The sequence below is a fragment of the Aquila chrysaetos genome, chromosome Z, assembly GCF_900496995.4.
Source record: "Aquila chrysaetos chrysaetos chromosome Z, bAquChr1.4, whole genome shotgun sequence".
Taxonomy (NCBI): Eukaryota; Metazoa; Chordata; class Aves; order Accipitriformes; family Accipitridae; genus Aquila; species Aquila chrysaetos.
In genome coordinates, this window is record NC_044030.1 from 23,621,031 (window position 1) to 23,909,388 (window position 288,358).

The following is a 288,358-nucleotide window of genomic DNA, read 5'->3' on the forward strand; positions in this document are numbered from 1 at the left end:
ATGGTATTTTAGGTATGCTGTTCTGGCAATGAAGTAAGATGCTAGGAATCCAGACCCTATCAAAACAGCACAAACATGATATAAAATGCATGCACAAGCAAATTAAGAAATCATTGTGATCATTCAGTGCTAGCAGCAATGGAAACATTATCAGTGAACTTGGTATTATGAATATGGAAGACTATCAGGTAGTAAAGAATAAGCTTTTCTGTGGAAGTATTAGTACGGAAGGAATGGCTTAATCTCATTAATCTTCTCTTCACAGATGCCACGTACAGAGCTCTTACATCCTTGGAGCACTGCTATATCAATCCCTGGCAATCTGTGCTATTCTGTAATGTGGTGGGTTTGAAAACATGCATATATTAGAATAGTAATACTTTTTACATGTTGTGTTAGCTGAGGAACATTTCTACTTTTGCATCCAAGAAAGTATATGAATGTCCATGCTGTAGTCAATTTGTATATAATACATATAGTGTGCTATGCATAGAGGTGTACACTTTAATACTGAGATATTCAGGATCATCTACCAACATCTAATGTAGGACACATTGCTGTCCCAGACTGTGGCAAAACCCATTTTTATTTTCAAGGTACAGAAACATTTTCTGCTTCATCAGCAATTGCTTCATTTTGTACATTCAGCTGTGAAAAAAAAGCCTTGCAAATGCCAAAAAGACTTTATGGGAGCAACTTGTACATGCCTTGCTGTTTAACCCACGTGGTTAGGAGGAGTTAGTGAGACACAACACTAGCTCCCTGCCTGAAACACCAGAAGCAGATGTTTAAAAACTGTGTTACACCGTGTAGCAAAGTAAGAAGCCGGGGGAGGAGGGCAGCTTGGGGCTGTGAGGAGCACAGGAGGGCTGTGGAAGCAGATAATGTGGAGGAACACCCATGGCGCTTAGACCACACTCCAGTTGCCTTCAAGGCAAAATGTTACCTTGGAGGATAAGACCTGTGCAAGCAGCATTTGCACTTCAATTCCACCAAAGCTGTTTACACTTTCATGACCCAGTCTGATCCGTCTTTCTGTCCCTGTTTGGCAGGCCAGGCTCCTACAGAAGCATCTCCTGCTTAGAGCATTTTTACTATACTTTCATGCTGTTTCTGTTTTTTTCAGTTTGTATGCTTTTTTCCTCCACTTTTCTTCCTTTTGTTTCTCTCTTCTTTGATGTGCCTCTCACTGCTTCTTTTGCTTTTCTAGCTTTCACCTCTGTATTCTGTACTTACTTTGCAGTTCTTGTGATCCCGACAACAAACAGCTCAGTTTGTTTCTCCTCCTCCCCTTTCTCTTGCCCTTTCCTTCTATTTTCCTCTCTCCTCCCCTATGCTGGAAACCAAGCTTCTTTTCAGCCAGCTGAGTGTTAGCATGACCAGGTAACTTGAACTCAAAAGTGGGGTGGCAAAAAGTTAGACTGTTAGCTATACAGAATGATGAGGAACAGTAAGTATTGCTGTACTCTTAAAGGCCATGTCAGACTTACACTATGACAACACGAAATGCAGCAGTACCAGGACTTTAAAAATGCTGTGAGTCTCTCATCTACCTCATCCAGTTTCTTAAATAACTTTAGGGGCTGAGAAATTTTTTCTCTGAAGGCAAGCCGAGTTATTTAATTTCTTTGATTTATTAAGGGACTTCCTGTCTCATGCAGTTCTCGTTTACATTTTTTGTATGTTGTAAGGAAAGAATCAAAGGCTATCAAACGATGCACACACAAACATGTCAGTCAGGTGTAACCACACTTACAAACAAACTCCCAGAAAAGGGGCAAACTTTCCAGATCTTCCTGTTGTTCAACCTGACTTGATAATTCCAGAAAATAAGCTTTATCAGTGTGAGTTCCTGGGCTCTGCAGCAAGAAGCGTTCCCCATGTTCAAGGGGATGTGATAAACAGGAAATCAATTAGGCGGTTTAGTGGTCTGGTCTGACTGTGAACTGGCTCAGCAACACTCAGATTCAGTGACTGGTGTAGAAGCTTGAGGGAATCCTTCCCATCCTCTGACTACAGAAAGGAAACTTGAAAGGAAGTCACAGCAGGGTACATGTGACATGCTTCAGTCTGTATTTTCACTTACCAAGTATCTGAGTCTACAAGATATATGACAAGCTGGTTATGTGCTTGATCAGTTGCAAGGAGCTTCCGAAATCCTTTTGCTTATGAAATCAACATAGATAAGTGTAGTCACGGAAGAAAAGACTTACTTCTTCCGATTACCTACAGCATCCCATCACTATCCCATCTCATCATAGCTCAGGTGATGTTCTCCAGAAAATCACTGCATTTTCTGCGTTCAAGCTACAGCTAAAGAGGACTGCTTTTTCAGGAAGGGCAATCCTTCGTACAAACTGTATTAGAAAACCTCTAGATCTTCAGGTTACCCAAAACTTGATATCTTGCTGCATACTACAGCTGGTATTATTTTAGTACGGATCTCACAATATTAGAAATTGAGTTAGCTATATGAGAACAACAGCTTTAATTTAGAAACTGTATATAGGGTTAGCATTGAAGATCTCATTCGTGAATGTGGCTGTAATATCCAGACATCAGAAGACAAAGATCTAATACCTGTAAAAAAAAAATTTGGACCTGACTTTTTAAAAATTAAGGTTCAGAGCAATGAGTTTAATAAACTTCATAATAGCAGTCAGTAGTTTTCTCTATCAGAGCTTCCTACTGATGGTTTGTCTACATAAACTCTGTCTGTCTTTTATGGGTGGGAAACACTCCCTGTTAAAATGTTCATCTTAATGGGCATCTGTGTCACTTTAACTATGTCTTGACTGCTTGCCTCCCTGAACTGGCTTGGAGTTCTGGCTGGGGGAATCCTCTCAGCTAATGTTTGGCTTGCCTAAGTCATTGTTTAGGTTTAGTGTGTCCCTGGGTTTATTTCCATGGGTGTAGAGGTCTAATGACCCTCTGGGAAACAGAACTGAGGATCTCTTGGCAATGATGCCCCATCAAAATTTGCATTCAGAAAGTGGGGGAGACGAAAAGAAGAGATGATAGTTACAGACAAACATGGCTTCTATTGTCTTTGAACAGCACGGGGCTCAAACAACAGCAAACTGATTACCTGAGCCCCTTGTAAGTTGCTAGTCAGCATGGCCAGTCTATCTTTTGGATAAAAGATACTTCACTAAGTGTATTCAGAACAACTGCCTTTTACAAGAATATCAGTGTATCTTTACTGCCTTGGAACAGGCATAGCACCAGCTCCCTGCACATGAAGCTTTTGGCACATCATTGCTCATTGTCTTACCCCAAAGACATACTTCTGGAGCTCCTCTAATGTGGTAGGAAAAAGTGCAGTAGTTTGGAGACAATAATCTTTTTTCTGTGCTTGAGCATGGCTCTACTCAGTCCTGTTTTACTAAGAAAGGTGACAGTTTATCCATTAGGTAGTATTCTTTGAAAAAGATGTGCTTTTCTCCACAGGAAGCTCACCTCCTAAATGTCCACAGATCTTCACAGCCTCTGTTTTTCTGCTGATTGGGGCCACAAGGTACCAATCTAAATTATCAGTGCATGACATAAAGTCCTGGAGAGAATGCTTTTTTTTTTTGTCTTGGTAAGTTAGATTGTTACATGTTGCCACCCAATTATCTTTACTATTAAAACATACTTAAGTTCTGCCGGGGAAGCTGAGCATAAGCAGAATAAAACAGGATCATCTGGTTCTTCTTTGCATAGGGGTAACTTGTCAAAATCTTGACAGAGACTTTGTAAAACCACATCACACACAAAATTAGGTTCAATAAACAGTAGCTAAAGACAGAATTTTTTCTTTCTTTGATAGAAGTATACAAATTTTGCAGTTTCTAATTTTAGCTCTACAGTTTAAAATAAATATCCTGAAAGTTTTGCTTTATATTTGTGGGTGGAGGAAGTATATCTAATGTAATGTTTTCTTTATTAAAAAATCAGAAAGTTAGAGAAGCTTACTATTTCCATAATTAAGTGTGTCTTTGCAGTGCTGCGATCTTCTAGAGTCTTGTAAACAAGCAAACAAAAAGAAAATGGATTTTTACTCAGTGCCATGTCAGTTCAGAGGTCGTGAAGGTGTTTATTGCATAGAAGCACCAATAAATTTAATCAGCTGTTCCAAGTGTTCTTTGGGGCCTTTTAAGTTGCTTTTTTTTCTGTTATCACTGCATTATAGATCTGAATATTGGCCTTAATTTAACATTTCTCATACTTAAGTGGTCTTGACTGGCATGTCTCACTTTAAGGGTTCTCTAAGTTTATTGTGTACAGTATAATGTCAAGTCACTACATTTTTGGAGGAAATACAAAACTGATCAATGTATGAATAAATTTATTTTTACAACGTTTTTGACCATGGACTGTTACTGTGCAGTGGATGCATATATGTATGATGCGTAGTAGTAACTAAGAGTCCGGAGAAATCATTAGGCAATAGCATCCATGAGTGCATTTTAAGTAAAACCATCATTAGTGAAGGGAGAAATGTGAATTCATGCACATTTGTAACACATTCAAACTTCAGCATCTGAATGCTGTAAAATGTTATGTGGAAATGATTTTTGTTCCTTTGCCTGCTTTGGCCCTCTTTTTGGGTGGAAGAGACACAAATAAGTATAGCTGTCAAGAGCATGTCAGACATCTGGAGAACCTCTCTGGAAGGACTGCAGACATCTGAGGGCAGTGATGTATGGGCAGGTGGGCATGTGTCGAGCCAGAGCAGTGCAGTGCTGCTGCACGAGTTGTTCCTTATTTTTCCCATAAACAGACCCTACTGAACAATAACCATTGAACACTACTCTTGGTAGGAATTTTTTCTTTAATGGAAGATGCATTTAGGTTGTACATTTAGCCCAGAGAGTATGTGCTGTTGCTTTCTGTTTTCATTTTAAAGTTCTTGCTCTCTGTGTGAGCAGGGAGCTGAGTCTGGGAGACTTGTCTTTACATGAGGAGGAAGATGAAGACGTTGCTCTGTGGCTTGCTTTAACTTTTCACTCATCCCCTGGAAGCCCACATGGATAAGATATAGGAATTGCATCTCTACAGATCAGTAAATAACAGTGATAGGTAAGTGATAGTAATAACAGCTTAAAAAGGTCATCACACCTCTTACTACATGTTCAGCTACTGGCAGCAAACGTTCATGAGCAAAACTGTAAAAATTAATGAGCAGGCAGGTATGCTAACCTGTTTCCTTTGGGTAGTTGGTCTCATTGCCGTTATGTTAGAATATGGATGTAGGTCACTTCACATATAGAAGTCCTTGTGGTGCTCAGTGTCTTGTTTATACAACCTCATTGAAAATACTAGATTACAGCTAAAATTGATCATTTTAATGAAAGTGTACTGGATCATGGTGGCTGCCGTGAATTGCACTGGGTACCTCATCAAACAGGCAACAGACAAAAATGCCTTTATGCCCTGGTCCTGTACTTACATGCCTGAGTTAAACATGTCCATAAGTGTTTGTGTGATGAGAGCTTATGTCAGCAAGTTTTCCTTTGCGGTGCTTGACCTGTGTTTTTTCTTGTAGAGAGAAATAAAAAGGAGCTCAGTTTCCTAATGGATTTGGAAAACAGATGACTGTCTTATGTTTCTCACAAGTTGTGAGCTGGCCTGATACTTGAAATGCTGAGGCAGGGCTGGTCTTATGTAGTATGGGGCTCAAAGGAAAGCTTGGGACCTACATTTTTGCCCCTATAAATAACCCTTGTTTTGCTTTCTTGAGCTCTTCAGGGCTCATAACTGGTTCCTAGTATAGATCCCATCCCCTCTTCCTCTGCTCTCCCGGCTAACTTTCTCACTTCTTCAGTCCAGGACCTCCTCCCAGGTTTTTACCTCATATAGTAGGTTCTGGTACTGCTGCTGAATCAGTAGCTAGCTATTGGCAGTAGCTGGTTAGGAGAGAAGTTCATATGTTAATGGCTCTGTGCTCCAAACACTGGCATCAGCTGAATGTGAGTCCATATTTTATATATTCCCCGTGGACCAATCAGCTGATGTGCAGTACCGTGAAACGGATCTTCAAAAACAGAAGACATGAAAAAGTTCACTTGGGCTGCTTATAACCAAGACTAGTCTTGATTTAAACTGCTCAGCTGTGGCATTGTAATGTAGCTATATGAGCCATTCTAAAATTATAATTAAAGGTTTTAAAAGAGGTTTTGAGTTCACTAAGCCCTCCTTCTCACTCGATTAATCAGTGATTTATACATATATAATGACTTTAACTGACTTAGGGGGTAATTTATGTCATGATGTGCATGATATATGGATCTAAATAGACTAAAGAGAGGGAAAAAGGAACCATCTGTTTTCCAGAAAACCGTCCACTCTCAGAAGGATTCAAGAACTGTGTTTGAAAAACATGTTTAGAAAATCAGGAATGAATTTCTCCAAATTTCTTGTGCTGTCTGGATGACATTCTCATCAGGTACATATTGCCCAACAAACAAGGTTAGGAACTGGAATTTTTAAGCTTTTGCAAGACTTCATATTCAATAAGTTGTTCAAAAGGCTGTATTTTTATGAACGTATATAATTTTTTTTGACCTGATCTTCACTCTGCTCATGGAACACTGTTTTCACAGCTACAGGATGGATACAGAGATCCCAACACCCCACTGCCCATGTTTAAACACTACCTGCACCAAACAAGAAAATGGAAGTGATATTTCCTGGGAGTAGCAGTGTTTTATTTAGGGCGGGGGTTTAAAAGCAGAGGTATCATTCTTTGTGCCACTTAACCTACATACCTAGTAGGGTTTGTCAAGTGAGAAATCCCCTTGTGCCCTTGTCTTATGCAATACGAGCAAGTTAACTACCGTAAAGAAAAACATGTATGTGTGTTCTTAAATTTGCACATGCAAACTTTGTATGATCTTCAATAGGACGACTCATGCATGCAAACTTAAGCAAATGCACAGGCGCTTGTGGGATCAGGGCTTAACTTTCTGCCTGAGGGGGAAAAATCGTATAGATGTGTGCAGCAATTAAAATACAAAGGTGGACTGGTGTGTGTTCCAGAAACTATAGACAGCAACTGCAAAGGCAGTTGCAAGTTCTTTTATGTTCTGCCTTTTCTTTGGTTGGTTGTTTTTCTTTTTTTTTTTTTTTTATACTACAGGGCTGTTGTTTTTTAAATTAACTATATCTGTAGCAAGCTCAGTATTCAACAGGATGCTGGAGAAAACATGTCCCGCCAAGGCTACTGTTAAAGTCAGCCTCTCCTGGCCCTCTCACCGGCGTCTCCCGAAGCCCTTTCCCGCGAAGTACGGAGACAAAAGTCCCGCCCCGACCTGACGCCCTCCGGGGAGCACCGCCGGTCCACGGGGCAGCGCAGCCGCGGCCCCCGCCGCCGCCGGCGCCCCAGCAGGGGTCAGTGCTGCCGCGGCGTGCGGGGCCGCGGCCAGCGGGAGGGGCAGCGGCGGGAGCCGGCGGGGAGGGTCGGCGCCGGCGCCGGCACCGGCACCGGCATCGGCATCGCCCCCGCCCCACCGCCGGCAATCGGCACAGCTGAGCCCCGGGAAAGCGCAGCGAGGGTCCGGCTCCGGACCTGGGATGCCGGTGGGGTACCGTGAGATGCGGCGCGGCGCCGCGGGCCTGTCCGCGGGCTGCGCCGGTGCCGGTGCCGGGCGGGCGGTGCGGGCGGGCGCGGAGCAGCCAGCCCACGGGCGGCGGCGCCTCCTCCTCGGCCTGGCAGGTGCCGTCTGCCGGCCTCCGTCTCAAAGCCGCCCCGGTCCGCCGCCGCCCGCCCGGGGGGAGCCCTGCGCTGCGGTCGGCAGGCGGCGGCCGGGTCGCTGCCGGCACCCGGCGGCGCTGCCCCCCGTCCCTCCGCCCCCGCCGGGGGAGGAGGCGAGCGGCTGCCGGCGCCCTCTCTACGTGCCCGCGGGCAGCCGGGGGACGCCAGCCCCGCGCCCGCCGGGCACTGCCGCCGCCCCGCTCCGCTGGCAGGGTCCGCGGCCGGAGGGAACGCGCTCGCCGGGCGGGGACACCCCCCCCCCACCCCCGGCCGCGGCGGCGGAGAGAGCTCCCCCGGCGCCCGCTCCTCCATACAAACAAAGAGGAGGCGCGGAAACGTGCGCGGACGGGGCGGGGGACGGGGCGGGTGGGCGTTTCAGTACCTCCCCGGGGCGGCAGCGGCCGGGGAGCCGCCGTGACAGCCAGCCGCGGGCGAGGGTTGCGCCCTGGGCTCCTTCGTAAGAAGCCGCCGGTCTTTTTCCTCGCCCTTTCCCACAGGGAGCGCCCGGCAGCCGCCGTCCAGGCTGTTCCGCGGGATGGCGGCGGCGGCGGAGGGCCGCCCCGTGGGGCTGGGCGCTGCGCCCTAGCAGCCGCCGGTCTCCAGCCGCTGCGGCGGGGCGCGGAGCCGGGCGCGGAGCCGGGCGCGGCCCAGCCGCGGCTGCGCCGCCTCAGCCCCTCTCAGCAGCCGCTCGGGGCTCTTCCCGCCTCCCCGCCCCGTCCCCGTCCCCTCGCAGCAGGCATGGGCTGTTTCTGCGGGGTCCCGGAGGAATTCTACTGCGAAGTTTTGCTCCTGGACGAGTCCAAGCTGACCCTGACCACCCAGCAGCAGGGCATCAAGGTAAGGGCGGCCGGCGGGGCTGCGGGATGCGCAGCGGGAATGTCCCCGGGGCCGGGCTCCGCGCCCTGCGGTGCGGCTGCTCGGCGGCGTCTGCCTCCCCGCCGCGGTTCGGGAGCCGGCAGGGGAGCGGCGGTAGGAAAAAGGGTGTTCGGGATCCCGCGGGAGGCGAAAACAGAATTTCCTAACTTTCCTTGTGGTCGCGCAAGGGATCGACGAATCGGGAAGACGCGTGCCGGTGGGATAGACGTAGCTCCGGAGACTTTCCTTTGAGATACTCATTTAAATGAGCAGGTGCCGACCCCTCCGGAGCACTCGGGACACGAGTATTTTTCTCTACGTGCTACCAAAAAAGAAGGGAAAAAAAAAGAGAAAAAGGCGGCTGTGTACACGGGCTGCTGCGCACCCGTGTTGAGTCACTCCCCGCTCCCTCTGCGTCTGGCCGCTGCTCCCTGCCGTGCCCTCCCCGCAGCCGCTCGCCTCGGCGGGGGAAAGGCCGCCGGCAGCGGGGCAGAGCCGGGCGCCTCCCCCGGGCCGGCCGGGCAGCAGCTCCCGAGCGGAGGGGGTGAAGGTCCAGCCACCCCTCCCAGCCCTGTGGCCGGTGGCCCGGTCGGTGGGAAAAGCTGTTGGCGCTGCTGCTGCGGCACGCTCGGCCAGGATGAGCTCTTCAAAGTCGTCATCTGCCGAACGCTAATGAGGGCTGACAGAGGATGTGGAAACTGAGATTTTTCTAAGGGCCCTTAACTTGGTCCTGTTTGGTTAAGCCTGATGACAGCAAATGGCACGTCTCAGGCACTTGAAGCCCTTGTTTGAACAGCCAGGGACTTGAATTTATTAGCAACGTAGGAACGTGGTTTCGGTGTTGGATCAGAAAAAAACAAAAAGGAATTGGTTCTTCTAAAATTTATTCTTGGAAAGGGCTGATCTATTTTACCTAAGACATTTGAAGAATAAAAATCTGTATGCCTGTATGTCACAGCTTGAATGAGTAAAGTTTGGTGAAGCAACTGGGGAAAGGAAAACCCAAAGGGGGGGTGGAGGGAGTCTAAATTTAACAATATAGTTTTAGCTGTAATTTGTGGCACTGCCAGCTCTACATGTAATTGTCAAGCTTTGCTGAATCAACTGCCTGCAAATAGGCTCATAAATCCATGCTTAGCACAGAGGAGTAGGCAAATCACTGTGATGCTGGAATTCAGTACCTACATAGGGTCTTTGAAGCCTAAATTTAGACACTTCTGGAAAACTTAGCTTTATGTGTGCAGATGTGGGTATGTATGTTATGCATTCATATATGCTTTTGTTGCCTGTAAATGTGCAGTCGGAGAAGAAGTATATTAAAAGAATAATCTGCAAAGATAGCCCTATGGTTTGCGTCATGAATACAAACCCTGAAAGGTGATGGGTTTGTGCAGTGTCTAATAAAATTCATGTCCCATGGGAAAGAAAGGGTCTGGAGATGTAACTTCTTTTTAAGAACGTGTGACTTGCAGTGTTGGGAACCGTCTAGTTTAAGATGAGGGTGTGGTTTCCTGCCATACTTAGTGTGATCTGAATGTGGTATGATGCTAAAGATTTCACCCCTTCCACCTGCTCCTGCTCTGTCTTGAATCTAACCATGGAGCAGTCATAGAGTCAGTTGGAACAGAGTGTGGATCTGGCAGAAAACTAGTAGTTTGTTAACATTTTGGGGTAGGCACTGACACTGCACAAGCAGTGGGGAAGGGAGGGAAAGGAGAATCTCCCTTTTTGTAGCAGCCTGGGTTTGTTTTAAGATCAAATTTGTATAATGTGAAACCACACCCCAGCGCTGTAGCTTCACGAGCCTGTGAAAACTACAGAGAGGAACTGCATAGTTCTCCCCTAGCCAGTGGTTTCCACCATTGTGTTCTCCTGTGCCTTTGTACTTGCACAAGTGTTTGCGCAGCTGCGTGTGAAAAGCAGTGCATGTCCAGCTGAAGGGTAGCCACTGGTTTTCCTTTTGCTGGGTTAGTCTTCAGCTGGATTGGTGCCCTGACCCGGTTCACAGCTGGAGGAGGGCAGAATGGGCTCTTTCAACTGAGTTCTGGCTTATGCCATTTTAAAACTGCTCAGGGAGCATTTGTGTTGTTTTTATTCTACAGGCTTCCACTGAAGTTACATGATTATTTCTTAGTAAAACAGAACTTAAAATTTGCCATGTTCTGTCATTTGGCACTTTAACCTTGAAATATGAATGTTTTGTTTTAAACCTTTAGTTAACATGTAGACATCTAAAAATGCAGAGTCTCATATTTGTTTTTGTAGAATTTCAGCTTTGGCACCAAGATACAGATTATAAATGTTCTTATGTATTTTATTTTAAAACAAAGATTTTCTTAGAACGTAAGATTCTGGATGTGATCTTTCATTTGTCTTCACACTTTTAATTGGGTTCCCAGCTATGGACGAAACATGTTTTTGGTACTGTTTCACAAATCTTGAGCTATTACAAGAGCAGAGATTTTAAGTGGTTATACAAGCAACTTTGTGCCCTTCTTTTTCCCCACGCAGATGCATGTCTGCTAGAAATAAAAACCACAACTTAATAGCTATTTACTCTCTATGTACTTACTTGATATTAGTGGATTTAGTCCTACGTGCTTTGAAGGGTGGAATACTGAGCTCTGTGACTGTAGGAGTCCTAAGCAACTCAGTTTCTTCAGTGAATCTGAAATAAAGGCATGAAGCAGATATTTGTTTCTGAACTGATGTAGCGTTTTGCAGATCCATTGTTTAGTTATTTCTGACTTGCTGTGCTTGACAGCAACGATACACTGCAAAATATGACATTTTTGAATTACCTTTTTATTAACACATTCTTGGTACTACAGTGGGCTTTAAGTTGTACTTCAGATTAAAACAATGAGCAGAGGTGGCACAAGGCTAAGACTTTGAGTGCAGTTTAGAGATCCTTGTCTGTGAATTTCAAAGAGCTTGTTAGGGAAAGGAAAGCATGGTTTTTTTCTGGTTCCAAGTGGGGAAGCTGAGGTCCAAAGAGGTCGAGTGACTTTTCCAAGGTCATGCAACAGGTCAACATCAGTCAGGAATAAAGTTCCCAGCCCTCTAGGCTGGTGGCAGCTGAGCAGTCTGCTGTGGGCCACGCTGTCTGGAAGGGTTTGTGGTGATCTCTTCCTTGTAGTTGCTCAGACTGACTTTTGCTTCTCATAGTTTGTTTTCTCACCATTACCACTGCTGTCTTGCTGTTCTCCCTTTACATCTTTGTGGTTTAAAGTCAGAGCACTGTTGTGTGAAAATGTGAAAGCTGGCTCTCCAGCCTTGAGGGTTACAGCAGGCTGATAATAGCTAGATAATCAGGAAAGGGCATCAAATATCTCATAATCTCAATTTTTATGTTTCCCTACAGCACATTAACAGTGAGAGATATTTTGGAGAGTACATGTTTTGAGATAGTGAAGCAATGGCAGTTGATAGTCCAAACAGTTTTGGATTAAGAGGCTATTCAGCAGGTCCTGGTACAGTTTGTCTAATCAAGGTATATGGTTTCAGATTGGGGCAGCTGTTCCTCTAAAAAGGATGTTCAAGATGACAATTAAGAAGTGGGTTTTTAACAGACTGTTGCTACAAATATGGTAAGAATCAGCTGTTAACTGAAAAATAATAACTTTTACAGGCCTGTTACTTTGATTCATATTCACATAGATTAGTCAATAACTTAGGCATTTTTATGGTACAGTACTACCTTCTGAGCAGGTACAGCTTATTTGTTGATGTCACAAGACATGTCAATAGTGTTTTGACATGATACCTGACTGATGGGTTGAGGGCATTACATATTTTGGCTCTGTTAGGAATTGGAGTAATTGTCCTCGCAGAAGGAGATTGGTGTGCCTTGTTGCTCAAACTTGTTACTGGAGGTCAAGCAAATCTCTGTGGGCCCTTAGAAAATACTATGAAGCCTATCTGTGATTAGCTGTTTCAGAAAGAACGGTCATCCTGTAATGCGTATGTAACAGGAATTTAACAACTCTTTTACTTATTTGTCTTGAAAGCATTATTTAAAGCAAATATTTGTTTTATTTTTCCTGAAGAAGTTAAAAATGTTATGAAACATCTCTATTTTATGTTTGTATCTCTTTGGTTGCAATCAAATTCTTCAAAAAATACTAGCTACTTTTCCAGTGAGCAAACTCTCTAGTCTTAAGCCATCTGGTCATTGCACTTTTGAAGTAATCCTTGAAATTCCTCTGAGCACTATTTCTGTGCTGTCTGAGTCCTACTTAATTTGACATGTGTGACGGGCCAACAGCAAAGTTTGATTGTGAGAGAAGTGATGAAGAGGATAGATACACTAATTCTTCCTGGAAGACTCCGTTTACAGTGTAAGTTCTGTACATTATTTTATTAGGTAGTACCATCTAATAGTGATATTCTGGCCAGCATAACACTTACTTGGTATGTTAAGGTATTAATTGATACTTCTGTGATATACAAGGCTGGCTGTTCCTTCATATGTAGCCCTCCATACAGAGATGCATTTCATGGTTTGTAAAATACACTTAGAGGTCGAATCTGTATAAGGCACTTGGTCTCCAAAGAAAGTGTGTGGTTTTTATCTGGGAAATAAGCAGACAGATTTTTCTGCATGATGATTTACTGAGAATTTAACAAAATGAGATCCAACAATCTAAAAGCAGGCTTCAACATCTCAACATGGTTTAAAAAAATACTCCCCCCCCCCCCCCAAAATACCTGAAGTAGTGAGTGACTGAGGTTAGGAACTGTATTAAATGACTTGATATGTAAAAAACATGAGCGGGTTCATCAGAATATGATACATGTTGTTAAGAAACTTACGGAATAATTGAAAATATGATTTAGTATGATATATAGAAATAGGTAAACATAACGATTTCATAGAACGTTTTCTGGGGATTATCCGTGCATTCTTCTTCTTCACTCCCCAGTGAAGTTTGTTGGGTTTTTTTTTTGAGTCTGAGCAGTTCAAAATGTCCCAGGCTTCATGCCTTCAAAATTTAGCATATACGGAAAGTGTGGGGTGCACTTTTGGCTGAAGCTAATTTAGCTCTAGGGACTCCAAGGAATCAATATGGGAATGCTAGGCTCCTATTTTTTTCCCTGGTGAAAACGCTTAATGAATACACAGTCAGGAGGAAATAGAGCCCTGTGAATAGAAAGAGTTTACATTGTGTTAATTACTCTAATTGAGAGTTGGCATTAAAAGTCAAATTGGTAGTCATTTGCTGTGTGAATATGGAATGTATTATTTATGATAGTGATTTCTGCTCTTTTATATTTATACATTTTTTAAAAAGGAAAGCATCTTTCTGTGAGAAATTTTCTTAATTATGCAGGTACACTATTTCAGAAATCCTAAAAACCTTTTTAATGGTAGATTGCAGTTGCTTTCTGCCTGAGGTAATTTGCTTGCTACCTACAATAATTACTAAACTGTAATATCAAAGCTCAAGCATATTCTTTCCTTTGCCCTGTTTGGTATTGATTAATAGATACTTTCAAGGTAGATTCTTCTAGATACTCAGAATATTGTTTGAAAAGCATAGTTAATAAAAAGTGAATTGGTTAGAAGGACACAGTCTTGAAACCCAGTTGTTTGGTTTTTTTTTTTTAACATGGAAAACAGTATTTAGAAAAACTGATACCATTCTAAGTCCTGTTAGCAGCCTTATAATTTCTTTTCTTTATAAAGCTACAGTTTTCTGTTTTGTGTGCGTATTTTGCACAGCAGCAGGGAAACTAAACAGATAATGTTGTCAAGCTCCAAGTGTAAATAAGTACATGTTTTCTTCTTTAATGTCATAGATACAGTATGTCTAAGGATTGTTCCTAACAAAGCAACAACAAAAAATTAACAAAAACGTAGATTAATGATACTCTATAGCACTTCCATATTAGAAAGATGCTGTTCTTTCTTAAATTTCTACTATAAAATAGTCATCTGATTGCACACTGAGTACAAGATGGTGCATGTGGAATTCTGCACTATTTCAGTCTTCTAAAAATGGACTGAAACAGTGCACAATTCCAAATTAAAAAAGAATGAAAGGGACAAAAAGGGCTCACAAACCTTGCTGTTAGCTACTTCTCAAAATTACTGTCACATATTTGAAATACATTACTAATTTCACCAGTATCTTTACAGATGAGACCAGCAATTTTAAATACCCCAGGGAATAAACATAAAATAAATGAACACTGAGACACTTTATTTTCCCTAGGTGCACTTAACTAAATTAATGAAACCAGCATGACAGCAAGAAGTAAATCCATTAACTTTTAAATGAGGTTACCTCTTAGTCAACCTGAGGTTTAAGCAATAACATCGTCAGAGGGGTCTGTTTTGCTCGTTTCAATAAGCCATAATTTCTTAATATAACCAGGGCAAATGTAAGCTGTGTGAGGCGGCCTTTTAGTTAAATGCTTTTGGATTTCTGTATTGAAATGCTCGAATTGAGCATTTCTTACATTAGCGTATTTAATACAGTTAAATACCATCTGTTGATATTTTATTCATTTTAGTTTATTAAAGTTCTAAACTAAAATTCAACTGCAGAATTGCAACCCTTCCGCTCAAGAAAGAAAACTGCTAAAAATTACCATGTGATATGAGGGGAACTGTTGAAGAGACTGAATAATTTGACAAGTGCTTCAGAAACAGAATTTCATTAAGAAGCTATAGTTTTATGTCACTTCACACTGTAAAATGTGTGTTGCCACGATGGTATTGAACATGTATGAGAAAAAGAGAAGTTATGTATTGGTCCTGTTGCATTATTGCTAATATACATAGTTTTGGTAGAAAGATGAGAGGTTAATGATGCATTCTCCTTCATTCTTGTCAGTGTTTTTTTAATTTAAATGCTTGTTTCCCTCAAGAGGATTTCATTTTGGTAGTGATAGAGCAGCTATATTAGCTGCATTTATTCAAACGTGAGATCTTTGCAAGTGAATAATCATATTTCAATATCTGTGTAGAATTTTGCAGACTGCATTTTTAGTGCACATTTTAGATACTGCTTTTTTGATCAGAACTTGTGCTTGCTGCATACCAATTTAATTTCATAGTTTAAAATGAAGATTGTAGTTTCAGTATTGATTGTGCTTTTGTTCCCACTTCTTCCTTTGCATCCTGTGCTGGGGTTGGTTGAACACTGTAGGCAGTAAGGTCAAAGGGACACGCTTGGGGTCAACCCATGCTATTATTTAGGAGTGGAAAACCAATAGAAACATTGCAAAATGGAGCTCTGCTCCTTTGGTTTTCCTGCAGCATTAAGAGGGGAACCTTCCTGTTTTGCCAAGTGGGAAATGTGCATTTTTATTTCTGGTAGAAGGCTGTATTGCTTGGTTTGTGACCATAAATACTGACTTTTTTAAAGCTAAAATTTCAGTATCACCATAAACATACCATACCTTGTTTTGCCTGTTGTCCCACTGGTCAGAAGTAGACTGTGCTTAGTGACGCTTTGGGAGACAGGTGCTTACCTATAAGAAAATGGGTCACGATGGTCCAGTCTGAGCTGTGTAAGGGAACACAGGCAGCAGTAATCACACAGCCAGTGGATCTGCATTCTTTATTTGAGGGAAGGAAAAGGGAAACAGTAGTATTGGGGAGGTTAGAAATCGAGAGAAAGAGAAACAGTTGGGAATATGAGTGAAAGAGGAAAATGCATGCTATGATGACAAGGGAAGAGACCTTTTGTGAAATGTAATTCTAGTAGTACCTTTCCAGAGCTGGAAAAAACACACCTCAGTAGTTTCTTTAAGTTGATAGTACAAATCATCATTATTGAAAATAACAACTAAAATTTAAAATACCCGTGTAGGGATTTTTTGATCATTCTTCATGGAAATCTTTAGTGAGTTGTATGCATCATTAACCTATAGTACCAGGAGTGTTATGTTAAAGCTTGGTTGTTAGAAGTCTCAGAGGTTTGTAAGGATTCCTTTTAAACAAACCCTTCTTTGTCATTGCCCCTGGTGAATTTTTTTATGCTGTCTTGGTGTGACACCAGGGAAGTGCATACAAGTGGCACACCCTCCCTCCTATCAGGTGTTTGTATTAGTTATGTTTAATAAGGGGAATCCTTTACGTTCTGTGAAATCTGACTGCTTCTTCAGCTTATGTTTAAAATATATAATAAAGTCATTATAGTCATGGATAGTTACTAATGTGGAGGAAAAAGTGGGCTATATTTTGTATGGTTCATGTACTTATTTATAAGTCAGTATTTACCTTTTAAACTTTTCTCTCTGTAAGCCAGGCAAGACAGTCTGTCTTCCTGTAGTTCTTGAACTTTTGGGTATGTGGGTAAAATCTGTATGTGGTTGAGTGGGCCAGTTTGATAATAAGTGGCTCAGCACTTCACTATCTTTCCTTTCTCTCAGGAAAATGAGAACTGAATGCACTGAGGGATAAATTCTTTGGCTGTGTGAGACTAGAATGCCTTTTAGTAATGGAAAAGGAGGATCTTTTATATCTCAATTGCATGAAAAGTATTTGGAAGGCAGAAAATGGCAGTTTCCCTATGTAATTAGTGGTAAAATTTGGCATTACTAATATATGTAAGCACATGCTTTAACACTTTGCAAAACTAAAGGCAGTTGAGCATCTTGCAGGACTGAGCCAAAAGAATGGCTGTCCAGATAAAAAATACCGGACCTGGTTCTTTTTTTCCACATACTGTATATTTCACTGTAAGTTCTCCTTTATGTCCAAGAATAGGTTATTTGTAGTGTCACAAAAAATATTTTCTGTCTATAGTAATAAGCACTTTTTATTTATTAAATACCGAGGATCTAGTTTATTATTAATATTTTAAATAAATTAGATATGGAAAAATCACAGTTCCGGTTTTAGTTCATCAGTTTTATTCAGATTCTTAGTGTCACAGTGTAAAAAAATTGTGACAAACTTCTTTCCTATTTGGTGGATGAATGGTGGCCAGAAGGAATGTAATGGGGTTTAGTTCTTTTTTCTCTCAGAATGCCAGAACAAGAGTTGTCTATATAAGGGACTACATTCAGAACCGTAAGGGAAAATACACCTTTTTTTATGCCATGTCTGAGTACCACAGCAAACTGGTGAAGCTAGCTACTCAGACTTAAAAACAATGGGGAAGAACACGTAGGTGAGTAATGAGGAGTGAGTTCGGCACTGACTTACAACTTGAAGCACATGGTTACATATCCCTTCTGAAAAGAGGCAATCTCTGAATATTAGTATGACACGTAATACAAAAGCAGACGCTCCACATCTTCCTACTGGGGGCATCTTAAACTGTCCTCAAAACTAGCTGGTGTTGGCCAACACCAGAGACAGAATACTACTGTGTTAGGCCTTGCCTCTGCTCTAATTCTGTTTCAGTGGTGTTAATCTGTTTGCCTATGGTATAGAAGATGGCTGTTGTCTAACAAGTAGTGTAACCTTCTCATCAAGGCTGTTGAAGGGAAAGGAAGTCATGTGTCAGAACCAAATGGGAGTGGAGAGCTGTGACTGCTACTACTTTCTCAGTTTTTGTTCATGCTGAGGAGCCGTCAGATTCTCGTTTCCTGTGGTTTTCTGTGGCTGTGTCTGTACTACCTGGAAAGACAGTATGAGGGAGTGCAAGGAGCCCGTTGCGTCCTGGGCTCAGCGGTGCAGCTGGCCACATCTGCACTGCCTTGCATGCAGCCCAGACCTCCCCCTTTGGGGGTCCTTGGAAGTCTGCTTGATGCTGACAGACAGTCTTTTGTCTGTATAGGTGGTTTGTTTATTCAATATGCCAGAATAAAAGAAAGCTGAGTCTCAGACTATCATAATGCCAGTTGTCATAGCATGACTGTAAGGGGTGAGTGATATGTATTGGGGTGCTTTGAAGGTGCATGCATTGCTGGGTAATGTTGAAGACTGGCTTGAATGACTGAAACTAAGCTGTTTATATAGGGGAGCATGCAGCAAATGATCCTGATGCTGCACCTGGGTCTCCCTTCAGAGGAAATTAGGACACTTTAGAAGGGGTCATGGGAGAAAGGTAGCCTCAGTTCAGTACTGGTGATCAGGAGAAAAAGGCCCTGGGCAAATGAAGGAGAGATGCAAATTGGCAGTGTGGTTACACTTGCAAAAAACTTTTCCCGTATCGCTGTTTCCTCTGTGAAAGAAGGGAACACAAGACCTTGTAGTGAAACCTTTTGAAGAGGTGTATGAATGTCCTGACTTGCCCTCAGCTTTTTAGGTTTAATTTGCATTGGCTGCTTTGGGTAGGGGAGGAGGGAGTGGGCTTAAAGGTGTTTTTTAATAATATTTTCAGGATGAAATAAAGCCCTTAAGTTCAAAAGATAAATATTTTGCCTCTGTTTTGAAGTGATGTCAGGTTCTTCAGCCATATTCTTCCCCCTATTCTTTTTTTTCTCTCTAAAAGTCCCTAAGAGCAGGACCTGAACGTTCCAAAACATGTGCCTATATGCGTTTTCTTTTAATGTGTAACATTTAAGTTGGCTGAACGATTCAGTTCTCTTTTCAACGTGTATGTTCTTCACCTGGAACATAGCAAGCTCTGAAGTTGTGGGATCGTATTTGGAAACAAAAGCTTTTGGTGTCCTTCAAACGTAGCACAGTTATTCTGGATTATTTTAAGTAGTGTTTTGTTCTTCTGTGTTAAAGGTTGACAAACTATAGTGCCTTTAAAATCACGTCTACAAACTGTCTTTCCCCAAAAATGGGACGTATTCACTGCTTTCCCAACACTCCACATAGGTATGGATGAGATATACTACTAAGAAAATGCTTCTGGCCTTGTGATTCCTTCAGCTGTTCCTCCAATGTCCCGGGGCTTTTCCTGCAAAAGCCAATTCTCTTCCTTAGGCGGTGATTTGGTAATAGCATTCCTTCTTCTTATGAAAGCAATAGTGAGTTACCAAAGACTTTCCTTGATTTGGGAATACTTGAAATTGTGGACCTGGTTTCAATTCCAGTGAAGACAATCGGTGTTTTGGTGTGCTTTGGCACCAACTTCAAGAGGAGCCATATTGGACCCAGTTTTTCTGCGAGCAGGCTCAATTAGTAAATGATGACACTGAAAATAAATGTGTTAGATCTTGTATGAAGATGTTAGATGTTGTTCACATAAAAGAAACTTATAAACTTTCTACGTTTTAAATAAAAGTTAAACTTTTTCTTAGTCATCCTTGGCCTTTCATCAGTGTTCAGATCTTTAGTTTGACTGTTTAGAGCATGAAAGCTCTGTTTGTGCCTTTCACTTTATTCAGTGATCTTAGATCTGTTTTTCTCTTTTCCCACTTTCTTGAAAAAATTCTGCTATAGAAGCAGGTCTCATGAACTGTCTCCTGAAGTCTTTGTTGAAAGACAAACTGCAATGCAGACCATGTTTGTTTATGATGTCTGCTGCTTTGTGAATAGGTGAGCGAAAGTCATCATGGATAGTCAGAAAAAGAATAGGTTTGTTTTTGATATTGTGTGTGTGTCTGTACAGAAATCAGAGGGATCTTGGTGAAATTAAGATGTTTGGGGAGAGGAAACTATAAAATGTCAAAAGGAAGTAAGTTCCTCAGTACTTCCTTTCTTTTGTTGTAAATCTTTCTTTGCAGTGATTTGTCATGTTTTTGTTTTTCTAAGAGCTCAAAATTTTTACTGTAGCATGCAGAAACTCCAGAAGAAGGCAGAAGTCCTGCAGGAAGGCACGCTTCTGACATGGCATACTTTGTTGAGGGGAAGGTTTGATTGGAAGGGAATTAAACCACCTGCATTGAGTTCACCAAAAATGAATCAAACCCAGCTTTTTGTTACAGATGTGTTTTTTTTCCCCGTTGCATAGTCTGTATCTGAGCCCATGACAATTTCTATTTTCTTGATTTTTAAATAGTTTTTTTTAATTTTATTTTTTTGTCCATGAGTATTACCTAGGTCAGGGTAGAAGCTTTGCAGTAGGGCAGCATACAGAAATACTTTTGTTGCTGTGTGTGACATACATGTAGTGTGCTTATAGAACCCTCTCTCCAAGAATATTAATCCAGAACTTTTCATAAGCAAATAATGCACCCAAAGAAACTCCAAAATCAAATGGGTAACTGAAAGTTTCTTCAGTATTATTTAATCCTACCATGTGTCTTCACTTGATGATTCAAAACAGCTATATTTTTAGATGCCTGCCTTACTGGAGTATAAGCACGTGTTTGAAAAGTCACAAAAGTACAAGCCCGTGTTCATTACTGCATTCACCTGTCTTTCAAAGTGATATAAATGTATGCTATGCCCATCTCCATGCTCAACTTGAGGTGATTGTGCTGTGTGTGTGTTAGTATCTAATCCACCGGTGGATTGCTATAAGTCTACTGAAACTGCCTTTGCCTGCAGTGGATTAAGGTTCTTCATCTTAATATGCATTTTTTCCTACATAAATCTCACCACATAGAGCAGATGGACTTAGTATTATCATCTGTAAGAAGAAGGACATCTAACAGGCTGCTGCTTATTATCTAGTTTCTCAAACTTCTTCTGATTCATATTCCTTTTCTTGCATTCAGAAATAATATGGGATAAGAAAAATCACTTGAACTGCAGAAAAGTAGTGTAATTGAATTTTGAACATTGATTTCTGAGTGTACAAAAAATGAAGCGAAAGAATGTACTCAAGCAGTAAATTACAGGAGCTAGCAGAGTGTACAGTGCCTTTAAGAAGCAGGTGTTTGCTATGAAGTTCACCGCGCATACAAATGTGCTTGCATTTTGAAGGCAGTTAGGAACATTTACGGGGGAACAGGAAACCTGACCAGCCTGATACAGGCTTTTTCTATTCAGTACAGGCTTGCAAAAAGGAAAAAAAAAAATCATAATGCAGGGAAAAGCATGGTTCTTCCTAGCTCTTTTAAGTCTGAAGCAGGAGGGGGGAACCAGAAGAATGATTTAAAGGAAATCGCAGTAGTTGATTGTTTTAAGTACACACAAAGGAAGCCTTGCTCTCTGTCAGGAGCACTAGCCATTTTCGATCTGGAAGGAGGTACTGACCGTTGAATTAAACAATGCTTTTGACTCTATTAGTTCATGCTTCAGCATTCATGACACATGTAGATTTAGGTTATTTTTCAAGTGTACAGTTGTTTCCTCCTGCTTGAAGCTGGGGCTGGAGTTTTTGTAGTGATACGTTCTTTTAGTGGTGGTAGCACTTGAGCACGCTGATGAAACATCAAAGTACTCCGCAAACAGCCGTGCGAAAGCAGGCCCTGCCGCAGAGAGATATCAGTCTAAGGGCTGCAGCAATACAGGAGTGAGCAAATTGGCAAGTGTGGGAGGGGAGCTGGTTAGGATGGAGGAGGAAAGAGGCCAAGTTGTCAGTTCAGGTGGTATTGTCTCTAGGCAGTAGAATAGCTGATTAGTCTGGGGTTGTTGCTCTGGTAGTATAAATTTGCAGAATTCTGCTGTGAGTAAATTGCACCAGGCGTTTGCCCCAAATTATAGACGCATATTATGGGTACCTCTGGACTGATTCATATCCAGTTCTTGCACGGCTGTCACGATTTTGGTTAAGTGTGTTCTGTTTTCATTGCAAAAAAATTATAAAGGTAAACCGGCATGGAAACAGTTTATACAGGTACAAATAATTTTGTACTTAGCTAGCTTAACCTTTCCTTAAGTGAGAAAGACAATAGGTTAGCATTAGAAGCTCGACCGCCCATGCCTGGGGCAGGCTGGGAGGAAGGTACACTCTGGTTCCAGGAGCAGGGCGAATTGAAGAAGGTTTCTAGGCAAGCCTGAAGATTTTAAGCGTCTCTAACACAAACCTGCAAAGGTAGCTTGTCTGCCAAAGGCCTGGCAGGTAATTCCACAGTAAGTACTGACCTTATCAAAACACAGAACCCACAATCTATCAAACACGTTTGATCAACCCATCAGCCCTGCCAGCCCATCAAACCCCCAAACCTCAAGATTTTCTCTGCATGCAAAAACTGTCTTTCTGACTAACTGGATGTGCTTTCATGGGGAGGTGAAATACAATCCCCCTGGAGTCTGTTTGGCTACACATTACGGTAGTGCTCATGTTATATAGGCTACTCACTTTTGGGAAAAGGAGTATGTTGGAGAAGGTTAAAGCACCTTTAAACATATATCTATCTATCTATGCTAAGGATTAGAGCAGAAAAAATATTCTAGTGAAATAACACACTTGTTTGAATCCTGGTGGAACTGCTGATTTTTGTGATTTTTTTCTTAGTCTCCTTCATTTAGATAAAAGGCTGGATCTGCTTAAAAGAGTTTTTTATTTTGAACAAAGGTTTGTTCTGGTTTGGGGCTCTTGCTTCAACTGGGAATTATATCCTCCAGTGACACTTGATTAAGCCAAAATAAGTCAAGTCAGTGGTTAGGCTTTAGTCAGCTCACACATGTTCTGCTACAGGAGTAGAAAATGATACTGTCCTTTGCTGGATTATCTCACATGTCATTTATGCAATAATGTATCTAAGCAAACAAAATTCTAATCAAAACAGAAAAGAATTATGCATATGAAAAAGAAGAAATTGGAAGGATCCAATCTTGGTGAGGAAGATCCTGTCAATGTCAATGGGGATTATTTTGTATCATGTAATCATAGGGAGGATTGGAATTGTACACAAAGGACACAGGAATGATACTTATTTTCAGAAGTATTCAGGTGCTTGCATAAGACTCTTTCAAAAGTCTTTTCTAAAGGTTGTGCTTGGCACTCAGGTAATTCTGAAAAACTGTCTCAAGGCCTGAATTACCAGTTACAGAGTAAATATCAGTACAACAGTATCACTTACATCGAGGTGCATTTATGATGCCTGGTGTATGAGAGCTAGACTCATGAGCTGAAACTGGGAAGCAGCATCTTAACATTATGAGTCGGCATTTTCTTACTCAATGCTAGAAACAGAAGTTAGAGGATTTTATGCTGTCGAGTCTGTATTTTTAATAAATGAACAATCCCACATAATTAAATGTGGATTTAACAGTTTTAAGGAACAGCTGCTGCTGACACAAAGAAGTGTTTGCCTCTAAGCAATACTGTAATTCTTCACATATGAACATATTAAAACTGTATTTCAGAAGGAAGGTTTCACTGTCATGGAGTCATTTATGTAGTGACATGGAGCTAAAAGTTCTGTGATTCAGGTAGGTGTGTTACCCTATCTAAAATTAAGTTCTCCAGTGCGACTACAGTATCTAAGTCTTTTACTTGCATGCAGTATTTGTGGGCTTTGCTGATTCTTAGAAGATTCTGTCAAAAGGTTTGGGCACATGATCAAGCTGGTAAGTGTTCAGCTGTGGGTAGCTATCTACATGCATGAATAGCAAATATTTAGTAATTCAGTTTAGCTTGCAATAAGAGGATTTAGTTGCATTACCTTTCATTTGCTGTTGGCGAGGAGCCTGCACAGGTTGTGGTAGTGGTGGTTCAGCTTACATAGGTATCTTCAAGGGTCTCTAATTTCTCTGGAAGGCTTCAAATCTGCAATGCTACAGTCTGATTCTTATAGTGGATTTCACTTTGGTGTTTTTGTCAATGCAAAGTCTTGGAATTTCTTTCTTGCTCTCATTTAAAATAATTTAAACTTTCTGTTGTCATGGTTGCAGAGAGGAACTCAAAAACATGAACCCTGCTGACTCCTAAAACCAGTAAGCCTGCATATTTCTGTGAGGAAGCTCAGAATTAAAGCAAGTGCTGTGATTTTTTTTTTTTCTCCCCTTGAACGTAAGGTCATCATTTCTAAGTGGCTAGGATTGCTTCTGTAGAGCAATAGGGGTAGAAGGGAATTAGAAGAATAGGATATATAGTCAATTTATAGTGAATTGCATTACATGAGGGCATGGTCACAAATATGTGGTTCATTCTTTACGGGTTCCTTTGGTCTCATCTGTTCTTGAAAACCTCAACTAAAGGAGCCTCCCAGGAGCTCAGCTGCAGTCCATTGTTACTCTTCCACTTAGAAAACTTTCCCTGACATCTAGCCAGGGTCACTTTTGTTTTCAGTTAAGCTACTTTTCATTTTTTCCTAACTTGAGTGGGTCTGTGCATAGAGTACATTTGATCCTTAACCTTTTTTAACATGCTTTTTTATAGTATGTTAGGAGACTTGATGCCAAGGAAATGCTGGAAGCTTTGACTTTGGCCAGGGACAAGCACTCAGGCAATTGTCTGGCACCCAAGGAGAGGGAGGTTAGGCATATATGGGGCATTAGGTTGTATACGGATGTCTTCCACTACCATCTCCTATTTGTGTACCTAGGAAGAATATCAGGACTGGTTTGCTTTACCTTAGCTGTTTCTCTCCTGCCCAATGTTTTTGTGTACCCTTACGAAACTTCATCTTTGTTTCTGCAGTGTGTCCTCACTGAAATCCTGCTTTGCAGTTCCCTTTTGTCTTTCTTGAATAGTTCTTCCATTATTTCCTTCCTGGATGATAAGGAGAGAGGACTAAATTAATCTGAACAACCTTTTTAGTCTCCCCTCACCTTCTTTTGTTTGTTTTTTCCTAGTCTGGTGAGAGGGAGACAAAGGCCTCCCAGCAAGCATATGACAGCATATACCTTGCACTGTCAGAGATACAAAAGCAAAAAACTTTGAGCAGCAATTTCATCCATGGGTAGAAGGTTGTGCATAGGTTCCCTTTCTCACTGTGTGCAGCAAATCAACTAATGTTGTTAATACATTTTAAACAGCATATACTTTTATACTCCTGTATGGATACTCTTTAGAGGTTGAGCAGCAGTGGTCCTCGGCTGCTGCCTCTAAGGATTATTGTTCTGTGTTTTTCTGAGCGTCTCCATGCAGAGAGGACTTAACCTTGTGACTCTGCAAAAGCTTTGGCAGCTTCTCCCTCCCCTGCTCCAAACCACAACACACTTTCTGAATGTGTATCATTATCTCCGTGCTTCATGTTGGCTGTCCCTGGAGCTATTTGCTTGGCAGAATGTTGCCCATTCCAAGGCAGCTTTAAACTGCGCCAGGCTGGGATCCAGCAGAAATCCAGAAGATATGACATGAAAACAGTCTTCTGAAGATGATGAGGAGACTGAAAACTGGTAAGATTGGTCTGCTGGCCAAAGTCTTGAGATGTTATGTAAATAAGCAGAGTGCAGTTCTTGCTTCTACCAGTTTAACCCCTTTGGGAGGGTCTGGACTTCAAGTCTTTGCACTTACGAAAGAGGTAAATTATATTTCCTTTTTTATTTTTCCTGTTTTGTTTCATTATTTTGACTTTAAGTTTTGGGAGTTAGGGACTAGTAGATGTATTTTTACAATCCCTTCCACAGCAAACTACAGTCTCTGTGTCTCATCTCTGTAAATGATGATGATGGTAATAGAGCAGAAGGGGCAAGTGATGTGAGAGGAAATAAGCAGTGTGGTGTGAAGCAGCTACTTCAATTAAAATCGATTTTATCAGATATAAGTCCTTCTACCAGATACAAGTTCTCATAGAGTTCTTTGTTAGAAGATCTGAGAGGACCTTGAAGACTGGAAATGTGTTCAGGCAAAAATCTGGGGTTTTATTTAACCTCAAAGAACAGGGGTTGACTTAAAACAAACCCACAAAACAGAAGCAGGGAAAAAAAATATGCAAACAAACCTCACCACCAGCTCTGCCAACTTCCTGACCCCTCTCCCCTTAAAAAAAGATGCCTGCAGCCATAGACAGATTTATTTCTCTCTGCAGACTTAATTTTTAAGTTTGTTGGCTTGGTTTTATGCATTTGATTTTTGACATCTCCATGACACTGTTGCATCCAGTGTCTCTTCCCATTTTTAAAAGTTTGTATGAATTCACTTCCCAAAGGTAAAACTCAAGATTTTAGAAAGATTTTAGAAAACTCATGATGACTAGAAGAGCCTGCTTTCCAGAAGTTCCTCAAAGTGAACTCATGTCTTCCACAGGCAAAGCTACTTGCAATTTGGTCTCAGGCTTTGAAGGACCTGAATGTGTAATGGCTTCTTATTAGGCAGTTCTCATCTTTCATATTTGAAAAGTTCTCCAGTGTCTTTGTGATCATGTTGTTCTTCCAACACTGTAAGATTAGGCTGAATCTGTAAATAGTGTTAACCAGCTTTCTTGCCAGCTGCTATCCAGGCAGCAAAATCACAGAAGCAGAAAAAGGGCGTTGAACCAGTATGTTCCAATGTTGCTCCAGTTTGGGTTAAGTTTTACCGGCGTTCTGTAGAACTTAAGAGTAACAGTTTGTGTTTGTGTCCGATTTGGCTCTTGGCTTGCTGAGATGCTGTCTTCAGCGACAGCCTGTTTTGAGTTACCTACCTGATGCATCTCCTGGGGAGGAGGAGTACCGTCATTCTCAGCGCTGGCATTGCAGTTGAATTTTTGTCATCTGGCCTCTTCTTTTAGGTTCCAAAAATCCTGAGTGCAGTAGAAATAGAATGACATGGCAGAGGTAATATTCCCTTCCATTCATGCTTCTTCCTGCCTAGATGTGCTAATGTTTGTATCTGTGGCTGCAGACATGGGAAGGACAGGTGGTATGCTACAAAGACCTTTGTAAAACTATGAATGCTCGACCAAATTAAGAGGAAAAATGTTTTTGATTAAGACAGTATGTGTTCCTTGAACTCTATCCTAGTTACAGCTGCGTGTTTCTCCTCTCCTGACTTGGCCCAGCCCCCTCTGAGGTAGCCTGAGGTCTACTTTAATTTACTCCAGTTGGCTGTGGTCCCCGAGGAGTCGTATGCCACCTGGCTATGGCTGGAACAGGGCTTACCCCAGCCGCTCCCTTTCCCCACCCTGAGGAGGCACGGTGGGCAGGAGTGGGTGGGAGCTGGATCTCCTGGATCGCAGCCCGCTGGGTTGCCCCGAAGCGGGGAGCTCCCAGCTTGCCGAGAGTTTCCACGTCGAGCTGTTTGAGGCGCAGAGAAGGACTGAATGCCAGCTGACCTCCTTCAAATACTCCCATATCCCCATGATGAAAGGCTTGAATGCTATTGTCCAAGGCCCTGTCGTTTTAAAGACAGGCATTATGACCTCCGCACTGAACTCAGTGTGTTTGTCAGGGACCTTCTCTACTTAAAACCCTTCTTTAAACAACACTGTAGCTGTAAGTCAAAGGTGCTAATATTTTGTCTCTGAAGCCGTTGCAAAAATGTTACCTGCACAAGCAAAATAGGAATATTCCAAAGAGAAGTTACTTGCCTTAGCTAATTTACAAAAGATGAGTTTATTGTTCATCTTCCTGAAGAGAGTTTTATCATGCCGTTTCACTTAACTGAGTGCATATGAACAGTAAATGCAATAAATAATTACAGAATACAGAATTGTCACACAATAAAGGCAGGTCATACTTCATTCAACCTGTAAACTGTTTTTTCCCCCCACTCCTTTGGATTAGAAATACTTTAATAAATGCTGTTAAATCTACCCTTCTTCCTTCACCCCCTTATGTAAGGCCATGTTTTGGGCGTCATGATTAAAAATGTTTGTGCCAAAGTGTAGGAATCGATTTCTTGTCTATGGTTTTTCTAGAGCTATTGTTTCTTTAAAGAAAAAAAAAAAGGCACCTCCACTGATGGTATGCTATCATCAATACTCTTTCCAGTGTTACCTTCCTGCTTTATGTATTTATTAAACTTCATCATTTATATCTAGGCCCAGTATTGACTTCCGCCTTTGTTGATGGTAGAATTAATGCAACCACACTTGTAATTTATTAGGAATTGGGATGTCATTACAAGAGTTTACAAAAATAAAGTGTTGCTCCAATGCATTGTACCAGTTCTCAAAAAATGTTTTTTTAATAATGGGGAATTGTTCTCTGCAGCCTTCTCAATAGGGTCGTCGTTCTAGAAGATATATCTTAAAATGCACAATATCGTTTTGCCATAGTGTTATCACAAAAGCAGAACAAAGTATGGTTTCTTCATTTTCCCATCTTAACCTTTTCCTTTTACTTCAACTTCGTGTTGCAGTAGCCTGTTGTCAGCAAGGGAAAGTTTCACTTTACAGTTCAGCAGATTAATTAGTGGTGAAAAAAAATTCATTATCTCTCTAGCTTACAGAACCTGGGCTGGCTTGAAATTATAGTGAACTACAGTATTTTAAGCTCTGTAACTGAAAAATCTGAAACTTTGAGTAAATATTGATTGTGAAAATGATTTTTTTTGATTTTCGAGCATCTGGATGTGTTCTGTGCAAATTACCTGCAGACTGAAGAGAATACCCTGAAATTGAATAAAAGATGTAAAAATGCCTTTCAAAACCTTTTTCCTTCCTTTTGTGTGACAGGGGATGTGGTGAAAACATGGGGGAAAAAAACCCATAATGTCAAAAAGTTTACTCATTATAGTCATCAAACTAATGCATTATGTAGCAGTTTTGACTGTATCTTTATTTTGTACTGTAGTGTTAGCTTGTTCACAAAGTTATTATTCATTCTCTCCCCAGAACTTTAGTTTTCATCAGTAAATTGGCTATGGATTAATAGTATAGTGTCAAAATGGAGAAATTACGCTGATGCATTTTTGGTAAAGTGAAATAATTGTTTTAATTGGTGTTATAGTGAAGGTCCATGCTTGACTGTGCAGTATTTGGTGAAAAAAGTATAAAATACACATTTTCTAAGTTTATGAAAGGACTGAGCTTCCATACAAAACAGGCTCAAAACATTTTACTGTCATGTGTAAAATTACTGCATTGTGTGTCCCTGTTTCTTTAGTATTGCTTCCTTTGATCTGGCAAGTTCAGTAGTTTGCTTGCTGAGCAGTTGAGAGTGGAGTTACAATAAAGTGTTGGCAGTTTGTAATTAAGCTTAGGCTTAATGGTGCCAGTACAGTTATGTTAGATCTTTTTTTTTTTACCCATTTTACATTTTGAGGAATTAATATCCATATCCTGCAAGTCCAGCACTAGTTGTTGACAGTGTTATTCCCAAGTCAGATGTGTTAGTACCATCTCTTGGTAGATAAACAAGTGGAGCACTAATGTGTGTGTGTGTAGATTATACATACGCGTGTGTTGTGTGTGTGAATATATATATCACTTATTGTATTATATATGAAAGAGAATATAATATATATATAGAAGTATAAACATCTACTTATCTATCTATCTATCTATCTAAAAAAGTAATTGAAAGGCCAGAGCTCTTTTCCAGGAGACTAGTGGCTGAAGAGTGCAGTGTGCTGAAGAACTGCTGAACTGCTGTAGCTAATGCGCCACTCCTAAAAGTCTGGAAAAGGTTTTTGAACCACTTGTAAAGAAACAGAGGGTGCTCAGTATTTTCGTGTGAGCTAGTTGACAATGGGATGAAAGTTAAAGATGTGTTGTCCGTGTCATGTGTGATATTAGTCATCTTCACTGACTAGGATGTTGTAAATTTGAAGAATTGGAATTGTATCTTTATATATGTAGCTTAGTTAAGTGTGGCACTCAGCGCTGTGACAACCAAGTAAGTTGACAAAAAAAGCCTCACCCTCCACAACTTCTGGCTTTATTCCCCACTTCTCTGTTGTGTGCATGACGGCATGTTTGTGAATAGCTCTTTGCATTTTTTTTCCTTGTGTATTTAGTGATCTAGGTTAGATGCACAATTGTTACGTCAATGGAAATTTTTCCACTGATTTCAAAAGGCTGAGGGTCAGACTGTTGTCACTTTCTCCTTTCTTGAAAAAGACCTTTGATAGCCTTGACAGTGGCCTGGAAAAAATGGGGGTGCGTGTGTGTAATTTTCTCAAAAGAAATTTTAAAAATTCTGTATTACATAAATGTTGGTCTAGCAGAACTAGAATTGGTGGAAAAAGCTTCAAAACATTAGTATTCACTGGGATCTTTTAATTTTAGTTGCAATTGTGCACACATGCATACCATAAAGATTGCTTCATGTGTTAATCATCTTTATCAAGAGACTAATTTAACATCTATAAAAAGTATTTACATAAAAAAAGCATGATTTAATATAATGTTATGTGACTGCATGAACTCAGATTTTTAGCCATTTAAATGTAGTGTATTGGTTCAAATTTTCCAGTATCTTTTTCAGAAAACATAAAGCCAGAATTATCAGGTATTGTTTTCAAGTGTTAGTGGCATATTTGGTATCTTACATAGCTTTGTAGCTTTCCATTGACTATGCATTAAACTTGTGAGTTATGTAAATGTTCCAGAATAGATCTTTTGTAATGGTTATGTTGTTTGTATATGTTTTATCTAGGATTTTTTTATCAGTTTCTTCTCCAGTGTTTTTTCTTTGCAACCTTTCTTTTCCAGTTCAGCTACTGACTGTTTTAAAATGGCATTAATCAGTCTCTTCTCATTGCTTGCATTGAATACTAGAGATGATTCTAGCTGTATAGTGTTAACATTGAGAGATATTTCCAGGTATTTCTGCCTATGACATGGAAAAAACAAGCTATCAGGGAAATGAGGTCAGTGGAGACAGAATTGCTTGCCCCAGTGGCAAAACCTTCACAATAGCAAAGAGTATGAAATCACCCTGGAAGCAAAGAGCTCATTTGGTTTTGGTTTTCTGAACGACGTTTACAATGCGTTGCCTGAGTAGGCCAGGTGTGTTTTTGTGCTTTGTTTGTGTGTGGCAGTGTGTTCTGAGTAGAAGTGGGGCCAGACTGGGAAGCCTTTGGGTATGATCTGAATATTCCCTAAGTTTCTGTTAGTATAATGTTTAGAAGTGGGTTTATAGCTATTGTCTAGATTTTAAATATTTCGGGGGCTTGTGAAGAAAATAGCAGTATTACAGGTCCTGGTTCATGACAGGTTTTGTAGAGCATGACTGTGGAAGTAATCTGTCTTGACATGACTGCAGGGTGCCAGTCTTTGCTTGATGAAGTCAGGTATGCTTCTGACAGTGTCACAAATGAACACGGTCTTGGACAGTTTTAAAAGTGAATAAACAACAAATCTCAACAGCACATCTGGGTCTGTTTCAGAGAATTTTGTAGGTTATGTGTGTGGTTACCAACACATTAGTAACTTTCTGGGAGAGCAGTTAAAATTTTTTCTTCATCCCTACTTGGGCAAACAGGGACTTCCAAAAAGCCTCTGTTTCTAGATCACTTTATCTGTCCTGTGTTTTGTTTGTGAAATACTAAACCAGCTTATCCTTTCACCTGTGTAATAGCAGCAAGCCGTGGAGAAGTTGGGGACTGGAGAAGGCATAGGATTTTTGCCTTGTAGATGGTGAATAGTGTGATGGGAATATAAAGCCAATCCAGGCTGTGTGCTGTATACTTCACCTTAATGGGAGTGTTCTGTAATTAGACTTACACACTGTACCCAAGAGGAAGTAAAAAATATGTTTTTGAAACCAGTTATGGATAAACTGCACAATAAATTGACGCCTGACAGGCTCTTTTCTGTGCTTTTCCTTGTGCAGTGCACTGTGGTTGCTGCTTGGTTCCTATTTCATCGCCACTCTCTTCTTACCTTTTTCTTTTATTCTGTTTTTATTAGGTGTTGTGAGTGTATGTGTTTTTTCTTTCTGTCTCCTTGGTTGCTTGCTTGCGCTTGTTATGTATGGTCTTTCTCACTGTGTTGTGTATGATCAGATGATGGTTCTGCAGAGCCAACAATTTTACAACTGGAATCTCACAGCAGTGCGAGAGGAGAAGGACAGGGCAGAGGGGATGTGCGAAGCTCGTGTGCTGCTTCCTGAAGGCAGACATTTGTGCAGCCCCCTTTGTTAGGCAGGAGAAGGCAGAGCTGAACAAGGTGCTTGTTTCACATGTGGCGTGGTGTTTGCAGTGGGAAGAAAGAAGGAGCCGTGCTATCTCTCCCTCTGCCCCTTTCTGCTCTTTTGCTCTGCCTCCATTTAATACATCTGTGGCTTTCTCCTTCCTGATTGCAGTTCAGGGACACCCATCCTTCCAGTTGCTGCCTATGTTCTTTCAGGTTTGTATTAGGAATAAAAAAGATTTACTTTAGGAAAACAGACTGCAGGGCTGAAATCTTTATTTTGTTGCCCAGCTGTGTTGAAAGTAGACCTCAGCTGCTATGTGTTATGTTACTTATCAGTACATGAAGCCTAATGCATGACTGCTTTCAGTACAGCACAAGATCTTTTGGTCTCAGGCACATGGTTTTCAAGCAAGAGGCAAATTTTGTAAGGTCATTTTCTCATTCACTCAGCCAGAGAGATCCCACAAAAGGGAGCCCTTCATTTTAGTCTTTTCAAAATGCATCCGTGTCTGTTATTAAACTTCACTTAAAAAGAGTCATCAGTATAACAGGGTTGGTTGAAAACAGCTAATACTGGGTGCATTGCTGCCATTCCTAGGGCTTCCCAGCTGAGTGTGGCTTACCTGCCAGGTGTGTGTGTGAGTTGTGTAGCCATGCCTGTATCTGCAGGGTGAAAGAGCGAGGGTTGGTTTGTTGCATAGCAGTGGTCAGAATTGTTTGGAAGGAGCTTAGAGCTGATGGCAATTAACAAAGCCACCCTTTTAATAAATCCAATTACCATTTGTACAATTAGTTTCCATCATTTTTTAAAACAAAATCCATTCTCCTCCTGGTTGTTCACTTCTTTTTGAGAAGGGGAACTGAAGGGTGGTTTTTAAGTTATCCATTGTCTATTTTTGGTGTAGATCAAATCAGTCATGAGAAGTTGAGTTGCATATGTGTCATGCATATGTAAGTCAAAGTGTGACACTTCAAAAGCTCAGAGTACTTCAAGATAACTGTGAACATGGAGTTTGTGGGGTCTGGTATCACATAGATAGATAAATGTGAGTGAAATACAGATACAGAAACCTGACAGAGAGGGTGAAGTCTGAAAGGATCTGCTCAGAATTTGCTTCTGTTTATTTCATCTAAAGAATTTAGTAATTCTTTACGTTCTTAAAAAACCAGCATCTATAAGAAGAAAATACAGGGTTTTTTATGGCAGATTGTGTCAAATTGAAGAGAAAAACCCGCATCAGTGTGAAGGAAAAGGATTTTGTTTCTGCTTTAAGTGCTAATTTCAATGCAGCTTCAAATTTGGAGCAATCATTATATAAAACTACCCATCCTTTAGCTCATTTTTGCTAGCTTTTATAGTTCCATAAACCTGCAGAGCCTGATCTGACAGAACAGCCTGTCTGATAAAAGAACCCCAAGAAGGCTAAGTGCTTAAAAATTGGCATTCATCTTCTTTCAGACAAAATGCATTAGAATATTCCTTTGTACCTGAAATGAAATTATTGTTTTCTTGAGCTGCTGTCATGTTTGTTCGATTATTTTACTTTTCATAGAATGAAACCCAGAGTCTCAGGATATCTACTGACATAGCAATTGCAATGGAATATAGAAGTCATTTTTCCAGCCCTTTCACATTGTTCCTGCTCATTTGAGAGCACCTTTTATCCATCAGCATTTGAATGCAGTACTGCTTTCTTGCTATAAACAAAATTACTTTTCTGTGAATAAATTCTAAAGACTAGCGAAGGGATGTAGTCTGTTGGAAATAGAGAATGATACCTGGTACTGAAGTGGGAGAGGGGGATGAAGTGATCTAGTGTATTTACTGAGTAATCATCCATATTCTTTGTATGATACTATATAATGTAGCTATGACATAAAGCACAGTGGGTGATATATGTTTCATGTAAAATTCAGCTTAACCTTTCTCAGGAGGAGACCCACAGAAGTTTCTGTAGGTTCTGCTGCTGCCTGATGCAGTGAGAAAATCTGAGCACCACCAAAGCTTTGATCTAGAAGTAGAGTTTTCCCTGCCAGTTTTCACCCCTTCTGGACAGAAAAAAGAAATTAACTCCTCCACCACAGAAACCTAGCTCCAGGATTCCACCCCTCCCCCCTTCATGGTACATAATTTGTTCATTCACTTTCATGGTGATGTGCCTCTGGATCCTTAGTGTTGCTATTCAGGAGGATTATGGAGCGTTTGACTGGCAATGAGCCCGTCTGCTCCCCGCAGGAGCCCGACTGCTCCCCACAGGAAGGGGGCATTAGGAATGAGTACTGATGTAGGATGTCCATGGTCATGTGAGTGAAATGGGCTTAATCTAGAAGAAACAGAACGGTTGAGGTCTGCTTTGGCTAATGATGTGTTTGACAGAGCACGTGTATATCCATTATTTCTCCCCTTTCCTCTATCCTTTTCCAGTTCTGTGCCAGTTCTTCAACGTACCCACACCCACATAAACTCATTCGATACCCGTATCTTCCCGTACTATGAGCAAATAAGGCTTCACGTAAACATTTACAAGCTGAGTGAAGCAGGGGAGAAGCGGGCGCGAGTTGCAGGACGGCACTGGGTAGGAGCGGAGGGTTCAGGAGGGTCTGCTGGGTTCTGCTGTCAGTGGAGAAGAGGTGGGAAGGGATGCAGGGGTATGGGCAAGGGTGAAGGGGGAGCACCTTGTGTGCAGGGGGAGTGGTAGGAAATCGGTGAAGGGGAATGATACCTAGTGCATGGTGAAAGCCATTTATCTTGGTATGTGTGGAGCATAATACCTGCTGATAGAAAACGCACCCTGGGAAATGCCCTCAAACAAAGAATGTTTTGCAGCTTGGTGTAGTTGGTGTCCTTTAGCAGAACAAGGAGTCAGGAGGTTTATTGTTACTGGTGCTGGCAGCTGGTTAGGTGGATGAATGCAGCTGGCAGTGCTCTGAGGAAACTGGAAAGATGAACATGTGAACCAAGTGTCCAGGCTTTGAAATATACATGCTTCTGATATATTTGTAGACAGCCACACATCTGTGACTGGAGCTGCGATCCATCACTATGGTAAGTACATCCTTCATTTTAGGGTGACATCCTGTTAGCAGTCCTGACCCAGAAACCATTCTTTCTTCATTAGTTGGTGATAATTTAAATATATGCAGTACTGCCTCTCCAGGAATGTGTGCTGAATTTTTAAAAAGGCAGTGATGAGAATGCAAGGTTTCAAATTAAGAATTACTGTATCACCTGTTAGGTTGTTCAACATGTTTATTATAATCACTGTTAATTATTTTTTTAATGTTAAATGTAAATTTGTGTAGATACCTTTCACCTATTTGACCTTACTCTGTCTTTTGTTGTTAAAAAGCCATCCGTCAGCTGTCTTCCTTGGGTTGATACCGGGAGGCACTGACCAAGTCACCCCTTTAATCTCTTTCTGATAGACCGAATATTTCAAGTTTCTTTCGCCCCGTCCCAAATGACAAGCTTTCCAGAGTTTCTCTGTTTTTTTTAAACCCCAGACTGAACCATGTTTAATTTCTTGAAGTATAGATGCAAAGAACTAGCTATGTTTCTTGAATTGTATGAAAGTGTTGCCACCTTCCTACCTGGATACTTTTCTGTTCACAGGGCTGTTGTATTCTCCTCCTGTCCCCACTTAATAACGGCATCACTGTGATCTCACATTCACTCGCTTATTTGTGGTGATGCCCGAGTGCCATTCAGAGCTGCAGCTTTTCAGGACACAAACCTTACATCATAAAATTGGCATCATTTTCTTCTTATAGATGATCTTGCGCTTTGCAGTTGTTAGAATGCATGCTTTCAGAAAAGCCTGTCTTACCAAGTGACTGAGGTTATTTTTGCAAATAGCTGGCTTGCCTCATTATTTGTCACTTCAGTAGTTTTTGGGATGTCTACAAATCTTACTAGGGTGGTTTTTGTATTATCTTACAGGTTGTAGATGAACTGTTGTGAACCCCTGCCTGGAACTGGAAGACAGTTCTCTACTAAAAACTGTATTTGGGGATTTATAATTCGCCCCATTTTTATTTAAATTAATTACCAGTATTTTCTTTTTTTATAGTGTTACTGTTTAACATTGGCTAGGTCAGATGTACTTCCTATAACTAGAGCTTTCCATAACTGCGGAGGCACTGGACAGCACACACAGACCAATGTGATCAGGTGAAGTCCACTTTACTAGAGCATCAGACATCATTTTATACATTAGTTACATCTGTACATGTGTTTAGCTATTTTACTATTGGTTGCACACATTATTCACGCACTGTCCACGCGTCTAGTTACACTTAATGATTGGTTATATCAACACTGTACACGCGCATAAACATAAAACATAATTGGTTATACTAACTAAAACATACAAGACTTGTCTCAGTCTAATTGGTCAAGATAAACTGCCGAAGTGAGGTTGTTTGTGCCAAGTTCTCTTTATCGTGGAATATGCACCTGTGTTTTTCTAATTGGTATCTTTCTTATTTTTGTCTTCTTGTTTATTCTGTTCAAGGCCTTCTAAAGGTGTCTGGAATGCTCTTGTGACCATTAGCTAAAAATGTTCCACAACACATAACAGTGTTGCAGTTATAACAGGCTCCTCATTTTGAGTGCTTTTGGGGCAAAACCAGATGCCTATCATAATGCCCATTTATTTTATACAAAGGAAATTGCTGATTTTTATTTTTTTTTCCCCTGACTGTGGTTAATTATGTTTGGGAAGGAAATGTTACATCTGAAATTTCTGGTGCTAGAGCTGAAATGATATGAAACGTCTAAACAAAGCTTTCCCCCCTCCCATCCTCCAGAATCACATCATTATTGAACCATATCATCAGACTCCCAAAGGCTTATTCTGTTATCTGTTTACACACTTGCATTAGGTTTACATGGCAAGGTTTTCGTAGCAGGGGTCTGCAGGGGTGGCCTCTGTGAGGGGAGGAAAAGTGGAAAGGAAGGAGTGGCAGAGAGGAGCTGTTGTGGACTGATCGCAACCCCTGTTCCCCATCCCTCTAATACTGCTTGGGGAGGGGAAGAGGAAGAGGAGTCGGAAATGAAGTGAAGATGAGCCTGGGAAGAAGAGGGGGAAAGTGTTTTAAGTTTTGTCTTTGTTTCTCACCATCCTACTCTTATTTTTAATGGGCTGTAAATTAAATCAGTTTTCCTCAAGTTGAGTCTGTTTTGCCCATGACAGTAACTGATGAGTGATCTCTGTGTCCTCATCTTGACCCATGAGCTTTTAATCTTATTTTCTGCCTCTGTCCAGTTGAGGGGGCATGAGGGAGCAGCTGGGTGGGCATCTGGCAGCCAGCCAAGTCAACCCACCATAACAATAAAGATTTTTGACAAAAAATGTTAGCAGTCCTGTTTCCTTGAATTAGAACAATAATACATTATTGTAAAGGGTTATGATAATGCTGCTCATATTAATGAATAACAGTATTGGATAAATGGAAATATAAAAAAAAAATTAAGTTGTACATGTGCTTGGCAATAGTCATGGTAGACAACTGCTCTCCCTCCCCAGCTGTAGCAGTGAGTTGATGCATTTTGTTTTATTCTACCGCTGTAGGTAGTTCAAAAATACTTTGCTGTCTTTTAAAAATGAACTAATTATGAGAGCTATTTATGCTTGTTTTAATAATCTTTAACTTTATTTTGTTACTTCTAATGCATTTTCAAATACAAATCACCTTAGTCTAGCTGCAGAAGGAATAGCTTTTTGACGCTTTTGATAATATCATTTTTTAGGGCTTTATATTGCATTATAGACTTGGTGTAAAATAATTACTTTTTTATCTGTTTTAGTATTGGTGCATTATAATTCTATTCATCCCTTAGTGAAAATCATAAAAATTGAAGAAAGGAGGAAAAAATGTCAACATTTATTGTTCATGGAAGATCTTTGTAATTGTTTCTTAACTTCAAACTCCAGTCAGTGGGTTTTGGAACCGCAATTAATGCTGATAATGAATTACTGATATTTTATTTTGGAATGTGACCAACATAAAAGTTTTAAAGCTCTGAAGAGCTGAGGGTGGTGAATTAAAGTATGGAGAAAATTCAGTACTTTGCAAGGTATATTTGTATTTATCTGCTAACATCTTGAACATTGACATATCTGCTCTACTAAGGGGGGACTTGCTTTTTGAGTTTTTGCTTTCTTCTTCTCTAAGTCCATGCCCCACATAGGCTTACTTCCTCATTATGACTGTATTTACTGTATCTGAATTAACAGGCACAGGTGTATCATGGTGGGCTGTAAAGAGTGTGTCCTCTGTCTGCTTCATTAGCCTGTCCATAGAAGCATGTGGGTTTTTTTCCATTTATTTAATGTCATAGTAGTTGTAGGAACACAGAAGTCACCCATTCAGCTGTGTACTCTATATTGTCTTCTGTTGAAGCTTCTTCCTAGTACAATCAGACTTTTCAGTGGGCTTAAAAGTAAAGTGCATATGTTGAGATCTGTTCTGCTACCAAAGTGTTACTAATAATTTATAGTGAAAAAGACTACTTTTATTACTACTGTATGGATAGAGAGTAGCAGGCATGAAGGCATCTCCAGGTCTTTCCATGAGGTTTGTGATACATGCACTTGAAAAACTCACTTGTGTCATGCCCCACAGTGCAATATGTTTTCTTTTCGTATCTTTAACTAATACCGTGAATATCATATCTCAGAGTGGAGACTGTATTTTCAAATGCACTCCTAAAGACTGAGTTAGCAGAACGAGACCTAGTATTGTGGCTTTGGTTTCAGAGACAGTCAAGATTTTGTTTCTGTTTAAAGTATTGGCGTTCTGGTTGAAGGCCAGCAAATTAGGAATTAAATTGGATTGGCGTTTACATAACGTTTATCTTTTTCTCAAAGCTGGAAGTTTCTAATTGAAATACATGTTAACTGGGTCCTGGAACCTCCTGTGGTGGTGCCTTTTTATTTCAAAGAGATAAAATGGCCTGGTATTGATTCACCTGTCCTTCTGCATGAATGATGCAAGCACTGGCTGAAGTCAAACTTGCCAAATTTTTCACGGTCATCATGAGAACCGCTCTTTCCCTGCTTGTAACAATCTCCTCTGCTGGGATGCTGGCATCCCACATGTTAACAGCTCCACAACTTCCCATGCCAGAGGCAAGTGGCAGGTGCTGGTGCCTGGCCATGGCCTTCTCAAGCTTGCAGCGGGTTTGCTGCGTATTCCTCAGCCTCAGGGTAGCTCTGTGGCCTGCCAGTATTGCATGGTCTGGATGGAGGACATGGAGGACTCGTGTGCATCCCGAGATGTGTCTGCCTCGTAGACCTCGTGGGCTGGATTTCAAGGAATTCGGGAGGTCTGAAAGAGACAATAGCATCTGAATAGTTAGGTGTGTTATCATACGCATGAACGAGCCAACAATGTTAATAGTCCTTGTTAATGCCAGTTTTCTGTATTCTTAAACTGGGCCGTTTGAAACATTTGGAAGTAAGTTCTCCTGTTTAAAACATGTTCCTTTTGTGGAACCTGCCCATGGAAAATGGTGTGATTTCAACTAACAGACGACCTTCTCATCCACAGTGTAATTTGTGGATTGAGACCTGGTTCAATTCTTCTGTTTTATAGAGGAATTGGACCAAAGCCTAATGCAACAGCTTTAAATCAAGATTTGCTGGCATATCTGTGTGGGGTCCAATTATCTCAATATTCCTTTCCAAAACAGTGCCTGGGGCTGCAGTACCACAGATTTGGGCTGAAATTTTGACTTAATTTATTTTCCTTCTAACAGTTTTATAAAGATAAGAAAATGAAGGACCAGTAAGATAAATATCTTGTGCATTATTAACATAAATGTCTTACATGCTAATTGATTGCACCTATTTAAACGAGTGTACATGTATAACCAGATGAAGGCATCGGTTAGTTAGCTGCCTATATAGCCAAGGTTATGAAAGAGGTTATAAAATAGCATTTCACCCTGGGATATTAGCTTGATGTTTTGGGTCATGAAATTACACGAGATCAGAATGTTTTCTTAAATCTTTCCATACAAAATAGTAAATGAGGGAGTATTAGAAATGTTCCCTGAAAGGCATATAAGTATAAAGTTTTAAGGAGTACGCTGGCTTGAAAGAAACTTTCCTTTTAAATATTAAGCTTACACAGTTGTGATGGTACCTAGCACATTATTAGCTGAGCCAGGACTTTAAAATTACCTTGCTTGTTACAACTAAGAAACATGTCCTGCCTTTAGAACAATCAGTTTTAAACAAATTTGTGCTTAAAAATTTTAAAAATAAATTACTTGCAAGTGTTGTTTTGGAGATGACTTTTGAGCTGTGAGGATGCTATATGGTCTGTCTGAGTTTTGCAGGCAGGTAGCACTTGTTTCTCCCTTAGGGAAAAAAAAAAAAGAAAAAATTCAGATGGAGATACTTAGAATTTGGTATTCAACTTAGTATTTTTCAGATACTGTCTTTCTCATTTCCATATATAAATGAGGGATGAAGAATAATCTTAGCTTTAAGAAGAAAAATTGATGTATCCACAGATTTGGCTGTGAAATGCTTGAGCTATAAAGCTACAGTAAGGAAACTGTCTATGTCTTTTAACAAAACTTACATGTAAGAGAGATGTTTTTCTTTATCAACAGAGTGTTTCCAAAACATAGCAAATTTGGCTTTGTGACATAGATGGCAGGAATTACACCATTAACAGCTACAGTTCAGTGCTAAGTTCTGACATAGCTGCTGTATATAATGGCACAGCTCTTTTTTAATTTTTGCCAGTTCATGAGCAGTAATTACTGAAAAGTAAAAGATTGATTGCCAGTTTCTGTTGGGACTGGTTTGCTTTCCTCATCAAGTTAGTGAGTGTAAGTAAATTCAGTGTTGCATTGCCTTTCCCAGAGGAAAGTCAAAGCATTTTTCTGTTACAATAGAGGTGATCATAGCTAGTCCTGTTTAAGCTGTCCAAACAGTTTTCTCTTTTCAACAATAATAGTTCATAGTAGTATGTATAGCTAAATCGGTTGAATAAAAATCGGTTGTTTGAAAGACAAAAGTACATGTGAGAATTGCAAAGTCAGTCATCTATGTTATAATTAATGCTAAGCTCTCAGATCATACTGTGCTTGAAATGGCTTCTGTGTGGGTCACTGAGATGCTTGTGCCATTGTTTCAAAGTGGACCTGTTAGCAGCACGGTAATTTATTGAAAGTAGGCTGCTTGAACTAAGAGACTTCTGTTAATAATTATTTAAAGGAACTCATGACAAGTATTGCTGGCCAAGAGTTTTCTAACTATTCTCTTTAGAAACTTCTCAGAGGTGACGTTTCTGGAAATTGTGCTAAAGGTAAACAGAGATTAATGGTATGATTGACTTTATGTATAACCTATCTTTTGGTGTGTTTGCTTTTAAAGTTAAGCAGACTTGCTGGTTAACACTAGAATATATCACTGTAGTTAAGAGTTGTAGTTAATATCTAAGAGCTTTGGATAACTTTTTTAACTCCTGTCTTCCTTTTATATAAACATAAGCAATGTAAAAATGAACATAAAATATTTTTGAGGGGTTAGTGTTTATGAGTGTGTGCACTGTGAGTTAATCATATGCCATCAAACTTTAATAAAAATGTTTTTCAGTTTGTGTATTTATACCTTTAAAATATGCTTTCATAGTTAAAGTGAATGTCAGTCACTTTAAAGTTATGTTTCCAAAGTTAAAATGAATAGCATTAAACAATATTTTATTGTCTTGGAACAGTAAGTGTACTGTTTTTTAACTTTTCAATAAAAAAGTACTGATAATGCCTGTTGACTACATGCCTATACAAGCTCTGTTAGGAGTTGGGAGTTCTGCAGACCACTTGCCAATGCTGGGGTTTTTTTTCCAGTGTTTATAGTGATACCAGTTATACACATTTCTTTTAATATTTTCTGTATGAGGAAGAGGTTTCTTTCGACATCCCTTAAAGTCAGGGGTAGGGGCATCCTTACCCCAAACTACTAGTTTCATGAATTCATGTTCAAGTCTAATTTCAGCCAAATGCAAGTAAAGTGATGCAGCATTACGCTCTTCTGTAGACTGTGTAAATGTATGGCTGTTATTTATGTGATAGGATCATTTAAGTTGGAAGGAACCTTTGGAGGTCATGTAGTCTACCTGCCTTCCAAGTTAGAGCAAATTGCTCGGGACCCTTCTCAGATGAGCTTTGACTATCTCTAATGACAGAGGCTCCGTAATGTGTGGGCAACCTATTCCTGCACTTACGCACTCTCTTGTAAGGAATTTCCCTTACTGCATCTTGTGATCATTTCCTCTTCTTATTGTGCATCTTTGATGAGAGTCTGGCTCTGTCATTTCTTACTGCAACTACATCCTCCCTTGACTTCTTCTCTGCAATGTAGACAAGCAAGTTCTCCTATACACTTGGTGTATCTTCATGTGCTGCAGCCCAATAGCCACCTTTACGGCCCTCTGCAGAGCATCATCCCAGTTTATCTTTGTACAGGACTTGGGTGAACTTACTGTTGTTTCCTTTTGTCTCTAACCTACCAGGCGTATTTGTTTAGTTTATGGCTGTTAAGACTGCAAACATTCCTTGCTTTTACATTAACACTAGTGTAGTGTAAAAGAAACTTCCAAGTGGAGTGGAAAGCTCAAAAGGCATGCTGGATTCCCATTGGTGTGGTAATCTGTGTGGCTGCGGTACCAGAACACTTTACAGCACGCTGCCCTTCAGCTGAATATCAAAAAGGTGGTGAATTGCACCTTCACTGAAGCTGCGTCAGACCATCTTGTAAACCACTAACTTGAGGTGTTCATGACAAGTGCTAGTGGTGCTGTGTGTGATTAATACACCTTTGTCCTCTGTACCCCATTTATTTCTACTTAGTGACGTTCCAGCTGTAACAGAAATGTACAGTTTTGGTCTGTAAGAGCATATCCTTGCAATTTTGTCTGGTTGAATTTCACCTCATTTCTATTGATCCTGTCCTCCAGGTAGTTTTCTTTCTGTAAGGTAGTCTATCCTCTTCCTTTGTACTTCTTAAATTTAGACAGGCATTTGTATTAGCTGCAGAAATGCAAAAAAAGCTAAATGATGTATGTTCCGCCTTAGAGGAACCTTAGAGGAGCTTGTTTTGGTAATGTTCTTTTAAAAAATGAAAAATCTGCTGTCATTTTTCTTTAGCCAGCCTGTCTGTTTTACAGTTCCTCTACTAAACTATACTTTATCCAATTTAATTAATAATGTCTCATGTGATACCAAACCAGGTATTTTACTGAAGCTCAGACAGGTGAGATGTACTGTGTTTTCTATTCTTGAAAGTCACTTCTCAGCAATGAAGGGTAGTTCCTTAGTATATCAGAACAGCCTACAACCAGCAAAAATGTGTCTTGTTGCATCCTGTTTACCTGTGTGGCTCTAATCATTGTTTTCTTCAAAATTATTCTAAGTTTTGTATTGTAGAGAGGTCGGACTCACAACCCTTTTTTACAGAAGAGGAGGCTTAATCAATGTGGTATAACTCAGGCAGCCAGTACAGAGTGAGGCATAGATGTGAGTTTTCTCATGCCTGCCCATACATAATATGCAAACCCCCTTCTATCTCTGTCTAGACTATGATGTTAATAAATTATCAAGACTTTTGATGTGTAACTTCTGATCCTAATGAGCCTAGAACTCCACCAGAATGATAGAGGTGTGGATATGCCAGATTAACTGCTACCAGTCTTAGCTATTTCAGGTCTGGCTTATGAAGGCAGGCAAAAATAGATATTGTAAAATCTGTAAAATGACTTGGAGGGAAATATTGGTCCTCGTCATATTTCTAGTGGCAATCTACTCTGCTTTTTATTTTTAATGAGGCATTTGTTTCTAAAGTAAATCACCGGAAGAATTTGGCAGCAAAATAGCCTTTTCCATAAACCAGAAATCTTAGACTTCTCAGTCTAAGTTTGTTAGGTCTTAAATTAGTGCTTAATGTAGTAAATGTTGTCTGTTTAAATGCTTCTGTGAAATACAGCTTTTTTTGAGTAGTATCTTGTTTGTGCAGTGAATGCAGCAATAGGAGACAATGAGTTGAATGTCTGCTGTCAAAACAGCTATGTCACCAGTTGGCTTGTCAAACAGTGAAATATTTTGAAGCCTAGTTATGCCACTTGGTTTCAACAATGCAGTTACATACCTTTTCTCCTTCATGACATATCTGAGAGCAAACATTGTATAGAAGAACACAGTAAGGCTTACAGTATTCTGCTGTTTGGTATACCAACAATGTTTTTGACTTTTCAACAGCTGTGCGTTTAAACTATTCAAACATTTCCTTTAGATTTGCCACCTGGAACAGTACAGCCAACTGCTTTGTAACAGTTGTTTGAACTTTGGGTGTTTTCAGGTGTTGTGAATTGCCCTGTGGACCTAACTGAAGCTGTTCTAATCTGTATCCGCTGAAGACACTGGAAAGTCTTGACTCTCTAAGGACTTGTTGCACTAATAAAATTAAACAGATGGGGATTTTTCTTTTGCCATTGTTCAGTTAATCTGTGATAATGCATTTACGATCCTTAAGGAATGAACTTGAAATTGGGTTTCATGACCAGGAGTATAATTTTTTTTTTCTTTCTCACCTGAAAAAAGCAGTTTCATAATGAATGTAAGGTTCACTGGTGTATATTTGAAGGGTAGACTTCCTTAGTATAATTTGGGTCAGTAAGCTATTTTAGCTCTTGGATCTTGGTGTTGTGTGATGAAATCATGTCTAGGAAGAAAAGGCTGAATTCTCCTCTGACATAGCTCATCTCTACTGACTTAAGTAGATTTATGCCCCCAAATAATAAGGGACCAGTGAATACACAAATAAGCATTTTGGTGAGTAGCATTTTGTTTCTTATTACAGAAAGGATGAATGATCATGCTTGTAAATATGGAGGTGAAAAATGGAAAAATTTTGATTCTTACTGAGGTACCGAGGGAAGAAGTCCAGAGAAGGCTTTTCTATCAGATCAGGAGAAGCTTTAATAATTATACTGAACATAAATGTGGACAAAAGGAAGTCAATACAAACGTGCAAGCATCTCAGTCTTTGAATATTAGCATACTCTTGCCTTCTTTAGTGGTAGATGTACTGCAGTTTCAGTAAGAACATGCAATGTTTTTGTTTTTGCTAATTCTATTTTTTTAAATCAGGATTTAATCCTGTAATGACAGACTAAAGCAGAGTCATATAGAGGGCATATGTTAAAGCGTTACCTCAGGTATATAGTGATGAGAAACTGCCCCTTTCACCTGCAAACAGTGTTGTTAATCAAATCATTTGGCCTAAGTGATAATTGTTGCCCTACCTAAGCTGAAAGCTGTAGTGTTGTTTGGGTTATTGCAACTCTGAACAGGACAACAGATGAGTTCCCTGTGTTTAGCAAGACAGTAGAGTCAAATGGTATTTCTGCTTCAAAAATGTGAAGTTATCAAAACCAGCAACTCTGAATTGAGCAAAATGCGTATCTTGGTTTCTGAGTACAGCAGCCTGCACAGACTATTCTCAATGTAGCTATGCAAGTGGAGGTGATGTTTCCTCTTATTGTACTTGCTTGCCATTGTCTGCACTTGATTATCATACTATGCTGCTTCTGTGCCAAAATGTGACATCCCCAAATCCGTCAATTCCCTTTCTTGAGGAACTGTCAGCAGCTTATTCAGGCTTTGAAAATGTCTTCAAAGCATGGTGTCAGTGCTGCCTTTCTTCATAGTGTTCCCAAGAGAAGGTTTTGCTCTCATGGCAAGCAGTGACAGCCAGGTAATAGCTGAGTTTATAAAAGCCTTCAGACAACTCTAAAGCGCATAGATGTGAACAGTTTGAATGTAAAAGAGTGAAAACTTCTTCATTCTGGGAGAATGTCTGAGTGTGCCTAGGACAAGGCAAACCTTCAGTGTCCAGCTTGGTGTTTTCCATATTTTGTTAGTTAACCTGGATGATCTTTGATCATCCGTCTATCAATGAGGGTTAGTTTTTGGTTTTGTTTCTGTTTCTTTTAATTTAAGTTAGAATGTGGTGAAGATACTGAGATAGTGTTGTCCACTCATCCATGAAAGAGAGCAATCACTGCCTTTTGTGGGGTATTGCATGGCAGCAGGTCCAGGCTTGGCCTTAGAAGTGTCAAAGCCACTGACATTAGGTCATGAACTCCTTCTTAATAACTGGATGAATGACATGTACATCACTGGTGTAGTGTGGTATTCCTTCCAGACCCAAGCTAGATACAAGTCTTGTTTTTTAACAGCATACCTGTGTCTAGGAGTTTGCCAACTTGATGTTAAAATCTCAGACGTTTTGCATAACTGGATATACCAAGTGCCTTGGACGCCTGTTCTGTGGCTGGGGTAACTGATCACTACCTCAATGTAACTAGTATGGTGTGGGGCACTTGTTTATGTTAGTACTGATTAGATACCTATAGCCTAAAAAGCCCAGCAGGTTTCTGACAGAGGCATCAGCAGCCTGTGGTTGCTCAAAATCTGTTAGAATTGTACAGTTTGACTGAGAGATCTGTGCTAGCCTGGTTTCTTTTCAGTGAAACCAGGTGAGTTATGCTCCCAAGAGCAGGTCAGTGGAGTAGGAGCAGCTGTGCAGGCTGGCGTCCACCATCTCTTCAGGAGAGGGAAGGGGATGTGTGGCACCTTTGGTGTCTGGGTGAGCAGCGGCTAGATTTGTTACAACTGGCAAGTTGAGTGAGACTGTCCTTGAGGACATTTGTTTTGCTGGCATTTGTATTGCATGAAATTATCAGATAGAGTTTGCAGGGCAGATAAATGAATGCCTTGGTCCTTTTTTGTGCCTGAGGCATTGTGGTACATCATGGTGACTTCGGAGCAGAGCCTGGGAGAAATAGTGCTGGGATGAATCTTTACTGTGGTGTAGGTGGATACTGGGCTAACACCTGTTCGGAAATAAAATGTTTGGTTTAGCCTTTTATGGTGGAAAAATTTTACTGAAACCTACCTGGGAGGTTTTGACTCATGTAGAACTGCACCTTTCAGTGGGAAGACAGTCTGCTTGCAGTCTTACTACCTGTCCTCCTTTTATTAGCTACATGGGATGAAGTTTCAGATCTCACCCTGGCTGGAAAGCATCAGTATTTTGGGGCTGCTTTAAATAATAAAAAAGCCTCTTCAACTTTTAAACAAATACAATTATTTAAAAATAATTTTAGGTGTACATTGTAACTCTGTACGTTGAGAGATATATATATTCTAAAGCTCTGATTTTGGGTGTTGTCTCATGTAACAGTCCTGGTGTGGTTATTGTCAGCAGAGAAGTTTTGTAAGTAAGAGTTTATATCACCAGAAAAAAATGATGCAAAAATTGAAAATCTATATTTTACAAGGAAAGGTTCTTAGTAATATTTCGCTCTGGAATATGAGTGTCACTGACTTTGTAATAGCACTTCAAGAAGCACTATCTGGGCATATCTCATTACTAGTCTCTTGCAAAGTGATGAGTATAGGCATGGTTGAGGTCCACATGAAGTGGCATGCCTTGAAGACTTAGAGAAATGGTGCCTCTTAACTAAAGTGGAAAGGGGGAACCTAGGGGCTCTTACTTTATTCAATCCTGCTGAATATGCTGCTATTTTTACTCTAAGTAAACTGTATTATTTTATCCTCAACCAATCAAATCAAAACTGAAGGATGTGAGCCTCTTGTCTTCAAACAAAAGGATTTTTTTGCCTTTGGATTTCAGTGTGAATAGGATCATGTCCAAATCACACAGTAAGCTATATTTAATGTAAACAAAAGTAATGCTGCCAAAAGTCTTGTATTGAACACAGATCAGAGATGAATCACTTTGGCTTCAAAAAATGGGTATAACCAAGTACATTTCAAGCAAGCTAAAAATGAAAGTAGTGATTTTCTATTTGAAATTTAATGGTCTGGTCTGCAGAACGTGTTATGATTTGCCTGCAGTGAAAGAAGTGCACTGGGCATATCCAGTACTTTAATTCACTTTAAAGCATGATCGTTTGAGGTTTATCTAGTGCTCTGTGGCAGGGTACAACTGCAACAGAACTGGAGATACTCTGATAGAGACTCCTGACAATACACTACTGACTTAGCTGAAAGCTTGTGATTTAAACAGAAAAGTTTTTACAATCAGTCTTCAGTTTCATAGTTTATTTGGCTTTGATTACAATCATCAGTTTTTACTCTGTTCGATTATTGGGAGGGAGCTGGGAGCTGTTTACTGCTTGGGTCCAAAGAAAGGTGACTAAGCTCATGACTAAGCTCCACTTTGAGCAACTGTTGGCCTTACACAGAGTTTAGGCTGAAGGCTTGCAGTCTTATTTCTAACATTAATCTAAAATCCTCTATCTCAAAAAGCCAGTAATAAAATTCATATTGATTTAAACAGGATCAGGTTTTCATTCTATCAAAATTCCTTCTGAGTGAAAAAGCTGAATGGGTTCACATCACCAGTGGATTCTAAACAGACTTTTTTTTGTCTTCTGCTATTAATCGACATTAGAAAAAAAATGTGAAATATGTTTGTGATTTCATGTCTGTATTCCGAAAGCTGTTTTAGAAACTGTTTTCCTTCTTGCATGAGATGTGTGAGCAGACTCATGGAAGACAGCAGATAGACACCCTCATTAGCAAAGGATAGCATGCCTGAGGCGTTTTATTAATTAACCTCTTGAGTCTGATACTGAAGATGCTGCAAGGATGCATTTTTCATTAGAGCCACAGTGTTTAGACTATGAGCATTGAGGGGTTAACTGCTCACATCTCTGTGAACACTTTTGTAAATGAACAGACATATTCATTAGTTTTGTACTAAAGGTAGAGAAAGAAGGGTTTAGTTCAGCAAAATTCTGTGTGCTGTATTTGTGTATAGGTCTTGATCCTATGCTTATCACTAATCTGCCTATCAGCTGGGAGTGAAGAAATTCATCCAATGTTGCACATATATATATAATCTCTTTATATTCTCCTTCATGGAGATGTGTTACAGAAGTGCTGACTAGGAAGATTTTTGTTTTATTTTTTTTTCTTCAGTATGTGGAGTGCTTTCATTAGCACAGGTAGGCAGCCACCATATATATCAATATATAACATATATATAAAATCTCATATATATCATTTTATACCATGTATAAGATGTTCACTTTCTCGTAGGTTCCATATCAAAGAACAAGAACCTTCTGTAGGAATAGATTTCAAAGCCAAGGTATAGCGGTTCTTTGGTTTGTATCCTTAAGTTAAAGACACCTTTCCCCAACAACCTCAATATGTTAAACATTTATTAAAAATAGAGATTGTGGTAATTTTATTTTTATTGTTAAGTTTACATGTTAATCAGGTTGTGTATACAGTTTTAGAAAAATCATTCTGGATGATCTTTACAGATATATAGTGCATATGAAACCTTATTTTCTATGAGTAATCAAAATGTGGTATATCTGAAATTTTTACACGTCAATAAAAAGATTTTTCAGAAGGTTGTGTCTAATGTTATATGCTGTAAACTTTCAACACAGATTTAGTATTGTTGGTCAAGTAGCTACTGAAAGTTGACTGAACAGTGACCTACTGTTCCTTGTACGTGAACACGCAAAATTGTGTTCTTACGTATGCGCAGTTTTCCCATAGCATATAAAGGCACTTCAAAATATACTAATCATTTTAGGGAACAAATGAAGACTAAGCAGTGAGAAAGTAGTGTCCTTGTCTGAATCACTGGGATTAACATCAAGTTACCACTTGAAACCTTTAAATACTAGAAGGGGAAAGGAATGGAGGTCACAGAGAAAAAAAGAACTGGCTAAAAGTTTCCCTTAAAACCACACAGAATATTTTTGTGCATTACTTTTTCAGAGGCAGAAGGCTGGGTTTTCACTACAGCTCCATGCCCAAGAACTAGTTCAGAATAATACTAAAATATCTGAGGAAATAGCTATAGAATCAGTCTGAAAAGCTTCTGGGATCTTCCTGAATGGAAGGTGCTAGGGAGAGGGTTGTTACCACTACTGAAGTTCCTTGGGCTGTTTGTAGGTTTGCCAGTCACGAAGTTTTGAACTCTGTGATGAGTTATGTTATTTCACAAAGTTTCATTCAAAACAGCTTAGTTATTTCCCAGAGTGAAACAAGGAAAAAAATTGGCTGTCAAAGAAGAAGAAAGCCAGACAACTTTTGTCTGAGAAACTATTGAAGCAAAGCCTTGATGAATGTTATCAATGTGGTCACCATGCCAGAGATGTGTTGTTCTCTGCTCTTCTAAAGATATGCCCACAATAAGCCCATTTGTGATGCTGAAATATCACTCTAGGGAGAGATTTCCTCAAACTTTGTATCAGTTAAATCCTGTAAGGATGCTGTCTCTTACCGTCCCTATCAGGTCCCGGTGGCCACTGCATCATCTCTGTAATTGGTGTTTCTGGTGCTTGAGTTTGGACACCAGAGCTGAAAACATTTTTCTTGCATCTGGATTTGTCAGATGTGTTTCTGCGTTACCTGTCCCACAACACAACACCGTGGAGAAATTTCCTGGCTTGAGTAATGTGAGGACAAGGGCCAAACTGGTGGGAGGGGGTGAAGAAGTAGATTGGAGAAGGGTCAAAGTAGAGGGGGGAGGAAGGTCCTGTGATTCAGTGCGCAGGGAGTTCGGGGAATATACAGGAACCAGTGGGGATGACAGGCTGAGGGCAGTGGCAGTGTATGTGACAAGGGAGTGTGAACATGGAGGGTGCGATCTGGAAGGAGACTGGTGATAGGAAAGGACAAGGAACTGGGAAGTGGTTAGGGAAAACGGGGAAAAAAAAAACCCCTGACATGGTAGGTAGATCTAATTATGGAGCTCAGGACTGGCAGCCAGGGATGAGGAACGATGCCAAGGAGAAGACGATAGTCCTGTGTGTATTGGGGTGGGGGAAACAATTGATGGTAACACTGACACAGTACATATATGCAAGAGGCTAAATTAGTAGTTTGCAGGTTGCTTTAATGCTTTGAATTTTTATTTTGTATTTCGGTATTTGAGGTTAGCCCCTGCCTTGTGTGTTTGTTCATGCGCAGGGGTATCATTCCTTAAAAAAATCCTGGCTTGGATTCTGGTTTATCTGAATATGCAGGGCTGAAATCTGCCATGATTCAGGAATTGATTGACAGCTGAAAGAGGGACCCTTGCTGTGAGGGTGGGGGTGAGGGGCCAGGCAGCACTAGTCAGAGGGTGAGGGTGGAGAGGAGCTAGGAGCTGTGACAGATACGTCCTTTTCATCCTACTCTGCTGCCGCGGGTCTGTGGAGTCCTTCCTTTCCCATGGAGGGACTCTTTTGTTTTTTTCAGTCAAGGCTGTTAAAGTTGAATGCAGCCCAGTACCAGTAAAATGGTAATACGATCCCGTGCAGTGTGTGGCACTGGATAGCAGCTCTTCAGGACAGCCAGAAACTCTAGAAGGGGCAGGAGAGAATGGAGGTGTATAGAGTTCCCCATTAGCAGCCATTACAGCCTGCTAATGGATAACTTATTCCTGTCCTGGTGCAAACATGTTGACGGTTTTTTTGTGTGTGGGGTTTGCTAATGAGCGTATATAGAAAACTACTTTTAGAACAAAAATACTTGCAGCATATCATCCATTGCTCTCGTAAGGAATGTCGACTTAAGAAAAAAAAAAAAGGCAGTTAAAAAATTTTCAATCTTGATTCCAGGTGGTTATTATGAGACATTTTATTAAGAATTAAGTTTCCAGTAGAATCTAATCAGCTTTATGGGACGTGTCAATTAAGTTATCAAAGCCGTACAGAAAAAGTATGCACATTTTTTAGGATAACAAATGTATCCTTTTACCTTCTGTCAACATTGCAGGAGTAAATAATTATCTAGTGTCAGTCAAAATGAGAAGTTAAATTCCATCAAACTGGAAATAAAACTTTTAAATAATTAAAATGATACAACATTTTGGAAAAACTTCTCAGGGATGTGGCAAATCATCATTACACAGACTGTAAAAGGACAGTACGTGTTTCAATGAAAATATGTTCAAACACAGGTGAATTTTAAACTGAAAATAAGCACCTTCATACATGAACGACAAGTTCATATATAAAAAGTTGTTGTTGACTGGTTGCAGTGTAGACTCCATTGAATTCAGTACCCAAATATCCAGTCTGCAATTGACAGGTGGAAAGAAATAGCTTGACTAGTCTGTAGGAGAGCAGCAAATGAAACTACCATGATGTTTTCTTGGCAGGCAGGGGCTCTGCGCGTCCCGATTAGGGATGCTCCGGAAACAGACCGCAAGCACCTGGAGAGGCAGAAGACAAGAACGTGCGCGTTGATAATGCACGCGCTTCCCGGGCACGCTCGCAGATTTATTTTAAGTAATTCGCCCCGACTATGGAAGATGCGTCCCTCTGGACCCACCCAAGGCTGCGGAGCGGCGAGGCGGGAGGAGGCCCTTTTCCCTCAGAAGCTGGGGGCGGCTCCGCGGTCGAGCGGGGCTCTCACGGGTGGGTGCACGGCGGAAGGCGAGAGCCCGCGTCCCAGCCCCGGGCTGCCTGGCGGCAGCAGGCGGCGGGCGCCCGGCAGGCTGCCGAGGGGGGGCCCAATGCACCAGCTGCTCTGCGGGACGCCCCGCTGCGGGCAGGCTGCCCGCCGAAGCCAGCTGCCCCGGGACCGGGGCGGGGGGAGCAGGGGCCGCGCTGCCCAGCCGGGAACAGCGCCCGTACGGGCAGCCCGCGGAGGCTGCTTCAGCCCAGCCTCACCTTCCTGCACCGCGCCACAGCCCCCCGCCGGCGAGTCCCACCAGCGGCAAAAGCAGCGGGGCTCTGCGGTTCTCCCCCGAGGACAGCGCGCAAAGCCGCTCTTGCCCCAGCCGCGGGGGACTCGGCAAAGCCTGCAAGCGCGGAGGCGGTGGGCTTCGGTCGTTTCTGCAGCGCGAAGCTCGGCGCATCCCGAGCCTCTTCCTTCCGACCTGCACCACCTCCAGCGGACACCTCTGGCTCACGCCCTGCCCGAGCTGCCTTCGGAAGAGCCTCAGCAGGGCTCACTCTACTGAAAGGTCAGCTCTGCATCGTCGGGGTGTGCCTCTTGCGGCCGGAAAGATGCAAAGGAGCCAAACGTGTGTGCTCTGAAAGTCTTGTTCAATGGAGAGGGCTGCTCTTTTTTCCTTCTATTTCCCCCTCTCTTCTTTCCCTATGTCACCCATGTCAGAGACAGAAAGAAAGGGAGCCTCTGTCCTTTCAAGAAATGAATTCTCTCTTTGGCTCTTCCATTAATCTTGCATCTGGGAAGGATTCCACTGTTTTTCTGGTAACTTTTTCTCTTGAACTTCTTGTAATGCCTCTTGACTGAATGATAATGAGACAGTTCAGTTAACTGAATTAAATGAAAAACAAAATGAAGTCTGATACGAACACCTTTGCTTTTGAAGAAGGAAAATATGAGAAATTTTTTAAAAATGCTTTTTGAACTGAGCTTGATAGACGGCTCTAAGATGTGAATTGACTTGAAGACACAGATTTAAACCTCTGTGTTATTCCATCGTAGCCCTTACTCTTGAACACGGGGAGTGCAAAAAAGGTTAAGGAACAAACTGAGAATTTATTTGAGAATTACTGTCGTAACTTACTGACTCCGTGACCAGAGCTTTGAAAAGACTTAGAGAAAGAAAGTGGAGGCTAGAGGGAAAACAAAAAAATATGTGGGGTAACACAGGTAAAAGTCAGGAAATAGCAGAAATTAAGTATCCTAAGAAACAAAAGAAGAGGCTATTTACACTTACAAGTCATATTGAAGGAAAATATGGTCAAGAGGTTAACAGTGTCACCAGGGCCAAGAGCAAGTGCTAAGCAGGACACCAAATCTGGGCTTTGCCTGGGGAGAGGGAGCATGAGAAGTTGGTTTGCTCTTTGGTCAGAGAGACTTGTGGTGCTCTGTACAAACAAGCTTTTGCAGGTAGGCTCAGCTCTGACAGTAGAGCTATTCATTCATTCTGAATGAAAGAAATGGTGAAATAAAGGGTTAACAACGTGTATACTGATGTTTTCTCTTTCCCATTCTTCTTGCTCCTAAAAGATCCCCAAACAATCCAACATAACCCCCCACCACCATTCTACTAATAGTTTGAGCCAACTTCTTACAACAACAGCGTAACCATATTACTGTATTACTGCTCTGCTTAACAGCTGAAGTAGTAGTAAAATCCTGAAACACTGTGACAGAATGAGTGTCTCCTCTTTAATTTTTAACATTTTCTCTTTCTGAAAGCCTTTAAGTATTTAGCTTATTACTGACATTCCCCCTTGATGGTCTTGCACTTAGAGCAGTTCATCAAAACATATGACATACTTAAATTGTAAGTTCTTGTGCTCTAAAACCGCTGTGCATAATGAGCTTAATGTGCTCCATAAAAACGCGTAGGACACCTGATTTAAAAGAAGTGTTTAGACCAACGACTGTAGGAAAAGTTAGGAAGGTTAGAAGTGAGGCTTTGGTACTTAAAGTACCTTCCTTTTGCACACAGGTAGAAATCACAAAGTCTATCAAAGAGGTGGAATATCACTAAACATACCAGAACTAGATGATTAAAACGAAAATATTGTACCTTTGTATTTATTCTGCAATTTGTATTTTGGACATATGCTGACAGAACCAGTCTAAGAAATATTGCTCCAGTGAAACATAAGAAATGAAGGAAACAGGGCAAAAGAAATAAGAAATAAGGCAAAACAACTGAAAAGGTGACAAAATGGAAATTGAAAATGCTTCAGAACACATTTATTTCAATACAAGAAAAAGTAGACAACATAAAAAGTAGATTTTTAAAATTGCAACAAATTTATATCAGAAAGGTTTCAAGGAAGGCTTCAATGAATTGAAGTTTTGCAGAAACCACGTCAAGAAAATTAATTAGAAAACATGGGATGCTTCCTTTCTCTGGAATGAATGTGCCAAAAGTAAATACATCATCTTTTCTCTGCCAGGTGAAAACTCTGCTGAGGCTCTTCCGAAGGCAGCTCGGGCAGGGCGTGAGCCAGAGGTGTCCGCTGGAGGTGGTGCAGGTCGGAAGGAAGAGGCTCGGGATGCGCCGAGCTTCGCGCTGCAGAAACGACCGAAGCCCACCGCCTCCGCGCTTGCAGGCTTTGCCGAGTCCCCCGCGGCTGGGGCAAGAGCGGCTTTGCGCGCTGTCCTCGGGGGAGAACCGCAGAGCCCCGCTGCTTTTGCCGCTGGTGGGACTCGCCGGCGGGGGGCTGTGGCGCGGTGCAGGAAGGTGAGGCTGGGCTGAAGCAGCCTCCGCGGGCTGCCCGTACGGGCGCTGTTCCCGGCTGGGCAGCGCGGCCCCTGCTCCCCCCGCCCCGGTCCCGGGGCAGCTGGCTTCGGCGGGCAGCCTGCCCGCAGCGGGGCGTCCCGCAGAGCAGCTGGTGCATTGGGCCCCCCCCTCGGCAGCCTGCCGGGCGCCCGCCGCCTGCTGCCGCCAGGCAGCCCGGGGCTGGGACGCGGGCTCTCGCCTTCCGCCGTGCACCCACCCGTGAGAGCCCCGCTCGACCGCGGAGCCGCCCCCAGCTTCTGAGGGAAAAGGGCCTCCTCCCGCCTCGCCGCTCCGCAGCCTTGGGTGGGTCCAGAGGGACGCATCTTCCATAGTCGGGGCGAATTACTTAAAATAAATCTGCGAGCGTGCCCGGGAAGCGCGTGCATTATCAACGCGCACGTTCTTGTCTTCTGCCTCGCCAGGTGCTTGCGGTCTGTTTCCGGAGCATCCCTAATCGGGACGCGCAGAGCCCCTGCCTGCCAAGAAGATAGACTAGGTGACACAGCTATGTGTGAAAAGTATTTTCCGTAAAGCAGAAAAATAATAGTAACCATTATCTTAACCATTCCAAATGAGTGGTTGTATGCTGTATTTTTAAATTTCACTATTATTGTAATGGTGTCTTTCTTTGATGTAGGAATTATTCACAGTGCATGGGAACAATGAAATGATCATTGGTATTCAGTTCTTCAGAAGGGCTCTTTTCTGTGAAAAGTTGAAATGCATTATTGTTGATACCTTAACTCATCTGTCATACAGTAAATGTAGACTTCAATGAACTGAATATTGTTAATATTAGGGGATAGATTAGTGAACAGATTTTAAATTAAAATCAATATGGCCAGAATCCCTCTATGCAGAACTAGCTGCTGTCATTTTACGAAACATCATTCATGGCTTATGCAAGATCAATTTTAAAGCATTAGTACGTATTTAATTACATTTCCCCAATTTAGTTGTCTTTCCATTACTTATTTGCTTGCTCTAATTGCCCTTTGTCGTCTTCACTGGACTTTGATTCCTGCTTGGAGCATTTCTTGTAGTATGTGTGCACGTGCAAATCATACTACTGTACCAAGTAAATATAGTTGCTTATATCTACCCCCCAAAAACGGAGCCAATTGAGTTGAAGTAGTTTCCCACAAGCCAAACATTTTGTTCTATATTTATTTTTCACTTTTTTCTTCTATGTATCTTTTCTCAGAGTCAAGTAGATCAGTTTACACCTATCTGTGACAGAGCGTCAAAGTGCACTCTAGCCAGTAGTTACAAGGGGAGAGGTTTAACTAGCTGGAAACCCAGCTCCCCAGGAATCTTCCCTCTCTTAAGGAGTTGGCCCCTAAGTGGATTTTTAAAGGTATTTATAAATTCGGGGCAGATACACTAATTGAAAAAACAGACAAATAAGTTGTACCTTAGGCCGTTTTTCTACAATAGCATTTTCTAACTGGAATGCATTATATTGATCATTGGTAAAAACAAAATGAGTCTATAGGCATCTTCACATACAGCACTTAAAAGTCAGTGCTGTAGGTTACATCCAGCAGACAGATCAGGTGCTGTGTTGAGTCTTGGGAACAGGGATGGGGAGGTTTGTGCATGTGTCCGTAAATTTGTGAGGAGTTCTCAGAAAAAAACTTCTGCAAACAGGTTGGGATGTCTGTTGTCAGTGAAAGACAAGGAGAGAGGGTGGGATGGATTAGCAGAGTTTGGGTAGTATGTTTGTATGATGCATACTTAAGGCAGACTGTGGTATTACTTTTGCATGTGTTAAATCCTTAGTTTCTGAGAAGTATTTACTTCTGTTATGTGATTTTGTTGGGGAGTGTCTGCACATATAATGCTAACGTAAATTCTTCTCTGGACATGCATTCTAGAAATTAAGGTCAAGATGTTTTATCTAGGTGAATATTTGTAAATAATTAGCATTGTTAATTTAAAGATTTTTCTCTGCTTGAATATGCAGTGTGCAAATTGAGGCCTGGCTGGTTGACTGCCTTGGGGAAAAGGGGTGCTTACTCTGTGTTGTCAGAGACCACCAAGAACTTTGATTTTAGAGCCTTGTGCCTTGCCACTTTTATAGACGGAAGGTGATGGAAAACTGCAGTGGTGTCTAGCCTTTTCTGAGCTTGAGGTAAGGGGGAAAAATGAACAAAGAACAGTGAGAAAGTGCTGTTTGGAGACACCCATTTCTGTTACATATCTACCAGGAACGGGATTAACTGGTGGCTCTGCTCACCCTCAGTTGCATGACTGTGTGCTGCTTTGTGCGTAAGTTTCATCTCTTCTTAGTAACCTTTACTTAGGGCAAAATACTGCCATTTGGTCTCTGAAAATGCTGCGTAGAGCTTGCTGTCTGGAGTACGTCTGCCTCAGTATACCGATGCTGTCTGGCTGGTTGATGCATCTGAGGCGGTGCTGACACACACGTCAAGAGCTGGGCTTCCTCTCTGCCTTTCCCTGCGCATCGGCGGGGAACGTGCTGGTGCCCACGCTCCACCGCCAGCACGTACAGAGCGCCTTGTCTACCGCATGGGCAGTAGCTGCTCTCTAGCACATAGGTAGCAGATCAAATCCGCTTCCCACTTGGAGGGCTTGTTAGCAGCGTAACCCGCGCAGCCCAGTGCTTGTCAGGGAAGTGTGGGGACATTACACAGGTGTTTCTGAATGTCTCAGCGTGATTGTGTGTTGTGCCCCATAGCGTCCTCCTTGTTCTTCCATACTCTAATATATTAACTCCCTTGTTCAGCATTAGAAACCTTCTGCTCTTGTTCTGTATTGTTATCTCCTGCCAGTATATAAGCAGAATAACTAATTCAGCATCAGGTGTGTCTTTCCAATAGACTCTTAACAGCGGTTGTGGTGGCGGGAGGCATCTCAGAAGGCAACAGTTATGTTCAACCAAAATTTTAAGCCTTTTTTTTCAGCAAAGGTTCATTAATTCATCTGCATCTTCCTTAGCATTTATGAAGTTTTAAGAGGTAGAGTCTGTGGACTGAATTACTTTCAGGAGAAAGGTTTCATGATGGGTGCTTGAACTAAAAGAGGCGATGTGTTTTTCATTTTGTTTTTATTAAAAAGAGGCTTCACTACCTACACCACTTTTCTTTCAAGAGAGGGACTAGCACCCTACTGAGGCAGACATGGCTGCACGTCTTGCTTTGTCTTTAAATTCAGTTAACATCGATCACGGATCTGATTTGGCCTGCACTGCTGTGTACAATACAAAAGAGAAAATAAAAAAAAAAAAATCCAACTAGAAAAACCTCACTGGAGCTACAAAGCAATGAGCAGTGTGGAAGATAAGAATTCCTGGTGACTAAATATACAGTAGTGTGAATATGTTAAAATATAGTACAATTTTTAAAAGGACGATTTCTTTTTGATTAAAAAAATACAATTAAATCAGATCTCTCCTGAATGTTCTGGCTGTCATTTTCTTTAGCCAGTAGAAACCTGCCTTTCTGGTTTATGAAGCCACAGTGCTAACATGTAAAGGAAGATGTTATGACTCATTCGAACAATTCTTTGTTCTCTCTTGAAAGCACTGCTGATGATATTTTCAAATATATTTGGGTTTACCCCTAAGAATGCAAGCCTCTAGCAAGTCTGAGCTTTAGTGCAAGACAGATTATGTAATTTTTGCAGTGCCATATCATGGGAATGTAATCCTGTTACTGTCTTTGATAGTTTTAGTTTGCAGTTTTGCTGAGTTTTGCTGTAATTTTATCAGGGGAAATAAGATGGCTTTTCTTAGTTTGCACAACTTTCTTCAAATGCGGTAAACATGTATTTCAGGACTGAGAAGAAGTCACTTAGCGATTCATCAACAAAAGTGCTTGCTTAACTCCACATGAAGAGGCAATTTACTTGCATGAAACCCTGAAATCACGTGGCTTAAAATGAGAACTTTAATTGAAAATGAGGTTGCAGTGGTTTCAGCAAGGGTCAGTGTTTTACCTGGAGAGTGCTCCTCGGTGCTGGGAAAATACGAGATTAAGGAAGGTGAGGTTAGAGTGGTGTGGGGATACCTGCTGGCTGTCATCCTGGCAGTTCCCTTGTGAAGCACTGCCTTGTGTACATGCAGGCATTGCTGAGGGATGTGACAGGGACTGGTGAGGAGGGCTGCGGAGACCACCGCACACAGTCTGTTTTGGCTGAGAATAACCAAAGTGTTGAGCACCTTGCTGCTGTAGAGGTGGAGAACCCCCAGCCATTTTAATTTGGATGGTTTTGCTCAGCATTTCCCCACAGCTGGAGCACCTGTTTCGGCAGGACCTGCAACGATGGAAACGTTAACTGAGCTGTGTCGAGAGAATAAGTTAACAAGCATTTATGTTTTCTCTCAGCCTAGCAGTGTAAGTAAAAAGCAGTTAAAAAGCTTTTTACACATTGTTACCATTTATCTCTGAAAGGAGGGAAGGGAGTCTTTAATGTCAGCCAAACCAGGTGGGAGACGTGCGTGTTTCTTGGGGATAACATGCTAGCTTTAGCCTGCACAGGAGGAAGGATGTCCCAAAGCCTCTTTATGTAGACCCCATTGCAGTCCTCACCTGACTGAAGAAAAAGGCTTCCAGCCAAGAAGGCTAGCTGAATCCTAAACTGGTGCAGGGTTATGTAAGTAAAACTCCTGCGAGACGTAAGCTTCTTTGGTATGTTAGTATGTTTGATTACTCCCCGGAGCGTGTATTATTATTGTAGATGCCTGAATGGAAAATTCACAGCTTTGTCTCTGCTGCTGGCTTACTATTTCTTAGTTCTGCTAATAAAACTGATGCTACAAAGAGCGTTACTGGTCAGACAAAGAGTCAAAAGCTCGTTAACAGCAGATTCGAGCTTCACACTCACAGAAGCTCAGCATGCCTTCAGTGGGCACCACTCCGTGTCCCCTATGAGCCATGGTGCTGGCAGCCCTCTTTATGCCTTCTGCAAGCGTTTACTAACCACACTTTGGTTAACTGTGTCAAAACTCTGGGGCTCTGAGCAGCTGATGGTGGAGCTCCTTCTTGTCTGTAATATTCTTTTAAGGTTTAGTACCCAGTTGGAAGCGTCACCATCATTTAACCATGCAGGTTGCTTGGAGTCAGGGCTGCTTGTTTATTTTGAGCTTTTCCTGGGTCTGTTTCTATAGATGCCTGTCCAGTCCTTAGTTTCCAAGACATTGTTGTACTGTTTAAATGATAATGGAAACAGCTGTAATGGTGAAGGTAGTTTGCCTTATATGACGTATGAATGATGAGAATGATGTATGAATGATGAGATAACTACGTGCTTTTTAGTGGGTCATCTCTCCTGCTTCTTTGAATAACAACTGATTTAAAGGTAAAATGAGGCAGGACAATTGCTGCTTCAGTCTTGAATGCCTGCTGTCTAATAATTTAACCTGTATTTTTAAAATTTTTTCTTAAGTTTTTTTTTGTTTCTGTCTCTTTGCTGTAGTGCTCCTGACAGTCACTCTGTAGCTAAGAGGGGCTGATTCTTGTCTCGCATCGTTCTTACAACCCAAGTTCAGTTTCTCGTTGAGGAATCTGGTGGTAAAATCACTGTGTTGCTCTGCTTTATCCAAAATGCTAAAATGAGATTTAGTGAATTTCTGCTTACCTTAATCATGTTTTCCCCCCAAATTGGTTTCTGTTGTGGCCGATCATTAGTCTCACTGTACATGCTGAGGTGATATGTAATTACAGTTGCTTAGTGTAAACAACCTGTCTGATGGCTTTAGACTGGTACACACAGAGAACCTTTCAAGAACATCTCCTGGTTTAAGTAAATATACAGTAAATCTAGGGAATAGCAGGGGTACACAATTCCCAGCCTACCAGAGATGTTCACCTTGTCATGGCTTGCTTAGAGCATGAGCGGCTGTCTGAAATTGTTGTATTGGCCCTGCCTGTGTGACTAGGTACAAATCCTGACCAAATACACCTGCTGAAAAAGAAATGGAGGCGTCTTCACTGTCATTGTGTGATTGATACTTCACCAGCAAAGCTAAATTAAATGATTTTCTAATCAATATTATTTGCCATTTTAATTTTGAAATTATTTGTTCATAGGCTAAAAAGTGAAGTAGCACGAACAATATCCCACAGCTTCCTCTTCCTATTTCTTTTCTTTCCGGTGATTTACTACAATCCAGCAGTTTATACAATATAAAGCAGTTAACTAAAACCTAGTTATGATTTATGTCCATATTTTCTTGTGGAATTTAGGACTGTAATAGTCAAAGGCTCTAATCGATTCTGAGGGGGGATTGTTCTGTGTAATTATTCTCAGTCTTCCTAGTCTGTTGCTGGCTGCCAGGCGAACTGACGAATACGAGGCATTCAGGTGGAAGTGAGCTTTTTATAATGCATTCTCAACAGTACAACGTTGTTTGCAGTATTGTCCCCAGCACTGTTTGCAAATACTGGCATAGACCCTTAATGAAATACTATTCAAGAAAACAACAGGATTATTTCAGTTCAGGGTGTTGGATTGCTCCCACTTCTACTATCAAAAATATTTTAAAAGAAAACAAATAAAACCTAACCTTCTTTACAAAGAGTAGTAACAGAGCAGCTAATGATGTATAATTTAAATCTTAAGGGCTAAGCTTTGCCTCCTGATCTTTGTTGCCAGAGTTTGGGTGACAGGCCCGTACTGGAAGGAAGAGTATGATTTTAGAATTAAAATATGTCATGGGAATTAGAATTTTGATCAGAGGACAGAAATTTTCTAGAAGAACGCTAGGTTCCCCGTATCGTGGTTATGCAAGTACACTTGAGTGTTGGGTTTTTTGTTTTGTGTTTTGTAACCATTGACCTGCCTACTACCTAATAGTATTTACAGAATGATTGATTAAACATGTATGAGGACAAAATATGTTCTTCTGTACAGTGGAAATTTTTGTTAAAGGCACCGGGAACTGCCTCTTTTTTTTTTTTTTTTTAGACAAAGCTAACTGAATGCATGAATGCCACTGCACATAGCTGACAAAGGCAGAGCATCTTTGTGAAAAGGCTCTGTAAATTCTTTCCCACAGAAGTCAACGAAAGGGTCGGTTGTCCTGGGCTACGTATTTCGTCACTTAAACCTAGTGGAGATAGATTACTTTGGACTGCGCTACTGTGACCGAAGTCATCAAACGGTGAGTAAAAGACATGGCAGATGGGATTCTCCACATGTAAAATTTACCCTGTTTGTGCTGTTTGCCTGTAGAGCATTAGGTTGTCATACTTTCACTATTTCCTGGCTTAGGTTTCCAGTAGTAATTTCTTTGTGTTTGTTTGCATTAAAGTCTTGGAACAGCCATTAACATCTTAGCTAGGAACAGAATCAAATGCTAAATGTTAAAAACCAAATGAAGAAAGTATAAATAGTACAAAATTATGATATGGAAGTAGGGTTAATATTTTTTCCCTTTTAATACTGTGCCCCGAAGCCCGTGCTTGGTGTACTATGCTGTCCAGCTTTGCGTGGCCCTGCGGTGTTTGGCAAGCAGTGCCCCTGACTGTGTCGTAGGCTGCTTCACTTGAACCATGTGCTGAACGCCTGTTTCAGAGTGTATGGTATGGTTGGTGTGGTGGCTGCCTGTTCACTGGTAGAGCCCCAGGAGTCAGGGTGCTGGCAATGACATTTTCACTCTGCCTGAACCACCTCTGTGTCCTGGAGCCCATGCTCTCTTGAGCCTTCTTGACAGGGACTCACCAGATGTCTGAGACATTTTTCTACCAGGAGGTTACAGTCCTAAATAGGCAAGAAAGTCGAAACCAGGATGAGATGTTTCAGCCAAAGCAGGCGGTGGCTTGGGGCAGCATTGTCTGGAGTGCCCCCCCCCAAAATGGCCTGTGCAGTCAGAGGTAAGGACCAGGGGATGCTCAGCAGGTGGGACCAGTGCTGTATTCATAAGGTGATCTTTGTATTACCGTAATTTTATAAAGGGAATAATGCTTGGCCTGTGGTTAAATTAAGTCAGGCAGTTATGCTTTTAAAGTCACTGTTCTGTGCTGAGAGTACTGCACAAGACCCTGACCTTAAGAGATGTCATGTTTCATCTAAAAAAAATAATAAGTTATTGAATGGGCTAAATATTTGCCAATTTCTTCTGTTTAGCAGAAGTTGAATGTGTAGAGGCTGAAGTCAGAACAGTATTAGAAGATTACTAATTGCTGCTAAGAGCTACAGACTGCCCTATTCAGTGTAGTCTTTATTTCTGTGCCATAGACTAGACATTTATGAATTCAGTTCCTTGGTAAGCTTCTAACCAAGCTTCATTCCATGGAGATGAAAGTCAGATTCAGCTGTGAACTAAAGGTAGACTGTTAAAAACAGTATTTTTGATTTCTTGAGGAAATTGAGGTGTGAATGAAGAGCAGGTAGGTATTTTTTGCTCTCAGAAGTGTTTCCCTTTTTCCTGTAGCAGCAAATAAAGCAGAAATGCCTATTACTGGGAACATTTCCAGAGGCGTACACACTACGTATTTAATGGTGTATATGGCATTATGAAAATAAGAGAAGATTACATCTCTTCTGTGAAAGGCTTAACACATAAGGGCACATTTTAGGACGGATCCTGCTAACAGACTGGATGATTTGATTGTACGATACCGGTGCATTTTGTATTATGGTAGTGTGCATGAGCTGTAGACTATAACTCCATTAACTTGGCCTCTCCAAATACAAATTCAGCCTTTTTGCCTTTTTCTCTCACATGACACTCTGGTGGTGTATATTTAATGTTAGCCTTCATCTTTGTCCTCTGGCCAGCCCGAGGTCAGGAAGGCACTGTGCTACTTGATTTTCCCATGGATTAGGAAGGTGTTCACACCGCTTCCCTCCTTCGCCTGCTCTTGCACCGGCACCGGCCATGTCGTGGGGATACAGTTTGCTCCAGCGCAGACACGGAGCCTCAGCCTCCCTCTGCCCGGAGGTCGACCGGCCGGTGTGTTGCCCGGCTTCTGCGCTGGTGGGCAGGCGTCTCTGCTGCCTGCTTGTGTTCTGGTCCCCTGAGGGGAGAGCTGTGTGTCCGTCCATCCCCCCCCCCGCCTGCGGGTTTTCTTTGCAGGGAGATCCCAGGTGTGTGGGAGAGCGGTGCACACATGGGCTCTGTCCTGACACGCAGCTGGGAAGCAGCCAGGAGGTACAACCGGAGATCGCGGCGCTGGGCCGCGTTACGGCGTGCACCTGCCCTGCCATGCGGGTGCTGCCACAGTGACCGACCGAGTTTGTGCTGCAGGCTTTGCACCTGGGCTGGGCTGTGGCAAAATACCGTGAAAACGCCCGTTCCTGTTGTTTGTCTGTGTATGGGCAATTAAAAGTTGATGCTGTTTCATCTGGAAAGTTCATGAACGAGTAAACCTGTGCTACTGTGTTTGGTTTTACGTGTTTTATGACAGTTGTTGCTAGCTTGCTATTTTTAGTGAAATCTTCTAAGCTCTTAAGAATGGCCAGCATAAAGGGAAAGCGTCCATACAACAAACAACACCTTGTGCTTTAGCTGTAAACGTATATTGCACACTGAATGTGGCTAAAACTCTCTGGGCTGTTGTGGGAATTAGTCCTGTAATGGCTGGCAAGAAGCCTAGATTTTACTTTTGGATTGGAGTGTTTTGGATGGGCCACAGTAGATTTCCTAAGGGAAGGGGAAAAAGGTTACCTTGCTAATTAGTTTTAAAACCATGCTCCCGAGTTAGTCTGAGACGGAGAAACGTGTTTGGAGGTTTGGATACCTATTAATACATTGCTCATGGTGGGGAATATTTTATTCTTTGCTCGGTCGGTTTTTTTGTCACACTATATATTTAACTGAATGATGAATAAAGCACGGTAGACAAAACTATGTATTTTAAAGAACACAACGCAGTCAGAAAAGAACCATTTTTTTATTAAGCGTTTGAAAGAACTTGTTTAGTTATTTTTCCCATTACTTTTGCATGCCTCAGCACTTCCAGGTGGTCTTTTAAGTGCTGCGTTGGTGTGCTACCTCTTAAGTGGGTGGTATCATAATTATTTTAGTAGTACCAGTAGGGTTTTAATCAGTGAACAAGGTTTCACTGTGCTATGTAGTATATGAATGCTTAACATTAAAATGGTCACTTCCTGAACAGCTAACAAACTTGTAGCACATGAGAGAGAATAGCTGGATGCAGCAAACAGGTTGACAGAACTGGATGGCACTGGGAAGACCATGAACGGTAGGATAAAGCACAAATCGGATGATGCTGTCTCTAGAGTAGTAATTTGGTGATACTACACAAATTTTGCTTTATTGGCATTCCAGGTTCCCCCAAACTGTCCATGGTAAATGGACAGTATTTAATTTGCAAAATCAGGCTCTGGAAGATTACGAGTTGCCAGAACAGAGTAAGCTGTATCTATCTTGTGCTCTGAGCAAGACAGGACTCCTAAGAAAAAAACAAAAAGTATCTCGTAATAATTAATTAAAATATAACATTTAATAATGAATTAAAAATCTTGTAATATAAAACTACAGCCGAATGAACAGAAGGGTTGAACTAATGTTGCAGGTTGTCAGTAGTGTTTCCTAACCTCTGAGTGCTTTGGTTGACAAACCACATGGTGCTTTTTGATGTAGTACGCGAGTACCTTTTTTGGTGCAAATACTTTAAAAGGAAGACTGGTTTTCTTTGAGTGCCACTGAATCTCTCGGTGTGCTTCATCATCAGCCTTCACCGGAGCCTTTTGCATTGCTGCAGAGACTGCTGACACTCAAGTTAGGCTAAGCCGAGACCAGATGCAGTCTTTATGCTTCTTAATGTGGATGGTCAGCAGGGTTCTGATTGACAGGGCTTTTTTGTCTTCTGCCTCATCTGCCGGAAACGCAGGACATTGTGCCCCATCTGGTATTTTCAGGCAAGACACGATCACTGGAAGCTGAAGGTGGCTTAGGAAACTGTCCTGCCTTTTAGTCTGTTACCGTTTTAGTATTCGGGGAGAGCAGCTGCCCAGTGATGTACCTCTCCTTTAGTGGAGGAGGGGCCAAATGCTGGGTAAGCCGGTCTTTGGAGGGCTGTGCGGGCCCCTCTCACTTCTGCTTCACACCGTGCTGCAGCTCCCATGTGCTCCCCACATAGTCCTTTTGCTACTGCCTTTGTGGCATCTCCAGTGCGCCTCAGGATAGTCGTGCTAATTACTGTTCTGGCAGGAGGCCAGTATTTTCTTGGGGCACACAAAAGAGAGAATGGAAATGGCAATTTTAGCGCATAATATCTCAGGAAAAGCTGAGCAGAATTTGATGAGGGAAAGGGTACTTTTGAAGCCCAAAGGCATTCCCTTGTCAAATCACAAAAGCATGCTGAAAGGAGTCATGCTATTAGAGCTGCTCTTACAAAAAAGATTTTGAAACTCCCTTATTGCAGAAAACTAGACAACCAAAAGCATTTTAAAGGTCTGTTGATAATAAAAACTTTTTTTTTTTTTACTTCCAGAAACCTGGCTGCACTTTACAATCTGACATTGGTCAGATTGCCCCCTCACCATCCCTAACCAAACTCTCAGGCTAAACCTGCTTAACCTAAAGCTGCAGGAGGCATGTCTGCATTGTACAGCAGGCGGTGATGCAAATATCCTTCTTTTCTTATCTGATATAATGCTAATCTGAGCTATTATATTCACAGCGTACAGCATACTGATACTCTCTTAGCGCTTTAAGGGGAGAAATACAAATACAGAAAGCCATATCACCATGTTAATTTAGTATCGCAGCCAAGCTCATTTCGCCAGGTCCCAGTTAGTTCAGGTGTACTGCTGTGTGAATATGTGTGTGGTGCTTCAAGATCTGGAGCTAGCAGGGGACGGGCAGAGCTCTGTCTCTGTACCATGCATCCACTCTGTAGCGTAGATGTGTTTTTTCTCCCCTGCTATGAGGAAGTTCTGTTTTGAGCATACAGACCTGAGAGCACAGCATGTAGGAGGTAGCCCATGGCAATATGCTTCGCAGCTGCCTAGCCCGGAGGGCACGTAGAGACAGAGGGGAGATGCAGGTCTCCATTTCTTGTGAAGCTGAACCTTCTCCTGTGAGTTGCTGTGCTGCAGGGATAGATCAGGTCAGCTGTGGCAAAGCTGAGCACAGAAGGCTGTGCCATGAATTGTATATCCCTGCTGTGCAAACTCATATATTGGAAAGTTGTTTCTTGATCCATCCAGTGTGATTAATAAAGTAACTGCAGCGTGCTCAGATTGCCAGGTTACCCTACCAAATTGGATAGGGCAACAGATTGAACAGGCTCTATGTAACTTAACTATAGAAAGAAGGGCATGATTTTAACAAAAGATTTGTTTACAATAAAAAAATGTCTGTTCTGTAGGGAATTACTGTCATATACTGTACTGTGTACTTTGATCTCAAGATCTTAGAAAAACAGATGAACTGTACTTAGTTTGTATTTTGTTTTTGTATGGATTTTTGTTTTTGTATGTATTTGACATTTGCCCACAAGCATGGTATACTAAATTATCTGGTAAGAAAAAGGCATGTTCTGCTTGTTAAAATAGATGGCATAGCCAGTGGAAAGAAAACAGAGACTGATAATATTGATTAGAAGCTAGAAATTTTAGAAGACTGTTAATGGATTAAAACAACCTAGACAAAGCTGATGGTCAGGTGAGTTAAAGGTGGTAAGAGTAAGCTGTTAGAGTGTAGCAGGATCAACAGGATACTCACATTGCTGATCTAATATTAAATATAATCAATATAACTTCAGAATCTCATAAAGACAGAAGTATTAAATACATATTTGTATGTAAGAATTGTCTGATGATTTATACATTTCTTATATAATAAGGATGTCTTGAACTTAGCAGATTTAGATTCTTTGCACTGAACATTTGCAGAAAAATCTGACAAAATAATTCTAATTGTTAGTGTTGTCTTAGCTTGTGGAAGAATCTTGGTGATTTCACATTATAATTATTTAACTACTGGGTTTTCTCTTGAAAGTTTTGTTTTTTCCTGTTGTAAACGTGAACAAAAACTGTCGTGTGTGACATGATGTATACAGCTTTGTAAGAATGTAATGAAGACAGTCCAGGATTTAGTTTGAAGTTGATAGATTTTTCTCCACCAGACACTTCATTGATTGATACCACAGCAAACATTTCAACCTAGTTAATATTTTGTTTCAAGCAGCTTCATGGAATTTGACCCAGGTTTAACCCTATGCAGATACAAGGAATGAAGATTCCAGATTTGGGGAAAAATGTTTGCAGTCATTTGAAAGGCCTAAATATGAAATACTGCATGGTGCCTGGATGCATACTGCTTACACATCTGGCTCGTATGGGGGCCAAGTTTGTAAAAATACGAAGGACAATAGAGCCCATCTATTCTTAGATATGCTGTACTTTAAAACATATTTTTATAATTTCTATCTAAAAGTTAAAAGGGCATCATTTTCTTTAATAACATTGTACATTTATAATCAGTTGTAGTAAATAAAAAAATTATTAAATTAAATGAATACTATATGGTCTTTGTAAATAACAGTTAGTAAACTAGTAGCCATCACTTTAGTATTTGGGTAGTTGCATTGATTAGGACTATTTAGAAATGATTATATTTTTCCCATTTCTTCTGTAAATGTTAAATTCCCCTTTCAGATTCACAAAACTGATCCCCTGCGGTTGGATGGGTATATATGCTGGGCCCTCTACCTCTTTGCAGTAGTGGTGAGCTGTTTATAAGTCAGATAACCCTTGCTGTCTGTGCAGGAGAGATACAGGTGGGAAATCACTGAGAAGTGGCATGCTGGGTCCCAAACAGATAAAAAGAGTGAGGCTGTTTGTTGGAGCTACTTTGGCATTCACGAATGCGGGGTTTGTTGTCAGCACCTGCTGTGCAAGTGCATTGGATTAGTAAGCCAGTCTGCTTTTTTGTTCCATTTCTCTTGGCACTTTAACACGCGAGCTCAAAACTGTAACTATACCCAACACTATTTATATGTATATGCAAGCATTGAACAGGTATCTAATACACATTATTGTGTATACATGTGTGTATGCTTAGAGGGCTCTGTTGTTGGGGTTCTTGGTTTTCTAAATGTTCTCATCTTTGTTGTCTAACGTTGGCTTGAAAAATGCCTTTTCATTATCCATGAAATTCCATTCATCTTTGGCTTACACATAAAATGTTAGAAATCTCCCTCTTCTCCCCCCATTCCTTGCATTCTTCAGGAAAATTTTGGCAGCCTTTGAAATGATAAATAGCTACACAGTGATTTTAAGCGTGGGTTTGTGGCATTGTCACAATGCTAAATTCTTACTGGAGAAATGAGAACACAGGTGAGATTCTTGCCTCTTCCCCACCACTCTGTCCCCAGCAGTAAACCAGTCTGAGCTGAAGTGTTTAACTTCACCTGTGCAGCACACGGATCTTGAGGCCTGTGGTAGAGAGCATATTTCCTCGTGCCAGCTGACGCTTATTTTCACTAGTACAAATAGCAGCAGTCTGTCTTACAGGGATGAGGGCTGAGAGTGCAGTTCCTCTTGCCAGCTCAGTTTGGGGGAAGGAAAGGAAATGTTTAGTGATACAAATAACCAGACTTGTTCCCTCTCCTCTCTTCAGATTCCCTCTGAATCTGAACTTGCAGTTTCCCTTCTGAATTTTGCTCCCTACCCCCCAAGCTTGGAAATTGCCTTCAGAAGACCATACAAAAAATATAATTTGACTTGCCAGTCAAGTACAGCCTAGCGAGAATTAAGCGTTCCAATGCAACTCTGTTTTGATTGTATTGTCTACATATGTCCATGCGGTCTTTAATTACTTGGCCGAAACCTGGTTTGTCTCATGGCAGCTAGTGTATCACATGGACACAAGAGGTGGTGGAGTTCAGGTTGCAGAAACAATCAGAAATCTGTAACCATTCTGTGCTCAACTTACAAACTTGAATGATGATCCATCAATATCCCTTTTTTTTTTTTTTTTTTACAAATAATCAGTCTGCCTATACATGTAAAGCTAAGCTGCAAGGAGGATTACAAGGCAATATATCTTGAAGACAATTTCAGTTCAGTTCAGGAGAACTTGATGACTGAGTTATTCCATGATAGATTTTGAACTGATTTTGAAACAGGATAGTTTTGATCTCTTGCAGCGTAACACAAAGGTGTCAATGATAAGCAAGTTAGCTTGACAGTGTGTTGTTCATACTGCAATGCCAGTTTTGAGAAGAGGTCAGACCACATTCTGATCACAAATGCATAGCCAGAATGTGCACTGCAGAGTCTTTTTGCTGTCTGATGCCTGTTAAATCTCTGTATCAGCCTATTGTGCTAGCTCAGATTATTGCTGATTTGAAGTTCTAAGAGGATGTTTGAACAAGTGTGGCAAGTTTGTCTTTCTTTCCCACCTTCTGTTGAGGTTAAGAGGGTTTATATTTGAATCGCTATGGGATATATTCAATACAAGCATGTACTGAATATTTTTTTTCTTTCAAAATTTAGGAAATTTTCGTAACAAACATTCCAGGACTTGAAATAGCAATGGCCAAGAACAAGGCATACTGCTGTTTCTATTGCAGGTGGATCGGCAGCTAATGGGAGTAGTTTGTTTTCATGTTTTGTCAAAATAATGGTAGTTGTTTACAACCACTTATGGAATTAGTTGCTTGAGATTTTCCACTCAAATGCTTTTTAATGTTTTTCCCTCTCTTCTTTATGCTACTCCTTCTAATAGGGGATTTTTTTTAGTCCAGATAAGTTCTCTGGATAGAAGGGGGAGATTTTTTGATTAATCATTTTATTCTTATTCTCTATAGGGTTAGTTCAGGGATGCAGATAAGGAGTTTCTTTGTTCATTAGTCTGTGTAGTTCCTCAGGGTACAGGTGGAGTACATTCAATATGCCTTAATTTGCTCTTTCTAGCAGCTGTGTTCTGCAGCTTTTTTGTTTCCTGTCTTTTAAGAGGGAGTGCCAATCTCAACTGGTCCAAAAAGTCTGTGTGTGAGGGAAGAGGAGTGAAAAAAAGGAAGACAAGAATGATCTTGGCCGCTGCCCCTGCAGTTTCTTCCAAAACTGAATCATAGAAATGTCAAGCTAAGGAAGAAAGTAGCTGGAGGGATTACAAGAGCAGGATGCTGGTGACCTGTGTAGCCATAATGCCGAGTACACAGCTGGTCTGTGGTCAGCAGTAACACCAGGATAACTTTTATTAGAAGTTTGATAAAGGCAGGGCAGAGTAATCAGTGAGAAATTAGACTGCAGGTTATCTGTTGATCAAATGGTATGGGAGCCCATGAAACAGTTCATCCTTCTGTGGTGTACTGAGTGTACCTCGATCATTTCTGACACATTTGTACAACTAGTCCCGTAAACCATCCGGTGGAAGAGTCTGTGCCCTCCCTCCCTTGGTGCTGATTTCCAGTCATCCTCTCCCCCTGCTTCTAGAAACCGTTTCTGAAAGTAAAAAATAATTTTTCGTTGCTTCTAGTTAAGCCAATTTCTTCATACTTGGTGGACATGAAGAAAAATAGATTGCTATGTTCTTACAGCAATTTCTCAGGTGTTGGAAGAATGCTGTTATGCCTATTTCCCCCTACAGTCTTTTGTTTTTCAGAAAATAAGTCAAGCCCCTTCATTCTTTCCTTGTAGGTCCTGTCTTTCATGCTTTGTTGCTGCTGTTGTTTAGAGTTACCCTGCTTAGATTAATCTCCCATGAAGAAAATAGCAAGGTTACACATCCATATACTTGCTATAGCAGATCAGGGGGACACCACTGGGTACTTAGTATGATAATTCTGTAGAGCCATCTTGTCACGAGCTTGAGGTGTGGTGGCTCTTACCAAATAGATTTCGTTTTAGGAAGACCCCTACTCCCAGAGAAGATATGCAACATTAGACTTGTACAGACAGTGTTTCTCTGATCAGAAGCTGGCACAAGTTTATCATTAGCAGACTGAAGTGTGTCAGTCTGCTAATAAATATCAATATATGAATAAATACAGAATTGCAATTGTTCTGTATTAATTTTCCTGTTAAGTGACTAATTTCCATAATTATCTCTTTCACAGTACTGGCTGGATCCTGCAAAGACCCTTGCTGAACATAAAGAATTGATAAACAGTATGTATTTAATTTGAACTTAAAAGAATGTATCTGAAGATGAAGTAACAGGCAATGTTCCATATATACAGCCTGTACTACATTTATATTCTAGTCACAACAGATTGAGAGTTCTTGAACAAGTTTATTACTGCAGTTCATAGCTGTATCAAAATTTCATACGTAGCTTGAACATACCATTGTTTTCCAAACATTTGTGTGATTATTGTCCAAGATTTCTCTGTGCTTACGTTTTATTTTAGAATAATAAATGATACTATTCTTAACATATAATTCATTTTATAGTAATGGTGATACGTCTATCATACTGTACCATACCACGACCAACTTAGATTCCTTTTTGCTTCTGAAAGTAAAAGTAGTGCCTCCTACTGATAATAGAGTGTCTGCTGTTACTATCACTCTTCAGATATCACAGATGCAAGATCTGTTATTTTTATTATAATTAAAGAACAGGATAGGATTATTTTACTTAAGAATTTGGAGATCTATAAAAAGATGTAGAAGTGGAGCATGCATTGAATAAATGCAGCTGTAAGAACTTCAGTACTGAGTTAACTGAATTTTTCAGGAGAGTAACATTTAAAAACAGTGAATGAGAAAACCTTTTCCAAATATTTCTTAATTAAAGTGGCACATAATTAAAGTTGCTCCATAAGATATTTGGAAGTGTGGAAGGGATTAGTATTCAGTACTACTAGTTACGACAGGGAATCACATTTCATGCACAATTACATTTTTCAAAAAATTTCAGTGGAAAAGGTATCTAAAAGTCAAAATCAAGCAGTAAAAAAAAAAAAATCTTGGAGAACTAGTAAGTTAGCAATGAAATCTAAAGTTAAATCTTCAAAGTAAGCAAAAACTCCAAGTAGACAGACAAGCTCTGAATAAATAAACACATGACTAGAAAAATAATAAAAATCCTTTTTTCTTCCCTTGCGTAATGAGTGTAGATGTATGGATTTGCTGTATGGATGTAAGATTTTTTATAAAACTTTGCAGTTTCATAAAATACTAAGGTAGGCTTCTTAGTAGCTGTTTTGTAGTCAACTAGTAACATTTCCTAACAATTAACAGTTCATAAGAACTAACTTTTGCACCAAATATTTTTTCCCATCAGCTGGACCACCATACACTCTGTATTTTGGCATTAAGTTCTATGCAGAGGATCCATGTAAACTTAAAGAAGAAATAACAAGGTACAGTATTCAATAAGAGTGTAGTTTGTTGATTTAAGGGTAGTAATCTATTCCTGCCAGGTACATATTGTTGTGGTGTGGCTGGGTGTTTTTTTTTTTTCTTGAACAACTGAACTTTTTTGCTTGAACATGTATTCGTAGGAAGAGAATAGTGACTACCTTTACAATGGTTGGTATAGACAACTGTTTGGAAGCCCAAGATGAAAAGGTGCTCTCTGGTGCATCAAAAACAGAAGGGACTTGATGTACATTTCTGTGGTTTTTTTTAAGGAATGCATTGTCACATCTTGTGTGATTGTGCTATAATCAAGTTTAGAGTTTACTTGGATATCAAATATAAATACAGGGAATTTTCTTCTTTATTGGCCATAGCTTAAATTCCAGAACTGTTTTTCAAGAGGATTTCTTTTGGTCTTTCTAAAAATATGTGAAGGAAGTTGAAGAATTCCATGGTTTTGGTTCTTTGAACTAAGCTTGGCTTCTACAAAATATGAGGATGCACACACTAACACATGCACATGCATGCACATGGTGACATACGCACACATGCTTGCTTGAACTCTCATGCACAGGGTTTTCTGTTTGCTTTATTTATGAAAGGTCTCAGACAATTAGTTTTAGGTTCAAAAGGAAATTTGAGAATTTGGATGGGTAGGTGGACAAAATTAGTGCGCTGGCTTGCATTAATAAATGCCAAAATATTTCTTTTGATGTCCTAGGAATATGACGCATGAGAATTCATTAGAATGCACGCAGGGTTTTTAATTTTCGTTAATCAAAGGTGGCAGTTGTTGCAGCACAGGCAGAATATTTTTCTTGTACCAGAGTGAGAAAATTCTTTTGTTTCCATACTGGCACAGCAGGAGTGGAACTCTCCAATATAACAAGATTGAGGCTGGCCTGGTAAAAATAATAAACACTGTGACTTTGCAGGTAAAAGAGCATAAGCTGGCTGCAGTGTGATGCCCGTATACTGTGAAGGTTTGATGCAGTTTTCCTGAACTTCTCCAGAAGCTCTTTCAACCCTGCTCACAGGGGAAGACAGATGGCCCTGGGAAGGGAGCTTCGGCCACTGAACCTGTTGAGATTGCTACCCGGGAGGCAGGGTGGATTTCTGTCTGGGAAATGACAGGGACTAAATTTTTAAAAACTATTTCTCTTTGCGTTGTGATAAGGTCAGTCAGTGATTTGCACTGCTGATCACGTGTGTGAATCTAGTCAAAATGCATTTTAGTATAATTAGTAAGCCTCTGTTCATGTCTGCAGTCTTTGGTCACGCAGAATTTGCACCTTAGATGGTACAGAGGGAGGGCATAAGAAAGCGATATGCTTGTATCAGCAGTCTTCAAGAAAACACATTGAATAGTCAAATGTCCTCAAAATTTCTGAGCAAACCTTGGAAGGAAGGTATACCTTTTCAGAAAAAAATGTAATAATAATAAAACCTCCTTCTGCTTAGGAGGGGTTAAAGGCCCTATTTTTCTTTATAGTAGTAATTTTCTGCCTAAGCATGTAATTCCACTGATGTGTTAATTGTTTTGTGTTAACCAACGTGTTTCTTCGGAGCATGTGTTTGTTATTTTAATGGATATGAGACCAGAGTCTGTTGTTATGAGATGTTGATGATCTGTGCGTTACATGATTACTATTTGCAAATAATGAAAACCTGTCAAATTTGTAATTGCTTCACAGAAAAATCTGTCTGGCTTGTAGGCAAAAGCTAACACTGCGGTGATTCATATTAACATTTGCTGGATGAGTTTGCTAGAGCAAACTAGCACTTAAGCACTATTATATATGCATGACAAACTTGACAGTGTAAAAGATGAGAGGGCTTTAGCTACAAGTTTGGACAAAAGGCTGGTTTTGTGAGGAGCTTAGTGGCTTCAGTGGGAATTGAGATTGTTCACTTTATACGAGTCACTTAAGCACTTTACAGTTGGCTCTGACTTTTTTGCAGGGAGGGGGTGTTTTTTGCAGTTTCCTATCCTGCTTTATTTTGAGACTACACTATGAGAATGCGGAAATATAGATACCTGCTACGTGGAAGAGACATTTGTAGCATCATCTGGTATGAAACTGCACTGTAGAGATGGAGAAGTGCTAACAGTAAGACAGGTGCATATCAGAAATGCTTTTCAGGTTAAAAAGAACCTGTGTATACTGTGTACTCCACAGTGGATGTAAAATAATTTTTGTCATTATCATCATTCATACAGAGAAGATTTGTCTAGGTAGGACTGGCAAGCATAAGCTAGAAGCGGTACTGAGGCATTACTTAGAGTGAAGAAACACTGAGTGTATGTGCTTTGTGTTGCCTATGACATTCCCAGAAAATTCTTATGCGGTGTTCTGGTCCTTTAAGGTGGAGAATATTAGCCATTTTTTTAAGGATGGACATTTCCTACTATAATATCTGTCACAGCACAAATTCTGGGGGATCGTTAACTGGAAAGACACTGGTATCCTTATTCAGAGGCTCATCTGGGTTCATAAAGTCTAGTAAATTTGATTGGATCTTAAACAATTTGTGGATCAGCTGTCATGTAACCTGCAGTTCGTGAACTTCCCTGAAATCAGTGTAAATGCACTTTGAACTTACAGATCATTCCAAGGTGCTTTCATAAGTAACTTGTACTAACACAGAATAAATTATTTGCAGTGTAGCTGAATGGCTGTATGTAGAAAAAGTTGAATTCGTGAATAATGAAAAAGCTATGTGTTTGTATGGATGACCATTTTTTTCTTTGAAAAGTTACCTTCTCTGTATTGTAACCTTTTGTATGAACTTGGTGCAAGAAATTGACTTAGGATGATGTGAAACTGCATAAATCTGTTGTAATAAAACCAGACAAAATCCAAACAGCATTTAAAAGATTTCCTATAAATGAGTATGGGGAGTTGCAAAACCAAGCAGATCCTTTGTATGATGGCTTGTTTTCTTGTCTTTTCCATCTGTTTAGTGCACATTGTTTCACTGTGAGTGGTCTCAGTACATGCTTCATCAAGTGTAGAAGCAGGTCATGACTTTAAAAATTACATTTTTACCCCTGCTATCTCTATTCCAAGAAGGAGAGTACCCTATGCTATGACAAACACAGTTAGCTGCTGATGGTATGCCCATCCATCTTTTTCATGGGTGTATGGACTCCGTCAAATCTACTTTCTGCTCTAGAGTTGGTACTCTGGTGTGTGGAGAAGAAACCTTTGAGTAAAGAAGTATCCAATACACAGTTCTGCCTTACGTTGACCCACTGATCAGGTTAAACTTCAGCCTTCGATAGGTTTCTTTTTCAATTTTTCTGATTCCTAGCTCTGTTCTCCACTTCCTGACTGCTCTATGAAAATCGAAAGAGGGAAATCACTTTTTTAGGGGGAAAATTAACTTTATCTGCATGATATAAGGAGATGGGAAAACTACAGAGTGCTCCCCTACCTAGATTCTTTCACTAAATTAATCTTAGTTGTTACTTCAATTCAAGGGTCAATAAGGGAAAAGTCATTCAGCGAGGAATACAGTTTTTGACTGTGACATAGTAATGGTATGTGGTATGTCTTCAGTAAACTGGAAGATGAAGAAACATTACTTGGTGCATCAGACTCGATACTGAAATAACAACTTTGTTTTCTCTCTGTGTTTTAGGTATCAGTTTTTCTTGCAGGTCAAGCAAGATGTTTTACAGGGCCGTTTGCCTTGTCCAGTCAACACTGCAGCACAGCTGGGAGCATATGTGATTCAATGTAAGTTCTTCTGGCCAACTGAGAGCTTATTTCTTTTAGTCCTGCATTATTAAGTGGTGACTGAAGACTTCACTAACACTTTACGCATCCATTTCAAAACAGAACAAAACTAATATGACTGATTTCAGCTCAAGAACTGTAAATAGATGACCATTCTGAACAGATAATATAGAAGCAATACAGAAGCTAATGTAAAGAAGAAACTGAGAAGTCAGTCTGAAGACTCTGCCAAACACCCTTTCCCTTTCTGAGTCTTATCATGTTCTTAAGACTTTATGATTTACTCTGGATTGCATATAGAGTATGAGAAAACCTCATTGGGAGGTTTAGAGATTTGATGGGCTATTGGCAGGTTTCAGCCAACAAAGTCTGTCAAATACAAGATTCTTTCAAAAATTACATTATGTCAATATGAATGCACCTATGCTTGAAGGGAGGATGTGTTTTGACCTGAAGTGAAGAATTTTAATTCTATCTGTCATTTATCTGCATTCACCCATCAGTAGTTAGTTTTTCAGAAGTGGATGTTACATCCTGCATACTTCATAGAACTAGCAATCAATTAGAAAGGAGCTGTCTGTCTACCAGTTAGTTATTCCTTTCACAGTACAGCTCAAGCTCTGTATTCAAACACAATTGGTGACCAAACATCTTGTGATGAGCCATGCTGGGACCTGTATCTGTAATTTGTTCTATGTTAAATTTAGATTTCTCATGAGTAATACGTATTAAGCAAAGATTATTTGTGTTATTGGTGTTCCAAGTGTGACTCAACAACACTTAATACAACATAAAAAAATAAAAACACTACAAGATAAAAAATAGTCCTGCTTTCATTGCCATTTTAGAATAACAAGGCAGAATGATTTGTGTATGAAATGGGAGTGGGCATTCTACAGAATTTCATGGTGTGTTATATGTGTTTCTGAAAAGCTAAAATTTCAGGCATTTTTTATTTTTGTACAATTATTTTCAACTTCATTTTGCCATCTAAGAAATGTGACGTGTTATACTGTGAAAAACTGTTTGCAATGCACGTTTCACTTTATTGGCATACATGCCTTCCCTGAAAAAATACTGCAGGTATGAAGCAGAAAAATATGTGATGATGGTAACATCTTAATTGTATTATGAGAAATGAATAGAAAGAATAAATTCTTGTCCTTTAGTCATTTTGTAAAGTGGTTGGAATATGGGCAGCTGTTGTTTTGGTATAAAATCCTATTCCTGTGATTCTAATCTCAGATATTCTATTGGAAAACTATGAGCAAGCTCACATGAGAGAGGAGAGTTAAAGCGTGGCAAAGGTTACATACAGTGGGTTAAAGTTGTCCTAGCACCAGCAAGCATACATTCCCATGGACTCTGTAAAAAGATTTGTCCTTTTATTTAGGGCCTGCAGTTGTTCAAAGTGTATTAAGACACCTGAGAAGTGTCTGTGTCAGACACTGAAAATATGAACCCAAAGCATCAGCACTCAGGTCAACCGCCGTTCCAAGGGTCATGTGCCAGACCGTGCTTTTTGCTTTTCTAATCTCAGATGAAGTGCATTTGTGGGAATTCAGTAATGGCTGAGAAGCTCTGCTTCTGTAATGGTATCGGTGGTGTCTTTCCCGGTGGAGCTAGCAGCTGCTGAGATCCAGAGAGGTAGCTGGGGCTGTGTGTTCTCACAGAGTCCTCTACCCATGTCCTGCTCCAGCCATGGGCCCTGCTTTCACTGGTCAGGTTGTGCCTGGGTGTCATCTTTGGTCTGCAGGCAGATCCTGTCCTTAGCACGAGTCGTTTTCCTCCTTTTGTGGTTGAAGACTGCAGACTATTATAGTGGTGATGGTGGAAAAATCAGTACCTATGGCACAGTTTGCAGAATATAGTGATTTTCCTATGGGAATGCTGAAGTTGTTGCTGTTGTAGTAATTCCTGTTCTTACTCCTGCTGTGGGCAAGAATCATGTTGTTTTTATGGAGATTTTCTAGCGAAATTGCTCAGCATCTCTACTGAGCAGATCACTGTCTTATTCTAGAAACATCATTAAATTCTGGAAAGAAACATGAGTTATTAGATGAGTCTTATTCTTGGCTCTTGAAGACTCCTTCTGGCTATGTTTTTGGCTTAGTGGTCATTGGATAGAAACCTTCTGTGAAGCTTTGCTCAGAGAAGCCCAGTCTATGCAGATTTTACCTAGGGTTATTAAAAAATTGAAATACTAACTTTTGCAGAGTTTCTGAGATAGATACAATTATAGTTAAGATCACTATAAGTGAGTTCTGGTCAAGGTGCATATTATTGTATAATTGCATTGCAATGTGTAAACTGATATGACTAATATATGCAAATTCAAGGTTGTTTCAAAGAAAATTATATTGGCTATTCATTATGTTATTTTCTTTAAGAAAATTATTTAAAAAAATATTTTGATTTTGAAAGTGAATTTAATGTTCAGGAACTATATAAATTCTTTATTGAAAATGAAGTCCTGTGTTTCCTTACAAGAAATGATGCTTACCCTTAGAAGGGCATACCTCTAAGTGTCTCAGGATATTTGTCTCCATTCGCATTCCCACACTGACATTTATGTTCAGAGTCCCAGAAAGAATATGGATCAGTTCTGTCTGTAATATCACAGCTTATTGTAAGGCCATCGATACTGAAAAACTAGACTTTTCTTCTACATTTGTTTTACATATGCTACCAAATAATACGTCATCAAATTTCAACTTTGCTGGCTTGGACAAAATTATATCTAGTCCTGTAGAAGTGGTAGATTTCCTGTCAAAGCCTCTAGCTCTTTGAACCTTCCATTTCTCTTTTAAAATGACTGAAGACATTTTTTCTTGGTTTTATGTGTGCTAACAGGAACAGTTCTGTACTGTCTTTGGGTTTTTTAACTGGCTGCATGGTAAATTGACAGTTGGAAAGAGGTGGCTTGGCACCAATAGGTGGATTATATAACGTATTTTTTGGTTAATGGAAAGTGTTGAAAATTGGTGACCTTTCTTTTCCTCTTGTGTCCTCTAGCTGAGCTGGGGGACTATGACCCATATAAGCACACTGCAGGTTACGTCTCGGAGTACCGCTTTGTTCCAGACCAGAAGGAAGAGCTGGAGGATGCCATAGAACGGATACACAAAACTCTGATGTAAGAACTCAGTACTGTTGGGAACTTGGCAGGTAACATCAGATTTGGAAATACTTGGTAGGTGGGTAAAGGAGCAGCTTGTGGTGCAGGGTGGAGGTCTCTACACCCGAGAAAAGAACACAGGGCACCCAGTTATGTCCCTCAGAAACAGAAAACATTTCATGTAATTGGAGTTGTTCTTTTAGGAATGGATTAGGACAATAACTAGAAATACAATGTCTGTCAGACCTAGGTATGGTTGTTTCAGAACCAGCAGTCTTAATAGTGCTCCTATTTCCTCTTAGTTTTGTAGTTAAAAAGAATGAAATAAAAATCTGTGAGTTCAATTCCCTGTTCCAGGACAGATTTCCCATAATTTTGGACAAATTGCTTATTATGCCCATGCCTCAGTCAACTGTCTGTAAAATGGGGATAATAAATTTCTTTTTTTCGTACTGCCCTGTGTATTCAAATGAACTGTTAGGACAAAACCACTTTTAATCTAATAATGTACAGCTCTTGGTACAATGAAGCCTCTATTTTCTTGCCAGATCCTTAGCTAGGGTAATGAAGGAGTGCTTGTAGCAACCTGCATGAACCTTTGTGGAAGCAGCTCACATTGCAGGAGGTACCAGGAAAGCAGTTTGCATGCCCATGGTTTAAGTGATAATCTCAGTTGCAACAGCTGCATGAATTAAAGAGACAGTTTGGTTTTACAAGCATAAAGTCCTTCAATTTTGTTAACCAACATGTCTTACATAAAACATATTGGCAGTGGCCAATATAAAGGATTCCACTGTAAGGAAGAACATACAATTTGTAAGAAAAAAAGCACAACCTAGATAGATAGAAACAGAGTCTTCAGGCAGCACCAGGCATTCAAAGTGCTGGTTTCTGGACAAAAACCAAATTCCAAAACTGTGTGTGTGACCTTAAAGCAGTGGGAACACAGCGTGTCTGGTGGGCCTCAAAATAATTTTGCTTTAAACTGAACAAGGCACTACAGAAGTTCACAGGCCTTGAAACTGTACACGATAACATTTCTTATGTACGAGAAGGAGCTGAGAAGGTGGGAATAAGCTAGAGTTATAACATGGGGCAGGGGGAACTGTTGGAGAGATTGCAGAAGGAGAATATTAGGCGCACGGCAGACAGGACAAAGGAGAACTGCAGAGATCTGAAACACATATGTCAACAGACCTGGGAGGTACATGCAATCCCAACTTAACCTTTGTAAAAGTTGGAAAAGACAGATTCATTTTTATAATAGAGACTGCAAAACTTCAATTCTCTGTCTTCCAGTTATTGGAATAATAATCACCTTGGACACAAAACATGTGAGTTGTACTATCATTGACATTCTGGATAATCTCTGCCTGACGGTGGATCCCAAGATGCTGCTTTGGGAGTCAGCTGACTTTCTGTCATACTGCAGTTTGTGCATACAATGCTTTCCTTTGATTATTTGTCAATGGAGTGGTAAGCAAAACTGCAGTAGGGACAACCAGGAGATGGACTGGGGTCCCCAACAGATAAGCAGAACAAAATAAGAACTAGTAACCTCTGGCCCCATCAGTTCTGTCAGTGCTTGAGAGGGGAGCAACAGCAGCAACATAGAGAGGAGAAACATAGCAATCTCTTAGGGAAGTTGGAGCAAGAAACATGATCTCCAGTAAAGAAGGCAGAGCTAGAAAGTGATGTTGTGTGAATATAGCTTAAATACTAGATGCATTTGCGGGAGCTGTGTAAGTAGTCTTCTTAAAGAGGAGGTTTAACTCTACACTGTCTCTAAGCGTACAAAAAATATAAAAAGATCCCCAGCAATTCAGAGCCACTTTTTGTCCCACTTACTCATTTTTAGAAATGGCCTTCTACGTATGAAATACTTTCAGTGAGATTAGTTTTAGACTGAAGTACTCTTGGTGTATGAGTAACAGAGGCCAAACTGCCAGTCACTGTGTGAAAGCCCTGCAAGTCAGAGATTGGCTTCCTGACTTGCTGTTCCAAATATTAGACCACAGTGCCTTCAAAAATGCAAAAAGTGAAATTGGTTTTGAAAATAAAACATATGCCAGAAGTTCAACCGTACATAAAGCCAAAATAAACATTTACTTGCTTATCTCCAAGTTCAGTTCCTGGTAAGTATAAAGAAGCTTGTTCTAACAAATCCAAGTTAGGTGCAATTGTGATATAACCATTTATTAAGATGAGAGCAGTAAGAAACATTTTATGAGTATGTTCATCATACCCTTTGTCAAAGTAATGTAGAGATAATCAGAGCTAGCCATCTTGTATGTAGATCTAGATTTCTTGATTCTCTTGCTATAATTAAGCCACAGTCTGGATGAAGGTTAAGTAATTTCTTGCCTGTAGTTTTGCACATTAGTGTTATTTGTGCCTTGTTTAATGAAAATAGGTATTAACTCAGAGACACTGCTGTTCTTCTTGAAGAGTTCTCCTGTAATTGGAGTCTGTGCCAGTTGACCTGAGCTGACCACATTGACCTGAGCTTTCTCTTGCAGGGAAGAGAGTCTGTTGTTCAATAATTATTTCTGTGTGGTTACCTGACTGTGTTACAGTAATTGATGCATTATGGAGAACTACAGGTCCTTTTATGAAGTATCTTCTGTTCCAGAGATTGGAAACTGAGTCACAGAGAGTTAGTTTGGTTCAGCATCACAGATGTTGTGTTTGAGAAACGAAACTTGAGATGAATTGTTATGTACCAGGCCACCGATACTAAACAACCTTCATTCCTCTCAAGTTTCTGTAGTCATTAGTGTAGTAAATCAGATTAAGACCCATTTGCCTCCAAAAGTTTATAATCTTGAAGATGAAATTCAGAAGCTGGGAGAACAGTGGTTGCGAAGAGGAATGATAACTGTCTTAACACTGACTCTATTGTTTTTATATGCTTATTGATCTAGACCTCTGATACTCTTGCTGCTTGGCTGCAGTTAGGTATCAGGGATTTAGCAGCATCAGAAAAGAGAGTGAAACTAAGGTGTGCCCCTTGCTAGTTCAGCCTGTCATCATCAGCTCTGCCAGCATTGACTTCTGCACAGGTGGCAGCGGTCTCTTTAGTTAAGAAGTTTGAAGCTAGAATGGCCAAGGGTATATCCCAAATTATCTCACCTGCCGGAGACATTTTAGGGACAGGTTTCTGATGTGGTTTGGAAGAACTTCTTTATCCTTCCTGGAGCCCAGCATGGAAGCACGGGGTTTTTTTGCATGACAGCTGTGGCACTGCATGTGCCTGCTAGTTATGTCCAGATGAACTGGTTTTGGTTGCGGGTTATCTCTCCGTTTTTTACACGGCACAATAGCTATTCAGGTAGTCATTCAGGATGCAGTTTTTGGAGCAAGTTTCTAAATCAAGTACGGTGAGGGAAGTCACAGGTGGGAGCGGTTTCTGACTGCATTATGTCTCTGCAGTCTGCCTACTGTGATTGTTGTCCAATCTGTAAACCAGACTGGCAATCCCAAGGCCACATAGCAGGGTGGGGTGACCTTATGTTGTCATCCACATCTGGACGACGAAGCAGTGGCTTCAGTGCTTGCACGTGAAGAAGCAGACACTCGTAGTGCTGGAGGAGGGATACGATCCCTCAGTGCAAATGGGAGAGCTTGTATTGGCCCTCTGACGTTGCCTGTTCCACACTGCAGCAGATCTGGGACTAACTGATACTTGGGAAGTCAGCTGTTTGTGTATTTTGAATCGGTATTACATGCTGTCATTGGGGCCAGGGGAAAGCTAAAATGCCCCTGATAGCTTTGAGAGTAGCTTTCAATGTTGTTTAGGGCCATCAGTGGCACTCAGGTGCTCTTTGTCAATCTGAATGAGCGGAGCATGGCTGTTACATTGCCTTCACTGTCATTACCAATTGCAAAGACTGTTTCAGTTTTAGGGTGTATTCTCAGGTTATATGATGCTGAGGAGAGTTTGTGTTTTCATACACGGTAAAGATGAAACACTTACCCTTTGTAGTGGTGGGAATTGTTTCGTTCCCTGACATTCCCCTCTCCCCTTCACATTCTGTCTTCTCCATCTGCGTTTGGGACGACTTCTTCCTCTGGCTTCCATCTGCTTCTTTCAGAAGATCCAGCTCACATTTTTGCTTCCTTTAATATTTTTGCAAATACACTTTCTTATAAATCATTTATTATTGTGCAAATACTTATACACGTGCACGCTCTTATTTGACATATGAGCCTTTGGTACTGTCAGAGACAGGTGAGAATAGGGGGATAAGCATGCTGGCATTTTTCTAAGTATGGTCAGTAAGCGGTATTTAAATTGGTGTTGGATTCTAGCACTAATTTGGTAATGGTGTAATCCACTTTGCTCAGGACTGATATTTAGCCTGCCTGGAAACTCAGTAAGACAATACTGCTCCAGTGAACGTTTTGCTTACATTTCTGAGACCTACCAACAAGATGTAAAAAAAATCAAGCTGTGGAGTAAATTTTTATAGCACAAGTGGATAAAAGATGTCAGACGTGACAATGCTGATGTGCTGAATACCCAGTGTTCTCCATATAGTGATGAATCACAGATCTTCTGGGAAATCCAGCTCTTGAAGAAAGGGGTTTGTCTTACAAGCTTCAGGTCTGCTGCTTTTCCAGGAGTCCTTGGAAAGAAGGACTGACACCTGAAGCAGTATCAGTGCTGCTACATGGATAAGATGGGCTGAAGCAACCCATCTCCCAGATACAAAGAAGGTATTTTAAATACCTATAGTATTGCATTCATGCTAGCACTGCTCTTTCATGTCTTTCACATTAGATGTGTTTTTTACCTCGTTGGGCATAAACAAAGTTGGGAAAACCTGGAAAGTAGCTGCTAGGCTGTAGAGAATGGGGAGACAAGAAGGGAGAATGTGCATATTGCAGGACTTTTCCAGGTCTTGAGTCAAAATATTGAGCCCTGCTTCACACCTTGAATTCGAAAGGTAGCAAATGCAGTGAAGTATTTCCCCAAGAGACCAATCACAGGGTGAAGCAGGAGGTGCAGCTTTTTGAGTTGTTATTTTCACAAGATGTGCTGTACTTTCCCAGTAACAGTCCAGTAGCTTTCACAGAAGTGTTAAAAAGGAGCGAAGATGAAAATGCAGCTTCAATTATTCAGGCTTGCAACAGAGTGTCTTGCTGTTGTATCAATGGCAGTTATTAAGGGAAGAACAAATTAAACTCTGAGCATAAGTCTGTTGAAGGCTTTGAATTTATTTAGTAATTTTGTTCTTTTTGAAAATAAATTCTTCATCAGTGATGTCAAATATGTTCCTAGTAGCCAGTTTTTTTCCCCACCAGTTTTCCCCTATTGTTTCCTACCAGCATGCAGCTGATGGTAGTTTTTAACTGATGGATTGATACTTGCAGAGAGGAAGGCAAGCTAGATCTTTGAAACTGGTAATCTCATGAGACAGACTCCAAACTTTGTTCTTACAGTAGCAGACTTGGGTATTACCAGCTGGTGGGACTTCCTGTAGGCAAGATTTTATGAATAAAGGAATATTTTATGTGAAATCATGAACCCTGCTTTCAGAAATCCTTTGTAGCTTCAGCACTGCTATGGGGAAATAGTACCCCAGTCAATCATTTCATTCCTGCTTTATTAATAATCATGTTGTTATTGGAAAAAAATATTTTGCATATTCAAGCCTAGAAATTGAATGTCTCAAGTATGTTTGTGACAACGGGAAAAAGATTAGCCACTGTACTAGGTGTACATTGTATATACCGTAGCATATATATGTGGTGGGATCTTGCAGCAGAGAGTTTAGTAAAAGTTTATGCCTACTGTCCAGTCTTACTTGGAGCGAGCAGACGTACAATGCTGAAAGGATAATGACAGTCTAAACAAATGTTAGGAAGGGTTGCATACCTGTCCAGCAGACTGTATTTATTAATATGATCTATTTCAATATGTTGACTGAAAGTGCAAAGTTCTTAGACAGAATTTTGTTTACAGGGGTCAAGTTCCTGCTGAGGCAGAAGTTAACTACTTAGGGGTGGCCAAATCCCTGGAAATGTATGGAGTGGATCTCCATCCTGTTTATGTAAGTATTCTTTAAATATTTTAAACTTGGTAACAATGAAAAAAAAATTCTTGTAGTAATATCAGGGAGAATATTTATATAGTTTAGTTGCCACAGAATAACTTGAAAGGAAACACTGTACTTAAGAAATGCAAAGGAAAGACATATTTACAGACTGAGGCGATTCAATCGTTCGTACATACAGAAGCCTAATGATTTTCAGATGAAAGGCTGTGATTGTATTACACCTATAAAAGACAATCAGTTATACTCTGGAAAAAAACAGTTCAGATAAATAAGAAGTAATTAGTGCAAGTGTCAGGAGAGATGGGAGAGGGTTATGACCTTTATCTTTGACACAAGAATTTGCACATTATTCTTGTGTAAATAACATCAAGTGTGTCCTGAAACCTTTTCAATACCATTGCAAAAACTAGGGTAAGGTAGCAGCAGCATGTCTGGCTTTTTTCAGGATTCATTGTGAAGGTTTTGCTAAAGATCCAGAGTACATTTCCAGCTTTTACTCTGCTGTATCATGTAGCATTGCAAGTTGTCTATATTGCCCCAGCAAAACCCTCCACTTCTTTTGTAAAACAGCATGTATGTTGGGATTGGATCCAAGTCATCACCTGGAGGCTATGTGCTCCTGGTGGAAACATCATTCTATCTTGTTTGAATAATTGCGCTTGTGGCAGGTTTTTTGAATAAAAGAAAATCAGAAGTTCAAATGGGGAGTTGTAATGTAGATAGTTCACTGAGTTAGATGTCAGTACTTTGTAAAATTACTTGAAAGAAAATAAAGAAATCAAGATACTACCAGAAGATTAAGTATGTATTTCCTGCTGAAAATTGTGTAGCCCACAATATGAAGTATTTTTTAATGTACTCTGTGGCTTAATTGTATTCATATCCCATGCTGTGTGCCCCTCCCACACATAGAAAGCTCGGGGGAGTTACTGGAACAAGATTTAACATGATCCAACAAAATCGTGTTAAATTAGCAGAGCCTGGAAATTTTTTTTTTCTCGTCGCTTGCTTTTGCTGTGCAATGAGATCTCTGCCTGGGTAATGAGGGGTGAGTTGTACTATGTCCAAGTCTAACTCATGAATATCATTGTTTCTATTTATATTGCAACAGCATCACAAGCCCTCATTGAGACTGAAGCTGCACACATGAAGAGATGTAGTTCTTTTCCTAGCTTGGTCATACTAAAAGTAAACTTGCCTTTAGCAGTTAGCTCACTGAGGAGCACAAGCAGAGCTCACCGGGCATGCTTGAGCTTTCTCACATCAGTAGTTGTGCAGAAGGACACTTTCTAGTCAGTCTGTCGCACAGTTGGTATTTTTTGTGGTTCATGCTCTGCTGGTTTAGAGCTTGCAGGGCTCTTCCTCATTGCCTCAAGTAGGCAGATAAACAAGTGGTTGCAGCTGACTTTCTTTTAACCTCATGCACTAAGGTTTGCACTATTTCAAGCTTAGGGTGCATCTGATTTTGGTTACTGACCATAAAATGGGCAGGCGGGGGCCTTCTGCCACTCAGCACCAGGGTTTTCACCCTGTTCTCTCTGGACACGGTTTGCAATTTGGATACTGACCTCAGGAATAGTTTCCTTTGGAGGAGATGATGCATGAGGCTGTTCCTTGTGTGTTGCTACCCATTCTGAACAAAAGCATGGTCCGAATCCCTCAGAGGAGCTACTTCACTTGGTAGCAGTATGCAGGTGATACTATTTTAGCAGGGAGAAGGCAGCTGTGAGGTTATATTATAGTAGAATAGGTCAGAAAATCAGCCGAAAGTTAGGATGTCTGTTTCATTCATGTCTGAATAAAGAGTTTAGTTTCTCAGTTTTGGCCATTTGCCAAATAGCCGAAAGTAATTCCTTAAAAAAAAAAAGTTATTTTTGTTTTTCACCATGGCTTGTGGAATCTCCTGTTCTTTCCCTTACTGCCATTCTTTCTTGCCTGTTTGCCTCTATGCCTACAAGTTCCCATATAGGAGTTTTCATCAGTAGATCAAGTACTATTTTCCCATTTGCATAGGGAGTGAAACTGTATGTTCAAGTCAGTCATCAGGCAGACTTCCTCACTAGACCTCACTGCTAAAGTGATACAACTTGCAACTGTATGGATGACATACATTTTTATTTTCCAGGGTGAAAACAAATCTGAGTATTTTTTAGGATTAACACCCATAGGAGTTGTTGTCTACAAGAATAAAAAACAAGTAGGAAAATATTTCTGGTATGTATAATTTAAATACGCAGTCTCTGCTAAAACAGTAACAATGTTGTATGGAAATGTATGATTTGTGATATCTATTTGAAAGGTTAATTGTATCAATAAAAGAAAGTATACTTGGAATTCTTAATCTTTGTCTAGATTATATAGATTTTTAATTCTTTGATAAACCAAGTATTGAAAAAAAAATAGTTCACCCTTACCATATTCATGCTGAAATGTTTAAATACTGATAATTTTCTGTTGATATCTGGTACATACCTGAAAAAAAAAATTACCTATGAATTTCTTTTTGTCTTTGTATGTGAATATATACAACTTTGTATTTTATTATGCATGAAATTAAAGGCTCATGAAGTTCTGTCTGGTTTTTTTTCCAATATTACAGGCCTAGAATTACAAAAGTTCATTTCAAGGAAACACAGTTTGAACTCAGAGTCCTGGGAAAAGATGTAAGTTTTTATTTAAGCCTGAAAGAAAAAAAAAAGTAATCTCAGGTCTAATGCAGTGGGAAATTTTGTGGGTCCATCAAAGTCTAATTTATTTTATTGAAACTTACTGCAAGAAACCATCAAAGTGAAATTAATTTTATTGATAGTTACTGCAAGAAAACCACCTTATCCTCAAGTGTAGTATGTTCCTCATGGTGCTTGCAGTTTTGTTAGAGAAAGAGGAGGAAGAAAGGTTTTGTGTCTGCATTTTGCAGGCGAGGGGAGAGAACTTCAGCAGAACAGTTTGGAGGTGGGAGTTTTATAACAAACTTTTATAATTTTATATCATGCTTTGTAAATTAGAGTAGACTGCTTCTGCAGTGCCTTGTTTATGGTGTTACATAGTGCTTTTAAACTAGGCTAAATGTACAGAGAGGGCTAATATTAACCAAAATGTGGATGGTGGAAAACTCACAAAGCTATTAGGTACAAGTAATTTTGTAGCTTGGAAACAGAAGCAGCCACATAATATAGCTTGAAACCCATTTGTCAGAGTTTAACTTCATCATTGTGCTGTTATACCATTTGAGAGAAAACAACGTTGGTTCCAGTGGAGCAAGGATAACATGTTGATAGCAAGAGAAGAAGTTTTAAGATAGAGTGAGTGGAAAAAAGAGAAAGATATTTATCACCTATGAAGCATGTGAGGCAGGGCAGGGAGGAGGAGAGTGTTGAGGATGTAGAGAAAATTATGAAGTGTAATAAAACAAATAGTTGCAGTCAGTCTGTGTTTTTTGATATCTGGTTGAGTTATAAGTTTAGTTTGCTGAGTTATTTTTTGAAAATACTTTGTAGGTCTCTTTGGAATATCAGGACTGAAAGTTTATAGTTTTGAAGAAGTATTAACCTGCTGGAAGTATTCCCCTTTACTGATTATTTATGTATCTTAATTCATCTATGTAGTGGTTGTTAGTCTCGTCCATGATTTTTCCATGAGGCCATTTGGTATGTTTGGTACGTTCTGGGAAATGTAAGTGTACACCTGACTGGTTGTCTTGCTTCTGTCATGGACAGCATTTCTTGTGCCTCTGCAGACCTATTGGCAAGTTTTGCTTTTGCTACTCCCAAGTGGTTTGTTTCTGTTTGGTGTGGTGATCTATGGGAAGTTTATTTCTGATGGTGTGTTTGTTGAAACTGGAGAGTTGTTTGAAGGCTGGAGGGGAGGTTGGGAAAACTTTTCTCAATGTTTCATGTGAAGGGTGAATGCCTGTTCATGTATAAACAAGTCCGAGTTTGACTTAGAGTGAATTGCATTGAAGTGATGCTGTAGTTTCTGTTTGATGCCACTTATGTATAGTTTTTATCCGAACCATGTGGAATTGCAAAGGTTTAACACGCTAAGCAAAAAACCTGGAAGCTTTGGAAAACATGTTTAAGTTGAGACTGTGAATGTTGATAGCTGGTGAACACTTACTATTCTGATTATAAGGCAAACAATTTGACAGCACTTGGTAATTTCAAGTCTCGACAGGTACTTTTAGGAAATTGTTCAAGAGAACAGTAAGTACAAGGGTGTGTACCATCATTAAAATATCCTTTTGCAACTAATACTCATTTGAAGCGTTTCTACAGTGCTTCATATCCTAACAAGATCAGGAAAGGCCAAAATGGCCCAGAAAAATCTTCCTCTCCCTTTTTTTTTAAACATTCTGGTGGTGTTACTTTGTACAAAATTACGTATTGGAATAAGTAAACAGTAGCCTTAGTCTCTGGATTAAAGCTGTCATGACAATTTATGCTGTTCTGCACCCAGAGGAGGAAAAGCTCATCAGTGTATTTGTACAACTGTATGTTCCAATACTCCTTGAAAACTTAATTCACTAATTTCTTTTATTCCTCTGTTTTTTGGAATAAATGCTATCACTTTGTCCTTCCATGTGGGGCATGAGTTTGCGGTATATGATAGGAGAGTAAACGTGCCATTTTTACTTTATCCTGCCTCCTGGGATATCACTTTACAGCCCAGGGAATTAATAGTTTCCATGTTTCAGATGTGGAGAGAACGCCGGAAAAGATTCAGGAAGAGAAGAAATAATGGAGACTTTCCTATGTCTTAGATGGAGCTTTATGGCATATAACTCAGGAGTTAACATCATGTAGTAAGAAGAGCAAATTACTTCTGAGTATATTGAGTGCTTTGTGTGAATCACGTTTTCCATATTGTAGTGAAAACTCTGTGCAGGCTGGATTTTAGTTTGTGTTTCCACACACTAGCTACCTTTACTCACGCTGATGGGCACCTCTCATGGATATGTATACCTGCTCCTCAAGAGGAAGCTGGTGGTGCTTTGAGTACTAATGAAGTGTTGCTCTTCCCTTGCACAGGGTTACTTGTGGTAGCTTCTTTGTTCTCCCTTTCAATAAATTAGTCTGAGATTTTTTCAAACCTACCAAAAGAACTTGAATGTGTACTTCCCACTAAAGGGGTGGTGGTGGACATCCTGATCCCCTTGACAGATGGCAGACATGGCAGTCTAAATGGACAGGTCCATGTCCTTAGGCTACCTAAAAAATACACTGTGGGTGCCTGTGTCACCCATATTTATGGCTGCTGAGTTGTTTACATTGTTTCATTTTTCATAAACTTGATTATTTACTGAGCAGAAGATATTTGTGCTTACTGTCTTACAATAATGTGCTTCACCTTTCCTGCTTTGTACTGTAATCTCTTGTACTTCTTCATATCTCTTCCATGAGAGCATTTACTGTATATTTAACTTCTTTATATTTTCCTGCATGCCTGTTGCTATTGTGTGCAAGCACGACCATCGGTATTTTGGTTTTATCTTTCACTACTTTGCTTGTATTATATGTTTTCTCCCTAAGGTTACTGTAGTCGCCCCTTCATAAACAAAATACTGCCCTTAATATTTGGCCATCCGTGACTTATCTGACATATGAGACTGATGACCTGGACCAGCTGACAGAAACTCATTTTCAGTGGTGTTAATCATTGAATCAGGATTTCATTGTCCCTCAAGTGGACCCATGCTGTGAATTCTGAGCTACAACATGTTAGGCTTTCTGTGATGAAACCTCTAGGTATCAGCATGAAATTAGCAACCCTTCCCTTGTGCGGACTGCACAGAAGGATTCTCTGAACATGACAAACATCACAAAGAATTTTTGAAGATGAGAAAAGTGTATTTTCATGCAGTTTCCTTTAAGAAATCCGAGAGATCCATCTGATGCCTGTGCACAGTTCCTGGTAGCATAGATGTCTGTTGAGCAACCTTGCTGGAAACAATCCAGCAATACAGGTAGCTGCCAAAGGCCTCCCCCCCCCCCCCGCCCCGATAACAGCAAAACGGAGTCTAATCACAATGGATGCACTGTGTGCAAATGGGTAATCAAAGGGGTGCACAGCACACCTCCTGTGCTTTCCCCATGTGAGGAACATGGCTTGCTTCCTAGATTTCTCTCTCAGCTAAGGACATGAAATAAAATAGAGAAAAACTTGCTTTGATAGATTGTGTAGGCTGGGAACGTAAATGTAATAATATGCAGGAGTGAGAGATGTGGAGCATTTTTGCCTGTAGGTACCAGGTACTTCTTTGCTGTTCCCCGCAACCCCATGCTGTTTTCAGTAAGAGTGCCTTTCACTTCAGTTGCACTGTGTCTGAACATGCAAGTGAATGATTTCACTCCTTCGCAGAGTTTATGCAAAGCTTCTGTACTTGTTCCTTTTCGTGTTTCTTCCACCAACCCAGAATGTGTTGGGTGTGCAAAACACTCACTTTCATTATTTTTTGTTGTAAGAGAAGGGTCTTTGGAAGTCTGAAATTTTTGTTTTGATGGATTTTGAAATTTGGGTTCTTTCAAGTCAGAACAAACCTCCAAACTGTGCAGTTCAAAATGATTTACACATTTTCAAGACATGCCTTCTTCTGCAGTCTTGCTTAGTCATATGAAGAGGCCCAGCTCAGCTGAATTCATAAGGTTAAGTTGGTAAAGACTGTTTTCAAGAGCAATACCAAGCACTGATTCATGCTAGAGGAACTTCAGGCCAATGCCAGAGCACATAATGCTCCCCATTCTGGTGGCTGAAGCTTGTCTAAATACAAGATTTTTGTGTTCTTTTGAACAGGCTCAGAAAACCCTGGAAATATGCTTATTTCTTAAAAATCTACTTTTTGTAAGTCTCAGAAGTCTGAAAAGTGATTACATTAATAAGGGGGTTCACTTGCTTTCTTGCCCTGTCACTTGCTGTATTCCATGTCGAGTTACAAGTTCTAGGCAGGAACTTCTAACTTGATTTATTCCTCTCACAGCTTCTTGGGAAGACTGAACAGGGTTTGAAGAGATGTTCCTCCCATTCTAAAGTTCAATTTAGCTTAGATTTAAGTTCTAGACAAAAATAGCATTCTGATCTTTATTATGGTTTAAGAATTACAAATTACTTTTGTATCAGTTGCATTTGCACCCACTTAAGCCAAAGTGGTAGCAGAGGGTGGAGGTGAGCAAGCGCAGCGATGTTACTACACCATAGAGAACCATTTTGGCTTGTTTTCGTGGTTGGGGGTTTTTTTGGCTCTTCTTAACCACTTTCTAAGCCATCTTAGAAGGATTGTAAGATTGGTTCAAGGCTTGATAGCAAAATCTTCAGTAATGAACATTCTTGAAGGAGAACTAGGATTAAAATTCCTGCATAAACTTGAATTCATTGCCACTAAGGTGTTACTGTCAGCTTTTTTTGTAAGTTCTTCTTTAGTCTTTTTTTTTGATTGGTATAATAGGAGGCTGAAATATGTTTGTTTCAATCTTGACATGCTTTATGCAAACTGGCACAGCATTATTAATTCCCGACTTGTATAATGTTCTTAAAGATTGACCTTGTGTAACCAGTAATAATACATTGTCTGTTACATAAGCTATGATTGGTATGCATTGTGTAAATATATAAAGACAAAATATTTCCTATTGGAGTTAACAATTGATAGTGTCCAGATATGTGCCTAACCTGGCAAAGAATCATAGAATAATTTAGGTTGGAAAAGACCTTCAAGATCATCGAGTCCAACCACCAACCATGCCCACTAAACCATGTTCTGAAGTACCCTGTCCACTCGCTTTTTGAATACCTAAGAATAATGTTGGGAAGCAGTAGCTTCAGAGCTAGTGTTAGTATTTCTGTTACATGTACATGCATGTGTATTGCATGTACATACAATGTGCTCTGTAATGCGGCAAGATCCCTCCTTATGCTATATTAATAGTCAGTGCAACTAGGAAGAGTGGGGTGTGTGTGTGATGGCAGGGTTCCTGGTGTGGGTTTGGGTTTGGGTTTTTCTTCTTCATTTTCTGAGCCTGGATTGGTGGGAACCAATATATGTCTTATCATAAAGTATAGCAGCTAAAGCCTGCTCTGAATCATAGGTTTTCAAAACGTTTTTGATCTGTGGATGGGTGCAGTGCTCCACGGAAGGGGTGTAAGTCAGCTGTCATCAGCCCTCTTATCTCTGGAGTAATCCATGAACTTCACAAACAAGGGATCTGCAGGTCCCCAGAGGGAAGAACTGTCATTTTGAGTGTGTGTCTTCTCTTCCAGGCGGACTTGAGCTTGCCCTACTTAGGCACCGAGCTAGCTGGGCGCAGAGCAGCTCAGAGCTCGAAAGCTGTGTAGTCATGCTGGCGTGGCAGAGCAAGCTGGGGGCTGTTCGCAAAGGGCAGCGTGGGCACTCCTGAACCGGTGTGTCAGCTCTGGCAGCTCCGGAGGCGTTTTGTGGTGAGGTAGAGCAATGACCCCTCTGACTGGTCTCCTTTGAAGGCATTAGTAACGTGCTTTCAGTCTTTCAGTTAAGTGGTGGTGGGGGCTATGGTGGGGGGCTGTACCAATCACCAGCGGTTTAGTGGAGATCCCAAAGGCCCTGCCACATCAGTCTTCAGGCTGATTTGAGAGGCACCATAAAACGGATAAGGGCTGTGGCTACATGTTTGAGTGCCTGTCTATTTATAAGCTCATAGTATAGTCAAGCTATCTGCACCCCCTGTGCTAGTCTCTCTCTCCTCCCATGGGTAAAAATGGTGGTGAGGCTATGGCAGTATGAGTGTTTTGGAGGCTGCAGGACAAGCTTTCAAAGCATTTGAAAGGGGAGGAGTATTTTATGTTTGCCCTCATGGTTTTTTAGTGCCTTGCCTTCTTCAGGATTAGGACAAGGTAGTCAAACAGCTCAAGGACTAGATACTGCTGCCAGGGGTTATGCCCGTCCTTTTGCAGCCCCTGGCCGTGTCGTCCTGCCCCCTCCCTTGCTGGTGCAAGTCACAGATGTGATCCAAAATCACCATACAAAAATAAGTGGTTTTCTGCTTGTTTGGTGAGCACAGCTGGCTTCCTGAAAGAACAGACAAACACCAGAGCTGGTTCAAAGGAGAGGAGAGGTCTTCAGACTGTGCAGATGACCAGGACTCCTCTGGAAGCAGTGAGCCTTCAGGGTTTACGATGCCTCACCTTTAGTACACTGGGTGCTTTGAAAGCGATAGGATGAGTAGCAGGGAGTAGCTTGTGAGGCACCAAAAAACACTGAATGAGATTGGAATTGTCATTTCCTATAAATCATTAGTAAATGTACAATAGGTCTTGGTTTCTTTTGGTTCAGATATATGAGAGTAATAAGAAAAAAACCCAGCTAACTCTCACTGCCTGTAAGAAATGACAATTGTTCAAGATGCTAAAAATGATGCCTTTTATTGGAAGCGAAAGTTCATGGTGTTAATAAGTAAGGTCATCCTTGCTCTACCTGTACAAATCAATTTATTCCCTTAGGGGAGAAAGATTAAACCTGGAAGATACTACTGCCTCCAGTACTGCTTAATTTTTATATATCCATTTATAAATTGTGAGGTTAATCACAATCTTGCAAGCCTTAAATAGTGTTAAAAAGTAAATAGAGGAAGTCCTAAACCTAGATGTGCTGAATGCAGTGTCACATTGGACTTAGTTGCAGTGAGTTACTGAATCCTTTGCAGAAAAGGTGAAAAATGGTAAAAGAATTATGAATTGTCTCCTCTGTGTTGGTGAAAGACCTTGGAGGTGAATGTTTTAGGCTTTCTTTCTCTCTTTTCAGTAAAATTTAACTTGCTATTTGACTTACTACAAGCATCCATTCTGAGGCAATAGTTTTCAGATGCGCTTTTCCTTCAGATTCAAATAAATCTCAGTGTGTTATCAGAAAGCTTGTTGGTCCATCCCCAGATTTTTACGCAGTTGTTTAACTTTCCAGATCTGATTTCAGTAACTTGTTAATAGATTGGATCTATAGGGCTATGCTGTTTTTTCCTGAGTGCCTTCGATTGTTGCATACTAAGTATAGATGTTTCAGTATGTAGTTGATCATTACATTTTTTTTCTTACCAGCTGAGATGAGCTTTCTTCACCTTAGAAAATAATGCCTTCAAATGATGGAATCAGTAATGTTTGCTGGTCAGATGTTTCAATCATACAGCAATGTAGCTATACTGTCCCTCTTTTAGTCACTGATTTTCATGAGTTATGTGACCTTTGTTCTGTATGTGGGAAAATCTAAAACTTTACCTTAAAAAAAGAAGAAAAACTGGACAAGTAGAACCTTTTCCCTGATGGGAGTCTTTCCCTGAATTCCAGTGGCATTTGAACTGTGCTAATAATAAGATATGGCAGAAATACCTTATTTTAAAAAGTCTCTTTAAAAAAACCCCAAACACCCTGGCTTCTCTCCTCCCCTCCCTTCCCCCAACCCACAAACTCTGTTCTCCGAGATTATGTAATTAAATAAATTTAAGTGCAGTAGAGGATTTTTTGCCTAAAAGTAAAGTTTAGGAGTGGATGAAGAAGGAGCAAGATCCTGCATATTAAAAGTGAGTCATTGAGTTCTTTCCTAACAAGTTAAATTGACTCATCATATTGCATAAAGTTTGCAATACCACAGGCCTGATCTGATATTATTCTTTAAAAGTGCACTGGTGACTATAGTTGTGTGGGTTTATATGAAATCACATCAGATGACAGTCTGATCTAGAAATTGTAATGTAAATTAAATCATAAAATCTGAAGCTACTTTTCTGTTATGTGTAAAATAAGGAAATGAAAAGTACCCCTTGACATGTCTTCTTTAAAAATGTAAAAATGCAGTATGATCTTTCAGTGAGCAGACTCTTGTTTCTGGTTGCCAGAGAAGAAAGAGCAATATGGTTACTTCTGAAAATTTTAGTATAAACAGATTTTTCTCCTTGACAATCCTCAGGATTCTCCAGGAAGCTTGTTTTTTCAGGTTTTTAAGTTTCTGGTTGTACTTTTTATAAATTAAACTTATTTTTGCTCCAAGTTAAACCCCTTGTGAATCCTGCAGAGAGATGAAGATCCCTATCAAGCCTGAAATTGTATTTTAAGGAACTGTAGGAATATATTTATAGGACTAATCTATTATATAATCATCTTATGCTCTGCATAGCAATCTCAGATAAATCCTAATTTTCAGCATTCTCAGTGGCTGTATGTCTTACTGTACTCCCCTTTCTTGCTGTGATGTCCTGGAGAGGAAAATGTGCTTTTGAGAGAAGACTAGACCAGCCATTAAACTAACTAAAATAGTCCATGGGAGAAAGTAAGCTCATGTGTATGTCTCAAGTTTGTGGGGTTTTTTTGGTTGGTGGTTTTTTTTTTTTTTTTTTTTTTGGTCAGGGAATGAAATCTCAATTATTCTAACCACAGGTGCAAAGTTCGATCATTTTTACTGTTACTTGTTTCAAGGTGGAGAAAAGGCTGCTTGAGCAGGTAACTTGTGATTTTGTGAGGTTGCCTGACAGCTGTTAATAGAGATATAATTGGCTTTTGTTAAAGGTGAAATTTTGAATTCTAGGGAACATACTGAGTTAGTTCACAGTTTGCAAGGTGCTTGCAGGTCACCATACCTCGTTAAATGAAGAGTGGGAGAAACTTGGGAGAACTCTTTACCTACATATACATGGCACTGCAGAAGTATAACTAACGCAAGGGCATCCATTTCCTAAAATCAGCTGCCAAAAGTGGTATGAATCGTAGCCCCTTTGTAATTCACATATCAGGGAAATGGTTTTTAGGGTTCAGTTTTGTTACAGATGGTATCATACCGTGCTGAGGATTCACACTGAAGTCAGTGGGACTACTCATTCTTTGTGTAAGTCAGGTACAAAACTGAGCACTTAAGTTTACTGAGTGACAGATATAGGGAAGTGTATTTTATGTGAACATATTTGAATGTTTAGCTTGTTGGAAACAAGCAGTGTGATGTGTCTGTTGCTTCTTCTTGTCTGTTGGAAGTGTATTATAGTTTGTATATGTCTGACTTCTCTTTCATCTCTCCCTGCCTTTTTCTCATGTCTACTGTGCTGACTGCCAATTTCCAGTGATTAGGTTTTAAGCTTTGAGTGTTCTTTTTTGTTGTCTACCTTAAGAGATTTTAAGGTGGATTTTATGGCATTTACCTTCGAACTTTTTTCTACTATTTTGAATTATTCTGAAGTTGGCTAATTTTTTTTTTCTTTTAAATCTTTCCTTCCTCTCATCTTTTTTATTTCCAGTCTTACCTTGGTTCTTCTCTATATGTATATTTTGTGCATTTTCACTCTGTGTTGTTATTTCATGTTAGTTATCACAAATCTTGAGTTTCTTTCTTTCACATCTGAGGTGCAGTTTCAGAAAACATCAGAAACATACTATTTGAGAAAACTTTGTGCTTTTTAATTAGGAAAAAAGCTGATAATCTACAGAATGAAGGAACAGAAGTGTTTCAATAATATCCTTTCGCTTCTGTTTTTCAGTATCTAAGGAATTGATTCTTTAAATAATTATTTACAGGCAATGAGAAACCAAAAAGAAAACCTCTTTTAAATGAAGAATTCTACAGTATTATAGAACCTGCTTTTCTTCATACTGATACCTTTTCTTATGTGCATTGATATGAGATGGTTGGTTCTTGTCTTCAGTAAATGAAGATTCACTTCACTGGCAGAATCCCTCATAACAAGATTGATTTGTCTTGTTTTGTTTTCAGTGTAATGAAACTTCCTTCTTTTTTGAAGCACGTAACAAGATCACATGCAAACATCTCTGGAAATGCTGTGTAGAACATCATACATTTTTCAGGTGAGTGATGCAGAAGTTGTGGTTTTGTTACCAAAAGGAGGGAGACTATATTGACTAAGAACCGTGTTATACCTACAGAGTGGTGTAACACAGGCTTGCTGCGTGGAAACACATTTGCACTGTTGGTTATAGAATGGTCTTAAAAGCTGATGGCTTCCCTTTTCTTACAAAATGTGAAACCATAAATTTGAAATTGGGTAGTTTGGTGGTTTCTTTTGTCTTAGAATTCTTTTTGAAACAGTATCTCAGGTTGCATAAAGTAGGCTTTAACAGAAGTATCCACAAATGTATATGGCAGGATTTAAGCTACACATTTTTACATATTTAACCAACAAATATTCTGTAGCAGCATTGACTTGAGTGAGGCCTTTGGGTTTCAGACATCACTATTTCCTACAATGCACAGAAATTTTGTGGTTTTTTATAGAAAGACTCATTGAATTTCCATAATGTTTTGCTTAGTTATTGAAGTGTATAAAATGTTTTCAATATTACAAATCTCAAAACACTTGCTTTTACTGTTGCAAAAACACTAACAGAAATGTGCAAGGGTGTCTAGCTAGGTACTTGTCGATGGGATGCTTGGGGCTGGCTTTAGCAGTGCTGTAAATGAGTAACCTCAGAATCCCTCCTGAAGTCTCATTACTGTGATGTTTTTGTCTGGTCCTGTGAAATATTAAGCAAAAGGCTGCTGTTACCAGCAGTTCACAGTAGACCCCGAAATAAAGAGGTGTGTAGTCAAAAGAGGAGGGCATAAACATGTGGCTTTGTGGAGCTCTCAACCCCTTAAGAGTCTGCCTGGAGGCAGGGATGAAGAGGAGCTAGCAGAAAATTATTTTTTTGGAACCTAAAGTTTGCATTTCTCTTTTCTTTTCTTGGGAAGGGGACTGTAATTGAGACCTATCTATGTAACTTACTCTGTTGTTTTATTTTTCAAACTACATAGAGTGCCAGAGAATGAATCAAACTCTCTGTCAAGAAAATTCAGCAAGTTTGGATCCATAGGTTATAAACATCGGTACAGGTGAATTTATTTCATTGTTTAAACTTCAGTTAATTCCTTCTTCATGCCTTCTTTTTTCCTCTTTTCTTCCAATGAAAGAAAAACCCCACCCAGACTGTGACTCAGAGCAGTTCTGCTGACAAAGCATGAATCAGGGCCATTTTAACAGACTCCCCTTGGGACTCTGGCAGTTTCGGGACAAATGTGAGTTACTTCTCATTCTCCAGATCCCCAGAGTTGGCTAGGGCCTGCTTGTAGCCTGTAGTGAAAGTGACAGCAGCCTTGGCAATCCTTTTAAGTCAAAATCTCCTTGTAAGTCCTGAAATTATGTTCATGTCCTAAGGGGTTTTTCCCAACAACTGGGGAATACCAAAATGAGGAGGCATGTTGGCTGCTGCCTTTCTTCTGGGTCTTAGCAAAGGGTTGGTGCAAAGGAGTGTATGAAGTCTGTAACTGTGATGCCCTTCTTTGCACCTGCAACTGAGCTATGGCAAGGGCTCTAGATCCAAATGGTTATGTCTAATCCTGTGGCAGTACTGCTGTGCAGTGCTATTGACTTAAGAATAAAAATGAGGGCAGATCTGAAGGGAGTTGGGGGTATCTTTTCTGACTGGAATAGCTGGCAAAATTTGATCAGCTTTCAAGGCTGCAAGCCTTGAAAGATACAGTAAACTTCAGACTAAGCGTATATAGGGAGCACTTAGTCTCAATTCTAGCCTGTGTTAACTAAGCAGACAGTGTGACATAAAGGGCAGTTAATACTGTGATATAGAGGAAAATGTGGCAGGGAGGGTGGGTTTAAGATCCTCTAGCTGCTGTGCCACAAAGGACTAGCAGAATATAGGATGTAGTTAAAATTGTAAGATGTCAGAAACCCAATAGTTTTTACTGAGTTTGAGACTTTATGCTTTTAAGTCTGCTGAAGTTACAGGGTCTTTGTCTAGTGAGTAAGGCACTTAATTTGGCAGTTGGCGACCACTATTTTAAATCTAATTCTGTCACACCAGCTGAGCAATTTTGAGCCAAATAATTTATGGTCTGATTTTTAGAATTGCTTTAAAGTTATGTATGCAGTGAACCTGAAAGGGAGGGTGGAAAGCAGCAAATCAAAACCACATCTGAAAGCCAGGCTCATTTCTTTTTCCATTTTCATTTTCTGTGTTGGTCAAGTGGGGATAAAAATAGTTTTTCATCTTCTGTAGTTATTGTGAAGCTGCAGGGTGAAAAGGCCCTATTTACTATAATGGCAAATTCTAGAGGTTTTTTTCATGGCCTGCAAATATACCAGGTTTGTTTATGTTTATTTTTGACTTGTCTGTCTGTCTCTCCTTCCTGTCTGTATTTCCACCATCATTCGAGAAATACATGGATCACAATGAGTAAGGCGGATAATCATTAGTTAGACTGTTCTTTGTCACTGCCTCTTAGGAAGACTTTTCTAAACCCAAGAAAACCATAACCCCCAATTTCTCTAGCAGCTCCTGGATTGGAGCTAGTGTCAGTGGTAGGTACTAATAGCAGTGTGTAATAGTAGCTCTATTACACTTGTCCTCAGTCAGTCAGTCCTCAGTCAACTGTCTGTTACCCTTGGATGTAAGATCTTGCTTGTAAGTAGGGTGTTACTGATGGAGAGATGACTATGTCTGTTCTGAGCCTGAGCTCATGTGACTGAATCTGGACTGTCTCCAGGCAGGATCAGTGGGGTGTTTCTTGCCCATCTTCACCAACATATTTCATAATAGTCCATATTATTTGGGTTATCACATTACCTGGAATGATCCAGCTTCTCCTTACTGTCAATAATAGGGGAACGATTGTACTCCCTTTTGGGTTTCGAGTTGGATCCTGACCCACATTATCGCATCTGTGAAAATGGATAGGAGTTCAGTGGAATCCTGCCAGACTACTGCAGCTGAGAGTTTCCTCTGTGGCACTGTTTCAGCAGATTGGAGCAGGGCACTGGTGCTGGGGAGGAGACAGCTTTCCACCTACTAGGACCTTCCAGTAAATTAAAAAAAAATACCGTGAAGCAGTTAACTATGTTTGAGTTGTTCCTGCTAGTGGTGCATTTAAGTTCGTCTTCCTTTTTTATTAAGTTTCAAGGGTGATCTGTGATATGGCTTGCCATGTTGGGATGACGGTCATTACTGACAGCTATGTTTATGTTAGTTTTGCTTAGAAAATATTAAAGTATATATTTTTCTTCTAGTATGAAGTGTTCCCTGTTTTGCTGCAGTGATTCTTGAGGACTCCCCCTGAGCTGAGTGGATGTTCTAGTAAATGTGGGTTGTGACATCTAGTTGCACCATATTGATTATACAGCGTTAATGATAGTGATGATCAATTGGTGATTGACATGTTAACTCTTTTCTTGGAATTCAGAACAGCAGTTGCAGCATTTTCATGTGCTTTGGGAATCTTCTCTTTGCTTATCCATCAGCTTTGATTGTCTTCCCTCTTTGCCTTTGGTCTCTGTTGTAGCACCAAAAGCAGTGACTGTGTTGTGCATTGGTATACATCATTAGATCAAAGCAGAAACCATAATCTCACTGTTTGACTGTGTATGTGTGGGGACCATAATATTATCCTTTGGCTTTTTTTTCTTTGTTTTTTTTTTTAAATCTTCTAGGTGCTTCTTGTTAGGTGGCAGACAGTTTTCAGGAAAGCAGTTTCCTTGTCTTATGATCAGATACTTTGGTTAACACCTGGAGGTGTTAGTGTAAGTGGAAGGTCTTATCCCCAGATGTTTTGTTAAAACTGCTTCTGGAATTTGCAAGACTAACATGGCTGCCAAACTTAAAAGTTGAGCAGTGTTTTCTGGCTAACTTGGGAGCAAAAAACCCGTTAAACTGAATACCAAAAACCAGCATTACTGTGATGTAATGTTAGAATATGGGTTTTTTTTTCGTCCTTTAATTCTTTTACAGATTTTGAGAAGATGCAGTGCTGACTACCCCTGTGGGGCTGTTGTTGAAAATAAAAGCAGTATTTAGTGGAGTCTATTTGCGTAACTCGGAAAATCTACGTATGCAATGCCTGTATAGTTGCTTGGCCCTGGCTCGTATGATATCTGTTTACTTCTAAGTCATTGAACTGCAGGTGTTTAAGCAGCTGGGAGTTAATATTAACAATTACTTCTTTTGTGTAGTAAGTTTCCAGAAGCAGACATGGAGTTTTGGGGAGGAATATGAGACCTGTTTTACATTTTTGTTATGAACACTACGTTCTGCTTAGTCACATGGAGAGGAGCCTTAAAATGAGCATCAAAGAATTTATTTAAACTTAATAAATTGAGCAATGAGGAAAAGCCTTACTGTAAACCGGAATTAGGATGACTTCTCAATTTATTGTCATTTGGGCCTGTGCTAGTGAGAGTACTTTATTACAATTTGCTTTACAGGGGGTTTTCCATGCCCTTCAGGTTGTCAATCCAGATGGCAGAGAAGTAGCCCCTTACTGACTGGAACTGAAGAATGTTAAATATGTGTTTTCCTGAGGTGAAAACTTACAGAAAGAATTCAGGAAGTAATCAAATTAGTTAAGAAAGTAATATGTTATAATATTAGAGGTTACAAAAGGTCACACCGTCTTAGCCTATTCCTAATAAACCAGCATTTTTAGTTGCTTAGCTCCTCTTGAAAATGCCAAATATAGAAGAGGTTGGCACAACCTGTTGATGATTCTGCCAATGACTGATTCAAAACAAAAGTCAGGGTAGTGCTACTCAGCAGGACAACCAGAGCTGGGACGAGAAGTGAATAGCTAACAAAACATGCTGCCCAAAGCCCACGTGTTGTTTTCAGTCTAAAGATCCTCTGTTTCTTCGGTCATTTTTCCAAGTGTTTTCTCATGATTTTGTTGCATTTTCAAATGGCAGGACATCTTTGCAAATGACCAGAGACCCTTCTGTGCAGCTCCCGCGGCCTGACCAGCGCATTGAAAGAAGTCGCAGCAAGACTTACCCTAAAAGGACACAACAGACAGGTAAGTGCTTCTTTACTGGGCCTGTAGAGAGATGCCTTTGGTTAATTTTGTTTTCAAGAGGCAACTCAAAACTGCTGTAGTGTCCTCAAGGATCTCTCAGAATGGATTCTCTCTTTGCCTTAGGTCAGTATCTATACCTAACCTTAACTGGATCTAAAAACTCCACCTTTGTGGATAAAAGAGATGGTGTGGATCAAACATCATAAAACCACATGTTTGTAGGTCTAATGTAAAGTATGAAAGGGAAGTTTGAAAACGGGCAGTGAGAATATGTTTTTTTTCAGGAGTCCTGTCTTTCGTTAAAGAATTTTATACTTGTGTGTCTTGGTTAGCATCCCATTGTTCCAGCTGCTTGACCCAGGGTGTCTCTCTTGTACATCCTCTTCCCAGTTCAAGGGCAGTATCCCTTTATTTTGGTATTAAGTGGAATAGAAGTTAGTGCCATGCCCTCTGCAATTTTAACATGCTTCAGATGTGTGAGCTGGAAATCTATTCTGCATGCTGAAGATGTCAGGGGAAGCTGGAAGTTTTTACAGGTGTTAGAGGAAACTTGTAAGATTAAGCATGGATCACAGGAGTCATGCCCTGAATAATGGATGTTTCCTGAAATTTAGTAATAGAGGCAAAAAGCTTTTCTAATGTCAAGTTCCGGTTCTACATGTGATTATGCGTGTGTGCTTAGCTTCATCTATAACAGCAGTTATGCAGATTTCAGTCAAACTCACGCATGGAGTTAAGCATATATATGTATGTGTGTTAGCAGTTTGAGAAAAAACTTGTCTGGGCTTTAAAATGTAAGCAAGATCTCTCTTTATCATAGGTTAGTATGGCATTATAAACTTTTGAGAGTCATCAGTTTTAAAAAGAGAGCAGTTATATACATCTGGAAACCTCTCATGTTTATTCTGGATGCTGTCTTTTGGCTCAGAAACAAAGCTGGTGTGTTCTGCCTTTTAGCTGCAGTGGGTCTTGAAGTGTAGTGTAATTAAAAGTGTTGCCCTTGGAAAATACAAGCAGTTTACAACAGATTTTTTTTTTTTTAAATTTTATTTTATTTTGTTAAGTGTAAGAAGAGGAGGATTGCTTTGCTTTCTGATTATGGTATTTTTTGTTGTGTCTGCAGCTGTCAATGGGTGCCTAAGAGGACAAGAAGCTGTTCACCCTTAAACCTAGTGACTTAAACTTTTGTTCGGCTGGACTGTCCCATTCTTAGGGTGGTAGTTCAAGATGAACAGCATTTCCCACCTCCTTAGTTCCCAGTTCAGTTGTGCAGAAAAATTGTGTGGCTATTCAGAGGTAAACTTGTCAGCTGAAACTCAGCCCTTAGTTGAAAATACTGTTTGCCTTAGTGCAGACAGTGAAAGTCAGTCTCTATTGCTGCAAGGGTGTGTGTGTGGTGTTCTTGTTGATTTTTTTTCGGTCTCTGACTGGAATTGTGAGGGAAACTGAAACCTTCCTGTGGCCTGTTCTGCTAATGTAATGTGATGCAGAATTCTCTGGGCAATGTGTGTTTGTCGTTTTGGTGCATTTAAATTCTTTGTTTTACTTTAAAATAAAAAGGCTGCTCTTTCACCATTTTACTCATATGTATTTGTGTAATCTGTATCACCCATCTGAGTTGCTTTTCTTTTAACTTAATTGATTACCTGTGTGTTCCAAGTGTACAGTCATTTTCCACTGAGGCAGGTGTATTACCTCCAATGGTTCTTAAGTTAAAATGTATTTGTTTCATTTCCCACTTAAAATACGTGCTAAAGGAAGAGAGCTGCGTCATTCAAATACCATCTTTCCCTATAAATGAACATTTTTTTTACTCTATTTTTTAATTTTGTATTTGGGTATTCACAATGATAAACATCTTATACTCTTTATCCATTTAAATAGGCTTTCAGATGCTGAAAGCAGACTAACGCTGCTTGCCCTCCTTGTGTCAGACACCATGTGACAGTCTATTGGATGTCACTAGGCTAAATCCACCCATTTTCACCTAAACTGCTTCTTGGATATAGCAAAGTCCATTTCACACAATAAATCAAGTCTGATATATTTTAAGCATCACTTGTTTAAAAATACTAGTGCAATGTAGATTTTGCTTTTACAGAATAATTTTTATCTCGGAAATGAGTGGTGTAAACAGTTTTATGAGTTACTTAGAACTTTCCCTGACTGAAGTGTTTGAGAGAATAGTGGCATTTCTTCTTAAAATAAATGTTCATTTTGCATAATGAGATTGTGCCGATGGTTATCATTGATGGCTAGTTCTTTGTTCTTGATTTTGTGTTTCTAGCATGGTGTAATAAGATTAAATAGGCCTTGTTCAACATTTTAAACAGGGTGATTTTACTTTGCATGTATTACATATTTCTTAAGGTGTTTTCTGCCAAATGCCACTTCAGTTAGGATCCAGCCATACATGGCTTATAATTTAGCTTTTTGGAATGAAATCAGAGCTCCATTTATTCTCCCAAAACCCAATAACAACTTACAAATAGTTCTCATGCAGTAACTTCCTTGCACTTTCTCTGCATTCAGCATCTTTCCTCACCTGCTTCTTTACTTTTTTTCCTTAAGACTGCAAAGCTAAGTGCATGAAAGGCGTCCTTTCTGCAGCCAGTTCAATTAGCCATTCTGGTTTTATTTTTTATCTGTTGGTGCCAGTAATGGGACTAGCCACAGCAGTGATTTTGGGGGCAATTAGATGACCCAATAGCTACAAATACATGGCTGTAGCATGTGCAGTCTGCGTTGCCTCCACTGTAGAAGTGTGTGAAGTGCTAAAGCCTCTAACCTCAGGCATCTCATTAAAATGTTTTCCCATGTTCCTTCTTTTTGTATACATGTTCTGGTGTTATAAGCAGTTACATGGTATGTGGTTTTTATATTTTTTTCTGTCACCTGAAGGTAGAGGTAGCTATCTTTTGCAGAGCTGAGCGACTAATAATATTCCTTTTTCTCACTGGTCCATTAAAGTATGCTAAAGTCGTTAAGACTGCAGCCACTTAGTGAACTCTGGGTTTAGAGTTGGAGTAGATGTCAAGACAATGATAGAAAATATTTACTTTTATGTTTTCAGTAAAAATATTTGTGCTTTAAGAGGGATTGAAGAAGATACTGTGAACAGAGAGAAACTAGCTTTCTTGTATAAAAGCCACTGCAGTTGACTGATTCCCCTGATAGGGTAGACAAGTTTAGACAGTTTGGCTTTAGCATGGCAGATTATTTTCCCAGAATCCAGATCATGGTGGTTTAAAATGCAGTAACCTCCCTTTTGTCACTTGCTTAATATGTTTCATATCTCAGTTGTTCTAGGGTAAGTGGAAAAATCAGACCAGAAAACTTCAGTGGCTATGCAATCAATGTTTTTATATTAGTGCATTATTATTTTTTTTGGTGTATGTTTAGGTTGGTGTTCAAGTCGGTGTTTCGTTGGAAAAGGGTTTTTTGTTTTGTTTTGTAAAGTCTTGCATATGAGATATGCATAGCTTGTTTCATTTGCTTATTCTCCCCGTTTCATTTCAACTGAGAGAGAATTACAGTTGCATTTTGTTCTGGTTGCAAGTCAGAAACTCAAACATGGAACAGGACCTCTCATTATTCTGTCTTACCCTCTTAGGGCAAGACTGATAATGTTCACCTTTCGCAACAGTGCGTAGGGTGAAAGCGTTCGTTATTCTTTTGGCTGAATGCTGCACAAGAAAAGCTCCTTGGGAACATCCTATCTGGCCAAACATGGATGTGACCAGACCTGTTGCCGTGGGTCTGAGTTTATTCAGCAGGGGAAAACACATTGCTTAGGCTTTGTTGTTGTTTGGTAGCTGAGGACTTGATTTGTTCCTGCCTTGCAGACTGGGCAGTTGTATAAACTAGTGTAAAGTAAGTGCTGCCGTTCTGATTTAAAAGCCAGGTGGAGAATCGGGAGTGGGTATTAAAATTACAGTACTGTCTGTATTATAATAGTCCCTAAGCAATCACAGGCAGTCACAGTCCCTGCCCTTACTAACTTAACATAGTACCACAGACGCCTATCAGGACCCTGCTTTGCCAACCTCTGTCATGGTAGATAGAACTGTTGGTCTGGTGCATTCAAAGTCACGAATCTTTTCCCAGAAAATTGTGAGATTGGGTTTAAAAGTTAAATTTTAGAAAATGAATCTTAGGGTAATTTTATTTATTTACTTATTTATTTACTTTGAGCTTTACATTTTAAAGTTTATTTTAAATCCCAGGTGTTGTAAAAGGATGGATGTGACTGCTTCTGCATTTTGTGCATGTGGTGTTGGTACCGAAAAAGCTCGTCGAAGAAACTCTCTAAGACTCGATCTTGGAGTTTTAGAAAGCAGGCGTTCTTCATTAAAGCGCTGGGTGCATGGGGGATTGCTCCACCTATCGTGCACACCGTCAGGCCTAATTGTGCAGGTTAAGTACATGTTCTACGTACATATTCACTAGATTTCCGAGAAATGTTATACATATTCATTAGTTTTCTGGGAAACTATTAGCATACGCAAATGTCTTTTACGCAGACACATTGAAGGTCTCTGGTGGTCTTCAGGAGTCCTCTGGTGGTCTTCCATAGTCTTCCTCACTTGTCTGCTACTTGACCCTTCTCGGATGATTCTGCGCAGTGTGATCTTCTGCATGTTTGATACATCTTATCCTAAAGAACGCTCATTAGTGCTTCTATTATCTATGCTTACATTTTAACGTAACTCACATGGATACTTCTAAACTCGGTTAACCTGAAAGGGCTAAAGTCCTTATCTTCTTCAGTGGGGGCTCGTCCGGCATGGCCCAGAAACTGCAAGGCCGTCCAAAAGCAATTTCTCACACATTTTGCAACATACAGAACCCCCCATCCACCACTGATCGGCAAACAATTGGGCAAAGAAACAGGAACGCCATTGTACTCAGAAAAACATCCTGCATCAGTGTGAGATGCATAAACCCTTGAGGCTACAGGTTTGGAAACTAGTTTGGAAAATAAACATTATCAGAGAGTAGGCTATGCTAGTGTGGACGTATGGAAGTCCATTCATTTTTACAGGCTCTTAGTAACACACAGTGCAAAGCATGAGCTCATACTGCATGTTTTCCTTTTGATCACACTATCTTCTGCTCTCATTAATAGATTTAAATACAAACAATACTGCCCAATAACATCAGTAAAATGGCCTTAGTTGATAAGAAACAGGCATGACAAGCTAATTAGCTTGCCAGGCTCCTGAGGTTTTGGACATTTGAGTTTTTAAAAATGTAATAGCCTATTTAAATTGAATGCACAAATCAGCATCAAGATGGCTCTAAAAGAATCTAAGTGTGTGCATTCACCTTACTGGAAAAGTTCAGTGCAGTGAATGCTGATAGTAACTTATCTGAAAAAGGTAAACAACCAGGAAAACCTGCTACAAGTGAGATGTTCAAGATTTCCAGCTATCTAAGGTATTTTTGAGAGGCCTATTACCTTGGCATGCAAGAAACAGTGGTATAGATAAGTTATGCAATGTGTTTAGTGTTTGGACGGTTTTTCTGGAGTCTATTCTTTTATATTAGGGATACTGTATTGTACAGAGGTGTATGTTGGTAGAACAGTACTGTAGTTAGTAAAAGATAACATGAGGTGGAATGTACTTAAAGACAATTATTACAGTTTCTGTAAACGTGGATAGAAAAATCCCAATTAATTATTTGTAGAAAAGAATGGTACAGCAAGAGCTTTTTTCTTTCAAAAAGCAAAGCAAAGGTCCTCATTGTGGGCAGCAGTGGAGTCAAACATGGCTAATATGAGGTCTTGTCTCAGTAGAAACGTATTTTGTATTTCTGGATAGATTCTGCCTGCGTGTGACGGTCATTGGTATGTTGTCTTTTCTTTGGTGTTTCCTCAACTAAGTACTTGTTAAAATATTAGAGTGGTAACCAGGGAACTCAACAATGAGAAGAAGCCGCTTCTTTTTTAAGGATTTACTTGTACTGGCTGCTCCAAAAGCTGAGGTGCAGCCTTCGTGCAGGATGCTGAAGGAGTTGCAAAGGCATCACAGACTTTCTGCACTCGGGTGGACTGACTCTGCATCTCATAACCCCCCATTGCCTGACGCCCAGAGAGGACTGTGTGTCAGCAGAACGGTAAGGCTATTGCCAAACATAGCAAAGGATCAGTTCTGGAGGTAGCTATTACTTCTGTAGCACTTGACCCTTGGCTCTTTTTCTGGCAGTTGTTTCATTGCTGTGACATGTTTTGGAGCATGAGTTCTTACTGCTTCATCAAGTTATGAGCACTCTGAGGGGCTTAATTGGAAGCTACCTCACTCACACAGTAATATGTGAAGTACTGCAATTATTTCCTTTGTCATAAAAAGTCGTATCTTTGCCGATTTCAGTACTTCTGTGGGCCAAGTTACTATAGTGGGTTATTTTATCTTAAGTATTTGATGGCCTAGGAAAGTCAAGCTAAATGTATGTGCGTGCAAAAAAATATGGTCCGAAACCCTGAGATATCCTTGTAGTTCAACACTTTGACCTACTCCATTTTCATTTCACTACCAGTACCTTCCTTAAAGGTGGGAAATTTCCACTTCCTGTTCTTAGTGCTGTCATCTCTGTTTATTTGTGATTTTTGACTGTAGGCATCCTTCTCTCTTTAGAGGTCAGAGGAAGAATTTTTGTAGCAGTCTTTTATGGCCTTAATGAAGATTGGTGATTCTTTTTCTGATCATTTTCTCATCCACATTAATTCAATAAACTTTTTTGTTCAGTAATTCTGTCTTTTTACAAAGCAGGTCATAGTGGCAGTGTAGCTATTGCTTCATTCTTGAAAACAGAAAATAACTTTATGGGCAGATGTGCAGTGCTTCAGAGAGTCTGGAGGGTTGGTTGTCTCGATTGTATAAAATAGAGGACTCGTTCAGAATGCTAAAACTTTCCTTTCTGTCTGTGAATCTGTGCTCATTCTGCATTTCCTTCTTCAGAATATTCCAAATTCTTCCTAGTGCTTATGCTTGCATAAACAACAAAAAGTGCCTTGAAGGAGCAAATACGGTACAAGACAGGACCCAGGCTGCTACCCTCCCTTGCCAGACATTAGTCTGAAATGGGCTAGGGAAAGGAGTAAACTACATCATTAGAAGTGGCAAGGTCAAACATGTAAAGGGCTTGGCTGAATTCCTTAAACAAAGGGACTAATGCTGCTTGAGTCCCTCTGCAGTGTATGAGGCATCTGCAGAAAACAAGCAGATTTAACCTGTATAAGAAGAAATTGATGGCCAGACAAAATGCCTTAGGATATCTCAAGTATTTGTGTTGAAGTAGAGGAGAGTCCAGAGACTTTGTATGTCAAAGGGGTGGTATAGAAAGTTGACGGAGATTGTGGAGAATTCTTCCTCTGTGATTGTGGAGAAGGCTTATAATGCAAAATCTTGCCATGGCTTAATATAAGACATTATATTTTAGTTTTAGCCAAACAAAAAGGCTTTGAGTTTGTACCACTATATTAATAACGCTGTGATGCTGTTGCTTGTGCCCAGAGGGCATAGTATTTCCTTGTTAGCAGTCTTACAGGGTTCAGTCAGTCTGTTTCATTATCTTCAATGAACATGCTCAGAATTCTGTCCAGAGCTGATGTACATCATCAGTGACGTTGCTTTGTTGTTTTACTTAACATCTGTTTCTGGAAGTGGTAACAGTTTTGTAAGAAATGTCTGAAATTGCCAGTTAGATGGAAAAAGAATGTGTGAACTGAAGAAGAATTACAGATTAATACTAATAGTACAGCATGGAAACTAAAATCATAGCACCAGTAGGAACAAACCTGTCTTGATGATTAATATATTACTACATACCAAGCTGAACAGAACAGTTCTTTTTTTGTTCATGATACTGAGCTGTATACATCTGCAGAGCATAATCTTATCACTCCATTTTGACATTAACCCAGTATGAAATATCCAGATTTCCTTGGCCCTCAGTGCTCCTAAATCATAAACACACAAATCTGTTTCTTTGAAGCCTGTTACATGGGGACTCAAAAAGAGGGGAAAGTGCATGTTCCTCCTGATTCATCAGGTTCCCTTTCATGGCTCAGCTGGGGACTTAAGTGCCAACAGTTTGAAAAGTGCAAGATCAAAATGGAAAGAGTATTTGGCACAAAATTGGAAACTAGGCAGATAACTTTCAAATATTGGCCAAAAGTTGCTGACTCATTGAAGCTGATGCTTAGCTGTCTCTGTCAGAATATCTTTATTGTCTCTATTTACACTATTAGTTTTCTAATCCATTGATTTACAGTTATTATTTTCCTCGCCATAACTTAGGATTTATTAGTGTTGTGTTGCAGTGTGTTGCCACATCAATTTGAAATGGTTTCTTAGAACAAACATATTCATCTTGCTTTACTATCTAACCTAGTGACTGTTTTAGAGGCCATACTTACTGCATTGGAGATTCCCAAGCTTTTTCGTAGCCTGTATTCTCCTCACACCTTTCTTCTCATTGGTGACTGAGCAGGGAATTCCCTTCTGCTGCCAATTGCATAGTATCCCTTTGAGAACAAAAGCTTCAAACACCTCTGTCTCATGTGGAAGAGTAATGAAAGCCCCTCATGTTAAACTTTCTTGCGATGTGGTATAGCTAGAAATAAGGATAAGATACAAAAGTGTGATCCTTATACACCCTTAACAAGTAGAACATGCACCAGATGTCTTGTATATCATTTTATGTCTCATGCTGCACTGTGTTCAGTGGGTGGTTATGCTGAATAGGTGTGCAAGCATATGTGCTACAGGACTGTTATATTTGTGGTTTGGTTTTTTTTTCAGGATCTAAGAACATGAGCCAGATTACAACAAATGGGGAGAATGAAGGAACTACCAAAATTATTGCACCTTCCCCTGTGAAAAGGTACGTGGACCAGTAGTTCCCTTCCAGATTTTAAGAGACTGTGTATTGCATTGGATAGAGGAACGCATTTAGTAATCATAGTAACAGTTTATCCTGCCCTTAAGTTCAGGACCGTCTGCTCTTCTGCTGACAAAGGTCAGAGAGTGTTGCCCAGTAATTCATTTTAACAAACCCTCATCTTCTGATGAACCTGGAACAGGGCTTTGGAAACCCATGAATCAGGACAAGTTAATGGGAAAGCAAACAGTCTCAGTTTTAAACACAAAAAAAGCAGATAATGACCCAAGAGGCACTGGTCAGGGTAGTCCGGTGAAGTCCTATGTGTCTGTCCCCTGGGAGCTGTGGGCTGGCTGGCAGGGCCCTCCGGGCACGGGTCTTTGCCTCTGCACAGGGCAAGCTCTGGTTGGGATGTGTGGGCAGGGAAGACCTGGGCATGGCCACTCTTCTAGTAGGGCTGTTCGTCTTGCAGTCCATTACCTGTTACACTGTTAAATCTGGAACAAAACCTATGAGTGTTTGTGCCTGATCCTTAGGAACAGTGAACTGCCAGGGCTCCTCTGGACTTGTGTGGTCTGCTGTGTTTGACTATCAGTGCTGAAGTACACATTTCTGGTTATTAGGCATATTTGAGAGAAGGAGGTGAGGCTCAGATTCAGAAGGGGGTTTGTATCCCCAGCCTTACTTTTAGGTGGAATTTGGGTGCCTGAATCAAAAAAGAGTGATCTGACAAAACAATGAGTCAAAAACTCAGCACCTAACTTTTTTGCTTAGTTGCGTGAATGTCTGTCTCTGCATGGCCAGTGACCCTGACAGGTTTTTTGAGCTGAGTAACTGCCTTATCCCTCCAGTGAAGCTGTGGGCTTCACATACTAGGTATCAGGGCTGACCTCGGAAGAAGGGTCTAAAACATTACTGCAAATACTTGGTGGACAGTGTTTCCTATTGCTTAATATTTAGAACAGTTGCCCCAAAAAAGAAGAGCTGAGTTTAACTGCTTCCTCAATTTGAGGGAAGTTGAATCCAATGTTCTAGCCCATGGGCTAAAAGAAAGTTTATGATTTTGCCACTCAGTCATGCTGAAGCTAGGTTATTGAACAGAAAACAATACAAAGGCATATAAATACCTGCAGGGAGGGTGCCAAGAGGACGGAGCCAGGCTCTTGTCAGTGGTGCCCAGTGACAGGACCAGAGGCAATGGGCACAGGCTGAAACGCAGGAGGTTCCCTCTGAACATCAGGAAACACGCTTTCACTGTGAGGGTGACCAAGCACTGGCACAGGTTGCCCAGGGAGGTGGTGGAGTCTCCATCCTCAAAAGCCGTATGGGAATGGTCCTGGGCACCCAGCTGTAGGTGGCCCTGCTTGAGCAGGGGGGTTGGACCAGATGACATCCAGAGGTCCCTCCTCGCCCCAACTATTCTGTCATTCTGTGACTTGTTAGGAGAGAGGAGAGTACAAAGCAAGAGGTACCCTTACTCCATAGTGCAGAGATGGTCATATGGGGAAGGGATAGGAGCCCTTCACTACAGCTTGTGCTCCACATGCTCTGTATAAATTTCTAGCAATGAACTGTTAAAAAGAAATACATAGGCAGGCTGTAGAGCAAGAACCAAAACAAGGGGCTCTCAACATGCCAGCTTCGAGGTTTCTGAGTTTAGTTTCTTATCTTCACAGGTTAAAAGCAATTCACAGGCAGATTCTCACTGAGTCATGGTTTTAAATAGTGTTAGTCACTTCCAGCAAAAAAGTGTTGGAAGTTGGTTTTCTTGCATGCTTTCTATTTAGAAATTGATTTGTTTTTCTCTGTCTCTCTCTCTGCACATGTAAAACACCTTTCAGGTCTGCCAGGCAGCACACATACTTTGTGAAGTGTTTACAGTTTGGTAGTTTACTTGATCCTATGTAATTCTTGCATTAATTGTCAGTCATGCTTGCAAAGCATCTTTCAGCAGCTCTTAGGAGCTGAGTTTTCGTAGTTCTAACATCTCATGTACTGTTGAGATACGTAGTTGGTCACTTCTGTGTAAGTGGTATAAATTCAAGGTAAACTATAAAACCCCCCAACAACAGTTAATCTCACATGAATTTCAGATACTTTGAACGATCTCAGTCCCTTTTGCAACTGCATTCCTGGAGATAATACTAGTATCTGAAGAGCTGCCGTGCTCTAGCTCTCTAGCTGTGAAGTGTGTGTTTGCTCTGAGTGAATAATGGCCTAGGAATCTAATGCAGTGAATTCACCTCCCAGGATAATTTTTCTCTCTCTTATTTAAGATTTGAGAACACTATTCACATTTCTTTTAAGACCAACTTCAGTCTGAGTATTGGTAGTTTATGCTGGGCGAAAACAATTGCTTTTTGCAATACAGGACTGAAACATATTTACCTGAGTTACTTGCTTAGTCTGTAGTAAGCACATATTTTTAAGCCTGGGAATAGATTGTATACACATGAGTCAGTAATGAATGGGTGCAGTATTAAGAAAATGATTCACCTGATAAAGTGTAATTTAATTTCTTTTCCTGCTGACTTACTGTAGCTTTGCATTTTGTTCACTATGTGAGACTTAAATGATTAACTCAGTGACCTGTAGTAACCAAAGGCTGAGGTTAAAAGTGGATTAGTGAGTTAAGTAGCCACAATTCCTTCATAAAGCCAAGTCTGTCACCTCCTGCTCTCGGCAAGGAACTCTGGCTTATGTCCTCCTCTCTGTAAGCATCTGTAAAGCTTTTCTTTTCTGCTTAAGTTACACTTTGGAAAGATATGTTGTGGGTTGCTGTCAGTAATACTTCTTGAAGAGCTTAGTGGAAATCAATATGGCTATGTAGTTCTGTATCAGGTGACCTGCTTGTTCATGTAGAAGGCGAGCTCTAGAGATGATGATGCAGGAAAAGCATGACTAGCCATTGGTGAGAAGATGGGTGCAAAAGCACGCATCAGCTGGAAGCCACCTTCCAGCACTTGGAGTTGCAGTGTGCAGGCTATCTAGGAGCATTAATAGGTTGGAAGTTGTAAAACCTGACACTGTGAGAATGGTAGGAATAAAGGAAGAATTGGAGCATCCTGCCGTTTTTCCCCTCATCTCCCGTGGGTACGATAGGAGACTGGTTACAAACACTTGACACATCTTTTAAGCCAGATGACTATCTTGACTGTCTTGGTACTTTACCTTGCAGCAGTCAGTGAAGACAGTTCTTTCACATTGTCAGATCTATGCTCAGTGTCTAGCAAAAAGAAAACATAAGGAGTTACTGGGGAAGGAATGAGAAGAATATGCTACTCTGTGAACCTGTAGTCTGTCGTGTTTTGAATAGTTATCACCACTGCCTTTGTTGCTCCCATCTTAAAGAAGATACTGTAGACCTGGAAAAATTGTAGAGAAATATGATAAGGATATTCAGAGGTATGTGATGACTCCTATACTGGGAGAGATTAAATAGTCTGTGATTCTTTCACTTGGAAAAGACATGAGACAGTTGTTAAAAATGTATTAAAAAAAAAACCTATGGGCTGGAGTTTGTGATTAGGGAACCATCATTCATAGGGCTTTTTTTCTTTCTCTAAGCACAGAACTAGTCAGGAACACAGGATGGAAGTTTTGAACCACGTGGAAGTTTTGAAATAAAATGAAATAATTGTTTGTGCCATAGTTAAATACTGGAGCACACTGCTAGTATTTATGCCAAAAATTCAAAAATGTTAAGGAGGTGTTTAAGTAAATCCATGGAAGAAAGTTCCATCAAGAGCTATGTAGAATAAAAAGCAGATAAAGCCTCTGGTTCAATAATCTGTTAACTGCAGGTTGTGGAAGACTGTGAGAGCATATTGTATATTTTCCCTATTGTTAGACTTATTGCCTAAGCATCTGTTCTTGTTTATTCTGAGACAAGATTGACCTTTTTTCTGACTCAGTGCTGCTGTAATTACGAGCTTGTAGAGCTGATTTTCAGGTCTTCCCCCCCACCCCCCTCAACCTCTCTTTCTAGGAGAGGTTCTTCAATGAAGCAGCTGCTTGCCCTCTTTCACATAGCAGGCAAATAGTTATATGCCCGTGTGGGTCTCTGTGATGACTGTATGCCTTTAAGATTAATTTTTAAGAGATCAGGGGGAGAAAACATGTGATCTGTACGCTATGGGTTTAAAAAATATATATATCTGTACTTTTATTTAGCTTTAAAAAGATGAAAAATGAAAACAATCCAGAAACCCAAAGAAGTAAAACAAGCGCACCATGGGAGGAAAATGGCCCACAGAGGTAAGGCGAGGCATGATGTCTTAGGTATTGTGCAATGGTAAATATCATGCCATGGCAATAGGTTGAATGATATTGATAGAACATATTAATGTATTAACAGGGCCACAATAAATCTGTATTGCATATAAGAGGATATGTCCTGTGATGGATAACTAATCAGTTAAAAATTAGGCAAGTAAGTGTAGGAGGAAGTGGTCAGTGGATGACAGTCACCAGTGGCTTTCTACAGAGATCTGTTGCTAGACCTCTGCTATTGAGTGTATTTGTCAAAGACCTGGAAAAGGGGTGATAAAGATTGATGGTGGGACAGAATTGTTTAGGATAGTGAAAGTTGTCTGTGAAGGGTGGCAGAAAGATCCCTAAAGTATGAGTGATGAGTCACTAGATGGTGGATGATGGCGAGTAAGTGTAAAGAGGGGCACACGGGGGGCAAAAAAATAACCCTAGATTTCTGAGTAAAATGAGGTGCTGTGGAGTTATGATGGATAACTTTGTGAAAACATCAACTATGTAGCAGTCAGAGAAACAATTAGCAATTATTAGGAAAGCAAGAGAATAGCATTATGCCATTACATAGATTTGTGGATCACATATTTGCTCCATGAATTGTGAGTGCAGTTCTGATGTCCTTATCCTAGCAAAAGAAAAAGGCTTCGAGAGGGGTAGCAAGGGTAATCAAAGGTGTGAATGGCTGTGCAGGAAATCTATACAAGGAGGAATGGCAAAGGCCAGGCAGGACTCTTCCTTCAGTCTGGAAAAGGGATAATTTCAGGGGGTGTGGTTTAGAAAATCATTAGTAGTTACAGAGAAAGGAGAAAGAGATCAGGATTGTATTTTTCCAGCATAAGAACTTGGAATCTTCAGATGAAGCTATTGGAGGTGGTTTAAAAGCTTTGAGAAAGGCAGTGAGTAAGTAGTAGCTTGCCGTGAGTAGGAGACCTGTGGTCCTCCTTTACAAGGGGTGCTGGAAGTTAGTGGATTCCTGGGAGAAGCTGGGTAAATCATGGAAGAGAAATCCCCAAGGGCTTATGAAGACAGAGGTATAGCAGCTGGCTCAGTAAGTCCCCTGGACTGGGAATAGCGGGGGACTGAGAGAGTACTGGGGAGCTGTCATGCGTATTCAACTTTTTGCTTCCTGTAGATGGTTGCTCACGGCCACTGTTGGAAACAGGCCACTGAACTAGACAGCACATTAAGTGTAATCCAGTACGGTCCTGCCTTTATGTGATGATTCAGACCTATACATGGTGTGTCTTTTGGGGAGCCATGATGATTTACCCTGTGTGCTCCTGTAAACAGCAAGAGTTTTCAGAGTAAGGACAAGGCAGTGTGCGAATATTCTTTTGCTAGGATAGATGTTTATTTGTGATTTTTAAAGAAGTGGTGTCAGCTTGTCACATTATGGCTCCAGTGTTAAAATTGCTGTAGGACAGCAGGAAGTTTAATCCCCCAGGAGACAAAAAATGGTAGAATTGAGTTTTTGCAAGTCCATCTGTTCTAAAGGACTGCACAGTTTTAGACACATAAGCAGGCTGTATGCTGCACAGAGGCTTTCACAGCTTATAATAATAATTCTCATTGAGATGAACTGTGGCAACTTTTCAGCTGTGCAGAGCAGTGCTGTAATCACCAGTCTGCATGAGCAGGTGGAGAAGAATGTGTCCAATTTGAAGGCCAGAGGGTTTTAGGAAAGCAGAAAGAAATACCTCAACTGGAATTAGGTGAGAATATCGTATTTTCCACATAGCTGTTGTGAAAAGGGCTAAGTAATGTTAGACAAAAATGTGTGCTTGAGTTTAGCATCCTTCCTCTAAAATGTTGTGGAACATCAGTAGACTGCCTTAAGAGTGATATGTACTCCATCGCAGGCTCTGTTACACTGTTGGAAGAGGTCCTTGCACTTCTGTAGGAAGGTATCACAAGATAATCCATACAGGCGTTTGATAATCTACATCTAACTCAGTAACAGCCTAACCCACTGGGTTGTGTCCAGGCTTAAGTACATAACCTGAAGCTTTAAATACCTCAGCACCATTGACAGGGGGTTGTGTGGGTGAACAGCGGAGAGCTGGAGCTAAAATTGTTCCAGTGTCCTAAGCCCTAGCTCTGTGATGAAGATGTGTGTCATGACAGGAGCACTGTTTTCATACTCACATCTGTGGAAAACATAAAGAATAGAGGTGCATTTGAATGCCTAGCTCTGGGTTGGATAACTCAGGGGTTATTCTGTGCTGGATAAAGCACAGAAATTTTATTATGTTAAAAGAATAGGTATATACTTGGTTCTACGTTTTGCAAGTTTAGAGCTCTTAGACTAAGAGGTCTCTCTCCTACATTTTCAAGGTTCAGTGTAAAATATTTATTGCTGGAAAGCAGTACTATCTGTATTTACATAGCACGCACACACACACGTACGTACATTTATAGCTGAATATGTATATAAGTGTGTGCATGTGAGCATTCTGATTTTTCTAAGCTGAATCTCAGTTAGCTGGCCTAACTCTCTTGGAAGTTTTAAAGCTGACTGTTTGCCATTCTTTTTTAACCCTAGTGGGCTGTATAATTCTGCCAGTGACCGCAATAAATCACCAAAGTTTCCTTACTCTCGGCGACGGAACCCATCAGGTGGCAGCGAGAATGAGTCTGGGCAGCCAGTCCGGAGGAGGTAAGAGCCCTGGGGTTTACTGTTAGCTTCTCACAGTAGAAAGCTTGAGGTCCTGCATGCTCTGTGTTCAGTAAAGGCTCTTGGAGACACAGCTGGGTCCTGGGAAAAGGGGTACTCTAGGGGTCAGTTGTTAGTCCAAAAAAATCCTGAGGAAGAATATCAGATCTGCTTTTGGAAAGGAAGCTTTGGTCAGGCTTTTTGCTTTTGTGCAGTTCCGAGTACTGGGAAAATGATGTTAAAAATAGGAGAAATTGCATTATTGGCACGTGCAAGATCCTTTCAGTTGCTGCAGCTATTTTTCCCTGGTAAAGGAAAGGATTGATGGATGTTGCTTGCTTGACAATAAGCTTCTAATACAGAGCAGTATTTTGTTTTAAATACATTGCTTTCCTTTAAGTGCAACAAAGATTAAATGAATGAGCCATAAAGCTGTCTTCAACAGTCCCATGTGTGAATTACTTTACATTGGAGGAGATGCCAGCAAAAATACAGCTATGAGATACTTAATGTTTTTTTTTAATGGGTATGTGCTGAATTGAGTAACTTAAGAGAAGTAAAATTAAATGGATGGAGATTCTGTGCTGTGTGTCCTGGAGTATGTCCAAAATGCAAATTACAGGGACAGTTCAGAAGTGATACAGTTTTGAGAGACAATGTGTTACCTGGAATGATTTGTTCTGCTGAGAAGCTGCTTTCATCATCTGTTCTGAAGTATAGACAAGCATAGCTACTGTGCCATATTCATTGCAGTCTTCTAGGACTGCCTTATGAGCCAGTACCTGGGAGTTACATCTTCTGACATCTCTGAAGTGACTACCTGTTTGGCTTTCAAAGCCAGGGTTTGCAAAGGGGTCTCTGACAACATAGGTAGATCTATGAGGAAACCTAGTTCGATGTGGAGCTTTTATACTTGTCAGGTTTTGGAGCTGCTCCAGACCTTTTATCTGCCATTAGCTGTCTAGAACAGGAGTGAAGAAACTCACCCATGGTGAATGCTTAGTGACCTCATGCCTGAGTTAAAGTAAATCAGTGTAGCTCTCTCTTAAGTCAATAGAGTTATGTTGATTTGCCCTGTTGGATAGAGCCCTTGTAAGTGTTAATAGCAGTGTTTTTCGTGAATGGGTTTTCTGATTCGTTGCTAGCTTAGTTGTCAGAAGGACTTGCTGGGCTTTGTAAAAACAAAGGAGTAGAGATGTGCAGTGCCAAACTGTCTTGTACCAAGAAAAGAACAGTGTTTGTGCACTATGCAGCAGGAAGTTTTTTAAGATGCTAAGTGTTTATCATCTGGGATTTGCATTTGGCTGATCTACTCAGTCGACAGGTGGTCATGCCAATAGCAAGTTTTCTCTTGGGCCACCACACCAACAGAATGTTCTTAAAGGTCTTAACTCTTATGTGAGACTGTGAAGACTGACAATAGTAGGTAGATTCTAACCTAATTATGTCTTCCTGAATCTTGGTAATAGCTGTGTTGTTTATGTACTCTTTACTGGAATTAAGAGGAAGACATCAGGCTTTGCTATGCTGGAAACAGCAGGAAACTCTGAAGGCCAGCACACTATGCTTAACCGTGCAAGTCAGGGGTTTGCAATGAGAACTTGAATGGGATCATGCCTTTACAACTTATTGTAGAAGTGTCCTAAAAAGTTTAAAATAAGCACATGCCCTTTTTTCTCTCCCTTAAATCATGCTGAAAAAAAAACCCTTTGTAAAGTTGTGGTTGTTTTTTTTTTTAAAGATGGGAGTTTTTGTGTATTTGTGTTAAGTGACCTGATAGTATTTCAGTAAAACTTCCTTAATGTCACAGGAAAAATCAAAACAGTGGCGAAGATTCAGATTTAAAGCAAAGGAGAAGGTAAATACATAATCTATAGCAGCCATGAAATGATAGTGAAGGTACTGATCATATTTTAGTTTACTGCATTTCCTCCCTTCCTTCCTTCTCCCCCATCTTTTTATATGTTTACAAGGCTTGTTGTGTCCGCCCATTTAATTTTTTCTTTCCTATCTTAATTTTGCTAAAATGCTCTGTAGCGTAACCTTGTCACAGCACAGATTCCTACAAGCTGCCTTGCACATTGTTACTACACCATGCTAGAAACAGTTCGTGGAACTTTACTAAAGGCTTGTCTGCAACTTGAAAGTCAGTTACAGAAGTTGTAGCTTTTCGATTTTGCATCTGCAGATTTTGTTTTGAGTTCTTCAGCCTCCCAGTCCATTTTTAATTAATCTTTTTGAAAGCAAGTGTACTATCGTTTGAGATTAATTGTCCTGCAGAAGGTAGGTGGAGAGGCATATGCAACTTCTTACGGTCTTCTCACTGTCTTGCACATTTTTTGCTGAATTTTTTCTTAAGCTTCTTATTTTTTTCCTGTGCAGTCTTGACATTTTGTTGTCACATTTCCAAATAAAATGCTGGTGTGAATTCCAGTGTGCCCTTCAACAACTTCAGTTTTTGACAGATTTTTGCATCTGGGGTTCTCTAGTGCCACATCTGCCTGCCATGACTCTGTGTTGTGCTTCTCCTTGCTCTTGTGCTCCTGCCCTGGCTGCTGGAAAAAGGAGATGGTGAGTGCAGTGCATTTTGGTGTCAGAGTCTCTTGAAGCTTGGGAAGGAGAGGAGGCACTCCCAGGATCTGACTCACTGCTGCAGCACGGGAAAGGAGCTCTGGCAGAGATACAAACATCTCAGGGACAATCACAGGAAGTCAGGGAAAGTGCTCGCATACTTTGCACCTATTATGAGATAACATTATTTTTTTGAAGGATATTACCATTACAAGCCGCCAGTGATAATCCTGTGGTAGAAGTCCAGCACATAAAACTGAAAGGATTTAGTTAGGCATCTCACGTGGAAAACGCCAGTGCTCAGAAGGGACCTCTTCCCAAAGGCTGTGCCTGCTGTATTACATTGCAAATGTACAGGTTTGGTATTGTATATTGGAATAGACCTTCTCTACTTCCTCACAATTTGGCTACTCTCCCCTCAGTTTAATCAGAAAAGAGCTGCACCAGAATATGAGCCTTCTCTGTCAACTGTTTCTCTGAAATACCAAATCCTGTAACCCACCCCATGCCCCAAGCCCCCTCCTGGACTGTATTTGTTCTGTGTCTCCTGCCAAACTGACTATGCCTTCTTTCTTGCTCCTTGTGTCAGACCATATAGATGTACCACCTGCAAAATAACAAATATATTGCATGACCAAGAAAACATGAGAAAAAAGGATGAAGGGTGCTTTGTAATTGTCAGAGATCAGGATGATCTCATGCGTTCTTGTACCTGACTTAGGAAACTACCTTTGTTTCCATTTTTGGTATTTTATTCAGTTCAGTAAAAGCTGATGTTTAATATTCAGTGAAAGACAATATTCTGACAGCCAGCATGAGCAGCTGCCACTCAGCTGACAGCTCAGCAGCCCTTCTGTCTCACCACAAGTGCTTTCCTGACAGGGAACACAAGGTAATTTGATGTGCAGTATCCAAAAGGTGGATCAGATTTCCATTCCTGAAAAGCTAGAGAAATACTTATCTTGAATTTGAGCAAATAGGATGTTTTATTTTGCACTTCTTCTGCCATGGTGTGATTTTTGCTGCCTTGATACCTTATGGGATAAATTGCTTAAATCAGAGTAAGAAAATACTTGGAAGTGCTGAGAAATGTAGAACAGAGTTGCTCCGATGACCTGCAAGTGTGAAAGAATGGTGTTGCTCAGATGACCTAGTAATGTTGAGATTCAAGTTTTGTGGAATATTTATTAAATGTCTGATAAGATTTGGGGGGAAAAAAGGTACACTTTTGGGCATGTAAGGTCTGCTGCAGTTTTAGGCCATTTATTGCTCTGAACTTTCCGAATGTGCTTGAGCCAATCTTTTGGACACTGTCTTTTAACCTTCCTTCAGGGTTACATTTTTCTGTAGTAACATACATCTTTCTTATCCCCACTTTCAGCTTCACTCAGAACTGAGTATTTTTACCTGGGAAACTGGCTATCCTGAGTCTCTCAGTGGCTTTAAATTATGAGCCATAAAATTTGGGGATGGGGAGACGTTTCTGCTTCTCCTCTGGGGAAATCTAACTTTTTCAAGCCTATTTGCTTTAGACAAGCTGGGTTGAACTGATTTTCCTAGGCTTTAGTTGTCCTATTATTCTAAAACATTTCTGTTTGAATGGGAGCTATTTGAATTAATGATTTCTGAGTTTAGGAGAGGGGGGAGACCAGACTCCATAGACTGAGGCATTTAATGACACAGCAATTTAATAAAATTGAACCATAATTCACTGGTATTATGGGCAAACTCATGAGACTCTCAGCTGTGTCAGAAGGACATCTATAACAGTGTCCTAGTTTCAGAGACAGAGGGTAGAGTGATGTGTCCCTGACCAGATGGGACACTCAGGAAAGGTCCATGCCACAGGTAGTTCACTAGGAAGTCTCTCTCATCTTCTCATCCTGTTTGGGCTCTTCTTCCTAAACTGTTAGGACATGCAGTGAGCAGGTACTTGTCAATAGCCTCCAACCTTGTCATGAATTGCTTCCCCTTACCTGTTATCTACACCTAATAAACTGCCTTCACTCCTCAGCTTGGCTGAGGTTTAGTTTAACAAGTCTGTTCTCTTATGAAAATGGCTTATCAAAGAGCAAAAGAAAAGCCAGGAGGCACAAGAAAGTATGTGTCTCTGTCAGCAGCATCAGGAGTTATCCCCTTGCATCTCCTGTTTCATGCCCAGAGACCTCAGAAGAAAATGTCTGTTTTCCATTGCAGCAAAACCATCACTGATTCTAACTCCTGATATCCTGAATCCTTCTAGGCCAGCTCAGGTTAATATTGCTCCACTTTCCCCATTAATCAGCTGGGCCATCAGTGTCACAGAGAAACATGTCTTTCTTTGGAGGCATTCAGAGACCATCATCACACTAAAGAATGGTCCAAACCAGGTTTTGGTGAGAGTGCCATTTTTTAGGACCTAGCCCAGCAGTACTGTAACAGAGTCCTGGTTTCTAGGAGCAGAGCCCTGACAGCTGGTCTGTCTGCTTCAAAATGTTGATCAGTGGCAATCAAGGATTTAAGGGTCTCAGATAGTAGTGGCCAAGTACTTCTCTCTACTGAGAGGACTTTGCCTGTAGGTAGGCAGATGCCCATTTTATTTCTGAAGTTCAGCATCAGCCTGTTCCACCAGTCTTTTTCAGTAATAAATAATCAGAGCCATAAATGTCACCTTACCATTTGAACCTTTGCAGTCAGAGGTGATACAGAAGTAACAGCTTTATTTCTTTTTCCTCATGTGATGCACCATCTTTGTAGCTGTGCATCGGATCGTCCCAAAGCTGTGCTGATACACACACCTGCCAATGTGTGCGCTTCAGCCTTTCTGTATTTATAAAGATCAGCAGAATCATAATGTTCAGTGGTGTTTCTTCCATACTGCCTGACACTTGAAAAATGATACGAACTTACTAGAAGCCAGATGGAAGTTAAGGTGAATAGAAGAAGACAGATCTGATGAGCATTTTGTTTTGCCTGCAAAACCAGAATTACTGTATGGTTTCTGTTGGGTGTCCCACAATATGCAAGAAGAAGAGAGCCAGAACGCATGCAGTTTTAAGATAAAACATTTCACACCTGAAATAAACATTTCACTGTGGCATATACACAAAGAATGCTGAGAGATAAAATAAAATAAAACAAACAAACAAAAATGCAGTGCAATGATTCAAAAGGAAAATAGCACTCACCTGACATTGCACCCTGGGTGCACTACTTTCGACGCAGTTACTCCTAATCAATCAATGAGAAAAAGATAATACGACTTTCAGATGTAGACAACCTCTCTAGAGTCTTTTAATTCTGATTTTCCTAGGAATGTCTTTCTAGTGTTGTTCATTCCTTGTTTAGTACATCAGTACCTTTGATGTCAGTACATAAATTCATCTTGAGATGTTGCTTTTCTCCTCTCCAGATCACGTTCTCGCTGTAACACCAGCAGTGGCAGTGAATCAGAAAATTCCAACAGAGAGCATCGGAAGAAGAGAAACAGGTGACCATTATATATTTCAGACATAGAGACATGAACACAAACAAATGGAGATGGACAGAGATAGGCTTAGTAAGAAGGAGTCTAACATGTTTTAAATTTATGCAGTCCTCCTGAGGCAGCTTAAGGTCCTTTTTTTAATATAAAGAGAGATAATTGCCAAAACACATATACATTGTAGGTGTATGCAATGAATGCATACCCTCCTGTTGCTTGTGAAGAATTCATTAATGAACTGCAAAAACAAATATGGGGCACATTTACAGAAGACTTGCAATATTAATGCAAATAAAGTGAATAATGGTGATGACAAGATATTCACAGCATATACTTCAATATCTCAAAAATTTCAAGTGTAGAATTTTAGCAGAAAATAAGGTTTTGAGGAGAATAGAAAAAATATTTTAATGGATCTGAAACTCCATGTTGTTTTTAAATGCATGCATTTAATTGTATAAATATTTTTATTTTCCAAAATGTAAACTGTGGTCCTAAACCCAAAATGTGTACAGCATCAGCTTTTAATAGGACAACAGTAGTTAATATCAAGTGATGCTAATAAGTTTTGGTTTTCATATTCTATTTTTCTTGTTGCTGATATGAAAAAGTTAGTATAACAACTGATTTATTGAAGCAAAAACTGTCCTTTAAAGCTGCAACTTTTATGTTGCACTTGAGATACAGCATTTGAGACTTATTTATGAAAATGTATTTTTAAAAAGCGCATAGAATTTCTTTATATTGAATGAACAGAGCCTAAGAGAAATGTCACTGGACAAAAGAGGAATTGTTTAAGGCAAATTTTCTAAGAAGCTGTCTGCACAACCTGCCATAGTTTCTTGTTGTATCGCATGCAGTACTATGAGTGATAAATGATTTTCAGATATTTGGAAGCTGTTAGAAATAATTATATGCTAGATAGTGCTGCAGAAGTATGCAGTATAATAATATTTTAAGCATGACTTGCAGTAGTTAGAGATGCTAAAAAATCATTGTGCCATTCACATGGGCTGGTACGAAGCATATCTGAGCCATGAGATTTCTTTGGAGTTTACTTAAATTAGAGCACAGTCTTGTGAGATACTCAGCTAACAATAACCTAGTGTGCATGGAAGATTTGTTTTCCAGGTGAGCTCTGAAGTTTGAATGAAATGCTGAGTATAGTTTCAGTGATCAGTAGGTAAATGGTATTTTGTGTCGCTTTCTCTTAGAACACTCTTGCCAGGTTTTTTCTCCTGTGAAGCGTCTTGTTCAGGGAGCTCCACAAGCAAGTGAAGGAAATTAGAGACTGACCACAAGAATGTTTTTAAGAGCTTCTTGCAATATAAAGATTGAATTGTAAGAAGGATTAAGTACAGCTTATCATTTTCTGAAGAATAAAAGGGCCTTTACCAACCCTTCCTCACCTCATGGAAAAGTGCTTAAAATTAAAAAGAAAAAAAAAATCAATTTGTGTGGATTGTTTTTATATTTTTCACATTTTCAGAAATGTAAGTTACATGAAAAATGTTAATGTTGCAGCATCTTTTACTCTTAGGTGGTCACCTGAAATCAGACCAGATAAAAATTCATTATCAGTGTTAAAGTAAACAAGTACTAAATAAGCTGGAGATCTGAGACTTGTTCCTTGTCATCAGGTGCAGGAAAACCACCACTTATAATGAATTTCTACATTTTGTTAGCAGCCACAGCAGGAATATAATAAGCTGAAAAGTCACAGGCACTGAATAGCTTTCCTGTTAGCAGAGGTGAGCCAGCCCTAACAGGGTTAAATAGGACAATATATAATGAGGCTTGCAACTGCCGTTACTCAAGTTTTACCTGTTGCATAGATTAATACTAACTTATTTCTCAGTACAATAATCAGGTCCCTGGCACAAGCAGACACAAAGTTGTATTGTTTTATTGGAAGAAAATGACAGAGTACTCAACATAACCCAAAAGAATCTGCTTCTGATCATAGAAGAGTAGAATATATTGTTCACGTGAGATCACTCTGAACTATTTATCAGATGAAGACAAATTATCAAAGAAAAACGGAAATGCAGGTAGAGAACTTCTGAAGGTACAACACTGGAAAAAGATTAGGGAGAAACTTTACTGGATCTCCATGAGTTTTTGAGGTTTCGCTCCATCATATGTGTGTTTTATCCTGGGCCGATGTTCATACAAAATTGCGGAAGAAACTATGTTGAGCACATTTCAATCATAGAAGAAACGTATTTGCTTTTTTTAATGCTGTGGCCAAAATTTATTTTGTGGATAAAAATACATTAAACTAGTAGACAGTGTGTAGTGGAGCATAGTTTTCTACTTGACTACACTTAGAAGATCCATCTAATTAGAATCACAGAATGACTGAATGGTTGAGGTTGTCAGGGACCTCTGGATGTCATCTGGTCCAGCCCCCCTGCTCAAGCAGGGCCACCTACAGCTGGGTGCCCAGGACCATTCCCATATGGCTTTTGAGGATGGAGACTCCACCACCTCCCTGGGCAACCTGTGCCAGTGCTTGGTCACCCTCACAGTGAAAGCGTGTTTCCTGATGTTCAGAGGGAACCTCCTGTGTTTCAGCCTGTGCCCATTGCCTCCGGTCCTGTCACTGGGCACCACTGACAAGAGCCTGGTTCTGTCCTCTTGGCACCCTCCCTGCAGGTATTTATATACATTGATGAGATCCATCCCGATCCTTGTCTTCTCCAGGCTGAACAGTCCCAGCTCTCTCAGCCTGTCCTCATAGTAGAGGTGCTCCAGTTGTTTCATCATCTTGCTGGCCCTTCATGGGATTCTCTCCAGTGTGTCCATGTCTCTCTTGTACTGGGGAGCCCAGCACTGGACACAGTACTCCAGGTGTGGCCTCACCAGCGCTGAGCAGAGGGGACAGATCATCACCCTTGACCTGCTGGCAGCACTTCTTTTAATAGCTCAGGATACAATTAGCCTTCTTTGCTGCAAGGACACATTGCTGGTGCACATTCAACTTGGTGTCCACCAGGACCCCCAGGTCCTGTTCTGCCAAGCTGCTTTCCAGCTGGGTGGCCCCCAGCATGTACTGGTGCCTGGGGTTGTTCCTCCCCAGGTGCAGGACTTTGCGCTTCCCCTTGTTGAACTGCTTGAGGTTCCTGTTGGCCCGTTTCTCCATCCTGTCCAGGTCCCTCTGGACAGCAGCAGGACCCTCTGGTGTATCAGCCCCTCCTCCCAGTTTGGTGTCATCTGCAGACTAGCTGAGGGTGCACTCTGCCCCATCATCCAGCTCACTAATGAAGCTGTTAAACAGGATTGGATCCAGTATTGACCCTTGGGGTACACCACTAGTTACCGGCCTCCCGCCAGACTTTGTGCCACTGATCACCATCCTCTGAGTCTGGCTGTTCAGCCAGTTTTCAATGCACCTGACTGTTCATCCAGCCCATACTTCAAGAGCTTCTCTATGAGGATCTTGTGGGGAGACATCATTGAAAGGCTTCCTGAAGTCCAGGTAGACAATATTCACTGATCTCCCCTCATCTACCAATCCAGTCATTTTGTTGTAGAAGTTTCTCAGGTTGGTAAAGCATGACTTCCCCTTGGTGAATTCATGCTGACTACTCCTGGTAACTTTCTTGCCCTTCATGTGCCTGGAAATGGTTTCCAGGATTAGCAGCTCCATCACTTTTCTGGAGATCGAGGTGAGACTGACCAACCTGTAGTTCCCCGGGTGCTCCTTCTTGCCCTTCTTGAAGACATGAGTGACATTTGCTTTCCTCTAGTCTTTGGGCACTTCTGCCAATCACCATGATCATTCAGAGATCATTGAGAGAGGCTTTGGAATTACATCAACCACCTCTCTCTGCACCTGTGGGCCCATGGACTTCTGTATGCCCAGTTTGCTTAAGTCTTCCCTGGCCTGATCGTTTTCCATGAAGGTTATGTCTTCCCTGCTCCAGCCTTCCCTCCTGGTCTGTAGAGCCTGGGATTCCTGAAGGCTGGTCTTGCTAGTAAAGACTGAGGTGAAGAAGACATTCAGTACCTCAGCCTTTTCCATGTCCTGTGTCACCAGGTCCCCTGCCTTGTTCAGCAGTGGGGCTATCCTTCCTTTTGTCACCTGTCTACTTACAGAAGCCCTTCTTGTTGCCTTTGACATTCCTGGTCAGATTCAATTCCGTTTGAGCTTTGGCTTTTTTAACCTCATTCCTGCATGCTTGGGCAATGTCTCTGTATTCCTCCCACATTACCTGCCCTTGCTTCCCCCTTCTGCATGCTTCCTTTATGAACAGGAGCTCCTTGTTCGTCCATACACTCCTGGCATTTTTGCCTGACTTCCTACTCACTGGGATGGACTTCTCTTGACCTTGGATGAGGTGATCCTTGAATATTAACTGGCTTTCTTGGTCACCTTTTCCCTCCAGGGCCTTATCCCATGGGACTTTCCTAAGGAGATCTTTGAAGAGGCCAGAGTCTGCTCTCCTGAAGTCCGGGGTTGTGATCTTGTTTTTTGACCTCCTCTCTCCTCTCAGGGTCCTGAATTCCACCATCTCATGGTCACTGCAGCCAAGGCTGCCTTTGACCTTCACATCCCCAACAAGCCCCTCATTGTTGTTCATTGTACCTAAGTGATAACTTTACACTCAGATATTTTGAATGAGGTTTCAAGAATCAAGTGTTCAGCGTTGCTTGTCTTAAGAGCATTTATCATGGCATAAACGTAGCTTGCTATCATATCACGTGAAATGGGGGAAAAAGATCTCTAAGTCAGCAGATGAGTGATGATGTCTTATGACTTTCCATTTTACCATCAAGCCTTCCAGCAAACAATGCCTACTTTGTCAGTATGATAGCTATTAATCTCAACTGGATTTATTTTACATGCCAGGAACAAGGATTTTTTTTCTAAAAGGCATAAATCAACTTGTTCCCTTGTGGGAGCAAAAAGTGAAAAGAATGAAAGGAAAGTTGTAACGGACTTGGAGTACAAGGGCAAGGGCAACACTTTTTTGTCAGAAATATCTTTAAATAGACATTTAGGTTTTGAGTTAAATTTCTTTCCACTTTTTATTGTTGTTGTTGTCATCTCGGTTGCCAAAGAGCTAAAGATTTTGCCCCCACATTGTTATGATTTGATCATTGCATCTAAATAACATATTTTATGTAGAGATTGTGTTACCTTGGTCATCCTTTACATCGTTAAGTGTGAGCATAGTACCTTTCTTTGCAGCTGCAAAATGAATGTTTTATTTCTTCATATCTACATCTAGTAGAGTTCTGCTGTGGTATAACAGTACTTTGAGTGTGCTGACACTACTTGTTTTAATAGCTGCCATGCTACTTTATGTATTTAGATTTTTGGTATTTTGCTCAAATTAAAGAGATAAATAAGAGTGATGAACACTGTTGTATGTTACAACAAGTAGAAGAAAGGAGGCAGAGTAGAAATATGAAGTACTTGGGGATAAATGAATGCATTTCTAAGGACTGTGCTTGCCATGCAGCAGTAGATGCTAATCTACTAGATTGGTAGAATGGACCGCAGCAGAAATGATGTGTTTACTACCTTAATGAGAGGTCATTTGTGGTCAGTGTGCAAGTGTGGCTTGAAACACAGAGGTGTAGGATCTCATGTGCTCTGTGCTGCAGTAGAGACCTCATGCTCTGCTGCGTTGTGTGAGTTTCCTGAGAAGAGTGAGTAGCTCTTGGATATTTTATGGCAAGCATCTGAATGCCTCCTTCAGAGCACTGGTGTCTGCTTGACCTGTTAGGAGTTGTTATTTGGGAGAGAGATGGGGTGAGGTGCTGGCAAGCGGACAGACCCACCAACCACGGCAGCAGTCCTGGCCTGGCAGCCACGTCTTCGTTTTGTGCAAGTGACTGCTGTATATGGGAGGTGGTTGATTGTGTTTATACCATGTGGGATGATTGCTGTCCCTGCAAATTGGATTATTCAGGATGAAAATCACAATTCATTACTTGTTGCTGTGTGAGTTCTTCTACTAAATCCTTAGATAGAAGTTTATATTAATCCCTGTACTAGATTACAGGTTTAAAAAGACTTGCTTAGAAATCAAAACCTGATGTTGGGGTCTTCTTCAGCTGCTCAATACCATTTGGTACAGTTGTGGCCGTTTACAGTAGTTGGGGGTCCAGCTCAAAATTCATTACCCATATGAGAGAAGATCTGATTAAAGGAAAAGCAGCAGCTTGCGTAGCCAGTTTAGCCTGATACAATTCAAACCTCAAGAAGAAAGGTACATCTGTAGTGAAGAGCAACAGCAACAGCATGCTTTGCATTTCCTACCAGTCACGTCTCCAGTGTAATCCCTTTATCTCTGTTGGCTTGGTGGTTTGTTTTACCTGTCGGTCTTCCCGTTTTTTGTTCAGCTCTTCTGGTTTCTTCAGTATGCCAGTCATACCGTCCTATCAGAGAACCCACTCTTGGAGTGATATTTTCCAGAGTTATTTCTAAATCCCTGTTGAATTTTAAATTCCTTGCTGTGACCAAGGATATCCATTTGTTCCACCCTAACACTTCATCACACTGTTTGTATGTGCAACCCCAGAACTGTGAAGCATCTGTAATGGCCAAATGCTGGCATGCTGGTTGGCCTGGCTGGTTGTGGCATTGTAAAGTTATTTCAGCCTGCTAACAAACGTACTGAATTTATAGGATTTTGACATTTGGTTTAATCTGTACAACATTCCAATAACGGACTTGTGGATCTAAAAAAAGAAGAAGAAATAAAAGGCATATTATGTCGTTTAGAAGCATACAAGCAGAGACAGGGGCCAAAGCCACAGGGGACGGTGCCGAAGAGGTGCAATTGTGGGATGGTACGTGTCTGGGGCAGCCAGAGAGATCTGCATGCATCCTGGGCTTTGTTGCAGGTCAGGGTGGAGGGACCACTGCCTCTGAGCAGGAACTTGCCAAGGGCATCCCTTGGGGATTTTCCCTGGATCTTAGGAAGGTGCATGCTGCAACAAAGTATTTGGAAAAGTTGTAGTAGTAGAGCCTTGTATCATGATATGTGGCTTAGCCTTGTTGTAGATGAGGTGGGCTGAAATACGTAAACAGGAAAAAAATTCTAGATGTTTGGCTTGGGTTGGGAAGACGAGTTCAAGTTGTGGGCCTGTTCTTAAAGACCTGGGTCATTTCATTTTTGGCTTATGCTGTTTCTAAATAACAAATCAATGAGTTTCCTTTGATACAGATTCTTACATTTTAAGGTAGTTTGGGAACATTACTTGAAATTTAGCAAAATGAAAAGTTAAAGTATTGCATTGCAGGAGCAACGTTTTTTTTGTGTGGGGAGAAGTACTGCGTTGCTTCTCAGAGCATCCTGCATCAGAGACCTCAGACTGAACTCCTGGTACTTCTGTTGCAGATTACGGCAAGAGAATGACATGGTTGACTCGGCTCCTCAGTGGGAAGCTGTGCTACGGCGACAAAAGGAGAAAAACCAGGCAGATCCAAACTACCGGCGATCCAGGCACAGATCTCGATCGTATGTAACCCTTGCCCTCTTTGACATGAAAATTAAGGCTGCTGTAGCATGCTAAAAAAGCAGGAGGAGTATCTCCAGTGTGATGGCGGCCCTTAGCTACTGAGTAACAGAGACTTTCACATGGCACGTTCTCACATTAGCAGATTTGTCTTTGTGGTCAAACTCCCTTTGTTTAGTGATTTGAATTTCAGGGCACAAGTAACGCAGGAAGGGCTTTGTAACAGCGCTGGTCAGGAACTCTCTCCATCACCTTGGATGAGTTTTGTGGCTCATTGAACATTAGTTCTGTAATGAGGACAGCAATTCCCCTCTTCTGGGCAGCAAGTCTGTGCAAACATTCAGATTTTGTGTGTTAGGTGCAGGCATTTTTGTGAAGTGCATGCGCACTTGTTTAATCATACAGTGTCTGCAGTATTGTTCCAGATGAGACCAGCTGCTGATGTCTCCATGTCAATTACCATTGTCAAGCAGCAGTCAGTGATTTATTGCATCCTGATGTCAGGATTTCCATGATGGAGCCACGCTGCCAGGCAGTGCCATTCCTGCTGTCAGCTGGTTTTGATGTGCTGAAGTTGTGAGCTTCTAAAGTTAATTTTCTCTTTAACTAATGAAAATGCTGGTTTCTTTTAATTTATATTTTTCTTCTAATGGCGTGGTTTTGGGGTATAGACACACTGTTTTGTATCATGTTTGTGTCCAGCCTAATCTGCCATCCAAGCAACCACCCAAAGCAGTGCCAGCATCGGCGTGCCCGGCAGGCGGGCAGGCAGGCAGGGCAGGGCTGGGGGTGGGTGTTGAAGAGTGCCAGGAGAGCAGCTGTGAGGCACTGGGAGAAGAAAGCCAAGAGAGAGCAGTCTTGGAAACTGTGTCCCCACCCTCACTGCCTGGCTAACATGGGTGAGTTGCCAGCCCTGATGCTGATGGTGTAATGTGTGACCTCTGTAACACACTTACATAGGTACTTCCCGTTAATGTCTTTTCTTAAATTTACCTTTCATGTTAAGACTTACCAAGAGAAACTGTCTAGTGCCTTAAATGATTATTTCAGTCATACTCATTGAAACCGTAATCCACGCTGAAGTTTCCAGTATTAAAATACACTTGAGTTCTGTTTTCAGTTGCCTGTTTCTGTCTCCAGTTTCATAGCGTACAGTTTTCATTCTTTTATGAGAAATAGAATTTGCCATTAAAATTCCAAATGTTGGAATTTCTACTTTGACTGGCTTTGTACAGACTTGTTCACTTTCAGCTGCACAAAAGTCAAATGTTACTAGGTGTAATTGTACAATGATACATTACTAAAAATCAGGAATATTCAAGCTGACTTTTCTGGAATCCACAAAATATAGCTGATTAAGTTTGATTTACATTTTTTTACTATATACAGAAAGTGCTGTAAACTAGGAAATGTACTCAGTTAATAATGGTTAGATTAAATTTATAGTCAACTTTTCTTTTTTCCCATAGGCCAAGTAAATTTCATTGCCTGGACAGCACGGGCTCCCTCTTGTGGCTAACTTAACTTACGGCTTTTATTTTCCAGCACAGTGACATTCTGAGTTACATTTTATTTAAACTGCTATTAGCACAAAATGTAAATATGCAGCATTTTACTTAACAAGGAAAGGTCCTAGAGGAAGAAAAGAAATGAGGAAATCCTGAAGATTTTGGATGGCTTCTCATTTCTTTTCCCTATTGTGTTAGTGATTAATATATTCCTTCTTTTTGTCTCACTCTTCAGTTTAAAAAAGCAAGACCAAACCAACAAAATAAGCCCAAACCTCCTACGTATGGCACAGATCCTTAATATATGCAAGTAGGAACTAAAAAAAAAGTAAAATGGGAATTCCTTTCAAAATGCTTTAAAAAAAGTTTACTAAAAGGCATTTAACTGTTAACCTGCAGTAGGTTATAAGAGCATTTATTTAATTTAGTTTGGCTCAGCTGTTTGCTTACATGACTGGATGCAGGTCAGAAGGAAGGGAAACCTGATTCCCTGGGATGTAGAGCATGGGTGTTTCTGTTTTTAAATCTGGTCATATGGCCATTTCAATTTGCAGTTAACAATTGATACAAAACCTTCATTTTAGTAGTACAAATAAGTCTTTCACATTGAGTTCCTTATTGCAGTCAGCTTAACTAGAGGTTCACTTTGGAAGCATGAAGTAATGGCTGAAATATTTGTTACTGTGCCTGGCACAGTGCATTTCATTTGCTTGATAATGAGTAATATTAATCATTGGTGGTGGTGAGGTGGTGTCTCCTTGGTCTGAGGAATAAAAATATTTGACAAGAATTTGACCTTTCTTTCTCCTAAAGGAATCGGCAAATAGAGCGAGCTCCCTATTCTAGTTCTACAGGGTTTATTTTCAAGAGTTCATGTAAAACATCTGTGTAGCCAAAGGGCTTTTTTTAATTAAGAAGAATGGCCATTAAAATTCCATGGTTATTTAAATTTACCATTTGTGACTCAAACTGAAATATTAATAAGGGCTCAGATGCAGGCACAAAAAATAATGTAGACCTTATTAATGTGTAGAGTTGTTTGAGCTTGTGAAAACTAAATAAAAATAAACAAAAAACCCCCTGGAGACTCATCACTTACTGGGAATTCCCATTAGGTTTCTTGTGCATTAGAGAATCTGATTAGCGTACAAATTGTCCAAAAGCTATATATTCAGATACAGCAATAGGACAATCTGAGTATATGTTATGTGTCAAAACTGTGAGTTCTAAAACAATTCACAGTAAAATGATGAAGAAAAAGTGAAAGAGGGATTGTTATCTGGCTTTAAAGATTTAATAGAAGGATTGCTTTGTTGTGGGCTGTTAACTATACAAATGTGAATTTCCTATGCAGTATATGCAGTACCTACATTTCACCTTAACAAGACCTTTCTTTTTGTGAGCTTTTCTTCATTTTGCCTTCAAAGGAAGCAGGAACAGGCCTTTGAAAGGAAAATGCTTTTATTAAGATACTTACCTGTATCATATTTCTGGATATTCTTTTGCGAGTAGTTAACTTGAATAAATGCTGAGAGGTTATCCCAGTATGGTAACACTTCTTAAACAGGCAGAAAATAAATAATGTCAAGATGGGAATTCATAAAAGCAGTTTGCTCTGAGGAATCATTGTGTTTAGCCCTTTTCCTTCCCCCCCCCCCCCCCCCCATGGGATGCCATATTGCTAAACTGGTATTTTACAGCAGTGGCTTCCCTATTAGTGTAGTTGCAGCGGTGGAAGGAGGGAGAATGGCAGAGATCACAGAATTAAATGCCTGGCACTGGCCACAGAAAACAGGAGGCACTAGAAAATGGAGAAATGAAGATGACTTCTTATTTAACCACTCTCTTTCCACACTGCCCCACAAATTAATATTTCTTACTGTATGAAAGGCTTCACATGATGTTTGGTGATATGCAAGACTTCAGGCCACATCCTGAACTGTTGTATTTCCATGAATAAGTAAAAGCCATGAGCTGATCAGATGGGTCAGTGGTGTGCACAATACCCTGCTTTGTGGGGATCCTGGTTTTCGGAGCAGCCTTGGGGCTTTGCTTCCTCAGGCAAACTAGGGCTTGTAAGCATTACAAAGCCTCCCTGGAGAAGCTGGTGTTTTTCAGGGAGCTTTCGCATTCCCCACTGCCTGATTATTCATCCTCAGAAGAGGATGCCTATCTTCCCAGCCCCAGGGTGAATGCAGGGTTTGCAGCTGCTGTTTTGTGAGCAGCGGGTTGCATGGAAGGAGAAATCAATTCAAAACTGAGTGGTGAAAAAGGTAGTTAAATGCCACTGCGTACCAAGCTACTGCATCAGGGCGTTTACAGCATGGACAGATGTAAGAAGGAGAGAAGGAGAAGTAAATGCAAGAAGGGAGAAGGAGAGATAGGAGAAGTGAAAATCAGAGAAAATTAAACGCCTTATAATAAGTACAAACACACAAAGCCACAAAAAGCTCTGAACACTGAGAAAAATGGGACTGCAAGCTACTTGTGGCTGTAGCTGTTGCCGCCACAAGGACCTGAGCAGCTGGAACAGACAGCAGAGCCGTCCATCAAGGATGGGAGTCGTCTGGGGCAGCTGCATCATGCTGCCTGGACAGCCATCGCCACCTTGGAGTCCGAGAACTTTATGGGTTAGTTCATACTAGTCCCACTAGGGAATCGCAAGTGTAAGGTTGTTTCTCACCCATCTGTCTCTTTTTGGTATTTATAAAGCAGTAAACTAGTATCTCCCAGTACTTACGCACCTGTAAAATGTTGAAAAAAGAAACCCCGAAACATTACCATCCCTAAATAATCTGCCTTTACGCCAACTGTAAAACATTTACTGCAATATTGATGTCTCTGAACATTATTGCTAGGCTGAATTCTGGAAATGAGCCAAACACAGTAACAGTGAAATAAGAGAACAGTGAAACTTAGTGTTAGTGAGCAGTTTGGAATTATTTCTGATACATCTCTGTCACTGGGCAAAGGAGAGCCGATTTAACAGATGCTAAAACACAGAACTCTGCTGTCCTCCTTGATCTTCATTTAAATTTGGATTATATCACTCCAAAAGCATCTTTGAATATGATAGGCCCTTTTGTTTAAGAAAAAAAAAGCAAGCTGTATGATCTGATGAAATAAGACTTAATCTTTGAGAAACTGTGACTTCAGTGGGAGCATTTATTCATGCTGAATCTGTCTAAAAGTTGCATCCCTCACATCTCAGATGGTATGGAACAGTCTAGCTGTTGATACAATCCCAATGAAAAGAGTTATCTGATCTCTCCATGCAAATGTAGTCCCTACCACTGTGTAAAATGCTTATTTAATCTATTACTCTGCATGGGTTTTGGTGACTTCGAGGTGCAACTTCAGCAACAGCAGTGGTTTTGCACTAACCCCGCGATAAAATAGGGTAAGAAAACCAAAAATGAAGAGGATCCAGTTTGGAGACAGTATCTTCTGTAATTCAGTGGAAAATATAAGGCATGCCATTCAGGCTTGCTTTACTAAATCTCTGTGTCTGCAACAGGGAAATTACAATTTTGCCTAAGTACTTTCCCTGTGAATTAAATACTTGTTAAAGTCTTTATATGTGTGAGTATGCGTGGTTGCTGGTTTGGTTTGTTCCTTGTTGGTTTTTTGTCCTGAACATCACAAAGGTAAACGAAGTGAGCAGAAACCCTTCTTGGAAATGACCAGAAAGCAAGAGGCTGTACTGTTAACGCAGCTGAGCAATGGATCCTCTTTACTGGTGCTCACTGGGAATGTCCAGGGATTACTGGTGTGTGTCCCTGGCTTGGCCTGTCCCTCCTCCTGCCCACAAAGGGCTCTGTGGGCCATAGGACATTTCTGAGGGCCTTCTCCAAAAGTATTATTCCAAAACACATTGTCCTCAGCTGGGTAAGGGGTGGCAGTAGCTGGGCACTGATTTGGCTTGGGAAGCTCTGCTGTTGTTTATATTTTGTGCATACTCTTGCTGAAGGCTAGTGGAACAGGAATTGTGATTAAGAGCCTGTCATTCAAGAAATTACTTTTCAATAGAAGTAAAGTGATGAAGTTTAATGCATTTTCTGAGGTAACAAACATTAAAATTGAAGTCACTGGTAGATTACATTTACCATGATTTCTGTGCAGGGTCTGTGCTGTTAAAGGTTATTTGAACAGCAACATGTCAGATGATGGTTTTCACAGTTATGTCTTTGTTGTCTTTGTTGGTATTTATAGGAGAAGCCCAGATGTACAAGCTAAGGAAGAACTGTGGAAACATATTCAGTAAGTACGGTCCTTGTAGGGACCGAGGGACTGCTTGGTTTGCCTCTAATGTAGTTATTCACATCCCCTGCACTGTGGCTGTAAGGCATTACGTTCTGATTTAGCTATGTGCCACAGTAAATTATGCGGGTGTTAATGACCCGCTATGCATAGAAGATACTGCAGATCACTGAATGTACTGAATACACATGACCATTGTATGTAGATGAATTATTAAAGAAGAATACATAATTTTAGAGATTTATTCCTCTGTGACTTCCAAAATGTCCTTGTTTGTAATACTGACACTTTTAGGATGAGGTCCCATATGTTATAGAACTACCAGTTAGGAAGATAGCTATTCCAAAGCATATTTGATGTTCAGTATAGACGATGTTATATATACTGTGAAGCAACAAGATCAGATTTGCAGGGAGGTGAGAGGAGGGTGGAACAGGATGCGACATGCAGTTGAAGCAATCAAGGCAAAGTTAATAGGTTTCCTATTTTGATGTCAAGATAGCTTCAGGGCTGACAACAGCTTGTTTCAGTAAATCTTTTCAGCCTAATATAATAAAAATAAGAACAGTTTTGCAGTTGGTAGCTACTGTTACATTTTTTACTTTGCCTAATCCTTTCTAGGAAGGAGCTCGTGGATCCATCTGGCCTGTCTGAGGAGCAATTGAAAGAAATTCCATACACTAAAATAGAGTGAGTTTATGTCAGGATTTTTCTTTGTGAATACAAAAGCCCACTTTTCTTATTTTACTGTGAACTCTGTCATACTGAAATAGGAGTGGGTTTGCACATAATCTCTAAGCTTTTATCTACTCCAAATGCTCATCCGGGATGGGTTGGGTGAGGATACATAACGATTTTAAACCCTAATATTTTCTTTTTCCAAAATACGAAAAAAATCATCTTCATCTCTCGCTATCTCTCCCACACACTTGTGAACTTGTCTCCCTATGCCATCCATCAATCTGTTTTATGTTACACACTACAGAATCAGAGAGAACTGAATGCAAACAAGCAAATCCATTTATTTCTTAAACTTCTGCTTCCTTTTAAATTTTTATTCCAGTCATCTAAGGCACTGTTTGACCTGTTCAACCCCTTTCCTTGCTTGTCATGGGCAGCTGCCAGGGCATAGCTATTTCCTTAAGAACTGACATCTATTTCACTGTGATAATTGCCCATTTGGGATGCCATGTGTCAGTGCAAGCAGCTGCATGTAGCAGAAATGGGATCCCTGTTTGCATTACAATGTGCTTCCACAACACCACTAAACAGGAAAGGCTGATGTTAAAGCTGTATGTGTTAGTGCATTATTTATTAAATAGTCCCATTCTCAAATATGGGCATGCTAGTTTGTGACCTTTACACTTTTAAAGCATTGAATTCCAAGTACAGACCCATAAGAGAAGCGTCAGCCTTTTAAATGCAGCCAGTGCAAGAAGCCGTCTGTTATACTTTAATAAGAAATGGGAGGATCTCTCAGTCTACAGCTGAATTTATGTTTTTGTGCCAAAGATCAGGTTTACTAACCTACTGTTGTGCATTCTGTGTCTCTCTTAGGACTCAAGGTGACCCGATCCGCATTAGGCATTCACATTCCCCTCGAAGCTACCGTCAGTATCGGCGGTCGCAGTGCTCTGATGGTGAAAGATCTGTCCTGTCTGAAGTGAAGTACGTGAATGTGGTTGCTAGCAATGGACTGGTTTAGTGTGGCCCAGAAGTTGTTCAAAGATCATGATTAGATTAGAAGTGGCATAAACGTGGTTGGTTGCTAGCATAGGATTCAGGCAACCCTCTAAATAGTAGGTCTTCAGAGCTAAATGACGCAAACAAGTACAAAAACATTTCTGATCTATTCTGGGCCACAGAGGCTTGCTTGATCCCCTTGGAAGGGGGAAAAACTGAAAAAGCCAAAATAAACCTATATTGCTCTTCAGTGGTAGGTCATGAAGTTGCCTGAGGGATGAGAACTCATGAGTTGCTTTCCAGATACCTTCATGCTTAACAGAGTTAAGATGTCATCTGTATTTGTTTCATGGGAACTCTAGCACAACCCTCTTCAGCAATGGGTGGATCAGTCTTTCCTAGAAGGCTGATTTGTAAAGGGTGTACTTAAAAATGGGAAAGTGATAGCCCTGTTCTCAGTTTTATTAAATATCAAAAGCAGTCCCTTGATGATATCACCTACTTGGGAGGCTAGTTTTAGCTGGATGGCACCCTGAAGGACGTGTGGCACACCCATGATTTCAGGTGAGACTCATCTCACATGAAGTTGGGCTGCCTCTGTAGACCAGGAGGAGACAGGCCCCTTGAGAAGGGATGGGATGACCTGTGCCCTGAAGGTGCCCACTGACTACTGAGTATCAGCATGATAGCTAAAGTCAGGTGATAAGCCTTTTGGATTTTGCCTTTCAGATCTATGTAGCTGTCTGGGTCAGTTTCATTATTCTTCCTCTGCACAGTTATAGTTTACTTCATTATAGCAACATCCATTTTGTAATATTGTAATTTCAGTGCGAAAACTGATCTGGTGCCTCCACTGCCTGTTACACGATCTTCAGATGCAAAAGGTCCTAGCATACAATTGACTCAACAGGTTAGTAATTGTGCATCTGCTGCAATTTTCCTTTTTTTGGAGGGAGAAGTTGGGGTTCTAGTGCATTATTTAAATTAGATCTTTGTTTTTCAGTGAAAATTAAAGCTGGCTGAGATTTTTTCAGCAGCAGTGTGACTTGAAATTTTACATTTTGGTTATATTTACACTTTGTTTATATTTCCACGTATATGTAGTTCTGTAGCATATGCCCCTGCAAACACCTGCTTCTGCTGCTGGAGGACTCTTTCCCAGTTTGAGTTTGATGCTTCCTTAAGCTGATACCCTGTTCTCCACAGAGGAGAATCAACTTTCACAATTTCTTAAAATATGCAAGTGTGCTTGGGATGGAGTTGTAATCACAACCTACTATAATTTATTCGCCTCTTCGTAGAGGTTTTCTTAAAGTTTTGTTGCTTGGGCTTGAAGCATTGCCTTTTTTTCTTTTTTTCCCCAAATGCTGGATGTTTTTTTACGTTACTGAAAACTAAAAAGGATAGAACTTGTCTTTTTAAAGATAATCACTGGCTTTCATCATACATTAGAGTACCATATCTCTAAGCTTTGGTAGTTTTGTTAAGCTCAAAATGTGAGAAGCAAATTCTATTCAAAAAGCACTTGCAGGTCTGTTGTGCAAGCACACAAAAGGAAAACCAAAACATGGAAGGGAGAATTCCAGATACCTAACTTCCCACACCAGTCATCATGTCTGTTAATCTGGCATGTGGATATACCAAAACCTCATGCTGATACTGTATGTAGTGTGGAAACTGCACAGAATACAACCAGCAAAATATGCCATAGTTTGTCTTATAAGCAGTTAGAATAACTTAAGCTTGAATAATTTTAAAACAATAAACAGGTATTTTTCACTTTAAGGCTAGCTAACACACTACCTGTTCTTTTATAGGAATTAAATTCAAGGATATTTGTATTCCTGCATATGGTGGAAACTGAAAAAGATGAGCTGTCCTTGATGTTTCTGTAAGGACTTGCTCCAGCAATGAAGGGGAAGTTGGTATACTTAAGGCTAAGCACATTTATGTGCTTTGTAGAAATAGATAACTTGTGTGATTGAGTCCTGTTCAAAATTCACAGTCTTATTTCCCATACAAAGTGGCTTAAATTCATACTCTGCAAGGAATTAATGTTACAATGTTCAGTGTCCACAAACACCTCCATTTTCCCTTTGCCCCAGACCTGGTCACAACAGTGACCATTAATTCCTTGTGAGTGCTTGCTTGCAGCATTTTGCTAAATATCAAATAATTAGTGATGGTATTTCCTGAAAAGGGAATATGAATGCAAATAGCACAGAGGGGCAGCAGCTGGCAGGGGAGAGAGGAGGCAAGAGGGGGGAAAAGTTCTGTTTGTTCAAATAAATGTAGAGACTTTAATATTCCTGGTGTGCATATATATATATATATATAAAAAAAAATTGCTATATCATTAGCCTAAGGCTGTCATAGCAACAGTTATCAAAATATACTATTTAAATTCTGCTATACCTTTTCAACAACGCTAATTTGTTCCCTTCAGAGACAGAACGGATCTAAAGACAGCCTAATAGAAGAAACATCTCAGCTATCCACTAACAACGTCGATGGAAAACCCACCACTAAGATCGTAAAAACAGTACAGGTGTCACGCTTCAAGGTGGAGACTTGACTGCCATAACTGAAGGTGGTGAATGGATTTTATTCTTTGGAAACTGAGAATTTTCAGTGTGTGTGTGCAAGGGAAGGAACTGAAGTCAACGTGGTAGCAATTTCTTCAATACACTCAGAAGTGCAGCCTGCTTGTTGGGAAGGCCAGGCAATGCTTTTATCACCGAAACTGTTCTAGTGGTGTGACTGATCGAGGAGAAGCTGCCTGATCAGACAACCAAAAAGAAAAATCTTACTAAAACTGAATGATCAGCAGTTACATTCCAAAAAATGGAACAAAAAAAATTGCTGCAACAAAACAGGCTTTATGGTCTGCTCTGTAACTGAATAGCCTTTTTCCAAAAAATGACTGTTAACTGACATGATCAGGACCAGATGCTTCAAGAGAAGCAAAATAGTCATATTTTTGGCCAATTGTGCAATACAGTGTGATATGGGGAGAATTATCTTCACAATTTTATATGGGGATCAACTTGTGTCCTAAGGACTGATAGCTCTTACAAGGTTTATTTTAGCCTAGCACAACAGATGCTGATGTTGTTAATACAAATGTTGACTCAACATGTTTTAGCTCAAAAATAATAGACATGGTAACACCCTGTAGCAGAGAGTTCCAGAGGTGATACAGACATACTTTCCCTTGGCAGTTTTAAGTGTTCTCAATTTTGAACGCCCTTTTTTGTTGAGGGACTATTTAATTGAACATTCCATACCATAGGAATACATCTATCACCTTATAGTAAACCACACTGGAAAAAAACTGGAGAATATGTACTGACCCATTGTATTAAGACTGCTTAGCAAGGCACTTAAGTACTGGTTAAATGAAACCTGTAGAGTAGGATTTAAGACAGCTAGCAAATAGCCTTTTTTTTTTTTTTTTTTAAACTAGATTAGCAAAGTCTGCCTTAATCTCTTTTCATATTAAATAATCAATGCTAGTAACTTTGGATACTTTTCTCTGAGCCACTTCTACTATGATAAAATGACAAAGGCAGTATTTCAGGTATGATAATTGCAATTTTTTTCTCAATTTTTTTCTATTGTCACGGTAGGAATAGTAAGTTTTAATGATGCTGCACATTGAGTGGGTTATCTTCTAGTATGTAACTGAAGTGATGCCTAGCTCTTCTCCTGTCCTGTCACTTTGTACAAATAGCTGAAAGTCATTCCTCTGCCTCCCATTTGTCCACAGTCAGCACATGGTGTAGAGCCTTCTGGCATTGCTTACTAAGAAGCTTAGCAAAATCTTTGTGTGGTGAAAGTAACTTTTGCTAAGTGTAATCTCCAAACTAAATATTGAATTTGTCAAACAGCATTGGAATTGGCTGTGGTAAGTAGCTCGTGCTTTTTTACATCTGTCCTCCTTAAACTCAACCCCCATGGCCTTCAGTGATTTGCAGTGATCCTGTGTCTTGTACCCCTAGCAACACCATACCAGGGGACTGCAGCCCTGTCAGAAGTGCAGTACTGTTTGAGAACTGGAGTGACCATAAGGCGTCTAAGTTATGTTTTACAAGAGGTGTGGGATTACTAATACACATTTTAACTAACCAAACTGAAAAGTGAAACCTTGTATGATGTTTTATTTTCCAGTTCATTTTTTGATTCTTTATTGTTTCATGATCTGAAGTGGTCAGGTAGATGCTACTAGCCAGGGTGGTAGCCTTACAGTTTGTATATTCCTATCACCGTTATGGATTGGTCTGCATGTTGGAAGATGCTGCATTGTGCCAAGGAAGGCAGATTCACTTAATTGAATATTGTTCTTTGACCACTTATTTTGGACAGTTCTTCTTCAGTCTCAGTGAACAAATCAAAGGGAAGGAAAGAGCTTAGAACCCTGTTAGAATTCTGTTTTCATGGAGGTTCTTCAGCATTTTCTGAATTTACTATGGATTTCATTCTAGGACATTGTTGGGCTTGGCTTAAAGTATTTGCTTAAATTGTTTTGTAAGTCTGTTAAATGGTTTCATTGTCATTGCTTCAATTTAAAGTGATCCTTTAGGATCTACTTATGACCTTGTATAGTATTCTTACAAGCACCAGTTCAAAAAAAAAAAACCCAAAACAAAGGCAAAAAAAACCCAAACACAAAAAAGCCCATCACTGCGGCAAAGATTGTGGTGATACAGATTCATCTAGAGCATCACAGTCTTTTGGAAGACTACTGAGATATGACAAACCACCCAAGAACTGGTTACAGTGTCTGCAATGAAAGCCACTCCTTATTTCTTCAAGAAGGTGTTCCAGGCTGGAGCATTATGCACTTGCTTGTAGTTTGTTGCTTTCTAAATCATTACCATTATTCTGCATTCCTTACGCAGGCACAGGTGAGTAGAACATATCTACTACTTGAGGAGGATTTGTGTTGTTATTATTTGAGAATTATCTGTACATAGTGTCTGTATCTTGCCAATCCTCAAATATTGATCAAGAAGAAAACTATTAAGGTTTATATCCAACCTCCTGTTTTCCTGTATGTTGTCATCTGCCTGTGGGCTTTTGTGGATACCAACAGCCAAGTGTGTGGTATTTTACTTATCCCACTACATCAGAAAATAGGCTGTATCTAATCTAATACTGATAGGTTTCAGTTCTCAAGTCACAGGAGAGTCGTTTCATAATCAAGCCAACTTTTTTACATTTAAATGAGAAATTTACAGAAAGACTCCTGGATTTGATTTAGTGGTCTTCTGTCCAATGAGACTATGTAGGAAGCAGGTTTTAGCAAGTCTAATGCTCAGTCTGGGGCACTATGATACAGTTTTGTATCTGCAAAAGAAAGCCTAAGCTTAACACCTGTATTACATGTTAAGTGTGAGTGCCAGAACAAGGGAAAACTTGGACAAGGACACCAGTGTCAGCTAATAGTACAGAAAAATAAACTACTGCCATATGCAAGCCTCCTTTCCCTTTAAGCTTCTCTTCCTCAGTCACTTGAGGAAAGGCACCTTTTTTTGTGACCTTGTTATTTTTGTGTGAGAGAGACCTACAAGTGATGAATCACTGAAAGCACTTACTGTGTCACAGCTATGCTCTGTAGCCCTAAACCGGCCCTACAGCATCTCTTAAGTGGCTGGCCTCTTGAGCTCTGAGCTACACCTTGCCCTTTCCACTGTTGCTACCTTTCCCTGGCTTTCCTGGGACTTTCACTGCCTAGAGGCAGTTACATTTTCAAACCTGAAGTTTGGATGTCAGTCCATAGTCCTTGTACCTCCTGATGAGTCAGGCAAAAAACAGGAGATGTATAACTGTGTCAGGCAAAGTTTACCCTGGGGTTGGATGCCATACAGATGTGTCCTCACATGGACAAAGGACTGATATTGGAGATATTCTCATCCTAATTCTGCTTCTAGTCTGCTGAACTGATCTCAGGCCAACAATTTTAACTTTGTGCCTCTGCATTTACCTCTTCTGAGACTTCTGTAAGTGCTAAAAATAGGTAAGTTACGGAACTCGCTCACTAATTAGCAACACTGACAACATAGACATACCTCTTTGCAAAACATGTCTTTTTTACAAAAAAGAGGGCTTGCTAACCACACCACAAAAGCATTTTTTTATATCCCATATTGGTCCCTGTGCTTGTTAGCTGCTGTTTTCTTTCATTAGGAGCTAACCTTGACCTGCGGTTTTCTACAATGCACTTCTTACCCATCTACCTAACCTTGCAACTTGTATTCTAATTGAGCTCCTTATATTGGAAGATGTTAGTTGGGAAAAAAAAATCACTACCATTTAAGTTGCCAAATTAATCATCTTTATACAGGTGTATATTGAACTGAATAGATAGCACATTTTCTTTGGGGAAAGCCTGTTTAATTCAAAGCTCCCTAGAAAGAGGTTTGAAAACAACATACATAAACATATCGATGTGATGCTTATGTTCTATGTACATTAAGTATTCATGAAGCAACTGTGTGCTTTATTTTAAATTGAGTTTGATAGATGGCTGTGTCAATACTTGTGTCCAGGTTATTTAAAAGTCAAGTAAAACTTGAATTTTTAGGGCATTCCATGGTTGCCTGTGTGTCTTACTTACACTACACAAAGGAGCAAAGCCTTCAGAAACACAGATTCATTTGACAACACCATCTGGTAAAAACAGGTGTCATACCAATTAAAATCCACTTGAGGATACTGCTTCTTCAGATTAAGTATTTTTCCTGGTAACAGAAAGTTGCCAGCCTAAGTTTTATACTTCCAGTGTATATCCATACTACAGTTTCCTTTCTTACCTAAACATCACCAGAAAGGAACAGCAGACTACATAAGCTGTCAAAACCAAACATACAGATGCAAAGCCAGTGTGGCACATGCGCTCTCCTTAATGTGCCTGTTTTAATTTCTCTCCTGTATTTGTCTCCTGGATAGGAGTTGCAGTGGGTTGCCCTTGGCTGGATGCCAGGTACCCACCAAGCAGCTCTGTCACTCCCCTGCTCAGCAGGACAGTGGGGGAGAGGAACTAAGATGGAAAAAAAAAAAATTGTGGGTCAAAATAAAGGCAGTTTAATAAAGCAAAAGCAAAGGCCATGCACAGAAGGAAAGGAAAACAAGATTTATTCCCTACTTCCCGTCAGCAGCTGATGTTCAGCCACTTCCTGGGAAGCAGGGCTTCAGTACACCTACCAGTTGCTCCAGAAGACAAGTGTCATAATAACAAATGCCCCCCCCCCCCCCCCCCGCTCCCCTCTTAGGTTTTATTGCTGAGCAGACACCATATGGTCTGGAATATCCCTTTGGTCAGTTTGGGTCAGCTGTCCCAGCTGTGTCCCCTCCCAAGATCTCAACCACCCCCAGCCTACTGGGCAAGGGGCAACATTGGAGAGACAGCTCTGATGCAGTAGCCAAAACACTGGTGTGTTATCAACACCCTTCTAGCTACCCATACAAAGCACAGCACTATGAGGGCTGCTATGGGGAAAATTAACTCCATCTCAGCCAGACCCAATACGAGAGTGAAGAAAACCACTGCCCTCCCAGCTGGTCACCAATTAAATGATACAGCTTACTCAATGTTAAAATCTCAAAAATAGCTAGGACTATGCAGTTATTTCCTCAGTGAGAATATCAGAATGTAATGGACATTCTTCATAAAATACTACTGTTGTATTTACTACAAATGAGCCCCTTTGCTAGGGAAAAGAGGTAACAATCTGACAGTCAAGAATGCCTCCACAGGTCATCCACTGATAGACTGTTTTCATTTAATAGGGCTAGCCTTAGTCCACTCAGATGCAGTGTGCTAAAAGGTTAAAGAGAAATCTGGAACAAGCCAATTTTCTTTCTGTGCATACCTCTCAAGAGTTCTGATTTGCAGCCTTTAATACAGAGCACTCTTCCACAGAGCACTCGAGGCAAGTAACAGAAAGGAGGGTTGGTGCAACACCAAGCCAGTGCACAAAGCTTTGTTCTCTTGTTCCCCTAGACCACCTTGAGAATCTGTCCTCCTTTCTACTTTTTAATACTATCAACTTCAACAGTCTTCTCAGATATTTTGTTCATGTAAAACAGAGGAAGGGAAAAAAAATAGTTAAGGAGTCTTGAGGTTTTTTCAAGGGTACAGTCCAGTTAGCAACTCATAAAAACTAAAAGGCAGTCCTAATGCTTAACACCATACTTAATGTTCACCAGCATTACTATTTTAGTAATCAGTGCCCCTTACATGCACCTATTCCTCCCTCTCCCTCATTTTTTCTTTCTTCCACTACACTATGAAGCAGGTATTACACACTGAAGCTTAAGATTCTAAAATTTTTCTTGTTGAAAGGGAATTAACATTTTAGACAGCAGTCATTAAAACTTGGCATTAGCTGTCGCTGTCAAGAGTTTAAAAAAAAAAAGTAGTCTTAAAAGCTATTCCTGCCAGTCTTGCACTTGAAGAACAAAGACCCATGAGCAAAACTCCTGAACAGATGGTATCTTCAGGGAATATGATCCCTAACAGAAAACCTAAACTTTCAAGTGCATCCAATAATTACATGTTGGATCACTAAAATTTAACTACTCTTGTCTAAACCTCCTTCCCTCTCTACAACCCAAAAACTAACTTATGCTTAGACTTTGCATTAATAATTTACTTACATTCAGTACTGAAAAAATCAGACATTGCAAGATACGTAATTCCAGCATTTGCTCTTCTGATAAAATTAATTTATCATAAGTCTTCCTGAAAAAACCACCAGGAATTCCAGTTGTTATCCCTACAGTATTTTGCTCTACTTCAAGTTTAGTTGAAGTACCGTATTATGCAGCTGATTAAGGTAATAATAAACCAAACTTGCAGTTTTCCATGTTGGAGACCTTTCCTGCTATTTTTAACCACAGGTTTGCTGAACTTTAATTTCTACTTTTCCCCACTACAATACAAATCTCAGCTAACTCAATCTCTGAGAACTACAGAAGACCATGGTTTCAGTGATCACCTCCCACCCACTTAATAGCTCCTAGGTTTTATTTAGTCCAAAGGGGTGAATTGGTATCCCAAAAACAACGTAGAGGAACTCAGAACTGTCAGAAGCAACTGCTGTTATAGCTTGGGAAAGACAGAAATTCTTAGAACAAAACCATAAATCTTTATTTTTTGTCTACATAAACATTAGCAGATACTGCCCCAATAGTTCCTTGTGCTACTACATGCAGCCTTAACATTTCATCTTTTTAACAGTTTGCGTCTTATGGAGTGGTCCTGCAGAGATTCCCACTGGTCTCAGGCTCGTTATAACAATTCTTCCTAGGGAAAAAAGTAAACACAATGTGAGATTGGACACATGTAGCACACAGCTGTCTTCAGTAACATCCTCTAGATGCCCGAGACTGGCACAAAGTTACAAGGATCAGCTTCTCCCTCATCCCTTTGGAAAAACATTAAAAGCCAAAGTCTGAAAAACTAATTTTTGAAGAGCTTACATGCAAGAGAGGCTCTTTGCCCATCTAAGCAAGGTTTCAGATTCTAACTACAAGTTGGCGGCAGTACTAACACTTTCTAGCTGGTGGGAATCAACAGAAAGTTTTGTAGTAGTAGCTCATGTATAAAGCACAGACGTGTGTGCAACAGTTTAAGAGAATAGTAAGCCAATAATAAAAAGATGAGATTAGTAATTTTATGTTGAAAAACAAGTAGCGGTCCTGTTATTAAATACATTACTCACAGTGGATTACACATACATTTCTCTTCCCAGTGTCTGGCAGGTTCATAAAAAAGAGTGCCCATCCTTCTCTTCAGCCTTGCAAAAAACCCCAGTGACTATGGTGCTGAAGGTCTGGGATGGATTTCACTAGTTCATTTTCTGTCAACAGCACTGGTAAAGCAATAAGTGCATCTGTGTTTTTCATGTTGCTCAAGCGGATTTTCACATTTCAATGCCTGAACCTTTCTGATTCTAGTATTTTCAAGGGCATTGTGATGAACTTGAAGGAATTTCATCACTTCACAGAAGATTTCTGTTACATTCTTTCCTGCAAGAAAACCAACAGTGATGTAGTGGATCTTACATCACTCACATTGACTTCTCTATGAACACGCGTGTATTCATGCAAAATACTGAACCATCTTCAGTTTAATTTTTCCCAAAAAGTTACTTAAGTAATTTCTCATCAGGAAATAGCATATATTCTTTAAACAAATCCAGATCAACCAGTCTGGTAGCAGCTGGGAAATCACTTTCTGAAGCTGTCTTCAGCATGGACAACTACTGGATCACAAACTTCCTTCAGAACTTGACTCAGCTCAGTTTGCACAGCTTCGCTTAAGAATGTCATGTTGTCTCGTGAACTGCTGCCAAATAATCAGTCTGCTTTCCCAGAGCTGCAGTCACATTTTGAAAGCTGCTCCTGCAAACACCACAAAATTATACAATCTATATTTTTCTTCTGCGGTAGTTTGTACAGTATTATGGATTTCTAGCACAGTGAAAAAAGAATAAAAAAAGAAGGCAACAAAACTGTTTATTGCTCAAAAGACTGAGTAATCCAAAAGACTCATTAATGGGTACCAAATGCCACCCCAATTCTTCCCAAAACTTCTCCATAACTTTTATCTCTTCCAAGTTTTCTTGAACAGTATTTATAATTTTTCCATGGAAATATCACTGTGCAGCACTGCCTCAGTACCCTCCTCTTCACTATGTCTCTAGGAGAGCTGGATGCATCAGTGAAACAACAAAAACAATAACACAAACAAATATGCAAAAGACACTTTTGGTTGTGTCCTAGAACATAATGCATAATGAAGTTTAAAGGAGGCACAATTGCACAAGATGTGTAAGCAGGACATCTTGTATTGGTTTTCTACTCCATTCAATCTACCTTTCATCACTGCTGTACTTTCCTATGTCTGAGCAACTAGCCCGTTTACAGTCATAAAAGTCAGCTGCTGCTGCTAAAAAAAACCTCCAGCATTTTTTTCTTTCACCAAGTACCGCATGTATTCAATGGGAACACCACGCTGTAGCATGTGGTGTAATATTGTGACCCTTTCTAATTTACAAGACAATCAGTAATTTCTTCAGTTTGACTTAAAATTTAAGTTTGCACTCTGAATTTCACCTTCAATATAGTCTTCAGTCTCTATAGCCTTGAAAGTCTCTATAAACTGACTCAGCTCTAATACTTAATAGGCTGTCAGTAAGCTGTCAAATAGTTTACTCAGTATGGTTTGCATCCCCTGAAATGCAGGTAAGGTATGACGATGATTTCTCTGTACTGGATCATTCTTAGATCACATTTCCAATATTGACCAAGAAGGTCCTGGCTTCAAAGACTTGGATTATTTGTCATGCCCTTGGGTATGTAGGTTATACAAACCACAGTTTCAGCACTGAAGATATCTTTCATAATACACGCAATTTTTATTAGTGCCTTGTTTGTACCACTGAATTTCATGCTGACTTGCACTACTCAACCTTTCAACAGTGTTGACTTTTCCAAGACCCTACAGTGAAACAGCATACTGCATATAAGATTCTGAGCTGTCACATTTCAGCAGGCTTTGATTCAGTCCTTGTATTCTGAACTGCTCCACAGTATCACCCCCCAAAACCAAACATAGAAAAGCACAGACGCCTCTGGGACACACTGGCAGCCATGCACTGCTTTTAATAAGCCGCTCACACCAAACCTTTTACTTTGCTTTTGTTGATGAGAACATTGTCATCAGGCTGATCTCACTCTCAATGTTTCAATTCCAATTTCTGCTCGGAAGTCATTCTGCCAAACTTCTTTTTCAACAGAAAGTCTGCTTCATTGTAAGACAAGGCTGAAGGACACAGCTGCCCAAGAAATTATTGTTACTCACCTAATGAAGGAGGTTGCAGGACAGCTGGGCAATCAGTACTTTGCAACTTTTTCCTACATGCCCTTCTAATGCTTAGAGGCTTTCACCACATCAGGCTATCTCTGTGAGCTTCTGAACTTTCAGCAAAACACACTACAACTCTGTAAGAACTGTTCGTAGAGTTAAGCATTCTGGTAGGAACAGGCCCCACAGTCCCCAAGGTGAGAGCTGCCTGCAACAGCAATATTAAAGTATACTTTACATTTTCAAAAGTGTATCAAGGAAAGACTGTTCTGTGTACAGCAGAAGAGTAGAATACATTATTATCCAATATCGAAGAGTCCTGCAGAGGGATTCTCTTTATGCCGTTCCAATACAGATGTAAGATCTTATCACAATAGACAGGACAGCTAAACAATGCTAGAAGCGGCCATTATAATTTTAGTTTTTCCTCTTATAATAACTGTCAGAGTCTTCATTTAAAAAGACTGAAGCACAAAGTCTACCATGTAACTGCTCAACCATACAATTTCTAGATTTTTTTTGTCCTTGCGAAAACAGGGAGGAGAAAGGTAAATAACCAGCTCCTTAAACAGTTTGAGCAAGAATTCCTGTTTGCCTTTTTTGACACCACATTCATTCTGGACAGGAATGAACAGGCAACACAAAGGCAAAAATTTAAGTATTAGAACTGATCACCTCTGCAAAATTAAATTAACAGCATATGAAAAAGATTAATTCATCAACAGGCAAATACCTAAGAATTCACAAATAAGTAACATTTTATACAGAGTAAGCATTTAATAAAAACCAAGCACACCATGCTCTTGGGACATCTTGTGGTCATGCTGGTGCCTGCTCTGGCCATTGACAGACTTCCACTGCTTTCATCTGAAATAAAATGGAGAACACACGTTCACTTGGAAGAGTGACCAAGATACACAAACAGCACAAGGAGCCTAACAAGATACACAAACAGCACAAGGAGCCTAACAAGAAATACCTGAAATAGTTCCTTGATTTCCAAGAACAGACAGCAGACTCTATGTCCCCCCTACCCTCAAAAAAAAAAAAAAAAAAAAAAAAGCCCCAGTCATCCCTATCAACACATTTTAAGATTAAGGGTTACTCTATTAGACAAGTTCCCGTGGCCGCTACAGCAACCACGAATTAGGCGGAAACCCATCAACATTTCAGAAAGCCAGGCACCGGTGGCTGTGTACGATGGCCTCAGCCATCTTTCGCACGTTACTGAAAAAGTGTTCCTTTAAAACGGGTGGTTCTTCTATCGAGGGATATGGTGCATTTAAGACCGTGCACTGCTGGCCACATGGCAAAAGCGTGCCCAAAAGAGTTCAGTATAAACCAACCACATAAAGCAACTAGAAAAATCGTTCTTCCAAAACGTGAGCTTTTGGAAAGTTCTCCCAAGCAGCAGTGAGAAGCCTACATAGCAGCCTTCAAAACTAGAAACTCCAGAGGATGAAAGACCACCGATTCACTCAATGCTTTGTTTCATGGAGACAAGATAAGGAGGGGGGAAGGAAAGGTCATTCGCATGCTAAAGCGGCACGGCTGTTCCCCTCACAAACTGGCACTCCAGGCCCGGCCAAGCCCTCCCAGCCCCAAGCCCTCCCAGCTCCCGTGCCCGCGGCACCTCACAGAGCGGGGAGAGCAGCACTAGGCTTTCGGGGAGGACGTTTCAAGGCCCGCCGCCGACTCCCGTTACCGGACCAGCCCGCCCCGCCCGCTACAGCCTGGCCTACCTCTTCAGCGAGCACCCTGACCCGGTCGGCCGCCGCCAGCAGAGACCCGACAAGCTCTGGACCGTTAAGGCGCCTCGGCCCCTTCCCCGCGCCCCGGCGGGCAAGTCCTCGGTCCGGCGACGGGCGGGCTCACCCGAGCCCCACCGCGCGCGCCTGCCGGCCCCGCGCCCCCAACCGTCGCCTAACAGCCTCCGCGCGCGCCGAGGAAAAGACCAGCGACCCCTGCTGCTCCCCGCATGCCTCAAGAGGGATGAACCAATGATCCCGCGGGGGGGGGGGGGGCGAACGCGACACACGCCGTGAGCCAGCTCCTCCCGCAGCACAGAAGAGCGTACCGGGTCTTCCATAGGCGGGAGGCTACAACCTCCGTCCCTTCACCAGATAGACTTCCGAACAGGAGCAAGGCGTCGAGGTCTAGGACAACACCGTCCCGAACCACCTGCGCGAACACGGCGATGGAAGCAGCCCGGGGAGAAGGGTCAGGGCGGGGCGGGGCCTGCGTGCACTGCACGCCATGCACTGGCATGCGCAGTGCCGCCGCCAGGCCGTTGAGGGCGGGCTGGGAGCCGAGCGAGTGCCGCCTTCGTCTCGGCGCCGCCGACCGGAGCGTGAGGGAGCTGCCGCCCGCGGTGGGTGTTCAGTGCCCTGGGGCGGTGGCGCCGCGGGTTTTGGTGCTGAAGCGGCTGCGCTGGGAAATTTCCCCTTGTACCTGTTGTCCTGTGGCAAGGGGGCTGCCGTGTGTGCAGCGTGTTTACGCCAGCGAGCTGGGCGCGTTGTGGAGCTTTCGCCAGTATGGCTTGTCCGAGCTGGGCCCCTAATGGTACAAGTAAGCTGCCACAGAAAACGTCTGTCGTGCCTGAAGCTCTCACTCTGTTAAGGCTCCCTGCTGCAGGCACGGGGTCCTCCTGGGCAGCACTTTCTGGGGGACTCGCATGGTGGGCGATGATCATCATGCTCACAGGCCCCATTAGGTTTTGCTTCTGAGCACGCTGGGTCTGCGTTTTTGCAGTAGCTCTTCTGAAAGGTGACAAAGTTCATAGTGAGACAGCTGCACCTAAGCGTCCTGATCTTGTGTATCACTCATTTGTGATCATATTGGTAGTGCCCTGCTGTTTGCTTCCCAGCTGGAGGAGCATGTGCAAACTAACCAACCTTAATTCAGATAGGTGAAGTGTGCAATAGCCCTGGACATTTAACACTTGAACGCTGGCAGAGGCTCTGTTCTGAGTGCACAATTTCCAGATTTGCTGACCCTGTAAGTGGAAGCAGTACATACCACGTTTGAAAGATTGTGAGAAGAGGGGAATAGAGAGCAGTTATGTATACCAGGAGGATAAACGGGGACCACAACTGGAGAAAAAGCAGAATGAGGCTAGTATCAGCTGTAGAGAAATGTGAGACCTGCACAGCTCTCTTATCTGCCTTTCTTGCTCTGCTTGTTACAGCTGTTTTGGCCTGTCTGCTTCTTCTAGCTCCTCCTTACCTGGGAATAGCAGAGAGAGTGGTTACATCTGGTGTCCAGAAGGCACAGTTGCAAAGGCACTTCTGCAGGACAGCCTGATGTGTGACATCTTCACTAAATTACAGGAGGTCATAAAAGGGCTGCCAGATGCCCAAGTGTTAGGGAAGAGGCATGATTCATTGCAGTCTTGGTAGTTGGGGGGGGGGGGGGGAGATAAATATAAGAAAAAGCTAAGGCACAAGCAGATGTCTCCACTCAGCTTCTGGAGAAGCGTAGAGACTTGCAGGAGTGCAGGCTTCTGCCTTTGATAATTTACGCTCAGTTTGCTTTACAGAAATTAGTTTTTTTGTCATTATGCTTAGGCATATCTCTAAAACAGATGGTGTATTAGTGCTATGTTTAAGTTTATAGCAAAACTAACAAATTGTTAACATTAAGTTTAAGCAGATTCACCCTCAGTAGCTTTGCATTGTCATTCAAAATTCTGTTTTCCACATAAAGAAGATTGTCTCAAGCATTGCCTCAAGCCTAACTTAGGCTTGCATAAAGGACAGCACTTTGAGTAAAGTGATACTTAACATACAGAGGTAATTGGTCTTGCAGAGGATGCTGGTCAGATTGTTGCTGACAGTCAAGCTAGTAAATCAGTAGAGGTCTGTTACTCTATGTTGCTGATAAAGTCAAGTGGTGATTTGCAGCTCAGGGACAGCTGCCTGTACAGAAGTTTAAGTCAAATGGAACTAGTTCAGATTTTGATTACATAAGTGAAGAAGAAACCTTTAATGTTTGTGACATGTTATTTGTGCCTGGGGACACAGGAGAACTCGAATAGCTACATGAGAAATCATTCTGTCTATAAAACACTAACTGATTATATGGAAAACTTGGTCATTTCAGGTGTCCCCAGACGTTGTTACTGAATCACAGAATCACAGAATGTTTAGGGTTGGAAGAGACCACCTAGTCCAACCCCCCTGCCATGGGCAGGGACATCTTTCACTAGATCAGGTTGCTCAAAGCCCCATCCAACCTGACCTTGAATGTTTCCAGGGATGGGGCATCCACAGCTTCTCTGGGCAACCTGTTTCAGGGTCTCACTGCCCTCACAGTAAAGAATTTCTTCCTTAAATCCAATCTAAATCTCTTCTGGTTTAGTTTAAAACCATTACCCCTTGTCCTGTCACTACAGGCCCTGGTAAAAAGCATCTCTACGATTTTCTTATAAGTTCCCTTTAAGTATTGAAAGGCCACAGTAAGGTCTCCCTGGAGCCTTTTTTTCTCCAGGCTGAACAACCGCAAGTGTCAGCCTTTCTTCCTAGCAGAGGTGCTCAGCCTGCTGACCATTTTTGTGGCCCTCCTCTGGACTCACTCTAGCAGGTCCATGTCTTTCCTGTGCTGGGGGCCCCAGAGCTGGATGCAGTACTCCAGGTGGGGTCTCCCAAGAGTGGAGTAGAAGGGCAGAATCACCTCCCTTGACCTGCTGGCCACCCTTCTTTTTATGCAGCCCAGGACACAATTGGCTTTCTGGGCAGCAAGTGCACATTGCCAGCTTGTGTCCAGCTTTTCATCCACCACTACCCCAAAGTCCTTCTCTGCTTTCAATCCCTTCATCCCCCAGCCTGTATTGATACAGGGGGTTGCCCTGACCCAGGTGCAGGTCCTTGCACTTGGCCTTGTTGAACTTCATTAAGTTCACATGGGCCCAACCCTCAAGCTTGTCAAGGTCCCTCTGAATGGCAGCCCTTACCTCAAGCCTATCAGCTTGGTGTCATCTGCAAACTTGCTGAAACAATTGGATACCATAAGAAAACAGTGACCAACGTGATTTTCACGTTAGGCATGGGTTAGGGACATTGGTCACAAATACTGTACTTCTTCTCCTTACTGAACAACATGCAAAACAGTGGTTCTGCATTGCTGATTTTTTTTTTTTTTTTAATCTGATTGATTTAGTCCAATCAGGGATAGAATTTTTCTGAAAGTGGTAATATAATTCAAAAAGGAATGACTTCATGTCAGGCAATTCTGTGACCTCTACTCTAGATGATCACACTGAATCTGAATTCCTAGTCTCAGAGTTGGTAAATATTTTATTTGTTATAACTGTCCTCATGAAACCAGGACATGCTAAAATGAAGGCATAATTAACAATAATTCTTAGTTACCTAGTGGATAAAAATGTCCTCTTGAGGTGGAAACAAATACCTTGCTGCCACATTTAAGTATCTAGGAGCTTTAACAGAAGGTGCTTGTGAATTGTGCTTTGGCAGGTTAAGACATTGCTGTCCCAGCAGTCTGCCTTGTTTTTCTGCCACAGATTACTGTACATGTTGCATGGTTAACAGAAGTGAATTAGCTGCTCTGATACAAAGCCCTGCTGTAGCTTTCATAGCCTCTTACGGTGAATCTGAGCTAAACCACTGACCTGCGGCATGCAGTGGCTGAGGTCATCCAGTCTGTCAACTTAGCCACAGGACACAAGAGGAGAACTTTACCCTGCAGAGATTGACAGAAAAGCTTACCTACCTAGTGAAAGACTTGAGACACAGCCTCTTTGGCTTTGAAGTTAATAGTGAGATATTATTTTCTGTTTGGTTTCCTAAAGATGTGATTAATGATTTAATCACTGAGATGATTTTGCTTTATGTTGGTGATATTTTTTAAGCTGGTTTCAGCCAAATTTGTCAAAGGGCTACAAAAATATTAAGTGCTTGAAGGTTTTGTGAAAAATCATCATCTGGCTAGCCAAAAGACTCACTAAGTGTTTCATGCACTACTTGTCATCCCACCAAATCAGAAAGCATGGGAGGGGGCGGTGGTAGTGTCTACACTCACTGATGTATACTTTTCCACTATTTTCTTTTAAATCCATAAAGCCAACTTGTGAGTGGCACTGCAATCTTCCAGCAGTGAGGTGCCTGTGTCTCTAAGCAGGTATGGACAGGAGTTGTGTTTCCCAGCTCCACTGAGCTGCTTAGAACCCAGTACTGAAGTCAGTCTTACCAGCTGCCTAAACTGAGGTTTTCCTTTCTGTTTAAGTATTGTTGAGCACTTCTGAGCATGCACAAAAGGCCTCTTCTTATCCCTGAAGTATTTTATCAGACCTGAGAATATTTCTGACGAGTTAGCACTGAAAGAGCCTATTTAGGCTTTTGATGACATTGACTTTAGTTCTAGAAAGTACTGCACAGCAGCAATAATCACTTCATTCACTCTCATTTCCTATTTTCAAAGTACAATTCAACAGCTGGCAACTGACATCCTCAGATGAGTGCTTCCCCCCCCCCGGAAATGTCATGTCAAATTATGTTAGTTTCTTACAAATTTACCACTACATGTAAGGGAGAGTGAAGTTAATAATCTGACCCAATTCAATATTCAGTCTCACTCTGCAAGGACAGTGCAGTAGAAACAGTTCTGGCTCCTCATTCGTTTCAGTAGTCATTGATTTCCTGGGACACTAATAAGCAGTCAAAATCTGAACCTGTAATAAACATCTTGTTTTGTTCCACTCTGTCAGGGTGTGTCCTTAGTTTTCCTGAGTGAATTCTGACACTAACTTGTACGGGTATAATTCCCCTTTGTGCTTTCTTCAGCAAGAAAACCAGTTCCTGCCCTTCCTGGCTTGTGGCCTCTTGTTCCTGTTCCCAGCATCAATTAAGTGCTCCATGAGTTTTGTCAGTGCAATGGCAGCATGCCACAAAACAGGTCACTGAAACTATCAGGACTCCTAAAAACAAGTGGTTTGACTTCAAGCACAATTAAAATGTGCAATAGAAGAAAATAAAATAAACAAAAATAGTTAAATATAACCTTACTAGAGCCAAGAAAGGTTAGAGTTTAACAGACTCACTTTAGTTTGGAATATGTATTGCGTAGAAAGCTTGCAGATCCACCTATTCTTTTCTTCCTTTTCCTCATATAGAATAAGGGGCTGCTGTGTATGCAGTATTCTAGTGATGTTATAGGAAATCCCAACACAAGCGGTAAGAGTATCTTGAGGGAGCATTGTGAGTAGAAGCTGAAATATCTCTAAAGTGCTTTGTAAGCAATGAGTAATTAGTGTGATATTGCTCCTGCCCTGTTGTCTTCAGTGATTTGAAGCACTTTCAATGCCAGGCTTTTTGCATGCCCTCGCTGAATTCCACCAAAGTTGCAGGATGTGATTTCCTTGGCTTTTTGGCCGCTTCTCTAAAATTTTTTTCCTGCAGGCCACCAGAGGTCAGTGTAATGCCAAGAATGCCGAGGAATAGGGCCAGGACAATAATGACAAGTTTTTGCTAGTTGCTAGGATCATAGGAATTACTTCAGTGCAGCGGTGATCTGTCTAGCAGTGTACCTCGTCTTTTGTCAGTACCAGTTGAATTAGGAGAAGGGTATGACGCTGGCAATAGGTCAATGCAAAGTCACCTGTAGATGGTGAGACTGTTAGAGGTTGACTAAACTCCAGAAGCATCAAGCTTGCTGTGTCTTTCAAAGGATGTTAACATCAACTAGCAGCATTCCATATATTCTGGAAAGCCAAAGAAATGGCCAAGTCTTGCTAAGCTCTTGTCTCAGTGACTCCTTGTGTTAACACAGATCACAGCATATTTGCAGTTTGAATGAGAATATAGTTTGTTTGATATTCAGTTTCTCACCTTTTGTTCAGTTATATGTTCTGGTATTATGAGGCAGGATGAACAAGTTCCCAGGATTTGTGCCTTCATTATTTTACATTTTATTACCAGTTTTACCAGTTTTCCATGGAAGAGATGCACTCCTGTCTTTCAGGCTCACTTTTTCATTATTCTTATTATGTTTTCCTGACCTTGTTAGGAAATAATCCCACCTGTTTTCAGGTAGAATGCCTGGTAATGGCATACAAAATTCTGGCTGAGTCTGCACTACTGGTTTCTACAGAAGCACTGTGTTATTATTGTCCCATCTCCCATTCATTAACAGACTTCAATGTTTCCTTTCCTTTTCCTAACAGCACCTGTTCATTGAATAAAGGACTTCACTGGGCTACAGTGACAATTCAGTTTCCTTCAGAACCAATAATACTAATTGGAAACCTTTTAGGACACGTAGCTGTAACACTTTTTTTTCTCCATTGTACTTTACTTTTGATTTGTTGTTACTGAATTTGTTTGCCACTGTATTTGCCTATTCAGCTGACTTCTGCAGGCTCTTCTGAAGTTCCTCTCAGCTTCTATTGGTAGCCTGAATAACTAACTCTTTAATTATAAAACCCAGTAAAATACTGGTGCTTTAAGAATTCTGTTAAATGTGTGATACTTTTTTCTTTCAGCAATTTCTGTAGCCACTCTGTATCACAAGTCTTCATCTCATGGAATGCATTTGGAGCTTGTTTTCTCAGGGTGAAGGGTTTTTCCTTCGTGTTCTATGGTTTCTTTCACTATGAACAAGGCAATAGACTAGGTTATCCTGGAGGAAAAAAGATTTTGAGCAAGTATCTTTTCCCTGCTGTGATGTGAATCCACTGATTGACTATTTCTTTTGTGGTACTTCTAGGACTGAAAGTTCGGTAGACACAAGTACAATAAGTGCCTAACCCAGGCTCAGGCAAATCAGTTAGTAAACCGGATTTTCAGACTCTGAGCATCCCCAAAAGAGGACTCATTTACTAATGTGTGAATCTGGGTGCCAGTGCCAAATCACAGACTGCTCCCTTAAATATACTTTTAGGCTAACACGTTTCCACAGGTAGATATAAATACTTCCTACTCTTACTGAAAAAGCCACAGAAAGTCAGTTGGGAATTGCTTGGTGCAGAGATCTCCACAGCAGTATATTTCTATTTACTCGTGAGTTAAGAAGAAAACTTGAAACTGATGCAGGAAAATGACGCATTAGTCCCTGATGCAGAGTGTCCACAGTTCAGCTCAGCAGCCTGGTGTGAACTGCTTGGCTGCTCTGTGGTAGATTAACCTGCCTGAGCTTCTGCTTGTGAGAATGCAGCCTTTGTGAAGCCAAAGGATTGTTAATTTTTGTGTAGGAGGACTGATTCATTTCAGAGCAAGGCATTTGTGTGTATATTGGCACTCTCTTGCTCTGTATATGGTATATACACTACACTTGTTCTGGAAAATTTAACTCTAATTCCTGATACCTTCACACATTCTAGAAATAGCTTTTATTTTCAAAACATTAGTTAGTGTAAACATACACCCACTCATCCTTGCCAGCATTGTTATGGCTTTGAACTGTTTATTTGTTGTTGAGAACTGTGTAGTAGTGGTAGTGCTGGTAGCTTCTCAGGGTGGTTTGTGAAAGTAGTTTTCTTCTTCCCACAGAAATTCAGTCTTACTGTGGCACTTTGCATGCTAGCCAGGAGTAGGGTGTTCAGTTCATTTGTCAATGGGCATGTTTGAAGTATGGCTTCTAGGTTTTGCTTGACTCCTTTTTTCTGCTTTCTTGGAATAAGGTTCTTCTTCTTGCCCTATGGAAATGGGCAGGACAAGAGTGAGAAAGATTATAATATTTTGACTTTTCTTCAGCGTGTGTTCTGTTTGCAGAGTCCTGTGGACAGGTCCGGGGCTACCTACTTGTTTCTTCCCTGTTCTTCACTTTCTGGTGAAAAGGGGTGGAGGAGATCCCAGGTGTGTTGTATAGAAAAGGGCTTGTTTATTCTTGTCCAGATAATCAGGAGAGGGCATCTGGGTACTCAAATTACCAGTAGGTTTTCTTTGCAAATGTGTTCTATAACCATGGCTTCTCTGGCTTTGTCAGAATGGAGCCCATAGTTCTGTTGCAGAGCGATGCATCAGTGCGCTGCCTTTTGGTTCTGTATAGGTTTAAGAGGTTGCCACAGTTCCCTCTGCACTCACTGCAATGCCAGCATTTCTCACCCTGAAAAGGGTGCTGGTATATCATTACTGTAAGAGCTGCTGCCTATATACATGACTTAACCTCGTAAGTCACTGTGTCTCTGGGTCATGGGGAAGCAGGGAAAATGGAAGCATAGGGCTATGCAGAACAGGCACACAAAGTTTCTGGTGAGGGGAGCATTTAAAAATGGCCACCTCAAAAAAGTCAACAAATGACACTTGTAAGTCTTGCATCTTGTCTTTTCTGTAGTGTTCTGACATTTGCATTTCTGGTCCTCATGTGACCCTGCTAGAAGTTCCTAGTCCTGATAGGCTTAGGAATTGCCTAATTTGGACAAATAAGGAAAGAAGTGGTGCCCTTTTAAATCCAGAAAATTTTGACATATACCTATGTTTGCCTGATGGCCAATTTTTCTTGTCAGTGAGCAGCATTGTTTTTCCTAATGGTAGCAGTGAGCCTTACTTCTCAGCCCCTGACCAGAAAAAGTAATTATGCATGTAGTACAGTTTTCTTCTTCTTGTATGGTAGATCTGATGTTTCCTAGAAATCTGGAATAAATCAGTGACAATTCTTGAGGGATCCTTTGAAAGGAGGCAGGTAGGTGCAGGCTGCAGCTGCCAGAACAATTCTTGCATCTTGTGACCTGCTTCCACTGAGCCCCAAGGAAAGAGGACAGCTGGAAGGAAATGACAGGCCGGAGAAATTGCTTTGGCTTGCTGCAAATAGCCCACAGGACTGGAAATCAGTTTAATCCATGCATTTTTCTTCCTTCTTTCTCCCTCACCTTCTCCCATTCACCTCTATAATATTCTTTGATAACCATTGATCTTTTAATCTTTTGCGTGTTTCAGTCTATTTTAATATATTCTTTCTGAGTAGGATGTAAAATCCCAGGCGATTTTTCTTTTTAAATGGCAGCACTGTGTGATTCAGAGATTGAAATATTCAGTTGTGGGACTGTGCAATAGTTGAGAAATAAAGCTATCTGCTGGTGGTAAAATGCAGCATTAACATTATTTTACACTAATGCTGCTCATTAACCCTCACCATTGTAGTTTCACTGGAAAAATGTGTCGGCCTGACATAGGCTAAGATAATCAGAGCTTTTCTTTCATTCTGTGATTGCACATCCTGTTTAATTAGGAAATTGCAGACTAGAAGATCCTTTCAGGCTGCAGTAAGAAAAAATGTCAGTATTAATCTACAATATTTGTCCCATTCACTAAGAGTAATTATGAGCCATGAATTATAAATGATAAATTATACACTGTGGTATTCATCTGTACTGCAACACAAATAGGTTTTCAATTCTTGTCCCGTGTATATGAAAACCTCCATAGCCTTATTCACTAGGAAAATGGGATACAAGTTTTCGCTTGTCCTCGAGAGCTATTGGGGTTAACTTACACTAGAACAGCCTCTGGTCACAGGTGTCCATTCTATAGACGATGTTTCTGTTCAGGGACCCTTGAGGACATACCCAGCTGCAATGCAGGCATGCACATTGATTACATACCAGGCTGAGCCAACTGAAGGGCTAGATCCCTCAAATACCCACACCTCCTTGTAGATATGCCTCCTTGCTGGGGCAAATACAGCGCCAAAACTCTGGAAAGAGAAGCATAAGACTTTTGTTTTAGCCTTTGTATTGACATTATAGGTAGTACTTGCTCAAAATATTGGGGTTTTTCTGGTGCTGATTCTGAAATATTTAACTCTTCTTTTGCAGGGTAGAGAGAGATAGGCTTCAAAGCCAAGGGCTATGTGGTGTCACTGTAGTACACACAGCATTGTGGAACCTATATTCCTCTGTGGATCTGACCCCTGGTCACCCAAGTCCTGATTCTGCACTGGGATGCACTAAGACCTGTGCATATGACTTGATATGGGCATGAAGTTGGAAGCTTTTCAGAGCATCCTGATGTCCATATGAAAACAGTTTTCAAACATAGATGTCACTATTTCACTATGTTTGTTGGCCTATTTATCGCTATTTAGTGCTGCCTTTGCTTACCAATGTGTACTTGCTGTTTCAGTCAGGCTTCTCAATGGAGGACTCTGCTGTTACCTGGTCAGGTTCAAATTTGTCATTTAAATGTTTGGAATAAATGCAGATTTCCAAACTTGACATGTAGTTCCCCAGTGGTGTTGTATTAACCATCTCAGCTGGTTAAAATCTAGAATATATGCAGCTACTCTGGAAGTTTGCCTCTAAACTGGCAACTGGATATGGCATTTTGAGATGGTATTTTGCCCCAAATTACGTTTACTTCAAACTTAAAAACTCTGCTCTGTCCCAGGAAGTGACGACAAGAAAGGCTTTTGTTTCTCAGCAGATCTGCTCACTGGATTGAGGGAAGATAGGATAAACAAGCATTAATGAACTTTTCCTCCTGTTAACCTTGGAGTCAGCTTGTCTAAAAGGAATACATTGAATCCTCTTTTTGTACATTCTTCATGGAGTTGCTTACTGAGTGCCAACTTGTGTAAGTCCTTTGAAAACAATGGGTTTCCCTGTTCCTGCACAAAGGCAAAATCTCTCTTGCTGAATGTTTGTTATCATCATCATATGCAAACAGGAATTAACTCAGCTTGCCTTTCAAATCCCATGCTAAATTTGGGCTTGTCAGAAATTACTTCATTTTAATGTGGACTTACTTATATGAAGGTTCCAGGAGAATAATAAATACAGAATGCCCTAAACACGTGCCTAAAAGACACAAGTTTAAAAAATTATTTTACATTATTGTTTTAATATGGAGTTAGAGGAGACAAATTGGAACATCTCAGTTACAATTGATACACTTCAGAGATGAATGCTTTTACCAGCCATACATACCAATTATGCTTTGTGACATGTTTGGACACCACATGTTGCCTTGGTGTACTTCTCAGTTTTCCACTGCTATGTACAGTCTGTCATCCTGGCAGTTGTGAATTCATGGTCTTCTTTTCTTCTACTACTGAAGTTTGGCACAAGTGTCACTAGGTCTTGTGTGAAAGAAGCATATGGTATCGCTGTGACTGAGGAGGGATTCCTTGTGGAAGTTTAAGTGCTGGAAGTATTATGTCAGCTGGAAGCTTTTTTTTTTCTTTAATTGTTATTTTTGCTTTATTGAAACTGTCACGTCAGTCTGCAAGCAGGCACCTTGCCACTCCAGCAGATGGGCAGGAACATAAGTAGCCAAGAGAATAGATCTGTATATGTCTCAAATGTGTGATGATCTGATTCTCAGAAAGAGCTGTCCGTGTAGTTCTTCATAGGGAACTTCCTTGGCATATGGCTATAAGGGAGATAGTATATTATCACTTAATTACTTCCAAAAAACAACCTATCAAAAGTAGTGTGCAGTAAAGTTGCTGGGTTTTTTGCTCTAATGAATAGGAGGCAGAATGTCTGGAGTTAACAAAAAATCTTTGGTTTGTGTGTTTATGTGAAGAAAAGACTGCAATGAAAAGCTGAAGATGGGTAGTGTGCCATGCCTGAATTGCAGCTGAGTAGCTTAAAATAATTATAGATTTACTTCATCAGCACTGCTTTTTCATTTTTGTTTAATATTTATAGCTAGTAATACTTCTGAGGACCAACAAGGCTTGAGAACTTTATGCAGTGTGGTAATATGTGGTAAATGATTGTTGATAGTCCTGTATCCCATGCAGTGTTTACAAGCCAGAAACACACAATAGGTAGCTGGAGCAATCAAGCAGCTGGAACACAGGCATAGTTAACACAGAGACTGGCTACCACAAATGTATATAATAATATGTTTTCTTTAACATGGAAAGTATTAGAGATTTTGCATTTCAAATAATTTTTTTTTAGAACTTTTCCTTGCCAGAAATTCTTTAAGCCTCACTCAATGGGAGTATAAAAATGTCTACAGTTTATACCTTTCCTTAAGTGAAAGATCGAATCCCTTCTCCAGTTTTTGTCCAGAAGGTTTTTCAGAAGAAAGAACACTTTATAAGTTCCTTTTTTATTATTATTACAGTTGGTTTTTTGTTAGCCTATTTTCCTAAGGAAACAAAACCTTTGTGATCAGACTTTCTGGCTGCCAGGCCTTCCCTTAGTTATTAAACCCATTTGGACATTTTCAACTGATTTCAATGGGAAGAAAAAAAATCTTAGAATGAGGTATACTCCTAGAGATCTAATGAAAACTAGTGGCTTTGTAGAAGCAGAAGCCCTCACTGACAAAAAAAGACAGACAACTCAGCTGTTAGATGTTCTGTTTGGCAGCCCATTAGCTAGCCAACAGTCACACATAGGGTTGCATCTTAGCAGCTGCATGTTCTATTTCTTGCCTTGTGAGGGTGTTGCCTGAGGACACAGATAACAAAGGACACAACCCCATAGGAAGCCCTCTTGTTAGTTCTACTGCCCACAGAACACCCTGTAATACTAACACTTCTAAGAGATGAGAAAATCAATATTTTCAAAACAGAAATTGGTCCAATGCAAAATGTGAAATAAGATCTTTCTTCAGGACTGTTGATGTATTGGGCTGGCCAGATCATGGGGAACATTAGAGAATATTAAAACAGAGTCATTAATAATATTCAATCAGAACAAACAAGAACATCCTTTAGTGTTGTAGGGGGATAGGAGGTTGTGTCTAAGTCTTGACTTTCTTCTTTCCTGCACATGTAGAGGAATGTATGGCCTTCACTTATGCAGACACCTGCAAGGTGTTGTTAAATTGGGCCATTCTGGCATTAACACTAATGTAGCCTTAGCAGTGTGCAGCACTGCAGAAGCTAGCTGCACAAGGGTTTATTTGTGGGGACAGATTGTACAGAACCCCACACTGCTGCAATTGCAGTTAACCTGTGTGAAGCCTGCTTGGATCAGCTCCAGGAAAACCTCTGGCTGCAGGGTAGATATGTCATTGCCCACTGCACACAGCCCCAGAGGTAAGTATCAGATAATTCACTTGCCCTTGAAATGGGGGAATCAGAGCGTGTGTGCAGGAGCCCCAGTTAGTGATAAACATTGATGCTGAAGCCTAGCCAGACATGTACTCTGGCACAGCCTAATGCTCATTCTGGATGCTTCTCCAAATCCTAAGTTGCTCATGGATGCGCTTTTCTATTTTTGGAACTAATCTCCTTTTTTCATTCTTACAGGTAAACCAAGAAACACGCAGGGTCCAAATTGAAATTACTTGTTAAATCTAGCCTAATTTTTCATATATCTCTGCCCATTACCTCTTCATTTTCAGTAGTGCTCAGATGACTCAGGTAAGAATGGAGCCCTGCTGTCCTAGATATGAATAAAATCCTTAAAAATGCCATTTCCAGCCTCAAGAACATGTTATCTGAAGGCCTGACCAGTAGTGAAGAGCTAGTGAAAACAGTGTCATTAGATTACCTGCATTCCTGCAGGGTAACAGCGCTGTTAGTTGTACGCTTAAGGTTAAGTGTGCATAAATGTAAGATCTGGGCCTATGAAAGTATGTGATTTGAAAATAAAGAGAAGAGGGATGCAATTAAATCTGAATGTTAAAGGTAATCTGGAAACATGTCCACATACTTTTACATTCTTTGCATTGCTATTACATAGTTGTTTAAAAATTGAAAGTAAAAGCAGTTACCAGTTAGCTTACATGTGAAAAGCATTTAGATAAAAGACAAGTTTGTTACAGAAGGAAGAATAAAATACTCATATGTGGATTTTTTTATTTTAAGTAAAGAGTGCAGTAGCTTCTAAAGAAGCAATATAATGCACTTGACTGCTAGAGTGATTGCATAATGCACCACATAACCAAGCTGTTTTCTGACCATCACTAGAAAAAATGCACTTGAAAGCAGATTGGACCAGTACATCGTTTTATTTGTTCTTGGGCATCTTTCCTCTCTTTTTTGTAGAGCTCTATACATGCCATGTGTCTGAGCTAGCATGGAAGCCATAACTTAGAGGATTTTAGAGGGATAGCTGTATTTTAGGCCTAGGTTAAAAAACTGTCAGAGAAAGCACTGTTTTTAGTCAAGGGATACTCACAAACTTATGTCACTTTGCCCCTGGAATAACTCCACTGAACTCACATGCAAAAGCTGCAGATTTACGTAAACGTAAGTCGACTCAGAAACTAGGCATTTGTCTATTATCATTATCTGATCTTAGAAAGATAAATAGTTATGTTAAAAAGAGGCCACAGCAGGTCAGGATTGCAGAAAGCTTAATTTATTCAACTCAAAAAGCAAGGACTAGCCACTTAAAAATCCTTGTGATTGAGATGACTCACTCTTGGCAGCAACATACTACACTAGAAAGGAAAATCATCTTAATTCCAGGGCTGTAATACTAAACAGGAGCTTCTATATACCATAAAGAAGATGAGGAGGACTTAGGTCTATAGGTTCAAGTGAACAGAAAATTTGGCCATACCTTTATGCTTACTTTGAAATTATCTGGGAGAAGTTCAGAAAAGTTTGCTGTGTTGCATCATATACCAGATTGTATTTTTGCATGACAAAATCACGTCCTTGCATGTGCTTTTTTATGCAAAGTCGTTCCATCACAGTGTGTTGTGATTTAGGTGAAGCATTACACAACTTTACAGATGGACCCTTGTTCTAAGAAGAAGAAAAAGACACAACTCTATGAACTTCATTTTACAGGACAAGTACCTTCTTGGTGATGTATGCTAACAGGTGAAGAAGATCATATGGAGGGCTTGATACGACTTTGGGCAGGTTAAGTGTGTAGGGGAGTGATGGAGTTTCTTCTGTAAGTGGTGGAATCCTTAGTAATTATGATTCTACCTATTTTATGTTTTTATCTCTATGCAAACCTTCAAACTTATTTTTTAAGTGGCTTGTGAAGTGTTTTGTTTTTTAATATAAGAGTTACTGTATCTAGAGTGGAAGAAAATAAAATTAAAGATGTGCAGAGCCAGGCCTTGTCACTCTCATGCTGAAGATAGCCTCTATTTATGCAGAATTTCCCAGCAGTCATGATGCCAACGCTTGTTGACTATCATTTGCAGCTGTATTAAGTCAGCTGTTTCTGACCAGTTTAAATGCTGTGTCTTCTTTTGAGGGTATCAGGAAGCTCTCGGTTCCACCACTGCAGAACCAATCTTTATTTTTCTAAATTTGGGCTTGATGCTATGAGTTCCTGAACACCTTTAGAGTTACTTCCCTCTGAGTTAGAGGTGCAGTACCTGAGCCTGAGAGAACATGCTCTGCACAGAGACTGAGCCCTTCTCATCCCTAGACAGCTAACATAGTTACCTTCCAAAGGTCAGGACCTGTGGCTCACACAGCTTGTGCAGCTTATGCAGCTCAGCACATAAAGCTGTATGACTGTGTAGCACAGAGCTCTGTGTCAACCACTGTGCATGGAGTGGTGTGCAGTGTGAATAGGGGCTGTGGAGGGTACCTGTGTATCCTTAGTGTGGCCCTGGGACACTGGAAGCAGATGGAGAGTGAGCAGGTTTTTCCTCCTGGCAGAAGTAAGACTTTCTAGTATGTGTGGTCTTGTAGAGAATGACAGTTCAACACGATTATGCAAGGCCCTTGATCTGTTCAACAATCAGAATTGTGCTTCACGTGGCTACCATGAAAACATAAACTCTTTGTTTCCGTAGAGTTTTGCTAACCCCCTTTTGCAGACATATACACACACAGAAATTCATTGTGCATACAGGTAATACTATTTGATGCATTCTGTGAATGAACTTCCAAATCAAGGCACTCATTACGCATTGTGCTGAAAATATTTGCTGCTTCATTGCTACAGTTCAGTATGGTTCACCGAACTATTTGCAGAAAATGGAGCTAATGGAGCACTTAAAATTTTTTACTGAAGTTTAGATGTTTGTGTGCTTTGCTGTACAGATAACCTGATACACCAAAATCAAGCCTTTGTTTAAAGAAAGATAGTCACCATGTGTTTATCTCATTATGGTCTTGATGGAAAAGGTCGCTGGTAGGGTGTGGGTTTAGCTCTGAAAGATGGAACATACAGGTTATGAATATTAGAAATATTCTCTGGAATTTTAATATTTTCACGTACACCCTTGGTTTTTTTTATAAAGATGTGTAATGTCAAAATGTAAATTGACCATTACATTGTGCAAAAGAGAATATCGTTCTTTATCTTGGACCTGCCATGTTTTGTATGGTGCTGCAAGACTGAGGTATTTTCCAGCTAAAACCTCAATAGGGAGACTTACACATGCTGTATTCCGTCTGGCCTACCTGTAAGTTTATATGAATGCAGACTTATTCATCTGATAAATAGGCTAACCCCCTAAAATTTATTGGTGACTTCAATCATGGTAATCCGCAGTTCCCATTAATTTATCACCTATGAGATTTATTGCAACTTTTGAAACCTCTAAACAGAACAAATCATTAGGGGAAAAAAAGAGCATGACAAAGAAATGTTTCCTTCTTTTTATCAAAATATACAGTTATGTAGGTTTTTTTTTCAAAATAATCTCTATTCATGAGCCATTATTAATAATTTGATCCAGTATTTGTTCGAGCTTTGGAATTTTAAGGGAAAACATGCTTTAAAACTGCAATGTTTGGTATGTTTGAAAACTGTAATGTTTTAAAAGACTTAAAACATCAAATCCATAGGTTTTTTTAGAAAAGCTAGCTTATATAATTTATTGATGGCTTTATGATTCCTCTGTAGCACAGTAATTTGGATACATGATACGTAAGAAAAAATGCTGTAAGCAGAGAAAAAAATTGCAGATCCTATACAATATTGTCATATTTTAGTGTTCATGAATTCTATTTTTATATGTATGGTGTGTGTAGTGTATAGAAGTGAGATGAACATGGTATAGACACTATGAGGAATTACGTAACACCTCATTTCATGTTTTTTACTAATATTTAGTAGTATTCCTAATAGTTTTTTTGGGGGGGGGGGGCAGAAATTACTGATAATATAACTATATATGTGATAGAAGAACAACTGAGCTTGCCTTTAAAATACTAGGATTGGCTATTCAGGATTCAGCTGTGCTCCATGTTTTCTTCATATTGTTCTCTTGTGTTTAGATCAATCAACACAATTCTGGACTGGGATATTATCTACCTCTTGTGACTTTGACCCATGTTAGTAAATTGGCCATTCCAAACACCACTTGAAAAAGCCTGTGTATAGACTATTGGGGAATGTGTTACACATGTGATGTGATAAGCCTACTTTTTATTTACAGAATTTGATTCTAGTGTCTTAACATCCCCGGGACAAGGACAAAAGATAACAACAGAAGCTGGTTAAGAGTGCCTAAAAATGCGTTCTTTCACAAGTGAAAGGCAATGGTCAAATGAATGCCTCAGGCAAACACTCTGAAACACTTGAAATCAGCATTTCTGTGCAACAGATTGAAGTAGTGCTTGGTGACAATCTTTTGTGAGTAAATATTCATTAGCACAAGGTGACAGAAAACAGATGCCCTGTGCAGGTACAGAAAGCTAAGTGACAATGCTATGCACAAGACTTTAGTCATAGAGGAAAATGTTACTGACAAATAGAGGACAGAAGAATTTCTGCACATGAGCTGTGTTTTCAGCCACTCTGTGGGATGAGAATTCTCAGAACAGTTCCGTGGGAGGTGGGGAATGATGCTCCATGGCAGTGAACAGAGTACCTTCTTGGGCAGAGCTGCCAGTGTTTTTCATCTTGCAGATTCTCTGAAAAGGACTCTGGTAGATGTGCCTTTTATTCTTAACCTTAGCCTGTTTTCATAGAAATAATGCATGAGTCCTCAGGTTGAAAACCACTGACCGTGGCTGGTCTTTTCAAATGTGGCCAGTAAACTCAGAGGAACAGCTCTGTTCCTGGGGGTTAACATAGCTGATGCCTAAATTTGCACATTGCTTAACATCTCTAAAACTCGCTCCTGGTGTATCTCACGGTGAGCTTCTGAAAATGGAGGTAGCCAGAATGAATACCTGAGGCTGAAATGTTGGCTGTGAGTACATTTTTATGGACAGATACAAAAAGTGAATACATTTGCTCTGACTGCACTTAAAGTTGCCTGGAAGTGGGCCAGCTTTGGCCCGCAGATCATATAGCTTCATTACCATGGCTCTGAGCCTGAGTTAATAAGCTGTGCTGAGCAAGCTCATGTGTCTCTGCACCTGTCTCCAGAGCTACTTCAGGAGACAGGAAAAAAGGTGTCCTTTGGGGAAAGCTGAACACTTCTTTTGTGATAATTACAAATATTTTCTTTTAAATCTACCCTATTAATCTAGGAGGTTTTCAAATTGATGAACTCAGTTAGAGAATGGAGCTTGTGTAAGAAGAATTTATCCTGAAAAAGAAGTCCAACACATTTATTTATATTGCAAAGCTCCTTGTCTCATGCTGTATCAACTTCATCTCTTTTAATACTGACATCCTCAAAAGTTGGGTAGTTTTGGATATAAAGGTACTAAAGGCCCCCAAATCATATGTTTATTTAAAATAGTTTCTGTGTGATGGCACCACAGTCAGTGGAAGAACGAGAAAGCTACTTACCATAAACTTTTTGCTTTTCATTTAACACTCAGATCACATAATGAGAATGTACTTTCTACTGCTGGTCATTCATACATTGATTCTCTGAAGTTAACAGGAGTCCTAGTTCCTTTGCACTTTTCAAGATTAGACCTACTACATATGGAGATACTTCAGTTGCAAGCAAAACTTGTTCAGAATTGAAATAAATTTGACTAGCCTCATTTATAGCAATGAAATATTTTGTAGACATAGGCTTGATTTGGAATGATGAACCTCAACTAATCCAAAATTTTGCTTTTTCAGTATTTGCCATTATTGCCAGCAGTCAAGAGTTTAAATTGAAATAATTAGTTGCATCACAGTTGTGGTGTCTTTTGTAATGCATGCTGATGTACTTTGTAAAATCAATGTCATAAGTGTGTATTTTCTATTCTCTTTACTGAGGCTCTTACTTTATAAACTCATATAAAATATAGAGTACATCTGAATCATACTTCGGTACTACTTCATAAGCTGCTATTCATGAGCAAAAAAAGTTGTCATGGAAACTTGAACTGGGAGATACAAGACAATAATTTGATTCAAATCCTTTATTCAATGAATATGTTCTCTTTCTGTTAATTAATTGTGAAGGATTTGTGGTTTGCTTGTATTTGTCCGTTATTTGAAATAAGTTGCTAAGCAATTTCTATTAATAAAATTTCTGAGTACTTCTTTGCACGTATTTAATATATGACATTGAAAAGACATATTAGTTTTGGTTGAAAAGAAAGGTCACATGATATGGTGTGTTGCTTTTCCCTGTGCATCAGGTATGTTTCTCTTCCCTTAAGAAATTTCCTTCTTTCTTAGGTTCATGTTTTTGATGTGAATACTTCTAATTTTTGGATATTCACTTAACAGGCCATGTTCTGGGGGACATTCCTGTCTGCACACACATATATTATTTGTTGAATATAAGAAGGCAAAAGAAATTAAATTTGTTACTTGAGCATACTGTAGTAGGATTTCTTGGAGGATTTTTTTCCCAAGCTGACTGATAAATTAGGAAGCAATTTATTTGACAATATATGACCTTAGTGTTTCAAAGAGGATCTATTCAGTGAAATGCATTTCTGTCATGAGTGGAATACTGTAAATTTGAGAAGAGTCATTAAGTTAGGATTTGTTTTTTCCATAGTCTATTTAGGAATCATAAGCAATTTTTACAGTATATTTTGTTGATCAATTTCTTGTCAGGTAGGTGCAAAAGTTGTTCTGGTAGATGAATAAGTAGCTGTGCTAATGGCTGTTTTTATAAAGCCTGAAACTGAAATACAGCTGGGTATTTTTCTGTGAATTAATCAAATGTGGACAGTTCAAGCTGCTTGGCTTTATATTCCAGTTTCTCTTAAATATCCACCTTGTTCATGATGACCATAGTATTTTGCTTAATATTATATCTAAAAATTTCTTATAATTATATCTATATTATAATTATAATTATATCTATAATTATATCTAAAAATTTCTTAAAATTATATCTAAAAGTTAGTGAGCATTAAATATACTGGACTGACAGCCATGGAAACTAAATTCCTCTGTGAATTCACAGTTTTAATCTAGGCTGCACAGTTGCTCCAAGTGAATTTTTTGTAACTGAACTGTTCTCATGGGCAAGTTACATTTCAGAGTGGAAAATACCTGTTTCTGCTCCACAGGACTCTGCAGTCTTTTCTGTGTTCTGACTTTTTAATGTAACTTTGTGCCCCGCCCCCCCCCCCCCCCACCCCACCCCCGTCATATCTGCTGTTCTAATCTACATGAATTTTTAAAATGTTTTTCCACCAGGGTTGTTCCCTGGGTGTTGACACCGAGTGTACCCAGCAACTGGTGTTAAGCATGGTGTAATTTAGTTCTGCTCTGAAGAAATGCAGCTGGCACAGTAGCTGGGTGGTTTTTGGCCACCGGTAGCCTGACTGCCTTGTCAGCAGTTTCAAACTCCTGGGAGATGGGCTGGCTTTAGTAGTTTCCATTCCTGTATAACGTATCCTGCAAACAGGACTCATGTCCAATAGAAAGATTTTGCCAGCATAATTTTCCTAACAGAGCTGCAATTTGTGTGCAAATTTACTAACGTATACCAGCAAAAGCCTTTTTTTTTCTTTTTTTCTGCATGAAATATGTCTTTAACTTTTTTTGACACTATGACACTGACCAACATTTCTAGACAGGTGACTGCAGCATGCTACATGGTTTAAGGATTTATGATCTCAAGATTCAGACCTCTAGTGAGCATTCTGCTCATCAGACAATCTCTGAAGAGATAATACATTAAACATTTGGTTAATAATTTCTTAAAGAAGTGTTATCATAGATTTTATTTCAACTGGGCTTTACACAAATATAATTTTTTGGCTTTGTTTGGAACCTGAGTGCCTGTAGAGACAAATATTAAGTACAAGCAGCACTGTGAGTAAGATGGACACTATGTGTGAAAGATGGGCTGCATTAGCAAGAATGCAACCACCAGTGATTACTCCCTTCTGTTTATGCACTTATGAGGCCACATCTGGACTGCTGTATCCAATTTTGGGACCCCAGTACAGGAAAGGTACTGCCAAGCTTGAGAGAGGTCAGCAGAAGATGCTTGGAGCACATATTCCATGACTGAGGGAGTTGGGTCTGTTTGGCTTAATTTTCAGAAGACTAAAGGGGGATCTTACTGCAGTCTTCAGCTGCAAAATGGGGGCTGTTTAGAGGATGAAACCGTACTGCTCTTAGGGCTGTATGCTTGAAGGACAAAAGAAAACACTCCCAACTTGCAGCAAAAGTGATTCTAACTGGATATAAGGTAAAAAACCTGTTCACTGTGGGAGCGATTAAACACCGGCACAAGTGCCCTAAGAAGATGTGTAATGTTTATCCCTGGAGATTCCATGTTCTAGGCCAGGCCCTGAGCAACCTAATCTGACTTGGACACTAGCCCTTTTTTGGGTAAGAGGTTGGACCAGATGACATATAGGGACAACTTACATGATTCTACTTGAATAAAGAGTAAATGTGAACAAGATGAGGAGATGTTTCCCCGAGCACTGCTCACTTTCTATGGGTTTTGTATTTTCAAATTCATCTTCTTGCATTTATTAGTGGTAAAAATCAAGTGAGGTAAGTGGTATTTTGGATGAAGCCTAATTCCAGCTGTAATAGGTCTTTTTGAAGAAAAGCTTTACGTTTTGAGATTTTAAGTCTTTTTTATTTTTTTTTAAAGTAGATAGGATATATTGAAGTAGAACTTCAAGTACATCGATGTAACATTTTCATGTCTTGCCATTTATGGCATCTCTTTCTTGCACTTCAGACCATTCATTGCAATTATCACAACATCTGAGTCTTGGAACATTAGTGGTAAACAATTAAACTTCTTATTAGCTAGCTAGCTTTAAAAATAGACTTTATTCTCTATCTTTATCAGTCAACAACACCTGTGATGGAATTCAACTTTCATTTCCCCCTTCAAATGCACAAACCATGAAATTACACAGAAGAATAAGATACCGAAAGTCTATCATGAAAAATAAAAACTGGGAAGTATAAGACTTGTGCCTTCCATGCACCATCCATAGTAATTATATCTGTGGCTCTCCCCTTCTGTAGGAAAGGAAGAAGCTCTTTTGCTGACACTTACTTGGTAGAAAAGCTCCCTTCTCCTCTGTAAGCGTCCCACTTCAGTGATTTCTAAACATGCGGCCAACCCACTGTTGTGGAGAAAAGAATGTTGGATAGAGAGGAATCAAAGGATCATTTTGATAATGAGAATTATATATATTTTTAAACAAAGATATTTAGTTTGATACAGGTCATGTATGAGTCAGTAATGGACAGTTTGGAAAGCTAAGATAACTTCCAAGCTTTTTCTGTAAAGCTCCCTTAATTATGCTTCATTTATCTTTTTCTTTGAATTTGGACCCTGGCTTTATCTTCAAAACAGGCTCATGGGGAGTTGTATTGAAGAGAGAAAGCTTTTGGTCTTCTGGGTGGGCTATGAAACATGGTCTCTTTTGTTCATTTTCCCCCTTCTTTTCTTTTAGGAAAAGTTTCCAGCTGTCCCCACGTAATGATTAGATGTTGGTTATAGTAAGAAAGGGAAAAGTTAGATAACTGGAGCAAAGGTATAACTGGGGTCAAATTATGGAATACCACACATCCTCCTGAAAGATGGGGAAAAAAGAAGAGAATGGGAGAAAAGTAAAATACCTGACTGAAACTGTTCCATGGGCAAGAATGCTGTTTCTTTTTTCCACCCGTTTCCAGATCTAGACCTTACAACTACTTAAAAATTAAATAATTTAGCAATTATCTAAATAGCAAATTATGGAAAGCTTAATTAAATAGAATACATCCATTCGAAACTTGAACAAATGTAGAACAGCAGGGAATAGACCTACCCACACAAATTCTCCTTCTTCCTGAATGACATTAGACAGATAATTGCCTTCCTTTTGGTCCAAGTACCTAGAAAAGATTTGGGGCTTTTTAGGATATGCCAGCAAGAAAAAGAGGCTGAGCGTTGAGTTGGGTTTGTTTGTGCTGGTTTGTTTATTTGCAATGACACAGAGAATTTGGATTTTTTTGAGCAGAGGAGGAATCCAATAATTTCCTCCTCACAGTCTTTTAGTTTAGGACCAAGCTTGTTTTAGTACCTCTTTCTGGGCCCCAAGCAAATCTAGGTTTTTTTGTCTTCCTCTGTCAGCATCTCACTCCTTTTCTAGCTGAAGTGTCCAGCATCCATTCAAGCTTCGAATAAAAACATATCAAATCCCTTTTACCTATAGCAACAGGATTCCTTTTGCCTTTGTTTTCAGCAGGAAAATGTACTTAACATTTGCTGCAACTATCTTCAGTGAAGGGAAATTGTTGAACTTCCCCAGTTCAACGAGATTTAATTCAGCGTCTAACAGTACCCATTGGAGTGGTCTAAAAAATCCCAGGCAGTTTTAGTTGAAAGATGAAGATGTCCTGGAGCTTAGGCCCTAGAAGAAAACATCTGTCATCATTCCCTTTCTTTTTTTTTTTTAGGGCTCCAAGGTGGAGCAGTACCTTTGGCAGAAGCAGTAACAGTATCCCATGAGAAAAGAGCCATTTTTCCAAATAGGCAGCTCTCATGCTATTCAGGTCAGAGATTATGCTGTTAAATGTCATCTAAAATCCAACAAACAACTAATTAAAGTCAAAGAGTGCCAGTCCCATGCACTCTCAGAAAGTGATAGTAATTAAAAAGCAAATCCATTGTCACTTTTTCAAGTTTGGAAGAGGAAACATTAAGACCACGCTGCAGTACAATCAGGTCAGTGAGAGTAAGGTGTGGGTAACAACAGAGAGGTCTAAACTCAAAATCTTTGTTCTGGGACCAGGACCAGACATAGATGGGAAGGAGCTGCCTTGGCCATTGAAGTAACATGATTATCTTAACCAACTGGGAATCTAGCAAAGGTCTTGTAAACAAGAAAAAGAAGCATAAAAATAATTTGTTAATGTGTGATAGGGTATTTTTTATTAATAAGTGGGAGCAGAAGTCAAATGAACAGTTGACTTTTTTGGACAATCATGGTTTTTCATAAGGGGCTGAAGCAGTGGGCTTAAGTCCCAGTGCTGGTGGTGTACTGCCCCCAGCTGTTTCCCAGCCCCTTCCTGGAGATCACCACCTTTATGGCAAAGAACATCTGGATGATGACCATTGAAGCCACTTGGGCCACTGCTGTTTCCAGCCTGTTACAGTAGCAATATAAATACTTGGTCCAGGTTCAACTAGTAGTCCAGTTCGTGAACTGCAATGATCTGGGAGCTGTTTCACCTAGAGCTCAGATGTCACTGTTACATATTGGTGACCTCCAGGAGAGTAGGGCAGACAACTGGTAACCAAAACTGCTGTAGCCACCGAACAGCAGCATCCTCTTTTCAAGAGTCAACACCATAAAGTTGTTGTGCCGAAACTATTAATTGTGTGGGCTGAAAAGAATGGTATCAGATTTGGAGACAGTGCAGAATTCCTGTTGAAGCAGCTGCATTTGGTCTTAAAATCCTTACCCACATCAGACGGAGGATGGCTGAGCAGACAGAGGAGGATGAAGCAGGGCTGCAGTGGAATAATAGCTCCCAGCAACACTGAGTTTAGCTGTCAAAAAGCCATGCAAATTCTATCAAATATTTGGGAAGATGAAATAGATGCCTGCCAAGACATAACCTGTCAAGAAGCCTAGGGCCTGGAGAACTCAAATGATTTGTTTTTACAAACCTGCATAGTCACTAGGCAGGTTTCTGTGAATTGCCCCAAAGCTGGAAATAAATGACTTTTTCATTACCTTCACCCCTGTGGAAACCTTCTATATCATGAGAAAAGTTCTTTGACAATGCTGCACTGGTTGGACCAGTATTAAAAATCTGTTTTAAATCAAATGGAAGGGAGAACAAAAAGAGTGAAATACAGACTGTAAAGAAAGCAGATGGTGTCTGATATGATCTAGTTCAAACTTGTAGTTGTTTCACCTCTGTTCACAGTTTTAGCAGAGGCCTTCAGGACTAATAACCAACCCAAAGGCTGACATATTTTTATTGTCTTAATAATCTTTTTTCTAAGTGATGGTTGAGACCCTCAGCGTACATAAACAAAAATGTTTACACTGTGTTCATGCCTGTGGGTGTAAGTACAGGTATCTAATTACTATTTTTGCACAGCTTTGGTAACTGAGTGAAAATTGGCTAAACCTACTGCTGTTCTGTTGATGTTGTGTTTGGTTTTTTGTTTGTTAGGTTTTTTTAAATTTTTTTTAAGATGCTTGCTGTTTCATGGATCAGATTTCAGTCTATGTACAGTGATAATCCCACAGCAAATCCACACTGTAAATTTATGTTCAGTGTACTAGAAACAGGAGCATGCATATTGGAAAGGTGTGCTTAATTATGTGTACTTTTCTTCCAGATATTTTAAGGGGATACCTACATGTTTGCCTGCAAAGCACTGCAATGCTCTAAGGTCAAACAATAGGAGTATGGCTATCTGAGCTCTTACTCTGGTTCCCTTTTGGTCATAGTTGGGCTAGATGCAGCAATTTCCACCAGAAGTCTTGTAAGACACTGTGCTGTACCCCAGCTGCTGGCTCCCCCATATTCATGTCAGGTCAAGTCAATGTTCTGGCTGTGGACTGCTGCTGCTGAAAGGGGACACACTGTCTTTCTTGCCCCTACTGCTTGGTAGGTGATAGATAGGCGGAGAGTGATCACTTTTTAATCTGTGACATATGTCATCTAACTTTGACAATAACCATGAGTCAGAGTATTCAGCAGGGTACAGGCACAAGACAGTGTCAGTCTGTTCCTATGGCTTCTAGAGAGGATCTGCCTTATGGCTTGCCAAGTCATGTTTGTGGGCAGAGCAAGTCCTAGACTACTGTCACTGAACTATGCAGATAATTCCTATGCCTTCTATATATATTGCACGTGTTTATCCTTTTATTTCTGAAGTTAGATCTATTGCATAGGGAAATCAATATGCTTAGCTCACCTCAGAGCACAATAGCATCGCATTGCTTAGACCGACAGATGTCTCGCACATGAATAGTGAAAGAAGGCGGCCAGATAAAGTGACTGTATGCATGCAAATGCCCCAGCAAAAGCAAAATGCTCAGGCAACCCAGGCTTGATTATTTATCTGTTGCAGCATTATTGTTGGTAGCACAGCTCTCTCTGCTAGAGGTGCATTGTCATCAATGCCTTTGTCCATATCGTCATTATTAACATGGTAAAAGCCCCATGAGGCCCCAGTCATGCTTAGTGCTCCACAGTCCTCAGCACTCTACCACTGCCACTCTACAGTCAAAAGCCTTGTCCTGAAGAGTGGTCCGGGGCTGTGGGGTACTATACTTTCCCTGTCTAGCTTCAACAGCATAGCAGAACCAAAGACATTGACGTGTGTCTGTGTGTGAGGGAAGACCTGGACTAGTCACAGCCAGTCTGCTGTGCTTTTTACTCCTCTTTTTTGCCCGCTCTGTTTTAACTTGTTTTGTAGGTGCAAGCGAGTGCTCAAGCAGGATTGAATTTTCATGCCTGAAATAATTTGTTATACATTCATACTGAAATAATACATCTACATACTGATGTTGTAAACAGCATTTTCTGTATCTTACAGAAATTTGTAAACTTACATGCTTTACTGGTGCTTGTTTTCCCTGCAATAAAATCCATCTGCACTTGGAGCAAAGACATAAGGCTTGGCTGAACACAGAAGTATTCCTCTCTGTAAATTCTTATTCTCTTTCCAGGAATTAAGAGTTGCTGTTTGCCCTTGCCTATTATCTTGTCTCCATGGCCTTGATAAGTTGTTGGAATGTAAGAATTCAGTGCACACTAACTTTGTACCTCTGCTTTGCTTAGTTTAAGACTGTTTCTGTGGCAGCAGGAAATGAATTTTTTGAAGAAAAGTATTTGGCTCTGGAGGTTTTCTTGTAGATCTAATATTAACTTCAATAAGAGGAAAACAAATAGAGTCAACTACTTGGTTGAACCTTTCTATACTGTAAGCCTGTTCATGTATGTGTATTTACTGTCTAATTGGATATGCACTGGTCCACGCCATAACTGGGGTCAGACAGGTCAAGCAATGCATTGTTATATTCACAATGAAGCATTATCTTTTGCTATATACCAGACTTATTTCATATCAGGATGTATATCAATAAGCAGTTAATCATATATAGATGTATTAAAAAATGCAGAAATTAACACTTTCCCAGATATATCAGGAGAGGGGAGGAAGTCTCCCATCATCTCTGATAAGCTGTGTTGAGCAGCAGCTAACACTGCAGCATACAAGTTACAGTGAATTTGTCACTGCAGTCAACCCTGCTCTAGATGAGACAAAGTTGATTACAGAGCAGAAAATGGACCCATAGTCTGTTTCTTCAGTACAGCTCTGCAGTGAATAAGACAAGATCTTCTGTCCATGGCTTATATGGGTGTTTGAGTAGCTGAAGTACTGACAGCACTATCTATAATTCAGTGATAAAAACTGTAACACTATACACATGAATGGCTGCTGTTCAAATACCAGGGTGTCCTCAGACTGGACCAGTGATATCAACAAATATTTTTATCCTCATCTGGCAGATTCTGAAATTGAAGGAGGGAGTGAATATCCTACCTCAAATAGCACAGCAAGTTAGAAGCTACCGATGAGTGTTTAATATATATTATATAATATTCTGTATAATTTAACATATATATTTAATATATATATTAAGCACTCATGGATAGTTCCTAACTTTGTGTGATTCACAGCTGTGTGAATCCCTCCTTCAGTTTCTGAATACATAATTAATAAACCTATCAGTGTTTATATTCTAATTTTTTATGCTTCTGTTATTTTTTCTCATTCTACCCTCTTGCTGTTCTTTCCTAGCTGGCAGTAGACATGCACCTGGTAGCTGCCGTGTTTTAAAGGTGCTTTCTTTAGCTCTGTCAACTAATCTGTTTTGGGCACTCAGGAACCAGCAGTCTGCTAGGAGCATTTCTGAAAATCTTCTCCAAGTTGTACTTGAAATTGCCAGTAACTTTAGATTTGATCTATGAATTGAGTAAAACTTTTTAATCTGTAACTTAATCAAAAGCTTATGGTCTGTGACAATTTTGTGTGGCTAATACTTTATTTTGGGATATATAACAACATAACAAGAAAGCCACTAAAAGCAAACAGCTAGCAAAATGATCTGGTACTCATTCCTCCTGCAAGAATTTTACCATAAATGTAAGTAGATCAGAGGATGTTTATTTATTTATTTATTTATTTAGGTTTTGATTTCAGGTGGGACATATATAAAGTAAAATATGCAAGAATAAATTGCTTGCTTCTATGAAAACAAAGGCTGCGGAGTCAGGCTTACCCATTTATTTACCATGCAGAGAAAATATTTACTTCTAACTCATTTATAGACTTTCTTCCCTTCCAGTGATATGGAAGCAGTTTTGTGGTCAGTGGGATCTGCTGGATGTCCTTTCCTAGTTCAAGTATTAGATATTGTACGTGAGGCATACAGTCCTGTGTGTAATGTACTCCATCTGTTACAAGACTGAAAGGAACATTTGGTGCACATGCCTGCCAAATGAACTGCTGTGAGCTGCCAAAGTGTAACATGTTAAAAGGGAGAGAAGGTTGAATTTCCCCATTCTCTGATGCCTGAGAATGTGGCAACTGGAAAATAATTTCTAGTGTGGCATAAAGTGGAAGAATACAAAATTATTTATATTCCCCTCTCTCTGGTGTTTTCAGTCATTTCCCCACCTTCCACCCCTGTCCACAGTTGTCTCTCTCAGCAGTGAGCGGAGGTTTACTGCCACCGGGCATTACTCAGTCTCTCCCTGATGTGAACAATCAGGTATCCTGTTTTTCCCTTGGAATCTCCTTGCCTCCTATTTCAAAAATATCACTTCTCTGCTAGAAATCGTGGCTAACAGCAGACCTGTTTTTTTTTTTTAAGCCTAGGAACCAGACCAATGATATGCATCCAATTGGTGTTTTGTTAAAGCAATGGAAACTTGAAATAGTTCCCAAGGGGGAGCTTGAGACCCCCGTTAAGATAGGAAGCATGCCCACAGTCACAGAAGAATGTGCCTCTCTGTTTTTCCTCCATTTCCTTATGCTCAGTGTAAGGGTGGCTTGAGGTATTCCGGAGGACGTGGCACTCTGACAATTGCAGGCTGCTGGTGCATTGCCAAGGTGTGTTACTCCTGCTCAGCTTAGAGCCCTGTTCTTGCTGCTCCTCAGCTTTCCTCTGTGGAAGAGTTAGTCCTTGGTCAGTGGAGGAATGACAGGGAGGACAGAAGGATTTTGGGGCATGGCTTGGCCTCAACTTGCTCCTGTGGCAGAAAAAAGAAAGTCATCTGCAGGGCATAAAAATACCCCCTTCTCCTTGCCACAGCAATCAAGAGAGGGCAGTGGAAATCTTTTAGCTTCTGAATTGTGCAGGCTAGGCATTGCCTGCATCAGCACTGTGCAGGACTGACAACGTAAGATCGAATTAAACACAGATAGACTGACCCAAAGCCCCAAGTTCCCATGGTCTGTGAAAAAAGGTCTAAAACTTGAGTGAAAACCTGCATCTCTTCTGTTTGTGGGGACATGCCCCTAATGAGTGTGTGTATAGTGCAAGGGACAGACCATTTGGAAATCTGAATATCTGATATTTGGAATACTTTGCTATTTGATTCCCTGAGGATCATGTGTGTGAACAGAGGACATATGGTGATGGATATAGATGCAAAAGGACAAAACACACTGATGTCATCAAAACAGAAACAAGAAGTGTGTGGGTGTACAATGAAATCTGCAACTGCTAGATCATCTCTCTTTCCTGCTCTCCCCTCGTCTTCTATGAATAAAAGATAAGCCTGTCAAGGCTACCGTCTAGACTGTGTATTGAAGAAATTTCTGCACAAAAAATGGGTCCCCAAAACAGATTGCATTAAAACTTGAAAGTTTTAACAGGTTTTAAATTCTGGTTTCCCTTTTGAGAATGTTTGCTTTTGGGACATTCTGCTTGAATAGGTAGTTCTTGGTTGTGTTGAAAGGGTTGAGGTTTCCCTTTGCCTGTGCAAACAAAGCTGAAAGCTGTGATTTAGACAGAACTATTGTGTGCTTTAATTTAATTGAACAAACACAATCAGCTATAATGAAAACAAAGTATTTCTGTGCTGTACTGCGGGCGGGTATTGCACTTCTCAGGGATGGATTATGAGGTTGACAGGATCTGCCCTAGCACAGTCTGGTATTGTCTTTCTCTTTAGCACTTGTCATGGACAGTCATGTTGGAAAAAAAAAATATACATTATAAAAAACAGATAAAGTAATGATGCATAAAATATAATAACAGAGCAGATTTGCTTCTGACCCAGAACTCTTTCTAAATGGTCAGTGAGGTCACTTGCGAGTAATGGTGGCAAAGCACAGGGAATGATATAGCTTAATAGACCAGAAATTTTTGTAGGCGGTCCAGTATGTAGGTGGTCCAGTACAAATTAAATTTTAGGTACCTGTTCTGTCCCTGGCTGGGAGCACATAGTTTTGCCTGGGTCCTGTCTCCTGACTGTTTCAGAATGGAAGGCACACTGTGGGAAATGCGCACAGCTGCAGCATTCCGGCAGTTCCCTACCGCTTGGAAAGCTGTGCAGCAGCCATTGAAACTGCGTATAATTTAAGGTCAGCAGTAATGCTGATCTATCTTGGGCAAAGAACTAGTATGGCTCCAGGGTTAGGTGCCCCCCACTTTAACTCAAGTCCTGTGACATACAGAGCATGAGTAAACCCAAGGATCTGGAGATAATGGTAGCCACTTGAGGATATAGATACTTATTTTCAGTATCTAGCGAAGAGTCCAACTTTTATCCCCCAGCCAAGAAATTTAAGGCCATGGTGTTATTAGCTCCTCCTCTTATCATAGGTCTGTGCATGTGTTGCAGAAGCAGGATGACACATACAGGTGTCTCACAAAAGGACCCAACAGCAAAAATAACAGATAAAGCAAAGGAGGAATTTTACCAGTTGATAAAACAGGGTGTTACTCACGTAAGTTCTGACAATAGCTGAAGGCACGGTTACTTTCTTAAAACCAAAGTAAGAACTTGCCTAAACCCAAAGTTTTAGCAAAAGCCACAAAATGCAAACTCACAGTAACAGTGTGAGAATTTGTCTACACTTCAAACTGTACAAGTATTTTTCAGCTCAAGCCTCTTAAAAGGTTTACCCAGGAATCCCAGGGGATTCAGTGGGAGCTAACCCTCTGGATAGGCTCCTGGACCTAGATGCCAAGCTTTGCGCATTGAAATAACTGCAATAGCCTCAGCAACCATGTGGCATGAGAGAGATCTTTCAGGATATGCTGCCCAGGGACAAAAATGATTAATACTGCAGTAAGCAGTTGTGCAATATTCTGCAGCACATCACTTAAAAAAAAAAAAAAAGACTAAAGTGAAGTGCATTTCACTTTAAGCTGAAACAAATTAGTTATGTTTGAGATTACCTATGTAGTCAGTGACAGTGAGCTGAACAAGGTAGAAGGAAAGAGGCGACAACTGTACAAATGGAAAGGCTTCCTCAGTTGTACCTCCCTGAAAACTGAAGCCATACGCAGACTCCTTTGCAGCTGATGAGTAAAAACAAACAGATGTCTCATTTGCCTCAGTGGAGTGTATGTGCTGTGGCGTAGAGAGGTGTATGTTTCTTGAGTTCGGAAGGCACTGAGAAGGGTAAAAAGAGAAAAGCCTTGGGCAATTAAGAATTAGGTGCCCCAGAAGCACTTCTAGATATTCTGAGATTAATAAAAAATCCATGATCATGGCCACTGCAAGACAGTAGTGTGAAGGATGATTAAAGCACTGAGTAGCCTTACAGGAGTTAATTCCAGAAAGAAAAAGAGTGACGAGTAAAAGAAAGCTAGAGGCAGAATGTGGCTGCAAGCACTTTCATGAACACCTCTGTGTAGAAATCACAGGAGATGGTGGCAGATCTTAAACCACTGGGAGCCACTGGCTGAGTGAGAAAGCGGCTCACCCGGTCAGCTCTCACTGTTCAATATAGCTTGCTTCCTGCAGCCCATCCCCTTTCCCCCAGGACAATGAGCTCACAGTGGATACTCTTCCACTTGGCTGTGTGCCACATGCTGAAGTGGATTTGGAATGTGATCTGTATTAGCAACAAGCTCATGATGTACTGAGGCAATTCTTAGTATATTGCTTTTGCTGTAATGCCCCTCATATAATTATGATTTAATTGTGATACAGTCATTCAGGCTAACCTATGGCTGCATTATCTCATGCTTTTCTGTGGGCAGATTTTACTCAGCCTGTTTGGCAACTGTCTCAGCAACAGGCCATGGTAGGATTCTTCTTCCGTTTGTTTATAAACATTATATTCCTGCCTGATAGTGTAACATTACATGTCGTTCTCAAAAGGTCACACTAGCCTTTTTGCCCTGTAGTTTCTGCAATTCTACCTGCTTCCATCTCAAGCAACACTGAAGCATACATATCTCCCTTGCAGCTAATCACTTCAGTATGCCCCAAACCTGCCATTATTTCCTTCCCTGGTGGCAAGTATCTTTCTCTTTCAAAATGGTGTTGCAGGTACTGCATGCAAAATGCAGATGACAAGAACAACTGAGATGCAAGGAAAAGGAAGAAAAATGCAAAACGAATTCACTCATTATTCCTTAGGAAAATTCTTTGCCCATTACAGAAAGCTGCAGGTGCAATCGTCCTGGGACCAGGGTGTGGGCTGTTCTGATACTTCAGTGGCTTGCAGACATGAACATGGTCTCACTCCTATTTCCATGCTTAGACTGCAGGAAGGACTGTAGAGGGTCTCAAAGCAACAGATGCACATTAAAAAAATTTTAAAAAAATTAAGACCAGCAATGTTTCCAAGCCCCTCCAATTTGAGATGAGCAGTAATCACTGCTGGCTACATTTGTAAGAGGGACAGAGACAGACCTATCTGTGTCTGTGCTTACAGTTGTATAGGCATGCAAATATGCCTGCAGATGTTTACTCCACTAGGAAAGCTGTTGGCAAGAGTGGGATTGTTGAAAGTACGCTGTGAGATGCACTTTGTGCACAGATCGCTGCTGCCAACACAGATTGCTGCTGCCAATTTAGTGGACTACATACTGAGTGGTGCTTAAAATGCCTTCTGATTGATATTGCAATGGTAATGCAGGGGCACATTTGGCCACATCTTTAAGTGTGTGTGAAATAAACTTCTGTACAGCCAGCGAGAACAAATGAGTAATGCAGGTGCAGATTAGAGACTTTGTTTGAGCAATAACCTGTGACAATCTAGGCTGCATCAGCAAAACCACAAACAGCAAGGTAGAAACCACTGATTTTATATTGGCTGCAGTGGTGAGTAATAGGAGGAATCTTCCTGTATTCTCTCCACATTAATTTCCACCCCAGATTAAATTTTGTCCTTTGCTATTCTGATTATCTAAATGATGATCCCCAAGCAAGGTCATCCTACACAGCTATGGATTTACTATCTGCAATAAGGTTCAAGGACAGCCAGTGTACGTCATAACAGCATCTTATGCTCTAGTCCCAGTACAATGGTGAACTGCAAATCAGAAAAATGTAGACACGGAGGAGATGTATTGTCATTTGCTATGGCCCAGTTGAGGGGTAAGGAAAGCACAGCTTTTAAGAAACCTTGTCAAACAAAAGTTCCAGGTACCTCATTCATTTTCTAGAGCATTTTTTCAAATATGTTGCTTTCCTTTGTATCAAATGAAGTGTCTCTGGAGAGAAGATACTCTTTCTCCCAGATCAGCTAACACATAATGGGGAAAAAATAAGATACATTTTCTATAATTCATGAAAAGCTAATCAGAAATGGTCCTTAAGTTTTGTTTCATTTGTCTCAAGGCCTCAGGAGATGGGCAGGAAGTATATTGCCATCAGAGGGACTTAAACTTTTGCGAGTTTTTTTGTATTTTAAATAGAAAAGAGTCTTCCACCAGTCTCACTGAGTCAAATGTTGTCTTTTTTACAGTGAGGACAAATTTTCAGAAATTGGTTAACATTTCAACACCTCAGCTTAAGTCACTGTAATGAGCCCAGGTCTTTGCTTTCAGCTTCGGGAATATGCAAGGTATGTGTTCAGTGAATGCAATAAGCATTAGTCTCTGATCACAGGAGATCTTGGATATGGCCACCAGCTGGCAAGTGCACTCGATGCTTTCCTTCCTGCATTTGTTTTTTTAATTTATTAATTTATTCCTGTTTGGGATTCCCCAGCTCTCTCTTTGTATTCTCCCTATCATTCTGCTTTTGTCATTTCTCAAACTTGCTACTGGAAGAGGTATTCATAACATCAGAAAGAGTAGAAGAAGACTATTCACAGTTAAACTTGCCTTTTAATTTCTGATCAGCATTAGATAAACTAGCAATATACTTGCAGACTGCAGTAGAAGTGAATCTTATTACTTCTATTTATTCTTTGTCATTTAGAAGTACATGTAAATCCCAAGCAGTACTGAAACCTCTCAGGTTACAAGACAGTAAATAAAACCAGAGCATGTCAGGAACATCCCTCAGGACTTTATGATCAAATTCAATCTACTCACATCAGATGTATCCAACTGGAAGTAAAAAGAACAGGGGAGGCAACAGGGGAAAGTCTTAATAGAAGGAATATTTTAATAACTGTTTGAGAGATGCAGAGCACAAGGTTTTTGACTTAGAGTCAGATTTGAGGGAGTCATAACTTGCACATCATGTATAAGGGCATGAAGGGACAGCTAGAAGTGAATTGAACAGGAAAAGAGAAACGTGATGCTCCAGCTACTTTTTCTTAGGAATGTCAATGGGAAGAGTGAAGGAGAAGAGGAAAGGCCAACATAAAAATGTTGGTTGTATTAATTGCAGGGATCTAGGGCCAAGGGAGACATCTAGATACTGTAGATGACTTCTGAAAATGGGTGAAATTTTATGTGGAGAAGGAGGAAGAGAAACATGAAGATAGAAGTGAGGACTGAGTGGGAAACTGTGGAAGAGCAGAGGTGATAATGAGGTAGGAAACAGTGCCATGGTTGAGCAAGACAAATGGCAAGGAGGAAGCAAGAAAAGCTTGCTTGGAATAGATAGGAAGAGCAAGAGTGATGGTGGAAACAGCACTGTGAGAAAGAGAACAAGGAATTAGAACAGGCATGAGGAGGAAGAAGGGAAAAAATAGAAGACAGAAAGAAGACAAAAGATAGTGCAAGCTGTTAGGAGGGAGAAGGAGGAGGCAAAGTGGCACAAGTATGGTGAGACAGTGGAGAAGTGACACCAAACAATCACTTGGGGAAGAATCAATAGCACAGGGGAGTAATCATTGAAAACAGGTGGTAAACAGCCTGCCAGTAGGAAGCCTGCGCAGGTAGCTCATGAGTGACTCACTGAGGTGCAGAGCATCAGGTTCATGAACAAGATAGATTGGAGAACAGCCAGGCTGCCTTGTCTGTGGCTGTCCCTACGAGTCTGACAGGTGCCAACCAAAAAGGGGGGTATTGGCAAGCCTCTTATCAGTGCTTCTGTGAAAAAGACAGAATGTGGCTGTGTGCAAATACTTCCAAGGATGTGTGCTAAACTGACCTGATTTTGATGTTAGGAATAAGTGATGTGTGGACCAGAATCCTGGTCTGTCTGATGCTGTGGGGAAAATCAGGGAAAGAGAAGGGAGATCTGTCTTTTCAGCTGTTTCTGAGTCCCTAGTGTTGGAAGCTCCTGATGTGCGAGGTGGGTAGGTAGAGGCTCCTTGAGGGCTATTCTGCTACCCCAAATCACTAGAAGAGAGCAGTCTTGAGCTATGCTTTCTTGTCCCCCTTTGCCAGGTTCCTCTGTTGGAAATGAAGAGCCCAAACTGGGTACCACTTTGAGTCTTTAATGAATGACAGTCTTTATCTTCTTGCTTAGGGCAGCTTTCTTAGTATTTTGCTTGTGTAGTGATTCTATATTTCTGGTCTCAAAAATGGTTTAGCTTTCAGTAGCAGTCTGACATGAGCAACTGATTCAAAAGAAGATTTGACTGAAGCAGTGGTTATTTAGACATAAGCCCAACTTTAAATTAGCCCGCAAACTAGTTGCACTTACTTATCAGCACAAAGCATCAAATTAGGGATTCATTTATCTTCATCAGATTGTTTATGGAAACTTGATTAGAAAGGGTGGCTGCAAAATGCAAATATTAATTTTGAAATCTCATAACATGAACCTAATATACTTCTGAATTATTCAGTGCGACACTGCAGTATTGGTAGATGATATTTAAATTATTAACAGCATAGCTTTCCATTTCATAGGCAAGACAGTTTCTACAGGAACCTTCCGATTTAGTGTGATCAGACTGATAACATTTGTTAAGAATTCCAATCAGGACACTATAGTACAGTGTGTACTGCTAACAAAAAAACCCAAACCAAAGTAATATACAGAGGTGTTATTCCAAATTTTTAAGGGATGTTCTATCATCTCCTAGGTTTTAATTTTTTAAAAAGAAATAAAACAGTACTCATGCCATAATTTTTGTGTGATTTTTCTTTGTTTCAACTAGTTAGTGGTTATTGCCTCAATTGTATTACTTACACAGTACCATAGATGCTCATGGTGCTTTACACATAAGCATGCCAGTTCCTATGCTGAAGGATGTGTCATTCAACCAAAACAAATAGGTGTAATGTTTTGCATTTCAAAATTCATGTATCTGTCTGCCTACCTCTGCTTAGTTACTTGGTTTACCACACACATTTTTAATGATTGTGTGATTGTAGTATCTGGCCAGCCTATAAATGGATGAAATTATACATTTCTTTATCATTTTAGACCCCAAATAAATCAGGTCCTGTAACTGAATGATGGTCAGTGTTGGACAACATGCCAGCTTGATTACAGCATGCAGAGGTGGATACTTCATCCGTCATGCTTTTCACAGCAAATACCAGTTCCAGCAGAAAAATGTCCTGCCTCACCTTCCAGGCACTTCTCCCAAGAGTCCTCAGTAGAAGTGAGTATTTGCCATCAGGATGGGCTTCAAAGGTATGTCATCTACTGAGTAAATTTTTCTGACACAGACGCTAAGTCCCAAACAGCTGACCAGCGCAAAGTACAGGCTGGTGTTGCAATGTGCTCCATCAGGCAACGTTGGGATACCCCACTCCCATGGCATCAGCAAGAGGCTTTACACAGTTCCCCCATCGCTGACCACTGAACGATACCACATCTGCCCCAACGCAGCCCAGGAGCATGCTGTGAGATGACATCACTGGGTTGAAATTACAGCTCCAAATACAGTTGAGGTCACCAGTGACAGAAAGACCCGCAGAATCTGGCAGCTACTGGGTAATCTGAAGAAAGTTGAGTTTCAGCCCTTTCCCAGTGAGAAGTGTTTCTTGCTGTAAGATCCACTCTTAGTACTTTGTCAGCTGCCTGCTTGGAAATGATAGATGTGAGATTAAGGGTTAAGGCCCTGGTCCTGAAAATGCTTCCTGATCCAAATATTCCCACTGATGTAATTTCTGTGAGGTTTTTCTGGTCAGGCATGTGTTGGCCCAGAGCCTGAGATGCTAGAAATTGTCCTTCCAGCTTGAGGGCCAAGTTACATTTGAGAGAGGAAAGCTGAGCAACTTCTATGGCTTTTGCCCTTCTGGGTCTGAGCAATGGCTTTCAGCCACTAACATTAACAGTTGATAGTAATGAATTAATTTGAAAATCCTGATTTGTGCCCATTCACTGTGCCTTTAACAAAATCAAACCCATTGTGCCAAGTAGGATGGTGCATAAATAAATAAATAACTCATAGCAGCTGTGAAACCAGTGCTTGCCAGAACTGTATATAGCAGTTCCCAGAGATCACTAGGAAGTTGTAGAGGAAAAACAGTTTTAAAATAACATTTTAAAGTACAATTTTTAAGCCAACTAATAATTTAGAATGTAACTGCATCTGTGGATTTGTTTAAATAGAATAAATGTGGAATAAATGGAATATTGACATCAAGCAAATATTTAAAAGGATTGATCAGAAGTATACTCTTCCTCCACACTGTGCATCTTCTAAGCACTACAGGTTTGCAGAAGTGATTCAGACATCATCCTTCATCTTCAAATTTGATACAAATTCATTTCCACCCCATTCCTGATTTATAACCTGAAGGATTGTTAGTCAAAGGATCATTAGCCATGCTAAAGCAAGAGACAATGTTGACTCCTGAGTATTGTGTGCCTGATCTTTTGGAGAAAGTGAAAAGTATGTAATGTTAAGTGCATTCACTTCCTATTGCAACCACCAGTTTAGGACCTTTTTTTTTTTTTTTTTTTTTAAATGCTCATTGCTTAGCAGTTCCCATTGTGACACTAATGACTGGACTTCCAAGAACTTTGTGCTTGATATATGGGGCTTTTCTGAAAATCTGGCCTCAATTATGGAAGCTAAGAAGTTTTGAAAGTCTGTCCCTTATTTTAATTCTTAAACTTAGCTCATAATTGAGCATGGAATTATAAGAGGGTTACAGATGTCCTCAAAAATACAATGAGAAATTGAGGAACTCTTGCCCTGTCCTCCCAATCTAGCCTCGTGCACATGGAAGAACCTCAGCCGGAACTGTAAGCTTTGGAAAAGTTTCCTAATAGGTCACATTGCACAGTTCAGATGTGGGATGACTTTTACTTTCGAGCACTGGAAGAGTTATGAGCTGTATTGGCTTGTTCACTGCCTACAAGGGTGCTTTGCACCCGGATGCTTGGTTTGAATCAGCCTTGGACAGGCTCTTGGAGATCTGTTTTGCATTGCTACATCAGAAATTCCATATAAACAATTCATAGTTGTGGACATGCCTACTCCTGTATACTAGTTTAAACTGAGTTTAGTAGCCTTTTTTCAATAACTGTATACATCCCTTTGCTGCAAGAAACAGTAATATTCTGTTGAAAAAGGTGATCTGACTTCTTCTGTATTGGGGGATGATCAACTTCAAGATTCTGGTGAAGTCTTCACTGGGACAGGGCTTAGAAACTGAAAGCTCCAAATTTTCAGCCTGGCTGAACAGGGAGCTTTTGCTAGGAGTCAAAAAAAAAATAGGAGAGTTTATCATCTCTGGAAGAAAGGGCAGGCAACTTGGGAGGAGTACAGGGATCTTGTTAGGTCATACAGAGAGGAAATTAGAAAGGCAAAAGCTCAGCTAGAGCTCATTGTAGAACTCAACCATGGCCACTATTGTAAGGGACAACAAAAAATGTTTTTACAAATATGTTAACAGTAAAAAGAAACCCAAGGAGAATATCTATCCTTTAATGGATACAGAAGGGAATGTTGCCACCAGAGATGAGGAAAAGGCTGAGGTACTTAATGCCTTCTTTGCCTCAGTCTTTAATAGGGAGACCAGTTATCCTCAGGGTACTCTGCCCCTGAGCTGGAAGGCAAGGACAGAGAGCAGAATATACCCGCCTTAATCCAGGAGGAAATAGTTAGTGACCTACTACGCCATCTGGACACTCACAAATCTATGGGACCAGATGGGATCCATCCAAGAGTACTTAGGGAACCGGTGGAGGTGCTTGGCAAGCCACTCTCCATCATCTATCATCTTGATCATCTATCAGCAATCCTGGTCAACAGGGGAGGTCCCGGAGGACTGCAGGCTTGCCAATGTGACTCCCATTTACAAGAAGGGTCAGAGGGAGGATCTGGGGAACTACAGGCCTGTCAGCCTGACCTCGGTACTGGGGAAGATTATGGAACGGTTTGTCTTGAGAGCACTCACATGGCAAGTCCAGGATAAGAAGGGGATGGGGCCCAGTCAGCACGGGGTTACAAAAGGCAGGTCCTGCTTGACCAACCTGATCTCCTTCTATGACCAGGTGACCCGCCTAGTGGATGAGGGAAAGGCTGTGGATGTTGTCTACCTGGACTTCAGCAAGGCCTTTGACACTGTCTCTCATGGCATACTCCTTGAGAAACTGGCATCTCGTGGCCTGGACAAGTGTACTCTTTGCTGGGTGAAAAACTGGCTGGATGGACGAGCCCAGAGGGTTGTGGTGAATGGGGTGAATCCAATTGGCGGTGGGTCACAAGTGGTGTTCCTCAGGGCTCAGTACTGGGGCCATTTCTCTTTAATATCTTTATCAATGATCTGGACGAGGGGATTGAGTGCACCCTCAGCAAATTTGCAGACAACACCAAGTTGGGAGGGAGAGTTGATCTGCTCAGGGGTAGGAAGGCTCTACAGAGGGATCTGGACAGGCTGGGTCGATGGGCTGAGGCCAATTGCATGAAGTTCAACAAGGCCAAGTGCCAGGTCCTGCACTTGGGTCACAGCAACCCCATGCAGCGCTACAGGCTTGGGGAAGAGTGGCTGGAAAGCTGCCTGGCAGAGAAAGACCTGGGTGTGCTGGTCAACAGCCGGCTGAATATGAGCCAGCAGTGTGCCCAGGTGGCCAAGAAGGCCAACAGCATCCTGGCCTGCATCAGAAATAGTGTGGCCAGCAGGAGCAGGGAGGTGATTGTTCCCCTGTACTCAGCACTGGTGAGGCCGCACCTCGAGTGCTGTGTTCAGTTTTGGGCCCCTCACTCCAGGAAGGACATTGAGGTGCTGGAGTGTGTCCAGAGAAGGGCAACCAAGTTGGTGAGGGGCCTGGAGCACAAGTCTTATGAGGAGCAGCTGAGGGAACTGGGGCTGTTTAGCCTGGAGAAAAGGAGGCTGAAGGGAGACCTTCCCTCCCTCTACAACTACCTGACAGGAGGTGGGAGTGAGGTGGGTGTTGGTCTCTTCTGTCAGGTGGCTGGAGATAGGACAAGAGGAAATGGCCTCAAGTTGTGGCAAGGGAGGTTTAGGCTGGGTATGAGGAAAAATTTTTTTACTGAGAGGGTTGTCAGACATTGGAATAGGCTGCCCAGGGAAGTGGTTGAGTCACCATCCCTGGAGGTATTCAAAAAGCACGTAGACAAGGCACTCCAGAACATGGTTTAGTGGGCATGGTTGATGGTTGGACTCAATGATCTTGAAGGTCTTTTCCAACCTAAATGATTCTATGAAAGCAAAAACTTGGGGTGGGTATTGCTGGCTATTGGAAATACAGAACTGGATAGATAACATTAGTAGTCACCCAGTTTTCATTCAGTGGAAATTGGTGAAAGACAAATTGATTTTAAACTATATTGAACATCAAATAAAATAGCAGACATGGTTATAAAAAGAACAGAATTTGATTTTCCAGAAGTGACTAGCAAGTCTGAGTTGTGGATTCAACCTTTGAGTGCCCAACTTTGGATACTGTTAAAGATTTTTTTAGAGATTGAGGTCTTCTTAATGCATCTAAACTTGATGCACTAAAAATATAGTCAAATTTTATCTGTACCAATTCATTTAGTGGAGCAATACACAAGATGCTCATGAAAGGACAAAACATTAACATAATCTGGACAAATTTCATTAAAGAGAAAAATAATTCTAAATTATATTACTAATTTCATATAAATTTATGATCCACGGGGTACATAGCCATTAGAATGTCAACGTGATATAGGATGCTTCTGAAGCTAAGAAAGAAAGTGCTGTTGCAATGAGACATAACTAGTAGTATATGAAATCAGTAATTAAGTAGGGGTCCTCAGGTTGGTACATAATGATACAAGAGTTCTTGGAAAAGACTAATAGTAACAGGTAAATGATCTCATGTTTTCTGCTTTTCTTGGGAGCATACAGATTAATTGAATACAAAAAATATTTTGATTCATTGGATCAAATTATACCATGAGTTATGATTATGCTGTTCCTGATTATAATTATACAGCTCCTCAGATCAGCTGATGTGATGGAGAACAGAACTGACCTGTAATTTCTGATTTAACAGTCCTGTTTTTAGTATGAGCAAAGGCTTGGTGTCTGAATTAATTGTTATATTAATCATGAGATAAGCTATAGATGTGCTTTTCATTAGCACTGTAGAACATTAGTTATTCAGTACACTCTGTTATGTGTACTAGTCATTCCTTAGTGACTAATTACATTGATGATTCCTGTGATATTTGAAATGCTGATCAGTTTGTTCACTGTTGCCATGAAATGTGGATAACTTCATGCACAGGCTGTATGCTGTACAGGTATTGCATGCTATATGATGTAAACTTCTATTAGCCTGTAAACTTGTCTGGGATGGCTTCCAGACTAAGTTAATAAGATCAAACTATAAGTATGTCACTCCAGCCAGTAATATACACCCCATTGTTATTTATTTTGTATATGCCGTGTACTTAACTGAGAGACAATTTAAAATTTGTTGAAGATTTTTAAAAATAGTAATTTTGTTTATCAGTCAGGCAGCATTATTGTCATGTGCAAGAGATCTTTCTAGGCAGAAGAAAATTACAATTAATGTCAGTAAAATACCTATAAAATTATTTTAAAAAATTCTCTACATATTAACATTTCAGTCTTTACTAGCCTCGAAGCAGGTGTTGAGTGTATCACTACGTATATAGGATTCTTTTTTTCTGATGCTCTTTATTACAGTCTCTTTGAGATATTTGTCTGTAATCTGTCCTTGATTATTAGTGAATATTCCTCATTTCACTTTTTAGTTCACTAATTTATATGTGTAATTTGTACATGGGGTCGAGGGAAGACAACAATTTTCAAAAAAAAGCTGTGATGGCTGATGGAAATTTGAGAGACAGGAACAGGAAGTTAGTTGGTAAGAAGTTGTAATAGGCAGTGTACAGGTTAGAAAACCAAAGTCTAATTTTTGAAGAATGAGATATGTGATTTCTTTTAGAATTTAATTTTGAAACACAAAACTTATGGCCAGTCCTCAAGGTGCCAGTGCACTTTTTATCCCTTCTGGAGTCAACCAAAATTTAGTATTGTAAAAGAGTGTTGTAAACTACTCATTTTAGGAGCTGTGTATCCTAATCTTAGCAAGAGGCATCAAAATATGCCAGTAGACACCTCCTGAGTATGCCGTTGTTAGGTATGCACGCTGTTACCAGCTTTCTGTTGGCTGACCATGGTTTTGAACACAGTCATAATCATTGCTCTTGTGCTTAGTGTGGAGCCTGATGCTGTTGGAGAGTTTTGGGCATAATTTGAGCATGCCTGCTAACCTCAGCACCTTGGGACTGAGGTAGGGAGCATCCGTGGGCCTTGATGGACCTAACTGGAGGGGGCCAGGCAGTGAATTCAGCAGTGATGTTTCTGAGTCATGTCTGCATAGATGCTGAGCTGAATCAGAAGCACCCCTTAAACTGCCTGCCTCAAATCTTAGGTGTCTTTAAGATCTACTTACCAGTGTGTTTAGACAGAAGTCATGAGGCTTGCATGTTTTGACTGAAGTTCTGTTTATGCCTTATTACAGAGATCTAAATCCTTTTATGGGTCTGAGTCATAGGCTTGGATCTGTAACATGAAAGCTGTGAGCAGACTGCTGCATCTTTATGGGGACAAGGTTCTGGGATGACAGTCATCGTCAGATTCATAGCTTTAAACTAGGGATGACTTGTCAGTCTCTGATGGGAAGGGTTAAATATCAGCTTCGTGCTACCTCCTGGTAGACCCTATTCTGTGGACTAAAATGATGCATAGTTCTGGGGCAGATCCTCCTCTCCCCTCCTCCCCACCCATGAAGATGAATATCACCCACACGAAGTGGGAACTCACAAGGACTGAGATACTGAGCATTGGCATTACTCATTTTCTAATGTGAGCTAAGACCAACGTCTCTCCTCTGTTAAACAAGGAAAGAAGGCTATTTCTAGTGAATCTAAGGATGAATCAAATGCCATGAGTATAAATCAAATAAGTAATAATTTTAAAAAGGGCAAGAATTTTATACATTTAGAACAAGGAATATGGAGAAATTAGTCAGAGATTTGTGATCCACTCTGTATTCTGCTGTTCTTTTTCTTTTGTTGTTTAGGCGTTGACTTTTACTCACAAGTTTACACAAATGGAAATGTGGCATTCATGAGTCATTGATCTTAATGTGGTATTAGGAATGAAAACCTAATGCTTCTCAACACCTATCTTCAGGTAAGAAAACAGACTAGCCAAGCTAGATGGTTTTACCTGTCCTTGAACAAGTGATAACAGGGAAAACAATAATGCAGAACCTAATTAAGCAAATATGAGAAAAGATACACATGGAGAAACACACATCGTAGAACATCTGGTATTTTGGAATTACTGTGTAACACCAAAGACCTAGCCAGTGGGCTGCAGATCAGGCTATAGCATTTGCCTTATTTTGGAAAAAGAAAAAAAACCCCTCCTATATCCAAATCTTACACAGTCTGTACAAGACAGGATGTTCACAAGATCCTTTTGGGCTGCTCAGAAAGAAAGGGACTCCTTTATCCAGTATCTCATATGCCCATGGCAGTGTAGAGTATTTTGTCTGTGGTCATGCCTGTGAGCATGAGATTGTAGCTTCCCTTTGTCTTTATGGTGGTTGCCTCACTTGTGGATTCATTTGCAAGAGCCACTCCTTATGTAGTCCATTGCTCTGAACTAGTGTGCTTTGGGTAGAAGAAGCCAAGGTGGAAGGAACAGGTGAAACTTTCTACATCTTGCTCTTCTTTGCTCAGTGGAATTGCAGTCACATGGATCTTGAATCCTATGGCTTTATCTATGTCATGCTTTGTGAGTGGTGTCAGAAAAGACTGTGAACACCACCATTAGGATCGACTTCTCTTTCTAATCCACATGACTGCTGCACTGGCTGCCTACAGGCAGCCCATGGGGAGCCTGTCTGCTATAAGGTGCATATTAAGATGTCCAGTAACCCACCAAGCCTGGGCATGTAGTGTGCTTCATAAAGTGGCCTCTGGCTGCACCTGGGGCTATTATGAGCTGTGCATATGGTCTTGAACCTTGCCTTGGGGCACCTTTTACAAATGCAAGATAGATGTATCCTTTGCGCCTGTAGATAGAAGGGAAGGTCTTTTGCCACAGAGCAGCAGAGGTCTGTTTTTTGCACAGCTGTATTTTATATAAATGTATAAATATAGGCAAGATTTAATTTGAAACTAGCATATTCTTCATAAAAGATACTGAAAATCCTGTAGAGTTTTTTTTCTGTCCCATAAGTAATATAGTGGAAGAAACTGGAATCTAATATGAAAAGCCAATATGATCACAATTGCTTAAGATGATCTACAGCTCTTTTGTGGTATGGAGATTATTTATACTTCCTTTTTGTTTTTCTCCTTTTTTATTATAGCATACTTAACTGACTTATCTTGGCCCAGGATCAGTGTTTCTAGTACATCCAGAATTACGTATTTGTGGAACTTAAGTACTAAAGATGTACAATTTGTTCTTTACAATTTGGCTTCTCTTGTAACCTTAATTTATAAACCCAGATAAATAAAAGAACACATGCCTGGCTGAAATGCACAGCCCTTGCAGTTCTGCCTAATTGCTTCCTCAATGCAGTCCTTGTTCAACCCTGTCCCCTACAGTTTTCTTTCAAGACTGTGAAGACATTTCTGCCTGGCTTCATGTTTGGCAGATGGTTGAAGGCAATTGCTAGATAAACTTGGTTACCATTCAGGGGCCCTATAAAACAATAGCTACCCAGCCTTCTGCATGATGCCAAGCCAAAAACTTGGCCAGAATAAAACTTGTTCCAGTTAAGCCTAATCTTTTATATGGAACATTTTCAGTAAGTCAGCAGAAAAAATGTTTTTTGCATTTTAAATAACATGCTCAAAGTACCCTGACCAAGAATCCAGGGAGTAATTTGTTTTAGCTCAAATGGCAGGCTTATGCAGGTAGGCTAGCATGCTTACAAGAGGAGGAAAATGCTGAACCATCAGTTACAGACACTGCCAGCAGTGGGTATGCCAGCACTGGGACTATTTTCGTATACAGATACATGGCAACTATCAAACTCTTCCAGGAGATGTGAATCAGTTTTGTTAACTATCAGAGAACATGGTCAATTGGTTTCTTGTAGTTTTGATTTATTAATTTTTACTCTGAAGGTTGCAAACCTGAACAAGCAACATGTTCGGGTTGCTTATATGTTAGTGTTTCCTATGCAGTAAATAACATATATCCTACTTGGATGTGAAGGAGAATGAAAAAGATATGCTTATTCTATGGTATTGCCTTCAAAAGGTCATGCCTTGGCCATGCCAAAAGAATTTTGCTTAGATGACAGCTTCAGAAATGCACACAGACTATGCAATTTTATCTGAAAGGTGCTTTTTAAAACACAAAAGTCTAGAGAATTTAACAAGAAAAGGTTAATCTTTAACCTGTGTTTGCATAAGGAGTGCTTTACAGGAATGAAAAGACATAGGTGTTGTCTATTAGCATTAGAGCTATAAAGGCAAAGATTTGCAATTCATACATACAGCAAAGCCACGGTGGCCTCCCCCTCTCCTGCCCCCAGGGGAAACAAGCTATTCTTTAGAAAAAATGTTGTTTTTCCTGTAAGGTCTTTCATCAGTATAGCTGTGTTGGGTAGGGCTTCACACTCTTCATCCCTTCATACTCTTCCCAAGCAAATTCCTTGTAGTGTAAAACTAGATGAGTATTGGATTTTTACTTGTAATATCGGCACTTGGAGGTCATTTGCTTGTGTCATACCTCCCTGGGACGTACCTCCTCCTGGTTTCCTAGCAAATACCCATCCTTGGGTATGACCTTTTGGCTCAAATTGCCTTCTGAAGTGTTTTATTCAAGCTGATTCATCTTCTTAGTACTTTCATCTAGTCAATTCCAAATTTTCTAGATTCCTGCCACAGATTAGATCATATTGTGAAGAGGAGCTGCCTACAATATTTCATGAATATAATATGATTCATCATTCGTTTGCTATTGCATTGGTTGCTATACAATTTCCTGCTAGAATGAACCCTTGGCTGTTTCCAATAGTTTGTCTCATCACTTATTAGCTGGGGCAATTATATGAAATTTTACCTGTGGGCTGAGTTCTGCACCATGGCATGGTACAGGGTAGGAAAAATCCAGGTTGAGAGTTGAAACAAAGCTCTTTGGCAAACCTCTGAAGAATGGTAGAAGTAAGAGGTTTCTGCAGAGCATGTCATACCCAATGCCCTGATAAATGATATATCCAAGGCAAGCTAGTTCTTTTTATACTAGCAAATAGGCCCAAGTCATTGTCTCAAGTGGACTGCAGTTGCCCATGCTGCCTAACTTTTAGGAGACTCCTTGACACAACTTTGGTAAACATCGGCTTTCCTTGACAAATTCTGGGAGCAGTTGGGGAGTGCGGTCTAGGAATTGTTCCAAGTGCACAGTATGGCTGAGAGTGGCCTTTTTAAAGGGGAGGAGGAGCACAAAGGGAGAGGAAGAGCTCTGCACCACTTCATTTAGCAGTATAGAAGTAGTCAGTACTACGTTTGTCTAGGGAAGATAGGACCAAAGACTTTTTATTGCCTTAAGGACTCTGCTAGTAATGTTTCATCCCCCCTGAGGAAGCTATTTGTATTCACTGCTCTCTGTCACTTGCACACCATCAGCATGGCTGTGCTAGCAGAATTGGGAACATTAGACCTGGCCTAAGTGGCACTTCGACCTAGCACTTTTTGTTCAGTGAATGAAGTCTTGGATATATGTGCTGGTAGCATGTGCCAGTCATCTTGCTGAGTAACCAAGACTGGTGCCTGGCCAAGCCAGTTTTGGGCACAGGCAGATAAAAGACACTGCTAGTGTGAAAGGGGTGGGGGTGGCAAAATCCTGCTCCTGGTTCCCCGGGCCTGAACTACAAGCTCTGCAAAGTTGTTCTAGTCCTCAAGGCAACAAAATTTGTTTTGTCTAATCGGCTGAAAGAAATGTGAACTGGCTCTGGTCAGAAGAGAAGCTGGGACTGGTAGGTAGTGAGCTATGCTTTTGACCTGAGGAAGTTTGTCTACAGTTTCACATGCTTTGCTTCTTGGTTGGTAAAATTTTGGTAAGGATAGATATTAAAATCAAAGTGACATAGAAAAGTGAGTTTAAACCTTGTTGAAGAGTCTTTGTGTAGAAAATGTTAACTTCATAAAAAAATTCAGTTTGGGCAGGTCCTCTGGAGATCATCTAGTTCAACCTCATACCCAAGTTGGATCAGGTGGCTAGGGCCTGGCCTAGCTGAGGACAAGACATCTCCAAGGATGGATATTCTTTACCTTCTTGGGGCACCTGTGCTGTTGTTTAACCACTCCCATGGTGAACATTTTCTCCTTATATCCAGTTAGAATTTCTTTTGCTGTAGGCTGTGACAGTTGCCTCTCATCTCCTCACTGCACATTTGAGATAAGCCTGTCTTCATATTTTCTATAATCCCCTCTATTTTAATGATGAAAATTCTCTGTACATGACTACCCTGGTTTAATCTTGCTGTTCCCAGGATGCAGGTTATCAGTTATGCAGGCCCCAACTGCATATTTGCCCACTGTGGCTGCAGTTTTTCTACAGCTTTTGCAATTGAATGGATGGCAAAATCAGAGCTCAGTAGAATGCAACTTATTTCATGCTACCCCCAGCTTATACAGCCTGATCTAATGATATGTAATGAATGTTTCCATAAGGCAGATACACTTTCATGGCTCCAGTAGTGAGGTCACCTATTTGAAGTGACTAAATTATTATTGTAAGCTGATACTGCACTGTAGAAAAGTTACTAGTTCAGCACCCATTTGTTATGTGCCATTGCGCTCTTTCCAGTTCCATTCTCCATGCTGGTGGGGCTCAGTAAGATCGCATGTGCATGTCTGGGCAGGAATGGGGCAGGTCTAGGAAGTAGCTGCTTTGTTGTGCATTTTCCTTGCAAAAACCGGAGGAAGCCTATACAGTATGTCTTCAAGGATTCTTATTACATGTTATGTCATGTGGTTTCCCTATGGAAAATATATGGCTGGAAAGGAGAAATTGGACAGGCTGCAGAATGTCTTGTGTCAAACCTCTAGAATGCAAAGAATTTGGGAATCTGGTTTCCTCACATGGCTCTGTATTTACTCTTCAAAAGAAAAGCATCAGAAAACAAAGGCTCTTTGTCACATCCCGAGTCTATCATCTCCTTTATGCATGATTTACGGTGGGAGGTTATGGCAGAGCCTTGCGTTATTCTAAAGGTCATTTTAGTCTTCTCACTGGGAGAAAGGTGGAAGGGGAGGGGAGAAATAGGAGGGAGAGAAAGGGAGAGAGATCTCCTACCAAGTGAAATTACTAGTCCATTGGCAATGCTGATGTCTTTCCACCAGATTCTATTGAGAGCAAAGCAAAGGATGGCATAGTTTCATCTTGTTTAATTGCATGGGATTTGTTAGCAATGTAACCATCCTACAGAAACCTTCAGCAATGATAGGCAGATAGTGATGCTGAGAAGAAATTTTGACTGTACATGACACACTCCACTCTTTTGCATGTTGTAGTTCCTAATGGTACTCCTAGCAGATTCCAGTGATCTCCAGTACCTGCTGCTTTATTGGGGTTAGGAGACTATATCCCGACATTGCAGCCTTTTCTAATATTCTAGGAGTTTTCAGTACTTTTTCATGAGAAAGGAATTACTGTAGAGTCTGAATGTAATAACAAAACTTCCATGTAAATACATTCTATTTTGTAAATAAAATACTTTTAAAAAAGATTGTAAAAATCATGAAATGCAGCTCACAAAAGACGACATTTTCATTTATTGGTGTGCATTGCTGTACAGGGGGTCACAAATGATTGAAGGGAAAAGCACTGAAATAATTAATCTCCCAATTAAATTATATTCATGATTCTGATAATGTTCAAATTTGAAATAAACATTTGGACTTTTTTTACACTCTGTGAATTCTTCTAAAAATCCTTAATTCTTTACCCCAGGAAAATAAAATTGTCTGAGAGCATGATTGACTTTTACAAACAGCAAATAATATGATTTCAAAATACAGTTTCCAAGGAGAAGTACATACTTGGATTAGTAGGATATTATCATTCTTTCCCAGTGGTTCTGTGCTTTGGCAAGGTATCTCCTTGGATGTTGGTAACCAGCAACTGCACATGGGCTGGAACAGCTGAAGAGGGAACATCCGAAGTGATTTTTTACATGTAGATGTAAGTCACGCTTCTGTTTTAAATTAGTAAGATGTAAAACATCATGGTAGCAGATGTCCATCTCTGAGGCTAAACATTTCAGAATGGAAATCTCTCTGTGTGTCTCCCTCTCTGCATACATAATATTAACAACACACAAACATATCTAGTCAATCTGAGAAATGTTTTCACCTACATTGAATTGCTGGCTTTTTTAGAGGAAAGTTAATAGTATTAACAGTGTTAATAATCTTCTTGTGCCTGAGTGGAGTAAGTACTAAGGCCTTATGAATATGTAAGATAGTCAAAAGAATCATTCCTTATCTTTTTGTTTTGCTATCCATATTCATTACTATAGAGGATCATGACTTAGCCATTGGACAAAAGCTTTTCATTTTTGTGTGAAAAACCTAGGTTTCCCCAAATGTGGGCCATGCTAACTGGATCAGTGGAAGTGAATGCTGGAAGATATATACATTAAAATAATTAGGATTTCAACTTGAGGTCTATTGCAGAGATGATATTTTCCCAAACAGTTTTCAAATGTTCAAAAGGTATTGATTATTAGATCATTTGAGAAGATGACTTCTATTTCAACAACACACAATACATTTCTTTCATAAATGAGTTGTCTTCCTTCATTTATCATCAGCATTGAAAATAATCCCTTTTTCCCACTGCTAAATCTAACATATTTTGTGTAGGATCAGATAAAAATACTTTGAGTTTCCAAAAAAGTTTCTACTCCTCTCAGGTAAGGTAAGTTTAGAGTGGATATTTTAATGCCAGTATCTGGTGCTGGCATTTAATAGTGATTAGAAACGGTAAGTGATTAAACTTATCACAAGATGAAGTTTCTCATTTGCCAATTTAGAAATTAATCAGAAACATTAATCAGACCCATGATCTTAATTTTCTCAATCTATTCTGGAAACTGAGAACAGATCTTGTGTTTTCTAAAGATGGAGAAAGAACCCAGAAAACATAATACAGAAGCATGCATGGATTCCTTATTTTTTTGGCAAAATAAATATTTTAAACATGGCAGTTTTATTGTTTACTTTACACAATACAAAAAATCAGCATACTTGAGAAGAAATCCTGTCTTAAAATTGAGGCTTGGGAGACTTACTTCAGACAGTGGCCTGAAAAACAGTTGTGGACTCACAGACCTTTATTTCACTTGCACTTATGACAGCATTCATCAGTGAGAACTGCCTAAGTGGAGTAAGCTATTTTTGAGGAGTCCCTCTAGCTAGTGTTAGTTTGCTGTTGCTGTTTCAGCCCAGGTGCTTAGTTGGTGGGTGGAATCCTGGGGACTGCTTGTAGCAAGAGAGATGCCTTCTGTAAGTTACACACTTTGAGCCTTTTTTTTTTATTAGAACAACATGTTCAAGTTTTGTGTCTCTGAATTCAGGACAAACAAAAGGAAGTCAGAAAATTTCTTCCATGAAGTAGCATTCATTCTTACGCATTTATGGTATTTTTTCTCTCTCTGAATACCTTTTAGTACTTTTTTTTTGACATTGTGTCCACCTTTTTGTCTCTTCTGGGACTGGAAGAATTGCACGGGGGACCAAGTCCCCCCATCTCTTTCCCAGTCCTTTCCAGTTGTGTGTAAGTGTCCGAGTCATTCCAGCAGGAATCTGGCAGTGTCATGCATCCCATTGCCTTCTCTTCCACTCCTGTGATGATCCTTTCAGAGGCATGCCCACATTTTTTATCCTGGCAGACAGCCCACTCTCCCATTCTCTGAGTCTGCTCTGGGGACAGCCCATGAATTTCTCCTCAGCAGTCATGTAAACCCGCTTCTTCTGCTGCTCGTATGAGATTCCTCCCCTGCATGTTCTTCCTTCTGTTTGCATATCATTCTGTATTTGGCCCTCTTTCTTGTGATTTTCTGTCTATCATCCTTATGCCACCTTCTGTTAAACCCTTGCCTATTTTTGTTATTTCTTCTTCTCCACCCTCTTTTGGGAAGAGCTGCTTCATAGTTCTCACTTTCTGTTTCTCCTTAGTGCAGCCAATCTCCTCCTAAGTGATATCTTTCCTCTGGTAGCGTTCTTCCTCTCTTTCTTCTGTCCTTACATTCTTCCAGAGGTAATCCATCTAAGCCAGCGTATTCTTCTGCTCCTCTTCGCTAGCAGGTACCTCTCAGTCTTCGGTTACTTACCCATTTTCTGCTCCTTCACAATGACAAATCTCTGTTGAACTCTGTTATTTCCAGCTACATTTAAGTCTTGGGTCTCATAATTTGTTATCTTAGTTAGGCCACATCATTCACAACAATGGTTTGTGCCAGATACCCCTGCAGAGACAATGGACATCCCTCTGCCTCTGCACCCTCTCATTTTTGACATGCCAAGCCTCAGGTCACCTCCACTTCTCCCTGTCTGTGTTTTATCACTGCCAACTTCTTCTTTTTCACTGGCCTTAAAAAAGAAAGAACAATATCTCCCAACCTTTCTTTTATGCTCTTTGCTTTACTAGCTGCATTTCATAAAATGGAGAATGTCATAATTATGAAAGTTATGCTTTCTTCCTCATGCATAACAAAAGTGGCTGAATTCCTATTTTAAATGCAAAATTTTACTGTATGCTAACTGTTGAAACTCAAGCTGTATAATTAGTTGGCAACTTTTGCAAAATAAAAGCAAATGTATGGGATTGTATGCAAATATCAGTTACTAGCATCTGATCCAATATTATACTGTAGGGGAACAAATGGAGAAGGATGGCTTCAGGAAGATCCTCAGCTAGCTAGTACTGATCATACAACTCCATTGCTAGGGAGTTTTCCTCTGCTCAGGACATTGCTATTAGAATTGGAAAGAGTTTTTGAGAAACAACAGTTCTGGTCATCAGCAATATCTGAATGTTGCCAAATGCAAACACCTGTATCCATTAAATCAATGAGACTTAGAAGAGTATGAACTGGATAGTCTACAGTTTTCAAGCAGTTCCAGCTTCTGCCATTTAAGCACCAACTAAAGTTTAGATTTTGGGGAGGCACATTCATGCTCAGCATCCGAGAGCCAGCCGTAACTCCCAGTCACAGGACACTGCTTAGTCCCCACTGAATCTGGATGACAGAGGTCAGGCCAGGCAGAAATTGGTGTTCCAGAAATGATGCTTTCACCACAAGCTTATATATCTGTGTCTGGTTTGGTGAAAACCAAAGGTCCAGATTTTCACATAGTCCCTGTGATTTGAAAGTAACATCAAAATGGTAATTTCAGGAGTCAGTACTCATAGTACTGGTTCTGAATTTTAAACCAGGTAATCCAAAATAATCACTCTTAGAAGGAAACTGAAATACTCTTTTTTCTGTTAACTATTAGAATTCACTTGCATGATTCATTTCAAATGACCAATTCTACAAATGCTTAATAAAAGCAGCATATACAACAGATCCATTTGTTAAACTGCATTCTGCCTACCAACCAACACAAATTTTTGCACTCTCTTTATTGAACCTCTTGCAGTTTATTGCTTTGAAAATTCTCTCGTTTCAATTCTGTTGCAGTGAGACAAGAGGCCCTCTTTGTAGGAAGTATGGCATTTGCACTTTTATGACTGAATGTGAAAATTCTTATCACCCTCTGTTTTGCCTCACTTCTGCCTTTTGTCTTATTGAGCAATCTGCTTTTGCTGCTGCAGGATGCTCTCCATAGTAACTTTGTATTTGACCTTTCTTATAGTGCAGGTTACTCATGCCTATTAGGAGTACTTCTGAGGATGACACTTTTTGTGGCCATTTAAACTGTAAATAATTCTGCTTCTTGAATCATCGTTAAAGATTCCTCCACTGATGAGAGAGGGGGTGTACATTTGCTAGTGAGTAAGCAGTATGGTAAGGCCTCTGAGCCAGTAGTGCTGCTCATGGGAAGGAGATGCAGTGTTGCAGGATAAGGTGCTAACCTGGGTGACTAGCCATAATTTTCCGATCAGGTTTCTAGCAGATCATGTGCTTGCTCCTTCCTTTCTTTTTCTAGCATTTCCATCCCCTTTGTCCAGGGAAGAAATTCAGACATTTTCTCGATTTCTATACAAGATGTTTCACATTTATTTTCTTCTTTTCCATGAGCTTCTTCCCTTGGAATACAATTTTGAGGGGAATTCAGAGGACAGAGGGCTGCTGTGGATGAAGGTGCTAATTGGCATGAGCATCCATGACAGAACCAGGTCTTTCAGTGAGGTTTCTGGTTTGTTTAACCACAGAGTCTTAAATTCCATAGCAGAGTAATACAGAAATTCTCTTGGATTCATGGATGTTACAGATGGAAAAGTCATATTTAGTCATCTGGTTCATCCTTCTGAGAGCACAGGGTTATTCAGCAGGACATATGTTTCTAATATTTTATTTAACCTATTTTTATAGGCTAGGTGATGAGTCATGTGGCTTACACCATCCCCAAAGGAACAATATTCTATGGCTAATCAAATTTCAATGATGGGAAGATTTTTTTTCCTGCTATAGATTTTCCATTTCTTAATTTTATTTCATTACACTTGCCCTCTTCTAAACACTTCCTCTCAGCTTTTGTATTTAAGCTCTTCAGCTGTATCTTTGCTCCTATCAGATCATGGTATTTTAAACAGGGCAAGTCGTTGAAGCCTATCTTTATTTTTGCCTGGCACGTTGCCTTATAAAACCCTGTGTTCATTAGTGTATCATTTAATCTTCAGGCTTCAACATTTTAGAAAGTTCATCCATATCTGAGAACTGTATGAGGCAAAAATACTCATGTTCCCCTCCATGTTAATATAAGCAATAGTCATTCCATTGGAGCTCTGCACACCCATGCTTTGAAGCAAGGCTGTGAAATTTGGCAGGAAGGGTGGGTGCCTACAACCAAAATGTGCCTTTTGCCATTACTGCAAAATGTATTTTAGAGAAATGATAAACCTAAAAAAATAAGTCAGCTCTCAGGCACACAGTGGGGTCTTGTCAGAGTTTGGCTGTTGGCTTTTGAGCGTGGAAGATGCTCTGTCCCGCCATGGCTGCTGTGCGGGGAGCGGATCATGGCTGCTGCAGCCCTCTGCCCTGGGCGGTGTGCCGAGGAGACCCTCCAGCAGGCAGCCACCCACCCTGCCTGCAGGCACGGGGGACCCTGCCTGAGGCTGGCACAAAGCAGGCACCAGGAAAGCAGGAGAGGAAAGGAAGAAGAAGTGAGCGATGCGGGGAAGGGAGAATAAAGGCCAGGGGAAGGTGATCAAAAGCAGGGAGAAGTAATACATTCACAGAAAGAGTAATGGAGCAGAAGAGAAAGAGAGGTCTGAGCTGGGAGGGAGAGGAGATAAGAGCAGTCGAGGAAAACAGTATAGGCTAGGCATAGGAAGGAGTACAAAACTCCATGTTATACAGTCCCCTCCAGAACAGGGCATATGATAACTAATAGAAAGGCATGTTCTTCTGTATCCTGTGGACACGGGCAACTGTATTTTGCAGTCCTAGTTTTACAGACCTAGTTTTTAGTTCCAGGGTTTTTTTTTGCCTGTCCCCAAGCGTAGCTCTGTTCCCATCTCTCACCTCCTGTCCCATGTTCTGAACATGATTCTACCCAAAGTCAGCTCCCTGTTTCCCCCACCTCCTAGCCCCCCTCTGTATCTGTAAACTCCATTTATTACCTCCGCCCCAGCTTGTTCTCCTCTTCCTTTCCACGGCAACAAATTGTGTATGTCAACAAATTTAGGGCTGTATTCTTTTATTAGGTACTGTGAAGTACAGTGAAATGTCCGGAATGACTGATTTGTACATAGTGATAGGAATCATGACTACTGTCATTTCAGTAACTGTCAACATATGAAGAATCTCTCAACAAAAAATACTAACACTTCTCATTTCAATGTCCATTTCAGTATTATGTTTAATAGTAGTTCTGGTTTTTGATAAAATCAAGATTTTATCAATATTTGTAAACAAATAGTTCTCTTGACCTAGGTGAGTTGAAGCAAAAATGAACATTGCTATTATGCTTTAAAGGAAAATACAATTTGCTGTAGTAGTGCCATAGTTGTAAAGAAGGTAAGCAAGTTGATGTTTTGTCTCCAGGGATTTTCCTTCAGTGGAGGCTAAAAGGCTGCCAGATATCAAGGGTGAAGTTGTGAATTACAGTACTGAAGTATCTTTCACTGCCTTGAACACTACTATGTCAGTCATAAAACAACAAAAACTTGTGTTTATTAGTCTCCTTGCTGTCAGTATTAAAGCTGCTTTTTAAGATCATGACTTGAGAACTGAGATCACTGTAAATTCAGCTATTGTGTCATAAAGAAGACTTTTATTGTTGAACTAGGGATGTTTATGCTACTGCAGTAGGAATAGCATGTGGGGAAATGCACTTGATGCTTTTGGATTTCTTAATGGTTTATTATCTAATTCCTAGTGTATGATTTTTTTCTACTGTGTTTGATTTCTTTTGCAATACTTGTATTCTTTGATTCCTTCACAAGCAGTCATTTCAAGGAACAAATATTGCTACATCACTACTGAAAGAAAAGCTAAACCAGTTGCTACTGGTTACGCAGTTCCCAAATCCAAGCCATTATATGTCCTTGGGTATGTCTTATTTTTGTTTTCTGAATATAATCCTGGATTTGCAGTCTTGTAAATGAATGAATAGAAGACCTCTCCTTTGCAGAAAGCATTGTATTTAACCAGCTGTATTTCAGGATTTAATGTGCTAGGATTTATCATGACCTATCACTAAGCTAGTTGGGATTGTGTCAAATACAAAGTGTACATTTTAAAAAAACTGTGCATAGTGATCTAATGTTAAGGAGTAACTTGAATCCTTTAAAATATCAGAGATCATTCTGTTCAAGACATATTAATCAGTAAAAAAATGCTAAGAAAACTATTATCACCAAAATGATAGTTTCTTTTCAGTGTCTATTTGAAAATAGCAAATCCTTTAAATTAAACTGTCAAACCCACATTTTTCAAAAACTTGGCTATACTGTCAGCTATCTTTGTGAATTTATTTTGCTGTTGCGATAGATTAGCTACTATTGTGTTAGTGTTAAAGACATAAATAAATTAAAAAAGGGATGAATTCATTGTGTGATATTTATGAAAACTAGATAAACTTGTTCTTGCTGAAATTAGAAGCAGATAAACTCTTCTCACCACTGTTTACCCTTGACTGCATTGAAGTATTGCAGTTAATTGTCACCTCTATCACACACACCCCAATACACATTGTACTCTTTCATTTACTGAAGCAATCTAATATTTGAGTGTATGTATAAATAAGAGAGAGACTTCTACTTGGAGCCAAAATTTAGACTGGTAAGCCCTTCCTCTTCATGCAGCCCAGCATGGGAGTGCCAGCCCTTCTTGCTTTGAGTCAGTACTGTGGAAAGGGTGCTGAAAGCTGTGTCCTGAGGAACAAGCTGGGCAGAGTGCATGAGTAAATTATTCCTGTGGGCACAAAGATTCCCATGAAAGACTACAGCTTCCTTAAGCAAACCATCCTTGGTGCTCCTCCTGTGCACTCCCCCTTACATAGAGTAATGACATGAAAGCCACTATCTACCCAGCCTGAATCACTGCAACCGCACAATCCTACCCACGGCTTGCTTGTCTTCCCTCCCAGTTCTCCCTGCTTGTGACTTGCTTGAAGTATGTGACAAGCACCTCTGGACAAGGACTGCCTGCTGCTCTGCATTATTTCATTATCTAGTGCAATATGGTTCAGTCGTGATTTGGGATGCAAATGTGAGCATCATTGCAGGTGAGCATTAGGATGGTACTGGTAAACTAAAGAGAGAACATTGACTATAAGGGAAGGAGTTTCCATGTAAGAAGTCTGGCAAAAGAGTATGCTACTGCCAACATGACCGCATTAGATTGCAGCGTATGTGGTTTGAGGCAGGACCTGGTCAAATTACAAACTGCTGTGTTGGAAAGTATGATTCGATTTAAGAACTGGTGAGGGATTAATATACATTTGCATACTTCTCTGGTGATTTGCAGTATTTCCTTGCCTCTAAAACATTAAGACTGTCCAGAATAAACTCTTTTTGCCACTATGTCTTTCTTCTTGAACAGGAAGGAGAAACCATCAGGAAAAGTAGTTGTTTCATCTAAGGGTTAAGCAGGGATAGCATCATGCCTTTTCAGTCCTGGTGATCTCTCATTCCCATGGAAGGGCAACAGAACCTTGAGCTGGCTGTAGTGCAAACAAGTAAGTTTCCAAATCTGGATTTCCAGAGTGCAGTCTAAGAGAAGATGACCTCTTTAGGTATCACCTGTCAGAGGGGATAACAAAGTCAGTCTAGAAGCCAAGACTGGAGAAAAGGAAGCAGAAGACCCTGGATGATCATTAAGAGACATTGACAGGAGAGGAAAGAGAGGTCAGGCAAGGATCTGGTCAGACTCAGGAAGCTTGAAAGCTGCTAGGTCCCAAGACTTGGGACCAGAAAAGCTACTTGATAGACACTTTTGGTGGGAAGTCCAGATGGAACAGTATCAAGACTATTCAGTTCATTTGTTCATCAGAATTTATAATGAATCTTCAATAATGACAGTTCAGTCAAAAAATCCTGCAAAAGATAAGGTGATTGTAGCACAGCTAGGGAAAAATGTAGGCACTCAAGTCTCAACCTGCACTTCTATAAGCCATCTTTTGTTGGTCTCTAACTGCTGTAGCTACTGTAGTCTGCCACTTTGGAGTTCTCCTCCTCATAACAGTTTGCCTCTCTACAGGTACACAGGAATGTCAGATTTGTCATGGCAGAGAAACTTGGTGCCCAGCTCGTACCTGCAACTGTTTTGGATTTTTGAATGAACCAGTGTGCCTAAGCCTCCTGAGATCCTGGTCCCAGGGATGCTTGAGAACACACTTCTCCTGTATAGACCAGTGCCCAGACATGATTACCTTAGACGGAGACAGGAACATACACGAGAGCTTCCCTGTTGTAGTTTCTAACCAGAGCCGCCCAGAAATTCAGTTGGAACAGAGACAAAAAATGGACACTTCTTGACTGAGATATTGCATTCACTGATGAGAAATTGTTTGGAAATGCCTAAAATTCAAGTGACTGCATAAGAACATTAATTTTGAGCCTGATACCTCTGACAGCAAAGGAAGAATGGATTGTGAAGGCATTTAGTTTCATAAGTACTGTGCCTCTGGACTGAGGAGGAACTGCATCCTAGCAGACTCTTAGGCTTTTTTGTTAAAAGTGCTAAATTATTGGCACAATGCTAATCATCTTCTTTTGGTGATCTGAACAAATGTGGCATTTAACACATCAGTTAATATGTAATCAAGATATGGATAAACCAAACCACCTAGTAACTGACTAATATGCAAACAAGTAGTATTTTTGAAGTCTCTGTTACCTCAGGTTTCCTGCCATATTCTCCAGCTGCTACTTAAAAAATTTTGCTTGTGTTATTACCAAATTGCATATTTTAAAAAGTCATCATGCAAAAGCTGGCTGATTAAAAGCAAGTTACTCATCAAACTCATTACAGCTTTCATGAGTATCTGTCTCATAGCTGCCGGAAGAGTTATTCTGCTATAGTGGCATTTTCATTAAATCTTCTATTTTAGTTCTGTTTATCAAGCCTCATTTCTCCAAGGATTAGTTGTCTTACAAATGTATCCAGCATTCTTTTGATTTTGCCAACCAACTTCTTTGAGGGAGGAGGTCTGGCCTGAAAACTGTGCTGAAGACCATCAACTTGTCCCTTTAAAATTCATATTTAATTTCTCAGTTCTTGCTGCATAGATTTGCATTCTTTCTGATCAATGAAACCTCCCTTTTCTACCTCCTCCAACTATCCATTAATTCCTTAAGCAAAACTCAATTCAATCTGTTCCTGTTTATATTTGTATCTTCTAGCGTCTTCAGAGCAAGCTGCATTTGATGCTTCCTCAGCTGGGTTGTTACTGGTTTTTCAGCTCAGAAATTACAGAACTGGTAAGATAATTCCACAAAGCCTGTATTGGAAGGCATTCATTTTCTTTCTGTTGAACTCGGGCTTTTCCTTGACTATAGTGCTGAACCAGTGCCAGTGATATTACAGCAATGATACATTTAGGCTCTCAGTTCTGTTTTCAGCTTCTTTTCCTCATCATCTTCAGACAAATTTTCATGGGTTTCCTGCTTACCCAGTGGGGGAAAGGCACCATCATTTTTGGCTATGAGGCTATTAAAAATGTTCTAAACTGCCTTTTTTTGTTTGCTTCTGTGGAATTAAAAAAGAAAAGGCAAAAAAAAGCATGCTTTGGTGTAAGAATGCTCTTTGTTTCCAGGGAACTCCAGTTAAGTGGCTTGAAAAAGTGCCAAAGTTCACTTACTCACCCGACAAGAAATGTGAATTAGCTTGTTTTTTCTATTATAAGTGCTTAGCTAAAATACTTAGACTAGACGAGTTCTGTGGCATGTCTTGGAGGCAACATCAGAATTCCAGGAGACACTGGTTTTACCTCTTGGCAACAGCTTCACCATCAGTGTGGGCAACACTTCCACTGAGGACTATCCTCTTTCGTTTGTATTCACATTATATTTCTGAGGACTTCTGGCATAAACTGTGCTATTACAGTTTAGAAGTAGTTATATTTATATGACTGCCATTATCCAAGGTACCAATGGTGACAGGACGATGAGAGCTTGCAGATGTTGAGTGTAGATAAACTTATAGTTTGGTGTAAGCCACAGGGGAATGTAACCCTTAGTGCTGAAAATCTGATAGCTCTGAGCCAGAAAGCTGTAGCAGTGGCATAACCGTGAAGAGAAAAGAAAAAGAGAAAACATGGCTTAGAAGATCTGGATGCTGAAACTCCTTCTGCCGGAGAGAGTAAAACAAGCTAGTGAAGGCAAACACATCTAAGGCTGCTCTGTGAAAAACTAGAACAATTTGCTTTCAGTTGCTTTCTTATAACAGCCCTCTCTTTAACCAGCCATGGGTGAAACAAGTAGTAACTTCACGCACAGAAAAAGGATTTTCCACAAAGTTTCAAGAAGTTCATCATTCTACTACTGTCAGAGGAGGATGAAAGGGGTGCTGTGGTAACATCAAAACAAAGAGCAAAGCTTGGCACATGACAGGAAGACAGAGAAATTCCTTCTCTCTAAATGAATTGCTATTTTATTTTTTCCTTTCTATTCCACTGTCATGGTTTAACCCCAGCCAGCAACTAAGCACCACACAGCCGCTCACTCACTCCCCCCCACCCAGTGGGATGGGGGAGAAAATCAGGAAAAGAAGCAAAACCCATGGGTTGAGATAAGAATGGTTTAATAGAACAGAAAAGAAGAAACGAATAATGATAATGATAACACTAATAAAATGACAACAGCAATAATGAAAGGATTGGAATGTACAAATGATGCGCAGTGCAATTGCTCACCACCCGCCGACTGACACCCAGCTAGTCCCCGAGCGGCGATTCCCCGCCCCCACTCCCCAGTTCCTATACTGGATGTGACGTCACATGGTATGGAATACCCCATTGGCCAGTTTGGGTCAGGTGCCCTGGCTGTGTCCCGTGCCAACTTCTTGTGCCCCTCCAGCTTTCTCGCTGGCTGGGCATGAGAAGCTGAAAAATCCTTGACTTTAGTCTAAACACTACTTAGCAACAACTGAAAACATGCTTCGCATACTGAACTCAAAACATAGCACTGTACCAGCTACTAGGAAGACAGTTAACTCTATCCCAGCTGAAACCAGGACATCCACCTATCTATGATTACGGAAAAGCCTTTCATGGTTCTGGAAGAAAGACTATTGCAGTGTTGGTTTGTGAAGCCAACATTCAGAGCTTCCATGTTTATTCTTCAGGATGAAATACAGGACATAGACCTCTGTGTCATCCCTGCTATGTGAATTGTGGAAGGTTCAATCCAGTTTGGGAACTTCAGAAGCCTTTTGAAACCTCAGGTACAACTGACACTTTCCTTTTTCATGAGAGTTCACCATCAATGAAGTGAATGAACAGAAAATTGTCTTGCTGCAGCTCCAGAATAAATTCTTCTTAGTATCAGTAACAGGAGGTATTTTTAGATTTTTATAGCATCTATAAAATTAGACTCGTATCAACTCAAGTTGTCAGCCTTGTGTTTTGAGCAAAAACGCGATAATCTTTCCAGAGAAGGATGGCACAACGGTGTCAAAATTTTATCAAACATTGAGATATGTAGCGTGTTCATTATCAGTGTTATCAAGATTGGAGACTTTGTAAGTGATCACAATAAATTAAAATTTTACTTATCATTTAGTTTGTTATAAAAGTCTTTGAGCAACAGATAAGAGGCTAATCAGCCAACAAGTCTAATCTGTATTTTAGCATAGCACTGGGACAGGCTGTTTGAAATGAGCTGTGGTTATAACTTCAGTAATGTTGTTCCACCTTTCTTTTAAACTTTTCTAAACAAATTTTTCTGTAAACCTAAACCCATCTTAAGAATCTGTGAGGGATTATTTACAACTGGAAAATAACATTATATACATCTGGTACAATTAGCTAACTGTAAGTCCAGAAGTAAAACAACTGTCTTCCAAGTAGCAGGCCTGGATGCAACAAAACCCCTGATAGCAATTGGGGAACTATTTTCACCCCCAAATACATTCCTTTGCAGATTATTAGGAAAAACAGTCAGCCTCTAATATCCCTGTAGGAACTAGAAATCCATTGTCATGAAGGTAATCCACCTTTTCTCTTAAAACAACACTATGGATACAGGTGATGCAATGACATTTTGAGTTTTGTAAGCAAGCTAACAATAAGCTAAGAAAAATGGTCTGCTATTAACACATAGCTACTTACATTTTGGATCCCTGGCATCCAGAGTTCAAATGAGACAAAGACACAGAAACAGCTTTTCTAGATTATTTTTGTATTTCTACAGAAAAAAAGAAAGTGTGTTCATTCTTTGTATGTTGGGTCTCCCTTACATATGGCAAACCTGTCCCTCAGGTCTTTTCTATTTCCAGCAGACTGTGGGACACAGTGGAAGTGCTAGAATAGCATAGGTCTTTGCACTCAAGTGGGGTCAAGAATAAATAGAGATGCAAAACTGTGCTATTTCCTTTCAACTCTGAATGCTGAGTCCCCAGTCATGCAGTCTTCTCTATCGTGGAGATCATGGTATCTGCAGATATGATGGGAGAGCAACTGTGGCAAGGTAAGTAAATAGTAATACAAGTAATATGTAGCTCTAGCAAGGATAAAATATACTCTTTCCATTCAATTCAGCCCAAACAAAAGCAATGGTGTCAGAAACATCAAAAGTGCTTTTGAATGTCTGGCACCAATAATTTCTCACATTATTAGTCATACCTACCCTCTGATTACTTACCAAAAATAATACAGAATGAAAACAATGCCCACCTTCTACTTACTTGGTGGCAGACATGGCTCCTGTTATCACAAGATGTATTTATCATCTCTACGGCACTGGTTATGGCTTCTCATTGACGCTGACTGTCATCCCATACCATGATGAATTGGAAGTATATTCCAGTGAACATAATGCAACAAATGCAAAACTGGTGGAAGGTAGAAGCCAGTTGGCCATTATATCCAATAATAATGTTATAGACTTTGATAAAGCTCCAGCAAGTATGAAATACAACAGCCTGTTTTCTTCACAGCAAAAATCACTGTGATGAATTTACACTGGTGTTTTATTTTCTGTTGGCTATTTTCTATTCATTTCCTTTTGAAATAATGGTTCTCTAGGGTAGTGTTTCCACTTGTTTTATCGGATTAGTAATCAGAAATAGCCTTTGACAGAGGTGTTTTGCAACAACTGCAGTATGCTTGATCAATGAAATAGGGGTAGGCTTAAAAGTGATGAAGGCAGAACTTCCGTAGCAGCTGAACATGTACTAGATTACCCATTTCTGAAACAAAAATGGCTCAGGTTTTCTCATAGACATAAATGTAAAAGTACTTATTTTATTTTCCCTTAAAATGATTTTTCAGATTCAAAACCACAGCTCAGACAAACATAGACAATGTGCTAAGCATAGAGTGAAATAGTCAAGCTAGTCCTTACTCATCCTGGGAAAAACAGGAGAGAGACTGGGAAAGAGACCTTTATGGTCATTTACATTTTTAGTACTTTGGAGGTATCTAATGAAATACATTAGATCATCTGGATGGTAAAAACAGCTATTGTTATTTGGCAGAAGGTAGAAAAAATAGATACACTTAAAGAGATATGCCACTCTAGAAACTGGTAATAGGTGACCTTTCACTGTCAATATGTTCTTACATAATGCACACCGCCCCCCCCCCCCCGCCATTGTTAGTCATTAGAGTGAACTAAAACCATTCAGAACAGGTATGCCAGAGAACGCAGCCACTTTAGTTAGACTCAGTTAGATAGAAATCTGGAGAATTTCTGAGTCTTCTGTGCAAAACCTTCTAAGAGTTCTTTCTGTTGCTTTCCTTTCTTTTTTTTTCTGTTTGTTGGATTTTTGTGTGCCTGTGTGTGCAGCCAGCCTACGTCAGTATAAAATGTAATAATTGCTGCCCATAAAGGGAACAAGAAATCCTAGATTCAAACTCAGGGCTCCTTTTCTTCACTGAAACAAGGTTACCAAGCATCAGACTAATTTAATCATATCTCAGTTTGTTCTTTCCTACCGTTATGCTGCTTTTATGCCTTTACTAAGATAGATCTCTTCAATTGAAGCATGCAACTCATGAAACATTTTTAGTCAATAAAGCTCCAGCATGAAGAAAACGTGGATGCTTTTCTCTAGCTTGATCTTTCCAAATGGATCCCCAAATGCAGGTAACCTGCTGCTCAGAAGGAAATGATACCTGATGTCCCAGAACAGTAAAATAAACAAAACTCTTCTGTCTAGTAAGTGTATCCTAAAATCTCTCCCATTCACAACTTCCTCATCATCTTTTTACAGTGGCACTGGGACCATTTTATCTGGAATGAATTTTGCCTGTGGCTTAGAATTGGTTCTGGATTTGAATCTGTCCAGACCAATCCAACAAGCTGCTGTGCCTATGGGTATGTGGTGTTTACGTGGGAAGTGTTGTTTCAGAGCCAGCTACAGGCATATGCGAAAAAGAAGATAATTTGCCTGGGGAATCTGAATGCCCAGGGCCCTGCTGCCTTGTCTGTGCCAGGGCTCTGGAAGGGTTGGCTGCCCACTGCCAATGTGCTGGAGTGATGCTGCGGCCCCTGTAATGACCACCAGCCCCACTTCGGCAAGCCAAGGCAAGCAGAAAGCGTGTGGTTCTCCTGCTCCCAGGCTGTGTCCTGGACAGAGCCCTGCAGCGAGTTGGCAAAATTCAGTTTTACCTACACTGCTGAGAAGTCTTATGATGGCTTTGTCTTAATTTAAGACAGAATTTGTGTACAGGAGCGCAGGAGATTTAGGAGGATCTATCTGCTCTCTTTAACTAAGCTGCGTTAGAATGAAGTAGCGTGAAACTAATTATCTTTAGCTGTATTTAGGTGGCATCACTTTCACCTGTGGAAACCCCTGGGGTCTCTGAGCTATGGAAAAAAAGCAGCAAGAAGTATATTTAGTTATTAAATAATAGATCTCAAATAACTTTGTAAGCAAAAAAAAAGTAAAAATGAAAAAGAAAAGGAAAGAAGGTAAAATTATTATAAAAAAACATTGCTTGGGATAGTAGTATTCCAGAAAGACAGTGTTTCTTCTTGCTAGCTCTTGTGATTTTTAACATTAGTCTCACAATACTTCGTATTTTCCTTACGGTGCCTGTTGCTGGGGTCAATGTGACATTTTTTTCATAAGACATTTTTTAAGGAAGTAGATATGGAGGGTCCATAAATGAAGTGTATACATGAGGTTTAGAAATTGTCCGTTAATGTATTTACAGCCTGAAAAAGATCACTCTCTGGAATAGACTTTTGTTTTCTCAGGGAATCCAAGTCTTTAGTTTACAAGTCAAAACTGAGATACAGCATTTCTTTTTTATTGTTTCAAAATGAAAACATTGTATATGTGTTTGGGGAGCCACTTAGAAAGCACCGACTAGAGAGAAGAATGGAAAACACTTTTACTCTGAGTTCTCTTGACCAAGCTAAGCTCCAAAGACAGCTTATCTTCCTAGACCTCTTGTGCGTATTGCATTCACACAGGAAGTACAATCCCATGTCAAATTAATTTTACCATTGAAGAATATATATAGAGAAATTTTATTTCAGTTCATATTTCCTTGTTCCTTCCATGAGATATTTAGCATGTACTTCTAGGGGACAGTCGTTCTGGGGGTATTCCCAATTAAGGTCAGTGCAATGACACCATAAGTATTACTGTTTTTCTGATTAAGGGCATGTCTTCCTTTAACAGCAAAAAATCACGTAAATTTATTTGTCATGTACTGTGTAACATTAGGATTTTGCCTTGTAATCAAAGCATCACAGTAACTGTGAGCTGAAATGATGTGCCCTTTTTTAAAAAAAAAAAATATGGCAGATTGCTGTAGTCATAAATAGAGGCTAAAAAGGAATTACAGTATATCTTGTTACAATTATATCAATGACAGCAAAAGAAGGTGAACAGTTCTTCTAAAGGACACCCTTTAGTGCAGTGTTTGTAAAGGGGTGGTCTCCATCTTTGTGCTCTCTGCTGGTTTTCAGCATGTTGTCCCCTTTTTGCCACAGTACTGCCTGGACAGAATGAGACACAGTTTAAAAGATTAAATTAATTAATTTACTACTTTATGCACTGCTTATCAGTGCCTCACTTTAAAACATTCATGCATCAGTAAGCAATATGTTAGTATGTTTTTCAGAATTGAACACTGCAGTGTGTGCTCTTCACATGTGTTTCAGTTCAGAGCCATGTTTCCTTTTCACATTAGCAGGTACTTAATAAATGAAAAGAATATTCTATTCTCTTATTAAACCAGATGTTGCTATAACTCTCTATGGCTTCATGAATAAGCATTCAGGATTTCACTAAAAAGGCTCTAATTATTCCATCTGCACTTACACTTATATAACCTTCATTTGTAATTAAAATCTATTTCTGTCCTAATTGTGGACTTGATTTTCTTAACTGGTGATATCAATGCAAATGCCATTTTATGCACTCATAGCCACATGTTGTTAGAACTACACATGCATACATGACTAAGCACTCGTAACCACAAATAAGAAGAAGTTTGGTAAGGTATTTTTTTCTGCTCATAACTTCAAGACAACCTTATGCAATCTCTCTATGAATCCATTTTCTCTATTCTGATAGTATATTTGCGATTGCTGGCTTCAAAGATTAATCGGACACCATAGTATCGTGGCTTTGATGTAAATTCAGCAAAAGATAATTCATAGTAGGAAAAAAATTATATGTCATATTTTCTCTGTCCCTTCAAAAATGTAGAATATAATTTTGAAAACAGCTGTTCAGAATGTAAATTAACCAGTTAACCAGCCTCATCCTAAAGTTTAATCATTTCAGTTCATCCATTGCTTGACAAGATTTCATTTAGGATGGCTAACACCTGAACACAGAATGTGCCACTTAGTACATTTACATTTCCTTGGTGACAGTGTTGAATAAAATGGGCTTAATGTCATTAAGTACCTTGATGGACTGGGTCAAGTGCCTGATGAGAATACTAGTAATTCATGTGTTGTGGATCTGGGACAAAAGTTGTTTTGATAGAACATAGGCTTGTCAAAACTTCCTGCTTTCATGCACAGCTGCACAGCCATAGCTGATTCTTCAACCTGCCCTTTGGTCCATGGCAAAGTTTGACACACATTTGCTCTTTTTACATTTGCAATGATTATTTGTGTACAGGCATCTGGTATATGAAAATTATTTTTCGAAATTCTTCTGATTATTTTAAAATTACTGCTGTTGTTTGGTTAGACTGTATGTCAGTATAGGCATTATTTAGAATGACGAAAGAATCAGAAAGTAGCAGATTTTTCTGAAATAGCCTTTCTAGGACAACATATGGGCACAGTGGGAAAGGAAACTCTTATCTATTTTTCCTTTATCAGCTACATAATGCAGACATTTCTTGAGCTTCCTTCAAACTAAGTATTTCCCCATCATCCCCTGCAGAAGATATGCAGTTGTGCCATCCTCCTTTTGGTCACACTGGCACTTATATAGGCAAAGGCACTAATGTTATGGAAGTAGAAGACTGCCAAATGCAAGCCCAGCAGCCACCCTGCCACTACATTTCTGCCAGGTGGTCTTTTTTTTTTTTATTGGTACAATTTCAGGTGTTATTAGAGGTTAAATGGGGTTTTCTAAAATGTGGGAGAGGGCAGATATCACAGTGGGAACTGTGTTATGTGAAATAAATAAGAGCTTTGCCTCTCAAACACTAAATGGAAAATCTCTGACCCATCTTGATACCTTGCATATGGGTGAATCTGGCTTTGTAATCAAGAGAGGTCTGCAGGACATTGGACTTGTTTCCCTTGTAGTTCCTCTGTTTCTTGTGATAAGGAGAATACCGGCATGTTCATTGATGCACCTGGTGGTCCAGGGCCACTGAGAAAGCCCATTCTCTTGAGCCAGTTCTCATCACAACCATGTTACTAATGCTCACCACTGTTGAGTAAACCTCACAACTGACTGCTTGGTAGACCTCTACCACTGGTAGCACTAGCAGTTGACTTTCCAACAGCAAAGTGACAAGCTATGGGCATGTACTTATTTGGGTTGCCCACTTTTGGAAAGCAGTAACGAACTGTATCTGGAGGATTGTTACTTCTCTCATTTGCTCATCTTGGCACTGAAGGACCAGGGTGAGCTTTTCATATAAAAGTTTTTCAGCTGTTGTTCATAGATTCAGATCTTTAGAGAGTATGATCTTCTCCCCAGTCTGCCACCAAAGAACTAGCTAGATTGGTTATATTAATGTATGTCTTTCTGAAATGAGGATGTGGCTGTGCTGTGCACCTGGGGACCAGCCTTACAAGCCATGCCACAGCATGTGGCTGCCTTGTCATGTCGGGAGCCACTGTGTCTGAGTGGGCAGTGGGTGGCCAGGTTATGTGTGGGAGTCCAGATCAGGTCCCCTCTGTACTATAGTCATACATTCAGACAAAGCTGATAGGTTGCCCTTTTAAAGAAAAGGTTGACTGGTGTAATCAATGACTAATGCAACCGGCTTTGGATTCCAAACTGAGATGAGTTGGGCGGCAGCTATAAAACAGTAAGTCATCCATGTTTCTTGTGTCAGGGCTTAAGGTGAAAAAAATACCTTCCCACAAAGTTTTCTTGGCTGACATTGATCATCGGAGGCATCTTGAGGTCATTGATGAAGAGGCTAATATTTTCCCACTTGTTTCAAAACAACATCCCTTTGCTCAGGCTGCAGGAAAACCCATGACTTGTTAGTGCAAAATAGCTCTGAGCTGATACAGGTGTTGGCCTACAGCTCCTACAAGGAGTGACTGAATGTGCCAGTATTATGACTGTTGTGCTGGAAGGCACATAAAGAAGTAATCCTGAAAGTTTTGTGACTCATGGAAGCTGTAGTGTGAACATCTTTTCCAAGCTGTGTTGCTGAAACTTTTTCTTCTGTTGCAATGCTGTGTGCTGGTCTGTGCTTTTTGGTCCCTGTTTACATCAGAGCATGACCCATGACTCAGCTCTGGAAGATCTATTTTTGGAGAAAAAACTGAAAGAGATCTAGCAGCAAACCCTTCACAAATGAAAAAGTTTTCATTTCAAGTAGCCCAGTTCTGCACAGCCAAGGAAGAAGAAAACATCTAAAAGATGTATGACATGAGCCACTGTCTTATCCATACTTACAGACACTTCCAGAGAAAACAAAAAGTAAACAGTGGGTGTCTAATTCATCAATAAAACAACTATGTTTGAAAAGGACCTCCCCCAAGCTACTCTAGCACATTACTACAGATGCAGACATTAAGAAACCTCTTCAAAAACACAAATGCAGTCATAGCTTTGAACTGAACACCAGAATAATAATGCAAATGCACAAAACTTCCTTTAGTCACTTTATAGTTCTTAAGAAACCAGTGATTAGTTTCTAGCTGCTGCTTTGGTTTTTTTTAGAGATATGCATGCTTTAATACTCTGATACAGTGTGTCTTTGCTGCCTAACAATTCTTTTTGTTTTTCAGACTGAAGGCATTTGTGAAAATACTGCAATATTGAAGAAAAATACTGTTGAGAGTCTACAACATTGCATTTGGAACAAGTACTTTTGAGAAGACAGGAAAAAAAGAAAGAATAAAGAAGACCAAAACTAGGTATTAATTTTCCGAGGGATCTTTGTCCTAAGGCTGTGCTGTTTCCATACCCAGATATAAAGGAAACTGCCCAGAAACCAGAAGTACAACTTGAAATTTTTGGAAACACATGGAATTTTTCAGCTTCTCCTTCAAAAGTGTGCTCTGCTTCTCCAGTAATTAAAACATTTCAGAGGGGGAAAATAAACAGAGTTAAGAATAGAGTGAAAATCTCAGTGGGAAAAAAGGATCATTTTATCACTCTTTCTTCAACAGTGCTCTGTAGTCCTTTCATCAAGTTCTTTGTAATATCAGCCAACATTCTGACTTTATTTTTAGACTGGACTTAGAAAAGCTACACAGTCTAAGGCAAAAATAAATATGTAGCAAATAAGATTCAGCCTCCCATTCCTTCGCCATTGCTGTGAGTGGGTATGTATGCACTTGGTTTCACATTTTTCTCTTCTGTGAATCCTTTCTCACAGCCACATTTCTGGTGACAACAAGCAGTGCAGTGCTAGGGGTAGGATGTGAATTAGATAATCTCTTGAGGTGCCCCCTAGTCCTATTTTTCTGGATTTGTATGATTTTTATGGTTCTCCAGCACTTTGCCTCCTAGGATGGTGGCCAAGACTAAGTAAGCTTGTTCCTTGTCCTGTTTCAAGCAGGTAGTAAGGTGACAAAAAGAGTTCCCTGTCCTAGCCTATGTTGCAGATGAATCAGAGCACCACCCCAGACTGCTTGTGCTAAGTCCCCTGTGAGTCTTCTTCTGGCAAAACTGAAGGTTTGTTTGGCTAAATCACAGGATACAGATGATGGCTTGTGGGACAGAGTCTTCTTGGCAAATTGTTCCATCCAAGTAGGTCAGCAATTCAAACTGCTGCAGTGTGTCCAGAAAAAAAAACAAGCCTTGGCTATCTTCTGATATGGGGCCAGGCAGTCAGGGAGCCCCATTCTGTCCATTAGCTCCTACCACTTTGCTTATCTCGAGGATATGCTTTAAAATTCAAGCTACTTCTTGTCAAGCAGCATTGCCTGTTTTTATTTAATCCCTTGCATTTTTCCTTTCTCAGAATAAATGTTATGCATTAAACCTTAATTACTATGTTTTCCTGGGAGAGGTTTAGGCCACTTCTGCCATCAGAAACATGTCCATTTACTTTCCATGGCTTCCTCTACTATGAACTTTCACAGTTGTGTCTTCTTCATCCAGCTCCGTCATACTCTCTTCTCTTGAATTTAAGTCTTATTAGAGGATGCTAACAACCGAATGGTATAATTAAGCTGCAGATTACTAGAGGAGAAATAGAAGTCAAACATGCATTTTTACTATTTTGTCTGCCATACCGAGCCAGAAAAAACAAAGCTTAGAATAACAAACCAATTAACTGATTATCACAAGGCAGCTACTTTACCTTAATTCAAGCTTAGGCACATTTGCTCATGTTAGACATATCTCTGGGTGAGGCTTTGTTGTCCAAATAGCACACAAAGCCCAAGATGATCAGTAACACCAAGAGCGAAGGATCATTGCAGAGTCTCTTTTGTCCCATCCAGTCTGTGGCTAAGGTTTGAAGCTACATTCCCTTGTAAAGGTGAAATCAGCTTCACCCACACCAGGCCTGTGTTGGGGCTGTGGGTGAGCAGAATGTGGAACGACTGATGAGGTGACACTTCCAGCCCTCCGTGTTAAAGCACAGGGTTGCTGGGTAGCTCCTTTGTGGCTGGTATTTTGGTCTATAGGAGGGATGAGATTCAGTAGCCCCTCTGCAGGTGTTGCCCATGATATTTGAAACACTACAATTGGAGAGAGGTAGTTCAGTGGCTCCTCTCTTGGGTAACTCCTCCTGTGTTTCTGCGTGGATTTTGTTGGGAGGAAGTGTTCATACCAGCAGGCTGGCTACCCACTACAGGTGACTTCTGTTTTCCTTCTCCAGTATTAAAAGAGGTGTTAGGAGGCTCAGAAGAACTTGGAAGTTTTGTTCAAACAGAGTAGAAACTTCAGCTCATCCTAAAATCTATACATTAATCTCCCTATTGCAAACAGCTTCTCATTTGTTAGTATCTTCCACAGCTAGTCTTCCAGGCCTACAATGTGCCTCTAAACACCCTACTGAAGAGATTAGCAGCTAACTTCTAATCAGGCATATTTTACTGGCAGGAAAGGCAGATGTGTGCACATCTGGCTCTAAGCCCATCACCCATCTTAGGCAGTCACGGGTGAAGGTTAGGTTTTTACTGTCTCTTACCTAAATAATGCATGGCCACTTTTTTTGTTTGTTTGCAATCTATTTGCATGGCTGTAGCACGCTTTAGAATAAGACCACACATATGATATTATGGCATATGTGTTTTTCTTTTACCTGTCTCATATTTTGAAGTAAACAGTATCATATTACTCCCATCACCTCAGAGCACCTTAGGAGGATTATGAAGCTGAGTGAAATCCCCTCATGCTGCTATCCAGCAGGATCAAATTTTGCAACTAATCAGCAGAAAAACACCAACTGTGCCTGTTCAGCTGCACTGCTCAGTATGATGGGGAGGCAGAGCCAAGGCTTTACCCTGACCTTACACAACTGCTTTTGTGGGGAGAACAAGTGATAAGCATACAGCGCGCATTTCTTTTCAGATCCCTTAACCTGGCCTGTAGTAATTCAGGGCTTTAAATGGGATTCTTGTTTCTGTTGGCAAATAGTCCAGTTGTATCTAATTACTTAATTATATTTATTGGCGGACTAGTGCTTAGGTACATAAAATTGGTGGGACAATAACACTGCTAATGCCTGGGCTGCAGTAAAATATTGATTTCACTGGGAAGACCTGAAGTGAGAGGGCTGTGACATGACCTGACAGAGCCATGAAATGGTAAAATGACAGTTTCACTGACAGGAACTAAATGAGCAGTGTTACAGTAAGTCCTTTTCATCACAAGCCATAAACCCAATTTTAAATGGAGGACCATAACTCAGTTCATTCAACCTGCTCAGGCTGGAATGTCCAACATTTCCAGTGTTGCACATGGAACATTGCACATAACCTCAAAGTAAAGGACGTATTTCAAGCAGCAGTAGACTTGAATTTCTTCAGTACAAGTAAGATTTTTTTTTTTTAGCTCAGTTTCAGTATTTCTGTTGTCAGCAGTATATTCATCAGCCTTGCGGTGGACTAGATCAATTTGGGTCTAAAATAAATGGTGTCCCTCATATTGTTTGAGACAAGCTAGCCTAGTGACTACTACAGTGAGGAGAGAAAATAATTTTCTTCTGTGTGATAATTCACTGACATGTTCCACACTGGCAGGGGATGATCAATGCTAAGAATGGCCAGTCAAAAAATCATCATTCTTTCTCAGAAATTTACTTTCCACAAAAAGTTAAGCTGAAAGATTTTACTGTTGGCAAGATATTTCTGCTGATATGTTTCTGTTTTAAAACTCAAATACAAAAAGTGAAAGAATCAAAGCCAATTTTCAACACACAAAACCTGAGCAAAATTTTTCATTTTCTATGGTTTCATTGGAATAAAAATCTCCTGGAAATGCTGACCAAATTAAAATATTTGCACAAGGTATTCTCTCAACACCCTCCCTGCTCCCAACATGTGATGGATTCTTTGACTAGCTCTGCTTTTGAGGAGCTTTTTGAGCAAAGATAAGGGGAAAAGAAAAAAGAGGAAGGAATATCAGTATTCCTTTCAGATATATAGTAGTTATATACTGTAATTTGTAAACCTTCTTTTATACCCATTTTGTGTAAAACTTTAGCTCCTATTTTCTCCAGCTGCAGAGAAAAAGCAAAATAAGCCTCAGGCACCAGGGGCTAATCAGAACAAAGGTATTCCTAGGGCACACACTTACTTTCAGTAGGACACTAAAGCCTGTCTGTAGGAGATACACGTCCTCTCCACAAAATGCAAAAATCTGAAAGTTGTCTAAAAATTGGTTTTTGGAGTGAGAATACTAATAAAAGTGAAAAGCTTTAATACTTACATTTTTTTTCAGGAATTTTGCCTGGGTGCCTCTTTTAGACATAACTTTCTGGGAAAAATCTACCATGCATACAGCTCTACAATCTGCCAAGAGCTGATTACCTCTCCATACCTATCCTAAAAGTGTCTCTAAATACTAATTTTATATTTAGATTGATAGGATTTTTTTCATCCTCAGTAATGTGACTACTCCCAATCAAAGATGTACAGAGCTCTCTGCTTACCAGCCTGCTACAGTGGGAAGAAATTTAGACTTTATCCAGATGGTGCCTCCATCAGGCAGAAAACGCAATGCTGTGTGCCCTGTGCTGAGGGATGTGGTGCACCAGGTGACTCGTGGTGAAGCAGTAGAGATGGAAACCCTATGTTTCAGTCACAGTGTTACACACCAATGAAGGCATCGTTGAGCTTGGAATATGGCTCAGATAGATGATAACTCAGTACTCGGGAAAGGCTTGTTTGCCAAGGTGAATAATGGAGTGGCAATTGCCCCAAAAAGCTCTTTAAGGATGCCCTAGTGGACACCTTGCTTTAATATTGCTGCCTGGGCAGTTCCTTGGAGAAGCAAGAAAGTGCCAAAATGAGCCTTTTTTTTTTTTTTTTTTTTTTTGTGTGTGTCTTTTTTGTCAGCAACAGTTGCAGGATGAAAATTACTTACGCTGAAGGAAGCCTCAGTATCAGGATAGTAATCAGCTAATAGACTAACTTGTATAGTAACCATTGCTCAAAGTATGCAAGCAAAGGTGCTTACTGTACATAACCTGGATGGTCATCTCACACCCACTGTGCTTGGCTTTTCATAGCCACTACAGCACACTCATCTTTAAAAATGAGAGATGCACCATAGCAATAGAGAGGTCTCACCAGGATTTGCCATGACCGTAGGGTCTCCTGACTACTTCTATTCTTTATGGTTGATGTTCCCCCTACTTGATTGCCAATATGAGCAGGGGAGAACATACAATGAAGCCCAGGATTCAGGTTAGCCAAGAGAAAGCCAAGAATGAATAATCAAGAGCTGAAGGTATAGGAGGCATGGCACTTTTCTGTTTAAAGAAGATTGATTTTCTTCAATTAGGTTATTACAACAGCAGTACAGTTGGCCTTGATCAACAAGTACAGCCTCTGGGCTGTCAGAGAGCAGTACTGTAGCTTGTGACCTGAAGTTTGTTTCACAGGATTAGCTGTTTGAAAATGGGACATTGTGTGAGAGCGCTGCAGATACAGGAATGGGGGAAGAAAATGGGTAGGGTGAAGTCAGAGGAATGAAAAACCTTGTGTTAGGTCTTGGCCCTCCCTGAGCTGCACCAGTACAGCTGAAGCTGCTTCTTCCTTAAGACTCAAAGAAGTGCCAAAGTGGCACTTTACAACACAGGCCTGTTGATATTTAGGTATCTTTCTGCATAAGTAGTAGTGAGGCGGCACAGTGTTTTGCTTAAAATTAGAAAGTGGTGATTAGAGGCTTGAGAATAGGTGCTTCATCCTTTTGTAAATTTATCTCAAGGTGTTTACTCTGGGGCCACAGGGCTGAACAGGAAGGAAAGTACACACAGATTAGGTGTAAGACAATCAGTGCAGTGAGCTGGGAGCCTACATCACATTTTTTAAAATGTCTAGATGTTTGGGAACCTACATCTAGACTCAACAATTCTGAAGATTTTATTATAGGTCTGCCAGTAGTACAGCTTGTTAACTTGATGTGAACCCACTTAGCTAGATTAAATACAGATTCCTTGACTGGCTATTCTTTTTTTTTTTTTTTTTTTTTTTTAAAGAACTGTGTAGTACAGTTGATTTAGTACAAAATCAATCTTGGTTGTAAATCACGAGATTTTTCAGTAGTGTGAATCATATTTAATTTCAGGAAATAAATTAAGTCAAGGTAGTCACTGTCAGGTGTTTTGATAAGACTTTCCATGCTGAATGACTGGAAACAATTAAAGTCAATTGCTTCACTTTAATGGCTATCCTTTTTTAAACCTCACATAAAACTGAACTGGTACTGGTTGGGGATTACTCTTTCATTCTATTTGATTAGGCATGAACTTAATAAGAGCAAAATATATTTTTAAGGCAATTCTAAATTCTGATTTTGACTGTTTTGGCTGACACTGATGAACAGCATTCATACAGCATGATTCTTCATGGCATGATATTAGCATGAGAACATTAGGCAAGATCCTATTAGAATGCAAACATGTCTTTAAAAGATACAATATTGAATCACTTATGTACATACAAATACATCCACTTTACATCATCAGCTACTGCTGCGGGTGCCATGGCAACTTGTCCATTTATACCTGGTTTGTGCAGCTTCAAGCCACAATAAGTTTTGTGGGGCTATGTGGTGGGATATTTTTCTAGGCTTCCTTGGAAATGACAGAAAACTCCCAGTAAGGGTCATGGCTGTGCCTCAGATATGTTCTTGACTGGATGGCTCTGCCTGATTTGCAGAGGTTCTCCTCAGGTTACCATATCTTTGAAAACGCTCTGGCAGAAAATACAAACAAGATTTCCATCATGTGTGGGCCTTGTTATGAAATTCTGTTCTTATAGAGGATATGGCACTAAAAAAAAATGAAAGAATCTTTTAAATATTTATTAGCAAGTTGAGAAATTGGATCTAGAGCAATCCCACATACCTGTGACAATTACCTGCTTCTATTCTGTGTCTAAGTCAGAAGAGCTGTCTACCTAGACCTTCTGTATACTCAGTGAAGAGCCATATGCACTTCTGCAGAGAGATTTTCTTGTATGTCTCCATTGACTATGTACCAGTGGCTGATCTCAATAGCTGGAGACGGGTATGCTCCCGATTTAAAAAAAGTGTTAGAGGTAAAACACATACTGCATCAAATGAGGCATGGTAACAGTCATTCCAGAAAGTCATGCTATAAAGAATGCTTTATGTTACTCAATTCATAATTTGATCTCATTCAAATTATGGACATCCTTGATACTACATGAAAATGACAGGAAGTGTGATCAGTTTGCCTGGAAGACATTGCTTGTTTTGGAACAGGCTGTACTCAGTGTTCTTCTTTGAATAATTGGATATCAGCTTTCTTGTTAATTCTCTTGTCGGCCTCTGGATGAGTAACCCTGCTTCACAGACAGGCACTGCATCAGAAAAACCCTCCACCCTTTATTTCACATTGTTGTTGAATTGGTTCATGTCCAAAAAATTGAAATTGGGTGACTCTGGAGTCAAGTGAGGAAAGCTGGTAGTGACTCATGGAGATGATAAAATTCAGATTTCCCCAATCTGGAGAGAGACTTGACTGGACTCGGATCCACTAGATGAGTCAAAGAGAGCAGAATCCAAAATGCTGTTTCTTAACTGAACTTACTGTTTATGGAAAAAATGTGCATCTTAAACTCTAGAGGCTTAGTAAGCAATGCAAACTCCCCTGTATGAGAAGAACAGATTTCATCTGTCTGCACTATTCTCACTGGAATATCTAGACAATGGATGTAAACATGAGAGTAATATTAAATATGTTCACCCACTCTGTGAATGAGTTGGTCACTGACATAAAAGACCTTCCCCTGAATTTTTCCATGGTTCCATTACAATCTGCTTAAGAAAAATTTGCTGGACTTTTGCCAGGACTTTGTTTGAAATGACACTTTCACTGTACCAGGATGAGTCTCACTCTGCTTTTGTAGAGCAGGATTCTCACGAATGTGTCTGGCTCTTTAGCTTTTTATTCTGCATCTGTGTAGCTCAAGGTGCAGTAGGTTGTAGTAACCAAGCAGAGCTGAGCATGAATCATGGCAGCAAGGCTCTGGTCCAAGAGGAAATGATGCAATTTTTTTGGCTTAAGGATGGAAGGAGGCATTTCTTACCACTGTTGCTGTTGGTGTGTTCATGTACAGTAGCTAGCCTAACATATGCATGCTCCCTATTGGCACATAAACTAGATAGAGGGCAATTTCAGTTTCCTGGATAGCTCCACGACATTTCTTCTCTTCATGCCAGCACCCGTTCTGGCCTGTTTGAGTCAAGCTTGAGGCAGCTGCTTGATATCTAGATGCAGTCAGTCTAGTACTTGGATTTGACTGGGTCTGCTGTGAAGAACTTGTTATTATTACTGATGCTGTTCTAGTCTAATGCTGAATTCCTGGTAGAGCGCACCATGTTATGAAGAACCCAGTGGATGATGCTTTGATGTAACTTATGGGAGTGAAGTAAGTCCTTCAGTCTGAGTAAACATGCATCATGAATACTTCACATTTTTTTCAGTGCAAGAGAGATCTCACTCTTTTCATCACTGCAAATGTGGAATTGCTAAATTATGTACTGAACTCCCTCGCAGAGACTGTTGGATATAGAGAGTTCTGGGAACTGAATGGTTGGAAAGAAAAATGATGTGCTGTAATTTTACCTAGGATAGCAGTTAAAAAAGTGCTTATGATTGGATAGATTTAAAGAATTTGATTCCATGTATGCAAAATCACAATCTGTTATAGTATGTTATAGCATGATGGGCTTTTGTCTTCTAATTGTTACCTGCTGTAAATACTTCAGTGCAAACGTTCTGAATAGTTTAGAAACACTGCCAACTTTAGGCAGAAATAAAAGTTATTCTTATCCTTGTGAAAAAAGACAGTATTAGTATGATCCGCTATCATAAATTTTGGTTGCTGCTGCATTTCAAGAGATGCTTCTAGCAAACTCAAGCCAGCCAAGAACTCTATGAGGAAAAGAAATAGTTAATACTACAGCTGCCCTCTGAATTGATGCACTTGTTCCCATTTACTTCCCTCACAGTATAATTCCTGGATGGTATATCACAGGAAAAAAATTAAGGAAGAGGAGTTGGGTGACATTGCCTTTTATCACTCTTATATCACAGACAGACACACAGAGAAATGATGCTTGAGAGCTGTAAGATGCAGATGGGAAGGAAGTGCTGAGTAAATTACTTCTCTTTTGGCAACATAAAAAGGCGAAGTCAACACAGACCACTTGTGGAGTAGTTTCTGGACCATCTCACTGCTGTTTCATTTGTTGACACTTCTCAGTACCAGGACACTGTGGTGGAGAATGATAATTTTTCTCTGCAGGAAGGAGCTCTCAGCTTTCACAGAGCTCACAGAGCACAAAGAAGCAACTGTAAGTACCGGCCATTTGATATTTGTGGAATTATTTGATAGCAAGTATCTAAAGAAGCTTTTGACAAAACAGGATGTCAACCTCCAGAGCTATCTGCCAGCACCTTTGGCCCTCTCCATCATGCTGCAGCCAAAGCACAGTACTTAATCTACTGTACGAATGATGGCTGTCCCTGAGGAATGGCAGTCACCCTCACCCCGCTGGCCCTCCTTTGTGGATCACCAACGGCTTTGAATCAGTGCAAAGAAAATAATCCAAGAATAAAAAAATGTTTAACATCCCATTCAGAGACCCAGTGGGCAGCTACTGTCAGGGTACATTAGGGCTGGCCCAGTCCTAGCTCCATGTAAGGGCAAAAATTCCAGCGATTTTGATGGAACACTAAGAAAGTCAATTTAACTAAACAAGAGACTCTGTCCTGATTGAGGAGCAACAGAGGGAAGGAAGAGGATTTCCACTGGATAGGAACTACAGATTGCTTCTGGACTAGTGTTATTTTGTTAGCTGGAAGAAAAAGGGATGGAAAAGAGACAATGCAGGGGGAGGGAAAGACACACTAGATGAGAGAATGAAAGGATCCAAACCCTAGACTGGACAGGGACTTTATTGAAGAAGCGTAGAGAAAGACTGGAAAAATTATACTGGAGAGAATAGGTAGCTTTTGAAAAATGAGTACCAACGTAAAAAGCAGAGGAACCCCAACAAACCCTAAAAAGTAAACCGACAGTATACCATAGGGAATGGTTAGTGGTAGTAGTTTTCTACTAACAGCTGTAACAGTTTACATTCAAGCACAACATTAAGTTCCCATTATGCAAACTTTGCTAGTGTGTCCTACCAGGCATTATGCAGAGAAAAATGTTCTCAGAACCTTGCTTTATACCATACCTTCCTTAAATGAAGAGCTTTTTGTGTCCTTATGTAAAAAGTCCAGTTGCTTTTCTTTTAAAACTGAGCAGTGTCAGCGAAGCTGTCACTTAGTATGTTTCCACCTCTGTTTTGCACAGACTGGCAATAGGCATAGAAGCAGTATCTACCTGTCACTGCTCTTTGGTAGATACTACTCATTTGTATGATCTTTTGTGCGGTATCTGTGGGTTTATGTTGCTCTTGGAAACAGCACTAGGAGCAGCATTGGCCTGCAGCCCCTGGGGGAGAGCCGTGCAGAACCTGTGTGCTTGTGCATGCAGAAGCACAATCCCCATTGACATAAACAATCCTTTAAAATGGGTCTGTGGAACCAAGTGAGGTGAGAGCCTCGGGTGTAAATTCTGGATCCAGAAGGGAATGCATTTAGGATCAAGCATTCCTGGTTTCTGCCCAGAGGAGTCAGGGGTCCTGCAGGCATAGCACTCAAAAAACATAGATATGCACCAGCAGTTCTTCAAGGAAAACTCATTTTCACAGCAATTTTATTTTGGTCTGCTTTCTGAGCCTGGTAGTGTGTATTACATTGGCTGCTAACTGGTGACCACATATTAGGAACCTTTGGATACTACTGACCTAGGCGAGAGTGAAACTGTAGTATGGTAAATTATCCATAGCAATTTCATGAGTTAAGGAGCACATTTTCAGTAGAACATGCAAAGGGGTAACTACCCATTTTTGATCACATTTGGGAAGTGATATTCCCCATCCCTAGCACACCAATCTGAAAAAAGTACTTGTAAGTTTTTTCAGAGTTATGCAGCAAAAATCACTGACCTCTTCTCAAGTTTCCATTACTTCCCAAATATCCAAGATAGGCTGACAGGTGCAACAGTTTATCTGAGCAAGCTTTGCAGCACAATGGCCAAATTAATTCCTGAAGAAGCTCCAGGATTTTCTGAAGATGCTACACCAGAAGTGAATTTGGTTTATATGTTAAAAAGCAGAAAAAAAAAAAAATCAAACCCAGCTTCCCTGTTTATGGGTGATACTTTTAATCTATGCTCACTTTTTTTACTGTCTTCACCATTACCCTTGTCAATATATGGAAATCTATTTTGGCATTAAACTGCAGTCTCCAGTCTAAATGTATACTTGTATTCCATACTGCTTAATTTCTTTAGGTCTTCTTATTGCTGCCCACATCCTACTTTTGTTAATCCTTACCCTATCACTGTAAATTAGGTAGCCTCTTTCACTGCTGAAGTTTAAAATGGCTTCAAAATTGTTTTCAAATGCTTGTGAAGAAAGGAATAATGAAAGAAAGATTGCTTGCTTGCTCTTTTCCAAAATCTTCCATGGTAAGACTTAAAACTCAGAGCAAATTCATCAGCTGAATAATAATATCTTGAAAATGGGGGTTAAATGGAGAAGCTGACAGGCTGTGAACTGCACAGTCTGACTGAAACTGTAATTTTATATATTTTCCCGGTGTGTTGGGAGTCTTGTTCTCTTTTCTCCCTAACCCAAAATGACAGGTCTGTTATACATACGTATGCTAAGTGCCTTAATGGATTTGGACAGCCTCTCCCTGATTTCTAAGATGCAGTCATTAGGTGGTTCTTGGAAGCAGGTGCTATTTATGGGTTGAGCTCTGTTTCTCTGTCTCTCCCCTGCTAACCTTTTCATCTCTGCTAATGATTAACAATGATGGGGTTTGAATGACAGCAGGGCAGTGGCATTAGCTGCACTGCCGGGGAGATTTGTTTCAAACTTGCTTATCTCTCCCCTAGAGTTTTGAAAAGAAGGGAGAGATGTGTGATTATACAGGCATCAAGTCAATATTTACTTCCAGTTGATCTTCCACTCTCCTCACTTACAGATTTTTCTGCAGGTAAATCTCTGGGCTGCCTGTTTCTCCTTTTACTCTCATGACACTCCAGTGTTTCCGCCTGGCACGAAGGGGACAGTGGCTGAAGCAGGAGATGTGGAGAGTCTGAAAAAAAATGGGTGCTGTCTGCACCCATTGCTGTTAGGCATTTTCTTTGCTGCTGAGCTCATGACATTTCTAAATAACCAAGAGCAGAGACTACTGGATAATCCCCACCTACTGTGCAACGGATCCCACTACACCTGCAGTACTTCCTAACACCTCTGTTTAAGGACTGGGAGAGGATGCCCAGCTGTGTGCTACCTCATGGAGAGATGCTTGGCTTGGCAAAGCATACACTGATGCAGGGAGGAACAAACCCTGAGGAGCACCTGCTTTAGCGTATCCCAAACCCATGCCTGCACCGGCACCTTCTGAACAAAGAGTACGAAATGCGCCCGGTGGTGCAGGAGGTGTGGCTGCAGGTCTATATTGGACAGGTGTTGATGTGAGGGCACCATATGTTACCTCACTGCCTAGCAAATGAGATGCCTTGCAGCAGTCCTGCTGCACCTGACGTGCGCAAGCAGATGGCCTGGTTGTATTGCTAGGCACTGTTGCCAGCACTTGTCCTTTCCTGGTGGTCAAGACTGGAGCAAGGACACGGTTTGATCCACAGCATTGGTTAATCACCACATGTCACTGAAGGCCCTCCACTTCTGAGTCCATTGAATTTTGCCACTTTTGAGTCTGTTTTAAGTTGCTTTCCTCAGAAGTAGCTAAATCAGAAATTATTTTTGCCCCTCCTTTTAAATTTACTAATATTTTTGTAGGAAAATGTGGTCGCCAGCATGAAGAAATTGATTTACACATATTAACCTTCTCTGATATGTAAAATAGACACATTGACTACTTAGTCTTGTCATTTAACATTTCTGAAGTTAAAATAGGTAGAAGTGAAAATAGGCATGAATGAAAATAAGTGTGTTTACAATATTCCTACAGAAAAAAATTAATTTACTTGTAATACAGGTATGAAGTAAATTACTAAAGCAATGATTAGGGCAGTGTACATATCAAATGAGTAACCAAGGCATATGGAAAATGTGGAATACTGTTAGCAGAGAGATAATAGAATAAAACCTTCTTCCAACTACCTTCATTAGAAAACTCCTTGGTTAGTAATTCTTTGCTTTTCATTTTTTATCAAGGATGATGAAGTGGCTGAGAAACTTTAGGTAATAAAGATGCAAAGTCCTAGTGGTAGCAGAGGGAAGCCTCACAGAATTTGTGTGTTGCACAGTGAAGTATCCATGTCACATGTTTTAATCTGATGCATTTGTAAGAGTGTTTGGGAGAACTCACACTAATCACCAAGCTAACAGGATTCCAGTAAAAGTTCAAATAAGGTGATATTGTTGGAGGTGCATTTCCTAAAGAATAGTACAGAAACTTGACCCTTGCAGAAGACTTATAGAAAGTACACATTTAAAGCATTATATGACACCACAGAAGAAAGATCACATGGTTTTGCCAGTATGTCCTCTGGTATAATAACCTGATACAGCTGATCTTACTGCTACTGTATTAGCTTGAGTACTTTTAACAGGAGGCTAACATACCCTATCATTTCCCCTCCCCATCCACCACTGGTCTGAGCATTTATACTACGAACATTACTGTAATGGCAGCCAGGAAATGGGAAAGACTTGGAGAAATATGTACCATTTCCCAGTTTTGGCTCATAGCTATTTCACAGCAGCATTATTGATGAGAACAGGCTTTAGAAAGAGAATATTAAAAAGAAAGCAGAATTAAGAGCTAGGGACACAGGACATAGGACATTCCAAATGAAGTATTTTAACAGCTTTTTTTCCCCTCAGTTGTAGATGTAAACCAATCTGGTTTTGTTGTTAAAGCACCCTTCAAAACATGCTGGACACAAGTGGGAGAGCTAAGAGTGAGAAGAATATATTCAAATCTGGTGGGGGATGAATTTATTTTTTCCAAAGCCCCCAAGAAAGAATGTGAAAAATGATATCTTCCGAGTGCTTGTTGAGACAAGAAAACCAGAGGCATACCACATTAAAATGAGGGTGAATTCTGTCATCTATATCCAAAAACTGTTGCTTTAGAAAAAGCATGCTGGTGTGTGCAGCAGTCTTTTTACATGCTCTGCATCTTTCTGCAGGCTGCATAATTTTTCTGTAGAGCAGCCAGTAATAATTTGGAAACATAACATTTCTCCCTACAAAGTTCATTCTTGGCAAAGACATGATAAGAAAATTTGGCCTTCTGTTATTTTTATGGGCCTATCCTTTAGATTAAAAAAAGGCGAATCAGGGCTAAGTTCTCACTGCTTGCTGCTATATGTAGTGAAAAGTGTTGTTATTTATATAGGTATATGTATCATGGGTCAGGGTCCAGTTATACTATATGCTATTGAAAAGAATACCCATGACATTTATCAGGACTTGAATGTGAGGGCCCAGATACAGCTTGAATGGGAGACAATGATGTTCACTGGGAAAAACTTGCTGAACTTCTGGTTTGGCTAGAATGAGACAGTTCTAGGCTAAAGGGGTAAAATTATGATTTGTCTACAGCCCAGATGATTCTTAGGCTTGCATTTGCAAGCAAGATAACTGAGAAATATAGTAGTAAAGGAGAATAGAATGGAACCTGCGACAGTGCTCTGTGAGAAATGTGGAAGGTCAAGCAAGGGGATCAGACTGCAAGAATGTCAGAGACTCATGAAGACAGACAGGAGAGGAAAGAGACACAAAAGTCAAGCAAAAACAAGATTTCAAGAAGAAGAACACAGCTGACTTTTCGCAAAGATTTCTGACAACTGAATGAAGATGGGAATAAGCTTAAGTAGGGAAACATTCGAGGTGATGTATGTCTTGTTTCATTTTAGATATCCCTGTTGTCTGTGTCTGCCTAGTCACTGGAGACCAGAAATTGATTCATCTGATCCTAAAGCACACACCTATCCTTGATCAGACTGATAGCTTGTTGCAGTCTACTGACTGAATTGACCAGGACTTCATAGACACCTATCTCACAGGTAAACACCTGCATCAATGGCATTTAAAAATAGGGGCATGAATTCCACTCTGGTTATCTCTTGTGTATGTGCTATGTATGTAAGAAGGTCCTGTTATAAAATCAACTTCTAGAGGAGTTTTGCAAACTCAATGTCAAGTACAGTGCAAGAGAGAGAACAGGCAATATATGCAAGATCCATGAGAATGAGCAAATGGGAATTTGCTTGCACTACAATACACTTAGTTCTTTACTGTCCATGAGCCTAATAAGCTATGGGGTATCCAGGGATCCAGACTGTCACCTGTGTTACGTGGAGCTATAAATTCTGATTCTTCCCACCCTGCCATTTATTGAGTTCATGCTTTCTCTTGCATTTTCTCTGACACATCATTTTTGCTGAGTAAAGACAGGAAGAACAGAGAATGATGGGTATATGCATATACGTACACATGTTCATCTGTATATTGTATGTGTAGCTGTATACAAATTGGCAGCTTGATTTTCTAGAATGCTTAATAGCAACAGCTGAATGAGAACTTTCAATTGTCCAATTGATTTGAAAATCAAGCCACTCATTTGGGTTGCTAAGTATGCTTTTAGGCCTTCTATTTTGAAATATTCACACTTCTTTTTACGTACTACTGAAAGAGAATACTGTGACTGTGTTTTAACTGACACATAGCAATGTTACTGCTGTCCTCAACAGCACTAGAACAGTGCAGAAATTAGCCTGACTCCTTCAAAATGCACAGAAAAGTTAGGTAGATCTCATGTTCATGATTCAGATGCATGGTTTCAGGGTCAGAGAGGTCACTCTGTTCAGGATTTTACATTATGCCCATTGCAGTGATCTTAGATCATCTCATTCATGTCTTAAGGAAGAATTCGACTTCATGCAGTTAACTGAATTGGAATGTGATCAAGACACCTCTGACATGGGTGAAATGGGAACTGAGTTCTCTCAGAGCATTTAAGCTGAATTTTCTACATCCAAACCACTTAGATATACTTTCTTTCATCCTTTACTACTTCTGGCACTCACGCAGGCCTGTGAAGTTGAAGTGTGTTAGGTTAATCTCAGCCTATTTATTTTTGTCTCTTTATGCCTTGAGCAAATGGTGGCATTAGACATAAAAATAACACACAGGGCTGTGCCTGCGACAGAGGGTAAACACAATCTGTGTAATTCATTTGTGAGAAATAATAATGGGAATTTACCCAGTACCAGTAAAATCCAGGTCAGGACACTTTCAAGGTCCTGCACTGCTCCAAGACAATACAGCTGATACTTGTCTTGTGAACTCAGTGTTGATAAGGAAGACCAATAATTTGAAGTTGCATGATAATACTCTTATTTATCTTGTAGTATACTACTGCAGGAGCAGATCTACAGAAAAGCTTCCTGTCAAAGGGCAAGTAAGAACATCATAATCCTGCCTTTGGTTATCAAATTTTAAAAAATTACTTAGCCTGTGGACAGCATGTGTCAACAGCTTCAGCACTTAAAAGGAAATAATTTAAATTAGCAATGGTTTTCAGCTTTCTGATCCAGAAACTCTCAAGGGATGCCTCTAAGGGATCCATAAAACGCAGTTAAGGAAAGCAAAGCTGTTGTCAATAGTGTTCTGGTTTTAGGAGAACCACAAATGAAAAAAGCCCATTACCAGAAAAAGCATTTGTATTTGTATCTTTACCTAGAACACAAATGATGGAAAATAACAATGTGCAAATTATAGGTGACCTGAAAGCAAACACAAATTTGACCGGGCACTGTATACATTGTGAATATTTGGAGACCAGTGAATTCCGAGGCTAAACAAATGCTCCTGGACCAACGTGTAACAGTGTATAGACTCTGTGGCTCATTCCACCTTGTCAGATTCAATGAGAATAGGTAGCGTTATCATGACAACTAGTCCTTCAGTGCAGGCTCACAGGGTTAACTGCAGAAGACCTTATTTGGTCCTTCCTCAGGCAAAATTCCATTTGCTCAGCAGGAGTTTGTCTGGGTGAAGAGTTTGGGATTTGACAGCCAATGTTTATGAGTTATACAGGAAAACTAGCTGAAATAGCAATCTTTGCAGCCCTTCCTAATGGACTAATAGATTTTTTCAAGCAGCTGGAAGATTTCCTATAATCCCTCCAGGCCCTTAATTTCAGGTTTACAATTATGGCTTCCAATAAATGATGGAACTTTCTTTCAATTTACCACCTCAACCAGGTGCCCTAATGAGCTCTGCAGGAGAGCTCACACAAGTTACAACAGGAGCTGGAAGAACTGCCTGCTTTAGGCACAGAACAGCTGCTTACAGATGGTTTGTGGTAAAGAACCGCTCCCAGAGCCTCTCCCCAGCTAGAGGAGATTCTGCATGTCAAGGACAAGGTTATGCTAGGTAGAACGTTGCCCCTTTTCTTTCATGTCTTCCTCAATATTTCCCTGCCTGCGTGCCTGCCTGCCTCCTCAGTAAGGATGGGAGGGGGCCATAGACACTTCAACTGTTAAATCTGTTGGTGGGGCTGAGATGTATGAATATGTGATCTGTATTGAAAAACTGTTTTAGAAATGATAGACTGAGTAGGAGATTTTCTCTTGCATAGTTTTATACTGCCTACTACAAGGGGCAGAAGACAGTTTCATTCCTAGAATATACCTCTGTGTTTTCATGACTGTTTTTTTGTTAATACTGGGTTTAAGGATATTTTAATCTACTAAACACTTACATGCAATTTTAATTCCAGTTTGAGAAAGGCTCTTTCCTCCTTTCCCCCCCAAATTGTGGTGTAATATTTTTAATAACCAACCTGCAAAGTGCTGAGGTATCTTCCCCTCCCTGTGGCTACTGGGATAGATGGTGTCTTGCTAGTCTGAAGAGGTCATTATTTTCTCAGTTAAATAGCTCCTTTTCTTTTTATGTGTATGGACAAACTGAACCATGGACTGATATGTAATCTGTGATTCAGGTATTTCACATCTGGAAGCAGATACTAACAATATAGAAGAGAATGCTTAACACACTTCACTTCTGTACTGCTTTATTCCAAAAAGTTATTGTGGGATAAAGTGTCACTTTTTATTTGGAGCAGTTACAATCCAGTGCAAGATATATTACTGTTCATGCAGCAATAGGAAGAGTGATGCAGGCACCTATCATTTCCAACATCTGTTTGGCAGGGAGCTTTGTGCTTCTGTCTGGCTTGCTGAAGGGACTGTGTGAGCTTATCTCAGGTTTTTTAACTGTATCAGCTAGCTAATAAAAGATGCTATCTCTCCTGAAAAGCTTGGCTTTTTATAATAGATACACACAATGGAAGAGTTAGATTGCATGTAAACTTGTCTTGATGACTCCTTTATTTCATGGAGAATAGCATGAGGCTTCATAAAAGCAAAAGCTTTATACTCTGCAACTGCATTTTTGTTTCAGTCAATGGTGTTACAGCAGAAGCTTATATAGATTTTACAAAGAAGAACAGAAGATAACCAAGAATTTTTGCAACTGTATACTTCAGCTCTGGGCATTAACAAAGTTATGGCCACAACAAGATCCACAAGAAGACGGGGAGCCCAATACACTGGTTCATCATGTTAAGGATCCCATCATCGCTTGGAACTGCCTCCCACAGGAATTCATGTCCATATGCAAAACAGACAACATGTTTTCCAGAGATAGTTTTCCTTGCAGCGAGATACCTTCAAGGCTGTCCCTGCATTATCTTCTCTGGTGAAAAGGAGTGGAGCAGACTAAACATTATTACTGCTTGTTCTGCTGATAAGAATTCTGTGAAGAACTGAGAAGAGCAAAACATTTACAGAACTTTACTCCAACTCCTTGGCAACACAGAACATTAGCATTAGGGTGGAAGGTTACAAAAATTCCTGGAACTAGGGACTGCTCTGTTAGCCCACTTTGCTCCTTTTACCTGTACTCTCCTTTTTCTTCATACTCTTATCTGCATCTCCTGGGGGAAACTGAAGGGACCTTTGCCTGGACTGTATGACTGCTTTACTAAGGGAGTCCTTTTTACAGCTATACAGTTAGAGTTCTTGTTTTCTATTTGAAGGGTCCTTGAGAAATTTCTTGCTTTGATCCTATTTGAACTATTAACTTTTACTAAGATATTATATTCATCCGACACTTCCCATCTCTTAAGTGTGTCTGGGAAATCAGTATGATAGAGCACAGTGATTGCATTGTATATTAATTTGGGAATGTGAAAACTATCTCAGAGATGAAAGCACAGAAACGCAATGCCTGTACTTACATTCTGTACATCTGCTTTACTCCCAGTAAACAGCTGCAATGATTCACATGGTAGTGCAATCTTGCATAATTGCCTTTGAGTTGCTGGACTTTCAGAAAGTGCCTTTTCTTCACGTTCTCCTCAAATCCACTTTCTTTGTAAGTTTCCCAACTTTGATCCTGAGCTTCACAAAACAAATCTGAGAGGAAAAAATATTGCACGGGTATCACTGGAAATGACTGTGATTCATTATTTGCAGCTGTTGTGTTCTTGGACATCTGCGTTTGGGCAGGACTCAACACAAGACTTTCTAACAGCATCTGAATTCCCCGACGGCAATTATTCTCCCTGTAAAGCTGAATCAAAATTGTTCCCTGAGGCTGTATCCTGTCACACCTAGGATTCCCCTAGGAACCCTGGACTCCCCTTGGACCATGCAAGCCTGGTTGACTCTAAACAAAGATTTGGCAATAACTGACTCGTTGACTATATCAGTAGTAATATAATGAAAACTGAAACACCTGGGAATGATTTTGCTAAATCAGAGCTGAAGTCTATTGATGTGGAAGCTGCTGACTTGTGTTTCTGCCTGGGGAATGAGAGGTACACTGCCCCTTCTGAGGGCACAACTAGAAGACAGAATGTTTCATAATCACTGCATTTACCTGTCTTAAAAATATTTAGGCTAGCTAGGCCCCAGTTCTGTTAAATTTACACCCAGCTGAGACCATTATGCTCCAGTCACTTCTTTTTTTGTGACCAACATGCACATTTTGATCACCTAGGCTGTACCTGAACCACTGGCTGATCTGACAGGTTCTGAACGCTCTTTGCCAACTAACAAAGACACAAAGGCCTCTCTACAAATAACTTTGTTAGGTCAAGGTTTTGATAAAAAGCTTTATTCAAAATGCATGGCTTCTGATAAGTCTAGCTTTCTGACCTGGTCTGAGAGAGTGAGGACTGGTTTTTGTTTAGCAAAACCAGGGGAACGCATTCCTACCTTCACCACTTCTCACTAGTCTGGTGCTCCTGAAAGCTACATTGTTTCTTAAGATCCGAAAGGAAAAAACCGCAATTGTTACAGAATCACAAACTGATGTTAAATATTACTGTTCCACAGAAGTTCAGACATCGATTCTTCCTCGGGATGTAATTTAATGGAGGGAAAGAAGGAAAGAAATATCAGAATTTAAGCAAAAATGTAGATGTCGGCAATTGTGTGTCACCATATGATGGAAGGTTGGCAAAAATATACTCCAGATGGGCTCTTTTTCCCTTGACTATATTTCCAGTAATAATGAAATGATCCAGAACTCCTTTACAGAAAAGCTCATTGCCAGCTTCTTTTACACAGGGTTATAAAATTATCTTCAAGAGGAGAATGTGAGGGACTTTCCTATGGATGTTTGGAATTGCTCATAAATTTTTTACTGAGATCCATGATCAAAGAAGTGCAACATACAAAGTAATGAATGATTGAATCTCATTGAAGGTGAGTAAGAAAGAGTTGGCAGTTCTGCAGTGCCTCAAAATTTAAAGCCTAATGGGGCATCCTCCAGCAAGGACTCATGATAGCTGCACTGGATTCAAGGCTCTGATGCCTAAGCTGACATTCTGCTCTGGCAGCAATCCCACTGCAATCTAAAACTCTTTACAGAGAAATTGTTTTCCACTGAATACTGGATCAGGCAGTACCATGTTAGTGTTGCAGATAAGAGCATGAACTGGCAGTACATTTTACAGACCACTGCTCCCTTTCTCCTCAGATACTTTTTATGAACTGTGAGAAAAAAAAACAACCTACCACCAACCTCACTGGAATAGTTCAAGCAAATAATTTATGTTGCTCTCTTAAGCCTACCTACATATACAGCTTACTGTATGGTGCCATGTACAGTAAGCTGTACAAGTAGGTATTATTTAACAACAGCTCTGGGACAATGGTCTTCAAAAGTTAGTTGACCTCTTGTGACCTCCTGCTGTTTCAGGGGACTGATGTATAATAATGAAATAAGGTGAGGAGCGGGCCTGGCAGCAGAGAACAACTCTGCCAACCTCTTATTTGCAGCAAGTGTTGGTAAAGCACAATGAGATGAATCCCCAGTACAACTGCTGCATATAGAATAGTAAATGATGTATTTGTATCTGCTGGAAGGCAAATCCAATGGCAAAAGTGTGTTTATATGACCCTTATTCAAAGAAATAGTCTCTGCACCACAGAGAAGATTTGAACAGCCTGGTGTGATGTAGGTCTTGATTGTCCTATGTATAAGCCTCACACTCAGGTCCCATGTATGGGTCTAGCCTAGGTCTAACGACATCAAAAGCATTTTCCTCTGTGTCATGTTGTTCATTTTTAGGACTTTTCATTGCCATCTATCACCAGAATATAATTTTCCAGTTAAAACCTGCTGCCCAAAATTTGCAGGTGGTTTCATAGTATTGGATGTCAGCAAAGGGCCCCTGAAGACACCTAGAAGTCCTCTAACTGGGTGGAAGTAATCTCTGTATAATTTCTTAGACACCCAAGTATTTCAGTAAAGATGAGGACTCTCTACCTGGATATATTTCTGTGTTGGAAAGAGTCCCAGCAGGTCCTGATGTCACAGATCCAGTATGATTTTTCCCTCCTGAATCAAAAATGCAGGGAGAGGAGCAGACAATGTGAGATTTATTTCCCAATGCAGCAGCTGGCAAGCATCTCCTGTGGTCTAACCCACATTTGGGCCACCAACTAGAAAAGAGATTGGAGGTGCCGTTATTAACTCCCTGTCAGCCACCCCACTCTGCCAAAAGACAGTGGGAGCTAGACGCCACAGACAATCTGATCCCCTGTCTGCTAGACTTCAGAGGGCAGACTTCCAACGAGTGAATTAACGCTCAGCTAAGGTTTCAGGTGAGCAAAACTGTTCCAGTAGCAATTTTGGCTGCATGAAGCCCTGCAATTGCTTCTTTGAAAAAGGCATGCAGGACCTCATCTCTAAGCACAGTTCCCTCAGGCTGTGCAAATCTGTCTGTGGGGTTTCAGGACTAGCATTTCTTGCTGGGGAGGTGAAAGAGACTGCTGTTTCCAGGGCAGAGATGGAGGTCTCCATCACAGCTGCCAACATGGTTGCTTGCTTACAGGTAGCCTAGCTTTTTGACCCTTTGTATGATTTGAGTTATGAATCCAGTTTTTTCTTTTGCATGAGCAAATAAGGTCAAATACTCGTCAGCATGCACTCTTGTGTTGTATTCATTTCATCCACTGTTTCCTCCTTACCAGAAGGTCAGTCAATTTTGGCATATGCCCTTTCTCGAAATCAAATGCACAGAAGACTTTTGCGGCAGAGGGAGAATGGGCTGGGAGAGTGGGATGCTGCCTGCCCAGCCATGCATGGAGACCCTTCTTTCCCAGCTCCTCTGTTCTCCCCCACTCCCTACACTCACATATTCAGGATTCCCCATGTGTTTAATTGCAACTTTTGTACCAGTGGCTTTCACTAACATATAAAAATATGCAATCAGGTCTGAATGCTGATGAAGTGGTGTTATTAGGTGTGCAGGGTGGTGGTGTCCTATGGAGCAGCATTTCTCTTAGTAACATTTCTCCCCCACTACTCCACTCTGGTGAGACCCCACCTGGAGTACTGTGTCCAGCTCTGGGGTCCCCAGCATAAGGACATGGATCTGTTGGATCAGGTCCAAAGGAGGGCCATGAAGATGATCAGAGGGCTGGAACACCTCTGCTATGAGGAAAGGCTGAGAGAGTTGGTGTTGTTCAGCCTGGAGAAGAGAAGGCTCTGGGGAGACTTTATTGCGGCTTTTCAATACTTAAACAAGGCTTATAAGAAAGATGGAAAGAGAGGTTTTACCAGGGCCTGTAGTGATAGAACAAGGGGTGATGGTTTTAAACTGAAAGAGGCTAGACTTAGGTTAGATATAAGGAAGAAATTTTTTACAATAAGGGTGGTGAGACCCTGGAACAGGTTGTGCAGAGAAGTTGTGGATGCCCCCTCCCTGGAAGTGTTCAAGGCCAGGTTGGATGGGGCTTTGAGCAACCTGGTCTAGTGAAGGACATCCCTGAGATGATCTTTAAAGGTCCCTTCCAACTCAAACTATTCTGTGATTCTATGACAAGAGCACATGAAAAAAGTTAATGGATAAACCACATTCTCTGCGCTTTCTGGCCATCTTATAAGGAAAGGTGCATTTTAATTCTTAGAACTCTCTCTTCATCATACTTGGGCAAGGCACTCACTTTGCACTATTTTTTTTCATGCAAATCTGAAGGAGTTTTCATTCTGTTGGTGTTAATCCTTTTGGTAACACTGAGATCCTGTTGGTTGCATCTCTGCCTGGTTCTGCTAATACAGTAGAGAAAGGAGGTCTCTGTTATCTTAATTTCTTCCCATTACAAAGGTTTTAGATGTTCTTGAAATGACAAATCTGTCTGAATTTTGATATACAATGTTCTGTGGTCACTTGTTAAGGAGGTTCAGATCTAATTTGACAAAGATACTAAAATCCCTTCCTAGACAGAAAGGCTAAACAGTAAGATATTTCTATATTAAAACCAAAGCCAGTTTGGGGTTAGTTACTTGATGGTCTGCAATAGCTCTGCTGATTAGAGCTTACTCCTCAGGAACATATTTTCATCATTTTTGGTTTTAAGGATACTTAATTTTCGCCCAAGGAAAATTAGCTCAGTGAATCAGGGCCTCAGTCTTCATCTTTCTCAGGCAATGTCTTCAATTTCTCAGTGAACGCTGAATATAAATGCTATCCCATAACAGCACTGACCCAGGAAAAACTGGGAAAGCTTATGATTCCATTTCTGAAAGCCAGTCAGATCCAGGAGGTGTTACTCTATGTTTTACTCCATCTATACTCATGGTTCATTGTTTCTTTCCTTTGGCATTTCCCCCTTCTTTCCATAAATACTATGCTGAAAGGCCAAACTGCTACTGATGCTGCAGAGACAAACCCGCATGATTACAGAGACACCTATCACACCAGGTTTCAAACACCAATTAAAAAAAAAAAAAAAGATTTTCCAGTAAAAAGTCCAGTATGTAATGACCAAATTCCACATTTTAGCTGCAAACTTCATGCTCCTAAGTCAAAATGAGATAAATTATCAGATTCTGTGTTGCAATACGATTTTGTCTCCCAATCTGATAGCAAAAAAAGACTACTGTACACCAAAGTACATTGTAAAACAAGGCTGCTACTGAACTGGAATGAGGGCAAGCTGGCATGCTTTATTAATGTTGCTGCTGAAACTAAAATAGAAGTATAAAAGCCAGATTCTACAGTGTGTGCTCAGTCTACCCTGGCAAGCAACATGCCAGAAGGGTCGTTCAGCCTATGGGTTCTGCTCCTGGAGGAATATTTAAACTTCAGCACCTTCTTCTCCAGAGGAGATGGCAGTAGAAGCATGAGAAGATAGCAGGATGAGAAGGCTTGTTTTGGCTTTTCCACAGACCATGGTGTCCCTGGAGATGGCTTGTGTGGCTGTTGGCCTACATGGAGCAGGTTTTCTTCTATATGTGTGTTTCATGTAATATATTTAAAACAATTAAGGCTGAATCAGAATTTGGCTCACAGGTGAGAACACCACACATTCCAATTCTGGCACGTAACACCTATGGCATTGTGGCACAGCCTGGAAGTGTGTTTCACAGCCCTTGGCAGCCCTCAGACTAGATGTAGATTGTTACAGCCACTGTGTTGTTTCATATGTGTTAAGATAAAGTTCACCATGCAAATTCATAACATACTATACAGTGACAGCTGTAGCTAAATAATGAGCAAAAACTGGTTTCTGCTTTCAATTACATTTGCACAGCACTTCCTCTCTTTCCCAGGTTTTGTCAGGCTACAGCTGGAACAAGAATCAGACCCCAAGATCTGCACTGTGGAAGATTTGCCACTCTCTACGTTAGAGCAGAAATAGATAACATTGCTGTTACTTCTTAGTTACAATCAAGTAGCATCTATACCAAGTACTGTTTTACTACTTTGGCTGGAAAATGCATGACATTTTATGTTTTTACACTTTGTGTGACCGAGTTTCCAACTGAGAATTGTTTTTTCAAGCTAAGCACAACAGAGGCATAGATGAGCAACTGTAAAAAGTTTACAGAAATAAGATGTCAATCTCCAAAAACTACTTTAAATACTTTGTGCATATGCTCAAGATTGTCAGTAAAAACATACCGATGGGCCAAATACTTGTCCCACTGAAATAAACTCCTATTATGCTGGTAAAAAGTGGTGTTGCCTGTGACTTTTATCAGGACAACCTTATCAATATTTACCTGATAAAACTATACACCAGAGAAATTATCAAGTCATCCAGAACTCCCTTCTTCCTTCCATTAGGCCACTTAGCCTAGCTGCCATTTTCGTGATGCTTCCTAGATAGGGTTTGACAAGATGAAAGCAGTAGTAAGTGCACCAAGAAGAATAAAGACAGCAAATGTACAACAGTATACCAGAAAAACTGCAAAGCCAAATAAGATGCTAGCTTGAAAATTCTCTGCAAATATTAGAAAGTTCTGTCCACTCAAGTGAGGACCATGAAATGGAAATGATATGACAAAAATAGAAATTATCATCTTTTTATAGACAGAAGAGTTAAAGCAGGGTGTTGTGGTTTTTGGTTTTTTTTTGTTTGTTTGTTTGGTTTTTTTTGTTTTTTTTTTGTTGTTTTTTTTTTTTTTTTGTTCGTTTGGTTTTTTTTGTTTGTTTGTTTTTTTGTTGTTTTTTTTTTTTTTTATGTTACCTGGTAACTTGTAAAATGTTGAGGACATTGACTTTTTTGGCATTTACAACAGTGAATCAAGGAAAAAAAATTCTGCTTTGCTGTAGAACTTTGCAATGTGTTTGATTTCCATGATTTCTAATAAGAAATTTTTAATAGGAGTTTGTTTTTCCTGTTATAATCTGTAAATTATTTGTCTGTTTATATCTTTTCAGCAAACTAATATCAAGTAATATCCTTTTTAAAGAGTGCAGTGATTGTAATTGCATTTACATTACTATGCAATCAAATGTGCAGTGGTGGTATTATGACTCACGAAGAACAGCAGTTATTTAAATTCATATTTCGCATTATATGAAACAAAAAATTATTTATTAGTTGTTATTCAATACAAACACTATCTAACACTCCTTTATCAGTCTGGTTCAGCATTGCATGCCCATAATATTTCAAAGCAAATGCTTAAATCCAGTATGAATCCAGTACTTCCAGTGCACAGAGGCATCGGTATCAGAGCATACGCAACATCACGCACAAGCAGCTCTTCTGCACGTCTGGCAGGCCCATGAAAGAACCAGCTGACAGTAGGCCAAAAGTCACCTTTGGACATCTGGACATCATTTCTGGTTAGAAAAACAATAAACTTTCTGGAGCATCTGTATGTATAATAGACATCATTCTTCTGGTATTTGAACTATGCCTCTTCATCTGCACTTTTTGCCAAAGAGTGGGAAGTATCCTGATAGTTCAGTTTGCCTCAGAAATGGAAGTGATGCTGAGCATTAAACATGAGGCTTCATTCACACAAAAATCATATTCCATCTTTTATTAAACACAGATGGTAATTTTCCTAGGGGCAATACTAACACTGAGATTAAATCCTTACTCATATACAATCCCTTTTACATTAGATCAATTATTGGCATTCAGCGGCAATCTGGCTTCCTGACGGAGAATATTAAGCTCTTACAAGTAATGCTTCAGCTTAGGCACTTGATGTTTCAGGAAGATATTTTGTTCTCCCAAGAGTGTTTAAACAAAGGAAACTCAGGAAGTTTAAGCAGAAGGTATTGCGCCAATTCTCTGTGGTAACTGCTGGGACTAAGTTGATAGGATGCTGCACATAGATGCCTAGCAACTGTACCCCGTATATGCTACTGCTTTCATTAAGCTTGTCATGGGCTTAATTGCAACCCCAAAGCAAAACAACATTGGGTTTCAGAGAATTCAAGCATTTCCAAACAGCTACAGGTAATTAATTTGGCTGCATTAGAATGACTTATACCAGGTGGACACTCTTATTTTAAGGCATTGGTAGAGCATTAAGTAGATAAGGGATTTTCCTAACACCGAGCCATTAGATTTATTAGTATTGTATGATAAACAGATGGTCAATGCCCACCCCGCAGTGAAATCTGGGCTGGCATAGTGCTGTTGTGGTGTAAAAATAATGGGCATCTTTTGCCTAGGAAAGATCAATATAATGTAATTGTACACGTCAGTAAAAATCGTGCCATATTGCACACTGTAGTGTAGTGAATTCAAGTGAAAAGTACTTGTCTTTCAAGATAGAACATTTAGTGAGGGAAACTGTAGTGATACTTTTGAACTAGAAAATACAATGTATAGGTGTTTTGCTAACCATTTCCTCATATTTGAGAAATGAATGAACATGTTAGAAGAATATCCCTTTTTGGAATGATCAAATGCTTCAATGTGAATGATGCTGAGCCAAGCACATGGAAGGGTATAGCATAACTCTGCAGATGTTAGGGTGGGATACTGACATGCAACGTATGAACACATGACATGATCTTGTGAGCACGAGTTTGGGATACCTGTAAAAGGGGCAAATGGCTACGTTGCAGTTGACCTAGCCAGATGACTGGACACATGATCACCTAATGTTGTTTTTGTTAAAAAATGGCCCTTTCAGTCTTTGCTCTCAGCCTACTCAACGTGTTTCAGAAAGTGCAAACTGCATCTCCTTGTCCCATACAGAAGTGTGTCAAATAAGAAGGACTCAGTGGTGGGAGCTAGTGGCTAGCGTTTCCGCTGGGAGAATATTTTCTCATGGATTCAGTAACAGTCTGTCCAGACAAGGTGATATTGGGAATGTACTGAATATGTATCTCTACCAACAATCTTAACGGTCTTCTCTTCAAAGGGAGATGCTCACTTTTTGAACAGTTCTGGCAACCAGTCAGCCCCACAACACACTAGCAGTGTGTTGGCATCACAGATAGCTGCAACACCCATCTCCGGCTTTTCCTGTGATGAGCCTGTTTGCCAGCAGGCATCGTCCCTGAATTGATTCTGGACACTTCTGTATTTCTCTGTCGCCTAGTGCCAGCCGGAAGGTTGATGCCTGCCAATGTATACCACAATGATTTTTCTCTTAGTAAAAAAAAAGAGACAACATAAGTTTCAAGAGATAGTGTTTTTCATCTGCTGATATACTCAATAACTGTGGCTGCAATACAGAGTTTATATGTTGGCCTATGTACATTTCTGCTATCTTTAACTTATGATAAGGGCACAATTAGGGGTTAAATATTAAAAAAATACCTAGTTAACAGATAATGATTAAAAATCCAGGTGTTTAGTCCCACAGACACCTCTGCCTGGAAATTGTGCTTCACTTCACAGAATATTTCCAAGGATGATGCTAAGTGTTATATGCAGCTCCTAGTGCCATATACCTTTTATATTTTGGGTATTAGGAATGCATGCATGGTATTTATCTATCATTTGTGAGCAAGAAAATTATATCTTGTCCACCTAGGAGTACTAGGGCCATTGGCTAAGCAGTATGAATAATTAGGTGGTTTTTAGTTCAGCAAAAATTAAGACTGACTCCTCCCAATTCATTTTTATTGCTTTTCTCCCCTGCCTTCTCACTGTTCTTACCCCCTAACATGTTTTCTTAGTTTAGATTGGAAGTAAGTGTTATGTTTTTCAGTCTCTTACAGAAAATAATAAATAGGAATGAAGGGTTAGATTCATGCTGTTGCTTCCCACTTCCAGTAGTGGGAAAGTTACTTCAACTCTTGCCTCTGTCAGGTTTATTTTCCCCTCTGTCTTCCAGAATAACACCTCAACATTCATTTGTTATGGCTCAGTGAGTATTTGCCTGTATCATGCACAGTAGGAACAGGAGAGGTGGAAGGATGCCTGCTTAGATGTTGGTTGGGGGGAGGCTTAGGTTGGTCAATGTCTGGATGTCAGTTGGACCTGCTCTAGTCTGTGTTTACTTACTGGTAAGGACAGTTCCAAAACATACACACTGACGGTTCAGCATCCCCAAACATGCTGTAGCATGCTCTTTGAGACATTTTCTGGGAGGGGGGAAGACCAGAAAATCAAGTCTCTCCCACATCCTAACTCACCATGAGGCTGTGCCCTCTTTCATGGTGAAGTTAATGCTGAAAATATGGGTTTCTTTTGTTGCATGGAAAGTATTTGCTGAAATGGGCACATATTCGTGTAAGGTTCAGGGTGACTGAAGTGCCATATTTTGTTGAATAAACTCTGCTTACATGGACTGCACTCAGCTGAAGTCATGTGACTCTCTCGGTCGACACAGGTTCAGTTGCTCCACTGCCTGCGAGAAAACTGTCCCCTTCCACAGGGGCCTCCCCTGACAGGGAGATGGACAGTGCTGGGGTGCTTCATTCTGTTTTCCCCAAGATCCAACCAGCAGATCTGAATCAGAAGTAAGACCTTCCTCAGGTTCTTGCTAGGACCTGCTGACCTTGATCAGTCCCAGACACATCATGCTTCTCCACAGGAACCATGAAATGGACTTCTGCTCCTGAGAGATACCTCTGCTCCCAGAGGAGCCCACAGGTGGTGGTGGCCCTTACTCAGGTCAGTTAGAAGTCACTTTGGCATTCTTTCATGTACATCTATAAATCTGTGTGTACTGAGTGAGGAGCATGTTTTAACACTGCATCCCAGCAAAGGCCTCCAGAATTAAAAAGTTTCACATAAATTGTGGTGACTTCTGAAATGTTTTTACTCTTCTTTTACTCATTCCTTTTCTTTTGCCTCTTTTCCCCCTACTGCACCTTCTGCACACCTGGCTGTTGAAACCAGACACACATAAGTGCAGATATGTTTAATTCTGTCTAGACAAGCACCCTATTAAGCTGGGCTGGGGCAGCAGTTGCCATAGTGATGAACAAATAAAGTCTTGTAGCTGAAAACGAGGTAGCGGGAGATTCATACTTCACAATATAGTGGTAACGTCAGAGTGAATCTACAGGATGAGAAACGGCAACTCTGTGTTAACTATTAGCAGAAGAGCCATAAATAGAAAGTGATACAGTTGGTTAAGAACTAGACCTTTCTATTTCACAACAAAGGTGAAAAACCTGAGTTTTGAAATAATAGCCTCAAAACTGCTCCTGAATGCAAAGATGACTAAGTTTGCAGTATTTCAGTTCCTGTTTGGTATAAAGCATAACCTTATATCATATGCTGCTTTTACTTTAACATTTGAAGTTAATGCTGAAGTTTTAGCTTAACAGGTGGTAGTTTTGCACTGTTAGAAGGGCCCAGAAAACCCTTTCCGGTTTTCACACCATTTCTGACTGAAACAGCGACGCCGGGGAATTGCTGGGGCAGGCTCCAAGAGAAACCACGAGATTTTTCTCACTGCAACAAAGATTCAAGTGAAAAAACTTTCTCCTTTTCACTCTATTGCATAATACAAAGACAAAACCACCTCTCATTTCTCATGGAAGAAGTTAAGCTACAGCAATCTGTTTGCGGGCTGCCAAGGGGAAGGGGAAGTGGCCTTGAAGCAGCAGCACATCATGACCGCTCTCGCTCCCCAGCTGCCCCTGCTGTGGTGGTGCCTGGGACACAGCACTGCTGCAGCCCCTCCGTGGCTCACAAGACCCTCTTGTACCATGCATGGTGGCATGGGGTCCATTATAAACCCTCTTTAGTTGTAAAAGAAATCAAGCATGATGTTTGCGTGGCATGTTTCCTATACAAATTGTTCTTATTTTCATCTGAAATTCCTGAAATATGCTTCATTGAAGAGAAAAATATTACAACAGAATTGTGCTTGGAGGTAATAAAGCAAGGAAGTAGCATTTCAGATGGTATTATGGCGTGCTTATGAGTTCCTTTTCTCTTTATCCCTTTTGCATAATTTTTATATCAGACTGTTAGACGTTGCTAAGCTCTGTATTTTAATGTATACGTTAATGTACACGAGCCTGTGAGCTCTAAGACATGGAGAAAATATTTTCCTAATAGAACAAGTTGAAACAAATATTAAATTACCACATTTAGTCTTAGTCTCAAATTTTTCATCTATAGAGTAGAACTTTTCTCCATTTCAGAGACAGGCAGATGTGGGCTTACAGATTTCAGGAGCGAGAATACACATAGAAGCCCAGACGTCTTAAACTCCTCTTACTGAGGTGTACACTTGACCTCAATACTGTTTGTTTACTTCAAAGGGAGGTGAATAAGTTGACCATTTCTGGAAGTTTCACTTCAAAAGGGGAATCATAGGGGTTATAAATCACCTGAAAATTCCAGGAAACAGACTGACTAATAGATTGGGCTAGACCATTCAGTCATAATTATATTTACAAATACTTTAGAACTAAAAGATTAAAAATTAGCAAAAGTAGTGAAGATGCTTATTAGTATATATGGATAAAATACCAGTATTTTCCCAACCACAAATCTAGTTTTATTAATGTTTGGTTGTTGATTGGGATGAAGTGTGTACCATTAGATATTATTGTTTCCACCCATTTCTCATGTTAACTATTGACCAGGGTCAAAAGTTTGCTATTTTTGCTGTACATTTGAGAAGGCTTGTAGGTATAGTGAGATTTGTAGAAAGTACCATAGCTGATTATAGCAAAGGCGGTATTTTTGCCAGTACGCCCTGAACCAGGTCCCTAAGGAGTATAACTTGTACCACTCAAAAAACTTTTGCAACCGGATAACTGAATCTGTAAAATCCTTCTGTTGCCACAGCACTGTTGATGAGGTATGTATGTTTTCCTGGCTCCCTGACAATGTACTTACCTGGCTAAAAGTTGCTGGTGTGGCCCACATGTCAAAACTGAATACATACAGAGAGAACTGAGACTTTGCACTCCTGCTCAGATACACTGCTACAGGGTTAGGCAAATGTGGAAGTTAAGGGCATTGTCCTCAGGAGTGCATTAAAGAAATTATTGTCAGTGCTCCTACTGAACTGTAAATACCCAGGTTAGTAACTTCATAACGTATGTGGGCATTTTGCTGTTACTGAGGATGTATCCATCTACTCTGCAAGAATGAGCTTCTTAAACACTGCAGTATCTACCGCTATTATTTCCAATAAATGCCCCTGTTCATGGATTAGGTCCATCATTATGAATAGTGACCACTGTGGGGGGGACTTCTGGATTATGTATTTACAGCATACATTAAAACCTTATTTTCAAGGCCCCATGGACTCTGGTTTTTTTGAAGCTGTTCACAAGCTGATTTTGTGCAAAATGAGAAATGTCTATGTAAAGGCCTCTAGTTTTGACCTATGCTAAGAATTTTCCAAACTCATAAAAACTGCTAGGTCCTTATGCATGGCCCTGATTTCAGCATATTACTAAATTTCAACAAATTTTGCCACAATAGTATTTTAGGTACACTTGGTTGGTCAATATATTTATATGTATGTTTCTCAGTATATGTGCATTTACCAAAGAACTTCTGTTTTGTCAGTGTGTTTGACTTACCTTTGCTGGAATTTATCGTCTTTTAAATGATTCTTCTTTGGCTTCTAAGATTCAGATTCTAATTTATTACAGCTTAAACTTTCTAAATTGGTTTGAATCTTTTCTCAGCAGAAGTGGAAATAGAAGCAATAAATTTTTGTTAACCTTTCATAATACAATTACAAAAGTTTCTATATAATTTCTACAAAGTTTCTACAAAGTCTTTCTTCAAAATTATTATTGATAAATGAATCATTATTTTCCCCAACCTACACTATTTTCAGCTAGTTTTTGCATCTGCTATTTCCTATTTTGGAAATCAGTTTATTTTGCTTGCAGTTCTGTAAGAGAGGAGGAGAAGAAGTCTCTCAGGTACATAAAATGTAATGATTGCTAAAAGTCTCATCCCAAGTTATTGAAGTCAACAAGAATCTGGCCAGCTTAAATGAGTTTGGATTAGGTCCAAGGTGAAATGCAAATGATTCACTAACTGAAGAGGTCCACAGTTTTACAGAGTGCCTTTATGTGTATTGGGAAAGGCACTGTAGTTCCCGTGTATTCCTATAGTACCGGCTGGTTTATCCCAACAAAAATACTACTGCCAGAAATGGTATGTAATAAACTCTTAAGACAAGTTTTTCTGGATTGTTTCATTTAGCACTGATTGGTTCTCAGAGGAGAGGAAAAGAAACAGGAATTTACTTCAGGAAAACACAGGTATAATATACACTTTCAAATATTTATGGTGGCTTCATGTAAATCAATGATTATGGCTGAGACCTTGTATGCTTCCTAAAAACTCATGTGCCTTGTTCTACATAGAATACCTTATGTATCTTTTCATTGACTTTTCTCGTAAAAGTCTATTCAATGTGTGATTTTTGTCCTTCACTGTAGTGCACAGCTGGAAATGTATTCAAACTTCTATTCACCACCACCTCCTGGCCATTTGAGTGCAACCTGTCCCTCTTTTTTTGCATTCTGGAAAGGACAACCCAGAAAGAGAGTAGTGGAGATACTGATAGATTGTGAACACTTGTCTTTCAGTTCAGGAAGGCAGGCAGTCCATGTAATGGTAGATGCCTCAGAAATAACACTCGCCAGCTGTGGCATCCTTCCCATTTTCTCCAGGACACTTTCCCACTCTTTTATGCTTTTCCATCCTGCCCTTAAATATCTCTGTCAGTTGATAATAAGAAATAGGGAAATAATCGGTGTTCCAGTTTCCTGAAAAATTTAAGACAAGGGATGAAGAGAGAAACTGGGAGAAGAAGGAGCAGAGGAAAATGGCAGAGAAATGAACCTTCAGGGTTATTGAGTCTAGCCTTTTGCTGTGACAGGTATCACAACATATAATCTTTTTCAGAAATGTATCAAATTCTGTATTAAATGTTGGTAAGGCCCTTTACTCCCACCACTTCTTCTGTGGAAGATGTTGTTCCAGAAACTTGTGTTCATTCCTAGCACATGTCTGGCTACATCTTCTCCAGCTTGCCATTTGCCATCCTAGAGAGTGTCCCAAACAGACCAGCTGCGATCAGCACTTCTCCACTGGAGTGAAAATGCTGTCCTTTGATGCAAATGGCCTCCTATCTCCTGCTCGCTCTGTCTCTGCAACCTTGATCTCCAGTCTTGGCTCATTCTGAAGGTGAGCTGTCCCATTAATAGCTACATACTCCTTGAGGTCACAACAGTGAGCTTTTCCAAAAATGTATTTAATCTATAGAAACAACTCTGAAAATCATCTTTCTCTGCCACCTGCTTACAGATGGCTAATGCTATCTGTTATGGTTAACAATGGTTCTAGAATGATTCCAGTTTTTATTTTTTATCTAGAGCAGCTCTAAAAAGATCAGTTCTCTCCTCTGACATTAAAACTAGTGTCTATCTCTTCTGCAGTGTGATGGGTTTGTTGTTGCACTCCACAGTCTTGGAACAACACAAAAAACTGAAAGTCCTCAAGTTGACTAAAAGTGCTTCAGAAGCTTACAGATCACACAGCCTTCAGATAACATGTGTTAGTATGAGCTCAGTAGTAAAATTTATGGCGTGGTGTAATATTGTTTGACAAAATATTTTTTCATTTATCAGCTGATAGAAGTGTGAGTTCTCCTGCTGCCGCCACATTGGAATTATGATTCTGACACTGTTGGTTTCCTTTTCCCATTGTAAAATGCATATGATGTCTTAGGGCTGAGTAAACAATCAAATAAGAAAATGGAGCCAGGTTCTTCCCAGTGGTGCATGGGAAGAGGATAAAAGACAACGGGCATGAGTTGAAATGAGTGGTTCAGATTAGACTAGAGAAAAAACTTTTTCCCCATGAGGGCAATCAAGCAGTGGCAGAGCTCACCCAGAGAGATTGTGCAGTGTCTGTCCTTGGAGAGTTTCAAGCCCTGACTGGACAAGGCCCTGAGTGACCCTGTCTGACCTCAGACACTCACCCTACTTTGAGCAGGAGGATGGACTAGAGACCTCCTGAGGTCCCTTCCAGTCTGAATTATTTTGCAATTATGTGATCTGATATAAAAATAACCAGAGAGGTTGCCACAATTTCACGGCTATGAAAGAATCACCTGCTACCAGCAAACAGATCCACTCTCCCTGCCAGGCTGGTAAGATAAATGTTTAATTAGAGGTGCCTCACACCATGCCCTGATGGATACATTATGAAGATGCTATCCAGATATGAAGTAAAGCAGTTTGCATGGCATGATCATTCTGTTATGGACATAAACACAGTCTGCTTGTGAATATTTCTCTTCTGGGAGAAAAGAGCAAACACACCTTGGTCATCGTCCTACAGGCAAGAAACACACAGGTAAGGAAAAGTTTCTGAAGGAATCAAAACTTGCAGAAATTCAGACTTGTGAATTATAACATGGAGGAGGAAATACAGGCCACTGAATCTAAGAGGTAGAGAAACCCAGAAGTCCACTCCAGACAACAGGTGAGCTGCTGTGGTAAACACTGTCTGAAGCCTTCATTTCTTTTCAAAACCTCATTAATGGCAAAATACATTGCAGTCCAGTGAGACAGCTGCAGAAGTGCACTAAGGTGACCATTTCTGGATAAGGCAGTCTCTTGGCTCATAAACACAATGAAGCATTTAAAGTCACCATGGTTACCTTCAAATTCAAGCTATAGTTATATTCCAGTAAAATCCTGGGTCTGCAAACTGCTCTGAGATAAGAATAATGAGCCCTTTATTAGTTGGGCAGATATACATCACTCTACCTATCAGGTTGTATGACTTCCATTTGAGCTAAGCAGCTTGCAGCTGAGCACCTGTCATTCTGAGGCAGTTGGAAAGCAGAAACCTTGAGTTGTTTTGCTAAAGATGAAACTAAAGGCTTGATTGAAAGCCCCGTTGAGTTCAGCTGATGCTGAATCAAGCTGCCAGACAAGACTGTCACTATAATGAAAGTACTGTAGGCCAAACCACGCAGTACTTTCCCCCAGCCATATATTAAATCCAGGTTCAATGAGGAACATGAGGGGTGCATCTGTGACAAATCAGTCCGTACTTAATTAGTATGAACTGTGATGTATTTTAGAAAAAAACATGCTCTTGTGAAGTGTTACCTTATATGGTTACAAACTGTACAGCGAAAAGTCAGGTGGAAAAGCTAAGAGTTCAGTTAGTTTGTTTAAAAATAAAAGTATTAAGATACTCTTTACTATTTATTTTTTCACACTTTATTTTCTTAGATGCAGAATGTTTCAAATCAAAATGGATAGGGTTTTTTTTTTTCAAATACAGTTTTGCCAAGCAACTTTGAAAAATACTACCCAGAACCTCTGAACAATCCTAGAAAGAATCTGACTCTCAAAGAAATGTAACTATACTGTTACTACTTTCAGGCTGACCTTAAAAAATACACAGATTGCAACTTACTTTTAACTTGGGATCTAAAGTAATTAAATGATAATTTTTATATTGTGGTAGGTTTGAAGTCTGAATGTTCCTTACAAATCTATGACTTAACACACCATTTTTCTTGGTCATCCTAAAGATGTCTAACAGAGAAAGCATGGTTGTTAAACACACAAATTGAGATTTTAATCTGTACAATCTATCTTTAAATTGCTGTTGTATGGGAGTACAAAGTCTGAACTGGGCCATTAGCCTTTTCCAGGGTAACAGACTATGGTCATGTAAATTCCGGATTATGACTTCACCATAGGGTCAAGCAGCAGAATCTGAACAGTGATGAAAAGCACTTATTAAAAAAAAATATTAGCAGTAAAAGTGAAAGGAAAACATACAATGGTATGTACTGTCTGTTTAATTCAAAGTTTGGAAACAATGCCTTTATTATGATAATGCAATGTTTCATGGTACATAGTAGAGTAACAGAAGAGAACAATGAGACAGTCAGGATCCATTATGGAAGACAATACAAAAGCAAAAGGCACATGGTTACATGGCCCTCCATACTGCTGATGCAGTGTCACAGCACTGCCCTGAAGGGACTTTCTCAGTTTGTCTGTATTGCTTTTTAGTCCACCACCTTCCTACTGTGTCAGGAAATGAGAAAGCCAGTTACTCCTGATTGCAAGCACTGAGTGAAATAATATCAATTATGAACTAAGCTGATCCACCAAGTCTTTCATGCAGTTGTCAACCTTGTGTCACATGATAGTCTAGCTAGATTCAGGAAGAGTAACCTACTGAAGACCTCCATAACCTATGGTTAAATACTGGACTTCACTGCTTGGTTGATTTTTTTCTTCCTTCTCTCTCTTCACCCTCCTTGCCTTTCAAACTTCCTCTTTTTTCCCAGGAGCACAGAAGTTCCTTAAAATGTGGCACTTTGGCCTTAGGTACAAACATGACCAAATGCAGATGAACAGTTAATTTCTCATAGGTCAATCAAAGGGATACTTGTACATTCTTACCAAGCTGTACTGATTTGCAGACCTGTACCAAATCAAAAATGCCAGACATCATGTGGATAAATGGAGTCAGTATCTACACCAGTTTTCAGGTGAGAGAAAAGTATCCAATTAAAATAACACAGAACACTTTAATCATATAGAAGATATTGAAACAACACACAATATTCAGTAGCAGCTCTTCAATACCATCTTTTCATTCTGTCTTGGTGCAATATATCACAGAATCACAGAAGGGGTATCTCCCAAGGATGGAGAACCCACAACCTCCTTGGGCAACCTGTGCCAGTGCTCAGTCACCCTCACAGTGAAAAAGCATTTCCTGATGTTCAGAGGGAACCTCCTGTGTTTCAGCCTGTGCCCATTGCCTCTGGTCCTGCCACTGGGCACCACTAACAAGAGCCTGGCTCCGTCCTCCTTGAACCCTCCCTCCAGGTGTTTATATACATTGATAAGATCCATCCCAATCCTTGTCTTCTCCAGGCTGAGCAACACCAGCTCTCTCAGCCTTTTCTCATAGGAGAGGTGCTCCAGTTCCTTCATCATCTTGGTAGCCCTTCACTGAACTCTCTCCAGTATGTCTGTGTCTGTCTTGTACTGGGGAGCCCAGCACTGGACACAGCACTCCAGGTGTGGCCTCACCAATGCTGAGCAGAGGGAAAGGATCACCTCCCTCAACCTGCTGGCAACATTCCTCCTAATGCAGCCCAGGACACCATTGGCCTTTGCTGCAAAGGCATGTTGGTGGCTTATGTTCAACTTGGACCCAAGTCCTTTTCTGCCAAGCTGCTTTCCAGCTCGGGGCCCCCAGCATGTACTGGTGCCTGGGGTTGTTCCTCCCCAGGAACAGGACTTTGCGCTTCCCCTTGTTGAACTGCGTGAGGTTCCTGTTGGCCCGTTTCTCCATCCTGTCCAGGTCCCTCTGGACAGCAGCAGGACCCTCGGGTGTATTGGCCCCTCTTCGCAGTTTGGTGTTATCAGCAAATTTGCCGAGGGTGCACTCTGCCCCATCATCCAGCTCATTAATTAAAATGTTAAACAGTATAATATTACAGAACAATATAATATTATGTGATACTATAAGTGCGACTGAATGTAACCCTTCAAACCTCAGCTTTGCTTATTCACTTCAGCGGTCACCAGCCATTCTTTACCTCAGTAAAGGCACTGAGCCAAAATTCTTCAGACTCAATTCTATTGTGTAAAAGTTTTATCAAAAGATCAACTTGATCAATTTGAAATACTTTTCAAAGTATTTCAGCAGTGAGTTCAGTTACCACACACTTTCTTTGAAGAAAATAATAAAAGTGCACTAAGTTAGACAACACAAAGGGAAACATGCTGCTCTAAGTGTCAGGGTCATTTCACAGTTACATCACTGACGTTACTACAGTAGAGCACGAGCACAGTGCCAGAACTGCACCCTTACAATAAACTGTGTTACCAATATAATTACAGAGAAAAATGAAGAGCACTACTTTTTTTAGAAATAAACATGTAAACATTTTTTCAGTATGATATTAACATCTTAGTCTTCACATTGTTTCTGATACTTCTGCATTGTAGTGTCAATAAAGAGCACATCAGATGAAAATCTTTTTTTTTGACAGCTGGAGGTCAGATTTTAAAACAGAGGGGGAACAAACAAAAATCAGCAAATAACAAAAGGATGTGACAGGGTCCTTACTAAGTAGCTAGTTCAGTATTAAGCTATAAAGTGGACTCTTCAAGATTATATATGGCATTCCAAGGTTCTAAAATCAATAAATGGTTGGGCATGGAATCAGTTGGTGCTCTAGGGACAAAAGAAAAATGATACAAAGGTTGGTTTAAAGGAGCAAAATACAATAGCAGTGGAAAGAACTATTACAATCAAACATCTGAACCTCTTACATTACACAGACTATAAGACTTGCCTGAATTAGTGCCACATTTACATTCATAACTAGACTCCTCCACTATAGCAACTTGCACATCAGATGCTGGGACTGGGTTTGGTTAGCCAGTCTGCTGTAAGGGTGAGTGGCCTTACTGGTCACATAAGGAGAGGTAAGCAGGGCTTCTTCACCCACTCCTCCAGGATTCCTTGCATTTCCTCTCATCAATGTGACAGAACAGCCTAGTGGAAAGCTGCCATCTTTTTCCTCCAGCAGTTGCTGCTTTCTGGTAGGCATGGTGAATTTGGCAGTCTACCAACACCACCTCAGTCAGCTGTACTGCAAGTTTTCTGCTTCCAACAGGCGTAAGAGTAGATGGTGAGCTTGTCTGTGTAACCCAGGTGTGTCAGTAGCTGAGCTCTCTGAGGTGAAGTCTCTTACATCAACTCACACTAATATTTAAATAGAATACCCAGCATCTTCCTTGAGACTCTCCTAACTAAGGTTTAGACAGAGCAGTGACTGTCATCAAAGTGGCTTAATCCTGTATCTCTCTGTCAACGCTGGAGAATGATGAGGTGCAGCACTGATCACTCTGCTTGGCTGATGTTATGCATCCCTGTGTTATGCACCCCTCCTTGCAAACTTTAATTGCAGCTCTTCTAGTTCTAGATACAAAATCTCTGTTCTATGTTAAGCAGTGAAAGGCCAATAGTCACATAGCCTTTCAGTATAGACCCATTTATTTGTGCACAATTACATTTTGATTGCTAGCAGTTAGGTGGGGTTTCATCCAGGCCATGGGGATTTTGAATTTCTCTCACTTTTTAATCAAAACATTATAAGTGCCCAGTCAAACACCAAAGAGCAGTCATTGCATCAACTTTATTTGCTTTATCAGCCAAACCTGTAGTCTCAGTCAAACAGCTATATCAAGTTACCATATGCAAGATAACAGTTTACCTCCCTGGCAGTGTAGATAGACCTTGAAGTGAGTGTCAGTCATGTATGCTTTAGAAATGCATAAAGTGCCCAACAGTTAATTAGAATCAGGATCTTAAATCCTTCATCAGACACAATTGGGTCCAGATGTGCACCGGTTTTCAAAGACAGAAAAAAGTAGTTTTTAATGAAGTGAAGAAGTATGGTTTGTGTTCATTGCCTTTACAAATCAACTCACTTTGTAGCTGTGTAACTTCATACCCTCTCATTGTGGTCTCCACTGGTTACTTCACTTGAGAAAACTGCTTTTCTGTTTAAACGGGTGTACCCATGTTGGCCTCCTAGCAGAGCAGCTTGTCCTTCTCTGCACAATCCTTCAAGCAGAGGCTGGTGGCAGCCATGCCCATAGCCTCTGGCAGTTCTCCACTGCTTCAATTCCCTGTGTGCTGCCTGTCCCCCCTTCACTGGCAGCACAGGAACCAAGAAAGCACCTTTGGACAACACAGGAAAATCCACAACAAAAAACTTCCACTCTTAATTACTAGCTTGTGTCTCTGTGGCTCTGCCTTTGTTTTTTAAAATATAAATTATGATTAAAACTAGCTATTTACAAAACCATAGAAGTGAATGGCAGCACAGCTTCATGAAGTCCACAGCTGGACAGAAAATTCTGCATCAACCTCTTAGTGGAGATTAGTAATTATTTTTCATTACAAGCCTGATCTTGTTTCTTCTGTGCAGTCTCTGACACAAGATGCATTTCCTGAAGAAAGGTTGGAAATTAATTTGACAAGATGTTTTTGAGTTTTAGGACTTTGAATGGAAGTATGTTTTTCATTTGGGAGAAAGTCTAATATTTTTGAAGTTTTTTTTTTAAAGGGCTTATAGTTTTCAAATGTGTTTCTTATTAGTTCTTCATAAAAATAACACTCAGAATAACTTCAAAATTCTGGAACCCTTCACTATTGCTGATGGAGAGGGTCCTGCTCTGAGTATACATTTTTGCAAATGATGCAAATTCCATGATGTGATCATAGAGTGTTCACAAAGATAGAACACTTGTCAGACATGCTATATATGAATGACTGAGTGGGGCCAAAGCAGGAAATTTCACATCATTAACAGCAAACATTTAACTTGAATCTTTCCTACTGCTTGTCAAATATTATTCCACAGTTCTGAGGCCGTTCTTTTGCATTTCCATCCTAAACTTTCTCATAAAGGTGTTTTGTTTGCTTTTTTTTTAAGTGGAAATTCCCCTCAGCTGTGTAATTTTCTTTTGATAGTGGTAAATAACAAGCTTTGAGCACTCATCAGAGTTTAGATTTGCTTCTACAACAGCTCTATATAATGGCAGAGTACCCTTGCTGAGTTAATAAGAGACAACACCAAAAGGACCATCATGAACAAAGCTCTTTTTAAGTACTGCCAGATACAAATCAAGAAAGCTTCCACCAAAAGCCACTTGAAATGCATTATTAACTTGTTAATAGCAAGCAACCATTGCCATCTGCAAAGGTGACTACACTCTGGATTGTAATGTACAGCTGCCTAGGCATACAATGACCTTCTGCCCCCAGTCTTCCACCTCCTGCACATGGTTTAAATACTTCAGTTGCAGCTGTTTGAGAGGAGGAAGCGCTAGTTTTAAGAAGAACAAACCACAATTATCCTCGATAAAAATATTACGCAGTTAAAAATAAGCCAGTAGAATGAAGGAAGCAGCATATTGTATTTTTATGGTTATTGTTGTAACGTTAAGTATGAAAGAGTGATTGCAGTCTTGTGGTCTCAGATCAAAAGTCCGTTTAGCCCAGCACTGCCTCTGGTAGTGGCAAAGCAGGTGTGTAGGGAGGACAACACACATACAAGAAAAACATGTCTGATAATCTACATAGGATATCTGGCAGGTGCCAGGTGGGGTAATTATCTCTCCAGGGCCAGAATTGGATTTTCATTCATCAGTGTAAAATATGGCATAACTGAACTCATCTGCTAAATCTAGGAAGGACTTTGTCATTAGGAATTCTTTGTTGTTGTTGTTGTTACAAAAGCATAGTTTCTTTTTATAACATGTTGGGATTGCTGAATCACAGGAAACCCAAGTAGTAAAATAGAGTTCTGCGAACACACACACAGAGACACACACACAGACACACAAAAAGAAAGTGTCTTTAAGGAAGCAGCTCTGTCCACCAATTTAAAAGGGATCTTTTTTCTTCTAACTTTAATCTTTTACTGCCTAGTTGTTTGGTCACTATTATGAGAAATACCAGGAAAAAAGAGAGAATTATTAGATGAAGTCCATTATTAGATATAATGGACTGAAGCTTACTCTCTGCAAAATGAATGGGACATGTGTTGTTGGTGAAGAGTCGTGACTCTTTCCTGCAGAGTAAAACAACATAGCTTTAAGTGAAGTTCCAGATATACCCTGCAGGCATTTGAAAGAGGAAAAAAGTAAATGATGATACAGTTTGTGATAGAAAGCATAGTGCAATGCTTTGAAATAAATGAAAAAAGGAGAATTGTGAGGCAATCAAATTCTGACCATCTCTTTCTGTAGTGAGGAATTTATAACTTATTATGGTTAAAGGGAAAATGTAATTTTTGGTTTTAAGCCTATGAAGCTAGCCAAAAAAATGTAATTAATTCCATACCCATCACTTCCACAGCTTCACATTTTCTTGATACAAGTCCTGAAAAACTCTAAAGGAAATGTTATGGCCTGTAATACAGGATTAAGGGGTCTCTGAGCTGTAGCAATTTCACTTATTCCCTAGGTACTGTTGGGTACATTGGTGGATTTTCTTCCCTTTATATACTCCCCACACACAAATATTTATGTTTGTGTCTGACCCAAACTGTGCTGCCTTTTATGATTGCTTTTACAGACCCTGCTTTACAGGTCTGGGTGCAGAAATTAAAGGGATATTTAATTGTTTTCTAATACAATCACATTGTTGTTGTTGTAATACAGTGTGCCTAGATAGTGTAAACTCTCAGCGTGATTGGAAGTGGTGAACCTGAGTGTCTTTGTGCTTAATCTAGAATGAAATTTCCTTGACTGAATGTATTTACTTCCATTGTAGTGAGAAAAAAAAAAAAATATCAAAATCCAGACATTTGAAAATAAGCTGACAGAATTGATTCAAATCAAACTCCTATCTTCTAATCCTGCTTTTCAAGAATTGGTGAACTAGCAACAATCGATCCTCTGTTCTTGCATTCTGGTCAAATTAAACTTAATCTTTAAAAAAATCTTAAATCACCTTTATAGCTAAACTTAAGTTGGGCTTAAACTCATCAAGTGTTGACTAAGATAATCTTGCAGGTTCTCACTAAATTGCTGAGAATAATTGAATACATGGCCCATAATAGAAGAACTGTAGTTTGCATTTTTAATTAAATGAATTCTCATGGATTTAAAACAAGGATACTCTGTTTATGCTGATATTGCTTTGAATATTCTGGCAATCCAGCTGTACAACTGAAGGATTTACTGATTTTACAGGAAAACACAAGGCCAAGGTCAAGCCAAGTTCTAAACATTGAGTCATGCAATTCTTGGTTACTATGCAAGGTTTCCTCAAAATTTAATCCACTGGCCATGAATACGTCTTTTGATCTATCAGTGTTTAGTATTTTGGTAGAAATATTTGTATGATTGGAGCTGGTAATAATAAAAATGTCCCAGAAATAAAAAGCACATGCTCTGAAAAGACAAATTAGACAGACTGACAGATTCTAGGTTTTGTTACGTGATTCACTAATTCACATAATTGTCCATATCTGCATTTTGGGTCCGACTCTACAATAGAAACCCTAACTTCCTGTAAAACCTATGGGAATTGTGAACCCTGATTAGGGAATCATTATTCTGTTTCACTGAAACATAAGAATTAGGAGGCAATTGATGGACTTGTCAGGTAGGAGATATAAAATGAGACACAGCATTTTTTTTTTTTTTCATACAGAACAAATAGGCACAATTTTTAAGAGCCAGTCTGACAACTGCTACAATTTAAACATGACTAGGGTTTGCTGGAGTTTACCAGATCACAGAGGCAGCATGTTTCAAGGGAGCACCCTTGAATTAGGATGCAGGAAGAGCATATGCAGGGGAAGAGTACCAGGCAAGCAGGCCATTGTAGCCACTTTTTTCTGCTCCTTGTAATGCAAGTGCAAAGCAGGACTTTAGCTGAACTCTTAGGCCCATACTGGTACTGCGGCTGCTGTTTTCCAAGTGCACGCCTGCAAAGCTGGAAATCATGAATTGCTATTGACTGAAATGAAATGAACACAGGCAGTACCGGTATCTTTTTGCTCCCTTCTATAGCAGCTCTTTTTACCATTTACTGTTGCTTTTTGAGCTCTGCTCACTTCACGATGTCTCAGGGCTGAAATGTGCTCCATTTTTACATTTTTTTCTCTCTGTAGCCACAAATCATGATCATACTGCTTTTTCTTCTACAAGATTCTCAAATTATTTCTCTGTCTGGTCTAAGGGAAAAAAACACTTTACCCCAGTCCATAGCAAAATCCCCTAGAATTTTAATGGATCTAGAAATTCATGTTAACTTTGATATGCTTAACCACAGCTGGGTACTTAACCGTATACATTTAGGTAGCTTCATTGAACTCAAGGGGACTAATCTAACTGTACAGACCTTGCCACGATTCTCCTGTTGGTATATTTTTGAAGTATTCTGCATATTTTACATCTTCCTGTCAAGTGTTCAGTGTTAGTCATTATTGCAGAGGAACTGCAACAGGTGAACCAATAATCCATTCTGGAAGTATGACGAACTTCAGTTTGTTAAAAGTGAGCATGTTCATATAGCAGCTGATGTGTTCTTCCATCCAAGCCGTCCTCTGTTGGAGCACCAGCAAAAAATCCTTAACATTTGGTTTATTTAATGACAAACTGATCTCAACTGGAAATCTTCCAGACAAGTCGGTTTCATCAGTTATTTATGCATAGCTCATTTTGTTTGGTAATAAAAATAAATGAAAACAAAATTCTCATAGATTTGGAGATAAGTGGGAAAAAGAAGCCCTCTGAATCCAGCCCCCAGAAAACTAAACTGGAAATGGAACCCACAGTTTACATCCTCTTAAAAAGTCAGTTAATAGTCTTCCCCTCTAACTTTAATCTAGTTGCCACAAAAACATCACACGTAATTTCTTACAGCTATTTTATAATCTACATTGCCCCCATAATGGCTATGAAGATCTGCTGAAGTTTTTTTTATGCAGCAATGCAATTACCCACTTTCTTCCTTGAATTAATTTATTGATGAATAGAACTTAAGGGTAGGAATAGTGCAAGAGGCAGAAGAATTTGGAAGAAAGGAAAGCTGTCATTATATGCTGTATCTTTATGCCTACATGGTGAGTTTCTTTCCGGTGCTATGTGGTGCTTTTAGGATATATCCATGAAAGTGCTGCAGTGGTGCAGATATCATTAATGGAAGCTGCATATTCACAAAAGCTGCAAACAAGTATAACCAAATTTGGGGGTTTGGATGGCTTTACAATGAGCTGCATGCACAACTTGGCTCCAGTTGCCAAACCATCAGCTTCACCCAGCACCTCACATGCCTTCCTCCCACCTTATTTCAGGTGCTCTAGGCAATCCACAACCAATGCTTTACATGAGCAGGCAGCTGTCTACACCACCTCTGGCAGGCTTGAATCCAACTCATTTCCAGACCAGAGCCTTGTTAGTTTCATGTTTTGTGCACCATGTTGGAATTGGATGGCTGAAGGATGGAGGTGAGAAGATGAGTGGGAATTGTGGCCCATAGTGTAGGATACAGTTTCTTTGCTCCCCGTCAGAACTGGGAAGGACAACTTCAGATTTTATGCCTATTAATTGCAAGCTATGGAGCTTCCCAGCTGCTGATTTGTTAACAGTAAATCTTTCTTCTGCTGCTTTTACCTTCCCCTCAGCTGTAAGGGCCTGTTCTGCTCTGTCTGCTTTGCAAGCCCATTTTAGGCTATTTGTATAATCGTAATGATTTTTAGGTCAGGGCTTTATCCATTTTAGGGTTTATAAGTCAGGCCAAAGAGAGAAATAAAGGGAAAAAGAATCAAAGGAAATGGTCACAGACGAGAGGGAGCAAAAGGAACAACCTTTTCCTCCCCATCTATAATTGACTGCAGAACAAAATCAGACTGGTTTAGGTAACCACAGGGTACAAAATCGGGCTTGGGGTTAAACCTATTTTCCTGAAGACAGCAGGACAATTTACCTGAATGCTACGTTTGTAATAATGAAGCTTTTTGTGAGTGATTAGAGACTAAAAGAGGGAAGGCTGGCACTGGACTGACAGTCAGGCTGAAGGTCCCAGCTGCAGGTGCAAAAAGATTTCCACTTCCTCACAATGTAGCATTTTAGAAAGAGCAATATTTTTCCCTAATAGGCTGGTCACCTATTGGTGTTTCTCAGCATCCTAATGCTCTTTACCACTTTAACAAAGACATGATCAAAAAATGTATTTCTTTTGATGTATTTCTTGAGTAATAATTTCAGTAAAGTGTTTTTCAAAGATATTTTCAGTTCAGTCTTAACAGTTTGCTTGAATTGGTTCTTAACCTTTCTTGGTTTCCACCTCATTGCCTAGGGTCAACGTCCTCCATGTTAGGCTTTTGTCTCACAAACCTTGGACATGTAATTACATTTCAAGAACCAGGAGTGGTAGAACCTCTCCTGTCCCACAGTGGGGCCAGACTGCCTCCTTCTTTTCTCCCATGCAGGCTTTTGCCCTTTTATTCCTCTTACCAGCTAAACCTTCATTTCCTAGTTTCCATCAGAGCTGCTTATGGAAGCTGGCCGAGGGAAAGGAAATGCAAGACACTACAGCCAAGCTAAAAAGTGCAGACTTTGAGCAGATCCTAGCAACTTAGCTTGTCACAGGCAACAAACAGGTAGGACTTTCCAGATACAGTCAAGTACAAACAGCACAGCACCTTACCTGGGGTAAGAAACGAAGTCACTGAGAAGAAAATGAAGGCCTTAAGGGCTCAGATGGAGGTTTACACCCATCCACAACCATTCTTGGTGGTTCTGGTAGGAACTTTAGGCTGTGGGTAAGTTCTCAAATGGGGAGCGGAAGCGGTAGTATATATGGAGAAAGGACTACAGAGGCTGGGCACACAGGTGTTTGAGGCAGCAGGGGAGGGAGAAAGACACCACAGTTGCAGCTGGGAGCTCATCTCTCTCCTCCCCACAACTTTTCAGGAAATGCCACGTAAAATGCAACATGCTTTACACTAGCTTTGGCATGTTCAGTCCACTTCAGCATTTGTCATCAACACCCCCTGCTCCCAACCCCTGGTAATGCGGTTAGCATAACTAAGGCCATTTTAGAGGGCAAGCAGCCATTCTCGGTGACCGAGGGGGTCACATATTCATTCCTTTCCCCTCAATATCAGGCCCTGAAGGTCCCGTGAAGCAAGCAGACAAACTAAACAAGTTCCTTTTTCCCCTCTGTACCAGCCTCAAGGTTCCTGGGCGCCAGGGCAATTACTCCTTCTTTACTGGCCTTGAAGGTCCCAGGCACCCAGCCAACCCCGTGGTCATGATGACCCTATCACAGAACAGGGAAGCGTAACAGCACCCAGAACGCTGACCATAAAATCAGGCAGTTACAAGCCCTAAGTGGGGAACGTGGGCCGGAGCTGCTGCTGGAGAGTGAGACGGGGACACTCCGGCGGCCAGGGACGCCTCCATCGTCATCTGCTTCCTCTGAGGAGCGAGTGAGTGACTCGTATTCTTTTATACGCTTTTTGAGTCTAGACTGTGATTGTTATATTGATGCAGAAAACCATGTATTAAGATCTGACCAGATCTGCAGAGGGTCCAGGTGATTAGAGGTCATAAGTTAAGTTAGGATCTAGGTGATGAGAAATTATACATTGTATTATAAATTCTGAATTATGCTACTTACGGATTGTACTATATTGATTCTGCTTGTAGAAACCTTGTGCCATTCTAATCATAATATCCTGTTAAGAATATAAAGCTTTAATTGTAACTATGATTTAGTGCCATCATCATTCTGCCAAGGATCCCTAAAAGAACCTGTCTGTCCCATCAGTGTCAGGTGATAGCATTGCCCACTTCAGCTTATTGGGGGCTTCATTAATGCAAGCTTCCCACCTCCTGCACAGTTATGTCTTTGGAATCTAGTTTCATTCCCCAGTGCCAAACCTCTAGAAGTGGTGAATCTCGTGACATTTCACCAGCTAGGACACATACTCTCCAGGTCAGAAGATACACCTAAGCCAAACGGAACCCACTGCGCTTCACCTGAGCGTGTGCCGTGAAGGGCTGCTACCTGCACTGGGCCAGTATTTGTTATTCAGCAAAAGAGTATCACTACCTCAAGATACAGTTTAAATGTACAACCTCTAATGTGCTGTGGAGAACAGACAAGAGCAGTAGTAACTATGTATTTCTGAGGCTAACGATCTGATCCTAATGCACCAACATTAGAATTACTATCGTAGCCTACCAGAGGTTTAAGTACTGGTGGCTGCTTACGTCCCACATTTTCCCCCTTCCAGCTGCCGAATTTTCCTTAAGGTGACAGGCTTGCAAAGCATTCCCAGAGATGTAGTAGCTGTTCGGGAAGGTGCAGAGACATGCTAGCAAGCTGATTCCACTCAGCAAATGGAAGTCCTATGTGGACCACAGAAAAATGCAGTTTCCTGGGGAGTTAAATGAAAGTGGATTTGAAAAAAAAGGTTAATTGCTCAAAACCTAGGTAGGCCTAATAGAGGAGGCTTAATCTTCTGTTAGCCTGCAGCAAGCATGATTTCATACCATTTTAATCACCCTTGCCTCGGACATTTGAACCTTGAGGAAGGTACCCACGCATGCTGCAGGGTAACAGGGAACCCGCTTCTCACCTCTCGCTTCTCTATTTTGGCCATATATACCCGCGCAGCATTTTAGGGAGAGACACTGCGCAGCGGCGTACCGTCTCTGTCGCTCTCCATCTATGTGCCGTATCTAAACCGCAACATTTCCCCCCGTGCCTTTGAAGCAGGAGTCTTCACAGAGTCTTTCGCGTCGCGACGTTGCACTCGGCTATTTCGGTCCCTCGCCCTGTGCCCCTGCGCTCAGAACCGGGGCCGCTTACGATTACCCTATGAACTTACGCTGCCCCCGCAGAGCTCGTGGGACCTCTCCCTGACTGACCGTGCGCGAGCCGGCACAATCGGGTCTGCGGGCCGCCGCCGGGCTGTGCCTCTGCCCGTCCTGCAGGTACGCGTGGGCCGGGGGGGGCTGCCCTTGCAGTGCTTTGCGTGCGCCTGCACTGCGGGGCGAGTCCGTGCTGCGTCCACGCAGCGTCCCCGCCACATGTCCCCGCGGGCGGTGCCCGAGCCAGCCCTTGCCGCGGGGCCCGGCGGCACCTGCGGGGCCGCGGCCGCCGGCCGCTCTCCCCTCACGCCGCCCCGCACCTCCGCCTGGCGGCCGGCCGCCCCGCGCTCTCTCCCGGCTTCCGCCGCGCTCCTCGGCGCCCGGAGCAGCGCGCTCGCCCGGCTGCCGCGGAGGCCCGCCGCACCCGACCCCCCCCTCGCACCGCCCCGCTCCGCTCCCGCCCTTCCCCGCGCCGCGCACCGGCCCGGCGAGCTGCCGGCGCTGCCGCGGCGAGCAGGTCGGCGGGGGAGCGAGGCCCGTTCGGCCGCCCTCCGCGCCTGCACCTCGCGGCCGGGGGCCGCCGCGGCCCTCGCCCGCCCGTGTGGCGGCGCGGCGCCCCCTCCTCCCCGCCCACCATCCATTTTCCTCCCTCCCAGACAGGCGCAGGCGAGGCGAAGCGGCGGGCGGCTGCCTCCGTCTCCCGCCCCTTCTCCTCAGATGCCCTTTGCTGCCGCTGCAGGGTTATTATTACAGTACGTGGCTGCTCCCTCCCCCGCCCCTCCGCGCCGCTCCGCGCCGCGCCGCTGGCCGGGCGCCGCCGCTGTGCAGCGCCTTGGCCTCGCTCCGCGCCTGGCCGCCGCCCAGGCCCGCGCCGCGCTGCCGCGAGGGGGGCCGCCGGGCCCCGCGCGCGCGCGGGGCGGCGCGGGGACAGTAACGGCCGCGCGCCAACGGCTAACGGCTCCCCGCCCGCCCCGTCGGTCCCCTCAGCCCGGGGCGGGGGTTGCGGGGAACGGCGGCGGCGGCGGCGCGTCCGCGGCCCTGCGCCTCGGGGGGCGCCGCCACCGACCCCCGGCCCCGGCGCTGCCCGGCGGAGCGCGGCCCGGCGGCGGAGCGGCCGCTGCCCTGGCTGCCAGACAGCGGGGGGACGTGGGGCTCGGGATTATTGCAGACTAAGCAGTCTGGCGCTGCAGCAGCGGGCGGGGGGGAGGCGGGCGGGAGCGGGCGGGCAGGCAGGGGGTGTGTGTATGTGTAAGGAGGGGACGGGAGGGGAGGGGGGAGAGCTGGCAGCCAGCCAGCTACCATCAGAATTAGCTCATTGTTCAATATAACCGGCACTGGCAACCAAAATCCAGCCTGAGGGGGGGGGGGGGGGGGGGGGGGGGGAGAGAGAGAGAGAGAGAGAGAGACTTTCCCCCAGCCACCCCCACCCCTTTTTCTTTTTTCTCCAAGGCTGCACTTTGGAAGAGGTGCAGTCATTCTTCCCCACACCCCCTACCCTCTCTCCACTCCCCCAACTATAAATTCCCCTCTGTAGCATGCTGCCCTTTTTAAATCCACATTTGTGTTTCAGATCATGTAGAAAGGACAGAAAGTGAGCAGGGAGCGGGGGCTTTTGTCTGTAAGTATATGCAATTCCAATCCACAGAATTTTATTTTTTTTTTTTATTAATCCTCTCTCTTTCTCTCTCTTTCTCTTTGTTTCTTTTCATTTCCTTTTGTCCTTAGCTGGACTTTGCTGCAGCTTGCCTTTCCCCCTCTCGGTGCACATTTCCAAACAGGCTTTCTTAAAGAAGATGAGAAAACGTGCAGTATATGTATTTAACTCTTTGTCTTTATGCTTTAAGGCTGGATTTCTAGGCTGGGGATTTTTCTGCACACATGCAAGGGGAGATGAGAAGTGGTTTTCTAGAACTGCTTCATTTTTCTCGCTTTTGCACTCAGCGAACACCAAAATGCATTTTTGAACCTAATGCACTTAGCTTTTTTAGCATGCATGCAAGGATCTAGGATTGGTTTTTCATCTCTTTTCTTCTCCCTTGTAAAACGAATCTCCCTCTTCTCCGCCCTGACACTGGATTCCTCTCAGGCTGCTGGGGTTTATTTTTAGAAAGCAGTCATTCTTGCAACAGCCTTCTGCATTTTTGCATGTGCAGCAGTTAAATTTTGGGTGGTTCTTTTGAGAAAAAAAACCAAAACCAACCGTATTTTGGTGAGCATTTAGTGATGTGCTTTCTTTCAATCGTTTCTGTGTACATTTATAGGTATATGAGTTCGCAGTTTTAAATCCAATATGTATGTGTGTGTTTGTGTAAACATATGACTCATACCTAATTACATTTCATACATACACACTATAGGTAAGAAATATGTAATCAATAGAAGAGTACTTTAATTTTTGTCACTATATGAAAATTGATAAAGGAGGTAAGCTACAAATTCAGTCAATTAAGAGAGTGGTAATTTAAGATACCATTTAAATGAGGAAGGACCTACTCTCTTTTTTTTTCCTCTCCCTATTTAAAATGAGGGGGGGGGTGTGGAACAAGGAGAGAGAAAACTGGAGGTTATGTAATGCAGTGCCATTTCCAAAAATACCCACTCTCTGGGCCATTACATTGTGAAAGCCTGACACTGTTATACTTGTTTCTTGATTGCAAAAAACCACACTTTGTTGTATGCCTGGGAACAATGGACCACCTTTACAGTAAGCATAGGGTGATGGGTTTTGTCCTCTTGACTGATTTTTAGGTGTGTTAACCATTAGGTATAGTGCTATTCAGAGATGTACCAAGTGCTAAGAATAGCATAGGGTTCTGCAAATCCAGGTACCAGGGATTCCTTTGTCCTATATTTAAGCCTACAGACCACTGAAGTGCAGAGACGCATGACATATAAGCGTACATGTGGTTAGAATAATTTGCATGACTTTTAACCACTGAAGCTCATACTTGGCTCACCCACTGTTATGCTGGCAAAAAATAACTATTAATTACTGTGACAGTTGGAATTACTTTTTCTTTTTTCATTTTTTATTTTTTTAAATTGTTTTCAGATTGTTCTCCTTGTGCTACTTGAGAGAAACTGCAATCCCAAGACTTAACAGAATCTAAAAATGGTAAGAATTAGTTGCTTTAGCAAAGAATTAGTATTTTTTTGTATAAATACAAACCTTCTTTCCCCATCCCCAACACTCATTTATAAATATGACCTTTATAAGACATACTTTCTGAGGCTATGAGGATTTGCCATACAATGACTGATGTACTCTGAAAACGTCCGTATGTCGGATCTTTGATTTTCTTTCATTTTTTGAATAAAAATCTGAAATAATCTTTGTGCAGTAAGGCTTATTTAATTGAAACAAGAAGTATTTAGGTTACTATGAAAAATACACATCATAACACATGTAGGAGTACATGCAGACAAAAAAATATCCAATAATTTCAGCCCCGCCACCTTCCTCCCCAAAAGAAGAAATAGGTCATTGCACTTAGTAAGTGAAGCAGATTTAATGTTAGTCTGTCAGGGAAGTACCTAAGATGCAAACTAAATTTTCTTAATGTTTGGTATTTTTTTCGGAAGGTTAGCCTTTCTTTGTGATACAAATCTGTTCCAGAAAAAAAGGCTAGGCCTCAGCCTAACTGAACTTACAGGCACTTAGTTGGAATGTATTTATTGAACCATATTCAACAATAACCCATTTACTTCAGTGCTAATTGCATTTCTGTTTTTACTGATTAAAGCCCATTTTTATACGGAGATACTACTACTGACAATTACCTAATTTTAAGGATGAAATATTATACATCTAAATATTCTTTAAATATGGTATTCTCTGAGAAGGACTGTCTCAGAATCAGCAGGACAAAGAAAATTGTTTTTTACAGAAAAAGTACATAAAATAGGCAGAATTAGTTTAGATGCTGTGTAGTGATATAGCATTCTTGACTGAAGGTGCAGCTATCACTGAAGCATGTCTGAATACATGTACTGACATAAATGTGATATATTTGGGGTGCTACATGATAATAACATGGTCAAAAATCTGTTAATTTGTATGGGGCAATAGCTCATCTGAAGTAGCGTTGCATAGGGTGTACATTAGCACAGAATATTTTCCAAAGTGTGAGGTTCTCAGGGACATATTCTTCTTAAGATAGGGTTAAATTAATTGCATTAATTAAATTATACTTGTCTGGTTCTTTGGGGTTGTTTTGATTTGAGGGAGGAGGATCAAAGGATGTTTAAAATAAGCTAATATGTAAGTAAAGCATTTTGTCTTTTTGGCTCCTTGTTTTATATCATTCCTATCTGCAAAAATAAACTTGCAAATTCTGGAGTTTTAGTCTATTCTGGAACCTACTTTTCATCAAAATGCTTTGCTCATCTGTGTATAAATGAATAGTTGGGGGTGGGGAATTAAAAGGGAAATGATTCACTTAAACTGTGAATAGAAACCATGTTAAAATGCATTTTGTTCACACAACTGTAGAATATTGGATAAGGGAACTGTTTTCCTACCAACACCAAGGTGACAATCAGCCCACATTTTTAGATGGTGTGCAGGCTGTTATGTGCAATGTATGCCTATCTATGGAACAAAAGATTATTTTAGGTTTAGTTAGGCATAAAATAGCCGCTGATTTTTACCAGCATATGATTCTATAAATCTAGCAAGATTCCTATAGTAGTCAATGAAATCAGTTTTGTAAAGCCAGTGTCCAGGCAAGAATATAAAATACCACTTAGAACTATTGAAATGCAGAAAATAAAATGTAGTTATGCACCTAAGTCTAGTCCTATTGTTTGTTTTGCAGTGTAACATAAATAAAAATCTCCTTTTTGAAAATTTTTTTATTTGTTATGAAAAGGCCTAATTCCACTTTTTTTGTGACTGGTGATCAGAATTTCAATGTAAGAAAGACTAGGTTTTGCCCCAGCTTGCAAGGTTGCTTAAGATGTGATGCTTGGCAGAATCTCTTTCCCTACCACCACCCTTTTTTGTCCTTTCTTTCACTTTTGGCACAGTAACACCAAATGTAATTTTAAGTCAGACCACTGTCATACTTTCCTTGCAGCAGTTGACAAACTTGTCTTTGGCATGTTTCTTGTACTTATTGCAAGTGTCTCCTTAGCCATTCTAATTTGCAGGAAGAATTCTTCTTTACATATCAACACTTTCTACACTGAAATACAGGATTGTAAAAGAGCTTACTTTGTTTTTAATATAACAGCATATGCAAAGGCTCTATTCTGCTCTTGCTGGTCAGTGAAAATTTAGCTGTTACTTTTCAGCAGGCTGAACTAAACCTTAAAAAATGGGGAAAAATGGCCTGCTTATTCCTTTGCTAAACTGAAAGTTCATCAATTATTTACTTAAGCTTACAGTGAAATTAAGAGTGACTGGAATAAACTTGTTGAGTGAGAACAAATGAATTCTTGGTTTAACTTCACTGTCTTACCTTCTTAGTTTCTTCATGTTCTCATTCCATAAAAAGTTTCTTAAACTGCTTACAAGTAAAAGCAAATAACTTAGCAGGTTAGTTTTAAATGCTGCTTCTCCTTTTCCTAGACTTGGAATTAGGATTTCCTCATACCTGGTTAATTAATCTTTCTTGGAGCTGTATAATAATATCATCATCATCAATAATTTAAAGAGAAATAGAAAGGCAGAAGAGTGTACTTTCTATTCTTCTTATAATTTTAACCTATAGACATTTTGAGCCATCTTATACAAGAAGACCTGCCATTTGGGGATCTGTCCTTACTTGTGTATAATATATTTCCTTAAGTGACCGCCTAAAGGAAGAAAGAACCTTTCATATTTATGTGCAATGTATAAAATCCTAATGTGATTTTATTTGCTCTTTTCATTTGAAATGCTAGAATTTCTGTATACCACCTTCATGGAAATTGCTGTTTGTCATAAAATACAAATTTAGATTCTAGTGCTAATTAAGGAAAAAAAAAAGGTTTAACTAAAAAGAAAAAAATTTAATTGCTTTTAAATTTATGTGGCCTATGTGATCCAGTCATTGAAATAAAGGATCTTGTCAAAAGACCAAGAGTAAGGAAGTCTTAATTCCAGTTTTCTGTGACCTCAAAGAAGACTTCTAGCAAAACCAGGAAAAGGGGTTTTTTTTAATGGTAAACATTTGTTTTTAAAGAAAGAAATCAAACAGGCATTTTAGACACTTGACAAAGTGGTCTGTTTGCTTCTAAAGCACAGAGGTGTGTCCTTTTCTCCTGCTCACATTGCAGTTCATTGCTGGACTTCAATTTCAGTTCCAAGAGTTTGCAGTGCAGGTACTAAGGAATTTAAACTAATAACACTAATAAAAGTTTATATCAGTGAACAGCTACATCCTTGATAATTTAGTTTTGACCTACCTGAAAACAAATAAAAGATATTCTAGAGCAGCTCATTAATTCGCTTCTGACTTACCACGATTAGATGGTTTTCTTCTTAAGCAGTAGTCGTGTGGAATCTCTAGGCTAGGTATTGTACAGTATAGCTGTGTCATCCAAAGCAAAAAAGGCCCCAGAAGGAGGTCATTTGGGCCGAACACTTCCTGTAGTGTATCTTTGCCTGAACTGGATCAGTTCTGAGGTTATTCTATCACTTGCATTCTCTGTATTTTATAGTCTTGGGGAAAAAAGATAAAAATGGGATGATAACCCTTCAGAGAGAAACTATTGGGTGAAAAGCTTTTCTTCATTAAGCCAGAGAGAAAGAAATTAAAACTTGCATTTGGTTGAAGAGAAAAAAAAATCACCATCCTACCACTTCTTTTGCAGTTCATAGGGAAGTATACCATCATTTAAGTTAGATGAAGATACTTAAGAGGCAAAGCTTATATTTAAGATTTCATCCCAGTTTAGCCATTACAAACCTTTTTCCAGTGAGTTATATGCAGAAGTCTTTACACATCCTGTAATTTTCTTTGTCTATAAAATGACTTCACCTTAGCTGGAGAAACTGTTCATAACTTTAGGATTATCTGTGGAGAATGGAGCCTGGGATTGGTCTGGCAGAGGCAGGCATTGTTTTGAACCTTTTATATGCTCTGAGCAGTAAGAATGAGGTACTAGGATGACACGTTATGTCCAGCCTAATACTAGATACACACTGGACAAATGCAGCCCCTGGTGTGGCATGAGAAAACTCATACTTCAGGTCTGGTACTGCAACTGGAATCTCCTTTATGGTGGTTCAGAACTGCATGGGAGCTGCAGGACTATATCAGATCCTCTTCTGTTCATGTGTAGCCATGGGCAGAATTTGGTCAAGAGAAGTAATTGAGAGGGATGAAAGCTAAGCAGTTTGGGCCATCTGAATGTGTATATTGTGCTTTTTTTGTTATGCTTATGTATTGTGCATGAAGAATACATTGGGTGCAGTTTGCTCAACACTACTTGATTCCTGAAAGCTTAGGGAGAATTAAAGTCTTTCCAGCTTATAAAATAAATAAGCAGAAATACAAACTCACTTTTTGGAATACTTCTGTCAAGTCAGCTGTTCAACTGTGCAGAAGAACCACCTTTACTTGATTATGACTAGAAAACATTGTAGTGGGGTTTAAAAAAAGTAATTTTTGTCCAAAGCTATAGATACTGTGGATATTTCTGTGGTACACTTCATGTGCACATTAAAAGACAAAAGCTCTGTATATATGTGTTTCTACCCAGTCACAAACATGCATGCTCTGGGTGCTAAAATTTTGTAATTGCACCAGCGTACTTTATCTGAACAGAGCTGTGTTGACACATGGAATTGTAGTTTTACATAATACTTTGTCCAGTACAAACCTTTACTGAAATTTTTTCACAAAGGCTGAATTCTTGGAAAATCAGAAATAAGAATTAATATACACCTTGTAATACTACAGTCATGACATTGATTTTTAAGTCTTGGGATCTAAAGCCTTCACCAACAATCTTTTCTCTTTTTTTGCATCGGAATACTGCTGCCCCACACCTGAGCTCTGATCCTTGTGTGTATGGCTAAAGAGAGGGGAGAGGGACTACACTTAATAGCCCTAGAACAACTTCATAAACATAATTCAGTTGGTGTCATCGACTGGGACAGGATATTTTAATAAAAATATTTTTAAATATTTGTATTTTGTTTTTATTTCAAATATTTATTCACCTCATTAAACCATATTGGTTGAGGGTGCAATCTGGAAAGGTGCAAAAATGTTCTTTTCAAACGTTTAGAATGATACTATGAATCACTGTTTGAATGTTACATGAAATTCAATTTAGACTGCTGGTCTGGCAAATTCATGGTAGCACTACTGACTGAATCCCTATGTAGATGTTCCTGGGAGGATTCGTGATGTTTCCTTCTGTAAATACTGCATTTAAAAAAAAAAAACCCACCCTCAGAACAGGTAGCATTTTGTCATCCTGCAGAAGGAAGTGTTACTGGATTAATTCTGTTAACACTAACCTTACTGTCTACTAGTGTAGCATACCTGTGTGGGAGTAAGTTGAAAAAAGTTAAAAGAAATTTGTGTATTCTCACTGAAGGTGGTATAAGCCTTGGCTCACTATGTACCTTGGCTCAATATTATCAGAAAGAACTCCTGAATTCTTACAGCGCTGATGTTTAGAAGGCACACATTGGCACTACAGAGGTCCTCAAAAGTCAGAGAGGAACGGATCTTCCTTCTTTGTTTTAACATGACTGTATCTGTGATAAATTGCCATCATGAAAGAGTATGAGTTTAAATAACTGTATTCCTGCTGGCAGAAGAAAATCCTGTGAAAATATTGGTAAATGTCCTTACCCTTAATTTCTCAGCTAAGTAATTATATAAGGCAACATGAACAAACCCCAGAAACAAATTTGGCAGGAAAAATTCTTTTCCTGTGTGTCTCCTCATTAGGTGAGTCCCAGAGCCCACAGATATTTTATTACTTTCAGCCTACAGAACATACACGATACAGTTTGTGGTTTTGTATTGGAGTAGCAGTTAAGCTACATTAAATGGTACTAGATGCTGGTAATATGGTGGCTGCAGGTAAATGCAAGCACCTGTTACAGTATCATCAGCTATGGTTGTTACATCCCTTTTAATGAGGTAAGTACTGGCTGTACAATGTGGTTCTGTCTCCCATTTCCAAGAGTACCACTGGGGCTTTTAATACTTGCCTGAAATCTGCTGGTTGGGCAAGAGGTTGGCGTCTTCATGAGGGAAAAGGCTCTCATGGCTGGGCTCTGCAGGAAAGCAGTCGGCAGAGGCAGTAAGCTTGCCGCCACTTGGAGAACAACATCGCTTGTTGGATTTCTGGTCATCTTTCTGGTATGTGTGAGAAATTTAAACAAAATTAAACAAACAGAACAGGTTTAGTCCAAAGCACTGTATTAAGTCTTCTGTAAGTTACAGCATTCAGGCCATTAATTTAGAAAATTTATAGGAATTTAAAAAAATGAAACATATTTTGGGATTCAGCTTGGTGTATACATTTTGTATACCCCAAAATTGGAAGGAGGGAACTGGGAGAGCACACAGGAGAAGCATTATTCTGGGCTGTTCTTATTCTTTTGTAAGGATTCCCCTACTGGCCACCAGCTGTTCTTGCTGGTCTTTCCCTTGAGATCAAAACTCGGTGGGGCAAGGACACGGGGCTAAATGGACCTTTTGGTCAGCCTGTGACCATGCTGCTTTTCTTCCTCCTCTGTTGCTCCAGTAATTTGTCAGTGTTGGGTATGAAACTACTGAAGAACTTAACAATGCAGCCTTTGGTCCTGAATTTTGCTGCCATGCTGTGTGTTCACCTGACTTTGTAGCAAGAGACTTGTTTCTGCATCTTGTTCTGCAGGTACCATTAGGTGTAGATACATATAGTTACTAATTAAACTTGTCATTACCTTATTGCAGTTGAAGAGTAAATTACAAACTCCTATCTGAAAACTCAAATACTATTTTAATTCTCAGGCTTGTTACTGTTGATTTTCTGTGTGTGCATGTTAAGTTAAATAACAAAAGCTACTATTGTAGTGCAGAGGCAAACAAAATGAAGTGGAAAAGGTGCTGGGTTGCACTGGGTTTTGAGTTTGGTTTTTTGGAGGGCTCGTTTAGTTAGTTCAATTTCTGTAACGTTTTACAGTTTCAGAGTCCATGCACAGAAATTTACTGGTGGAACAAAGTAGTTTGCAGCCATTTTATTGCTTAATGGAACTTCCCATATAATATACATTTTTTTCTTATTATTGTTCTGGAATAATTGCATTTCTTTTCCTTTCAAGGAGTGTGATACTCTAGTGATGAGTATCTTTGTTAAATTCATGCATTCAGTCAGAAGTTGGATGAACATTTATGACAGCATTCACAGTGTACCACTTGATTTCTTTTTCTCTTACTCTTCATATGCGTGGTAAATATTAACAATGCTCTGCAATGGGTTTTGCATATTAATGAATTAAAAAAGCAGCATGAGAGCACTTGTAGCACACAAGCTAAATTCATCCTGACTAGTGCAGAAAAGTGCAAATTGATCTCTCTGCCTAAAAATTGCATTATGCTCAGGTGGTGCGGGGAGGATTCCTCTCCAGGGAAAAAGAAAGTGTTTTCTATAACTAACCTCATTCAATCATGTATGCCAGAAGACAGCTAAATTTTCTGTTGAGGGTTCTTACCAGCTAAAGCATTTGGCAGGAGTGTGCTGACTATGTAGTCAAGCTAGATTAGCTTGTGTTTTCCCCCTCATCAATGCCATACTTGCTCAGTTTTGGAGGCCAGTAGTCACATAAGAGACTGGGAAAAATGTGCCTGCTCCGAGTGCTTAGTATCTACCAGCATCCTTTCCTGCAGCAAGGGGCTCTGCAGTAGTAGAGCCCATTGGTCTTAAAAGCATGTTTTAGCAAATTTTGCACAGGCACTCAGATAATTTTCTTACATATGTCATAGGATGCTGCAAGTACAGGTATAAAAGGTGCAATCTGTACAGTATGGATGAGGACAGGAGTGAATTCTTTGAAGAAGCTGATACAGATGAGCCAAGGCATGAGACTACATAGGAGCAGAAACTTCAGTGTAACCTGGAGAATAGATGCTTTATGACCAATAAAATAAACAATAGATGAAGATGGGCTTGTATGAGAAGTTTTGTACTTAAAATCTAGAAAAACTACTTCCAAGGTCACTTCCTTATGTTGTGTAGGGAAGGAGCAGATGACATCCTATTCTGTGAAATTGACAGAAATTGAAGAAGTGATGAACAAGGACTGCAAAAAAACCCTAATGAATAAACTTGCTAATTCATGTGCAGTGTGGAGAGGGGGATGCAAGGAAAAGCATACTTGTCTCATTTAGGCTTTTTCATCTCTATGTGGTTGTGAGTTTGAGTCATCAGATGGGGAGGAATAAAAAGCAGCAGTAATATCTTCCCCATGAAAAGGCAGAGCCAGCAAAGGATGCTGATGCACAGAAGTCAAAGGCAAGTTCAGGTGTGCCATTGTCCTGCCATGTTCTGCTGATATACTGCCATGTATTAATTATTACTGTAATGGCAGGTAAAGTCTCACCAAAAAGGTGGGCCACTTGGAGCAATCCCAGCTAGGAGGAGAATGATTGTATAATTCTTCATCAGTTCTCTCAAACTATTTATCTACATTTATCTGCTGTATGGAATTAACCAAGTGAAATAATTGTAAATGACCCCCACCCCCCAAGTGATTTCTGAATGTTCATGGCACTGATGTGGAAAGCAGGACTGGAAAAAAAAAAAAAAAAAAAAAAAAAAAGGAAAAACCTGCTGCCCTGACAGTATGCTGAAAATGTGAAGACAGGTTGTTGGGGGTAACTGTCACTGTACCTCAACCAGAAGCCATGCAAAAAACCCGATCAAGTTCACAAAATTGGGAGGCCTCACACCTGCTAAACGACATGTTCACAGTATATTTAAATAATTAAGCTAAGGTAATTAAGTTGTATTTTAACTTGGGGAAGTTGTTTCTGATGTTTCAATAGTGAAAGCTTCCTCGCTGAGCCTGTTTCAGAGTCAGCCTATCACAACAGCAGCATCCTGTTTGATCGTGAGTACAGCTTCTTAAATGTAACAAAGGTTCATCAAAACTTCACTGACTTTTTGAAATGAGGAGCTGTGAGCCCTTTTGATGTAGCCCTGTCATTGCCCTCTCCAGAAGATTCAGAAGAAAAAGCTGATTGATAGCAGACTGCCACCCAACTAAACTCTTGAGAAGCAGCAACCATCCAGCTGACAGCTGCTGTATTTATTAAATCCTGCATGCTAGGTGTGGAACATGGTGGACATTAATATTATATGCTTTAATAATGTTCCCCTCACAGTGTTAAAAATAAACTGCTGCAGATGGAAGCATTAGTTTACCACTTGCACTGAAGTAAATGCATTTATCCTAGCACAAGCTTTCCTTCCAGTTTTGTTTAAAATGAATTTTGTTTAAAATGAATGGTTTTTTTAACAGTGATTTATTTGGTGTTCAAGTAATGTTGCAGTAAGATTTTCTGTTTATGCATCTGGATTGTGATAGTGTCCTGTTGGTTACAAAGAGAACTTTTTACTGCACTGGGAGGCATTTGGGGGATTGAGAAGTGCATGGTAAAATGTGCTGGGAAAAGTCACTACAGCTGAAACCAGCTGGTAACTACAAGACTTTAATAAAACTGCAAAGTTATAAGTGTTTCAACTTAGCAGGTAACTATGTTATAATTTTTTTTGCAAAAGAAAGTGCATCAAGACTCAGTTTGGAAAGAAAATCTGCTAGACACTTTCAGTGATGCTGAGACTGGCTGCAAAGGAAGTAATCTACAACTTTTCCCTCTAGGAGCCTTAATACCATTGATTTATGTCATTGCAACACAGAGCAATGGTGGTGAAAAATCCCTGAACTACTTTAAAGAAATATAGGTACAGAAGTGAGGAGCAGCATTCCCTTCTGTCTATACAGCCCATCCGCAGGAGAGCACAGTAGGAAGATGGCCTGTCTCTGTTCTGAATTAGGCACTACAGACACACAGGGTCCTCGGTCCTCACAACTGCACAAGTGTAGTTTTAGTGCTGAGCATGCCCGTTTCTTTCCTTCTCTTCAACACGTACCTCTATCATGTTACTCCCCTGTTCCTCAGCACATGGCCATCTGTGTCTGCGATTAGACTGCTAATCCACAGAGTAAAGCTTTTCCTTTTATTTTCTTTTTTCCTCTCCTAGGTAGGTTAGCGCAGAATTACTGGAGATGGTCACCTTTTATTTGAAATTAGTAATTTCTAGAGTACTTCTCATGATTTCCTTTTTGTTTTCATTTCCTGCCTCCCCCCGCTCCAAATTGGTTTTTATGATAAAGAAGTCATCTGAAACTTCTCAAAAGGTGGTTGCTGATGTACTCAGATCAGTTGGTCTTTTTCATTAAGCTTGTAGTTTGGAAACCGAGACTGCAGTTGAATTCAACTCCTGTAAGTCTTGAATGAGACTTGATGAACA

General features: G+C 40.4%; 1 protein-coding gene, 2 long non-coding RNA genes and 1 other non-coding gene across 9 annotated transcripts in view; 2 read left to right on the top strand and 2 right to left on the bottom strand.

The window, feature by feature from the left end:
* The first annotated feature begins 7,783 nt into the window (after positions 1-7,783).
* Positions 7,784-147,831, top strand: EPB41L4A (erythrocyte membrane protein band 4.1 like 4A). 4 transcript variants are annotated; one of them, XM_030005358.2, is made up of 23 exons: positions 7,784-8,575; positions 62,534-62,638; positions 72,516-72,567; positions 73,688-73,766; positions 77,410-77,507; positions 80,523-80,643; positions 86,594-86,681; positions 88,813-88,901; positions 89,287-89,350; positions 99,397-99,488; positions 100,435-100,512; positions 104,369-104,475; positions 113,283-113,364; positions 117,535-117,618; positions 120,170-120,283; positions 122,091-122,138; positions 126,243-126,320; positions 133,673-133,792; positions 139,511-139,558; positions 140,180-140,248; positions 141,116-141,226; positions 142,070-142,151; positions 143,688-147,831. In XM_030005358.2, exons 1-23 carry the CDS (start codon positions 8,477-8,479, stop codon positions 143,814-143,816), a joined length of 2,037 nt encoding a protein of 678 aa, XP_029861218.1. In that variant the 5' UTR covers positions 7,784-8,476; the 3' UTR covers positions 143,817-147,831. The 4 variants fall into 4 exon arrangements, with proteins under 4 accessions (XP_029861218.1, XP_029861220.1, XP_029861219.1 ...); XM_030005360.2 differs by lacking the exon at positions 117,535-117,618; XM_030005359.2 differs by lacking the exon at positions 122,091-122,138 and having other exon boundaries at positions 7,787-8,575.
* A 2,539-nt stretch (positions 147,832-150,370) lies between these two features.
* LOC115337320 lies at positions 150,371-155,074 on the bottom strand. Of its 2 annotated transcripts, none has more exons than XR_003922088.2 (5): positions 154,859-155,074; positions 153,913-153,983; positions 153,114-153,324; positions 150,970-151,276; positions 150,371-150,551 (listed from the first exon to the last, which is right to left on the bottom strand). It is a non-coding gene; the product is annotated as an uncharacterized LOC115337320 (long non-coding RNA). The 2 variants fall into 2 exon arrangements; XR_003922089.2 differs by having other exon boundaries at positions 150,986-151,276; positions 154,859-155,073.
* LOC115337527 lies at positions 153,634-153,765 on the bottom strand. The gene has a single exon (XR_003922179.1). It is a non-coding gene; the product is annotated as a small nucleolar RNA SNORA13 (small nucleolar RNA).
* Positions 155,075-276,125: 121,051 nt separating the features above from the next.
* LOC115336822 overlaps positions 276,126-288,358 on the top strand; it is a 20,105-nt gene continuing 7,872 nt past the window's right edge. The window contains exons 1-3 of one of the 2 annotated variants that reach the window (XR_003921928.2): positions 276,126-276,354; positions 276,459-276,506; positions 277,941-278,003. This is a non-coding gene — a long non-coding RNA (uncharacterized LOC115336822). Of the gene's footprint in view, positions 276,507-277,940; positions 278,004-288,358 lie in introns of both variants that reach the window. The other variant, XR_003921927.2, reaches the window with a different exon arrangement.

Coding starts and splice junctions, on each gene's coding strand:
- EPB41L4A (XM_030005358.2), top strand. CDS start 8,477: ATGGGCTGTTTCTGCGGGGTCCCGGAGGAATTCTACTGCGAAGTTTTG. Junction 73,767..77,409: donor CTTAAAGAAGAAATAACAAG/GTACAGTATTCA, acceptor TCTGTGTTTTAG/GTATCAGTTTTTCTTGCAGG. Junction 120,284..122,090: donor GGGCAGCCAGTCCGGAGGAG/GTAAGAGCCCTG, acceptor TTAATGTCACAG/GAAAAATCAAAACAGTGGCG.